The sequence below is a fragment of the Betta splendens genome, chromosome 4 (genome assembly GCF_900634795.4).
Source record: "Betta splendens chromosome 4, fBetSpl5.4, whole genome shotgun sequence".
Taxonomy (NCBI): domain Eukaryota; kingdom Metazoa; phylum Chordata; class Actinopteri; order Anabantiformes; family Osphronemidae; genus Betta; species Betta splendens.
The window spans coordinates 8,125,402-8,399,397 of record NC_040884.2 but is presented as its reverse complement, the minus strand read 5'-3'; the positions used below and the strand labels follow the sequence as shown (position 1 = coordinate 8,399,397).

The following is a 273,996-nucleotide window of genomic DNA, read 5'->3' as shown; positions in this document are numbered from 1 at the left end:
TCTAGGAACAGATAGAATAAGGAGTTAATCCTTCAAACTCACTACCGTAATGTTATTAACAAGGGGAAAAGAATAAATTCTTGCAAACCAGTAGACAAGATGTGAAGAGAGGGGAATAAAAGAGCCTACTCATCAGTGACTCATAATTTCGATTCATTTTTCTATCTGCTCTCTTATTAATACATTACAAATGTATAATTGTGGAGCTCAGTTGGCCAATTTGGCATAAAGCAGAGAGGCGGGGACCTCGCGACTACTAGCACTGCAGTATAATTTGAAAATGAGTGATGCGTGCCTTCAGCAGACCTGAAGCTGGTCCTGCACTTCAGCCATAACAGCACTCCAAAAGGAGGCTGTGCCCTTTTTAAAATAGCGCTTCTGAGCCATCTTTCCATACTCCCATAGACTACTGGCATGGCTGATCAAAAAGCTAATCAAAGAAGGTGGGAGGCATGAAGTACTAGTAGCTGCCACTTTCCCACACATACAGTAGACATAAAAAAGCTCCCCAGACTCCTTCATTTCAAAGAGCAAATAATTAAATGGTATGTCTGTCTGGGAAAACTTTGACTCCTTTGACACAGAGTAAGAAGTTTTCTGCTCAGGCTTTTTTCAGTCCCGAGGTTGTTAGGGTTGTTATATCTGTGCTTTTTAAATACAGGATCTCTGATAATAACATTTGACAAGCACCGGTCCAACACTGCTGGCTCCGCGCCACCGTTCACCCTGGAGTGGCCAAACAAGCTTTAAAGCTATCTCATGACTTATGACGGGGGCACAGGCACGGCTTAGAAAGCCTGGGTGGGAAATGAATGAGTGTGGCTCTTGAACCTCTTGACCACAGTTGAGGCGCAGCACCTCGTCCAGGTGCCTGGCCTTCCCCGTGCACCGATGCAGCTGGTCAGAGGTGAGCAGAGAGAATTACGGTTTAACTGCTGTAGGCAGATCCCCGCTGGGTGTAACTGCATGAATGTGAAGCGCGTCTTCCTCAGCACATCTACTCCTAATGAATCACGAGGGTTAAATGAGGGTCTTGTGCCTCACCAGCTCCTCTCTCCTCCGCTCCAGTGTGTGACGTTGTTTCTCCCAGTCCGTGGACGCGGCAGACAGCTTCTTCATGGAGCCGTGTCCGTAGAGTCGTCTTTGAGCTTCTGCTTTTTGCTGGGCCAGGTTGCGTTTTTTATCGCTAGCCCTAGAAAAACAAGTGGCGTCATTAAAACGCCCACTTAAAACATGGGGAGAGGGTTCAGACTCCATTAAAGCTGCGTTAAACTAAAGACACTAGCATTAATGCAGATTTCTTCGCAGACATCTTTTTGATTGGCTCGTTTGTTCACTCATTTTTCTGCTTGTAACTGTTTGTATATATGTGCAACGTGCAGCAAAGTTTTCATGAAAAGACAGAGGTTCAGCCAAGACACAAACAAGCCAACAACCCCAAGATGAACAGGACCAGACAGCTAATTCTGAACAAGTGGGCTATTGCGGTCTGAAGAAAGGGCAATTCATTTTAGTCAATCGCTGGCCCTTTAAATTGGATATTGAGTGCTGTTGGTGGGCTGAGGTTTATCAATGTCCATGCCCGGCCAGGTCTGAATTGATCCCACGTTGATACAGTTGGTGTTACAAACGGAGTCCGGAGCTGACCCCACCTCTACACTTCACCAAACCCTCCCTTCAGAGCAGCAAAGCCATTACTATATAAGGATAAAGTGAGTGAACTAGAACAAAGCCAAAGCCTCGTTCATTCCACCAACATAAGTAGTTTGTCCAGTGCAAAGAGCTCCCCGCCACCACCTTTAAGGGCATCCTACGATTTATTTGTCATTAAATAATCAAATCTCCCATTTAATCTGTGAGGACACAAACATCGGTCGTGAAACAAATCATTCCGATAAGAGATCCGTTCGTGCCGAGCGGAGCTGCGCAGGAGGGGGAATTGAGTTTTTATGTGGGATGGCTGCACCACACACCGCACTTGGACAAACTAGATCTATGGTGCTGCATGTAATTGATCCATGGTGTGTCTGTGTGCGCAGTGTTTGTGTGTGCGCGACTAGTGGGGCTGATACTATATTTAGAGCAGTAAGAGGAGGACAAGCACAGAGAGAAGGAGAAAAAGGGAGCAGAGATCCAGAGGTCCGCTGTACGATGATCAATCAGTGGACTCACTGTAGCCAGGGGACAGAAAAGCATGCCAGCAACTCACACACACACGGCACATACACAAAAATGCATAGCACAACCAGGATGACAGTATGCATAACCTATACAGGCAAACAAATACGCCCTCAAAGCAAAGTAACAGAGCAACACAGGAAGCTTGTGTAAACACACAGAGGTGGGTAAACACACAAAACTACAGTTAGCATAACTTATATTACAAAAAAACACAGACACATCAAGTCTGACTGAAGGCTGCACAAAGCCCACAATAGTGCTTCTACTTTGTGCTTTGGCCATTATCTCTCTTTTCATCCACTACAACAACACCAACACACTCATTTACAAGGACAGCGTTTTTTTTGTCCAAAGCTTAAGCCTTCAAGTAGTTTCAGATTAATGTCACTACTGTGTTGTCAGCGAGAACCCAAAACAAGATAATGGCTGAACTGGGCCTCACATCAAAGTAATTGTAAAGTGTGCAGGTCTGTCAAAAAAAGGAAAAGTAAAGCGATCAATTGAAATCTTTAAACATTAAGAGCCCTGTAAAATGTTGCTCGACGTAAGCGCTCGCCTCCTGCAAAGCATGAAATGTAATAAGCTCACGCAGCCCACGTGTGTCCATGAGTGTGTGCATGCGTGTGTGGATGCGTGTGTGCATGCGTGTGTGCATGTGTGTGTGCGTGCGTCCATGCGTGTGTGAAGACGAGGCCGTGCTGGAGAACAGTACCTAATGTTGAGGAGCTGGAGCGCGTTGAGAAGCACCCCTTTCTTCACGTCGTAATCAATCTTCTGATCGGTCCCGAAGCTCGGCGCTCGATTGATCTGTCAGAGAGCGGAGGGGGAAAGCATTCAAAGGAACATTCTGAGGGCTTCGTTCTGTGATTCAGTAGACAAAGATGCTGCGCAATTACAGTACAGGAGGGGGATCTGGGGAAAAAGAAAAAAGAAAGAGCTGTTCCCACAAGAGAGATGAGAGGAGGAATCAGAAAATGATGGAGGGAGTGGGTTTGTTCCCTTTGAAGGACACGGGGAACTCGCAGTCTTTGGCTGGACATGAATCCTGACTGACAGTGATGTGCGTATGCTCGTGCATGAATACGAGCCGATTTGTATGTGTGCCTGCACGCAAACAGGCTCTGTAGGTTAAACTGCAACCAGATAAGTGACCCTGCCCTTTTTAGCCCACCATTCAAAGCCGCCCGTGACTCGGCAGCCGGCGTCTGCCCACTGTTCCCAATATCCACCCTTATCGCTGCCAGCGATCACTTCTTTGTGAGCATCGGCGAACAACCAGCGCTGCGCTCGCTTCCATCGCGCACAACAAACGGAGCTGGGAGAGAATCAACTGAGCGAGAACAGAGTAAGCCACCTGCGATTCGGGGTACAAAAGCCGGCATCGCCGAGGGAAAAATTCAAGAGCAGCTTACCTTTCTTAACAGAACAATTTCCAGCACCTGCGCAAGGTATACAGATATCAGTTATTATACCTGACACAACAAATCAATTCTTCCCTTTTACTCTTTGTTGCGTTCCCTCTGTCTCTCTCCTGAGGTGAGAAATAGATTGTGTGAGACAACAAAAGGACCGGCGCATGGAGAGAACTGCAGGGAAGAGGGTGAATGAACTGGCAACCGTGATTAGAATGGTGTCCTCAAATGAGGCGACTTCAAATGCAACAGATGCTCAGGAAAAGTTGGCTCAGGTGAATAAAGCTCGATTGTTGAGATGAGTCAGACCATTGTTCAAATGCTAAAAGTACTTTGTGTGTACAATAGTATGGGTGGCTCCTTTTGATTAGATTTGTACCAGCTTTTATGCAAGTGTATTTGTGATTAAGTACATGTGAAAATTCGGGATTTATCACAGGAAGGGATCTCTGCCTGAAAATGACTGAATCAAGGTTCAAAGAGTGGCCTGAAAAATAAATCTGCATACTGTAGGCAACAGGAACCAGATGAAGAGATTTATTTTGACTGGCTATTGTAAATATTAATTGTCAATGGTTTGAACACGTCCTGTTTTTTAAGAAATTTATTTTTAAAGTAAATACTACAAGGACAAAGAAACTTTCTATATATGACTGCCTTTTTTAACACTGACAAAAGGCACAAACCCAAACCATCCTTTAGTGGATAAAAACCACCTAATAGTTGTGGAGGTACCTGGAGATTCATCCTTCCCAGTAGCCTTAATCTGCAGTCGGAGTGAGTGTCTTCAGAAACATTCTTCTGCCAATCGGGGATGTGGGTGAAGAATGCACGGCGGCGCCAATAAGAACAGATCATTGTCGACATCCGGTGCATCAGACCCGCTAGTGAACCATAAAGACTTTTGGCTGAAAATGAGCGAGAGAAAAACCTCAAAAGCTCCTTTACAAAGATGTGCAAAGCATCTCAAGGGTTGCGGAGTAGCTCTCCCTAACTCCAGCCCCCTTTCTTTAGCCTTTTCTCTGAACTAGCCATTACTAATCCTAACACAAAGGTGCTTACTGCTGTGTGGCAGATTTGGGAAGAGTGCTGCAAGGTAATATTTACATCACAACCAGGCTCCAAGAACAGAGGGAGCTGGAGAATTTACTGCATTGTCACCATTAGACATGTAGTCCAGAAAAGAGCAGTAATTAAAGGCTGTTTATTTAGATCATGAGGCCAAAAACAGAGGGTCAAAGGTGAACACCTGCCAAACACAACTTATCCGGAGCTGCGGCCGACACCTGAAGTATCCACATAACGTTGTCTAAGCTCACTGAGCCGTCACCATCCAGGTCTCTGCAGCTACTTCAGACAATAGGTCCACAAATATCACGGGTAAGCTGCTAAATCCACAGCGGCATCGGGTGGGTTCGCCAGCGTGTGATGCGCCCACATGCGCTTCTCAACGCGGCCATTTATCAGAAGGGGGTGGGGGTGGGGGCGCCATGGATGCTTTCCAGCACAAAGAGGTAAAACGGAACAGAGACCCCTCTGCAGCTCCTTCAGTCTAGAAGACGACCCGTCCACGCGGCGAGGACAGCGCTGCACGTCGACCTACGACGCCGCAACAACAAAAAAAAAACACTCCAAAAGCAACGGGAGGGAGGAGGTCTGCTTTCATTTAGAGCACTTCAGATCTGACAGCCGCAATGAGGGGAGTATGGCTTCACAGCGCCGTAGCCTATAGGTAACAGCCAGACTGGCAGTGATCCTGATGACGCTTGTCTCGTTACTTGTCTTCGCCGGTGGTTTGATTTTGTTGGTGTCAAGCTGTCACCAGACTGGCATCGCGGCGCTCGCCGCCTCTCCGTCTGCTCTGTGCCTGTCGCGCTCCTGCTTTCCCATGCCACTACTGTACAGTATGTCTGCTGCAAACCCCATTTTCTGTCTGGTCACTCATTCACACCCTCTGCCTCCTAGCCCTTGCTCTCTGGTCATTACCTCTCTTATTCATTCCTCTCTCTGTGTCTCTGTGTTCCTCTTTTCCTCTCTGCCAGAGGAAGTTGGACCAGTCTGGTCCTAATGAACCCCTGCAGGCTACCAAAACCCCCACTCTGATTTCCTTAAGTGACTCTGGCAAGGTCTTAAAGGAGCCCTTGGTTGCTTTAAGACACATTTAATAAAAATGTCAGATGAAAAGATTAGAAATTCCTTTGTACTCGAGCTTTGACTCCGTTCGGCATCAGCATTTCATCAATTTTTGGTTGGTCAAACAGCAAAATACGGAAGTACTGTAGGAAGAGAAGATACAGGATGAGTGTAATTTTTCACAGGCCTGGTTTGTCCTCATCTGATCCTCATATTAACATAAACAGACCGAGCTGTGAAATCAATAGCTGAGAAAATAAGAAAATACTTTCAGAATAAGTTTAGAAGATTTAATTCTGAAATAAAACCTGTGGTGTTGAGTATTTTAGTACAAGGCAGCATTAAAGTACCTACAGCGAGGCGGACGTGCAAAGAGCAGATTTTACTCTCCTATTGATTAATTTCTCTTCAACCTACAGACAGTAGGGGAAAAGAATAGGATTGCTTAAGCGTAGTTAAGTAAGTAAGTGCCACTTACTGCGGCAGACTTAAACCCTAAAAACAAGACTATTGTTAATGTGGCCATTCTACGCCAACGGAGAATAAATTCAATCTCAGTTCATACTGCGATATGACAACTGCTGAAAGAGACCAGTTTTATTAGACTTTAATCATTTCAATTACGAATAACAGCAGTAAAAGTAAAAAAAAAAAAAATACAATGATCCTATGACTCACGGATTTTGAACCATACGAGTGTGTGGCCTCTGCTGTGTCACACTGACCCTAATAACATAGCAACAGGAACAGCTCAACAACAATCAGCTGCTTTCCTTCCAAAACAAATTGCCCCCCCCCCCACCAACATCTATTCTGCGTCTAAAATACTCGTTAAACAAGTGCAAGGCCTGCTCGTGATTAATTGGTTCAGAAAAGCGACCCCCTCTTATTATTCTTGGCAGAGTGTAAACAACCACTGCTTTGACAAGCCTCCCATTCTGCCCTAAACACTCATGGGTATCAGCACAGTTCAACTGCTGTCAGAAAGGAGTGTTTGTTGGCGCACAATGGTGGAATGAGAAAGGGAGGCGGGGGGGGTCGAGCGAGGGAGAGCGTGAGTAGCAGAGCGACAGACAGACGGACAGCTAGCCGCCCTGTTAGCTCCTTCTCTTGTTTCAGCCGTCCGATCAATCACTGGTTTGTTCTTTCTGAGGCATTTCCAGCGGTTGGCTCGGTCACAGGAGTCTCGGGCTGAAGCCGCTGTGATGCCGGGGCGGTCCTGGGAGTCGGTGCGCCAGCACTCAGCTTCGCCACCAGTCACTGTGACCTGCCCCGCTGCCCGGCTGGCACGTGCGGCTTTTTCTGTTTGTGCGTTTGAAGAAACGCGATCACACACAGCCACGAAACACATGAAAAAAAAGTCACACACACACCCATTAGCTATGAATTACCCATAATTCATAGCTAAGGACTTATTCAAGAATATACGGTCACCACAACATACATTAGTTTTTTTAGATGCTCAGCTGTGTATAATATAAAGTTCAAGTTTCTAGTTTGACTTGTTACTCACAAACATGCGATATACATCTTCCCTCTTCAATCAGATGCATGCACGCAAACAGAGACACACACAGTTACCGGTACCGCCATACATGCCTGATGATAAATGACTAAATGTTGGGGTGTGTTTTCTACTGCCCCACATACAAGGCCTGTGTGCTCCTAATTTGATACTTATTCCATGAAATAGTCATGTTGGGAGAAAATGGACGTGGATAGAGACAGACAGTCCCATACATCATTCTAATTATTCTTTAATAAACCTCTTGTAAGCCAAACAGTGGCTCGTAGGTAGCTACTGCCACCTAGAGTTCGCAGGAGGAACGACGCCCCTCTGAGCTAAGGACATGGGCATTTAAATAGGAATGAGTCGCACTAAGTGCCAAAGATTAATCAAGGGCAAAAGGAGAGTGAAAGGTGGAAGAGGGCAGGAAAGACTCCAAAAGATAATTGAGTATCTCAAACTGTATGTAATCTCCTCTATCCTTTTCCATCCTAGAAAATTCAATCATGAGGGGAGCAAATTATTTGGAGAGCACAGGTAGCAAGTAAATTCCTCCTTAATCACCCTGAATACACAATAATGTTCGACTCAGCTGTTGCGGTAGTTAGAAAACACTTCTTGTGAAACTATCCCAAAGACAGCATAACCTCTAAATCCCTCTTCCAGAAGTCCTAGGGAAAACAGATCCACTTTAAATGGCTACTTTTTAGACCGGAATGAAAAACTACAGGGACATGAAATTTTCATCTCATTCTGCACAGACGAAATAAAACTGATTCATTTATTTATTCCACATAGGAAGTTTACAGTATTTCCACAGCATGTTTGTGAGTTTTGGGAGATGGGGGAGAGTAAAACATATGTGTATGTGTGTATCGTGGCATCTGTTTACACTTCCCAGAGTAGATTATTCCCCACCATCATTCCCCCCAACACAAACACTCACACACACACACACACACACACACTTGAACTCAACAGAGGAGGAAGTCTGGATTATGTTGGCTCTGAGCGATGGACAGGCAAACCAAACTCATCTTGAAACAATTGGGCACAGAGCACTGAAAGAGAGGAAAGTTGCAGGAAGGGATGCGTGGAGGGAGGGGAAGGGTGAAGAATCACCGCCCTTGGGGGAGCGCTCCAGCTGCAGTCTGTCGGTCTGTTTTCGCGATGCCCAATCACACACACACACAGACACACTCACTCACAAACACACTGAGACACAAACAAACCCGTGCCACAGATGACCCAACCATGTCTGCCTCATTAGCTGCCAATCACTCTGCACAAACCGTCCTAAAGGGGGCCACAAGGGGAGGAATGAAGGAAATAGATGGATGAGAATATAAGGTAGTTAAGTTGCAGCCATCAATAATCAAGCTGTCTGCTCCAGTGTGCGCTGGCATCTCAATACTCGACAATGACAGGGGAAAAAAAAACACCGCAGACGTTTCTTTATTCCGTTGCTTACTCGATCGCTATGTTTGTGTATTTGAGGCAGGATTCAACCCAGCCTCTCCAACTGGATGAATGGACAGGCTGTGGGGCTGGAGTTTGATGCTAGACAGATCAGAGTGGCCAACAACACACACACACACCCCAGAGGGCTGCTCCCAGAGGGGCAAAGAGCACACATCCAGGCTCGCACACAAAACGGCAACACATGCAGTAGCTTTCATAGTGCAGTTTATAGCGCGCTGCCAAGCCCCATGCGCTGACACGGTGCAAATCACACACTCATTTGCACACATGCGCGGCCTCTGTGCGCTGACTGTGGCCCTAACAAGCAGGCCAACCCGCCCGTGAGCCGCCTAGAGCCTGGCACTAGAGAGAGCGCGCGTCGCATGGACCGGGCAGGTTTCTAATTATTCGGGCTCACTACAAACACTTGTTTCTTCTCAGTTGACCAGCTGGAGCTTTTTTTTTTGTTTGTTTCTGCTGCGTGTGGGGGAGCAACTGAAAAGAAACCAAGAAGTAAGTCAGCGACTATAATGAGACTGGGCCTCGGTGGTGTGTTCTGTGCTTGGCTCCAAGGACACCCATCAGTACCCCATCAGAACGATAAATTGTGCTCTCCGTTGGGTTATGGTGTGATTCAAGGGGGACAGAATGTAAAGAAATAGTTTTTTGTGTATGAATATTGGCCCTGTCCTTGTCCATCAAGGATATGAGGAAAAAAAAATAATAAATCTATTTTTTCCATTTTCCTTCCTCCATTTGACATTATTTGTCATGCCAGCTTACAGCACACGGGCCTTGAATAAACATAAGACGAGTGGGGGTTCAGGGCTGCTAATGTCCCATTGAAGTAAATGCACTCCTCGCACTAGATTTCGAGACGTCTGCTGTTTTTTTGGAACCCCCCCCGCATACACACACACACACACACACACACACACACACACACACACACACACAATTGACGTCTCCAGCGTGTGTTTCTGAACAAACCCAAATCTACGTGCATTTCCATTATCAACCGTGTTTTCTTTGCAATACTGTTTTGCTTTTAGTTTCCTTTCAGAAGACAAAGAAAACAGTTGTTGAAGTCTCCGAAACCAAAGACTCGACAGAGACAATACAAATCACAGTCTAAGCAGAATGAGTGTGTCTGTGTGAAGTGAAGATCATGCTTCAATAAAATGCCTTTTCTATACGAGACGCAGATGCTGTCTAAGCTGATTTAATGAAAGCGAACCGGTCCAGTATCCGGTTGCTTCAGCTGAGCGAGTGTGTGTATAGGTGTGTGCGCCTCAGTGGTTCTGATGTTTTGAATGTCAATAGGAGGTAAAACTTGTGTTGAAAACCCTGCCGAATTAAGATAAGGATCGCACAAAAGCCAGCCGCTCTCTTGATTTTCTTCCCCTTTCTATACTTGCTCTGAACACAATGTGCCTGTTTGATGCCTGGCCTTGGTTTGAGAAGCACCACTCTTGCCTTCTCTGTTTTCACCCCTGTGACAAGCTATTTAGCAGATGCGTGCTGGTCTGTGCTGTGCTCCTCCATATTTGTTAGCGGCATATTTACCCTGATTTCTTTGTGCCTGTTCACTCACAAAGAGTCCGTGTATTGTGTCTTCCATAGAGGTTTCTTTGCAAAAGCAAGATAGAGATACACGTGTCCTGTTATCACGGGAGTTGTACTATTTTGAATACTCTAAAGTAAAAAAACAGTATTTACTGGCTGTGTAATTGAAGGATATGAGAGGCAATCACATTCTACCCTCCTCCTACACACTCAGAAAACGACAAATACAAATACAAACACAAAGAGCAGCACTAATGTAATTGGACAGTTTCTTATATCCGATACCATCTAGTGTTGCAGTATCCGACGGGCTTTAAGTTTACACAGGTTGAACTTTCATTTCCTGGCTGCGAGTTTGCTTGTCCAACAACCAAATCTGACATTTTAAAGAGTAAGAAAGGAAGACATTGTCAGAACAGCGGCCTGCGTGGAGCGTGCCACGTAATTCACAGTGACACAAATAAGGAAACCTGAGAGGCAAAGTCCACAAATTCAAAACAAGGCTGTGAGACCTTGATTGTGTTTCAATTCCTGACACAATTTTACTCTTTTGCCATTCAGGGGATACGACGAGAAGAAAGACTGGAAAATGGTGAAATAGGGTGAAATAGACGAAATTTAAAACAAAATGTTGCAAAGTAATCTGCTGAAAAATTCAATTTGGGCCCGAGGGCTTGCCATAGGGAAGCATTTGTTGCCACTAGCCTATGGGCCCAGCCGGTGTGCGTCCCCGCTGAGCAGGAAGGAACGTCGGCAGGCTAAAAAGTGGTAATAAAGTTATTTTCAGGCTTGACAGCATCCGCGGTGAGGATCTGAGAAGGGGTCTCTACGCTTGCTGCTATCCCCTGACTAATCAGCTGAATTTTAGAAATAAATGATTGTTGCTGTAAATGTTGCGTGAAAGAGAAGCAGTGTGTGTGTGTATGTGTGTGTGTGTGTGTGTGTGTGTGTGTGTGTGTGTGTGTGTGTGTGTGTGTGTGTGTGTGTGTGGGAGGGGTGTTAATTGATGAGAGTTATAGAGAGCTGCTACTAGCACAAGGGGGATCATTACTGCTGGAGTGGAACAACTGCATTCACGGCTGTTTGCCATGTCTCATACACATTTATATACACACCCGACGTGCACACGTACTGTCACAGCGCACCGGCAGTCAAAAGGAACACCACTCTCGCTCTCTCTTGTACGTCGTTTTGTCACAAAGTACGACCGCTCCAGCGCACGGGAGGAGTTAGGTGGGGTAATTATAACACCCTAATTCCATGATGGCGCCTCTAAAAGCACCAAGCAACTATCAAATGTCACAGTGTTTTCTACAAACCAAGAGGATTTCGGGGTTTGAAGATTTATTTTTGGTCGGCGTGGTGGGGGGAAAACAAACAATTATCCCAAAGGCATTTCCCATTCTTGAGTCAATTTGTGGAGGGAGTGGGGGAACACACAGCCACTTTGGTTGGGATTTAGGTCACACTTTAACTGACAAGCTGACATCAGAGCGGTGAGACGGAAATCCTGGCGTGGACTCCGGACTCAAATCCCTCTCCCACATGACTGACACTTGAGAGACTGACACTGAGTGAATGGGAGGAAGCGTTCTCGCTAGTCGACCTGCCACCGTGACCTACATTTTTCCTAGCATGCGTGCGTGTGCGTATGTGTCAGTCTGCGTGCGGAACGTGTCATGTCTAAATGTATGTGTGTGTGTGTGTGTGTGTGTGTGTGTGTGTGTGTGTGTGTGTGTGTGTGTGGGTGTGGGTGCGGGTGCATCCGCCACGTGTGTTTACGGTTTGCGAAATGCTCCATTCATTTTACATGCGAGGGCGTCTCTCCCCGTGTTCAGAGGCGCATAAATACATACTCATGACTGCCTGCGTTTCTGGGAGCTTCTGTGCACCCGGGACTGGAGTGTGTAAGCAAAATCAGTGTGTGTTTATGCTTTCTGTCAGTGTGCGGCTACGTCTCCGTCTCCGCCGTCAGTGCCACATTACTTTGGTTTAGGAGCTGCTGTCACTTAGCAGTAGCAGAACAGACAGGAGAAACTCCACACACTGCAGCCCTCTTCTTTCTGACTGACAAACACATACTGTACACACAACCTTAAAAAATCTATTTATATCTTTAACTTAGTCCTTATTTGTATTTATAAAAAAATACTGTTATTATTATAAAAATAATAAATTAAAAAACTAAATAAATAAAAATGCAAATATCAGTATCAAATATCTGCTTCTTTAAATTATGTAGTTTCAGTTTTTCAAGTATAAATTTACACAATAATTGCCAGGAATTACAAAAAAAAAAAAAACTCCATTTTACACACGCCACACAAACACACATGCACAGTTGTACCTCTAGTAGCCAGGGTTTGAGTTTGCGGTCCAGGATGATGTCAAAGCCCAGGACTTCAAAGCAGACACTGTCGCTCCCTGGTGGCTGTCCAGGGCGACACATGCGGTAGGCGTGCAGCACGTGGGGCTCGGCGACTATTAGCGTCTTCACCACCAGCTCCTGTCAGGAGAAAGACAATCAACAAACCTTACGGCACATCATACTAAAAACCATAAGCTCCTGTTAGTAGCTGCTGATTGAGGGTCTTGGACTGAAAATGGTGCAATTAAGAGTCCATGTTTAATTGCAGGTTGCAACCACAGACAATTGGCAGCAAATTTGGGATTAAGCTCTGACAATAGTGTAATCATGGTATACACAAGATCTGTAAATTCCACCGTTTCCTTGCGTCTCAATATATTCAACTCATGTAAAAGCTGAAAAGAAGCAGCTTTCCACTGGCACGCAGCATTTTGAATCTCTCTCTCATGCGATAAACAACAGTGTTGGTGGGGATCCAGTGTGGCCGCTGCTTCTCGACCTGTGTGCATGTGTGTGTTTACATGTATGCTTGCTGGCTCCTACCTGCCTGCATACGCCCAACGTGTGACTGAGGAAAACCGGCTCAATGCCGCTCACACACACACACGCACACACACACACACACACACACACACACACACACACACACACACACACACACACACACACACACACACACACACACACACACACACACACACACGCCCACCTTCCGTAAAGCATCCCCTTACCAGTCAAGCCCCACGCAGTGCTGCTGGCCTGCAATTTGCCCAGTCCAGCCTGACTGCTGGGTGCAGGAGAGGGGTAGGGTGGTCTGGCCCCGGCCTGATAAGGCTGCACCCCCCTTCTTGTTTTATGTGTCTGTTGCTCACACACCTTTGTCCATCTGTCCATCCATCCACCCTCTGACCCACAGGCTGCCCAGCACAAACACCTGCTCCCAACACTGTTGTTTTTGCCTGAAGAACCAAACACTCACAGCCGTGTGTGTGTGTGTGTGTGTGTGTGTGTGTGTGTGTGTGTGTGTGTGTGTGTGTGTGTGTGTGTGTGTCTTTGTCCTTGCCCCAGTCACCTCCCTCCTTATCCTGAGCCCCCAGCTCTGGCCACTGCCTACAACTGTGCTTGTGTGCCCGTGTTTGGCTGTAACTGTTGTAAGAGTGTCCTTGATGATTTTATTGTTTTATTCTGAACTCTGAACTACATTTGTGTTATTTTGTATGTTTTGTATGCATAGGTAATTCATTCATTGCAGCACTTCTCTTAGTGATAGTATACTACGTATAGTGCTGGAGACAGACAGATGTCCTGATAGTTAGTTAAATCTCCCTATGACTGTGGTCACATGGGAAATTATAATTTTCCAAGTCGCATAAAATGTGCATGTGCTGTATTGAGTGAAATTCTTAATATGTACTAAACCTCAACACATCTAAGAAATCGGAAAGGAGTCCTCTGAGAACTAAAATGTATTTTATTGTAGTGACTAAGTTGTGAATTTCTTCCAAAATAACCTATGAAAATATGATTATAAAGAGTCATGTGTATAGACCTTGACAAATGCTTTTTGTATGTGTGTGTTCCAGCAAATATTAGAAACTTAACTAGGCAATTTGTAGTCAGAGACTGCTCTCAAATGTACACCCACATCACAAAGATGTGGCTTTGCTGCGCCTAACTTGAAAACTCTACCCCATACGACACATCAATAATGCCTCAGAATGAAAGGGGTGTCAGTGTTTCACATGAGAAAAAATAGAAACATACACGATACTCTTAATCCCCACAGACAATCTTTTGGCAAACAAACTATCTAACTATGTGACTGTGGGTTTTGGCTCAAAGAGTCAAGGCAGCCTCGATCTGTACGGTAATAAAATGTAAAAGGAGAGATGAAAAGAGAAAGGGGAGTAGCAAGTGAGCAGAGAGCATCAATAGAGAGGTGAAACAAAGCACAGCGTGTGAGTGCGAACGGACTGCAATAACACCAGAGTGGTGTAACTTCTGAAGGAAAAAATGGTGAGAGAGCAGAGGAGGAGAAGGACGCTCCGGCTGAGTCAGGGGGTGACGCTGTGTCCGTCACTGAGGGACAGGAAAGAAACTTGATAAATACAAACTTTAGTGCTTGGAAAAACTGATAGAACAGGAGAATAAAGACACACTGTACCTGGATACAGGTGTAAAGCTAAACTTGAAAAGCACTGGCCCCAGTATTTACTGTAGTCTCAACAGTTACTTTGTTCAATACGAGTACAAAGACAAGTGAAGGCTGAGAGAGAAAAACATAAAGGGTTGCCTTGAGGGGAGCATAATAACCAGTGGGATTTGATTTTTTAAGCTGAACACTGGTAGCATAAGAACACGAAAACTGGCACACTGAGGGACATTACAACCCATGTGGCTGTGGACAGCCAGAGGACAGATCAAGGTCAAGCACAGTGAAACAAAAAGGCAAATAAAACAGACCCAAAGACAAAGAGAGCAGAGTGGAGCTATGAGGCACAGGAGTTGAAGGAATCGTCCAAACAGATGACAATGAAAGGAAATGACCAAGGTGAGTGTGTTTGGATGAGTTAAGACTCGTGCCAGAGAGAGAGAGCTCATCCTCCTGGAATGGTGTTTTTACCAAGTTCCTCCTTAAACAAATGTCTGAAGCTCACTGAACCACTGTCATAACAAATCACATCAAACCTTAGCTGGTCCACTTGTGTTTGTGCTCGGCATGTGTTGGGTGGAGGAAAGAGGGAGTGTGTCCTGGATACGAGCGTAAGCTGTAGGTGTATGCAAGTGTTTGCATGCAGTACAGTATGTTTGTGGTGTGCTTTTATTTCATACCACATACACATCCTCTGTGACGTGTACACGTGTAGCCCACTTACTGAGACGTCCCCCCAGAACTTGGCCACATCGTAGTCATTGGTGCGGAGGAACTCGGTGAACCAGCTGATGGACCTCTTACTGCCTTTGTCCACCGTCTCATCCCGCTCGAAGTTCTCGTTGTGTTTGTTGACGGAATAGTTGGTGAGATGCATGTAGAGCTGGCTCTGTGGAGACGAGAAGGCAGTCAGGAAGGGCCTTCACACGAATGCACGGTGACTTCTGCTAACGACATCTGTCAGAAGGTTTGCATCATATGACATAGTTTCCTTGTTGAATAGAATTGATTCCTTTATTCACTGAGTTGATTAAAATGCTGCACATTTGCTTTCTATTATCACTTAAATTCGGTTGTGACACTTGACCAGTACAACCACAAGCTGATACTAATGACTACAAATAGCTCTAAGACAGTAGCAGTGTGGTGGTGAATTAAATTGTAATGTTATTGTACTTAAGTAACCGTGGTTCCTGTGATGGTGCTCTTTTGTGCAATTATACCTTTGCCGTGATGATAATTATCACAGCAAACATCAACCTCGGGGGTGTTGATGCTTTTCATCCCCATCGAGGCACATATCCACCGTGCAATGTAAAGCATTTTCTCCAAAGTCACAGGGGTAGGCAAGAATAAAGTACGTAAGGAAGTGAAAACATCACAAACAATTAAACGTGGCAAAAAAAACAAACCTGCAGTAAAACGGTAAAGACGCTCCATGTGATGTATGGGATCCATCAAGGCTGTATTTTAAGCCTGTTTTGTAAATCACGAGGCTCTTATGGGAACAACCGATAATGAGACAACAGCAGAACAAGCTTGCAGGCCACTTTTTGTTAGCGTTCAGTGATAAACAGAGAGGCCCACAGGTCCTACAGTGGATGGCTCAAAATGTGTCATCGCCTGGTTGACTATAATTAGCCATTGTATAACCTTGTTATTTCCCTCTCTTTAAACACTATCCCTCATAGCTGCGGCAGGACATCTTTGTCCTTAGCCCACAACATAATAACACCGTGACCACGGGGCACCCCGGCCCCTGATGGCTGTCTGGGAGCCACTCTCTGTGGGATTGAACATCCATCTCCGTGGCATGACTCACTCCATCATGTGTCGCAGAACGGGGAAGACAACACACACTTGTGCCACAGGATGGTGCCAGCCGTGTTCCGTGTGTTCATATTTTAGATAAGCATCATGCTCGAGAGGAAGCTGCGTGTGCGCGCGTGCCTGTGTGCATACATCCCATCATCAGCAACAGACTGTGTTTCAGCAGGTGCAGAACCTCAAGGCAAATATGAGTGGCTCAGTATTACACGAGACATCTGGTGTATGGACACTTCTGCTCGGTTGTGTGTGTACAGTATTCCAGCAAGCTCTGGGTGTTTGTGTGTGACGCCGACTGGTCACTGCAACTTCTCAGCGCTGTTGGTTTTGGAGTCCTACAGCCCCAGGATTTAAAGGGCAGCATTTCAGGGTTGTTATTATTCTGTTGTTTTAGTAGTTAGTTGGTTAGGTTTGGATGCATACATATGGCTGTAAAAAGGCCCAACTGCCTGTGTGAGCATGAACATCTGTCTTACAATCTGACTGTTTAGATACTGTACGTGCACGTTTTTGTGATCATACAGAGACTTTCCTGTTTCCCAAACTTTGCCTTCCTGTGTGTCTGATTTGATTATGTTGAATTCCAGTGGCTCGTAGTTCTGGTTCACGGCAGTTCATGGCCAATGCATTACTCTGTTGATTAGCTGTGCGTTGTGCATTTGTGGCCCACACATACACTACGTATATGGAGAGTTCCCTCACTCAATACCTACATTTGTTGCCCATTATACTCATGCAATGGGGTGAGTGTGTGTGTTTGTGGGGGAAATCTGAAAGACCATTCTTGCCGAGGCAGATGTGAATGTCAACGCTGGACGTGATCAGACTGTGTCAGCGTGAGCCGTCTATTTACATTTTAATAAAAAGTGATATCATAGTAGGGCCGTTGTACACACAGCTCTCATTAACCCCTGAATGAAGGGCTAATGAGGTTTCTATCGTGTTTGGAGTGGTCTCCTCAGCAATGACACTGGCCCCACCCATAAGACAGGAGTGGTTTGATGAGGATATAAGTGATGTGCATTAGACTGAACACCTATAGACTGATTACTGTGCTCTCCACAATCACAGTGTCGACAGCTCTGTGCAATGCTATGCTCAACTACTATGTCAATACTATGTGCTACAACTGCTGTTAGTAGCTTCTGGTTGTTGGGACTCACCAGATTGGCCTCACTGGGTGCGTGGTACTTCTCTGTACCCATGCGAACCAGGCCATCGTTGTAGAGGAAAATGCGCAGCGGGTCACAGGAAGTGACAAGGATGTAAATGCGTAGGTCAAACTTGTAGCCCTCCATCAGAAAAGGCTTGTCCAGGTACTCCTGAACAATAAAGTGCTCCTGGGCAGGCAGCTTCTCACAGTTCCGGATAAGCGAGATCCTGGATAGACAGAAACTTTATTAATCCTTGGGGGGGAAATTGGGCCGTCGTCAGCAGCATTATGAAATACGGCATAGTAAAGACTAAAAGGATAATTAAAAAAGTGATAGATGGGAGTAAAGCAGAGACCATGAACATGAATGATGGCATTAGCGCTGACATATATGTGGTAAAGCAAAAAAAATCGGCAAACAGTTTACAGGTTTTGAGGGTTTTAACACTTTTCAACAGTCATCAGAAAGTTGTGGACATATTTCTGGAGTGCTTTATCTTTGTGGTCAGATTACAATAATACATAATCAGTATTATAGTTCACAGATTTATACATTTATATTTAATAATTAGGGCCTTAGCGGTTCAAGAGTCAGTGCAACAGTGTCCCAATAAAAACTATTTGAACTTTTAATGGTACAGAACCTTCACTGACAACATGCAAATGTGTTCACACGGAATGCCTCGGGCTTGGAGCAGGACAAGCTGTTTGGCTCCATGAGGCATCAGACGTTCCAAACAACGTCCTACTCTGTTTAATATCTAACCTTCTGAGCAAAAAATACAAAAATAAATGTACAAGAAACAGACAGGTACGGGACAAACGCCGGTTTGTCTAAGTCATACTCTGCCGGCATCTGGAGAACATTGGGACTTTCTGAAGTCAACATGTCTGAATGTCACAGTCCGTCACATGCAGTCGCTGGGTTTTTGTGCTGTGGGCAGGTTAATAGGAGCAGACACTGTGCTCTGTTTCCACCTCCACAATAATTCATTTGCTTTGGTCCCATGTCACTGGCACTCAAGCCTTATAATACGCAGACCGTTGCTAGCTGCACTGAAGAATGAGCTATGTTAGTTTGTCTGCATCGATGTTATGCATGCGAGGGTGAGGGGGCACGGGTGGCAAAGCTCTGTATGTGAAAGTGAGCGTGTCTGCTCCTGCGTGTGTGCACGGAAAGTCAGCTTGTTTTTAAACAATCTCCCACTATGTACAACCTCTGTCACCATCACTCATAGTTAAGGCAGACTAGCGCTAAATTGGCTACATGCACAGGCTGGAAACCTCACACACACACACACACACACACACACACACACACACACACACACACACACACACACACACACACACACACACACACACACACACACACACAGTGTTTAGCCAAGATGTAAAGGCTTGATTATGGAAAAACTACAGCTCGAGGTACGCAGATACTGAGGCACCAACCCACCCGAGGGAAAGCGTTGTTTTGTTCTGTGGCTTCTGTAATCACAGCCAGAAAACGTAGCATCCTGGGAACGGCGCAGTCTATACTGTCGGAATTAAACCAAGGAATGTACCTGTTCACTTCACTCTAATGAAGCACAAACACGGTTTTTTGTGAAATCAAAGAGGCACATTAGAATGGGATCACTGCCTTCTAGGTTCTGATAGAAGCGCGTCTTAGTTCAGCGGTTTAATAACTCCAAACCGCGGCGTAAATCACTGCATTGTGCTTCTCATCACTGCACCTCCACAGAAAAGAACAAGGAGAAGTCGGGGGATGCTTGACCGATGATGTGGGGTGGGGGGGCTCCCTGACAGGCAGACAGCACGCTGAATGATGAGGACAGGGTTAACAGTGTTAGTTAGTCAAGGAGGAGTAGCTGAGGAGAAGACGACGTGATTGATGAGCTGGGGTGTCGGATAATCACGGCCCACTCTCCCTTGCCTATTTAATTTGACACCAGAGGGGTTCTCGCTGCTTTAAGCTCCGCGTGCGCTTTTATTTTGTTTCCCTTATAACAAGCTGCTCTTCAGACACAAACAATAACTTCATTTAGTTGGCTGACGGAAAAATAAATTACAGGGGGTAGATATAACTTAATTTCCTGCCGCGTCACACCATGCAAAAAAATAGGGAAAATCTAATCTTCGGAGCCGCCTGCCGTTGAGTGGTCGAGCTAAACTCATCATCTTTCATATTCCTAATGTATTGCAATAATTCAACCTTTGCTGCCTTTTATTCTTTAATAAATAAAGGCTTAGTGCAGCATGGAGTTATAAGTAATGTTCACATTATACCAGAAAGGACAAATTCAAAGGGAATTAGACGGAGAGGTGAAGCACACAGAGTCATTTGTACTTCAATATCCCCACCTATTGGTGCCAGTGATGAATGCACTTCACAAGTATTACTTCATACGTACGCTTCGGGATCACAATTTCAAAGAATAGCGAGTCAAAAAGAATAATTAATAAATGTTTTGCAATCTGCGCAGCGTCAGTGCATCGCGGCGCACTCAGGAGAGCAGTGTGTTCAGCATAAAACGGTCTGTGCAGAGGATGCTGCAGTTTAGACAACTCATAATTTTTGGGTTTTGAGTTTCAGCGACTTTATGTGATACCTTATAAAAGCAGCCTTGCATGAACAGCCTTGACGCACGCTGCTTCTTTGGGTGCCAAGTTGTAGGTTTGAATTGTACAAAGAACATTGGAATATGTTGCAGGAGTCATTTAGACACATTATAGCGTATTTGTGTTGTCGACAGTGTCTTAAGTAAATTTGTGAATGCATCTATTTCCTAAAACTTATCATGGTGATAGAAACCCAGCGTCTCTATGGACCTTCTGTCAGTATCAAATGTTCTGCAAATTTAAAACAATACCAAAGTCCTCTATCACATGGAGTGAGGCCAGAACGCTGTTGTGTCAACACTGTCTGTGGAAGTCTGTTGAATCATCATTACTGCTAAGCTGTGATCCTGTTAGTTTTGTTGCTGTTGTTAAAGTGTTCAGTTGATAAAGTCGGTCTGCTTAATGTTCTATCTACTGTATGTTGACATTCCGAATACTTTAACCGCATCTTCTTTAAAACCTTGAACTGCAACAAGCACATTACTGTATTAACTGTGTTCGCAGCTTTGTAAAGCTTTGTATTTGATGCCAATTCTCTGAACAGTGCAGGCATACCATGAAAACGTGATATCACAACCCGAGATGGACTCTATTCCCATGAGAATGCAAGTATGAACTATGCATTCAGGTATCGTAGTGTGCTCATCTTTTGATAAAGAGTTGCTACTGAGAGACAGAGTCTTGGTCCATTTTCTAGTCACACTGGGCTCTGCTGATGGTGCCTCATAAAGGATTCCAATAATCACATGCAGTGACCTTCAGGGAAGGAACCACACTCACTGCCACGGAGCATGTGTGTGCCTCTGTGTGTGCGTGACCTCCACAGGCAGCCATAATCTCTGATTTATGTAAAGTGTGACCGACAACGAGGGCAGCAATGTGATTTACTCTGATCCCAGCGCACGGTTACCTCCATAGACAACTACTAATTTCCCTCCTCTAACTTCCTTTCTCTCTCGTCTTGTCACTGTGCTGAATGGGTGGGTAGCTAGCCTCAGACCCACCCGTGACCCATGGCTCCATTAGCGGGTTTGACGATAAAGGTCTTCTGCTTGCGTTTCCTGCGCAGCTCCTTCACGTAGTTCTGGAACTGCGTGTACTCGGCGGGGAAGATCCACGTCTTGGGTATGAAGCTGTACTCTTGGGGCTGGCACTTGATCATCCTGGAGTCAATGATAAATGACAATCTGAAGTTTTAAACCACATTACATTTTTTCTGTTGTTTTATGACAAAGGATGAATTCTATGAATTTTATTCATTTACAGCAGGGCCTTGTTTTAAGTCGCAGTGGTGGAGTTCTAGAAGTAAGCAGAGTGTAGCTTCTTTCGACTGCCAGCTGGCTTAACACTGATCTTTGAAATGTACTTGCTTTAGCACTTCTGCAACTAAACCAAAGCGTTCTCATTTCCTGTGTTAAGACAGAAAACTTACTTGGACATGTTCCTGGCTAGGCAGTCTTTCCGGCAGATCTCACCCATGCCAGGGAAATGGTTAATTCTCTGCAGAGGGACAGGCAGACATAATAGTGTTGTTAGGGCCATTACGCCACTCAATTCATAAAAATGAGCACATTAAAGGCAGCAACCTGAAGTGAGCTTACAATGTTCTGACATTTATGCCCAATTACGAACTCAAAACAAAAAGGTGACGCTGAGACCTTTCTCAACCCACATTTAGTTTACTATGTTTTTTTTCATACTTTAAAGGTTGGGGAGGGAAGAGGCGAGGGAAAAAAAACGATCAATCTCAACTCCGAGGGGCCGAGGTAATTGGTTCTGCATCGCAAGCTCCTGCAGTGACAGTTGAATGAATTGCTTTGAATGTGCCGAAGGGGGGTGGGGGGTAAAGGAAAAAATCTGGGTTTTCTGTATTCTTTGACCAAATGAGCCTGAACAGGGGCGTTAATTAGGCTCATATGAACTGAAACTTGACAGCAAACTCTCACAGTACATCACTAAAAGGAAAAAAAAGGAAAAAATTAAAAGAGGGAAAGAAAGAGGGGAGAGGAAAAACACAAAAACTGCGAGTGTAAAAGGAATCCATGATTATTATCCAAACGAGACAGACGTAATTAGGGATTCGGAAGAGATTGCACAATTATGCCAATGCCGCGAGACAAAGTGGCTTGTGAGGGGAAATCAAAACCAATTGTTGAGGGACTTCTACTTTTCTTCCGAGAAATTATCTCATGAAAAACCAGAGCAGTGTAAGGAACAAGTGAAAACAATTGACAGCAAATCATCACTTTTATGTGAAACATTAGCCATCCTGCTAATGTTAAGCTGCTGCAGTATCTCTTGTGCTCAGTCTACTTAGCTGAACTCCTCCTGCCCCTATACTAACAAGCCATACTCTTTCTTCCTAGTGTGTGATTTAATCGATCATTAGTGCCCAATCTAATCAAATAAGCACTCGGGAAGATGGATGGCTGAAGCTCGGAGCTGAGGGGGAGCAGCCAAGTTCACTCACCAGGACAGGGAGGTCAAACAGAGGTGAGATCACTCAGACTAGCGCCCAGAACTCAGAGCAAGCCTTGTTGTTCGGGCCTGTCTTATCGACATCACTAGTGACATATGAAACCTGCCCCCCACCCCCTGCTGCTCATAACCTGTCAGTCTACCTGTCAGTCTTCCTCTCCGTCTCTGTGCGTTCCCTCTCACTCTGTCCACCCCTCTGTTCTACTGTCTAGTCTGTGTCCTACCTCCCAGGGTCCCGAGAAAAGCAGATGGGCAGATTCTTCAGTCGTCCAATTCTGTTTTCAATCTTTTGCTATATTTACTAGATTCCAGCTTAATGTTTGTTTCGCCTGCACCATCTGTGTCCTATCAAAGTGTGTTTCTTGTCAATGTGTACCTTATATTCGTTTTTTACCCAGGGAACACTATAAATATATTGTAAGGGACACCAATGTGCAAATAAGTAATAAGCACTGGTGGCAGTGGTGGAGTTCAAAATATCACATATAAAACATAAAACGTATATAAACTGATGCAGTTGATCTGTGCTGGACACTCATGTCCCTGATGTCCCTGATGGAAACTGCTTGATACTATGTGGTTTCATAAACTGTGTAGATGTATTTATTCTAGATAGAAATTGAATTTCTCCCACTAAACGGTGGTAGTTGGTAACGTGGATTAATGTGGTGTAATTGTTTTTCCCTCAATAAAAATTGAACACAGACGTTTGACAATAAGTAACCTTTTGAAATGGAAAATTTACATTTTAGTAAAGCTTGAAAGCAATCTTGTATCACAGTGGTGTGTTTCCTATACAAGAGTATAAAAATACACTCGGAAAGTCTTTTGCTTGAAGAATCTTCACAAAGATGCGTTTAACCAAAGGAACATTTGAAGTGAGTTATTCAGTAATTAAGACACAATTCTTGCTGTTGTGTTTCCCTTTCTTCTGCGACACCGTACTGTTTAATCTGTTAGAGGGGTTCTTGAGGAAAATGTTGCCCACAGCCACAGTGATACGCACTGTTTGAGGAAAATTAAACACCTTTTTCAAAAGTTTACTGAAAATATTTAATGCTCTTACATAGTCTTCACTGCGATGAAGGTTTAAAAAGTAATTAAAAAGGTGATGTCAGTAATTGAAAATAAATAAAATTTAGTTGAACTGAGAGGATGAATGAAATCACATAAGGAAAATGAAATGCAGTACATGAATGTGAGGAGATATGAATGGTCTCTGTACAGTCTAGAGAGTAACTACTGGGAGTTTAGTACGGAGATCAATACAGCCATAGCCTCTGGCTGTTCGCCAGTGAGCGGCTTCATTGATGCATATTGTAAAGTGATCGTGGTGTTTTTCCTGTTAAGTGCAGTCGTGACTGATGGTACAGACTTTCTTGTGTTGACTTGACGTTACAGAAATGTACCTGATAGTTCCTGAGCTCAGCAATCTTCTCGTGCTGCACGGCCGAGTCGTTCCAAATGAGGTTGGCAGTTTCGTCATCGTCCCGGGTCTTGATAAAGTCCATCTCACTGATGACTATACGAACTGCAGAAAAAGACTCTTTAGACTGTCTTCCATTCACAGAATAAGCATCATTTAAATACCTTCGCAACTTTAGCAACGTTCTTCCTGATAGATGCTATAATTTAAACTGGAACGAAGGGGAATTTTTCTGCTTTTTGGATGGAAGTTTTAGTTAAACCTATATTTTAATTCTATGTCTTAATGCAACTTTTACATATATTATGAGTGAAATGACTCTTGGAGATTATACATCAAAAAGCTCACAGCAATATTTACCATTCACGGAATGGTTGCGGAGCAGCCAATCGTTATGTCTGTCTTCAAAAAGATAAATTAATTGTCTGTAATGCATTCAAATCCCACTGGAAACCTCATAGCATGAGAGATAGGTGGCAAGTCCATTTGGACATTAATCCAACAACTATCCATTATTCAGTAAGTAATGAAAAATTCATATGCCCTACTGAAACGAGGTATTAATTAATTTCTAGAAAGGCTTCACAAACCTGGAAAAGGCTTGCCTAATGTTGCATGATGGCACTAGAATGGGAAAAAGATGTTTCCGATGACGCTTCTTCCATCTGTCTATGTCAGTGGAGGCTAACTGTGTTTTGCTAAGTGGAACAAGGAGGGTTTACATCACAGCGGGCCGTGCCCACAGTTGCCAGTTGGGCTTTAATCAATCCTTTCTAATGCATATACACATAACTAAGCAAACATTGTTACAGCCAGCATCTACATTGCCTTCTCAGTGGGTGCAACGCAAACCTCCAATGCCGCATTCACCGACCTTTAACCTTTATCTATAATATTATCAATTATGAAACAAAAAAAGACAAGTGCAAAAAAAGGCAACAGCAAAAATGAGCCATCCTTCTGGCCCTTAGTGTTAATTTTGGCTCACAATAGCCCTGCACTACTCTCCGAATGACCACTGTGAGAGTCTCGTCACAGCTAGCACACGTACTCACAGCTAGACTCCCATCTACCTACAGGATCCCGCAGCCCCCTACCTCTGCTTGCTGCTGCTGACTCCTTACTTTCTTAGGTTGTAGTTCACCCCTGAGAGCTCTGCTGCCACACAATATGCTGAACATGTGTGGAGTGCTTACTGTGCTCTTTTTGTCCCTCAAAAAAAAACCTCCCTGGCAAGTTATATTACCCCGATAAAGATTTATGTACGTACACAAGGGCGAGCGGTCTCCGTCCAAACCGCTCTGGTGGACGGCAACTCTGTTAGCTTTAATTTGAGACATTAAATAAGAAAGGCCTCGTTCAAACAATCCACCACTGCAAATTAGATCCTGGTATTGGGACATTGTGATTGAACTCGCCACGTTTCAAGGGACTGACTGAGTCATAGTGAGACTGTTTTCAAAATTAATAAACAATTCACAGTACATTAATCTCACCTGCACGGGCAGTGAAAACGCTGGTCCATCTACAGGAAGTCATGAAATATTCATGAGACACTACCAAACTCATTAGGAAGCTTGAAATGTGAGGCTTTTGCATTTAACACCATGTCACTGAGTGTGACATTCAATTTACTTACCGAGAAAGACAAATTAATTAATGTTGATTTTGCTTATAATGTTTCTACAGCTCCAAACCCAAAATATTTAGAAACAGACACACTAGATACCACACCTGAAATTAAAACCTTTTACACCACTGCCAAACTGTTTCAGGCTACTTTGTGTTTTCCAACTAAAGATTCAGTGGCTAATGAGCATCATTGAACAAAATGTTTTATCCTTGTTGGCTGACATTTCTTGACTTTTTCACTTTAGCTTCCTCTAATTGGGTCTGAGGCCCGAATAACATTTCTATGTTTTTTGCCTTTACTGCAATACATGTCATTATCATTGGAATGAATGTATTGTACCAATCTCATATTTGGTGCCAGCGACATTGGCGGTGATGGTGCCTTTCTTCTTCTTGGTGCGCACCTTCCTCTTCCCAGTGCTCTGGTAGGAGCCCACAGATGGCCCGTTCACGGGGGACGCTCCTTGATCCTCTGGAGGAGGAGAAAGCGCAGAACAAGACGCGATGCAGTCACAGTTTGTGCTTCGGGGGGGTTCAGGAGTCTTAATAGGTTTCCCCTATTTCTGCTGGGGATTTTGAGGAGTTTGTTTATGGAACTAGTGTGTAAACAAATTAGGCATCTGGTTCCGTATAGGTGCATGCATCACGATCCTTTCATCGTATTGTGTTTGCGTGTGTGTGTATGTTTAGTTGTACACAGGCAAGAACAGAATATATAAATGAATAACTGTGTGTGGCCAGATGTATCTGTGCATGTACTGTACGTGTCACTATGTATGCACTATCCAAACAGAATAATCTGCAAGTCCTGAGAGAATTGGACGCCGCTTACTCACCTCCATCATTAGGAGGGGAGGGCATCTCGGGGGCCGGAGGAGGGAAGGAACGAGCCAAGCTCTCTGCCAGGCGTGGCACACGGGCCTCACAGGTGCTCACTCACCCCCTCCGAGGACCTTCCCACAGTCACACTAGTTAGTCTTCCCTGTCTTGGGCTGCGTGGACGATGTTGTTTGGGATGACCCGGTGGATCATCAAAGCATCTCCCTTGTGCCTTCCAGCGGCATAAAGAGCAGCGGCAGGTTCTGAGCGGGCAGGGCAGCAGCAGGAGAAGTGTAGAGGGGGGGGGGCTCTCAAGGGTCTACACGGGCTACTCTGGCTTATTTACAGCCCGAAGAGGAAAAAGGCAGGGGGGGGTTGACAGAGGGATGGATAGGAATGCCTGTGGAGGAGAAGAAAAAGATCTTTTACAGCTGCAGCACAGTAGTGGTAGCCTGAGAGGGTGACAACAATGCACAGTGTGTATTCTCCGACTGGACTGGAGTTCATTGGACACGCTTCTGATGTAAAGCAGGCCCAGCAGCAGCACGCAGGTCTAACACAGGCTACGCCACTCAATCTGACACTAACCCCAGCAGCTCAGTGAGAACTCTGAACCACGCAGTATTCCTAATAAAGTAAACTAAGTTGTGTGAGGTCTACTGGACTAATTGGCGTTCCGTGGAAGCATAGTGAAATATTAATGTTGTTGTCAAGTAAAGGGTTTGCAGCATCTCACTGTGTCTCATGTGTGCGCCAGCTGGGTTTCATCGTATGGCTGGAAGGTCACTTCATTCAAACAGATGGCATCTTTACAGTGGTTTGTTAAAAGGACGCTCTAGGCTACAAACAGTGTGGGAAATTAACACCAGTCACCAGCCAAATTCTGTTATTGTTTGGCTGTGGTCTCCATATTTGTGTGTCTTTAAACCACTTCTGGAGGTAATCAACCAGAGTTGCGGTGTCTGGTCACATTATTTTCAGTTGTGTTTTGGCTGGCTCGGCGGCATCCTGACTCAGACTTCAGCGTTGACTCACAGCAAGAAGACGATGTTTTCTGTCTGCTCTTTGTTTCACGGTTTCAAATATAAAATAATGTGTACACTTTTAGCTGTTTATGTCCCTTTGGTGGCAAATTAAAGCTAACACTTTTATATACACTTGAATTGTTCACTACCTGCACTAACAAATGAACACGCATTCAGTGACAAATAAATGTAACAAGAGAGCATTTGGGAGCCATGGTTTAATAAATTGCCTAAACATCATTACCATCAGAATAGTTTGTGTTTTCAGTTTGTGGCAACTGGTAACTGTTGTGTGCTTAAAACTCTTGGGAATAACCATTAAATGATCTCGCATACAAGGCAGTTATCAGCTCTGCTTATTCCACACTGATCACACTGACCCCATATGGAAATAACTTCACAAATTCAAAATCTCAAACTCCTGTAACTACATCAACTGTGGCCTGATGCCACTTTTGCATTTCATAAGGAGATCAACAGTAACCTCTAGTGGCGGTGAGTGTATGGAATGCTTGTGTTCCCTCTACCAGTGTGTACTGATCCCACAGACAGAGATTGGCCTGTAGGTGCACATGTACACAAAGGGAGATAGGCACAAAAGCCTCCTTGACAAACAACCCTATCAATTCGATCGGCATCCTCTGGACAAAATTAAATGGGGAAACAATCCAATAGCATTACTCGATCGCTCAGTAGTTTTCGGCCTCTTGGTCTGGCTGTGGTGAGCACGATCATTGATCCTGGGGTGGGTGGGGGCTGGAATGAGATCAGCAGCGAGGGGGAGAGAGAGCAGCAACGAGGAGTCCGAGTGATAAAGCGAGGCAAGCTGTGCTGTTGACAACCTGCCCCCACCTCCCAGTGGTGCTGTGCCTCTGTATATACCAAGAGGCAGGGATTACTGTCCCAACAGGACACCAAACCTCGGGTTCAGGTAAACCCCTAGGAGCAACGGCACCTACAATACAAACACATAAATAATAAGACCACTCGTGTGTTCTCTGCGGTAGTCTGGGAAAAATACACACATCCCACCAGAAATGGAATGGATGCTAATTCAAGGGAAACATTTTATTATTATTTTTGTACTTTTAGTAGCATTTTGCATTAGCATCTAAATTGTTTGCTTAATTGGTAATTGGTTAACATATTTATAAAAGAAATGGAATATATTAGCATTAGCATTTAGCTCCATGTTTAGAAGTAGTAATAGTAGAAGTTTTGGTTTTTCATTTTATTTGCATTTGTAATAATTCTTGCATTCTTTTGACTAAACAACGATTTCAATGTGATTATTTTTTTATTTTGGCTTTTAAAATGTCCACAAGAAAAAGAGCGCCAAAACGGGGTCGATTTAGATCTGTAGACATGGCTCCATTACTCATCCTGATACCGATAAGTAACATCATCTCGGTCAATCCCTCAGTGAAGCATCTACTTTGTGCAATGACACATTCTGCCCAGCAGAGTGAGCTAGAGGGCCATCACAGCTCAGCTGAAAGGGCAGAGCTCCTCTGGGTGCTGAGCTCATGCGCTTGTACTCCTGTCACATAAGACAGAAAGGCTTCATTGTAGAGAGTCAGCTCTTCAGGCTGCTCCCCTGCTTCACTGGCTGTAAATCCATTACAAATGTGAGTCTGTCTTTGAGGACGCTGTAATGCAGGGCAAGCAATTCCACAATGACAGGACAGACATCTCTACAGTAAGTGTAGCAAAATAGCAAAATCAAAGCAGTATCGAACAATGTCACACCTATTACACAATACAAGTCTCTCACAAACAGTGGTACATCCCTAAGGGGGTTTGTTTTATGTCCTCTGCCTTAGATGAAACCACATTTTAAAAGCAGTTGTCAGATGCAGAATCAATAGAGAGGCTTGGGGAAACACCGCCCAGCCTTGTGTGCTGCTAAAAGAGCAGGCTTTGCAGACACAAGTTCCTTTCTATACAGTGCATGCCTAATGTCCTACTATGGCCATATAGCAGTACTAGGACCTCAGGGTATGTATGACCATTGAAAATGGGCCCTGGCAAAGATGGATGATACATTTACTATTATACATCTGTAACTGAAACATGCAAGCCACAGTTGGTAGAAAATGTATGTTTTACAATAAAAGTGAAAATAAATTTGTTAATTTTTGTACACTTTAAAGGTACAATGTCTATTTTGTACATTGTCAAAGTCATTTTGCAAGGTCTGTTTTGTAAAAACTAGTTCTTCAGTTTGTGACTGCGGACTCCTCTCACAGGAAAGTAGTTGGTTTAGAATTGCCAGTGTATCTAAAATTAGCTCAAACCAGTGACCCAACTCTGGCTTTGTGCCTTCTTCCAGATATGAGGAGGAACAAGTGTGGGAGCTGTCAGCCCACAGGGTACTGAAATACACCAACAAACAGCTGAACGGTAAGCATCAGAGAGTGAGGCAGAAACATGGTCAGTTGTGCAAATGCTATTGTATTAATTACAGATTTCCCCTACCCTATTTTGGTAATAAAAGAGCAAACCCTTTATGATTGGTGCTGTGGAGAACATATGCAAAATAGGCACTGTTGTAATAAATTAAACTTAGCTGTTATCTGTTAAAAGCCAGATAAGTCTGCAGATGGAAAACCCAAGAAAAGCACTGTAGATACAAGACAGATCAGAGACAGGACAAAGTAAAGAGATGACGTGGATAAGAGGTGGACTTTGATCAAACGCTGCTCTAATAAGTCTGGACTATCAATTACAGACTAATTTCCCCGCTCTCCATTACTGTATGTCCATAAACTGCTTTGGTGTGCAGCTTTAATAATTTAAATAGAGTGAACCTATATGAATAAAAGTGTCAAAGAGCAGCCACATTTACTACTATGAGCACAGCATTACATGAACATAATCTAATGAGACAGAAAGGATACTAGCCTACATGATAATAAACGATTATACATATCATGTCCTTCTTAAGAGCCTTATCGCTGGGATATGTCCAGACGGCAGGATGCCATTCACAACTCATATGTTATGCTGTTATTATTATGTAATCCATCTGCTCTTTTGGGGATGCTCAAATCCAGGCTGCATGTGGTCTGCAAGTGGCACGCTGGACTACAAACAAACCAGACTAAAACACGTCACAACACACTTGACATGCCACGTCCCTGCTGCAATTAGTCAGGTCCACGGCAGCCAGGGCCAGACAACAGGTTTGCACGTCAAAACGGATTTCTTACAGGTTCTTGTACAGCTAGCCTGGGCTAGGAGCTAAGCTACATGAGGCGAGCAGGGGACCTAATGCTGTCACAGCAGAGCGGTCAATTTGGTATCTTCCACAGCACTGTAAGCACTGAAGGCCGACCCCACAAACATTTCTTGCATTTCAGGATTCGCATGAACTGGATTTATCTAATCCCGCACGTCACGTCTTAAATATGACTGGCTTTTAAAGTAAAGAGTGAGATCAGGTGTTGCCCTGGTTCAATTCGGCGGCTAGCAGGCGGTGGCTAACGTTAGGTGGCTAGCCACTTGTGCGCTGTAGGTCAGGTGGAAGGATCAACCGGGGAAACAGTCTCACTGTGTTGCTCTACAGTTAACCTGCTGCCATTACACTTAAATCTGACAACGATGATGTAGAAATACCCAGAGAGGGGGGAGTTTAAGAGCCATGTTGCTGCAGAGACAGGGAAATCCTTCAATTAATTCAAAAGAACCCCCTAATGACCCAGGCTGCACTACAGCTAGCTTAGCCGCACTAGCATGAAAAGGATGGAGAGGCGAAAGCGGAGTAGCCCGTTAACGTTACCTTATTTATTCCAGGCACTGGCGGTGCAGCTCGGTTCCTGCTCCCATCAACGGCACCGCGCCACACGCAGGGCAGTCTTCAGAGGAACGCTCCGGTCCCGAGAGGGTTTGTGAGACTGTTACGGGGTTTATTGTGTGTAACGTCGTTACTAGAGAAAGCTGACATTGGTTGACACACACACAAAAATCAGTATCTTGTAGTCCTCTTGTGTGCAGTGAGTGCTGGAGCGAGTCCACGGGCGAAACCATTGTCCTGGAGGGGGGGGGGTGGACCGGAGCGAAGTGCTGAAGTTCGCATCCTCCATCTGGTACCGGCGTGGCATTCAGCGTACGGTGCGGCTCGCGCGTGACGTTAGCACATATTATCCTCTGATGGGAACTAGCGCCGAGAGGAGACAAATGTCCTGCCACGTGCGCGTGTGGCACTCCGCACACCCTCGGGTTGCCGTGTGGCGGAGGTTTCGGTGCGGCTCTTCCTGCGCGACGCGCTCGCACAAACACGGGGCAGCTACCTAGCAACTGTGGCGCTGGCCATGGTGCTAAAAACAAGCCCGCTCCCAGCACAGATCACTCACCTTGCTACTACCTGCAGTTTTCGCTACAGTAACACGCACATGTCCAGAAAGACTTTGATCATTTTAGCAAAATACGTACAGGGCACTAAAGTCGAGAGGGGGGTTGAAAAGTCAGCACGTCATCAATAGTTAATAATTGTTTACTTATTATAGCAGCTCTAGCACGAACTGTGCTAGAGCTTTTTGCACTTTATCAAATTAAAATACACTTACATTTATTTAAAAGATTGTTTAACTTGTTTAACTGTCCCCCTTCATGAGACTCTTGCACATTTTATATAGGTCCTAAATGCATTTGTGAAAGAACAGGGACTGTGTTTTAGCCATTTAAAAAATCAAACTCTTTGTTGCTTGTAGAAGGAATAATTCCACCATTGCCAATTTGTTAGCAGGCTCTTTAAGCGGTCTAAACTTCTCCGGTGTCTTGACATAATCCCAGTCTGAATCCATAATGCTTAGGGCTCTGTGGAACCCAAACCATCTGTTACAGGAGTCCCTTTTTTCCCTGAATGAAATTGTTATTGCTCTAACAAAATGTTTGTAGTGATTTCCATGCTGCAATAATAACTGGAGCTAGATATTGCATCTAAACACTTAACAAGAATTCTAAACACTTTAATTCAGTTTATAATTCATTTGTGGCTATACTAAACTACCTTTTTTGTTTTTTTCATAAAACATAAAAATTAGGCGGTAGGAATTTAATATTATGAATTTATATAGTGTCGAGCTTTTCAAATATGTTCACATTCTGTAAATCTGTGTCATATTCTGTGTAGATGAACATCAATAAATAAATCTAGTAGAATAATTATTTAAAATACGACTACCAAAGACATTGATATAATTCCGACTGGCCGTGAAGGCAGCATTCTCGCATCCAGTACTTTAGCTGTTTATTCCCGTTTGACGTGAACGCAACAGCAAACGACAGCAGGCAGAGGTGAAAAGTCTGGATCATGTTTTCATTCCAGCGGATGAATACCTGAACGACACAGGACGCTGTAAATAAAGATTCACGCGGCGGGTAGCAGAGCACGCTGAGGTTCTGTCCGCTCTGAGCGAACGTTGATGCTGCTGTTAGCCAACCGGCTAGCGCAGGCTGTAATTTGTTAGCTAGCGTTAGCTAACGGAGGACCGTGTTAGCTACCCGCCACCATCATCCCTCTTAGCCAGCTGTGCATCGCCCTGTCTTCCTGCAATGGGAAACGCAGCAACTGCCAAGAAAGGCAACGAGCAAGAAAGCGGTGAGAACCTGAAAACCACCCACCCAGCTAGCTTGTTGGTCACTTAACGTACCCTACAGTGGAGCGTGAGGTTGCTTGAGAGCAGCCTTTATCTGCTGATGTGTTAGCGGACAGTGCAGTGAGATAAGCTGCCGAGAAGAACCATCTTTGGTTGGGCTGTTTACAGAGAGTAGAAGCTCCCTAGTTCTCACTTGTGTTTGTTTATCTCTGCGGGAAACGGTGCCAGAGAGGATACAGCTAGCTGACAGGAGCATACGACATAAGACTGTGGTCTTCACCATCCGGTTGAAGGTTTACAACAGCACCAGTGAATGAAGATCCTTAATTAGACCAAATGCACGATTTAATGTATGTTTCTCACACTGCAGCGTTTAACCCTAGTTAGTTTCATTTCTGAACAGCTAATATCAGTTGACTGGAGCCAGAACTGTTAGCAGACAGTGGTCTCCACTGAAGCTGCAGTACAAGGCCTTGTGACTAACAACAACAACAACAGGTACTTATAATGACTACACACAAGTTTACGGGAAGGTGCTTGATGTGGAACGCATAGGGTTAGTATTTAAACAAGCCGCTTGGTCTGATTCACTTGTCCAAACAGTAGAAAGGTGCCTGTTTAAACTGCTGTGATACATGAAGTTACCTTTTATATTCACATTAAATTAAATGTTAGTTCTTGGTCACATTTAAATTGACCCCAATCTCCTGTAATGATGATTATTTACTTCTGTTTACGTTTTTGGTTCGCAGGGTTATCCACATTTAGCCACACTGTCTTCCATTCAGCTCCACAACAAACCCACATATCAAGCACGGCAGGGTTAAAAAAGTAATATTCATCATGATGGTCTGTTCATAACTGTGACTGTAAACATAAGGGAAATGTTAAATTCTACCACCAGAGTGCGTGATAAGCTGAAGATAATTTCCAACTTCCCTCTCTCTGTAAGTGGGTGTTCCGGCCCCACATTTCCCTTTATCAGTTCTCTGAAAGCACCACATAAGTATATTTTTTGTTTTTTTTAAACCATAATGTTAAGTGGCAAATTTTTTCGTCTGCTTTTTTAACTTTGTATACTTTTGTCGATGTCACCATTTGCTTGAGAGAACAATGAGTAATACAAATTGACACAGCATAGTAACAGTAGACATGTAGTTGGCCACTGAAACTGATCACACGAACAGGAAGCTAATGTTTGTGTGGTTAGACACGCATTGCTGTGCATTCGGCTGCATACAGGAAGCCACCACCAGTCACTCTTCTTGGGTGCGAAAGCGGTTGTCTGTGAACTTTTCCACTCAAAAATGGCTCAGGCAAAGGATCAATCTTTCGCCGTCCGTCTTTTCAACAAATGCCGTAAGACTAGCCAAGATGCCAAAACAGGCGAGAGTGATGTGTTTCATATCTCTGAGTTCACCATCATGTGGGATAAATCGAGTAAGTGCAAAGTTGCTTTTCCGTGTGTCTGCAACTACATGTCGGACTGAGCGGGCGAGTCTATGCTTGCATTCAAGTTGTTGTTGTGCACGCACTAAGGCAGTTTTACTTCAAGCAGTGCATTAGTTTAACGCGTACAGGTTTTTGAGTTTGATTTATGTACTTTACAGAGTACAGTACATGGTCATTAGTTCGTTAATTAGAGGGTTTACAATTGGCCCAACACTTTATTGGGCAGACAATGTGTTTTGCTTTAGACGCTTGAATCATCCTAATAACTTTGTTTGTCATTCTGTCAGAAACATGGCTGAATCACCGTTGTTTTATCTACCTTGTTGCTAGTATTTATAGTTTTAACAAAGACAGGCAACAAAGCAGAAATAGCCAATTTTTTCATTATTGTGAAGGACAAACTGTAAAGCATTGTGACTAGCCTGTAGCGAGACTAATTAAAGTTCACAGATGATGTACAATCCAACCTCCTTCAATGAGTAGTATTGCAGCCAGATTATACTTTTGTGTTAAATGTTCTTCACTGTTGTTGTGTGTTGCATTTACTCTGCTCGAATCTCAAATGCTTTTTCAAGCACTTCTTCATAAATGTTTCTTCCTGTCTTTCTCTTCTCCTCATTTCCATCCATGTGGGTAAATGTTCCTGCAAACCGTTGGTGAACTGTAGAGACCTTTGGTATGCTCATTCTTCCATGAGCCATTCTAAGTCACAGAGCTTCTGGTTTGGGTGCCCCACACACACGACCAGATTAAATCCAAATAGTTCCTATACATATTCAGTACTAGCTGTTTGTTTAGATGACTAACAGCATACTGAAGTGTATTATCAGCTAGACACCCACCATGACTCTGTGACTTTGGACATCTCATGTCTGCCGTGACTCTCTGTGATGATGCACAGTGTTTTTCTAATGCCTGCACAGTTCTGCTCTGCATTTTGGTTTTCTCTCTCCCTGTTATTGCGGCCTCTACTTTTCTCTTGCCGAATCCTGAAAGAGATGCAGAATAGCTTGGTTTTGAATTGGGTAATCTTATAAAATCACAACAGCTCTTTGCATCGCTTTATTAACTAAAGGTTTTCCCGCTTTGATGTGAATTTCATCGAGGATTTTCTTTCTGTTTTGTTAAGTATAGTCCTACCTCCCTCTACTTGACATTTGCCTGACCTTAAAGTGCATTTTTGTTCTCCTGAACATATTACTGCTTTTGTTTGTTTTTCCTGAACACCTTAACTGCCCTTTTATCATTTCCCTCCACATGTAAACTGACCTTGTTAGTACCTCCTGTAAATGCTAATTGTTCAAGGCATTTTTTCTCTTTTTTTCATAGTGAAAGAATTCTTAGCCAAAGCCAAAGAAGACTTTTTAAGAAAATGGGAGTGTCCACCACAGGCAAGCTGTTTCCTATGAATATTTTAATTCATAGAATTAAAACTGATGATTGGTACTATAAATGTACTTTTATGGAAATTGTTATACCAGTTATATCTTTATTAATAACTTAGTCCCAAATTTACCCTAAGTTTGCTGTCTCACTTTCACTCACAATGTGTTTCCTAAGAGCACAACGGGCCTGGATGACTTTGATAGATTCAAGACTCTGGGCACTGGCTCGTTTGGGAGAGTTATGCTTGTGAAACATAAAGGAACAAACCAGTTCTATGCCATGAAAATCTTGGACAAACAAAAAGTAAGTACATGTCTTCAAGTAAAACAGTTTCTCAAACTAGCTTTGTATAAGCCTTGCTAACCTACTGTACAGCGTGTGTCTCATAAAAGGAAATGGAACGTTTTCCTCTCGTCCTCTGCTAGCGTGTTATCAATCGAAAAACCTCAGAGACGCTTTATGAGTTTCGGTCTTTAAACTGATGTGAAAGTTGCAGAAGTTTGGTGTCCCCTCACTGACTTGCAAATATAGCAGTACGCTGAAATGCATTCCACAGTGTGCTCAAGTACTACAGCAACCTGTCTGCTTCAGCTCATATACCGATTTACTACTGACCACTTTGCAACATTTTTATTCTTTCCTCTGCACACTGAGCTCTAACAATAAACTTTCTACGTAAATCTATTATACATTTGTTCAAATACAGATTGACAAATAAACAGGAGGTCTTATTTGAGGTCATCCACTAAGGATATGACATAATTTTATCAGTAAACTATTAAATGTTTTGACGAAAATAATAAATTTGTCTCGCCTTGCTTTCTGGCTTTGACTTCTTTATATCGTACCCCTGACTAATGAATGCCACAGAAATCCAAACTTTCATCATACTGTGTGGTCAGAAATATGCTTTATATAACACTGCAATTATTAAGAACGTAATATGCTTAATATAACTGTTTTGCTTCACTTGTGCTTTTTTCCTTTCAGGTGGTGAAGTTGAAACAGATAGAACACACACTAAATGAAAAGAGAATACTACAGGCAGTCTCCTTCCCCTTCCTCGTCAGATTGGTGTATGCTTTCAAGGTACAAATTGCACATTTTCACCTGTGTCTATAGTTATTATAGCACATCTCCATACATGACTAACAAATTCTAATCTTATGTGACAAATATCCATGTCCAAATAGACATTTCATAACCTGTAGAGCAGATACCGACACGCATGTGACTTTGTTTAACAGGACAACTCAAACCTCTACATGGTGATGGAATATGTGCCCGGTGGAGAGATGTTCTCCCACCTCAGACGTATTGGAAGGTTCAGGTATAGTTGTTTTTTGTTTGTGGTGTGTCAGCCACTAGTTGGACAAAAAGAGTTTTCATTTAGCTCACTCTCAAACACGGTCTAAATTTCCTTGATCATGATTGAGCTTCCCCTGTTGGATAGAACTTGTGTTCATATAATGTATTGTCTTATTGTCTTCATTGCTGTCTTTCAGTGAACACCATGCACGATTTTATGCAGCTCAGATAGTACTCACCTTTGAGTACCTTCACTCCTTAGACCTCATCTACAGAGACCTGAAGCCTGAAAACCTGCTCATAGATCAACATGGCTATATCCAGGTGAGCAATCTATTTGGAGTTCATATCAGCAAACTAATAATGTAATACTGTTATAAGCCACACAGAGGAGCACTTCATAATATATTACTGTCATAATCTGCACATAGTGGCACTTCAAGTTCAAATACAAGAAGAAAACAAAAAATAATGCAAAACTAATTTAGACTTCACTTGTCTTCAGGAATTGTTCCGATCATGGTACATAAACGCATCCTACTTCATTACTAATCTGAGCCAGTTGTTCTCATTTCAGGTCACAGATTTTGGTTTTGCCAAGAGGGTAAAAGGCAGGACCTGGACTTTGTGTGGAACACCAGAGTACCTGGCTCCTGAGATCATCCTTAGCAAGGTGAGCTGTTTGTTAAAAGGAAGTACAGTATAAAGTATCCAGTGAGTGTACAGCACACAGCGTCCTGGTGTCAAAATCTTTTAATTCACAATAAACCCAGTTGTGAGACAGTGTTCTGTTAAACAATACGCATTTATAAAGAGAACACAAGCTTCGGGAGCAGAATAAGGGCAAGTAAGGGCAGATGTTGAGAAATTATGAATTTTGAATTTAGCATTTACAGCAGAGATTTATTGGTTTCAATTGGATTTAGATCATGCACCTAATAAAGTGGCCAGTGACTATAGTATATAGTTTTGCTAGCAGTGATATATTTCTAATTGTCAGGATGCTTAATATGTGGGTTACAGGGAGATTTCCCCTCTCTTCTAGGGCTACAACAAAGCTGTGGACTGGTGGGCTCTTGGAGTTCTTATCTATGAGATGGCTGCTGGTTACCCTCCGTTTTTTGCTGATCAGCCTATCCAAATCTATGAAAAGATTGTGTCTGGCAAGGTACGTAGAAATAACAATGCTCAGTAAGATGTTAGAATGCAGTACTTTCGAAATGACTGGGGATTTCTGCTTCAGCTTCACTTTGGACTAATCATAAATGTGCATGGCTTTAATAGTTTCTTTCCTGAGGTTACTGAACAAAGCACAACAAAGTTTTATTCTTTTCTCTAGGTACGATTTCCCTCTCACTTTAGCTCTGACCTGAAGGATCTGTTGAAAAACCTGCTCCAGGTAGACCTTACCAAGAGGTTTGGAAATCTAAAGAACGGTGTGAATGATATAAAAAATCACAAGTGGTTCTCCACAACAGACTGGATTGCCATTTATGAGAGAAAGGTGGGTTTAGATTTTGTTGTTGAATCAACAGCCGTGTTCTGAGAGACTTGTGAAACATGTTGCGACACATGTTTTGCTCTTTAATCAATTCCTGATCTAAAAAAATAAGATCGCAGAACAGGATAAAAAGGCTGTAGCAACAGCTCCTTTCTGAAATTGTGAAATGTAATAAAACTAGAGTGTTGTCATGCATTTCGATTGGCATAAGTGAACAGACAAAGCATTTTCTATTTTCTCAGGTCGACGCTCCGTTCTTGCCAAAGTGCAGAGGACCAGGAGACACGAGCAACTTTGATGACTACGAAGAGGAGGACATTCGCGTCTCACAAACAGAAAAGTGTGCAAAAGAGTTTGCCGAGTTCTAGCGAGCGGGCAGGAGTCCCATCAGGGCTTACATGTGGGATATTTGCACTCTCCCAAGGGTTAAGGTGGGACTGAGGTTGTCATGTGGTCAAATGAAATGTCTTGTTCCTTCATTCCACATGACTGAATGGAGTCCTTCTTGCCATGATCCTACGTGCAGTTAGCACTAACCTTTACACAGGCACATTATGCAGACACCCATTGTGCTGCAACACAAAAAATACTAGACCACGTTCTCATCTTTTTTTTGTTTGCCACTTTTAACCATCTTCCCTTCTCATTATTTCAATTGAACCTTAAACATGAAAACTAATATTACTCCCATTAGCAAGTGGCACAAACAGTGATTGATTGTATTAGCTGGTATTGCACACGTCATGATTTAAAGCATTGGAAAAGAAGGGATTGTTTTTTGTTTTTGTTGGTTTGTTTTTTGGTCTACCAATTATCTGTTAGGTGCCTGGGTGTTACTGCATAACACAATATACATATTTAAGACATACTTTTATGAATCACAGTTTTGTTAATGCATGGCTTAAATTCAAGTCCAGGTAAGGGCAATAAGCTTTTTAAGGTTCCTGGGTTTTAGCACTCAGGAGTTTGAACAGGGAGAAATTTTAATGAAGCAGAAACGCATAAATGCTGTATTATCTGATCAGCCGTAGCATTGTTTTATCCATATCCAGTCACGTGATGATTCCTGTTACCTCAGACTAGGTATGGCATTAAATCAGTGGATTGAAACCATATATATATATATATATATATATTTGTACTGTAGGTACGTTTCTCTTTTAAGAGAATGGAATCTGATAAAGTTTGAGTAGATCACCTTGCGAGGCAAGTCTTCTGCCTCTGGTACGTCCAACAATATATCAAGTGCACTGATGGTGTTTAGTCTCCACTTGAGGTTGCATTATTGTGGAATCAAATCAGTGTTGGTGACTCCAAAAGATGTTCATGTGAAGTTGTCTTTGGTTTTGTTGTTTAAAGCTGTGTGCTTTAGCGGAGCACATTAAACACATATTTGCTTTATTATTTAAAATTTTGCATGTTTGTTACATTTGTACAGCAGTTTCACGACAAGCTAATGGTGCCCTAGGTGTTCCCATCTTTTTTTGTTGCTTTGTGTGTTGCCATTTTAAATTGTTTCACAGCCTGAAACCTTAATGCATCAGAGGCCATAGGTACTTTTGTCTCAGTGATAGATTCCTCTCCGTAACCATATCAATCTAAACAATACAAATAGCAGAAGACTTAAATATCAACTTAAAGTATTCACCAGTCTTGGCCACTGCTCAGTTGAATCCCCTTCTTACTGCTGCCACCTCTTTGCATCCCTTTTTATTCAATTTGCACACTGTGATGGGTCAATATCTGCTCATTCTTTCAGCAAAATTGTTCAGGCTGAGTCACATCAAAGTATTTAAATGACAAAATTTAATGTCATATTTTCAAAGGGAATATGGTGAAGTTTGACCTTTTTTCTTCGTAGGTTACTGTCTTACCTGGTATGATATATATTTTGTCAATCTGAGAGAAACGCAGGTTGCGTGAGAGCTTTTCTTTTCCACTAATTTGCCATTCATCCTAACACACTGCCTGTCCTTGCTGCTGAGCTGTAGTCCCTGCCTTTGCAAACTCCTCACCAGCGTGACAGGTTGGTGTGTTGTATTTTTATCTCTCTCTATGTCAAAAGCCAAGGTGTCCACTTAAATATCCAGATGTCAAAACTTTTGTGGTTCTTTGATTCCTTTCAGGAGGTGGTTTGTCTCTGCTGTCCACAGAGGGTTCAGAGTTCAAAGTCATTTCTGCAGGTCGGATGCTCAGGGCTGTGGGGAAATCAAAGTGTTGACATTCATGTGTAGTCAATAGATGTAAAGGCTTTTGGATGGTGTGAATATAAGTTGACATGATCAACTTATCAAAAAAAAGCAATTTTATCAAGTTCCTCAATTTTAGACAACCAAATGTGGAAAAGATTTGGGAACTGAATTTTTTATTTTGAGGCACTGGTGTACTGTTCATGGATATTGGCTGTTTGTGACATTTCAGTTAGCCCTTATTTTGTTTCAAAAGGCACAACTGTTTTTAAGCTTTTTTTAATTTATATTTAGAGATGTCTAAGATGCATTTATGTGTTTAAACTTGCATAATATTGGTATGTATAAGGAGACTCCAAATGTTGTATTCACACAAGTGTTTTAAACGGTGAATACAGTATAGTAAATTATTTATTTGTACAAAATTTTTTGTTTGTCCCTAAAAGAATAAACATTTATAGTAATAAAAGATTTAACGAAGATTATAAGTAATGGTTCTCATCCTATTTATAATTGCAGCCTTTTCTTTATTTTTATTTTGAATCTAAATTGAATTAAGTTGCATTATTTTCTCAGTGTATTCTGGCATTACAATAATTTGAGAAACAACACCTGCAAAAGCCAGCATGTTTTAATCTAATTCTCTTGTGTGTAAATCTTCCCAGACCATCTGCAAGATATCCACTGTTAATTTTTCCATTTCATTTATCTCTCGTGTGTAATGTTTGTCATGTTTGATGTAAATGATGGCACTTTTCCATTGAGCCACCTCACAACCCAGACTGAAGGAAATCAGTTCTCTGTAGCTAGTCACACATGCCCGTGTGGGCTCAATAATCTGAAATGTGTCTGTATTTAGTTTGTGGGATATTTTGCACATTATTTAGAAAGCTGACACGTTTTCCACCCATATTTACTTGTGTTTGCAAGGGGAGAATACTTTGCTGTAGCAGATTTTATGTAACAAAAAATATGTCACTATAATAAATTCTTTTTAATAAAACGTGCTCTTGTTTGTATTTAATGTGAACAAAGATCCTGTTTGTCCCAGCGATGGGTTGAGCGTACAAACTACAAAAGTTATCGTTGTGCTACAATAAGAAACCCCACTTCCCATGATTCTTCGCGGTCATGTGGGCGAAGGAAGCTAAACCGATGATGAGAGGCTAGTTGACTTTTCTTGATTTAATCTTGATTTTAACAAATGAGTATGATGCTTTGTGAAATGGTAAAATATCGCATTGATTAGAAAACGTTTTATTATCCAAACTATGTGCACAGCGCAGGCGGACTGTGGTTGTTCAAGCGGGATTCATCTAAAATACGGTAACTGTTCAATTTCGTATTAGCAAACCCAGCTAACTATTCCTGTTAGCTTAATACCAACAGGCACCCATTAAATATTACACTTCTACGTTTAGCGTATTGTTGTATTCTGTTGTTCACGATCGTAGAATTGCTTAATCTTTCACGTAGCAGTTAAGTGAGTGTCAAGCTTTTCTTAGCGTTACTGCTATTTTTATTCTAAGTGCTAACATCGTGAGTTTTGGCTCGTCGTTTTCACACTGCATCTTTCTGCCGTTAATCACAGAGCAGCAGCTTTGTTTTCCTGCTGCCGTGTTGGGAGTGCAAATGTTATTAGAATAATTCACCCAAGCGCTGTTTCGCTGTTTTCCCAGAGGAGGCGTCCAGTTAAGGTAAAACTATGAAGGTGTTCGAGCTGCCAACGCACTGAGTTCACCGAGAGAAGACGTCTGATGAAAAATTACCACAGCGTTTCAGATTGTAAGTCATTCAATAACAGCTCGAACCCGGAGCCGCGTATATGCCACTAAAACACGGTTTTCCGCTCAAATTAGACTTCCAGATTCAAAGAAAGTGCGTTTCTTAACAAGTGCAATTTGCTTCTGCAACTATTTTATTTAGTTTCATCATCAATCTCAATCTTTCCTAAAGATGCAAATCAATTTAATATCGTGTTAAAAATACTAAGATGTTACAGATGTTTTTCTCATCAGTTTAGTGTCATTCAGCTTTTTAAGCAACGTTATTGTAATGGTTTCGTATCATCAAATGTAGATACTGCACCTTGTTGCCTTCCTTCAGCAAAACATTTTGAATCATTGCAAAAGGAAATTCTCTTTATTGGAAGATCTTGGAAACTTGTCAGGGATATTTTCACATCTCAACTCACTCAAAACATTATTGACATGTATTTGATGATAGATTTTTTTTTACCAAACAACAACTTTTTTAGACTGTAGCTAATAAATATATATATATATTTTATCAATATTTAATGCTGTTTAGCTAGTTTGGTCGATATTGTCATGAACCTATGTAAAATCTCTTCAAAATTGTTTTTACTAATCAATTTTGCTTATTTATTAATATGTATTTTTTATTTTTGCAGCCAGCATGGAAGACAAGACAAATGGCTCTGCTGACACAAAAAGGTAGAATCTATAAATAGTTATTAGTCATTGTTATTTAAAAGCTTTTAATGTACTGTCACTCGTGAATGAATTCTCTGTTTCAGCCCAGTGGAGAATGGTCAGCTGCCGGATCCTGCCAACTGGGGGGTCGCTGATGTCGTCAATTACTTTAAAGCAACAGGGTTTGAGGAGCAGGCCACAGCTTTTCAGGATCAGGTTGGGGTGCTCTTCATGCTCACATTTCCTGACTCATAATGAAAGCAAATTGGGATGTCAATCAAACGTTCTTCTCCCCGCCTGACAGGAAATTGATGGCAAGTCCCTGCTCCTGATGACGCGTAACGACGTCCTGACGGGACTGTCAATAAAACTCGGGCCTGCGCTGAAAATCTATGAGTATCACGTGAAGCCGCTGCAGACCCAACACCTTAAGAGCAACGCCTCGTAGCACCGCAGGTCGTCCCAACCCCCCCCCCCACCTCAGTGACAATCAACGTTTCAGGAGAAACCAGGTTAGCTGCCGCCTCACAAAGACTCCTCTGACCACAGTGGCACCTTAACAGGATTTGAATGCTGAATGATTTTATAGGCATGGACCCCCAAAAAACAGGTTGCACATGGAGTCCAACCAGCTGTTTTTTTTTTCAGCCATTTTTTTTTCCACTGCTTTATTTGTGTGTTAATTTTTTTGTGTTTAATTTAAGGAAGGTAATATGAGGGAGGCTATTTGTGTGTGAGTGGCTTTAGTTGGCGGGTGTGTAAGGGTCAGTGTGTGTATGTGTTCAAAATGAGCTACATTAGTTTAAAAAAAGTATGTGTATATAAGATGAAATATACTTAAAACTGTTATTTTCGGTTGTTTCAGTGATTCTGATGTGCCCCACCTAAAGTCTTTATGCTCTAAACCACCGCTAGGTCCACAAATTGTCAGCATGTTACAACGAAGCATTTTGTTTTCCCAGACACAAGAAGCAAAATCCTGATTGTTCCCTCACACACACATGATCCAGGCTTGAGGCTCTTGAACATATTTATGTGTAAATATTCTTAATTATGTTCCTACCTGTGGTGCTTTCAGCAATGTCACAATGACAACTGTATGTACTGTGTATGACCAATTTCTATGTGCAAACACACTGGAGTTTGAATATTTGAATCAGAGATTTGCAATAAATGGTGCTCTTTTCTCACCAAAGAACAATATTAGTATACGCATTTATTGATATTCGTTTCATTTAATAGCATTTTGACATTACATGGTCCACCACATTGCTGATGTTGGGTTTCAGCTGCATTTCATTCAGTAACGTTGATCTAAGCAGCAGTATTGTGTAGATGTTTTCACAGTTTTGCTTGCTGTTTTCTGCGTACTGTTCCTGTGATGTTCCCTGAAGGATTATCCAGTGGAAGAAGTACCTAAGAAGAAAGAAAATAACCTGTCAAATGTGATTTGCAAAGAAGGTGAAAACACTTCTGCACACACAATAGATACCTAAACATAGATGAGACTGTGTACAGAGTTTCTTATTCTCCATGCTCCTGACATGCATTTAGGCTTTCACAAGTCTAGAGGTAATGACTTTTATGAACTTTTAAAGATTAAACAACTTACTTCATCTTTGTTGATGAGGCCCATTTTTGTCATGTCAATGGTGAAGTAATGCTCATTGGGCATGACGATCTCTATTTCATCCATCTAAAAGACATAATAGCTCATTTATTAACCTCATTCTAAACAAAGTGAGTTTTAAGGGCTGTGAGGTACCTCAGGGATTCTATTGAGGGCCAACACCTGGGCCTCATAAAGGGTCTTCTGCACCGAAGGGGAGAACTCTCCACGGTCGTAGGGGCCAGCAAACTTCTCAACGATCGTCTCTTTGACGCAGCTCCTGTGAGGACAATAGCGATGTCATGTTTCAGAAAATCTTTTCCGTTACTCAAATCTAGCGATTACAGCATTTTTTTTATATATCTCTTTACCATGCAGCGTCAAAGTCAACATCCTGAGTCCTGTTGTAGCGCCACCGACTGTAGACAGACGTGCAGAACAGCCTGTCGCTGGTCTCTTGGAGAGTAGTGAAGCTGTCTTTGAGGAAACCCTCAAAACCAGACTGAGTGGTTTTTAGCACCTTCATGTTCTTCAGCCCACTGTGAACCACTGGGAGGCCTGAGACACAGACAGTGAGCAGGGACTATTCGGACCCATTTCACAGCAGCAGAACTTTACACTGGACCGCCTCAGGTACAGAACGGTCAGTCTACTGTCAAATGCTTTATTTCTTCTCACATGTACCACATTTGCTATATAAGTCCTCCCGAGAGTAAAGTGAAGGAGTGAATCATGTTTAATGACCAAACCACTGAGTTTGATGCTGTGTGTGTTTACCATTGAGATTCTGTTCAACGTCGCAGAAGCGACAGGCCTCAGGGCTGAAGATGAACGCGTGCACATGCTCCACCCCATTCTGGCACAGAGACACACGTTTCCAACTTAACCCATGACATCATCACACTCACTCACCTTATAAACATCTTAATGGTCAACGTTTCAATAGTTTAGAGCCTGAAGGCTTCACTAAGTACTCAACCTTCTCCAGTCTTTTCCACGGAGCCTGCTCCATGTAAACTTTAGCCCTGAGCACATGGTTGAACGACGTCAGGAAGTGATGACAGATGTCCAGGGAAAACTGCTCAATGGTCTTTACCTGAACGGGCAGAATGCATGAAAAAAAGTGACAAGTCTCATGACGGGAGACTGAAAGTAAAGTCAAATACTAGATTGACCGACCCCCTTGAGCTTGGCCAGACCATGGACCGTGTTCTTGATGGTGTCAGTGGGGATGATGTCTGAGTTGTCGCCTACGACGTAATCCTTGCGTGTTTTGAGGGTGAGCTGCACGTCGGCCTTCAGCTCGAGGATGTAGTGCCGGCTCCCCAGCCTCTTGACCACCATCACCTTCACTGCATTCTTGCCGTAGCCCGTTCGCACAAACTCCACGTCCTGCACGAGTCAGAGTCAGATTAACAACACGCTGCAGATTCCAGTGACGTGAGCACGTGTAATCCTGTTATTAATGCATCAACATATTATATGAGAAATTATTAATCTTTATCAAAGTAGGAAAAAGTCAAATTGTGCATATATCACATTTAATGTAGTTTAAGAGCTGTGAGTTTTGACCCTTGATTTCATTCGTACCATCGGTAAGTCCTGATGTGGCCCAGCGGTCACTGACCTCCACTGCTGGATCATTTAAACCTCATGTGGTTGGAAAAGTAATGATGTTGTTCTATTGATATGAAGAATAACTGCGTGTAGTTACCTGAGATGTTGCCATGGTCTCCACCTTCTCTTCACCTGCTGTCTGTCTGACCTCAATCTCCGGCAGAAGGTGTCTCCAGCGACGGGGAGGATTTTGTAGAGAGGGTGGTGCCTTTGCTCTCAGGCGATTGGAACTTGCTTCCAACCCGTTTTACCTGTGCTGCGTGTGTCATTATATCTTCAGATGTTTGCTCCATGCAGCTACGAGCTCACGCAGCCCACAATCACAGTCATCAGTTGCTGTTCAGCAAGTGTTGTGATAAACCAGATCATTTCACATTTCACGCTATTGTTGGCTGAAAAACCGAAACAGTTCATACAAATAATGTCTTTATTGTCTTAGAATTTGTCAGGTTAATAAATTTAAAAAATTGTACAATAATATTTTTACTGGTTACTGGTTCTAAGTTTGTGTTTAAGGCTAACACATTTGTATTTTCTTTTGTAAACTTTTGTAAATTTTTTTTCTTATTTTTCCCCCTATTTGACTTATTCCCAACTTAAACACCATCATCACCACTTCCTCCCCCCAAATCTGTAGTTCCTGGGCGGTGTAACTTATTTGTATTTTTCCTGAGGTTTTTCTGTTAATCACCACTGGGCTGCAGCTATAGTCATTGTTACTGGTTTACTGAAGGAGAATACAAATTAAAAAGTAAACTATATATAACTATATATATATATTAAAATGTAATAAAATCATTAGCATAGTGGTTTCTTTTAGTCACATGGTGAGATCATTTGTTTGAGCAGATGGTTTCCAGTTCAGTGATCAGCAGCTCCATCTCTAACTGAAGGACATTTTGGTTAAACTCCCACTGTCAAAAACTGAACATGTGCAGGTGCAGCAGTAAACCAAGGCTTCAGACATTAAGAGCACCCAGCTATTAATAAAAATTAACCTCCCATGGTTCTGCTTTCCCCCAACATGTGACCAAACCTCATGACTTCCTGTTTTGCGTGTGTATCAAGCTGTGTATTCACCGTCTAAGAAGCCCACAGTGAGATTCCCTTTCTTTAATCGTACGATGGCCGCACAGCTGCGTTCAGGCTTGAGCCTCATCACCGGGATTCTGTGTTGCACACTGTGCTCTGCCGACTTTTCCTGTAGGAATGAAGCTGGTGAGCCTGTTGATTGGTGAGTTTTGATTTATTTCTACACATCAGTAACAAATAAATCAGTGATATCTAGTGTTCACTGCTGCTGTCGTGTTGCCTGCAGGTTCATCATCTACAAGTTGCCCAGGTATAAGGTTGGAGAGGTGGGCAGCGGAGTGGACTACATGTACCTGGACTCCTCGGTAGGAAGGTGGCGGATGAGTCCATTCATGGTCAACACCAGTCAAGGAGCCCTCGCCAACACACTGAACCAGCTTTACAAGGGACAAGTCTACAAGGTGAGATTACGTATGTGTTCAAGTGGGTTTTGTAGAAACACAGAGACTTTATCGCAGAGTTGCTTCCTCTGCACTGAGGAACTAAGCTGAAATTGGAGCAATAAGCAGCGCGTGCTTCCCACAGTCAGCAGCCGTCTGGGTCTGGGTTTGGCACGAGGGTGGATGAAGTGATACAAACCACTTCATGTGCACATCGCGTACCACAGCAGCCAAACCTACAGTGTCACGAAGCAAAGCAGGATGTTATACAGATGAACCCACTTTAAGGCTCAGTTCTCATTACATCACAGCACAGAGACAAGCTGCCTGTTCTTTACCCTGGACTTAACAGAAATAATAAATGTCCTCTTATAACACTCTTCTAATAAGCACATTCAGTTGTATGTACAAAAATCAGTAAATGTTGATTCACTGACGTTCATTTACCTCCATCTGTTCCTTCCCTCAGTCCAACAGCTCTGTCTATGCACTTTACAACGATGCACCACCGGTCCTCAAATACCTGGAAGGATATGGACACACTAAAGGTGCAGTAGCTCTTCTTTGTTCTTATGAGACGGGAGACGATAATGAAGTCACATGGGCTCTACAGGTGCACATGTACCAGTGAGTCTATTATTGCAAATAAATATTGAAGCTCTTTAGAGAAAGATGAGGGTTCCTCCTATACTACATTTTGTTCTGTTCGAGGGCAACTGCATGTTTTTGAGATGTGTTTTCCGTATCTTGGGCTTTTTGATGCTACAGGTTGTACAAAGGGAACAGATCAGCACGTGTTTAGCGTCAGTAGGAGGAAATGGTCAAAGAGCACCTGTTGGATAACGGCTGTTGACTTTAGATTAGCGGCTGCCGTCACTCGCCTTCGGCGGAGCCCTTGCGAGTGTGCGTGCTGGCGGCCACGCAGCGTGTGCGTGGCCCCTTCGTGTGTAACGGGCGCCTGTGTGCGTCCTGCAGGTGTCCTGCTCTTTGACCGCTCTCAAGGTTTCTGGCTGTCACACAGCATCCCCCGCTTCCCCTCGTTCCCCGAGAGAGGCTTCCTCTACCCCTCCTCCGGCAAAGTCAACGGCCAGACCGCCCTGTGTGTCACCTACCAGTATGAGCAGTTCCTCCACGTAGGTGAGTGAGCGGTCATGAGGCACCAGCACTCTGCACACACGCCAGCTTTAACATTGACACTCTGGACTCGAACGCCACGGAATTCTGTCAATCAGTCTTTAAAGTTGTCCTCCACTGAAAGATCACAATCCAATGTAAACTTGGATTGTATTGTTAAATGGCCTTTTTGTAACATTGAACACACAATAACAGAACATAATAATGAATAGATTGTTGTTTCATCTTTTTTTTTTACTTTTTACTGTCTACCACCACAAACAATGTTCAATGCAGTGTTTATTTCCACCCGACGTCTATTTTTCTCCCCTTTTTTCGCAGCGAAGCAGCTGCTCTACATTTACCCTCGCTTCTACAACTGCTCGGTGCCGGCCGTGCTCTCGGCCGACCTGCCACAGCTGGCCCAGCTGTGCGCGGGCTCCAGGCCCCAGCCGACCTCGGACCGGAGCGTGGAGCAGCTTTTCTCCGCTGAAGGGGAGAAGTTCGTCAGTTTTGTCAAATCTGAACACTTTGTGGACGGTGAGCTGTCATTGTCCACGTTTTAGAGTCGTTTCTAGAATCATTGTTGCGCTGCACCTCTCACGGTCGAGCGCTATGGTTTTTATTCTACTATAACTGAAGGAACCCCGTCCTTCCAGACATCTACGCGGGCTGGGTGGCCCAGGCCCTAGGCGCCGACCTCCTGGTGGAGTCCTGGCAGCGGCAGGGTCAGGACCTGCCCTCCAACTGCTCCCTGCCCAAACACACTATGAACATCAAGAGGATTCAGCTGCCGGGATCAGCGCTGTTCCAGTCCCACTACGACCACTCTAAGTGGTGCGTGTCCCGGGCTTACGAGGACCAAGTCGCCTGCCTCGGGGACCTGAACCGAGAGAGGCCCCAGCTGTGGCGTGGGGGGGGGCTGGTCTGCTCCTTCAACCCTTCGATTTACAAAGCTTTCAGGCAGGCGGTGGACTGGTACATTGGCTGCTGAACAGGAGACACGACCGCCTTCACACAGAGCGAGTCAAACCAGTCCCACTCCCTCCAAAGGCATGATGTGAGGATGGAGCAACTAATATGGTTTAGGTTCAACAGCACCACCTAGTGGTCAGGTGTGTGTAGTTGAGTGTAGAGTTCTCTGTAGATTAGTTTGCATTTATTACTGTGCACATTGTGTAATATACATCCAAATGTATATTTTCCCCAATAAAACCCCAAACTCTGTCAGTGATGGATTAGATTATTTTGTGTTTCTCTCCTACATTCGTAGTGCAGATTAGTGCAGATTCTGTCAAAGCACATTCCATCCATGCCCATGTGCACAGCAGCTCAGCTAGTTCAGCAGGTCTAAAAGGCAACACATAACATTACTTCCTGCATGTTATTGAAATGGGCCTTGTCTCTAACGAAGCTTGTGAGCACGGAACAAGGAAGCAGATCTAATATGACATGCGATGCTTTCGGTTTCATTTAACTGCTACACGGTGTATAAGAGGGTACAAGACAGATGTCCAGGTTATTGTGAAGAGAAATGGAAATGTCTGGATGTGTAAGTAAAATATTTACATACTTAGAAATCAGCCATTGACTCTGGTCTTGACTGGGTTTGTGTGTGTGTCAATTTCAGTGTCTTCAGTCCACTACATGCAAATAAATGTGTAATGTGTTGATGCTGAATATGCACAGAATGTCTCATACAGTGAAGTGAAGCTTTTAAATAGAGCCACCAGGTTTTGTCACTGTTTCAGGATTTTACTTCCAGGAAGTGTCTTTAGAGAATTGCACAACACACACCTAATCTTTGGTAACATTTTCAGTATGAGGTGGTAACACATCACCGTCACTGGTGTTGGAGCTGGAACTATGGCTCTGTGATTCAAAAAGTTCAAATTAAACGCTCAAAAGCTTCTGCACTGCTCTAAACGTAGTGACTAAAGTCTGGTCAGAGGCTGCGTCAGTGATTTTTTTAACCTGTCATGAATAATTTATTTGTTTTAGAAAAGAGTGATAAGGTTTCTGATTGGCGTCGGGCTCCTCTTCCAACTGTGTGAGCCGTCAGCCGTGAAATGCAGGAACGACGATGGAACAGAGGTTGACTGGTTGGTGGTTATTTTGGGTTGAATCAATTTATATTTTTACCTTTTCACACATACATTCACAGACTAATTAAATATGTGTGTTTTATAATCATTAGGTATATTTTATACAAGCTGCCCAATGTAAATGATGCTGGTTTGTCATATCTGTACATGGATGAGAGCACCAAAGGATGGCGACTCAGCAAAGAAAACATCAACAGCAAAACTGGCACCCTGGCGAACACCCTGAAACCTCTTCTGGACTTCTATAGCACCAAGGTAACCTGTTAGCACACGGCCACGATCACAGCATCGCTTTAGACGCTAGGCAGCATGTTTGCTGTTTTATTGTAGGTTGAAGGTTTTGGATACCTGCTCTACAGCGATCAGCCTCCGCAGGAAAATGCTGCTTCATCCTTTGGCCACAGTAAAGGTGGGAATATTCACGTTTCACATCAAACTGTAACACAATTACTGTAGTTTCATATTTGTTTCATTGCCTACAGGAGTTGTGATGCTGGACAAGAAAACTGGAGTTTGGCTCTCACACAGTACCCCAAAATTTCCAACATATCGTAAAAAAGACTTCTGGCCAACGAGTGGAACGGCTAACGCACAAACATTTTTATGTGTGACGTATTCTCACAGTACGTTCAAAGACATAGGTAGGTAGATTCCTGTTATATGTGAATTGACCGAGTCATGTCATCTGCCTGAGGGCTAATGGAGTTTGGAAACCTTTATGAATTTATGAAATTTTATGAATTCTCAGGATTGCAGCTGATGTACATCCACGCATATTCATATGACTCTGACATCCCAACGACCTTTTACAACGAGTTGCAATGTGTTGCGCAACGAAGCTGCTACCCAAAGAAAACACCGTGGTTTAGCATGAGGTCGCTGACGTCACTGAAAGGACGAGAGTTCACCAGCTTTGCAAAATACAAACGCCTTGGGGACGGTGAGCGTCAGGCATCTAATTCAAGATTATACCTTTGGTCAGCTCTGTGGATAATAATGTGGCATGTTACGTTTTGCAGATCTGTACTCTGGCCTCATTGCAAGCAGTTTGCAGCAGAGTCTTTATGTGAAGAGCTGGGGAAAGATGCGTCAACCGCTTGCTTCAAACTGCAGCATCCCTCATCATGTGTATAATGTGAAAGAGGTGCAGCTCCCCAAAAAGCAGCCCTTCAGTGATACTGTGGATCACTCCAAGTGGTGCGTGACCCCCGATGGGGGATGGACCTGCATCGCTGACATGAACAGGGAAAAGAGTCAGGCAGACAGAGGTGGAGGAGCAATATGCACCAATGATGGCACAGTTGGCAATGCTTTCTATTCACTGATCAAAATGTATGAACCATGTGAGGGTCTGCATGTTGAGCTTTAAATGTCCTTTGTAGTATGTATAAATTATTTTATTCACTAACTAGTTTGTATAATTATGTCTCATGATTGTGTACAATTTAAAATCATGTTACTATTGGAAAAGACAAATCAGACACACAACAAAGTAAAATGAATTATACAAACTTTTCATATCCAACCAAATATTATTAGATTAGGTAATATTATTAGATTAACAGATTAGAGTCTTCTGTTAAAATGGCCTGACTGAAGTTCTTGAACTATTCACTGTGAAAAGATGGCTTAATAAAATAAAACATGATTTCTTTTATAATGTAGGTTTTGCTGTTCTGTAGTTATTCTGTATCAAATTTCAGTTCATTCGGATCATTCATCTCTCGGTAATTTGTTAAAATGTTAGATTGCTATATTTTGTCTTGGCTAACGCTAAAATTGTTACTAACTAGGTTACTCGATTTAAAGCGCCTGTTTGTTGTCGCAATTCCTCCTCCCCGTCGGCAGGTGTCCCCCTGTTTTCTTCCATTAACACAATCTCGTCTCACATCCGGGGACCGGGTGTGATGTCACGAGCAAGTATCCCTGAAGCACACGTGAGAACACCGTTGCCCCAAAACAGACAAGATGGATATTACAGACGTTTCCGTGAGTCGGGGTAAGAAAAGTAAGAAAATGAAAAACAAGAAGCCACAGAAGAAGAACGAGCGCGAGGAGGCGAGCGGAGCAGAGAAGGAGGAGGAGGAGAAGAAGAAGATGAACCAGAGCGAGTCAGCGACAGCCTTGCCCTCCACCTCCCATTTGCATCAAGTTAAGAATAAACAACGAAGACATCTCATGTTCATAAAGCTGAAGCAGGAGAAAAAGAAGGTACAGACGATCTAAGACCCTGGGTAGAGGTGTCGTTAGTTGATAAACTACATGTTGTTGTGAGTAGCACTGAGCTAAAGCTAATCCAGACCAATAACCAGTGATAGGTCCTGATGTTGCCTTCATGAAAGCTGGAAATATCAACTCTTCCTGAAATAAGAAGAATAAGAAGATAGTTCAGAATGCCCTTTCTTTATTTATTAAAGTGTGATGTTCTTATCATCATGATTCTTATTATGACAGTAACGTTATATAATGTATGATATAATTTACCTTACACACAAATCAATGGAATAAAATATAAAAAAAATACCAGACAACCCCTGAAAACAATAATAAATTATGATCAAGATTTAGATAATCTCAGCCTGGTACATGATCTAGTCTCGAAACTATTTTTAAAATAACACTTTAAACTGTGTGGTAAGTAAACTAGTACATATTTAATATTTTGTTACCTTGAATTTCAGCAAAGGATGCAGTTGAGGAAAAAGAAGAAGAAAGAAAGGGAAGCTCTGGGTGACAAGGTGAGTTATTTTTTCTTTTATCACTTCCAGGGATGGCTTATTATTATTAAATAAGACATCACATTCTTCCCTTTTTTGATTAATTCTATCTTTTATCAGGCACCACCAAAAGAGATCCCAAAGACGATAGAAAACCAAAGGGTGTACGACGAAACAGCGGTGGATCCAGAAGATGAAGAGGTGTGAAGGCAAATTGTTCAGCAAAGCTTTTTTAGAACATCTCGGGTTATATTTAATACATTTCATTTAAAATGCTTTCTACAGGTTGCATTTGATGAGGGAACCGATGAATTTTCTTCCTACTTCAATGGGCTGACAAACCCCAAAGTGCTCATCACAACGTCAGACAGGCCTAGAGGAGTAAGCTCATCACGTATCATGCTAATGTCAGCTATCAGCATTGCCTGTGTGCTGCTTTTCAGTATGTTTAAATGACCTTAAGTATTTGACTTTTTAGACAGTTTTTTTCACAATATAATTTTATGTTACTGGCTGTTGTTGGTATTGTGTTAAATTTCTTTGCTCTTACGTTTGTCTTGCAGAGAACAGTGAGGTTCTGCGAGCAACTGGCCACAGTGATCCCTAATGCCTACGTTTACTACAGACGGGGTTTGGCTCTGAAGAGGATTATTCCCCAATGCGTCGCCAGAGACTTCACCTACCTCGTGGTCATTAATGAGGATCGCAAAGTGCCCAGTATCCTCAAAGCTGTGTTCAACTTTATTTATACCTGTAGGGAGAATTTAATTCAGTTAGGAAGGGGCAGAAATACTAGGTGCGGTTTCTTAACGTAATTCCTTTGTTATTGAACCTTTAGTTTTTAAAAAAAAAAAGTTGTCTACATATTTTCTACGGCATGTCCTGGTCAGGTGAGCTGTTGGTTGTTTCCATGGTAAATCCTTCACTATAACTTTTAGATGGAATGGTTCTGTGTCATTTACCTGAAGGACCAACAGCACACTTCAAGGTCAGCAATGTTCGACTACGCAAAGAGTTAAAGGTAAGTAAATCACATACCTTACTACATGAAAAGCGAAATTATATATATATGTTTGCATGTGAATATATATATTTAAATTACAATTTATGCTACAAATAAAAGCTCAATTTATGTGGGATTCATTGGATATTATTTGAATCTGGTTTTGAAGCTGTTGCTGTGTAACACCTGCATCATTGAGGTATTTTCACTCTGCAGAGACGAGGAAAGGATCCTACTCAACATTATCCAGAGGTGATCCTTAATAACTTCACCACCCGTCTGGGCCACAGCATTGGTCGCCTGTTTGCTGCTCTCTTTCCACAAGACCCCCAGTTTGTGGGTCGACAGGTTGCCACCTTCCACAACCAGAGAGATTTTATCTTTTTCAGATTTCACAGGTGAATCTAAGTTTTGGGATCATCTAGAAGTTTTCAAATGAATTAATGTTATAAAAGGCCCTTGGACCTAAATGTAGTGGTTTTGTCAGTGTTGTTTGCACAGATTGAACCATTTCTTTTTTTTCTTTAAGGTATATTTTTAAAAATGAGAAGAAAGTTGGTATTCAGGAGCTGGGACCCCGCTTCACCCTCAAACTGCGTTCTCTACAGAAAGGCACCTTTGACTCAAAGTTCGGAGAGTATGAGTGGGTCTTGAAGGTGAGTCTTTCTGCTTAAACACTGATGCTACACGATGTCACATTTTATGTTTTACAAAAAATTCGGGTTTCACAAAATGGGTGTGATGAATTAGGCTTCTTGTAAACCTACATTTTTTTGTTTTCAGCGTCATGAGATGGATGCCTGCAGACGAAAATTCCAGCTTTAAAAAAACACCACCTTTCTGCTCAAGTGGTCCGACAAGGATGTCATCATCTGTTATTCAAGATAATACAGCTCCTTGAACTTTTTTTCCTTTGTGAATGACAGCGAAAACAGTTGCACCTCTACTTTATCAGACCAAATTCTTTGTTGGATAAGAAAGATGTATCATCTACAAACATTTTTGGAGAACCGATGTATGTAAGGTCTGAAAATTGGAGCAAGGACTCAGCCTGCTGTCAGACTGGAGACGAGGCCATGAACTCATGTAAACTAAAAATTCAGACATAACTATTTGAAGATGTGCAGTTCCAGTAGAATGTATATAAACTGTATGGAACATCAAACTGTGCATTAAAGTAGTGTTAAGTGTTGCAATACTACCCTGACATGAGGAGCAGCGCAAAGATTCTACAGTTTCTGCAAATAATTCAGACGGTGTAATTTCTGTCAAAATAACGAGTCACAGTTTTCCAAATGTGTTTAGACTCATTTTAATAAAAGTTTAAAATGTGGAAGAAACTGTCAAAAGCAGGAATGAAAAATGTACAGTGCAAAAGGCACATGTGTGTTCATATGGATTAGTTGCTTCAAAGCGAGTACATTAAGACATTTAATGTTCCCCATGAGAACCTGGTAATGTTTTCCATATGTGATATTACAAGTTTAAAAAAAAAAAAAGCTTAAGTTAGTTTCTCTCAAATTTCCCAAACACTCCTGAGGCAATTCCAGTCCATGATGCAGGATCCTGCAGCTAAGTTTCATAAGGCACCACAATGTCCAAAGCCTGCAAAAGACACGTGTGTTAAAGGCACATTGTAAATCACTCATCCATTTGCAAAATAACCAACAATTAGATTTTTTTTATACTGCGAGTTGTCAAACGCCCAAGATGTGTATCAGTGTAGCTGAAAAAAGCCCTCATTTAGAGCCAGAAAAACTACCCGCATTATTTGGATGTTAAAACGATTAAATATTTAAGTCAATGATTAAATTACGGCCAGGCATCATTATGTGGTTCTGTAGTGACAATAAACCGTGTGTGTTTTACTATTGGCAGTCGGCAAAAATGCTTTTGGTTTCACACACCCCGAACTACAGAGATCGAAAGGAAGTTACAAATGGTTAAGTGAGGATTGGAATGCTCACAGATGGTTACATCATACCAATACTTTACATTTGTAGTGGTAAATGGAGCTGTAATGTAGAGACACTTCAAATAGAAACTTCAACGGAATATTTGATGACTTATGGTTGTTCTCCAAAGAAGTAAGAGGTCGTGTAGTGTGATTTGAACGGTTTAATCGTCGTCGCCTCATCTATAAACAGCAAAAGGGCGAAGTCGAGTGAGCGGCGGATACTCACAGCTGGGCTCGTCGCTGCTATAGGAAGGAGCAGACCTTCTGCGGTCTGAACGGGTTGTTGCTGGACGACATGCCCGTGAGTAAAGGGTCTTGCTGGGCGTTTTGAAGGCAAAACTGCTGCAGGTCGGCGGCGGCCTGGGACACCTGTGGAAAACAGCAGCAAAGTTAAGCGGAGGCTGTGTGACAGAATAGACGAGCTGGGAGTCCCCAGACTGGCAGCGTCGAAATAAAACAATAAACATGCGAGTGGGAAACAGCTCACGCCCAGTAGTAGCTGGCGTTAGCTGGTGTTAGCTGGTGTTAGCTGCGTTAGCTGCGAAGCTAACCCTTACCTTTACTCTGTTGATGCCAGCTTCAAGGCGCAGCTGTTGGACGATTTTCCTCATTGCTACGATGTTGGAAGACATTCTGCCGTTTTAGATAAATTTACGACAAATATGACAGTTTTTGTGACTTCAATTATCCACTAGCTCTTTGACTGCTTCTTCCTCAACAGTTTCCGTTTTTTAAAGGCGTGCCCGCTAGTGCTGCCTTCATTTAACTTCCGTAAAGTGGAAGGTCCTAATTTTCCCTCTTTAGTTTCTGATACGGAAATAGTACAAAGAAAAACATTTTTGTGTGTTTTGAAACTATCTGTGCCAAAATAGTACAACTGAAATATATGGATTTTATATAATATGTACTCTGACTGAATGATCTACCTTCTTTTGCTTTCTAATAAAAGTTAATCCTCCACTTGCCAAAGAATGCCGACAAGCACCAGAGTCCCCAAATGCACCATTAAGATATCTAAATGGCGCCCTCTAGCGACAACATGCATCTAGATACTTAAGGAGGAAAATGGCAAATATCTTCACATAATTCACGATGATTATTAAAAAGAAATTACACACTAAATTAAGAAATCCCATTCATTTAAAGTTATGCAAGTTAGCTGGATAGTGCTTTTAATTCGACCTAAATAAATATTTAAGAAAGTAGTCAGTTAGCATCAAGAATTATTATATTTTATGTCCACAGTGAAATTAAAAGTGTCAAACGTCTTTAGAAATTCAACATGGAGTGTCAGATTTCATTACTGCAGATGGGCTGACGTCTATCTTTTTTTTAACTGCATTTGTCATCATCAGCACCAGAGCAACCAGTGCTGGCACTCTCATAAAGGAAACTCCAATAAACCACTGACGGTGTTTGATTGTTACTGAGCCGTCCAGGCAAAAAGCTTTCTACGAGCAGCGAGTCTGCATCTCTCTGGCTTCCTATGTAAGAATGGAGCTGTCCTGTGAGTCAGGGAGATTTCCTGAAAACAGGAGACCCATCAGCTGCAAGGTATGTTGAGAGAATTTATACACTTGTGAAAAACCTTTGTTTAGATCCATTGAAAAATTTGAGAAGTTATTCATTGAAGATTTGTTTGTTTCCTTATGACTGTGCATAAAGGCATGTACATACACGCATTAACCAGACTGTCTTAATATGTTTCATTTGTGTAGTTTGTGGAGCTTCATGTGCTGTTTGTGCCAGATGACCAGTGGAACGTGAAGCTCAACAAAGTCCCTGCTGAAGCCATAGAGCACTTTATATCTGCAGGCTTCATCAGGTCAAACATCTGAATGATACGATCTAATTCATCTCGCACCGTACAGTGATAAATTTGAGAAAGAGACTTTGTAAAAATTCAAGTCAGTTATTTTTGACTGATTGTGTAAGGTTTCCAGGTTAAGGCGAGCTCTTAGAGTGCAATACTAAGTAAAGTATTAAAAATTTTAAGTAAAGTTAAAAACAAAAATGCCCAAAAATTTAGTTCTAATATGTTTTCAGTTAAACAATAAAATGTACATCATGATTATTTCCTGCATTTTTGTGCAAAGTCTCTACAGAAAAGTAGCAGCCACAGCAGTTGCCAGGCAGAAATGGCAAATACTATCAAAAGTCACACTGTTCAATAGCAAACAATGCTGTTAAAGCAGTAATTTGATGTGATAACAATTGGTAAATTTTTAATATGTTTTTCTTGGTGTTGTTAGGGTCTATCCAGACGTCACTCTGAAAACCCTGAGGAACGAGATGGCCGCTCTCCTTGGCCCCGAGAGGAGGATCAACACATTCTCCTTTCTCAGATGCGTGGGCCGCAGTCTGGCGCTGGTGAGTGCAGCTGGCCGTTAAGTGCTCCTTTGTGCAGACTGCGTTTTACCAGGCACACAACAATGGCATCACTTTGATTCACACGTTTGCTATTCAGGCTGCCGCACTAGCGGCTGTAGAGCACGGCTGTGTTTGAACTGAGGACTGTTTTACTGCCGTGACCCTTCCGACGACCAAATTCTTTTCAATTACAGGTCAAAAGCAAACAGGAGCGGGATCTCAAAGTGAAAACCTTTGCTCCACCCTATGTACGTAGAACTCCCTATGCATGTTTGTCTGCTAGTTTTCCTGTGTTCCTCTTTCCTTACTACCATATGTGCTGAGTCAGGCGTCCCAGCCGGAGCTTTACCTACTGCCCACCGGGCAGATCGACAGCAGTGTTTGCTCCCAGTCTCTCACCCCGGACACGGGCAGCAGCTCCCCAGACCAGCACATCTATTACCATCAGCCCAAGACGTGCAGACTACCAACGGGGACAAAGGAGGCTGTAAAGTTCCCACTCATCCCCCAGTGTTCCCATCAGCCACCGCCCACCCCCAGCCTGGAAGAGGAAGAGGAGGAGGATGAAGATGAAGACAGTGGAGAAGAGGAGGAGCAGAGTCTTAGTTGCTCCGTGGCAGAAAGAGAACATGAGGAGGAGGGTCTCTCCTCCAGAAGGCCTGAGTGGGCTGAGCAGGAGAGTCGAGGGTCACCACGGTTTGTTTCACCCACTAAAGGTAAAGGTCAAAAATAATGTCCACACTAAATAATCTAAGGAACAAAGTTATTTCTAATAACTTGTAAAACTTGTAAAAAGTCCACATTTCAGCTTTGAGATCACTCACTGACTTTTAATAATTAGTGACTTTTTTCCACCTACATCTGCAGCGTCACAACATCAAGACGGTGATTTGTTCCTGGTGAAGGATTTGCCTGCCAAGAAGGAAAGCTACAGGAAGAAGCATCAGCACCACAGAAGAAGCAGAGCAGCCCGAGATTCAGGAGTAGCGGAGTCCGCGGAAGACGGGGATTCGGGTTTCTCCCTCATAGACGGGTACTTTGGTAGCCAGGATTCAGGACTGAAGCATTAGTGTGTGCATCACTGCTAATACTAGTACTTCAATCTGTTCTTTTCAGGCTCAGGAAGTCCATCAAGTCCACGAAGACCAAAGCGGCTGTTTTGTCTCGACCCGTTCGCTGCACCTCTCCACCTCCAGGCCTGGACTCGGCCTCCGACTCCCAGAATCCTGATGCTTCTCGAGGCTTTCAGACAAGCAGTAAGCGGCCACTCAACCAAGATTGAACAATCGCTGCTGCTCATATAACTCACAGGTTGTTTTCCTTTAGGAAACAAAGTCATAGAGGAAATCAAGCTGGTGAGGGAAGAAAGAAAGCAGCTGGAATGGACGAGACAAGAGTTGCTGCGGAAGGGGAAGGACTTGTTGGCTCTGAACAGACACCGTAGGAACCAAGGTGACGCTCTGTTTGAGTCACCGGCTGACACATGTACAGCTGATCTCAATTCCACTGCTCTTTCCTTCCTGTTTATTCTCAAGCACGCGACACCTGGAAAAAGAGATATTTTGAGACCAAGAAGGCCACAGCTCCTCTGGAGGACAAGCTGAGGAACGTACGACAGGAGTTGGAGACATTTTACAACAAGCTGCTGCACCAGCTCCAGGCTAGAGACAACAGAGGGAAGCCAAAGCGGCAGGGACGGACCTCCATCAAGGTATGATCCCAACCTGACAATACGGAAACTACATCTTGTGTTTGCAGCACGGTTTAAAAAAGTCTGAATATGTGAACTAGTAAATAAAAGCTTTTTCATTTCAGAATGGGCTCATCATTCAGATCATGACAGAGAGCCATGAGATCGACAACCTCAGGCGGAAGGTGGAGGACGCCAAGATGAAGCTGGTGGCAGAGATGAAGGTGATCTTCTGTGTAGGATTCAGGTCATTAATGTGAACTGTCTGTATCGTGTCTGTATCCACAAACCGCCGTGTTCGTGTCCCGAGTAGTTGAGGAAACAGGCTGCTACGGAGCTGAAGGCGCTCAAGGCTGAGCTGGCCCAGAAGAAGAGTCAGTCATCTCGTCCTGGGCTCGCGGCTTCTCTCGGCTCAAGGAACAGGCTGCAGGCTCAAACTACAGCTCATCCAGCGTGTCCAGAGCTGCGCACGTGATTTCTGAATAGATGGATTTAGTCCCAGGAGAGAAAGTAAAAATACGAATTAGTGATTTTGTATTTCTGGCTTTTGTGCTTTTGTTTGTATTGTTTCCAATACTGATACCGACCTCTCTTGGATTTTTCTCAGGTGCTGTGACTTCCTTAATTGATTATTAACTGTTATATTAACTTCAGTGATTAAGTGTTTTAACTGAATATTTTTTTTATTAATGGACAATATTAAAGTGCACAGATGTTAACAAGCTGAACAGGTGAATCACGAGATTGTGTCGGGTCAGTTAGCACGGAGGAATGTCTGAGGCAGTTACATTCAAAGGCAACGGCAGTAAAAGCATCAATAAACTCTAAAGTGCAAAGTACGCGTCCCTGAACTCAGCGTCAGCGTTGTCTCTGCCACAATAGGATATATTGACTTAGCAACAAACAAAGAGGCTGGTGGCGTAAATGTCTGCAGGGGTGTAGAGCTTTTCCCAGCTAGCATCCTAACAAGGCGTTCCACATCAGCGCGGTGTGTTGCCTGGCGACCGGGTCGTCGCTGTAGTCCAGGATGTTACCGTTCCACATGCCGATGCCCCTCAGACCTTTGGACAGCACAGCATTTGCCTTGGGACAAATACTCTGAGGGTCATCGTACCAGACCTGATGAATCTGCCCCTTCTGGTCCTGAGACAAACAAATATAACGATACAGAAACATTAGTGCTGGTTTGTTAAGTTGGAATTTGACAGGACTAAGTGGAAGTGAAGGTGGTGATGCTTGAAGTGTGACATTTATGTTTCACCATAAAGAAAAGATGGAACACCTTGTAATTGAAGTAGGGAGCCTGCTGCTTGTCGTCCCACAGCCTGCCAGTCAGCGAGCTGGTCACCTGCTGCATAATCCACCGGTACGTCTTCTGTTTTCCTGCTGCATCGCTGCAGGGGGCTCCTCGGAATGGAACCTTGGCTATGGAGCAAACGCCTTCCTGTGACCAGGAGAAGACGTTATAGAAATAGAGATTATTTACAATATTAGTAAATACTAATTAATAGTAATATTAGTGACATGTTGTGCTTATACTGAAGAACAATGTGGTACCTGGGACAGATTGAGGCACGGGTAGTCGTAGCCATACCACGGCACCCCCATCACAAGCTTCTTTGGATCGATCTTCAGGTTTACGTACTCGTCATAAGCTGAAAAGGAAAATAACAGGAGTCACATATGGCTGCGATGAGCAGATCGGCATCACTGCCACGCAACGGGACGACAGACCGGCGAGTGTTTGGGCGAGTGGGGCGTTCGCCATCGCGATGCAGTCCCCCGTGATCTGGCTCTGCTCATCGTAGGACATGACAAAGAGCAGGTCGCAGGATTCAGCAATGGCCACGTAATCGTAGAAGCGCTTGTCGATGCCCTTCGAAGACCAGGCAACATCAAAGGAGACCTAAGGAACAGACCAATCAGACCAGGCAGGTGATAACAGACCTACAGAGCCTAATTGAGTTCTACCTGAGAACCTCGGATGGCGCTGTGGAAGGCCTGCGTGGTCTCATTGACCAGGTCTGTCAGGGCTTGGTACTCAGGCGACCCCTTCTCCACCGCTTGTTCAATATCGATGTTGATCCCGTCCATAAACTGACTCTTGGCCAAATTAACTTTCTCTGTTATCCACGCCGTCCTGTTATCTCGGTCCACAATGTGAGACAGGGGGACATCACCTTTTCTCACCCAAAAAAGCAAAAGGAGATGAAACAATGACTTTAATGATGGATTGACACTCATACGTTCTACTTAAAACTTAAAAAGCAGTTGTGGACCACGTGAGACTGGACTTTTTCTACTGTGGCGATCATAGAAGGTCTACCTTTGAGGACTACTCGTGCTCCTTTGGAGTGAGCGTAGCACATGAGCTCTGCGTCATATTTCCCAAACGTGGCCACAGTCGTCACCATGCTCCAGTTGTACGACTTCCACGTCTTTCCGCCCACATCAAACACAAACACCTGGAAACACAGACTGATGACTGTAAAGATGAATCCTTGTTTATTTCAGTACCAAAACCAAAACTTTCTAACATTATATTATAAAAGGTGATAGTCAAGCAATAGGGTCAGGTCCCTGGGCAGAACTGCCTGTCTATTAATGAATGACCACCATTACTGGTACCTTGTGTAATCAGTTTGCTAGCAGCAAACAAATACATGCAGTATTTACAGTGTGTCTAGTCACCTGGATTCACTGTTACTGATACAGACATCTAATAACAACAAAACAAGTGCGTAAACTTCAGTCAGGTGGATGCATAAAAAAAACTAACACTGAACAAAGAGGAAGCGGAACTTGGTACAGAAATTACTGCAAATATAGATATATAAATATTTTTTTTACTTCAATAACAACTTCCTTGAATTTATCACTTCATGTCTGCCTGGTGTTAGGTTTAAAAGTGTGTGTCCAAAGCTTAACATTTTACAAGCCTCCATCACGAGATTCAGATGGATTACGGTCCTTTAAGGCCTTTTAAGGATTTGGTTTTACAACAAATCCTCTTGTGAGTCACGAGACAACTACAATAAGTTCCCCACTATTTGATCTTTCATCTGTCACGTCGGTAATATTAATAAGGTTTTTATTTTAGCCTCATTGATCAGTCCCATGAATACACCAGCTCAGTGGAACTACACGCCTGTTTACTGTTTTAATGGCTTTGGCGTTTGTGTTGATTAGTTAGCACTTTCCGAGCTTATAATTAGACATCCGTAAAAAAAGAAACGCACAATTCGTTTTTTACTGGGCTTTATACTGAGTCAGTGTCCCCAGTGAGTTTCATTTAGGAAGTCAACTACCTCAAAGTCTCTGTGCTTCTGGATCGGTCGACAAAGCTCCGGCCTCTGACACGGACACGGGTTCTCCCCGAAGACGGACGCCAGCGACCACAGAACCGCGACAAACCACAACATTTTCAGAGCAACAAGAGGAAGATTCAACCCAAATGAAGTCGAACCAGTTCGAATGTCGCCTGTTGTCGCGTTCTTCGGCCAGGTACTGGCCGCGACGTGGGACAAACTTCATGCGCAGACGCGCAACCAGACGCGCCTCTCCATAAACTATTCAAAGTAGAATTATACAGTAAAACTAAAGGCACTGCAGATTCAGATGTATGAAAAACACACTTCACTGAGTCACAAGGGCGATTTGTATATTAAAGAATTAACAGGAAAACAGGAAAATTTAAAAAAAATTCAATACATTTTTATTCAAATTTATTGAAAAAAAAAACTCCTATTAAGCATCCGTGGTGCTTATCGGTGCCCTGTACTGATGTGTCCGAAATGTCTTTGAAGCATTAATGTGGTAAGTTGATCAAACAATCAGAGGCAGATCTGTGTGTGTGTGTGTGTGTGTGTGTGTGTGTGTGTGTGTGTGTGTGTGTGTGTGTGTGTGTGTGTGTGTGTGTGTGTGTGTGTGTGTGTGTGTGTGTGTGTGTGTGTGTGAGATGTCACACATTGCACGGCAGGTCAGGACGAAACCTACTGTACGGAGTTCAGTTGTGCAACAGCGTGAAGCATCCAGGGCTCCCAGGAGCACAGCGACCTCAGTGCGACGTGGACCTGGTCTGATCCCGTAATTAGGAGAGCCACACGTGCAGCATCCTGCAACTCGGCCGTGCAGAGCTTGTCAGTTGACTCTGAAGGATTCTTTAGACAATTTGCAAACTGTAAGATGACGTAATCTCAGCGTCATCTTTCAGATCGGTCACCATATACAGCGACAACTAGGTTGTTCACTCCCGTTTTAACACGTTTGTGTATTAAACACTATGTCACCAAAGCTTCAATACTTAAATAAAATAACACATACACTCCAAACACTCTACTTATATTACTGTACTTAGTACATGCAACTTCGCACCTGCAAAGTATGACAAGTAACTAAAGCTAAAAAGTATGACAAGTAACTGACGTAAAAGTACAATCAAGTAACAGTCAATTTACCAGAACATAAAAAAGTAAAGACAGAACATTAAATACACTATAATTTTCTCCGTCTGGTTCTAAGCTTCTTTCAACAGCGTGAAAGTATGGACGTTTGAACAAAATCAAAATGTCAGGTTAGATGTGTGTAACCTGATGTGACAGGTGTCACTGGTGTCATCATTGTGATCAAAAGACACATCGTTCCAGATATGCTACTCTCTTCATTTTCTACTCTACTGTTTTGTATATTACTATGAAATGCATCTATTACATCAATGCACTAATTACTAACAAAATTTAGATTTCTTTTGGTTTAATGTGTCAGTGTCTTTGTTAAATGTGTTTGATATCAATAAATATATGCAAAACAGGTTTAATAAATCCTTATTAATAAATAAATAACAGGACTAACAGAACTAAACATTATGTAATGTTTTAAAAAGCATTATTAATTAAAACCTTTTTTTTAAATTGTGTCATCATTTGTAATTTGTTGCTGGACCCCGTGGTTCATATTCATCAGCTCTTGCTGCTTTACATGACACACAGTCATTTGAACAGCCATGAACACATTTTTGATAAAATATTATTTTACGTTTGATACTTTAAAATATTGTGACAATAAAAGTTACATGTATGATTACTGACCTTGAACAGTCAACAGTTCATAGACCACGTTGACAGATTTCTGATAATGTTGCAGGTCAGAGCAGAATGACATTATATTAAACTGGAAGCTGCACATGTTTGCACAAATTGAAATTATTCTATTGTAGCACGTTTCTAATATTTGCTTAAAATATGTCTTCATATATTAACAGTAATTCAATTAACTTGAAGTTTGTTGACGCGCTATACTTTCAAAATTAGCATTACTCAAATGATATCACCACACATAGTTTAATATATGATGAAATTAAACTAAAATTATCTGATTTATTGTACATGCATATACTTGATTCCTGAATTATATCACAAATGTATAAAATTTGTAATGACATTTGTTAACTTTGCTTGCTGTATCGTATCTCGTAAGGACACAATGCTGCCTGTGAACAGTTGGCTTCAAACAGCTTGTTACGTCGACGACATTTTACATGGACTTGTTTATTTAATCTAAATGGTCAGGGCACAGTAACACCGATGGCAATGAACACTGATACTTAGTTAATGATACATTTTGGACGGATGCATCATGAGCAAAAATGGGGTTTAAAAGGAGGCCTCTGGGTGGTAGTCAGTCACATCCACCAGCCATGAGGGTGCTTGTGCTAGCTCTGACTGTGGCCCTTGTGGGTGAGTGAGCCTTTGCACATTCATTCTTAGAGACAAAGACTCAAATAAAACCTGACTTTATTCCCTAAACTGTTAATAAATTATTTTAAAACTTGTGTAATTAAATTTAACCATGATGTTAAAATAAAAGAAATGTTGTTTTGCCTTTCTACAAAGCTTAAACTAACGTTTTATTTTATTTAATTTTCTCATATCTAGCGGGCAACCAGGTCAACCTAGGTAAGATTGTAACACTCTGAAGTTATCCTGTATAGTTACCATCATTAAAATGTAAATTTCATCTCTGAAATGTCCACTACTCATTGTATTTCAATGCTATTGCAGCCCCTGAGTTTGCTACTGGAAAGACCTATGTGTTCAAATATGAAGCAGAACTCATGGGCGGCCTGCCTGAAGAGGGTCTGGCTCGAGCCGGAGTCAAGGTTCGAAGCAAAGTCTTAGTCAGTGCGGTGGCTGCCAACACCTTCGTTGCCAAGGTAAATCTGGACCATGTAGTAAATGGGACACAAAGAAGAAAGGAGCATCTCAGACATTTTCGTTGTTTTAAGTTCCCATTTCATTAAAACAGTTGTTTTTTTCTTGCAGCTTTTAGACCCTGAGCTCTTTGAGTACAGCGGCATCTGGCCCAAAGACTCTTTCACCCCAGCCTCTAAGCTCACCTCAGCCCTGTCCGCTCAGCTCTTGACACCCATCAAGTTTGAGTATAATAACGGAGATGTGGGTAAAGTGTTTGCACCCGCTGGTGTCTCTGAGACTGTGCTCAATATCTACAAGGCAGTCTTCAACATCTTTCAACTGACCATCAAGAAAACCCAAAATGTCTACGAGCTGCAGGAGGTATGAGGCCTTTCCATTTTCTGCCAACAATGTGCTGCGATATGTGAACTGAATCTAGGCATTTGTGAACTAGCACGGAGCCCAGGGTGTGTGCAAAACCCACTACGTCATCAGCCAGGACGTCAAAGCCGACCGTATCTATCTGGCCAAGACCAAGGACATGGGTCACTGCCAGGACCGAGTATTCAAAGACATCGGACTGGCTTACACTGAGGAGTGTCCTGAGTGCCACGCTGTAAGTGCAACTGTCATGACACCACTGGTCCTTTTTTGCAGTTTACTCATAGATGTGGTGAAGTAACACAAAGTGGGTGTGGTTATTTCTGCAGACAGAAAAGGTCATGCAGGGAGCCGCTGCCTTCAAATACGTCATGAAGCCAGAGGGCACAGGTGCTATGATCTTGGAAGCATCTGCTACAGAGATTATTCAGTTCTCACCTTTCAACACCGTGAAAGGCGCTGCCCAGATGGAGGCCAAGTATGTGATTACATGTGCGATCAACAGCATGAAGTGTCCCTCTGTAGATTAACTGATATTAATATTAATAAACAGGCAGTTCTTGACATTCGTGGAGATCCAGAATGCCCCTCTGCAGCCTGCTGCTACTGAATATGTCCACCGTGGGTCCCTCGAGTACAAGTTTAGCACTGAGCTCCTCCAGACACCTGTCCAGCTTTTGAAGATTAGAAATGTTGAGGCTCAGGTAAGTTCCTTCGCTGAGGGATATTTGATGAATCCTACAAGTAAGAACTGAGGATGACACATAACACCTTCTGCTTCCTGCCAGGCCATTGAGATCCTGAACCATTTGGTAGCCAACAATGTGGCCAAGGCCCATGAAGATGCCCCTCTGAAGTTCATCGAGCTCATCCAGCTGCTGCGTGCAGCCAAAACCGAAAACATTGAAGCTCTCTGGTCTCAGTTCAGAGCTAGACCCGACCACAGGTTGGAGCTCGCACACTGGAGAGAAAAACCAAGATCTAAAAAATCATGAATAAGGTTACGATAAAGCATGTGTCTATTCCCATAGACACTGGATCCTGAACGCCGTCCCAGCCATTGGTACCAGTGCTGCTTTGAAATTCATCAAGGCCAAGTTCATAGCTGGTGAGATGACCGCTGCTGAAGCTGCTCAGGCTCTGGTGGCAGGTGTGCACATGGTGACTGCCGACATGGAAGCCATTAAGATTGCTGAGGTTAGTCCACATTAACTTTTGTTGTTTGATTTGGACTGTGTTTGAACACAGGCTCACATTCACCTCTTGATTTTCACCATTCCTCAGACGCTGGCTATGAACAGCAAGTTCCAAGCAAACCCATTCCTACGCGAGATTGCCCTGCTGGGTTACGGCACCCTGGTGGCTAAAAACTGTGCAGAGGACCCAGCTTGCCCAGACGATCTTGTCAAGGTTTGGAAAATGTATTTTAAAACACTGATTTTACTTATGAAACTCCAGGCATTAACACTTATATTCTCCAACAGCCCATCCATGACCTCGCCATCCAGGCTGTTTCTAAGTCTGAGTTTAAGGAGGTTACTCTTGCACTGAAAGTTCTGGGTAACGCTGGACACCCTGCTAGCATCAAGACCATCATCAAGCTCCTGCCTAGCTTCGGCAGCGCTGCCGCCGCCAACTTGCCAGTCAAGATTCAGCTTGAAGCTGTTCTGGCACTGAGGAACATTGCAAAGAGAGAGCCCAAGATGGTGAGACTACTGTTTTTTTAATTTCGTCCACTAGTAGAAGTCGGTAGAATTGATGCTGATCCTTATATGGCACTTTGTGTGAATCAGATCCAGGAAATAGCTGTTCAGGCCTTCATGGACAGGACTCTCCACCCAGAGGTCCGAGTTGCTGCTGCTGCCGTGATGTTTGAGACTAAGCTGCCCATGGGTCTACTGGCCACTGTTGCTGAAGCTGTCAAGAAAGAAACTAATATGCAGGTTGCAAGCTTCGTCTACTCCACCATAAAGGCCATGACCAGGAACACTGCCCCTGACTTTGCTTCTGTGTAAGAACTTGCAGAATTCAAATTAAATTAAACATTGTCCTCTGTATTAGCTAGAAAAGAAAACAATATATGATGATATGATTTTTATGTTTCATTCTCAGTGCTGCAGCCTGCAACGTCGCTTTGAGGATCTTAGGAGCCAAATTTGCGAGACAGACCGCTGGCTTCAGTGGCGCTTTCCATATTAGCACCTACAACCGTATGAGATTACTGTAAAATCTTACTATCAGCAATTGCAGATAAATCATATGTTCTGATCACTGTCGTCATCTCCCTGCAGACTACTGGCTGACGGGTGCAGCTGCCTCTGCCTTCTTTGTCAACAACGGTGCATCCTTGATGCCACGAACCATAGTCGCCAAAGCTAGCGCCTATTTCGCTGCAGCTCGCGCTGACGTTGCTGAGGTGTGATTATTTCCTAGATTTACCAAACTTAAAAGATCAGAGTCCTTTGATGACTTCATTCCTTTATAATATGGCTCCCAAATGGAGTCCAGAGAAATCTAACGGTACTGACCCATCATGTGGAACTGTCCTTGTTTCAGTTTGGACTGAGAACTGATGGGATCCAGGAAGCCCTCCTGAAAATCCCAGCCGCTGCTGAAGATGCTGACAGGATCACCAAGATGAAACAAGTCATGAAGGCTGTAAGTTTTCTGGCTCATTCTCATACTGCCCCTTTATACTGCGTATAGATGTAGAGTAACAGTGTGAAATTGACCGTCCTCTGCAGATTTACGAGTGGAGGGCTCATCCAACAAGCCAACCCATGGCCTCCGCATATGTGAAGCTCTTTGGGCAGGAAGTTGCCTTTGCTAACATCGACAAAGCCATTCTGGATCAGATTATTGAGGTACAGCCTGTTCTCCACAGTAAAAATGTTCCAAGCCAAAGAATGTGTCCTGTAAACTCTCTTATGTTCTCAGCTGTTCACCGGACCTGCAGTTCATGCTTATGGCAAAAAGGCTCTGGATGCTCTGCTGGCTGGTTTCAAATTCAATTTTGCTAAACCCATGCTGGTAGCTGAGACCCGTCGCGTCTTCCCCACTGTTGTCGGTCTGCCCATGGAGCTGAGCTTTTACACTGCAGCAGTGGCTGCAGCAACCTTTGAAGGTAATTGACACATGTTTAGCTTAAGTGACTGAAAAGAAACATTCTCAGTGATACTAAGAATCTGTTTTTTTTAAACAGCCAAGGCCACAGTGACACCACCTTTGGCTGGTAACTTCCATCCTGCCCAGCTTCTGAAGGCTGACATTAACCTGAGGGCTGCAATTTCTCCAAGGTAAACTCTTTTACAAACTTTACTATAATGATCCAAACCTTTAATTCAGATATCTCACCCGTGTTTGTCTTCTCTCCTTTGCAGCGTGTCTATGCACACATATGCTGTTATGGGTGTGAATACCGCTTTCATCCAAGCTGCTGTTGTCGCAAGAGCCAGAGTTAAAACCATCATCCCTGCAAAAATAGAAGCCAGGCTCGATGTGATGAAGGGCAGCTTCAAGTTCCAGTTCTTCCCCGTCCAGGGCGTCGATAAGATTGCATCTGTAGCGTACGTACCCATCGCTATCGTGTGCTACAGTATCTATCATCCGGTCTAGAGCTTCTTTTCTTAATCCATTTCATTCCTTTGACCAACAGTTTTGAGACCTTTGCTGTTGCGAGAAATGTGGAAGAGCTTGATGCTGCCAAAGTCACACCAATGATTCCAGCTGGTGCTGCAGTTCAGGTGTCCAGGGCATCTTTTGCTTCTAGAATGGCAGCAGCTGAGGCTGCGGCTGGTGCCTTGGTGGGTCTGAGCTACTGACGTCCTTTTCTGAGCCTGACTTAAAGATTATGTTATGTAGTTCATAATCATGTAGTGATCTGTGCTGTATTTATACAGTCATCTGAAGTCGTCCCTGATGACCTTCCAAGGAACATCATCAACAGAGTGAGATCCAAGGCGTATGCGAAGAAAAAGTGTGCCGCATTCGATACCTTTGGAATCAAGGCTTGTGCCGAGATTGAGTCTTACAACGCCGCCTTCATCAGAGACTGCCCACTCTACTACATAATCGGAAAGCACACCGTTGCAGTTGAGATTGCTCCAGGCAAGCCAAATGTGTCCAATAAAATCAGCGATGAGATCAAATGTATAGAAGGTTTCTAAAAAATTAAATTGTCTAATTTCAGTTTCTGGACCAGTCATTGAGAAGATTGAAGTTGAGATTCAAGTCGGAGACAAAGCAGCAGAAAAGATCGTCAGAATCATCAACATCAGTGCCGAAGATGAGCTCCTTGAGGACAAGACCGTCCTGATGAAACTCAAGAAGATCCTGGTTCCCGGCCTGAAGAACAGCACCAATCTACAAAGCTCCAGCAGCTCCAGCAGGTCCAGCAGGTCCAGCAGCTCCAGCAGCTCCAGCAGGTCCAGCAGCTCCAGCTCTAGCAGCTCCAGCTCTAGCAGCTCCAGTTCTTCATCTTCCTCATCATCTGGATCTTCCTCCTCCTCTGCTCGCCGCAAGAGCAGGATAGTCGCTGCTGCTGCTGCTCCCAACAGCAAGGCAAGGAAGTCACAGCGCTCCTCCAGCTCTTCTTCCAGCAGCTCCTCCAGCTCTTCTTCTAGCAGCTCCTCCAGCAACTCCTCCAGCAGCTCCTCCAGCAGGTCGAGCAGGAGCTCCTCTGCCCGTGCCAGCCGACGCACCTCCAGGTCCAGTTCGTCCAGCTCTGCCAGTGCCGCAATCAGGGTGAGACTCAGATTCATTAAAGTAGGTGTCACTTAAATTCATGTACAGGCTTTAAACTAGAAACTTTTTGTTGCAGAATGAAGGGTATGACATGACCTTTACCAAGGGCCACATCCACCAGGTAAACCTCAACTGTTGTGTTTTATGTATGTATGTATGTATGTATGATGTAGCTGTGACTGTTGTAAGTACAGTCACAGCTACATCAACCAAAACAGACCATGTATTTGAATACAGACTAAAAGCATGTGTTTCTGTCTGCAGCATGGATCCGCAGCCGGTGCCAGCAAGAGCAGCGCCTTCAGCTTCGAAAACATGATCAACAAAGTGAGTACGACCTGGAGCTTTACCACAGTGTCTGACCCGTCATTCGTTATTCATTACATGTGTGCTTTCAGGCCAAGTACCTTGCCAACACTGTCGCTCCTGCTGCGGCCATCATCATCCGTGTTGTGAGAGCTGACCACAAGGTCCAGGGATACCAGATTGCAGCTTACTACGACCAAGCCACTGCCAGAATGCAGCTCATTGTTGCAAGGCTGGCTGAGGCCGACAAGTGGAGAATCTGTGCCGACGCAGCCATGCTGAGCTACCACAAGCTGATGGTGAAGAATTAGCACAAAAGTTCACATCAGTATTAGATGGCAGGGGTTTAACTCTGATGTCCCTTTTCTTAGGCCAGGATTGCCTGGGGTGCTGAATGCAAGCAGTACTCAACAGAGATCACAGCTGAAACTGGATCAGTGGGTGCAGAACCTGCATTCCGTCTGAAAATGACATGGGACAAACTTCCAAAGAAGATGAAGCACTACGCTAAGATGTAACTTCTTATATATACAGTTATTCAAATGTTGACCTTCTTTGCATTATGAATATAAGATAACCTTAACCTCTGCTTGGTTTTAGGATTTACAAGTACATTGCCCTTTTGGCCGACAACACCGGTGCATCCCTGGCAAAGATCAAGAATGCTCGTAATCAGATCAGACTGACTGCTGCTGTTGTTGATGCTGCAAAACTGGACCTTGTGCTGAAAACACCAAGGGTATAATTTCATTGCTCGTTATTATTCACACAAATGAAATCTCTACCACTCGGGCTGTCTTTAATTGATGTAATGTTGCAGCGCACTGTGTACAAGCTTGGATTGAATCTCCCCGTCGCTCTCCCTTTGGGAAACACTGCTCAGGAGTTGGCTCCATACGAGGAAAACTGGGCTGAGAAGCTCGTCCATTTGTTTACTAAGGCTAATGCAGGTGAAAATATAAAAACAATGCAAATCGTCATAGCTGATTACAGTGAACTGTGAGGATATTGACTTTCACATTGATTTCAATCCAGCTGAGTGCTCCGTGCTCAACGACAAGGTGAGGACTTTTAACAACAGGAAATTCAAGAACGACATGCCTCACTCTTGCTACCAGATTTTGGCTCAGGATTGCACCCCAGAGCTCAAATTCCTGGTTCTGCTGAAGAGGGATCATGCACAGGAACTTAACCAGATCAATGTGAAGATTGCAAACATGTAAGCTCAACAGCATTCATGTCGAAGTTGTGGGAATTGTACAAAAGACAAAGTATTACACCTAACAACCTTGACAGCAACTCTAATAGTTGTACATTTTTGCAACAGCGACGCTGACCTGTATCCAAGAGGCAATAAGATCATGGTGAGAGTCAATGGAGTAGAAATCTCTGCTTCCAACCTCCCATATCAACATCCCTCAGGTTTGTATATTTTCAGCAGATGTTTACCCACCATGATAGAATTTCTTCACTTGTTTTAAATAAAAACACACAAAATATTTTTGTTCATATTAGGCAAAATCCAGATCAGAAGGAGCGGTGAGGGTATTGCTCTGCATGCTCCAAGACATGGTCTTCAGGAGGTCTACTTGGATTTGAATTCTCTGAAGGTAATCATGAGTGACTTTAACCTTCTAACATTCAACTACATGCTGGCGCCCGCAGTCTTCGTTAACAACAGATTCTCTGACTTTACACAGGTTAAAGTTGCCGACTGGATGAAAGAAAAGACGTGTGGCCTTTGTGGAAAGGCCGACGGTGAAACCATGGAGGAGTACCGCACACCCAGCAAACGCCTGAGCACGAACGGAGTCAGCTACTCTCATTCCTGGGTTCTCCCCGGAAAGAGCTGCCGTGACAACTCTGGTAACCCTCACAGCCCTATTTAGATCATCTTCTATCAGAATCTTATTGTGCTGAGAATAAAGCCTCATTTTTAAACTTTCCCAGAATGTTTTATGAAGCTTGAATCCGTAAAGCTGGAGAAACAGGTGACCCTCCATGGCCAGGAGTCCAAATGCTACTCTGTTGAGCCCGTCCTGCGCTGTCTGCCTGGATGCATGTCAGTGAGGACCTCCAGAGTCAACGTCGGCTTCCACTGCGTGCCTGCTGGTACGTCTGAGCCACAGCCACTCTACAAAACTGAATTACGCTGCTTATGTACTAGGGCTAATGGCTAATTTTACTCTGTCCACTATTGCAGATTCTAACTTGAGCCGCTCTGAGCGTCTGAGCAACATCTATGAGAAGAGCGTTGACTTGATAGAATCAGCAGAAGCTCACGTGGCCTGTCGCTGCACCGCTCAATGTGCTTGATCCCCTGCCTTCAGTGTTGTTATGTTCCATTATCTGTTTCATGCAAGTATTCTTAATTACTCTGTGTGAACTGTAAACTTTAATAAAATACACAAGCATTTGAAGCAACTGTTGTCCGAAATTCATTACAAATAAAAATAGTGCACTTAACAAAGCTACGTTAAAACAAACTGTTTGGTTCTGAATGTTGAATGATTTATCGCTTAAACTGATTATCAGTATAAAAAAAAAAACTAAGGCCAATGTATTTACAAACATACACCAAAATTCTAAAAACCAACCAAAAAGTCATCTAACGACCAAAACTGTCCAAAAGCTCTTCAGTTCCAGAAACAAACTAAATGGATTTAATGTAATTTACAGTCCCAAACTCTTAGATACAAAGTTTTAAAGATTGTAGGTGGAACTAAAAATAGAAAAAAGTACTTTCTCCTCGAACGTTCAAGGGACAGCTGCTCCTACTGAGAGAAGTTGATAAGCTGCTGACTTCAAATCATTGACTACGAGAAAACGATGACAAAGATAAAAAAGTTTACCAAGGGAAATTGTTGATGATCACAAAAGAAGACAAGTTTAAATGAGTGAAGACATTACACTCAGAGTGAAAATTGTGACATTGGTGAAGTCCTGGCTTAAAAACATGAAAAAAATTTCTATCCTAGAATTTTTCTAATAAAGATACTTACATATTTAACCCAATTACCATAATTTGTGAATCTAAATAATAAGAATAATTCCATAGTTCCACTATGTGACGACGTGGTCGTACTAATTATAGGAGTGCATAGCTGTGTGTGTGCTGTTTGTTGAAACTAGTTGCTGACTAGTTGTTGTGTGTTTAGAAGCTATGTTTTACTTAGCTTTAAGCTTCTACAAACATAGCTTTAGCATAAGCTAAATCATCACTAAATAATTACTAACACTGTTTGACTAGCTATTAATCTATCTGTAAGCTTAGCAGTAGCTAAAGGTAAGGTGCTATGTGTTGCTGTAGCATAGGCTGCTTTACCACTAGTGTTAGCCTGCTATTAGCTTAGTTGTTAACTTCACCGTTAGTTAAAGGTTAGCTAGCTAGCTAGTTGACAAGCTGTGTGCTTTGTCAGCTTAATGTCAGCTTAGTCTCAAACTGCTACATGTCACTGTAGTGTGTAGGTTGGTGTGATGCTGTTGGTGTAATTGTTGAGTGTATTAGCTTAGAAGCAACTGCTTAGCAATACCACTTGTGTTAGAACTAAGATTAACTGCCCCAGAGATTAAAAGTAAATTGTGCCATGCCTTCCCTGAAACCAAGGTGTGTAGGCTTAATGTTTCGCCAATTAACAACCCCTGCTAATTTAGCATGTGTGGTAATAGGAGCTAAACTCGCTAACCCGAATAACAAACCCAGATCAAAGCATTCCAGCATAACAAACATAACAATGAATGAACAATGAATCAATGTTTTTACCTTAACCAAATAATCATTGAATCAACGTTGCATATCATCGTTGAATTTTCATCACGTTTGCACCCTGAAATAATGTGGTTTTAATGTCAGAAAATAGAAACACATTGATTTATCGTTAAATAAATGTTGAAAAAAATACCCGACTAGTCCTGTACAGCAGGGCCCTATGCAACTTTTACTAGAAAAGCCATTGCAGTTTTGTATAAAACACGCTTTAGCAAAACATTGATAAAACACATGAATATTTTATTTAGCATATTAGCATAATACAGATTGTGAAATGTCTGCACCTGGAATTCTTTCTTCAAAATAAAAAAGTTTTACCACATCCTGGAAGCTTCTTTAGTTTGAGGAAAGTCACATTTATCTCAATTTACTTGGGCAGTATTGGTAATTAAGTAGGGACAAAAATGGTTGTATTTTGTAAAGCACACAAACCATAGGCAGAAATCACATGGGTCCTTCAGGTTTCTGTGACAAATGACAAATTTACCAAAAGTACATAGTTCTTGTGTCTTTGAAAGCAGTTCTTCAGCGGAATAAAGAGAAGTATTGGAGAAGCAACTGTCTGCTGGTGATTCTCCTAGAGTAAAGGCAAAAAACAATAAACACCTTTAATGTGCTGATCTTCTATATGTATTCAACACAGTATTTGCAATTACTCATATGCATGCATTTACCTTAGTATTCTTCATGTGGGTAACATCTGTTTAGCATACTGATAAGCAAAATAAGATAAGTGCTCTAATTATCAAAAAGCAAAAGCTAATGCTAGAAAGACAGCAACAAAGTCAAGCTTGTAAAATAATAATTCATTATCTTTCATTAAACTAAGTGTGTAAGTCAAACTGCCCTGCGAGAAAAATGTAGCAAACTTACTGTATGTCTCAAAAGTCGCAGACCGTTTTCAAACTCTGCCTGCTGATCACTTTCATCAGGTGTGTCAGTTAGCTTTTTCAACTGCTAATTGACTGAACACATCCGATTGAGGTAATTGGCGGTAACTTGGGCAGGGAGAGTTGTAAAACAAGCAGGACAGCGTCCCTCGAGGACCAAGTTTGCCCACCCCTGACCTAGTTAATATCAACACATTTCTTCTAGTACATCAGTGCCAAAAGGCCATCAGTCATAATCTTACATAGAGGACATTCAGAACCTTACCTTGAAGTGGTTTGTACTAAAGTACAAGGTTTAACCCAAGTTCTGTTAACTAAATGCCCATTGTTGAAAATGTTGGAGTATCAATCTTGATTAAATGTTGATCATTATCAACACTGAATCTATATTATGTACTGTTGAAATTTCAACTTTAACCAAAATGATGAATCTGATGCAATTTTATTTCCCACCCCATTTCCCACCTCGAGCAGAAGAGTCTCTGTGAAAAAGTAGCTGGACGTCCCTGGACAGACAAGGAGAGGTTTCAATAGAACCATGACACTCTAATCTGCTAGTGGCCCATCAAGAGGTTGGGAAAAGGCCACTGATCAGGTAAACATGTTGGCCAGTCCAAGGAGATTAAAGCTGACCAAGTCAGGTCAGAGTAGGCTATTTCCGAAAAAGACTGAGCAGCACCTGTCCAAAGTCTAGAGATCTTGAAGCCACCTCCTTTTGAGGGCCGTCTCTCTCCAGCTAATTCTGAAAGAGGAAGACTGAGCAGTTTATGGCTGTGGAACCAGGGAGCAGGTCAATGGCAACAGGTTTCAGACCACTACAGTGGCTGAGTACAGGGACACTGGTGCTCCAGTGCACAAGAAAGCATCCAGAGCAAACTTGAATAACTCCCCTTCATGCACTGAGGATGGGAAAGGCCCCACTCTGGGGAGAGAATCCCACCCTCAGATTCCGAGTGACAGAGGCAAATTTAGCCTCTTGTCAGAACAGAACATTGTGGTGGAAATTTACCATAAAGAAGCAGATGAGAGAGTTGTCCTTTTGTGGTGGACATTTCACAGGTTTTACTGTAAAGACGAGGGCAGACTGAATGTTGTGTCGTTGCAAAGGATTTCTGTGGTGGAAATTTTCCATAAAGAAGCAGATGAGAGAGTTGTCCTTTTGTGCGATTTATTGAAATAATAAAGAAAATAAAAATAATGGGGAAAGCAAATAAAAAGCATGGATGTTGATCGTGCACATCAACAAACCAAAATCCAGCTGGGAGATCAGTGCACACACCACGAAGGTGTGATGCAAAGAGCCCACGATCCTCAAGTTGCTTCTGCCTTTTAGCTTCTCTGTCCGACTAGGGTGGAATGTCTTTGTAACCCAATCAAATTACATGCACCATCTACTCCCTGTTGTAGTGTGTGTGAAGATATTTACATTCTCACACCTGAATCGCTGACGTCCAACTATCTGTGAGAAAGGAGCACCAAGTCTCAACAGACAGAGACACAACTCCCCGACCTTGGGTTTGGGAGCTATAGTTGAGAGTCTATAAGGCAGAGAGAACCATTGAACAATCTAGGTGAAATGTCAAATGCATACAGTAAGACAAAACATAAGATATTAATTGCATAACATAAGTCATAAATCATATTATAACTGCATAGAAATAAGGAAGAGACAATTTTTCCCATAACACCTCTTGTCAGAACAGAACATACATCGTTGTAATTTCCCACAATTACCATTAGTGCACCATAGTCGACTACATGCGGGAAGGTGTGAGTTTCTTGCTTTACATCCCTCATGCAACGACTTGTGAAAAAGTAAAGCTGATCTGGAAGATCAAACAATCAAGCCTGCCATTTGGGATTGTTAGTCTTTATTGTGTCAAGATTTAAGACAAGAAGTCCCATATTCTGACCTGGCAGCACCTACCTTTGAAGCATTCACTGTTCTTCATTCTTACACAAAAAGAATTAACCTCTAAAGGATTGCATAATCTCCATGACAGCATCTGATTTGATGTCACCATGCTCTATAGGAGAGGCAGGCGCACGAGGCAGGGAGTTGTGAGATTTTCTCAGGAGATGTCAGAGTACTTGGCATCAAGTCCATGAAATGTTTGATTTATCACTAGAAGGCCACAAAGTCGACTGCTGCTTTGTTTACATGCAGCACAAAACGAATAGTCCATAACACACACGTTCCCCTGTCAGCAGGAGAATCAGCAACTTCATGCCTATGCAAGGAAAAACAATGGTGGACTGAGCAGTTGCGCTCCAGCAGGCTGGCTCCGCCACAGTCAGCCTGACCGTTGCTGGCACATGTACAGAGAAAACAAGGAAGCGCTAGTTGTAGTCTGTGAGCCCATGGAAAGTCGCCAGGGAAATTTAGAATGACGTGTTACAAACCATCTTCAACTGCCCTGGCCACTTTATGCAGGGAAATAAATCATAACTTCTCTGCGTAGAAATAATTATGTTTTTGGTTAACCCCCATTGAAAATTGGTGAAGTATTCCTTTAAGGAACACATCACTTACCAAACTATAAACAATTGTCATAGGTAGTTATACATATTTAAACCAATAAGTATAATTTGCAAACCTAAATTTTAAAGATAATCTCCAATCAGGAGTTTGTTTGTTGATGTTGCTATACTTTAAGCTAAGCTAAGCTTTATTTAAATTATGTCACCAAAAATGTTTTAATATATGATGCAATCAAACTATTTATTAATTAATTTATTTAAATTAATTAATTAATTTAAATAATTTATTTAATTAATTATTTTATTGTTTTATACTTGTAAATGACACATGAATAATAACAATAACTTTGAGCATTTGTAATGACATTTCCTAACATTGCTTGCTGCATTATATGAAGGACACGCAGTGCTGCCTGTGTCAACAGTTGGCTTCAAAGAGCTCGTTACGTTGGTGACATTTTACACGGGCTTGTTTATTTAATCTAAATGGTCAGGGCACAGTAACACCAATGGCAATGAACACTGATACTTAGTTAATGATAAAGTTTGGACGGATGCATCATCAGCGAAAAGGGCTTTAAAAGAAGGCCTCTGGGTGGTAGTCAGTCACATCCACCAGCCATGAGGGTGCTTGTGCTAGCTCTGACTGTGGCCCTTGTGGGTAAGTAAGGCTTTGCACATTCATACTTAGAGTTAACTAAAACTTGACTTATTTCTTTAAAACTTCAATAAATTCTTTTAAAACGTAAAATTAAAACTAATTCAATTTCCCATGATGTTAAAATAGGAAAAATGTTGTTTTGCTGCTTTACAAAACTTGAATTAACATTTTATTCTCTTATATCTAGTGGGCAACCAGGTCAACTTAGGTAAGATTGTAACACTCTGAAGTTATCCTGTATAGTTACCATCATTAAAATGTTAAATTTCATCTCTGAAATGTCCACTACTCATTGTATTTCAATGCTATTGCAGCCCCTGAGTTTGCTACTGGAAAGACCTATGTGTTCAAATATGAAGCAGAACTCATGGGCGGCCTGCCTGAAGAGGGTCTGGCTCGAGCCGGAGTCAAGGTTCGAAGCAAAGTCTTAGTCAGTGCGGTGGCTGCCAACACCTTCGTTGCCAAGGTAAATCTGGACCATGTAGTAAATGGGACACAAAGAAGAAAGGAGCATCTCAGACATTTTCGTTGCTTTAAGTTCCCATTTCATTAAAACAGTTGTTTTTTTCTTGCAGCTTTTAGACCCTGAGCTCTTTGAGTACAGCGGCATCTGGCCCAAAGACTCTTTCACCCCAGCCTCTAAGCTCACCTCAGCCCTGTCCGCTCAGCTCTTGACACCCATCAAGTTTGAGTATAATAACGGAGATGTGGGTAAAGTGTTTGCACCCGCTGGTGTCTCTGAGACTGTGCTCAATATCTACAAGGCAGTCTTCAACATCTTTCAACTGACCATCAAGAAAACCCAAAATGTCTACGAGCTGCAGGAGGTATGAGCCCTTTGCATTTTCTGCCAACAATGTGCTGCGATATGTGAACTGAATCTAGGCGTTTGTGAACTAGCACGGAGCCCAGGGTGTGTGCAAAACCCACTACGTCATCAGCCAGGATGCCAAAGCCGACCGTATCTATCTGGCCAAGACCAAGGACATGAGCCACTGCCAGGACCGAGTATTCAAAGACATCGGACTGGCTTACACTGAGGAGTGTCCTGAGTGCCACGCTGTAAGTGCAACTGTCATGACACCACTGGTCCTTTTTTGCAGTTTACTCATAGATGTGGTGAAGTAACACAAAGTGGGTGTGGTTATTTCTGCAGACAGAAAAGGTCATGCAGGGAGCCGCTGCCTTCAAATACGTCATGAAGCCAGAGGGCACAGGTGCTATGATCTTGGAAGCATCTGCTACAGAGATTATTCAGTTCTCACCTTTCAACACCGTGAAAGGCGCTGCCCAGATGGAGGCCAAGTAAGTGATTACATGTGCGATCAACAGCATGAAGTGTGTTCCTTCAGATTAACTAATCTTATTATTAATAAACAGGCAGTTCTTGACATTCATGGAAATACAGAAGGCACCTCTGCAGCCTGCTGCTACTGAATATATCCACCGTGGGTCCCTCGAATACGAGTTTGGCACCGAGCTCCTCCAGACACCTGTCCAGCTTTTGAGGATTAGAAATGTTGAGGCTCAGGTAAGTTCCTTCGCTGGGGGATATTTGATGAATCCTACAAGTAAGAACTGAGGATGACACATAACACCTTCTGCTTCCTGCCAGGCCATTGAGATCCTGAACCATTTGGTAGCCAACAATGTGGCCAAGGCCCATGAAGACGCCCCTCTGAAATTCATCGAGCTCATCCAGCTGCTGCGTGCAACCAGATATGAGAGCATTGAAGCTCTCTGGTCTCAGTTCAGAGCTAGACCCGACCACAGGTATGAGCACGCACACTGGAGAGAAGAACCAAGATCTAAAAAATCACAAATAACAATACGAAGTATCTCTCTGTTCCCATAGACACTGGATCCTGAACGCCGTCCCAGCCATTGGTACCAGTGCTGCTTTGAAATTCATCAAGGCCAAGTTCATAGCTGGTGAGATGACCGCTGCTGAAGCTGCTCAGGCTCTGGTGGCAGGTGTGCACATGGTGACTGCCGACATGGAAGCCATTAAGATTGCTGAGGTTAGTCCACATTAACTTTTGTTGTTTGATTTGGACTGTGTTTGAACACAGGCTCACATTCACCTCTTGATTTTCACCATTCCTCAGACGCTGGCTATGAATAGCAAGTTCCAAGCAAACCCATTCCTACGCGAGATTGCCCTGCTGGGTTACGGCACCCTGGTGGCTAAAAACTGTGCAGAGGACCCAGCTTGTCCAGCCGATCTTGTCAAGGTACAGTATGGACAAATAATACTAAACCTCTGATTTTACAAGTGAAATTCGAGGTATTAACACTTGTATTATTCTCCAACAGCCCATCCATGACCTCGCCATCCAGGCCATTTCCAGGTCTGAGTTTAAGGAGGTTGCTCTTGCACTAAAAGCTCTGGGTAACGCTGGACACCCTGCTAGCATCAAGACCATCATCAAGCTCCTGCCCAGCTTCGGCAGCGCTGCTGCCGCCAACTTACCAGTCAAGATTCAGCTTGAAGCTGTTCTGGCACTGAGGAACATTGCAAAGAGAGAGCCCAAGATGGTGAGACTACTGTTTTTTTAATTTCGTCCACTAGTAGAAGTCGGTAGAATTGATGCTGATCCTTATATGGCACTTTGTGTGAATCAGATCCAGGAAATAGCTGTTCAGGCCTTCATGGACAGGACTCTCCACCCAGAGGTCCGAGTTGCTGCTGCTGCCGTGATGTTTGAGACTAAGCTGCCCATGGGTCTACTGGCCACTGTTGCTGAAGCTGTCAAGAAAGAAACTAATATGCAGGTTGCAAGCTTTGTCTACTCCACCATAAAGGCCATGACCAGGAACACTGCCCCTGACTTTGCTTCTGTGTAAGAACTTGCAGAATTCAAATTAAATTAAACATTGTCCTCTGTATTAGCTAGAAAAGAAAACAATATATAACATGATTTTTATGTTTCATTCTCAGTGCTGCAGCCTGCAACGTCGCTTTGAGGATCTTAGGAGCCAAATTTGCGAGACAGACCGCTGGCTTCAGTGGCGCTTTCCATATTAGCACCTACAACCGTATGAGATTAAGACATTCTCTATGTAAAATCAGCAATTGCAGATAAATCATATGTTCTGATCACTGTCGTCATCTCCCTGCAGACCACTGGCTGACGGGTGCAGCTGCTTCTGCCTTCTTTGTCAATAATGGTGCATCCTTGATGCCACGAGCCATAGTCGCCAAAGCTAGCGCCTATTTCGCTGCAGCTCGCGCTGACGTTGCTGAGGTGTGATTATTTCCTAAATTTACCAAACTAAAAAGATCAAAGTCTTATGATGACTTCATTCCCTTATATTATGGCTATGAACTCCCAAATGGAGTCCAGAGAAATCTAATGGTACTGACCCATCACTTTGAATTGTCCTTGTTTCAGTTTGGACTGAGAACTGATGGGATCCAGGAAGCCCTCCTGAAAATCCCAGCCGCTGCTGAAGACGCTGACAGAATCACCAAGATGAAGCAAGTCATCCATGCTGTAAGTTCTCTGGCTCATTCTGATACTGCCCCTTTATACTGCATATATGTAGAGTAACAGTGTGGAATTGACTGTCTTCTACAGATTCATGAGTGGAGGGCTAATCCAACAAGCCAACCCATGGCCTCCGCATATGTGAAGCTCTTTGGGCAGGAAGTTGCCTTTGCTAACATCGACAAAGCCATTCTGGATCAGATTATTGAGGTACAGCCTGTTCTCCACAGTAAAAATGTTCCAAGCCAAAGAATGTGTCCTGTAAACTCTCTTATGTTCTCAGCTGTTCACCGGACCTGCAGTTCATGCTTATGGCAAACAGGCTCTGGATGCTCTGCTGGCTGGTTTCAAATTCAATTTTGCTAAACCCATGCTGGTAGCTGAGACTCGTCGCATCTTCCCCACTGTTGTCGGTCTGCCCATGGAGCTGAGCTTTTACACTGCAGCAGTGGCTGCAGCAACCTTTGAAGGTAATTGACACATGTTTAGCTTAAGTGACTGAAAAGAAACATTCTCAGTGATACTAAGAATCTGTTTTTTTAAACAGCCAAGGCCACAGTGACGCCACCTTTGGCTGGTAACTTCCATCCTGCCCAGCTTCTGAAGGCTGACATTAACCTGAGGGCTGCAATTTCTCCAAGGTAAACTCATTTACTAACTTTACTATAATGATCCAAACCTTTAATTCAGATATCTCACCCATGTTTGTCTTCTCTCCTTTGCAGCGTGTCTATGCACACATATGCTGTTATGGGTGTGAATACCGCTTTCATCCAAGCTGCTGTTGTCGCAAGAGCCAGAGTTAAAACTATCATCCCTGCAAAATTAGAAGCCAGGCTCGATGTGATGAAGGGCAGCTTCAAGTTCCAGTTCTTCCCCATCCAGGGTGTCGATAAGATTGCATCTGTAGCGTACGTACCCATCGATATCGTGTGCTACAGTATCTATCATCTGGTCTAGAGCTTCTTTTCTTAATCCATTGCATTCTTTTGACCAACAGTTTTGAGACCTTTGCTGTTGCAAGAAATGTGGAAGATCTTGCTGCTGCCAAATTCACACCAATGATTCCAGCTGATGTTCAGGTGTCCAGGGCATCTTTTGCTTCTAGAATGGCAGCAGCTGAGGCTGCGGCTGGTGCCTTGGTGGGTCTGAGCTACTGACGACCTTTTCTGAGCCTGACTTAAAGATTATGTTATGTAGTTCATAAACAACTTGTGATCTGTGCTGTGTTTTTACAGTCATCTGAAGTCGTCCCTGATGACCTTCCAAGGAACATCATCAACAGAGTGAGATCCAAGGCGTATGCGAAGAAAAAGTGTGCCGCATTCGATACCTTTGGAATCAAGGCTTGTGCCGAGATTGAGTCTTACAACGCCGCCTTCATCAGAGACTGCCCACTCTACTACATAATCGGAAAGCACACCGTTGCAGTTGAGATTGCTCCAGGCAAGCCAAATGTGTCCAATAAAGTCAGCGATGAGATCAAATGAATAGAAGGTTTCTAAAAAATTAAATTGTCTAATTTCAGTTTCTGGACCAGTCATTGAGAAGATTGAAGTTGAGATTCAAGTCGGAGACAAAGCAGCAGAAAAGATCGTCAGAATCATCAACATCAGTGCCGAAGATGAGCTCCTTGAGGACAAGACCGTCCTGATGAAACTCAAGAAGATCCTGGTTCCCGGCTTGAAGAACAGCACCAATCTACAAAGCTCCAGCAGCTCCAGCAGGTCCAGCAGGTCCAGCAGGTCCAGCAGCTCCAGCAGCTCCAGCTCCAGCAGCTCCAGCTCTAGCTCCAGCAGCTCTAGCTCCAGCAGCTCCAGTTCTTCATCTTCCTCATCATCTGGATCTTCCTCCTCCTCTGCTCGCCGCAAGAGCAGGATAGTTGCTGCTGCTGCTCCCAACAGCAAGGCAAGGAAGTCACAGCGCTCCTCCAGCTCTTCCTCCAGCAGCTCCTCCAGCTCTTCTTCTAGCAGCTCCTCCGCCAACTCCTCCAGCAGCTCCTCCAGCAGGTCGAGCAGGAGCTCCTCTGCCCGTGCCAGCCGACGCACCTCCAGGTCCAGCTCGTCCAGCTCTGCCAGCGCCGCAATCAGGGTGAGACTCAGATTCATTAAAGTAGGTGTCACTTAAATTCATGTACAGGCTTTAAACTAGACACTTTTTGTTGCAGAATGAAGGGTATGACATGACCTTTACCAAGGGCCACATCCACCAGGTAAACCTCAACTGTTGTGTTTTAACAAGCACAGTCACAGCTACATCAACCAAAACAGACCATGTATTTGAATACAGACTAAAAGCATGTGTTTCTGTCTGCAGCATGGATCCGCAGCCGGTGCCAGCAAGAGCAGTGCCTTCAGCTTCGAAAACATGATCAACCAAGTGAGTACGACCTGGAGCTTTACCACAGTGTCTGACCCGTCATTCGTTATTCATTACATGTGTGCTTTCAGGCCAAGTACCTTGCCAACACTGTCGCTCCTGCTGCGGCCATCATCATCCGTGTTGTGAGAGCTGACCACAAGGTCCAGGGATACCAGATTGCAGCTTACTACGACCAAGCCACTGCCAGAATGCAGCTCATTGTTGCAAGGCTGGCTGAGGCCGACAAGTGGAGAATCTGTGCCGACGCAGCCATGCTGAGCTACCACAAGCTGATGGTGAAGAATTAGACCTTGGTGGCACAAAACTTCACATCAGTATTAGATGGCAGGGGTTTAACTCTGATGTCCCTTTTCTTAGGCCAGGATTGCCTGGGGTGCTGAATGCAAGCAGTACTCAACAGAGATCACAGCTGAAACTGGATCAGTGGGTGCAGAACCTGCATTCCGTCTGAAAATGACATGGGACAAACTTCCAAAGAAGATGAAGCACTACGCTAAGATGTAACTTCTTATATATACAGTTATTCAAATGTTGACCTTCTTTGCATTATGAATATAAGATAACCTTAACCTCTGCTTGGTTTTAGGATTTACAAGTACATTGCCCTTTTGGCCGACAACACCGGTGCATCCCTGGCAAAGATCAAGAATGCTCGTAATCAGATCAGACTGACTGCTGCTGTTGTTGATGCTGCAAAACTGGACCTTGTGCTGAAAACACCAAGGGTATAATTTCATTGCTCGTTATTATTCACACAAATGAAATCTCTACAACTCGGGCTGTCTTTAATTGATGTAATGTTGCAGCGCACCGTGTACAAGCTTGGATTGAATCTCCCCGTCGCTCTCCCTTTGGGAAACACTGCTCAGGAGTTGGCTCCATACGAGGAAAACTGGGCTGAGAAGCTCGTCCATTTGTTTACTAAGGCTAATGCAGGTGAAAATATAAAAACAATGCAAATCGTCATAGCTGATTACGGTGAACTGTGAGGATATTGACTTTCACATTGATTTCAATCCAGCTGAGTGCTCCGTGCTCAACGACAAGGTGAGGACTTTCAACAACAGGAAATTCAAGAACGACATGCCTCACTCTTGCTACCAGATTTTGGCTCAGGATTGCACCCCAGAGCTCAAATTCCTGGTTCTGCTGAAGAGGGATCATGCACAGGAACTTAACCAGATCAATGTGAAGATTGCAAACCTGTAAGCTCAACAGCATTCATGTCTAAGTTGTGGAAATTGTACAAAAGACGAAGTATTACACCTAACAACCTTGACATTACACCTAACAACCTTGACAGCAACTCTAATAGTTGTACATTTTTGCAACAGCGACGTTGACCTGTATCCAAGAGACAACAAGATCATGGTGAGAGTCAATGGAGTACAAATCCCTGTTTCCAACCTCCCATATCAACATCCCTCAGGTTTGTATATTTTCAGCAGATATTTAACCACCATGATAGAATTTCTTCACTAAAAAAAACACACAAAATATTTTTGTTCATATTAGGCAAAATCCAGATCAGAAGGAGCGGTGAGGGTATTGCTCTGCATGCTCCAAGACATGGTCTTCAGGAGGTCTACTTGGATTTGAATTCTCTGAAGGTGACTTTACCCTCTAACATTCAACTACATGCTGGCGCCCGCAGTCTTCGTTAACAACAGATTCTCTGACTTTACACAGGTTAAAGTTGCCGACTGGATGAAAGAAAAGACCTGTGGCCTTTGTGGAAAGGCCGACGGTGAAACCATGGAGGAGTACCGCACACCCAGCAAACGCCTGAGCACGAACGGAGTCAGCTACTCTCATTCCTGGGTTCTCCCCGGAAAGAGCTGCCGTGACAACTCTGGTAACCCTCACAGCCCTATTTAGATCATCTTCTATCAGAATCTTATTGTGCTAAGATTAAAAGCCTAATTTTTAAACTTTCCCAGAATGTTTTATGAAGCTTGAATCCGTGAAGCTGGAGAAACAGGTGACCCTCCATGGCCAGGAGTCCAAATGCTACTCTGTTGAGCCCGTCCTGCGCTGTCTGCCTGGATGCATGTCAGTGAGGACCTCCAGAGTCAACGTCGGCTTCCACTGCGTGCCTGCTGGTACGTCTGAGCCACAGCCACTCTACAAAACTGAATTACGCTGCTTGTGTACTGAGGCTAATTTTACTCTATCCATTGTTGCAGATTCCCGCTTGAACCGCTCTGAGCGTCTGAGCAACATCTATGAGAAGAGCGTTGACTTGATAGAATCAGCAGAAGCTCACGTGGCCTGTCGCTGCACCGCTCAATGTGCTTGATCCCCTGCCTTCAGTGTTGTTGTGTTCCATTATCTGTTTCATGCAAGTATTCTTAATTACTCTGTGTGAACTGTAAACTTTAATAAAATACACAAGCATTTGAAGCAACTGTTCATTAATTGAAATTCATTACAAATAACACGGTGCATTTAACCAAAACTGTTTGGTTCTGAATGCTGAACGATTTATCCTTCAAACTGATTATTAACATGAAAAAAAAGTAAGGCATATGTATTTACATACATGCAGTACACAGAAATTCTCTAAATCAACAAGGAACCCAAAACTGTCCAAAAACTCTTCAGTTCCAGAAACAAACTAATTTAATTTAAAGTCCCTAACTCTGAGATACATAGTTTTAAAGATTTTAATTGGAACTAAAAAGTTAACTACAAAAAGGTATTTTCTCCAAGAACGCGCGTAGTTGTTCTTATGCCAGAAGTTCAAAACGTTAACTATGAGAAAACGATAACAAAGATAAAAAAAGTTTACCAAGGGAAATTACTGATGATCACAAAAGAGGACAAGTATGAATGCAATGCATGCCCAAAGAACCTTTTGCTTGTGAATAGTATATAATAATACAAGAGTGCATAGCTATGTGTGTTGCCCTTTGTTGACACTAGTTGTTGCTGTATCATATGCCACTGTACCACTACTGTTAGCCCGCTATTAGCTTAGTTGTTAGCTTCACCGTTAGCTAAGGTTTAGCTGCCATGTGTTGAAAAGCTATGTGCTTCGTCAGCTCAGTGTCAGCTTAGCCTCAATTTGCTACCTGTCACTATAGTGGGTAGGTTGGCGTAATGCTGTTGGTGTAATTGTTGTGAGTGTATTAGCTTAGAAGCAACTGCTAAGCTCTAGGGCCCAGGTCTCTCGTATCTTTCTGCGAGTCAACCCTTAGCAAACCGTCGTCCAATTCAATGTTTTGTTTATGTTTAATGACACTGTTTAATGTATGAATTTTAAATTCAATGTTTCAACCAATTAGAAAACGTTTCAGTCTCTCCCTTTCTTCTGTTTCACTAGTCACAATCTATACATACAGTACAGTAGAGTATTATTGACACACATCAAAAAGTTTAATGGTAAAGAATTATTACAGATTGTTAATATTCATACACAACTCCTGTTCTATCTAATTATTAAATCACTGCCTATGAATCTTGGCTATATCTTGATTGACACATGCATTTATATTTATGTTTAAGCACATTCATTCTATTACTATTTTTTATGTCCCCACTTAATTTATTCTTATCTTATTCATGTTGAATTAGCATATTATTCCTTAGTATTTCCTTCACCTTACGCTTCGCTTTCGTCCAGCTTTCTCCAGCTGTCTCCTTAACTCATTCCAAATACTCTGTTTAATCTGTTATGGTTAACAGACTCTCACAAGTATTGTAAACATCAGCCCTCATTTCCTTACTATGTTCTTTCTGTTCTCCCATGACTGCTTTGATTTCATCCACATCTCGCTGGGTAAACTGCAGCCTTGTTTTTAATTCCAACACTTCTTTGGTCAAGTCTTTTATTTGACACCATGATAAGTTGCACAAGGCCTTTGACATTTTCCTGTTGTTTCAACAGCGCGGTGTACTGTACATCTGTTCCTGTTGTTCAAACATCAACTTTACTCGTTCCTCAGAAATATACTCCTATTCTACCTCTGCCTCTTCAGCTATCTCCTCTGTTTTCTCTGGTGGAAGCAGAGCTTGCGCTCTTTTCCTTCTTGGTGTCGATTTAGTTGGCATTTTAGTTGGTGAAAAAGGCACAATGCAGTCCATGTTTGTAATCCATGGACTGCCAATGAACATTGACATCAGGAGACAACAGGTACATTGAGGACCTTAAGGAACACATTAAGGAGCATATGGACCATTTTAGTGTCTTGTTCCAAAGTAAAGGCTAATACCCCATCATTCATAACAAAAATGGGGGATGCACATGCATGTTACGAACTCGCCCCGTCGGTTCCGAACTGCCGGGGCTTGATGGAACCCTGAGGCAGGAGAGGAGATGCGGTGGAGAGGAACAATGACAGCACCCGCTCCCAGCGGGGAAAGCTACGGCTCTCACGGAGCCGGGAGGAGAACTCGCTCACACTGAGCGGAGGAGTTGGCACTGCAGCCAACGTGCATCCAGCACACAGCTGCGACCTCGTCGCGCTGATAAAACCCTCGGTAACCCTTCACACAGACACCTGGCCGCAACCGGCAGACCTGGTCGCAGGGAAAACAGGAGAGAAAAGACCCCAAATGCATGGCCCAACACAGAGTTTACATTTAACAGTAAAGGTTTATTTAAATACAACAAAAACTCACTGCACAGCAGGATTTAGTTCAAACACAAAGGAAGGAAACTAAAGATCACTGCAGTGCAGGTAACAGTCTACTAAGGACACTAGAATGCTCCATACACTATGGGCAAAACCTAAACATGAACACAAAACATTAACTCAAGACAACTAAGAACAAATCCACAGCACTATCCAACAGGCTAACTAAACACGCTTCGTACCACGGGCAAGATCCTAAACATGATACATAAACGCAAGACACTTACAGACCTTCAGGAGACAGAACATCAAATGAAACCAAAGGAACTCCACTTCTTAAACTCTCCTCTCTTTAACCGGTAGAATTGGTGTAGCTTTCAAACTATGCGCGCGTACACACCAACAATGTCTCAACACAAGGACATGCCTTAAATACAAACAAAACAGGTGGGTCAACTAATTAGACAGGAAGTGAACTCAGGACAAGACCCACACTAAAACCCAGGTGCGCCTCTAGCAGCGCGGAGGCTGATTGTCATAAGTAGTCCCTAACTAACCAGCATAAGGTGTATAGATGAGCTGTCTAAACAAAATGCCCACTGTGGCCTGCATGTAAGCCTCGCTTTCTTGGACTTGGCTCTGCCCCTGTTCTCTCTTCCATCCGCAAGGACCTGGAGGTTTGTCACCCCTTAAGACAGCCTGGAACAAGGCAGGAAAGCCTGATCACCCATCTACTCAAAAGGAAATGTTCTTTTCCTGTTGTGATCACGCTAAGTGTATGATGATCACGATAATGTGACTATACTACTGATATAACCCTTCATGCATTCAAAAGTTGGACAGTTGCTGCAAGCTGCGGTTTTGCCCTCTGAACCTCACATTGTTTTTGGCACACACACTGCAGATTATGAAAAAAAGCTATAAAAAGTGGCTACAACACTCGCTGTGTGGAAAAAGTAGCTGGAGCAGCCCTGGATAGGCAAGGAGAGGTTGCAGCAGGGCCATGACACCCTGAAATCTAATCTCATAGTGGCCGGTCAAGCATGAGACCTGCGAGTGCTTCCAAACACGTGCGTTCCATTCAAAGATCTCAGGCAAACAAAGTCTCTATGCTGCTGATGCCATCTCTCACACAGTAATCTCAGGTAACAAGCACACACATAGACAGACAAACACATTATATTATAATAAGTTATGATTTGCTGATTTACAAATGGTATGGTGACATTGGAGGTAATATTATTTGTTTAATAAAGTGATCATAACTTAATTGGTCATGATTACTTCTATATGGTTTTGCAGAGCTGGTAATTTGAGTTAGGCTATGGTACAAGTTCACCCTTCAGTTTATCAATGTAATATAAATACAACTGAGACTGTATTCTAAATTGGTTATTGGTCTCAATGGTAACAAGGTGGTGCTCCTTAAATGTATTAATTATTCATTAATTAAATTATGAATTAATAATAATCATAATTAAGTGTTTCACTTACCAACCTATAAACAATTGTCATAGATAGTTATAAATATTTAAGCCAATTACCATAATGTAATGTGACCCAAGAGTATATATAACTAGAAACTCCAATTAAAAAAATCCTAATCCAAATTATTATAATTTTTGCTAACTGCAAACTCCTTACACTAATCCCTACTCTTGTTTAAATTATGACTTCAAATATTAATATTTCAATTAACTTTACTTTTGTTGACGTCGCTACAATTTCAAAGATTAGCAATGAACTGTATTATGTCACCAAATATGTTTTAATATATGATGAAACTGAACAACAACTATCTTTATTGTTTTATACATGTAAATGAAGCAACAATTATATCAGTAACTTTGAGCAACTTTGAGCATTTGTAAGAACATTTGTTAACTTTGCTTGTTGCATCATATGAAGGACACAGTGCTGCCTGTGTCGACAGTTGGCTTCAAACAGCTTGTTACGTCGGTGACATTTTATGGGCTTGTTTATTTAATCTAAATGGTCAGGGCACAGTAACACAAATGACAATGAACACTGACACTTAGTTAATGATACATTTTAGACTAAAGCATCATCAGCAAAAATGGGCTTTAAAAGGAGGCCTCTGGGTGGTAGTCAGTCACATCCACCAGCCATGAGGGTGCTTGTGCTAGCTCTGACTGTGGCCCTTGTGGGTGAGTGAGCCTTTGCAAATTCATTCTTAGAGTAAAAAAAAACTTGACTTAATTCTTTCTTATAACTTATAGTATATAACTATAAGTTATATACTATAAGCTATATACTATAAGTATTTATACAACTATAACTTATAATGAGTCCTAATCATATTTTATTTAACCATGATGTTAAAAAAGAGAACTGTTATTTTGCTGTTCTACAAAGCTTAAACTAACTTTTTTTTTTCTCATATCTAGCGGGAAACCAGGTCAACCTAGGTAAGATTTGAACACTCTGAAATTATCCTCCATAGTTACCATAATTAAAATGTTGAATTACTGTACATCTCTGAAATGTCCACTACTCATTGTATTTCAATGCTATTGCAGCCCCTGAGTTTGCTACTGGAAAGACCTATGTGTTCAAATATGAAGCAGAACTCATGGGCGGCCTGCCTGAAGAGGGTCTGGCTCGAGCCGGAGTCAAGGTTCGAAGCAAAGTCTTAGTCAGTGCGGTGGCTGCCAACACCTTCGTTGCCAAGGTAAATCTGGACCATGTAGTAAATGGGACACAAAAAAGGAAGGAGCATCTGAGACAGTTTCGTTCATTTAACTTCCCATTTCATTAAAACAGTTGTTTTTTTTCTTGCAGCTTTTAGACCCTGAGCTCTTTGAGTACAGCGGCATCTGGCCCAAAGACTCTTTCACCCCAGCCTCTAAGCTCACCTCAGCCCTGTCCGCTCAGCTCTTGACACCCATCAAGTTTGAGTATAATAACGGAGATGTGGGTAAAGTGTTTGCACCCGCTGGTGTCTCTGAGACTGTGCTCAATATCTACAAGGCAGTCTTCAACATCTTTCAACTCACCATCAAGAAAACCCAAAATGTCTACGAGCTGCAGGAGGTATGAGCCCTTTCCATTTTCTGCCAACAATGTGCTGCGATATGTGAACTGAATCTGGGCGTTTGTGAACTAGCACGGAGCCCAGGGTGTGTGCAAAACCCACTACGTCATCAGCCAGGACGTCAAAGCCGACCGTATCTATCTGGCCAAGACCAAGGACATGGGTCACTGCCAGGACCGAGTATTCAAAGACATCGGACTGGGTTACACTGAGGAGTGTCCTGAGTGCCACGCTGTAAGCGCAACTGTCATGACACCACTGGTCCTTTTTTGCAGTTTACTCATAGATGTGGTGAAGTAACACAGAGTGGGTGTGGTTATTTCTGCAGACAGAAAAGGTCATGCAGGGAGCCGCTGCCTTCAAATACGTCATGAAGCCAGAGGGCACAGGTGCTATGATCTTGGAAGCATCTGCTACAGAGATTATTCAGTTCTCACCTTTCAACACCGTGAAAGGCGCTGCCCAGATGGAGGCCAAGTATGTGATTACATGTGCGATCAACAGCATGAAGTGTCCCTCTGTAGATTAACTGATATTAATATTAATAAACAGGCAGTTCTTGAAATTTGTGGAGATCCAGAATGCCCCTCTGCAGCCTGCTGCTACTGAATATGTCCACCGTGGGTCCCTCGAGTACAAGTTTAGCACTGAGCTCCTCCAGACACCTGTCCAGCTTTTGAAGATTAGAAATGTTGAGGCTCAGGTAAGTTCCTTCGCTGAGGGATATTTGATGAATCCTACAAGTAAGAACTGAGGATGACACATAACACCTTCTGCTTCCTGCCAGGCCATTGAGATCCTGAACCATTTGGTAGCCAACAATGTGGCCAAGGCCCATGAAGATGCCCCTCTGAAGTTCATCGAGCTCATCCAGCTGCTGCGTGCAGCCAAATACGAAAACATTGAAGCTCTCTGGTCTCAGTTCAGAGCTAGACCCGACCACAGGTATGAGCACGCACACTGGAGAGAAAAACCAAGGTCTAAAAAATCATGAATAAGGTTACGATAAAGCATGTCTCTGTACCCATAGACACTGGATCCTGAACGCCGTCCCAGCCATTGGTACCAGTGCTGCTTTGAAATTCATCAAGGCCAAGTTCATAGCTGGTGAGATGACCGCTGCTGAAGCTGCTCAGGCTCTGGTGGCAGGTGTGCACATGGTGACTGCCGACATGGAAGCCATTAAGATTGCTGAGGTTAGTCCACATTAACTTTTGTTGTTTGATTTGGACTGTGTTTGAACACAGGCTCACATTCACCGCTTGATTTTCACCATTCCTCAGACGCTGGCTATGAACAGCAAGTTCCAAGCAAACCCATTCCTACGCGAGATTGCCCTGCTGGGTTACGGCACCCTGGTGGCTAAAAACTGTGCAGAGGACCCAGCTTGCCCAGACGATCTTGTCAAGGTTTGGAAAATGTATTTTAAAACACTGATTTTACTTATGAAACTCCAGGCATTAACACTTATATTCTCCAACAGCCCATCCATGACCTCGCCATCCAGGCTGTTTCTAAGTCTGAGTTTAAGGAGGTTACTCTTGCACTGAAAGCTCTGGGTAACGCTGGACACCCTGCTAGCATCAAGACCATCATCAAGCTCCTGCCTAGCTTCGGCAGCGCTGCCGCAGCCAACTTGCCAGTCAAGATTCAGCTTGAAGCTGTTCTGGCACTGAGGAACATTGCAAAGAGAGAGCCCAAGATGGTGAGACTACTGTTTTTTAATTTCGTCCACTAGTAGAAGTCGGTAGAATTGATGCTGATCCTTATATGGCACTTTGTGTGAATCAGATCCAGGAAATAGCTGTTCAGGCCTTCATGGACAGGACTCTCCACCCAGAGGTCCGAGTTGCCGCTGCTGCCGTGATGTTTGAGACTAAGCTGCCCATGGGTCTACTGGCCACTGTTGCTGAAGCTGTCAAGAAAGAACCTAATATGCAGGTTGCAAGCTTCGTCTACTCCACCATAAAGGCCATGACCAGGAACACTGCCCCTGACTTTGCTTCTGTGTAAGAACTTGCAGAATTCAAATTAAATTAAACATTGTCCTCTGTATTAGCTAGAAAAGAAAACAATATATAACATGGTTTCATTCTCAGTGCTGCAGCCTGCAACGTCGCTTTGAGGATCTTAGGAGCCAAATTTGCAAGACAGACCGCTGGCTTCAGTGGCGCTTTCCATATTAGCACCTACAACCGTATGAGATTACTGTAAAATCTTACTATCAGCAATTGCAAATAAATCATATGTTCTGATCACTGTCGTCATCTCCCTGCAGACTACTGGCTGACGGGTGCAGCTGCCTCTGCCTTCTTTGTCAACAACGGTGCATCCTTGATGCCACGAACCATAGTCGCCAAAGCTAGCGCCTATTTCGCTGCAGCTCGCGCTGACGTTGCTGAGGTGTGATTATTTCCTAGATTTACCAAACTTAAAAGATCAGAGTCCTTTGATGACTTCATTCCTTTATAATATGGCTCCCAAATGGAGTCCAGAGAAATCTAACGGTACTGACCCATCATGTGGAACTGTCCTTGTTTCAGTTTGGACTGAGAACTGATGGGATCCAGGAAGCCCTCCTGAAAATCCCAGCCGCTGCTGAAGATGCTGACAGGATCACCAAGATGAAACAAGTCATGAAGGCTGTAAGTTCTCTGGCTCATTCTCATACTGCCCCTTTATACTGCGTATAGATGTAGAGTAATAGTGTGAAATTGACCGTCCTCTGCAGATTTACGAGTGGAGGGCTCATCCAACAAGCCAACCCATGGCCTCCGCATATGTGAAGCTCTTTGGGCAGGAAGTTGCCTTTGCTAACATCGACAAAGCCATTCTGGATCAGATTATTGAGGTACAGCCTGTTCTCCACAGTAAAAATGTTCCAAGCCAAAGAATGTGTCCTGTAAACTCTCTTATGTTCTCAGCTGTTCACCGGACCTGCAGTTCATGCTTATGGCAAACAGGCTCTGGATGCTCTGCTGGCTGGTTTCAAATTGAATTTTGCTAAACCCATGCTGGTAGCTGAGACCCGTCGTGTCTTCCCCACTGTTGTCGGTCTGCCCATGGAGCTGAGCTTTTACACTGCAGCAGTGGCTGCAGCAACCTTTGAAGGTAATTGACACATGTTTAGCTTAAGTGACTGAAAAGAAACATTCTCAGTGATACTAAGAATCTGTTTTTTTAAACAGCCAAGGCCACAGTGACGCCACCTTTGGCTGGTAACTTCCATCCTGCCCAGCTTCTGAAGGCTGACATTAACCTGAGGGCTGCAATTTCTCCAAGGTAAACTCATTTACTAACTTTACTATAATGATCCAAACCTTTAATTCAGATATCTCACCCATGTTTGTCTTCTCTCCTTTGCAGCGTGTCTATGCACACATATGCTGTTATGGGTGTGAATACCGCTTTCATCCAAGCTGCTGTTGTCGCAAGAGCCAGAGTTAAAACTATCATCCCTGCAAAAATAGAAGCCAGGCTCGATGTGATGAAGGGCAGCTTCAAGTTCCAGTTCTTCCCCGTCCAGGGCGTCGATAAGATTGCATCTGTAGCGTACGTACCCATCGCTATCGTGTGCTACAGTATCTATCATCCGGTCTAGAGCTTCTTTTCTTAATCCATTGCATTCCTTTGACCAACAGTTTTGAGACCTTTGCTGTTGCGAGAAATGTGGAAGAGCTTGATGCTGCCAAAGTCACACCAATGATTCCAGCTGAATTTCAGGTGTCCAGGGCATCTTTTGCTTCTAGAATGGCAGCAGCTGAGGCTGCGGCTGGTGCCTTGGTGGGTCTGAGCTACTGACGTCCTTTTCTGAGCCTGACTTAAAGATTATGTTATGTAGTTCATAATCATGTAGTGATCTGTGCTATATTAATACAGTCATCTGAAGTCGTCCCTGATGACCTTCCAAGGAACATCATCAACAGAGTGAGATCCAAGGCGTATGCGAAGAAAAAGTGTGCCGCATTCGATACCTTTGGAATCAAGGCTTGTGCCGAGATTGAGTCTTACAACGCCGCCTTCATCAGAGACTGCCCACTCTACTACATAATCGGAAAGCACACCGTTGCAGTTGAGATTGCTCCAGGCAAGCCAAATGTGTCCAATAAAGTCAGCGATGAGATCAAATGTATAGAAGGTTTCTAAAAAATTAAATTGTCTAATTTCAGTTTCTGGACCAGTCATTGAGAAGATTGAAGTTGAGATTCAAGTCGGAGACAAAGCAGCAGAAAAGATCGTCAGAATCATCAACATCAGTGCCGAAGATGAGCTCCTTGAGGACAAGACCGTCCTGATGAAACTCAAGAAGATCCTGGTTCCCGGCCTGAAGAACAGCACCAATCTACAAAGCTCCAGCAGCTCCAGCAGGTCCAGCAGGTCCAGCAGGTCTAGCAGCTCCAGCTCCAGCAGCTCCAGCTCTAGCAGCTCTAGCTCCAGCAGCTCTAGCTCCAGCAGCTCCAGTTCTTCATCTTCCTCATCATCTGGATCTTCCTCCTCCTCTGCTCGCCGCAAGAGCAGGATAGTCGCTGCTGCTGCTCCCAACAGCAAGGCAAGGAAGTCACAGCGCTCCTCCAGCTCTTCTTCCAGCAGCTCCTCTAGCTCTTCTTCTAGCAGCTCCTCCAGCAACTCCTCCAGCAGCTCCTCCAGCAGGTCGAGCAGGAGCTCCTCTGCCCGTGCCAGCCGACGCACCTCCAGGTCCAGCTCGTCCAGCTCTGCCAGTGCCGCAATCAGGGTGAGACTCAGATTCATTAAAGTAGGTGTCACTTAAATTCATGTACAGGCTTTAAACTAGAAACTTTTTGTTGCAGAATGAAGGGTATGACATGACCTTTACCAAGGGCCACATCCACCAGGTAAACCTCAGCTGTTGTGTTTTAACAAGTACAGTCACAGCTACATCAACCAAAACAGACCATGTATTTGAATACAGACTAAAAGCATGTGTTTCTGTCTGCAGCATGGATCCGCAGCCGGTGCCAGCAAGAGCAGCGCCTTCAGCTTCGAAAACATGATCAACAAAGTGAGTACGACCTGGAGCTTTACCACAGTGTCTGACCCGTCATTCGTTATTCATTACATGTGTGCTTTCAGGCCAAGTACCTTGCCAACACTGTCGCTCCTGCTGCGGCCATCATCATCCGTGTTGTGAGAGCTGACCACAAGGTCCAGGGATACCAGATTGCAGCTTACTACGACCAAGCCACCGCAAGAATGCAGCTCATTGTTGCAAGGCTGGCTGAGGCCGACAAGTGGAGAATCTGTGCCGATGCAGCCATGCTGAGCTACCACAAGCTGATGGTGAAGAATTAGACCTTGGTGGCACAAAACTTCACATCAGTATTAGATGGCAGGGGTTTAACTCTGATGTCCCTTTTCTTAGGCCAGGATTGCCTGGGGTGCTGAATGCAAGCAGTACTCAACAGAGATCACAGCTGAAACTGGATCAGTGGGTGCAGAACCTGCATTCCGTCTGAAAATGACATGGGACAAACTTCCAAAGAAGATGAAGCACTACGCTAAGATGTAACTTCTTATATATACAGTTATTCAAATGTTGACCTTCTTTGCATTATGAATATAAGATAACCTTAACCTCCGTTTGGTTTTAGGATTTACAAGTACATTGCCCTTTTGGCCGACAACACCGGTGCATCCCTGGCAAAGATCAAGAATGCTCGTAATCAGATCAGACTGACTGCTGCTGTTGTTGATGCTGCAAAACTGGACCTTGTGCTGAAAACACCAAGGGTATAATTTCATTGCTCGTTATTATTCACACAAATGAAATCTCTACCACTCGGGCTGTCTTTAATTGATGTAATGTTGCAGCGCACCGTGTACAAGCTTGGATTGAATCTCCCCGTCGCTCTCCCTTTGGGAAACACTGCTCAGGAGTTGGCTCCATACGAGGAAAACTGGGCTGAGAAGCTCGTCCATTTGTTTACTAAGGCTAATGCAGGTGAAAATATAAAAACAATGCAAATCGTCATAGCTGATTACAGTGAACTGTGAGGATATTGACTTTCACATTGATTTCAATCCAGCTGAGTGCTCCGTGCTCAACGACAAGGTGAGGACTTTTAACAACAGGAAATTCAAGAACGACATGCCTCACTCTTGCTACCAGATTTTGGCTCAGGATTGCACCCCAGAGCTCAAATTCCTGGTTCTGCTGAAGAGGGATCATGCACAGGAACTTAACCAGATCAATGTGAAGATTGCAAACCTGTAAGCTCAACAGCATTCATGTCTAAGTTGTGGGAATTGTACAAAAGACGAAGTATTACACCTAACAACCTTGACAGCAACTCTAATAGTTCTACATTTTTGCAACAGCGACGTTGACCTGTATCCAAGAGACAACAAGATCATGGTGAGAGTCAATGGAGTACAAATCCCTGTTTCCAACCTCCCATATCAACATCCCTCAGGTTTGTATATTTTCAGCAGATGTTTACCCACCATGATAGAATTTCTTCACTAAAAAAAACACACAAAATATTTTTGTTCATATTAGGCAAAATCCAGATCAGAAGGAGCGGTGAGGGTATTGCTCTGCATGCTCCAAGACATGGTCTTCAGGAGGTCTACTTGGATTTGAATTCTCTGAAGGTAATCATGAGTGACTTTAACCTTCTAACATTTAACTACATGCTGGCGCCCGCAGTCTTCGTTACCAACAGATTCTCTGACTTTACACAGGTTAAAGTTGCCGACTGGATGAAAGAAAAGACCTGTGGCCTTTGTGGAAAGGCCGACGGTGAAACCATGGAGGAGTACCGCACACCCAGCAAACGCCTGAGCACGAACGGAGTCAGCTACTCTCATTCCTGGGTTCTCCCCGGAAAGAGCTGCCGTGACAACTCTGGTAACCCTCACAGCCCTATTTAGATCATCTTCTATCAGAATCTTATTGTGCTAAGATTAAAAGCCTAATTTTTAAACTTTCCCAGAATGTTTTATGAAGCTTGAATCTGTGAAGCTGGAGAAACAGGTGACCCTCCATGGCCAGGAGTCCAAATGCTACTCTGTTGAGCCCGTCCTGCGCTGTCTGCCTGGATGCATGTCAGTGAGGACCTCCAGAGTCAACGTCGGCTTCCACTGCGTGCCTGCTGGTACGTCTGAGCCACAGCCACTCTACAAAACTGAATTACGCTGCTTGTGTACTGAGGCTAATGGCTAATTTTACTCTGTCTACTGTTGCAGATTCCCACTTGAGCCGCTCTGAGCGTCTGAGCAACATCTATGAGAAGAGCATTGACTTGATAGAATCAGCAGAAGCTCACGTGGCCTGTCGCTGCACCGCTCAATGTGCTTGATCCCCTGCCTTCAGTGTTGTTATGTTCCATTATCTGTTTCATGCAAGTATTCTTAATTACTCTGTGTGAACTGTAAACTTTAATAAAATACACAAGCATTTGAAGCAACTGTTGTCTGAAATTCATTACAAAAAACACGATGCATTTAACAAAGCTGCGTTAAAACAAACTTGTTCTGAATGCTGAAGGAATCGATTATCCCTTAAACCGACACAACATACATACATACACAGAATTCCTTAAACCAACAACCATCCAAAGACGAAAACAGTCCAAAAACCCCTCACTTTCAGAAACAAACTAGGTTAAATTTAATGTAATTTACAGTCATAAACTCTAAATAATGGGCGCCGCTACGGGGGGATTCTAAGGCCCATGAACTTTGGGGGCCCACAGTGACCAAGTTTATTAATAATATTACTAGCTGTAATCTGTGAATATATCAAATATCAAATTTAAATCACAGTAACCTCCATTTTTTTCTGCCTCTCCGGTCAAATTACATTACCCTCCACCCATGTACATCATGGCTCTGTCGAGCTGCATCCCAGACTCCCTGCTGAGTTATCCTTGCTGTCAATGAAGTATTAATAGGGCCATCAGAAACTAAGACAAAGGTTTAACACAGAGCGAGAGAGAAGTGCTAACAAATAAATAGGAATTTGTTTATAGAAAGGTTTATTTACTCACGGAGCTGCCTTTACAGTGTAATATTAGCGCTGCTTTCATAGCCGACATTTTGTGTACTGTCCTCGCATTAGTGCACTATGGTATGTGCTGCTCACAGCCAGCGAACAGAATAAAAAAATGAAGAGTACATAAAAGGTGTTTTTTTTCATGCGTTATATTACAAGATTTTTAACATGAGCTGCTACAGTTTTTCCGTCTTACTGCTGAAGCTAGCTTACAAACGGGGAAATCACGTCAAAGATGTGCTATTTAACGAAAGCGGTAGGAGCGCTCACTCGAACTACTTTCCAAGATCCAAGTGCGGAGTGCTCACCCTGACAGGTTTACTGAATCAATCTTTGAATACTTTTCCTCCTCACCTGAAAGGCATCAAATTCGAATTCAATAGCGAAAGTTTTTCACTATTTTTGTGAAAATTAATGTATTTTTCACTGAATACTAATTGTGGTCAAAACAAATAGTTTTGCAGCTAGATTCAGACTTACAATCTTGGTATCAGCAGCATCCCACTCTAACCAACTACACCAACCAGCCATGGTAAGAAGGAGTGGTGAGTGGTTAACTAAAGTTGAGGGCCAAAACTCAAACATTTTCATAGAGTCCACCATTACTAGTAGCGCTCCTCCCACACGTCCCTGCACGTGCAAAATTCACTTTTGAACATTCTGACTCCCTGGTTCATGTTAAGACACTCCTGGTGTGTTAGAAGTACTCTCCCTACTTATTTCACATTTTACGAGTTTATCCAATCCGGTTCAAGAACCATCGGTTTCAAATTTACCAGACTGTGTACGTATGCATTCTTTTAACCACTCACAGAACCAGCTTCGGTCCTGGACCCCTCAATGTACCTGCAACATTGCGTTTTAGTCACTCGCTGTGCACTCTAGCATAGTAGGTGGTGGTAATGCACCCTTCAGTTGGTTGCCACCTGCTATTTAAAAGAAAAAAGAAGAAGAAGAAGAAGAAGTCACTCACGGGGACACTAACTGACATGGGGCCATTAGGGTTCAGAAAGTGCTCCGTTGTTGGTTGTTCCTACCAGCATCGCAGCCTTCTCATTTTACTAGCGGAGCAAGAAAGGAGAACTTTTATTGTAAATGGAGCGGTGCTGGCACCGCTGCCTAAATGCTTGTTCATGTGTGGGCACCATTTCACCTCCAGCTGCTTTGAAAACAAGGGTATATTAATTATTGGCCTTGAGGTTGAAGAAGGGCTCTGTTCCTACAAGACGTGATCTATTTGCTGCTTTCCCAAACATAAGTCCATGCTTGATATTTATTTAATGTATGTACTCCAGAGGCTTCTTTGTTTATAATCTAGCTCCCCTCCTGTGTAAGGAATGCTAATGGCTAGAACAGTTGATGCTAACAGCTATAGATAGATACAGTGTTGCAAGGTGCTGCCATGCAATTTGGATGAGTCCAAGCCTCTCCAGCATTCGTCCGGTTCGAATCATGTGATATATGGTACTGAGGTCATTCACTCAGCTCACATTTTAGGTGCTAGCGCCATGTTAGCCGCTAGCGAGATGCTAGCGCAGTGTTAGCAGCAAGCGCTAGCCCTCCGCATGACGTTCAGTACCACTTGGGTTTGGCTGCAACAGTAAGTTGTGAGAGTCAGCTGTGTTTCTAATTACTATCGAGCCTGTCGTGTGTATGTCGTAGCCCAAGTAGACCTGTGAATTTGGGTTATGGAAAGTTCTATCAAAGTCTAACATGTATGTTGTTGCTATGTTCTTGTACGTGTTTCTTATCTAGTCAGCTAGCTGTAAATGTAACAATGTTTTTTTTTATATAGACTGGCGCCTTCCAGCTACCGAAGAGTTGTTGCTCACCTCAGGAGCAAATGTATGTACATTTAACAGCAGTATTATAATTTGTTGGCCAATAGGCAGTTTTATTGCACAGAGATTTTGGATTTTACATTTGAGTAGTTGTAGTATTCATAATCGGATCTATATTATTGTCCATATATTTACTCTGTGTGCAGTTGGTCAACCTTTTTTGATATTTTAGTCTGTTGATGGGTAATTTATAATTTGTAATTCTTGTGTTATGGTGCAGATTATGTGGAAAACCTGATGGAGACCATCTTCAATAAAGTCCTGCTGGACCCAGGTTGCTATATGGAGGACCTTGTGAACATCCCTGTCCCACTGGCAGAATGAGCAGAATTTGAGCAGCAGAAAGGAGGTCAGCTGCACTGCTTCCGATCAAAAGTCTTCCAAAACGTGATGAGCACAACAAAGATCCTCACATCTCCCCAGGCAACTGCCCATTACTGTACCTGTTCCACTCCAGAAACTATGCTAGTTCTATATTAGCACTTGATATGTCACACACCTTAATAAAGGCAATTAAAAATATATTAGGTCAATATGTATATAGAACCAAAGCTAGGTTTCTAAACCAGAGTTCCCAGGTACAGTAGGTTATGCAGTGATTAACCTGTAAATAGTAAAATGTTCTAAAATTGTTTTTGAAATTCTATGATACAAATTTATTTTATGCATGTGTAATTGTCCATAGTTTGTCTGATATACTATATATTAAATGTGTTCTGTAATAAATACATATTCAAACATACAGGCTCCAGTCCTGGTATCATCAACCATACATGACAGTAGTTGATCGAACTTTTAATATTAAATACCACTTTTATTAATACTTTAATAAAGGTATTAAACACATGCAATATCTTGACAGCAATAGTTGCTGTCACACCATGCCTCTGTAGGCTTTCACCGTTCCCACATTAGCACTTAATTACAGACAAATAAGGCAAAAAATAAGCTGCAGCTAAAGACTCCATTAGGGAGAAATTATTTTGACACAGCAGCAGCACGAGAAAGAAAAAAACGTGTAAAAATGAGTAGAAAAAGTAGAAAAATTAAAAAAACCTATACTTACACTTCCTAAATTGTGGAACTATAGTATTTCTTAAAGGACACCACAAAACTAAAGAAAGTAGACAATAAAAGACATTTTATGTCATTCTTTAAATGGCAAAAACACACAGTAGATACAGTAGACACATTTATATAAATGTGGGGATTGGACTATAAACATAACTGAATATGCTGTTTCATAATGTTAGTCCTTGCTACTGTACCTTACAGTGAACAGCTACCAATTATCCTAAAGGCCACATTCAGTTAGTTTGAGAGGTTGGACTAATTGCACACTGGGTGGTTGGGAAGGCCAGGGTTGGCTATTGTAAAGTCTACGCTACACATTTAAAACAACTATTATTTAAACTGTGGTGTTAAGAATAATAGTTAAGTTGTTTTATCAGATTCCATAAGAGAACATTAGAGAAAAAAAATGCTCAGCATTACGCACTGTATGAATAGATAAGTGTACACTGAAATATTTAAATTTCATGTTAGTTGGTAATTCTTTGTTGTTCTTTGTTGGTAATTTACTTGGAAATGTATTTTTTTGTTGTTTCTGCTTTTGCATATAATATATAAAAATAGATTAGGTTCTAATGAATCAATTATTTGCTAGGACGGGATAGAAGTGATTGAGTGTGACTAAGCTATGCACAGGAACACCCGACAGACAACAAGCTCTTCTGGACTCACTCACAGGACTTGACTTATTTATACTTATTTAACAGTAAGACCACTTCGTAGATGTGCACATGTAGGGTTCCCCACCTACATTCCACACAGAAAACCACATGGGCAACCCAGGAATCAAACCCAGGACCCTCCTGCTGTGAGGCTGCTAACCAATTTTTATATTTATTGTTTTTTATTATTACTTAAAGAGGACTTAAAGTAAGTTTTAGAGCATGCATGACTTTTTCAGCAAACCTGAATTGACTTATACGTGTATATCTACAGTAACTGTAACCTAAGTGAGTATTTCCAATAAACATACAAAGCTGCCAACATCCATAGCTTCTGGAACTGTGTTTCGCTGATGATGAGTAACAAAGGTGAAATGAGGAAAAATACCATTTAGCAATGAAATGTCATGACATGGTCACCTTCACCACCAAATAAAGAGAGCAAACAGCATTAGTTGCAGCGCTGCATGAACTTTGAAACTATATGTCAGAAGGCTGATGGACAAAACATGAAGGGTAAAAATTAAATTAAATATAATCAATGTTTAATTAAACATATGTGCCTTATTCCGCTTTACTTTTATTCAAACCTTTTAATTTTGTCCAAATTTCTTTTAAAAAGCTAAAAAAACTTTACTTAGGATATTTCTTTAGTGAATTTTGATCAAACTTAATTGATGTGTCTCATAACAACACAGTAATGTACATAACATTCAATGAGTTCAATGAGTTCTTTTTCATGTACTGTTTCAGATAAAGTCACAGTTAATTATAAAACATTACACCTAACTTTGACTTGCCAATTTGCAGAGAACAAGGTCAGGTGGCCCTAACTTGTCCTTGTCTGACACATGTTGTCATCTGGACCAAACTAAGGTTGTCTGGAATCTTCAGTTGCTTCATTAATGCTGACTGGCCTTTGTCAGCACCAAATCTTCCTATAAAAAGGCAGCTTGTCCCTACAGACACTCACAACCTCATCAGCAATGAGGGCGGTTGTGCTTGTCCTGGCCCTTGTGGGTAAGTGCAGTTTTTGTGTTCATGTTCTGAATATTTTTATCTTGTCTAGATGCAGCTTTAAAGACTATTAAAATAAACGGCTGTAACTTGCATTGATGTGTGAGGTTTTAAACCTTACTTTGTAAAGTGCCTTGAGATAACTTTGTTGTGATTTGGCGCTATATAAATAAAATTGAAATTGAATTGAATTACCCCTTTAGTCATTAAACTATAAAGTCAATGCATCATTTTACACAAAAACGTTTTAGTTTTATGATTTAGCAGATTAGAATTAGAATTAGATTAGATAAGAATTACCCTTCAGAGAGTAAAGCGAAGGAAAGATTAGGATTTAATGGAAATTGCTTCTGTTCATTTTTCCAGGCATCTGTAGCAAACAGCCCACTGTGCACAGGTATGTACAATAAACTCACTTAACTTTTCAATTTCAAAAAACTATAAAACTATAGTAAAACTATATTCACTTTAACACTAACTATATCTGTACATGGACCTCATTTAACCTCATTTAATATATATATAATATAATTTTAATTATAAATAATAAAATAATAAAATAAATAATATAAAAATTATAAATAAAATAATTTAACATTAGAATTTTAAGAATTTACTTCAATTATTTGTTATTTGTTTGTTATTTGTAATTATTTGTTTCTTTTCAGTTCAATTGTCAGTGGTCATTCTAATAATTTAGGTAAGTTCAGGACTTACATTTACTGTACATGATTAAATTATTATGTTCTCCAACTGACCACAACTAAATTAAATAATTTAACAAAACAGTTATGACAAACAGTTTATCACCTCTGACTAACTAACTGTCTTTCCAGTTCCCATATTCGCTGCTGGTAAGACCTACGTGTACAAGTATGAGGCATTGCTTCTTGGAGGCCTGCCAGAGGAAGCTCTGGCAAAAGCTGGACTCAAAGTCAGCAGCAAAGTTCACATCAGTGCCGCAGAACACAATGTGTACATGCTGAAGGTAAAGGCTAAATCGTATGCAGAGAGACATGTCTACATTTTCACAACACAAAGCGCCTTGTAATAAATCATATTCTGACACTGCAGCTTGTGGAACCTGAGCTCTATGAGTTTAGCGGTGTCTGGCCAAAAGATCCTTTAGCTCCAGCAACCAAGCTGACTTCAGCCCTGGCAGCTCAGCTCAAGACTCCCATCAAGTTTGAGTACGCCAACGGCATTGTGGGAAAAGTGTTCGCCCCTGAGGGCATCTCAACCACAGTGCTAAACATGCACAGAGGCATCCTGAACATCCTGCAGCTTAACATTAAAAAGACACAGAACATCTATGAGTTGCAAGAGGTCTGTGCAAAGTCTAACAGTACTATTTAGAAATCCAGGAAGTTAGGTTCTAAGGAACTGTGGTCTGTGGCCTTTTTCACAGACTGGAGCTCAGGGCGTGTGCAAGACCATCTATGCCATCACTGAAGATGAAAAGGCAAAACACATTCTTCTGACAAAGACAAGGGACCTGAACCACTGCCAGGAAAAAATCATGAAGGACATGGGCCTTGCATATGCTGAGAAATGTGTAAAGTGCCAGCAGGTAGATCCAAACCCATTCCTTAGCCACTTTGTGTCAATACACCTGGATAATTCTGCTTGATTAATCAACTATGTGGTTTCACACAGGACTCCAAGAACCTGAGAGGAGCCACAGCATACAGCTACATCTTGAAGTCCGTCGCTAACAATGTTCAGATCCTGGAGGCAACCGTCAATGAGCTGATCCAGTTCTCACCCTTCAGCGAGCTGAACGGAGCAACTCAGATGGAGACAAAGTATGCTGAAACAAACTATGTTGTTTTGGATGTGAGCATTTACCAGGCCACAAATTGATTATTTTTGTCACTGATTTCAAGGCAATCCCTAGTGTTCCTTGAAACCCGAGCGGCCAGAATTGTACCTGCTGAGGCTGAGTATCGTCACCGTGGATCTCTCAAGTACGAGTTTTCCACTGAGCTTCTCCAGACACCCATTCACCTTATGAAGATCAACAATGCCCAGGCTCAGGTACTGTATCTTAATGGGTTGCTTTGAAAGCTCAGTAGTATCAAGAACATTAACGCGTGGCATCTAACGTCTTTATTGAGGGTACATTGATGTGTCCTTAGATTGTGGAGACTCTGAATCACCTGGTTAGGTACAATGAGGAGAAGGTACACGACGACGCCCCTCTGAAGTTTGTGGAGCTCGTTCAGCTGTTGCGCGTCACCCGGTTTGAAGACCTAGAAATGCTTTGGGGTCGCTACAAAAGCAAACCTGCTCATAGGTGAGGTTTTGCCTGAACATTTGAAACATTTGACCACCACAAAGACGCTCACTCCCTTTTTAATATTTAGACAGTGGCTGTTAGATGCGGTTCCTGCCATTGGAACCCATGTCGCTCTGAGATTCATCAAGGAAAAGGTCCTGGCCAACGAGTTGACTGCTGCTGAAGCAACTCAGGCTTTGATTGCATCTGTTCATATGGTGACTGCAGACGCTGAAGCCATCAAGCTGGTCAAAGTGAGTAGACAGTTACGCAAGTTACGTCGTTATGAGTATGCATGAAGGTGAGACATGTCACACTGTTGATCTCTTGCAGGCTCTGGCAGTCGACAGTAAAATATTGGAGAACCCAGTGCTGCGTAAGATCGTCCTGCTTGGATACGGTACAATGATCTTCAAACACTGTGCTGAGGAGGACGCCTGTCCTGCCAACCTTATAAAGGTGATTTAACATTACTCAAAGTCCTCTGCACATTTATTACTGTTTATTACTGTAGCTCTTTCACATGACAAGGTGATCTTACTGTATCCCTTTCCTTCTTTCCTCAGCCCATCCAGGAACTTCTTGCGGAAGCAGTCGCTAAGGGTGAGACTGAGGACATCAGTCTGCTCCTCAAGGTTCTGGGTAACGCTGGTCATCCCAGCAGCCTTAAGTCAATCACCAAGGTTCTGCCCATACATGGCACAGCAGCCACATCTCTGCCCACAAGAGTCCACGTTGATGCCATCTTGGCTTTGAGGAACCTTGCCAAGAGGGAGCCCAGAATGGTGAACTCCCAACACCAAACAGTAGACGAAACCATTTAAATCTTTTTGAAACTTTTACTGAGTTTACTTTCTCTTAAATTAGACCCAGGAACTGGCTCTTCAGCTCTACATGGATAAGTCTCTTCCCTCAGAGCTTCGTATGCTCGCATGTATAGTGGTGTTTGAGACAAGGCCCCCGATGGGCCTGGTGACAACTCTCGCCAACATTGTGAAGACAGAGCGGAATTTGCAGGTCGCTGGCTTCACATACTCTCACATGAAGTCCCTGACCAGGAGCACTGCTGTCATCCACGCCTCAGTGTAGGAGCACTCTCTGATCCCTCTTTGTAAATCGGTTCATTTACATGAACTTATGTCTACTGTGCTGTTTTTCCCAGTGCTGCAGCCTGCAACGTTGCTGTCAAAATCCTGAGCCCAAGGCTGGAAAGACTGAGCTTGCGATACAGCAAAGCCATCTACACGGACGTCTACAACAGTAAGGCCAGAGTCAAACCTGGGTGGTGTACTCAGTAGCACTACACTGAACAAACCTCTAACCACAGCTCATGAACATTTTCAGGTCCCTTGATGCTCGGTGCCGCTGCTAGTGCTTTCTACATTAACGATGCTGCCACCCTCCTGCCCAAATCTATCGTGACTAAGATAAGTGCCAGCCTTGCAGGAGCTGAAGCTGATGTCTTGGAGGTAAAGGAAACACCTTTATGTTGCAGCGACATTTAATTTCTAATCTGAAAGAGTCTCTTTTAACATGTTTGATTTTTTTTTTAGCTTGGAGTGAGAGCTGAGGGACTCCAGGAGGCTCTTCTGAAAAACCCTGCGCTCACTGAAAGTGCTGACCGGGTCACCAAGATGAAGCGTGTCATCAAAGCTGTAAGGAATGAACCACTGAGTAATAGAAAAGTAATGAAGACGTGACGTCACCTGGGGGAAGAGTCATATCTCGTGTTTCCACTATCCACAGTTCACAGAGTGGAGGTCTCTGGCCTCCAGAAAGCCTCTGGCCTCTGTCTACGTCAAGTTCTTGGGACAAGAAATTGCCTTTGCCAACATTGACAAAGCCTGGTTTGAGCAAGCAGTTGGGGTACGATGCAAACAAAGGGACTGTAACAGGGATTTGCTTTTATTGATACTGACAATAAGCACTTCTGCTACAGCTCGCCACCCATCCTGCTGTCCGAGCGTTTGGCAGGGACGCTGTCAAAGCGCTGCTGGCTGGTTCCTCCTTTCACTTTGCCAAGCCTGTGCTGGCTGCTGAGGTGCGGCGCATTATGCCTACTGCTGCCGGGTTTCCTATGGAGCTCAGTCTGTCCACCGCTGCTGTGGCAGCCGCAGCTGTTCAAGGTGGGTTCAACAAAGTAGCTTCGGTTTACGCCAGTTGTTAAACTGCTAAGAGCTGACACAAGGATTTGTCGTCTTAGTTAAGGCCACCACATCCCCAGCTCTGCCAGAGAACTTCCACATCGCTCAGCTTCTGAAGACAGACGTACAGCTTGAGACTGAGATCAGACCAAGGTAGGCACAACATCTGGCACTAAAATTAAAATTGAGCTTATGGTAGGTAATTGAAAGATGTCCCCTCCTTTTAGTGTTGCTGTGAACACATATGCAGTGATGGGGGTAAACACAGCACTACTCCAGGCTGCAGTGGTTTCTAGAGTTAAGCTCACCTCCATTCTGCCCGCCAAAATTGCTGCAAGGCTTAACATCAATGACGGCAACTTTAAGATTGAAGCTCTTCCTGTTTCAGTGTCTAAGGAAATTGCTGCGGCACAGTAAGCTTTTTAAATCACTGTTATGCTAAAACAGTTTTTAGTTTATGAACCCAAATAACTAAGGTCCTTTATTTTCAACAGCATTGAGACTCTTGCTGTAGCAAGGAATGTCGAGGATCTTGCTGCTGCAAGAATTACGCCCATCGTTCCTGCCAAAGCTTTGCAGTCCGTCTCTAGGGAGCATCTCACATCCAGGATTGATACTCGTGCTTCTGACAGTTTGGTAGGGTTTAAACACAATGTCTTACTAGAAAAGTAAACTACGTAAACACTCTAATTTATACTGTATGTGTTTTTCCAGTCAACATCCTCTGAGATTCTCTCTCAGGATGAGGCAGCTGCTGTTAAGAAACTCAAAGCAGCACACTTTGAGAAGAAGTACACAGTTAAAGCTGCTGCCATTGGACTAAAAGGCTGCTTCAAGGTCGCCACCAGAAATGCCGCTTTCATTAGAAACACTGCCCTGTACAAACTGGTTGGAGGCCATTCTATTGCTCTTTCTTTAACAGCCAGTAAGTATACATAACAGAGCGAATTTCTTAGGCTACAAAGGAAGCATTGTAATGGTGATATCTAACTATACTCTCAGTTGAAGAGGAAGCAATCGAGAAACTGCAGCTGGAGATTCAACTTGGACCAAAAGCTGCAGAAAAGCTCGTGAAGCAAATCCAGCTGGGTGAAGAAGAAGAAACCACAGAGCAAAAACCAATCTTAAGGAAGCTCAGGAAACTGCTCGCACCCGGTCTGAGAAACAACACACTGTCCTCCTCATCTAGCTCCAGAAGCTCAAGCTCATCTTACGCCAGTAGAAAGGCCACTGATGCAACTGCTTCAAAGTCCAGCAGCAGCAGCAGCAGCAGCAGCAGCAGCAGCAGCAGCAGCAGCAGCAGCAGCAGTAGACACAGTAGAAGCAGCAGCAGCAGCAGTAGAAGCAGCAGCAGCAGCAGCAGAGGCAGCAGCAGCAGCAGCAGCAGCAACAGCAGTAGAAACAGTAGAAGCAGCAGCAGCAGCAACAGCAGTAGAAACAGTAGAAGCAGCAGCAGCAGCAGTAGAAGCAGTAGAAGCAGCAGCAGCAGCAGCAGCAGCAGAAGCCAAAAGCTCAAGTCCTCCAGACCCGTTAACAGGTCTTTTAGGTCTAGTTCTGCATCAAGCTTTGCATCACTCTTCAGTGCCAGCTCAAGCTCCTCTCAGTCCAGTGCTCATCACTCAAAGGTAATTACTTCCACACTGCTTTATGAACATGTCTATGTATATTTGTGTGATGTTGTATCTGATAACAATTTCTTTTTGAAACAGCAGGTTCATTATCGCAACAAGTTCCAGAGGCACGACAAAAAGCAGGTATGTTAGGATGAAGTTTAAAAACATGACTACATCTTTTACTGAGTGCACCCATGTTGCAGCGGATGATCCTCACCTTTCACCTAATCCTTTGTAGGCCCATACTTCTCAAGCTGCCGCAGCATCACCTTCCACAAGCAGAAGCAGCGCTTCAAGCTTTGAGGCCATCTACAGACAGGTAAATCCTGAAACAAATCCCTTAAATGAAGATAAAAGCACATAACATATATAACATACTGTATTTTCACCACTGGACTTGTTATTGTTTGTACACAATTTACCACAACTGATCCCACAGAACAAATTCCTTGGCGACAGAGCAGCGCCTTCTTTTGCCGTCATCTTCCGTGCTGTCAGGGCTGACAGGAAGCTGCAAGGATACCAGCTGGCTGCATACCTGGACAAACCCACTGCACGAGTTCAGGTCATTCTGGCTGCCCTCGCCGCTGATAACAACTGGAGGCTCTGTGCTGATGGACTTGTGCTGAGCAAGCACAAAGTCACAGTAAGTCGTCAGCCTGCTTACGGCGTTACTCTCATGATGCCAGATGCATTACTGCCACATCTGCTTCTATTAACAGGCCAAAGTCGCCTGGGGAGCAGAATGTAAGAAGTACAACACACTGATCACAGCTGAGACTGGCCTCGTTGGTCCAAACCCTGCAGCTCGTGTCAAGGTGGCATGGACTTCACTGCCCTCGGCCCTTAAAAACTGGGCGAAGAGGTACAACTTCATACATGTTGCTTTCAGGCTCTGCACATGTAGCGTTGACTATGTCAGATGTAATTTGTCCATTTTCTCCACAGAGTGTCTGAGTACGTTCCGTCCATGCTGGCTGGCGTCATCCAGCAAAAAGCTAAAAACAGCCCCAAGCACTTCTCCGTTACTGCAGTGGCAACAGCTGACAGAAGCCTTGATTTAATTTGTAAAACACCTAGGGTACGTGCAATCTCACTAAACATTTAGTGATATTCACTTTTTCTATTTATTTCAGCATTAAACCACAGTTTCTTAACGATGTCCATTGTTCCACAGCGCTCCATGTATAAACTGGGTTTGAGTCTTCCAATTGCTTTGCCGCTCAATGAAATCAAAGGTCTCCACCCTTCCCAGGACCTCACTAATAAAGTGTTGCAGTTGTTTTCCAAGGCTGGGGCAGGTGATGGCTAACATCTTTTAAGATACAAAGAAAAGGAAATAGCTTTGGACTGTGCGCTAACAAGCGGATTCTTTGTTGTGCAGCTGAATGCAGCTTTGACAGTCATGTGCTGACCACATTCAACAGCAGGAGGTTCAGGAATGAGATGCCCCAGTCCTGCTACCAGGTTCTGGCGAAGGATTGCACCGATGAGATGAAATTCATGGTTCTGATGAAGAAGGATCGCGCTGAACAGAACCACATCAACGTGAAGATTGCTGACATGTGCGTGTTCACTCCAAATTAGAAAAAAAGTTGGCTTGAATTTGACAAACCGGAATTAAACATGAATTTCTGTGATTTCAGTGATATTGACCTGTATCCGAAGAACAATGAAATCATTTTGAATGTTAATGGCATGAAAATACCCATTACCAGCCTGCCCTACCAGCATCCCACAGGTTTCTATATACATTCAAAATATCCATGTAAACTAACAAACTACACCACATGGTGCTAATACAGTGAATAATCTTCTTTTACAGCTGGTGTCCAGATCAGTGAAAAGGATGAGGGTATCTCCGTGAATGCTTTGAGCCATGGTCTTCATGAGGTCTACTTTGACAAGAACTCACTGAGGGTAAATCCACCATCAGCTACGGAAGATAAAGCTTTGTTGCCTTTAAGTGCAAGCACAGTCTACAGTGTTGTATTTCATCTTACAATGCAGGTGAGCGTTGTGGACTGGATGAAGGCCCAGACCTGTGGATTGTGTGGAAGGGCTGATGGGGAAGTCCGACAGGAGTACCTCATGCCTAATGGCCACTTAACCAAGAACACAGTCACCTACGCCCATTCCTGGGTTCTGCCGGCCAAGAGTTGCCGGGAAACCTCTAGTGTGACCTCTGGTGAGTCTCCAGGTTCTCTGTGGAACAGAAACACCCTCTCACCCACTTTGATATATACAATGGAATATACATTCATTCACATAGTGAATATATATATATATATTACAATAGTCACACAGCATGTCTGCAATTACTGAGTTCTGTATTTCCACTCTTACTTTACAGAGTGCCGCATGAAATTTGCGCCAGTGCTGCTGGAGAAACACAGTCACGATCAGGAATTGAGATGCCTCTCTGTTGAGCCCGTGCTGCGCTGCCTGCCTGGCTGCTCCCCTGTGAAGACCACCACCCTTACTGCTGACTTCCACTGCCAACCTAAAGGTAGGTGTGACATGCTAACCTTAAATCTGGACAAAACTGCTTCATGTCCAACTGCTGTGCTCCTTCTCGCTTACAGAGTCGGCCGTGAACCAAGCAGACCTGAGCAGCGTCTACGACCTGAGGGAAAAAACCGAGGCTCACCTCGCCTGCAGCTGCACTGCTCAGTGCGCTTGACATCACCTTTCCTGTCATGTTTTAATTTAATGTCAAATAAACTGCATCGCAAAATAACTTTTCTGAGTCGAGTTCGAGTTCACCCCACAGTTAAAACAGATCAAATGGTCAACAAGTTTTAGCAGTAGCACAACAATGATATATAAATGATATTGTTACTAAACCATCAGTATCTAAAACACAGGTGAAAATCTAGCAAAGGCACAGTCTTTTTTTTGGGGCATTGATATTGATTTAGTTGACACTGGCCATTGTAGCTTAATGGAGCTGAGGTGTTTTCAACAGGGGACAATAATGGTCAGATGATGAACAATATATAGTGCATCAACAATGTATTAGGAATTATTTAAAAGTATAGCTCTTACTGTATGTCACATTTACTGATGCAAGAATTATCTTTCATCTGTCAAAACAAATTCCATAAATAAAGAACATTCTACATTGGCATTGACATTTGAGGCGTCTCGTTTCAGTATCTACTACACATTAGACAGCGAGCTGTATCTTCCATTTCACAGTCTTACGTTGTACATGAGTCATAACTAAATCTAGCTTTGTTATTGCGTTTTGTGAAACAGCAGCATGAACTCTACATACTTAACATTATTGACAACACTGACATGATAACAAAACTGGAAGGCTAGAGATATAAAAACTAACAGAGGCAACTCCAGCTGAACATTCAGCCAACCAACATCTATTGATATTGATATCTGATTGGTTGTTACACGAGTTGCAGAAAACACATCATCCTTAGACGTTAGAGACTAGACAAATAAATACATTTTAAACTTAATTTTACAGGATTAAGATCACTCAAAATAGCAACAAAGCCAGAACTCTCGTTTTGGCCTCAACAGCTATTGAATAGCTTTATAATCTACCTTCAAGTTTACTGGGGTTCACCACTAAGGTGCACTGAAACATTTACATAAAGATGTAAGATGAATGCGTCTGGCTTTACAAAGAGCTGTTTATTTCCTGTGTGTGGCTGCTGTGGTCTTCAGACTTGTTCCACTGTAGGGGTGCGTGTCCGTTGCATGAGTTTCCATTACACAACATTAATCCTTCTTCATGCTCAGTGTTCCTCTTTGGTTTGGTTGAACTGACATCACAAATCACAGAGTCAAAGACAATATAATAATTGCACTCATGGGGACAAAATGCTCAAATAAATCCACTGTACCTGGTTGAAGGGGTACAATGCAGGTCTGTTGTGGCTAGCGGAACGCAGTGTGTTGGGGATGTTGTGTCAGATGGACGTCTGATGAGCATGTCAGTAGTTGATCCTGAACCCACCTGTGATTCAGCTTTAGACAAAATAAAAAACAGAAATTAGAATTAACCGGTCCTTATCCAACAAAAAGATATTATTGAGAAAAAGACACAGAAAAGCAGTGTAGCCTACTGTTTTAGATCGATATGCAAATGTTAAAACATGGTCCCACAATAGCAGTTTTGGATGCACATATCTTGCATGACAGCCTCAACACAAAAGGGGCGGCAGTGGTAGAGCTGCTGGCCACCAACCATAGTGTCGGTGGTTTGATTCCTGGTTTCCCCGAGTCATGTGCTGAAGTGTCCTTGGGCAAGACACTAAAGCCCAAGTTGCCCCTTATGGTGAACCATAGGTCACTGCTGTCACTTGGTGCGTGAATGGGTGAATGTGAATGTGCTTTGAGTACCACTAGCTAGAAAAGCGCTATACAAGTGCATTTACCAATAGTGTAATGTGATTTCATTATATGTTGACTAGTATTGAACAACACTCACATATTAAAAAGGCACTTTTGGACTTTGACATCTGGAATTTCTTTGACTCTTCAAATGGACTAAATTTTAAAAACTGGTGTTTGAGCCACATTGCACGATCCTCCTCGAACGTTTTCCTCTGCAATTTCGATCAGATGAGGTTCATGTTAAAAATGATAGAAAAGATAAATGTAAAAAGTCATCTTAGTACAAAGCTTATAAAAAGATGCCAGGTTTCACACCTCACAGCTTAGTCGTATGGCTGCTTCTGTAAAGTTCCTTCTCTCTCTCTCAAAGATCTTTCTCTGCTCCTCTAGTGTCTTCCACTCGTCTCTAAGACGGTCTTTCTCCTGGAGCATGTAGCAGTTGCTCAGCAGGGATGCTGTCTCCTCATCACATGGAGAGCTCAGCTGCTGCTACAAGCATGAAAACAACACCAGACATCAAATGGATGGTTCAATGACACAATAAGATCATACAAACACAGATCAGGTATGGGCAAACATAAGAACAGTCTATTTCTATGTCAGTCCATCTGAGTCATATAACATTTGCAACTGAGGAGTTTTATTACCTGCAAGAGCTGCTGTTGGGTCTGAATAAAGTTTTTGCACTGCTGGATCTCCAGCTTTAGCCTGTCCATTTCCTCCTTGTCTGTCTCTCGTGTGACAGCGTCAGAGTTTTCATTCTCGCCCATCTGTGCCACAGATGCTGAAAAAATAAAACAGACTTTTATTGATTATTAAATTATTGATCTGAGCAAGAAACAAGTCTTCTGCTGCACCAGGGTTATGAAAATGCCTATTAGACAACAATCTAAGCCCCATAAATCCCAAGAACCTTGGCTGTCCAGTCTTTCCACATGGCTCTTGAGTCTTCTCCACTGAAGACGAATACTGTTGGTGAGCTTCTCCCTCACATGAACACAACTCAATTCTACACTTTCCATACTTGAATTAAACACTTCATCTTCCTCTTCTGAGTCAGCCTAAAATGGCAATGAAAATACATTTCAGTTCCACACATCTGCTAAACAAGTCTGCAAGACAAGATAAAGATGACGTTTATTTTAATTAATTTTAAGTGAAAACTAACCTGTAGACAACCATCATCAGGTTTTTCTCCTTTTGTAGTCAGCTTTTTGGAACCTAAAATGGACACTATGTCTTTTTTCATGTGCTGCAACACTTTCCTCAGCTCTGCATTTTCCAGCATTAGCTCCCTCTGCCGGGTGTCGTAGTCACTCAGTATAGTCTTATACATCTCACCCTCGTGCCTTGTGGACACAGACAGTTTTTATTCACTAATCACAGTTAAACTAATGGCAAGTTTCTACACAGCACAGTTATCAACAAACTTATGACACTCATGACAACTTATGATAAAATATATATTGGTGCAACTGAGAAAAACTGTGATAAACTGAATGAATAAATGCACAAAACAGGTGTTTATTATGTACAATCTATACTGTTGTTATATTAATTTTTAAATACAACGTCCTACTTTGCCTCTGTTTTCTCAGTTTTCCAAAGGCTTCTCTTGCCATCCGCTCTTCCAATGCTGTTTAGTACATCAATGGCTGCAAAGAAGCACAAACTAAATTTTAATCAAACATAAATTAAAATATCTAATTAAACATGACATGGCTATATACAAGTTTAATTTGATAAAGAAAAGCACTAGACCAAGTTTAACCTTGTTTCTTTTCCTTTTTGTCAATGAGAAGTTGGTTCAGACGTTCTTTCAGTTTGTTGAATTCTCTTTCCTTTCTTTTCATCTCATGATTGTACTGACTGGCCCGACTTGCAATCACATTCTGAAGCTTTTGCACCTAACAAAAGAGAAATAAAACAAGTTAGGTCTGAATGTCTATGGATTTTCTTAACATTTTTGCAATTAGTAGAAGCAAACTTTACAAAGAGAGTACCTCTTCTTTTTCATTTTTCAGGCAGTTTTGCAAACTTTTCACTTTCATTTGTAGCTGCCGTTCTCTCTCAAGCAGTCCTGTGTTTTCTCTTTTGGAAATTTCAAGCTGCTCCTACAATAGCAGAGTAATATGGATAGTGACTAAAATGCATAAAAGCAAATAAATAATTTTTATGTTAATATAAAATGAAAACACTGGGTATGGATGTTACTGTGCCTTTAAGCGAGTGCTGGTGAACTGCAGGTAGTCCACATTGCTGCTTAATTTAAGCTGCTCTACTTCCATGTTTTCCAAGGTTCGAAGGCCCTTGCGGTGCAGCTGAATCAGGTCATACATGCAATTTAGCACAGCCACAACATTTAGCTGTGAACTACCAGCTGAATCTTTCCAAGCAGGTGGGAGTCCAAGAGATGATACCTCCTGCAAAAGAACCAAGAAAAAATAGATTAATAATACAGAAATTGGTTTATACTGTAAGAAGCCTTTTTATCAGGATCATTTCAAAGATAACCGGTTCAAAGTCAAACCAATAACATGTATGATTACACATTACTATTCACAAACCAATAAGTGCACTAACACTACACCAAAGACGCATACAAGGACACCAACCTGACTGATGTGTGACAGACATTCTTGAACGTTTTGCTCTGTGCAGAAGGTACCGAGCAAGTAGGAGCTTCTGTGCAGTGGCAAAGATTGGCTATATTGTCTTGAGGGGGCTGCTCCACATTCATTACTGTGAATGTCCTTGACTTCAGAAGAATAAAGGGCTTGTCAAATATGTGCAATGCTTATGTCTACGCTAATTTGTTGACGCTAGACAAGAGCAAATTTCTATAAAACTTGAGGATACACTGAAAAAATACAATTAACAATATAAACATACATTAGGAAAAAGCACAAGAACTAGGTCAAACTTATACACTACTTTTGTAGTTCTTGTAGGTATTTTTAGTTGTACAGTGCTCCTTTTTATTATCTTCAGAAGGTACTGTATGTCTCTGTTTACAATTGTCTTAGCATGTAACTGTTCAGCTGACTGTTGAGAGAGACTGAAATGTCTCATCTGTAGTACTGTACACATGCTGAGATATTTGAAATCTCACCCAGAGACGATTCAGGCATTGTTGCAGTGTAGCCTAAAGGCTATGCTCCTGGATTATTTAATACTGTACATGTGCTGGTCTCAAGATCCACCCACGCAGTGTATTCCTGAAATAGAAGTTCAGATTAGCAGCTCCCATTCAACACAGTCAGGATTAAAAGGCAACAAATGTAAACAAGGCAACACATATACTTACTATAAATTAGTGTACTCATAATCACACTTGGTTGGTTCATTTAAATTCTTTATTAATAACAGATTATGAGGTTTTACATTTAACATATTGTTACATTGTAGGACACGCACGTCTGATAGTTTAACAGTTTAACAAGCTGGGAGCACGCCAGCATCTTATTTCAAAGCTCTTATCATCAGCTGATCAGACTAATCCCAGACACACAGTGTGGAGATTTGCATTAAAAGCCACGTTATGAACAACAAACAAAGCAAAGGTATTTTTTTCTTGGGTAGAAACAAATACACATACTAAGGAGCATTTAATCATAACTTTAAGTTTAACTTATACAAGACAACATTTAACAGTTTTCTCGTGGACCATACTGTGTTTCTCCACACATTATAGATACTGTATTATGATACTAGGTCTTGTTAACAGGAGGCCGACATGTTGCTTTCAGTGATACTTAATCAGTCTGGCAAAACAGATGGCAAGCCTTCAACCTCAAAGCTTAACAAGCCTAGACCCTTCTTAAAGCGACTACTCAACAAGCCTTAACCTCACCAGCCTTAACCTTTAACTCCTTTAAAGACAATGCATGAATATTATGTTCTAATGAGATTTACATGCAACTGTTGCGCAGCTGAAGCACAATCAGTGTTGGTTCTTCTTCAATAAATAGTGTGGTTTTATGCAAGTTCTGAGTCCTGGAACTGACACATGGGCAACAACGGTGGACGTGGAGTACAGTAAGAGACCAGATGACTCAAACTCCCGGCGTCGTCTAACAGTCATGTGTATTTGCCAAAGTACAGCAACCGTCACACTACTTCAGCTCCCTGTGTTACTGTTTGAACGGTGCTAGCTACAGCTTAAGTAATAATTTGTAACTATCAATACAACAGCATTACGTTACTTTACTACGTCACTCAGGGCTAATTAAGTTTAGACACTTAGATAAAAGATGCGCTGAACGTTTACCGCCGTTACATTACGCCCCACCTCGAAACAACCACACGTTTATATGAATGAGAGTACGTAATGACAGCAAGCAAGTAAAACATTTAGCAAAACATGCATAATACAATGTTCACTGTTCTTACTGCGATTATCGTGGCCGTTTATATCTTCGATTCCACTCCCTCTTGCTTCCAGACAGAGAAGCTGCTCCTTTACTCCTGTCTGTCCAAATGACAGTAAACGCCACTGCACACACACCAAACAGGCCGCTAATTGGCCAGCTCGTTGTCTAGCAACCGAGCACGGCTCAATGCGATTGGCTGTTAGCTGTAAAATGCCTTCAAGTGTTTTGTATTTCTCTTTAAATCTTTTTCATACAAAATACGCAGAATGGCAAACTTAGGAAAGTCACTAGTTTTTCTTCTTATCTAAATACGTTTGAAAATAATTAAAAATATTTGGAGGCAAATGTTTGTACTAACGTTACACTATATTTCTGTTTACGGCGATATGTGGTTAGACCTCCGAGAGACACTGGTGTAGAGGATAATAAGAACAGTCGTGTTCTCTACTATATAAAGAAATAGAACATAATAAATCTACAAACATAAAAACAGCATGATTATAACCTGAGTGCTACTGTGTCATCTCCTATATTAATAGTTCAGCAAAACGTATAACACTTCAGTTTTTTTAAATTATTAATTCACTCTTTCCCCTAGATTTAATGAAAGTAAAGTGACTTACTGGACACAGTTTAATACAATAATCAGCTCTTTTTTAATTTCATACTGAGCCCAAATTCAGTCCCTAACTGGTACTGAAACTCCTGTAGATTCAGATATCCTGTGCAGGTCTGCACAGTCATTTCCCTTTGCTGCAAGCCACCATGTTGTCATCTCACCCTTGCACTGCTGGGTCAAGTAGAAATGAGACTTAATGAAAGACAGGAGAGTCAAATTGCAAAGCTTGTGTCCTTTTGAATTTTAAATAAAGCCATCAGGGTTTGATGGGGAGGGGCACAGAGCAGCAGCTGAGGCCACCTAAGCAACACATTAAAAATATCGGCACTGCAGCCCTGTCCACTGGGAATAACTAGCAGCCCCATCCCCCATTATAAGACCAGCACCACTAAACACAGATCTTAGGTTACAATCTGAATAGAAGTAGATTTGGATAATACAATAGTTCCTTAGAAAGAAAACAGCAGACACGCCCAAACTATTTTTGCTTGAAGGGAACTTTTTATTTACATGGGGTCTTTTCAAATCTCAGCCTCATAAATCCTTTTTCTCTTTCAAAGAACAAACAATGGCAAACCAGCTGATATGCATTCACATTTATAAAAGCAGTAACCTAAAGAGATGTTGTGAATGTAGGCTGTATTAGGGGATATGTCGAACTACAGCTCCTTAGCTACAGGGATAATATTCTGTGGTCTAATGACTACTTTTATATTGAACCATATGCTGGGGTGACTTCAACTAGGATGAGCACCACCTACTGTAAAAGAAAAAGAACTATCAGAGCTGGACGTACAATGTGATGTCATGCATGAACCTTGTAATATAAAATAGTTTTGTGTCAGTTCAACCAGACGCAATAACAAAAACCAAACTATTTAAGTCTTTTTACTGTAGTTTTAAATATACACCCATTTGATAAGCCACAACCCAAAGTACAGCTTTCTTGTAATTTTGTACTAAAACACAAGTAATTACAAGCTGCTGGCATGTTGTGTCGTGAGATACCAAAAGACTTCACACAGGACCTTTGCCTGTCTTCTATGGTTCCTTGGTGGAAGAGGAATATTTTCCAGACAGCAAGTTAATGTTGAAGATGAACAAACTCCGATCACAGAATATTGGACCAATCTGTGAAGTCAGGGAGCAGGTGCCTAGTTTTAATAGAAGAGAAGCACTTTTATCCTCGAATGTTTCATATACATATATTTTTTATGCCTTTTCATGGTTCTACAAATTAATTAGGGTTCCTCTAATCTTGAGCACATAGAAAAAAATCACTTGTTTTGAGGAGTTTTGTCACTTTTGAAGTCCAGTATTCTGGGTAAAGTCGTCTGTTATATTATTATCACAAGGAAATCATGACACTTTAAACAAGCAAGGTTATAGGCAGTTTTTTTCTTCAGGGTAGATATGAAATGTTTGTGATGATATCTTTACTTACATAACTTTTAGGAGCACACATTCAAAGAACATAGTAAGACACGTCAACCTAAACAAAAGGAAGATTTAATTTAGCTTCACAAGCACTGAAAAAACATTAGGTTACATCCCTACACACTGTTTTGTTGCTTTGGGAGACAAAAAAATTACAATTATAAAAATGTTGTATCTGAATCTGACTGAAAAATTATGAGTAATGTCCTACTAAATAAATTACTCCACGTTCTTTATTGACAGATAACACAACAGGAAGTGGAAACTCATCAAACAACATTATAAGTGCTTAAGATACTACTGTAGGTATGAGTGTGGTGTAGTGGAGTATGGCAGCTATGATTCCAGTTTGACAAGCCGCTCTCTGCTTTTGATGCACATCTGCAAACAAAGTCGTGCGGTTAGATAAATTAACCTATTAACACAACAACTCATCGTTTTATTTACAATGTGGAGTCAACCCAAAACCCACACTCTGTGTCTAACAGCAGGTTAATCCTACATTCAGCTTTTTGGGATTTCTGGGATTTTGAAGTTCGGGCAAGCAGATAATGATAAAATCAGCGAACGTCACAGCGGTTACTCTGGTGATGGACGACCTGAACAATTCTTGGTATTTATGTCGAACCCTCACCTAGACTGGAAAGTCTTGTTCCTCGCGACATACAGTACTGAGACTGTCACCGTGTGTGAGACACTGAACCTCTGTCCCAGGCCATTCTAGACCTGTCAGCACACACATTCAAGAACATATGCAAACACACCATCTGTGTGGTGTGTTTGCATATGCATTGTTTGATATCACGAGCAGCTAATTTGTTCTACTCCACCTCTGAAGTTTAATTATCCGGGGTAATTATCCCGGACACGGGTGAAATGTTGTCTCCTTACTTAAGGTGAAGTCAATTCTCTCACTAAGTGCTAAAAACAACATTGGCTGCAACAGTAGAATAACACGAACAGACAAATTAAAAAGCTTGTACCACTACAGATACAATCAGCTGGATTGTTTGAAGATCTTTGTTGACTAAATCATGCAGCAATTAATCCCAGGCAGGTGAAACAGGAAAGTTTTTAATGTGGGCACATAAAATTGTGCCCTTTCACTTTCACACCCCGCATCAACATATGCAATAAAACTCTTCACGCCCACTTGACAGGTAAATGACTACGAGCATCATTGTGAGCAGGTGTAATTGTGTGCAGTCGGTCATGTGCTGTAGATCAGACACTTATTTTAATGCCGACGGGATGCTTTAATAACCTTACATCCTGATTAATCTTTTTCTTCCCTTCCCACGTCTGTTTGCCATGAGATTAAGAACTAACCAAAGACAGCGTTCATCAACATCTGTGACATTTAATTGGCTTTAAAAAATGCATAATTACAGCACAGCTGTAAAAAAAAAGGAGCTGCCTCACCACATAGTTTAAAGTTCATGTTTTTGAGAATGCAACAGCCGGAGCAGCAGGCAGCAGTCACGACAGGTCCGCACCGCCACATAGTGTGTTTCTGATGGAAACCACATGACCTGACCAATCAAGCCTGAACCTGAGAACCACATTTTATGTCATTTTGATCCCGATCCTGTTTTCAACATGCGACATGTACTGAAGCTCGGATACTGGCTGCTTTAGGGGTTTAAGCTGTAAGCTTTCACTGCATCGTAGCAGTTTAACATATAATTAGGAAGGCTGTAAAAGCAGGTTATCTGGGAGCGGGGAGAAAATAAACACGACTGGAATTGTGCTTAAAAAGAGGAAAATGTCACGAACAACTTCTACTTAAATGAAGACTCCTAAGGAAAAGGGGAAACAATAACCCTACCATGCACAAACAGTTTACATATTATTATTATTATTATTATTATTATTATTATTATTATTATTATTATTATTACGATGATGATTTTATCTGTTTCTGTCCAGATACCGAAGACATGCAGTTTAATCACTACAGAAAAAAAGGTCTGAGTCGCTACTTTGCTACTGTTACATTAGCACAAATAATCTGACTGAACGTGAGAACGTCAGTATTTGTCCTGTTAAACAAAATAGCTCTCTGTGCTCTGTATTGACGTTTTCTGCATCTTGTCATATTATACTCTTTGTTTCATTTCTCTCTGATTAACTTTAGTGGCTGCATGTGATTGTTGGGCAGGAGTGATAAACGCTGCACAGCAGGTTAAGGAATTCTGCGAGTTATTTGACCCTGTTAATGATTCAGTGTTTCAGCACAGGCGTCATCAGAGTCGCTTGCAAAGACTAGAAATGTGTGGTTGGTAATTACAGTGCGCACTCATATCGTCCGGGCTCCTTGCAGGTACGCAGCGCAGGCTAAACCTCCAGCAGGAATCCGCTGTGTTGCAACGTCTTGTCACGGCCCCGTCCGTTCTCAAGTGAGCGGCTGTTTCGTCAGACCTGCGGCAGCCAGCCACTGTGACGAGGCAGACGTGTAGAAACGCCGCACAAAGAACAAGTTTTACTCCGTGCGGCGGCCTGTGTTTGTTTAGGTGGGACAAGGGCAAGAACTTTGATCCGTCTTCGCCGCTGGCAATAACAGCTTCACAAAGGACAGCGTTCTAGAGAATGATGACAGGCTGCTGAAAATGCTTTTACAGGATGCAAAACAATGAAAATGTAAAAGATGCATACAGATATCCTCTATCCTACTCAAACAAAGTTTTAAATGTCTATTAAGTTACATTTCTTGGGTACTTCTTCAAAAATAAAACCACTCATACCTCAGTGAGTCCTAGAGGTTACTGTAAAAATGTACTACTGTGTACATCATGCTCAACTCACTCTTCCGGCCTCTGGACAACCCTCCGATGTTTAAACCAGCAACAGCGATGCAGAACATCAGGCAAATCATCGGTTGTCCTATAAAATCCAAGACGCACACCGGGCAAAGTGGGGTCTCAACTCAACTCCAGTCAACTCCAGCCGTCCCTCGCTTTCATTCCTTGAGTATGGTCTGATCGTCGCTTTTCTCCTCCGAGGGCGGCTGGCTGGTTCCGGTGTCCTGAGCCGAGCTCAGCTGCCTGGTGTTGGCCTTCAACGACCTCTGCCGCCGGGTGCCGTTGCCGATGCAGTGCAAGAGGTTCTTAATGGTGGCCCACATCTCCTCGTCCTTGTAGGAGTAGATGCAGGGGTTCATGACGGAGTTGAGAACGGCCAGGAGGAGCAGCCAGCGCTTTGACTTCAGCACCTGACAGCTCTGACAGTGAAGGCCGTCCAGCAGCAGAACCACCAGGCCGGGGGTCCAGCAGAACACAAAGGCTCCTACGAAACAGACATAGAACACGTCACAGTATAAAACGAGCAATCTGTCACAAAGAAGTGAGTCCACTGACTTTGACTTCGCTCATTCTTGCGTCTTTCAGGCTTCACTTACACTTGCGCTGCAGTCACTGTGTTAGATAGTTACACCGTGTGTTTGGTAAATACGAAGGCAGGTCACAGACGCGCTGAGCTAAGGCGGCCAATTAGTCACCTTCAACATGTCTGGCCACAAACCAGCGCGACGGAGACGCTTCTGGAGCCGACACGAAGCAGCAAGTAGCAACTCGCCCGCAGCAGCAGCAGCAGCAGCAGCAGCAGCAGACCTGTGGCTGCGAACCAAAAACAAGTACAGCTGGCTCTTCCTCTTCGCCGTCCCTGAGCTCAGACATGCAGACGCAGAGAGGCGCACGTTTTAGTGGCATTTAACTCATAATAAGAGCAACAAAGTCTGAATATGTCTGGTGGTAACTGCAGTTTCATATTTAGGTTCCAACCATTTCAGACGCAATACAAATAAAGAGCTGCAGGCGCCATGAGTGGCGGGTCTATTCTGCTAATGGGTTTGAATGGTAACGTCTGACCAATCCCTGTGTGGCCGTGCTGAACTCATCTACTTCACTCTGCTTAAGGTTTCAGGTGCCTCTGAACTGGTTTGTCCTGTTGTCGTTTCCGCTAAGTAGATCGTTTCTCGTCAGGAACAAAACCTAGGAGCTTCATGCTCACCGCTAAACGCTGGACCCGACAGCTTGTCCTTACTCGACAACTACCTGTTCCAAGCACAAACTACGCCAGTCTTTTTTTTAGTTCTACCCCAAAGTCCAGACATTTGAAAAAAGCTACGCAGTGGGAGACTCTAGACCGAAGGAGAACCTCCATCTGAAAGCAATCGACATGGTCCTCAAGTATAGGTTCCTTAATGTTGGGTGGGGAGGAGGAGACTCCCAACGAGCACTGGCGTTGTGTGGTGTGGTGCCGATGGTTCGCCACACAGGCTGGGAGGCAGTGTTCTGACAGGGACAGATAATTACACAGAGCTGCACTACACACTGCCGACGGCCGAGCCGTTCAGCCACGCAGCGACACAAAGACCCAAACAACCAGCTACAGCGATGTGATGCGTGTTTTCCCGTCCGCCGACTGCAGCAAACGTGAGCTCATGGACCGGTGGCGCCGTGTGAAACGCCAGGGCAGAGACAGGGTTTGTCTTACGAAACCAGCTTGTTTGGAACAGCGGGACAAACGCTCTCCTCTTGAGGAAAGGTCCTGGGTCGGTGATATCTGACGGTCTCATTAACCACAGAGTGATTCATCACATCTTTGCTTTCTAAGTGTGCAATATCAAACCAATGCATTATTGATGAATGCATAATGCATTCGATTCAATTCATCAATGATGCATTGGATTAACACAACAGAGAGTAATATGGAGGAAGTATTTCAAGATGTTTAACCCTCTCTCTTTGGTCTCAGTGACACTTCCCTTTCTACAATGTTTCATATCCTGTAAATCAAACCAATTTGACTTTTATTTCTTAGTAGAAACTTAAGGTACAGTACAATTTGTAGAAGTTTAAAAGGGATCATAACGTGTCACTGCAACTGAAAGGAACAAAATACTAAAGAACCATCAAACAGCACAGAGACATGAGTGAAGCAACCCTGTGTCTGGTCCATTCGACACTCCCTCAAACCACAACCGGTCACTCAACCAAAACCATGAGTGGTCATCTCATTACGCTCAAGGTTTGCTCCCGTATCAGCGAAACAAGCCACATTCCAGCGTCTGCGGGCAGTGACTCAATATATTGCCTGGACTTTGTGACAGCTGTGAACCCTGACGACACACGCGGCAATAAAACCACAGCAATGCTGGAAATGCTACGGGTCGGTGTGCGGCACCTACCGAGCACGACCATGACCGTCTTGATGAGCTTGATGGGCGTCCTCTTGCGGTTGAGGGAGCCGCTGGTGTGGATCTTGAGCATGTTGGTCTTCCTTTTCACGTAGGTGTAGATCCTCACGTAGATGCCCACCATGACCAGGAACAGGACCAGGTTGGAGCCCGACCAGAAGGCGAGGTAGCTCCGGGTGAAGATGGGCGCCAGCTGGGAGCACATGGCCAGGTTGCAGATGCAGTTCCAGCCCAGGCTGGGCACGGCGCCCATGAAGATGGAGATGGCCCACACCAGCACGATCAGCAGGGTCACCCTCCTCCGCGTCAGGTTGCTGTGCACCTTCCAGTTCATGACGGAGATGTAGCGCTCCAGGGCGATCACCAGCAGGTTGGCCAGCGACGCCGACAGGCTGACGTCCAGCATGCCTTGGCGGAAGAAGTACCCGTTCACCGTCAGCTTCTTGGACACGTCGCCCGTGTTGAACATGAGGTACACGTAGGCTATGCCTGCCAGGAAGTCGGAGGCGGCGAGGTTGGCCAGAAGGTAGTAGAAGGGGTAGTGGAAGCGTTTGTTGGTGGCCACGGCGGCGATGACCATGGAGTTGGAGAGCAGAATGAAGCAGCAGAACAGGGAGCCCACCACCTGCACCAGGATGAGCTGAGCGTCGTCCCACTTGTCCTGGATGCCGGTGTTGTTGTAGAAGAAGCCCATGAGCTCATGGTAGTGACAGGTGCTGTTGCCGTCGTCACGGGCCATCGTGGACGAGGTTCTGAGGAGCGAGACGGACGTTCTTCACTGTAAATGCCCACGAGCACGTTCTAAAACTTAAGATATTCATGTGAGCCTAACAGAGAAATATGAAAAGAATAGAGATAGGCAGAAAAGTCACTTCGGTGCGTTTACTTGAAAGCTTAGTCTAATCATTTTGACTTCATTTATTATTAACGTAGAAGAGATGTAATGATTGAAAGCTGAATTCAACTCAGAGACGCTTCACTGACGCCAAACATGACAGAAAATTAAAGTGGGCCCAGATGAAGCTCCGTCCGCTAAAACAGTCGGTTTGGAGACGGTAATGTGCCATTTTCATCCTAAACAAACAAATCCTCGCAAAACAAGGCTTCATTACGGCGCAGAGGAGCAGGGCGCGTTTTATTGTCCGTCTTTCCCTTACTGTGTAAATGAGTCAGACGCAACCTGCCCGACTTGGCTTCTCAACATCAGCAAAGGAGGAAGGACTTTCCCCACGGTTACGTGTCGCGGCTGACGGAGCTTTTCGTTCCCAGAAGCGCTCGAGTGAGGCGCGAGACGCCGGGCAGGTGTGCTTACCTGCGCAGAGGTGACTCAGGAAAGGCTCCGCGTCGCGCTAATGGACGCGCCGCTGCGCGCTGCCGCCGCCGAGAGCCCCCTGCAGCATTGTTGCTCCGCGGCTGCGCACGGACCCGGCCACGGCTGCGGGACGGGGACGCACGACGAAGTGAGGGAGGCGAGCCGAGCGTCGGAACGTCGAGGCTCGAGCTCGGTGACGTAGGAGGGCGTGGTCCGAGGAAAGGGGCAGCCCACGCGCGTCAACCACTGCAACCACTGGCTCACCTGCGGAACAAAAGGCTGGAGAACATCTGGACCAGGAACATTTAGAAACTTAATGCGTTGTTTTTATTTACTGTACGGTTTTACTTTATCATATGTAATACAACTTTTCAGTCTTGGGTAATTTCTACAGCAGCTGTTGGCCCAAGATCTACGGTCCTGTTACAGTCCGGACTTTGACGACGTCAGTCTAAGTCCTTAATTCTTTTTTTTAACCATTCAGATGTAGATTTGCTGGTGTGTTTCAGATCATCGTCATAAATGTTTGACCCGTCCGACCAATGACCTGACACTGGCTCCTGAAGCTGAAACCACTGCTGTGCTGAGGTTTTTGCAGCGCTTCCACAAATCTGACGCTTTGTTTGAACACCAGCTTTGGCTGCTGTTTGTTATTAGCTCCGGCTGTTGAAAAGTAAAACTGATGTTTGTTGACACAAACTAAACACATTTGTTGAAAGTAAATTTTCAGAGTAAAAATCCTGCTCGTTTGTGGAAAGCACTTGATTTACTCATCTGTTTTGACTTGAACTTGGTTTGAAGTCAAATGTTTGCCATATAAAATGAGCACTTATGTTTACACTACACAGCAATAGGTTGTGTTATTATTAGGTGTCCCTGGTGTTTTTGACCCTGGGAATAGTAATGGATGAGCCCAAAAATCTTATATTGAAGCTCTCCAGTCTGCAGCGCTGCAGTCGCAGTAAGGGTGAGCCGGCTTGTCCTAACAGGTTAAGTTTCTGAGAAACGTAATGATGAATGACTCGTACTTGACTTTGGGTGTAGTCATTCAAAACTCCCGTCTTTCTCAATCTCAGTGTTGCTGTGTTGGGATGGATGTTTGCAGCAAACCTCAAAACAAGTGCTGTGTGATATCAGTATTTTTAATATAGTTACACAAAGCTGGTACAAAACTGACACTGAAAATGTAAATAATTCAATCAGCTTTAAATATCAGCTTTACTGCAATCTTTACTACACAACAGTAGAAACCAGTGACATTTAGCAGTATTTATTTAACACATTCTTCATATTTGCAACAACATTAAAGTGCAATAGAACATCAAATACAACTCTTTGGCAACAAACCTAGATCCAGCAGTAGCCCAGTAAACTTGAATGGGGGGGGGGGGGGGGGGGGGGGGGCTGCTATTGTTTTAGTCTCTGTTTCCATCCTGAGCTCTAGCTCCAGGTTCGTGTTAGTTATGAACTAATCTGGGGATCGATACTGCATTTGCACATATCTTACTCACGCTGAGGAATCTCTACAAGTGCCAGGAGTATTTTCGCCCCAGTAAAAAATCAGACTCAAACGTGTGAAGCGCGGCTTTCCCAGCATCCTCATCCAACTTGACAGGTCTCATCTAGAGGTGGAGCAGTTGTCAGCTGATCAGTATGATGTCATCACTTGCTGGAATCCTGCAGAGACATGATCCGAAAAAGATTGACAATACGTCTCGTGTCTAATAACATTTAAAGAAATGCACACTTTCTAGTGTGGATCTAAACAGGAGGGTTACACATGCTACACCGATATGCTGCTAAAATAAAACCCCACTTTTGATCAATCAAGTCAACATTGCTGATTAAGACATGAGACACTTTCACCAATGAACCCTAACACTGACTCAGTGTTTTCTTGTTTAGCTTGTTTTATCCAGCTGGGTTAAAAAGACCCACCGTTGCTTGTTCAGGCTGGTTGGATTTCTTTAAATTCTTGCTGCAATAATAAATTACTGTTATTCCATTGACAGTTCCTAGAAGTCGAGCCTGCACCAGCACGCCTCAGACTCCCTCTCATCTTACTTACATGGCAAGTTTTTGCCCTCATTTTAGCAGTGTAGGACTCAATACCAACCTTTACCATATATTTAAAAATGTGACCAATACACAGACAATTTACACTACTGCCAAACACACTAACATGAGTTGGAAGCTCCTCAACTTGCTCCATAAATAAGCTAATGAGGAAAGTAACATTAGGAAGTGGGTAAATGTATGCAGATGAAATTACATCCAGTGAGGCATTAGGATGTTTTCTGGAAAGACTGATCTAATTTTTTGGGGCCAAAGTGAGGCAAAGATACTGATAAAAATGAAAGTTAATCAGGTCAGAGACCTCACATGTCTCCACAAACACACAAAGCGGCATTAATGACAAACGGTCAGCTAACTCTGCCGGTGTTATCTATGTAATTGCTAGTTTTGTATTGAGTTGCACTATTACATGTTGTATCATAATGTCTCTGTAACTGAGCCTATGCTTCCTTGCACACTTAGAACAGGAAAAACTTGAGACGTACAGCGTTCATATCCGGTGAAATCCTAAAGTAAAAACTTAACTTTTCCACCGTTTGATCAGTTCTGTTCTTTGAACATAATGGCTGGATGGCAAACCCTGGTCAGCGCCACACACATGACTACAGAAAACGTTTTTTTTTGGGATAAACAACATATTTCTGCACTTAGTCACAAAAAGATCTTAAGAAATCGAACAAAGGCGACAACTGCAGAAAAGCAATGCGTTTACACTTGGTCTGAACATACTTATTAGGTCAAAACGTAGGAACTGTACAACATGTTGAAAGCGTATTAGGATTTTATGAATGAAAAACCAAAAGCTTAAGTAAAAAAAAAAAAAAAACATACTGCATTTCAATAAAGTGCCACTTTGGCTTGAGGTTTAAGGCCGATGCAAGCAATGGCTTCCACAAGCTCCACTGTGACAAAATACCATTTGAAAAGAAAGTAATAAAGATCATCAGATCCTATGAAACTACTGCACGCCTCAATAAAAGGCAAATGGGGCAACACTTCCCTCAACCTCAAATCAAACAGCTGCTCCCAACTGACCGCTGTGTTCAGAGTTGATGGTTTATTGTGGAGGCAACACAGCAGGAGCCCTGGCCGAGGGGAGTCCGAGTGGGGGGGTGTACGGGGGAGGGGGCTCTACCCAGTGCACCGCCGCAGCTCCTCTGTAATCAGCCCATCTCTGGGTGTGTCTGCAGAGCTCTCGCCACTAATTTCATTGCTCTCAGACCGAGCCACACCACAGCGCGCAGGAAACTCCACTGCTGCGTGAAGGAGCAGGAGCCCGGGACGTATAGAAAAGCACGAGATCCCGCAAACGTCCTAAAGGAACTACAGCCACTGAAGGAACTGGTGACTGTAACACAGCAAGTGAAACAGAAAGCCTTTGCGCGATAACATCTCTCCGGTGCGAGTGTCAAGTCCTGTTTGCTCCCAGATATGAACGCTGTGTGCGCACCAGCGGAGCGTGGGGACAAACACGGACCAAACGCACGGAAGCGCGTCCATGAACCTGTCGTACCGTTGGAAGCAGCACATCATGGTGTCGCTGATGTGAACGTCCGTCTGGCCGGTCTCTTCGGCGGCAGGGAGGTCTTTGTGTTCTTTGAGGAACTTCTGCAGGTCGGTCAGAGGGAAGCCGTTCTTCTGGTAGTTCTGTTGGAGAAACAGTGTCATCGAAATGAAGTCAAAGAGGCGTTTTAATGGGATGATCAGGGGCCGAATCTAAAAAGGAGCCGGAGTGTTTGGCCTCGGCCAACGCCGACACACCTTGATGGTCTCGTAGGCGTCCGTGATGAGGGCGATGAAGAGCGACAGCACCATGTAGATGAAGAGGGAGATGAAGGAGTAGAGGTACGCGCGGCTGAAGAGCCACACCAGCGTGTTGGTGTCCTTCAGCTGAGCGAAGGTGGTGAACATGTCGTCGCCGTTCAGCAGCGAGAACAGACACTCGGCCACGCGACTCAAGCCTTCGAACTGGACGCAAGCAACACAGTACAGTCAAGAGTGAGCACCCGAGGCGGTTCACTGTGATGAATGCTAGGAAGGAAAGAGGAGGCTGATAGAAACAGAAGAGCAAACAACAAAGACATGGACGACTGAAAGCGGAGCGGCTGAATGGCAGCGGCAAACACCGTAAAAGTTCCCCCGGAGCGCGATAGCATCTGAATACAACATCCCACAGCGACATATGGACATGTGAGGATGTGTGGGATTGCATATCCAAAAACATCCTCTGTTTATCGCCTCGGTAAACACCGACCATCCTGGAAAGGGCGACAGGGACGCTACGGGGGATTCCTGCAGACGCCACAGTGAAGGAAATACGAGGCCAGAGCGCCGACAGAGTCACTCCATCCGCAGATGATGACGAGTAATAACTACTGTTATGAACCTGGACACTTTTTTTTTTTTTTTATACACATACAGCAGCTCTTCCTTTTGATCACCATCATCAACAGCTGTAGGGCGGCTGCTCCCAGACCATCCCGCATCTGCGTGCTGTTTGGACGCATACTCCTGCTCGGGCTTCCGTAAATTATTTATCCCAATGGGCAAAGACAGTAAAACACACGGGTGGGTCTCTGAGCAGGGAGTTCCAGTGACCAGCTGTGGTCCTTCCCTGTCCAAACATCCAGCTGCAGGCCGTATGTCTGCAGGCTTTATTTACCATCCCGCAACCTGTTGGTGACGTCTGTCTGAAGGGTGACACCGTGTTCCATGTGGGCTTTACGTGCACAGGACACGTCCCAGCTCCACCAGTAACAATGTTACATTACATCTCCTGCAAATCTGGAAGTATCGTAAACATCTGGTTGCTTCAGACAGAAAGAAGAATGAATCAAACAGCTCAGAGCACAAACGCTGTGGTCCCTGACGGTTACTAGACGCAGCACACACTGACGCCTAGTGGCTGTTGTGTGTGTTTACAGGGCCTTAGACCTGAAGGCCAATGAACCCGTGTTCCTTGTGGACAGGAACCCCTCCAAAAGGCGCAGACGTGTCCATTACCTTCTCGTGGTACGGGCCCAGTACGATCCACCCACAGAAGGTGTAGCCCAGGTAGATCATGCCGGCACAGCAGCAGAAGCGCAGGACCTTGGGGAAGGCTGCTTTCATGGTCAAAATCAGAACCTGCAGCAGACAAGAACGCAAGGTCGAAACCTTTGCTACACAAACAAGCTCTAACTGTTCAACTAGTTAAAGTCCATCTATACAATGCAGTTGTAGCTGCAGCCCTGTCACTAAAAGGCCTTGTTCACCGACGGAGAAAGGTTCAGACTCACGTTGTATTTCTGGAAGTATCCCAGGTAGCGGATGACGCCGACCCACACCATTAACGTGGACGTGCCCAGGAAGATGCTGCAGACATCGTAGCTAGTGAGACTCTACAGAGCAGAGAGAGAGCAGCGTTTAGCAAAGTCTGGTCTGTCGTGTCACTAGAACGATCAAACTTATGAGACACCATTCGTTTGCACATGAGCCGGGCTTGCGGCGAAGCTGCTTGGTGCCTTCCCGCTCCTCTGTCTGTCACCGACACATTAAAAATGAAAGCACGTGAAGACAGTTACTGTTGATTTGTCAAACACAAAAGGTCTTCAAATCAAGTGAGAGATTTAAGTCCAAAGTCCAGACATGGCGGTACCATTCAACAACGTCACAATTTGATTTCTCTCTGGATTAATAAATAACCAGATAAACAATAGGTCAGGTAGTCATGTCCACATTACAGTGATGCTGTCCATGCACTTTTCTGTCTTTAATCCTTTTGTCACTGATCATTTAACATTAACACAACATTTTGCTGCTTACATTTTGTATTTACTTCATCCAAAAACCTCATCTCCACTCTGAAGATGAACAAATATGATTCGGTGTACCTTGGCCTGTATTTCCATCTTCAGTATGGATCCAATTATCGCCAAGAGGTCACTGACTATTACCAGCAGATACCAGCCGTTCAGGAACTCCCTCTGGTCGTCCTCGCACACCTTACGGTTGTAGTTCTCGTGCAAGAACCGGGAGAATCGCTGAAAACACCACAATGCAAATTCAGTCCACAGAAAAAAATGTGAAAATCAGCATTTATGTACGCCATCGAGGACGTGTGCTGATGTATCTTCCCCATTGCTGGAATCCACGTGATTTGTGCTTATTGTGACATTTGAGAGGAAGGTTAAACAAGACTGAAAGTGTTGAAAAGCAGAAATTAGACCAAGAACGACAGAATCAGTAAAAAAAAACTAATGAGCACAGGAAGGAGCACATAAAGGGGGGAATCAGTGGGTTTGTGGAGCGTGTGGAGGCTGGAGACCCGACCTGAAGCAGCCTCACAGCCAGGACGATGGAGCGGCTGCACAGCACGGCTGACGTGAGGCAGACGAGGATGACGAAGCCGTCAAACACCAGGAGATAGTGCGTGTTCTTCTCAGCTGCAACACACACGCAATAAGCAATGTCAGACATTAATTATGCAAGCGCGTGTCTATGGCTTTATTGCCCTCCAGGTATCGAACCCGTGCCTCGTCCACCAACTCCACCTTACCGGTCCCAGAAATCCTCCAGTCTTTGCAGGCGCTGCTCTCGGCGTCAATGTGCAGGAATATTTTCACCTTCCCACTGTGACACTGGTTGTCGAACGTTATCTAGGGACAGGGTCGAGGGGAAGTGCGTCAGTGGAGCAGCGACAGACGTACAGTAGAAGATGTGAGCAATGCCTGCACGTTCTCTCTGCACACTGGCTGCTTGTGAGGGGGGGGGGGCGTACGGTGACAAAGAAGGCGTAGCAGTCGGGCAACTCCCGCGACCGCACCGTCTGCAGGTTGATCCCCTTCAGCTGGAAGCTCATTTTGATGCCGACGAGCCTGCGGAGGAACGGCGCGTTTAACAGGGGCTCCTCAGAGGCGCAGACGGAGACGGAGGCGCCCGCGCGTACCTGTAGAAGTCCAACTCGAAGAAGGAGGAGTTGTGGGTCCTCCACAACGTCGCGGTCCTGGGGTCCTGCGACATGCAAACTTCGGAGACACAGACGGAGTCAGAAAAGGCTGCACGGTACTGGAGCCCAGTAAGCGCCGTCCGTCCCACCTGTCTCTATCTGGGCGTCTATGTCATAGGCCCGGTCGGACGGGTCGGCGCTGCCCTTCTTGTAGTACTCCTTGCAGACCACCAGGGGCAGCAGCCGGCCGTCCTCGTCCTCCGTGTAGGCGATGGGACCCACGGAGAGCCGCCCCAGCTGGCTGTACTGTAAGGATCAGACGCGTCGGGTGAAACCGGGGGTCCGGGCGGCACCAGAGGGGCCGCGGGCGGCACCAGAGAGGCCGCGGGCGGCCGGACTGGCCTGGACTTGCCTGGTCCAGCGCGTAGAACAGGCCGTCGTACACGGCGCGCTGCGTGTAGACGGCCACGCAGTAGTCGTCCTCGTCCACGCCGCTGTAGCCCTTCAGGAAGAGGTGCTTGAGGGCCATGGTGGTCTCCTCCTTGTAGGACACCACCAGCTGGTTGTTGAGGCCGAACAAGATGAGCTGGGGAGGAAAAACTCAAATGAAAGGCTTCTCAGACTTCTGGAAATTGAGAAGATTCTACTTTATTTCAGACCCTGTCATGATCACAGTAAAAGCAAGGGGAAAGAGGTGTTGCCCTCAGGTGTTATGGTGCCGTGTCCTCCATACCTGTGTGGTGATCATGACAATCTTGAGGATCTGCACTCCCATCTTCCAGGGCTTGTGTCGCCGGGCCCTGTACTTCTCACACGGGCTCATGAAGTAGTACCTCAGGTCATCCCTCAGGTTCTCCTCCTTGATGACGTCTTGGGTGGAGTCGGAGCTGGACGGAGGGGGACAACGCAACGGTTCAGGGTGGACACACAGTGGACGAGGTTGAAGCCCCTTCTTGGGCAACGCTTTGGCGCGTGCGTCGCTCGGGAAGCGGAGGACACTGCGTGCATTCATGCCGCTGCCGGGTTCAAGTCCAAGGTTTGCTCAGCGGTCGCTGCTGCCAGCAGCCACTCACACACTGGAAACCTCCGACGGGACTTTATGTTACGGCTGCTAAAATTAAACTGGAACATTTTTGATTAATTTACGCATTTTTAGCTTTAAATGCGAAAACATTAATATGTATTAAATGACTGTTGTTGTCGTTTTACCAGTAGCTGAGTTTATTTTCACGACTTGATTCGTTCCTACATGAGCTTCAAGTTTAGGAAACTGTTTTTTTCCAGGTGACACAAACGTGGATGAACACGCAGCCGAGCTCCGTCCGAACTTCCAGGCCCTGAGAGGAAACGCTCACCTCACCGAGTTACTCCTGTCCAGGTACCGAACCAGTAACTCCATGACCGCCTGCGATTGTTATCCATATAATTGATCGACGGCGGTTCACATCAGGTTGACGCGCACACGCTTCACGAGCAGCCGTTTCCTCAGCTGGGTTTTCAGTGTGACGCGCAGCTTGCACTCAGCCAATCAGGAAATCAGTTTCAGGCGGCGTCCAACATGCGGTCCGAGGTCCACTAGGGGTCTCTACGGTCCGCCTGAGAAGTATTGGATCGCATGACCTACGAGGCCGCACCACTAAACGCTGAAATCAAAACGCCTTCCCAGCCAGTTTGATTTAAAAGAAGTACACAAGTCCATCACTATTCAGGTGAATGCTTGATAAGTTAACATCTTTTTTCAAATTTGTTTTGAATTTAAGGAACTATTTACACATTTTCTCATAATTTGTGTGTGCTTTTATTTTCCTTCAAATTTCAACATACACATTTAAGCTTGTCAGATGTTTTTTTTTCTTTCTTCTGCAATTTTGCCCAACTGACAAAATATATGGTCACAATTGTGGACATGCTGGAGCTTATCCCAGCTGTTAGAGGGCGAGATGTGGGAGGCAACCTGGGCAGATCCATGGTCGGGTCCATCACAGGGACACATACAGAGAACAACCACTTTCTCTCTCTATCACTCTCTCACACTCACACAGACACAATTTGGAGCATCCAAATAACCTGTTTAAAAAATATTATAATTTCAAAATTGTTCTTTTAAACTTCTAGTTTTAGTGTTGCAAATTGTGTTCCTGATTTCACCAATATGTCTGCACTTAAAGTAAAAAACAAACATGTCTTTACAGCCCCTGCAGCCTCCTGCTGTTTGATACTGGTCAGGTGAACTGCATAAAGTTTAAAATAATGATGGCAAAAGGTTGCAGGTTAAAGTAATCAAACAATAGGCTCAAAGGATGATTTGTGCAAGATTTGATTTGTGACTATGGTAGTTTCATGGACAAAACATAGTTTGCTGAACAGTTTTTTCCCTGTGACAGGTGTGAAAAATAAAAACACTCAGCCTTTCCTCAGAAATTAGATCAATATTTCAAGCCCTCAATTAATAATCAGCAACACATTATTTATTTAAAAACACAAAAATAAATATTTGATCCCATAAAAATTACAAAACCCATTTATTTACACTTTAGCAATTTTCCCACAGACACACTTAAGTAACAGTAAAGTAAACAAAGGCTGATTAATGCTGGTAAACTTGTCTGTCTCTGTTCTGCTTTGATGATGTAGAATCCATCTACTCTACTGGACACGTCTCTTGAACTGGAACTGATTCAAATGGTGTCTTATCTTCAGACGAGGTTCCCACGTCCTGCAGAGAAATACAATATATTAAATGTTATAAAACCTCTTGCTGTCCAACAGCTTGACACATTAATAAATACAGAGACTGGCATCTGCTGTTACAAAATCAGTTGCCTTTGACCAGTCACACCATTACATCTCTAATGATAGATCTTAATGAGATAAGTCATAGACAACAGTGATTTTGTTTTACTGTATTTTGCAAACACTCACCTCAACATCATTCTGCGAAGGCCGTCTTGCTGCTGGCTGAGGTCTGGATGCTGCATCCTCTTTGCTGGCTTCATCTTGTGAACTGTTCTTCACGTTCAAAGGTTTTTTCTTTGACTGAGCTGATTTTGATTCAGTGGGTTTAGTTCTCGTTTGGACAGCACCATTGCCACCACTTGCTTCAGCTGGGCCCTGCTGGGTCTCTGGGTCTGACATTGCAGAGTCAGTCTGCTGAGCCTCGCGCTGTGCAGCATCCATCTCATCCTCACTATAAGCACCAGTGCCATTTCCTATATTTTCAACAAATACAGGCCTGTGGACTCGTCTTTGATGAACCTGGTTCCTCTGTAATCTGGGATCATTGGCTTCATTCAATTGAGCTTGTTGTGGTGCATCTCCTACTGCTAAGGGAGCCTGGCCCTCAATTCTCTGGAGCGGAGGCTGCGGTTCTTCCAGTTGTGGAGCAGGTGGATCCCTCCGGTGGCGCCGTAGAGGAGCAGTGATGCCGTGCTGGAAGGCTGCCTGAACGCTTCCATACATGAACACCTGTAAAATAATCAATTAAATACTGGACATAAACATATTATTTTATGTGTCCGCGATAATTGATGAAGGGCCCTCACCAAAATAGAGAGTACGATAGTTAATAGAACGGGGATCTGTAAGGTCACAGGTAGATCTTTGAGGAGGGCTCGAAGAAACTCACTAATCCCTTGGCCAAGGTGCTTCAGCGGCTCTGTGATGAAGGTGGTGATGGTAACTGAGATGGCCTAAACACAGAGGGAGGTTTGTACAGGATGCATCAGATTTGAATATTCAACATTTGTGGGGTTAAACTACATCACATTAATAAAGTTCATTTTATCTATATATCTAAATGTAGATGTAAACAGAGCATGGAGACCTACCTTGGTTGGAGGAACTAGAAGAATGGGATTGACTAGTATGGCTTCATGGTACTTCTTACAAGGGTCATCCTGAAGAGTCCAAGTGCTTCTGTACCACTCTATGAGAAAACAACAGGTTATGGCTTAAATACAAACCAACAGATTCCTAGAAATACTGTACTGTACACCCATACTAATTATTTTCATTACCAACCAATTACACAGCATTAACCACATAAAATGACACCTACAAAAAGGCCTTTTGTGTGTGCGAAACGATGTAAGTGAGGGAATTCATAAACACACTGTGGTCTCTATACTTACTAACTAGACTGGGCCAGATTTACTTCTTATGTGCACACACTGACACACGTTACAAAATTTTTGTCTTTACAAAACAGATTGTGCCAACATTTCACTCTACTCCTCTTTTAAATTAAAATACAGTGTTGCACTGCATCATGACCACTGATCACATGATCACACTGATCATGCAGCATTGTCACATGGTGTCAAAGTAAACATATGCACACGTTACCACTTAGATTATCAATCCAGTCAATTTTCTTCACTCCAGTGCATTTTTCATTGATACCATCCATCTTCACCATGTTATTTTGGTGTTCAGCAAAGGCGATCTAACAAAACAAAAAGGGAATAAAGCTCCTACAAAAGCGCCTACAAAAACAACATGAACGACTGCTAAAACATGTGCAAAAGAACTGAGCTCTACTTCACCTTGTACAAATAAAACCAGTTCCAGATAATACTGACGAAGAAGCAGAATGCAAACAGTCTTTTGAACTGCACAAACCAGGACACGACTGACCACAGCTGAGTGCAGATGACGGCTACAACAAGCAGTATAAACAGTGTGATCTGAAACGACAGAACAAACAGCATGAAACATGAAACATATACTATAAAAACATCAAATAAAATGGCCCAAGTTAGTCTGTGGAACACAAAAAAAAATAAACAGATGTCAGATGAATTAGAAATAAAGCGACTCACTTTTATCAGTGTGTCAATCTCCACACCAAAGGTGTCTTCAAAACGCCACCTCCAGGCCTCATAATCATGTGGTTTAAGATCGATCAGAATCTGGCTGATGGCGTTGTCCAGAGCTCCCGTCCTCCAGTTGTCTTCACCTTCCAAAAGTGTCCGAATCTCTCTCATGGATTGTTGGGACACTTTGATTTTGGCATCATAGAAGACATCTGACGAGTCACTGGGCTGTGGCGCAAGGAGGACAAATTACAATGTTTGGGATTATACCACCTGAGAAGGGGTGCAGATTGTGTTGGTTATTAGCTGTTAGTGTTAACAACTTATAAAGACAATTGTCAGTTTGATCATTCAAAAGCAAATAAGGCAAAGTTGTAGATGACCAAGAAGTGGACACGCAATATCCTCCAGGTTGGCTGAACAAATAAGTGGTCCTGTGAGGTGTGTGCAAGCATCTGTCCCTCAGATAAGCAGCACATTTAGCAGTCAAAACACAGCAGAGAGCAAGTTTTAGGCTTGGCTTTCTCGCCACACACTGGCAACATAAGTACACATCAGCGAGGCTGGGCAGCCTGGGAATACCGAGGTTGGTTGGCTGTGTCTCTGAGCAGATATGGTCAAGCCCATTCCTTTTAAGCATCCAGTTGGATGATGGCTGGACTCTGAGATGGGGAGTAGAGGGAGGAGAAAGAGAAGAGAATTGGCAGGTATGGTGGCTTCATATTAGGTGGAGGCTGGGTGACCCGCCGTCCTGAAGGACTGACAGGGAAGATCATTCTTCCAGGAGAAGCAGTGTTCACAGAGAGGAAAACTGTTAAAAGGAGAATGACGGACATCCGGTCTTGTAGCTTTATACTGAGTTGGCTCTCAGCCCACCCCCATCATCACCTCTAACCCCATTAGCTGTGACCCAGGTTCAAGTAGACGCTGGCATATTCATGACGACTTCTCACTGCTGGAATTGGCAGGAAGTCTGTGGAATGTTTGTTTACAACGACCAGAGAAACAAAGTCCTCCTCTCAGGGCCCTGTTTTACACATCTGGTTTCTACTAAATTACTGAGGCAGAGCTTTGCTTCGAAAAACTAACAAATATGAGAGAAAAATCAACAGGTTGGCTGTGTATAACTCTGTCCCTTCTCCCTCACCCCTCCCTTCCCAGGTCCAATCTAGCTCACCAGCTGTGCCTCTATCTATCCTCTTCCCCTGTTGTGACTCCCTTCAAGGACAACTGTTGGACTGACCTGTAAACAGCCTCGGTCATACTTCTATAAACAACACTTCACCACACTGATGCAGATACACCCCCTCCCACCCCACCTTACAGTCTCACTGTCTGCTCTCCGGCCTTATCCATCTGTCCTGATGAACCCAAGAACAAATTCCTGCAAGGTTTCCACTTGTACTGTGTGCCACTGTATGTGCGTGTGTTTTTATTGTTTGTACTGCAATTGCTTCCACTGTCGGACTAGCGCCGGTCAAGCTGGCTGCTGATGAGAATTTCCCCGCTGTGGGACTAATAAAGGCATTCTATTCTATTCTAGGTTTCTGACTGTAATGTTTATTTAAGATCATCAAACATGTCCTCAAAGTCACGGGACACATCATAAAATAATAAGGACAATTTACCGAACCAACTCGCTGTATTTCCCTCAGGAGTCTGCTAAGGAATCGCTTAAAGACTGGATTACACGATGGCTGCTGGGAGATTTCTGTGATCTTCTTATTTTGTTGTTCAATCTGTGTGAAAGCAAAGCACACATTTCCTGAATCTTTGCCAAATGACAAACATCATGGCAGATGACATTGGTCATTAATAAAAAAGACAGTACTACAGACACACAGTAGAAATTCCTTTGTAAATGTCCTGAATAATTAGTCTGAATAATAATTATATAATGTGTTTTGTTTGTCTGTATTTAAACAGAAATGAGGAACCTGTGTGCACATACACGAAATGTGGGATAATCAGGTGACTAAAATGAATCAATGTTTATCCTTATGTTTTGTGAACCATTTAAAATCACCTGATTTAAATAAACATAATTTAGGTGCGGCATTTATTTCAAACGCTCTAAATAACAGTTCTACAACACAGTTTACCTAAAAATAAAAAGCATATTACAAGGTACTAACATCCACAGCACAGACCTGCCTCTGCATGTCCGCTAACTGTCTGCCACACGACTCCAGCTCCGCTTGGCCGGAGTCCTGAGTGTGCGCCCTCCTCTTGGTTCCCACAATATTGTTGTTCGCCGTCTGAAAAACAACGTGGCGTTACACGCATCCGTGTCGTAGTAATTATGGAACAATTAGACGTTCCGCGTCGCCCAACCTCAGCTGGCTTCCTCATAGACTTGGTGGTAGCATCGTAGTTGAGCATATCGTAAGGATCCACCCAGTCGTCGTCCACCTGCTGCCCCGTTACAACCAGGGTCAGACAGCACAGTAGAACGACGAGCATCGTGGCCCGATAAAGGCGGTAATTTACAAGTTCTGGGTAGATGATAAAATGGAAAGGAAAAGCGAAGCGCTACGCTTCCTCTGGCTAAAGCTAAAGCTAACAGGAGTTACGCTACATCAGTAACATTTAGGCGTTAAATTACAGTTTAAACTTAGTGAAAACAACAGCACTATCAACTTGCATATGTGTATGTTTACGTACGTTGATAACGCTGCTTCTTTTACTTCCTATTCCTTCTTTTCCAGTTCAATTGACAAACAGCTGAAGAACATTACTGCCACTTACCGGCTGGCGTGCGAAAGACTGACACGTGGAGGAACGCGGGCAAGCCGCAAAGGCTGACGGGAGTGTAGTTTTTACTGGCAGATTCCAATTATTTTTAGTTTATCACAATGTAAGATAAGACAAACTTTATTCATCCCACGATGGGAAAATTCTTTGTAACCAGTATTGTCATTAATTATTGTACCTACAAATAAACCTAATGTGCAAATAAACAATTTTCAAATATATACAGACAATAAAAATATTCCATTAAAGTGTAAATAATTTGTACCACTAGTGCAAGCTGCACAACTTATGATGCACAACTGCAGGTAGAGTTGCCAGAAGAAGAACTGACAGCAGTGAGATTTGGGTGTTTCAGATGAAATCAGTCAGTAATTCAGATGAGAACTAAAGACTAAAATTTGTTTTATAATTGTTATATCCAGAAGAGCAACTTAGTGTTTTCTGGTGCAATAGTTTGAGGCTAAAAGATAAATAAAATATCAACACTGAAGCACTGCATGAAATATTAAACACATCAAAACATTTATTGAATCATTGTTTATATGTCATTCTCGTCAATATTTTGAAGAACGGCTTGTTGTTTCTGTTTTGATTACAGTTCGAGAACCACTGCAATCAAGCAGTTCAAGGAAAATCAGGTACATCTTTAGAAAGATGTACACAGACAATCAATATACATCAATATCATAGCATCTCCAGAGATGGAAGAACGTTGTATGTTTCTAAAAAACGGTAGGAACCACGACGATCACCATAGTTCGGTTTTGTACCCGTCCTTGTTACAGGAGCTCAAACTGTGACAACGCACAAAGCCCCATGATGCTCACATTAATGTGAGCAGTCAGCAGGAAGCACAGAGATGCCGGCTTGTGTTTATTTTCCTTTTCTCCCTTTACCGCCCCTCGACTGTCTGCCTTTTCCTTTGCCGCCTCTATTGTGCTGCTCCTTCTTCCCTGCTGCCCGCATGTCTTTCTTCATGCGGCTATCCACTACTTTGAAGACCCCCTTGACGCCCGGGGGTCGTCTCACTTTCTTGCCGGCCCCCTTTTTGGTCACAACATACGTCACCTCTCTCTTCTCCTTGCCCAGGCCGGCTTTCTTGTAGATACTGGCAGAGTGAAGACGAGACGAAACAGAAGGATTCAAAATTCACTTTTAGAGAAGTTCAAAGAGTGTAGTTCTGCTTCACCATGCAGCTCAAACACCATACCTCTTTAGCTGAGCCATTTTCTCCCTCTCAGAGATGTCCACTGTGTTAACAACTGCCTCTGCTTTCTTCTTGGCCTGCTCCATCTTCTTCAGCATCTGGAGGAGTCACATTCAAATCAATTAAACTATTCAGACTTTCAAATTTTCTAAGCATAAATAATTCTCCACTCATCTTTCTTGACCAAGTTCAAGAGTTTGCCTTACCCTCTTCTTCTTCCTGGCCTTGGCCTCAGCAACACGTTTGATGGGCCGAGCATCGATCTCCCTCCATTTTTGTTTGTACTCCTCCACCATCTCTTTGGTGACTGGCACTGGTTTTTTCCGATGTCTTCGTTCATCATTCAGGAACCACTCTGGCACCTCCCAGGCGTCCTCTGAGCTAGCAAACCTGCAGGAGCATGCGATCGGCTTATTATCGACATGTACCGTAGTTCATTAGCAGTTGTGGTTTCTAACTTTGAAACACAAACAGATAAACACTAGGAGCAAGTAAGTGAGCACTGTGCATCAAAGATTCACTTGGAAGTCTATTATCCCCTCACATTATACTTACATTCTTTCTGGTTTAGAGCCCAGAGTTAGACGCATTTACAAAACACCTAATGACTAATGTTCTACAAGTCGTCAGGTAACACTGTCTGGACAACACACCCACCTGTGGAAGGAGTCGTCCATCAGGTCTCTGGCTCTTTTCTTGGAGGTTGCGATCTGACAGCCGATGGCCAAACCTTCTGCATCCAGGATCCTGGCTTTCTTACCTGAGGAGCACAGACAAACATTGTTTGTTTCCAAACTTTATTGATTCCCATATAATTTCTCCCTCTACTTGTTGGTCACTACTCCAGACTAGTTCAGGGCATTTTAAATGGTCTGCTAGTCTGACTGTAGCTTCATTCTAAATGCATGCAGGAATAAAAGCGCTGTTCATGACTCACTGGTGCTTTCTACGGGGACGACCTTGAAGTCCTCATTGTCACCATCTCCAGACGTTTCACCAGTGTCTTTGGCTTGTTTCATCCTGGCAATTTCACTGTAAAAAAGTAATGTCATTTATTTAAACCATTATCAATAAAAATAAACTACAGACATCCAGTATAAATGAGGCCGTACTCCTCGTCGTCGCTGCTGTCATCGCTGTCGCTGTCACTCTCCTCTTTAGCTTCCTGTGATGGTCCTGCCTCTTCCTCTTCTGGTAGAATAGCTACATCGTCCACCACTTTGTTCTCCTCTTCTTCAGCTTTCCTCTTTGTGCCTTTTCCTGTCAAAACCCCAAACCATTAATATGTTTATTGGCTCTTGACTTAGGACAGGACAACTACAGTGTTACACAATGTGTACAAATGATGCAGTTTGTTGTAAATGGTCACCTGTTTTTTTGCTCTGGAGCCACTTAGTCTGTTGCAGTTCACTCTGTGCATCTCCCTCTAGGTCAATCTCAGAGAAGATGCCCTGTTGGGAAAAATACAGAACAATCACAGATCACACAAAAATCAACTGGCGAATCAGGTGAATGGAGAGAAGGTGGCATCATTATACAACACTAGATAGAGGAACTGTCTAAGTGAGCAGACAAACCTTGCTGAACCACAGGCTGGTCTCTCGCTCTTCCTTCTCATCCTTTCCCTCCAGGTCCACCAGCAGCCCCCCACCTTTCTCCTCTTCATCATCATCATCATCATCATCATTCTCTTCCTCAGCAAACTGTACCCTGGAGAAAAGATGGGACTATCAATTAGTGGGCACATACTTAATCTCACCCTTGTCTGAATTACTTACACCCATTCTTAGGTGGTCCGTGTGGTTTTAGACATTCTGATCTGAACAATTACTTACTTCTTCTTTGGTGCCTTCTTCTCCAGCTCTTTCTGCTTCTGCACCACCTCCTCAAAGTCTTCGTCATCTAACTCTGAGTCTAATGACATTTTATCGTCATCATCCTCCCCCTCAGATAGGCTTATGTCATCTTCTCCATCTATCAGAGCATCTGCTGCCTGCATGTCTCCCTTACATATATCAGCCAGCACCTGGTGAACATAATTGAGAAACAGAAGACATTGAACTGTTTGAGAAAAAGTCAAGAAATCTCCACTTAATCTTCATAAGAAACAGTCTTTTGTTCCATTTCAACCCACATGGAAGATATATTACCTTTTTCTTCTTCATGGTGTGGAGGGAGAACAGGAATGAGTCCTCTGTGTCGGCAATAGAGACGCCTGGCAGATCCATCTTCAGCTCCACTCTCTCCCTCTGCTTCCTTCGCTCTTTTAGCAGCTTCTTTTTCTTCCTAATGGAGGTTGAACGTTATGAGATCTTTGCTATAAAGCAACTGAACAATCATTATTTATCAATCCACTTTAGGTTGTAAAGTAAAGTTTTAATAATCAAGCTGCAAAAATTGTTGTATGCAATGAGCCAGGTGAGATTAATGTACCTTCTGAGCTCAGCTACTTCCTCAGCTTTCAGCTCTGCCAGCTTCCTCTCAGTTTCCCCATCCTCCTCCTCCTCCTCCTCTTGCTGCTTCTTCTCTGGTTCTTCATCTGAGTTGCTCTCTTCACCTTCATCACAATCTAAGCTAAAAGACAAAGCAGAAGTAACTTTTATTTTCCAATGACAGATAATGCATTAGATTTAGATTATTTCGTTTTTGGTAAATGTCATGAGTTACCTCATCTCCTGGTCAAGCTTTGCCTCCTTCAGTTTTTTTACCAGAAATCTTCTCAGCTTAGTCCTCCAGCTCAGCAACAAGCTAGAGAAATGTAGGAAAGAAAAGCCATTCCATGCATGAGACACATAACTGTGGGTAATGTAGCATTGGTAAAAACTTTAAAAAGGTATTTCTCACTACCTTCCCATAGCAGCACATCTGCTTTGTGAATTAAAAGGAAAAACAGTACAAATAGTTGTTTTCTTAAGCAAAACTCAGATTTACCGGAGCTCTTTGCGGCCCAACACTTTGATGTCATGACAACATTCCTTTATCTCATCAGTAGTTGCACCATGAGACTCCAGGTCTGGGTTGTCAAAGGTAATCTGAATGAAGTAAACAGAGTCAGACCAGCAACACAGACAGGCACATGTTTCTACTGTGATCTACATTTAGACTTACTTTGTGTTAGCAACGCATTAAATTAAATCTGGTTTCTTTCACCAAAAGTTAACTGAACCTCAATTGTGATTAGTTGAAATATTTAAAGGGCCAAGAACAATAGTACAGATATCTCACCACACTGGCTTTGCTCAAAAAATCCACAGGGTTGTCAGCTTTTAAAAAAGCAGTCACTGTGAAGCTGTGGTAGAGCGTCAGATCACCATCCATGTAACCCTCAGCCTTAAACAGAGGAAGAGAATCTTGATCAGAAATGAATGTAATACTGGAGGCAAAATGGCCTGTGTGGTTTGTTTTTCTCATATTTGGAACAGTGTACATACTTTTGGTTTCTTGACAGGAACCAAGTCCTTCACTGTCTTGACCTGCACCTCCACTTCTTTGAACGCGTGTTTAGGGTCAAAGAACTTATTGTCGATTTTGTCTGGGGCAACAAAACCTGATGCCAAAAATGAAAACTTGATTTAGATGTAAACTGTATTTATAAAATTCCAACCTTGGGACAAATAATTTGCTGTTGGCACTGACCCTGACAGATGACAAAGATCTCTGCAGACTCATTCCTGGATGCCTGTGGCTTTGTGGCCTGCACCTTTTTAAAGAACTGCTGGAAGATCCAAACCAGAGGCTGGTAGTCTTTAGAGCGGAAGACCTTGGTCACAAAAGTACCACCTTTGGTAAGAAATTCACAAGCTAACTTCAGAGCCATCAGGGTCAGATGAGCTGTGGGTGTGAGGGTCAACAAAAGGAGGTAAGAACATTTGAGTCATCTTATAATCAAATGCTGTATCACAATCTGATAAATTAATGAGGGACTATTATGTTTAAAGTTTCGTTTTTAGCTGAATTTACCTTGTGAAAAGGCATCATGTTGCCAGTTTGCCCCCACATTTGGGGCGCCATCATTTAACACAACATCAACCTTCCAGGTCTGAAGCTCCTTTTTTAAAGCCTGCACAGACAATAGAAAATTTCTTACTCAAAACATGCTTGTAAACCACCAACTGATCAATAGATTGTGTTTTTAGAGAATTACGCCTATTAAGAAATTTTAACAGTGATCATTTTACTTTATTACTGCATAAAATAGGTAAAGAGTGCAGCAGCTGCCTTACCTGTCTACATTTGTCTGTGGTGATGTCTTCTTGCAGTGTCACCACGTTGGGGATGGGTTTGATTGGCACCAGGTCAACACCTGACAGAGAAAACGAATTTTGCGTTACAGTCTCTGAGTGCAGAACAGTCTTAAATCTTCTTCGGTCTGGATTTAGAAAACACTCACCAATAATAAGACTTGAAACAGGCATAAATTTGGAAGCAACTTGTAACCTGCAAACAGATTTAAATAGGATATGAACACAAACGCACGACATTAGACATAAACAGTGTCTATATTTACAGTTTAGTTTCATATTTATCGTTCGTCATTTTGCTATAATGCTGTAATCACACAAAGTGACTTCCCCCCCCAAAAAACTGTGACAGTAACAGTAAATTACAAATGATCTGAGAAAGTATTGACAGACAGCTCACCATCCACCCGGTGCAGCACACAGGTCGACCAGGGCTCTAGCCTTCTGTAGGAACTGAAATTTGCGGTTGAGCTGGATAAGTTTAAAGGAAGAACGAGACCGATAACCTAAAAGCGAAGAGATAACACGTTATAAGACAGCTGACATGTCATGATCCACTGCACTGTTTAGCCTTACTGAGTCAGTCAGCTAATCAGTCACTAGACTCTTGCCGTTTTAAACATATCGTTCTACGTTACCCGTTTCTTTTGCCAAGTGGTAGAATTTGTCTTTTCTGGTCTTTCCAACTTTGAGTTTCTTCCCCATGTTTGTAGTTCTGTTCTAATGGACTTTAACAGAAAATGCTAACACACTTTGGGAGAACTTAAAACGCTCAAACGTCCATAAAAACAACACGTGCGGCTGCCTCGGCGCAGACGTTTGACGTCACACTTTCGGCGTTTCTTCTTCTTCTTCTTCTTCTTCTACTACTACTTCTTCTTCTTCTTCTTCTTTTATTTTTTACGGAACGTTGTCGCCACCTTTTGTCGTAAAATTGGAACTAGGATTATAGCACATCAGATAATGTTTACATTTAAAGTATGCTAAGTATATTCTATATCTTTATTGCATGTTGTGCTACGCAGCAGCTTTTCCGAGGTTCGTGAGCTTGCATGTGAAACCTAGTGTCAAAATGAAGAAGTAACAATTAGCTTTCGATTTTAGAAAAGCTTTATTAGATTAAACCACATTGTTCTGAAGAAACAAGCCCATTTTATTGATAAACGCCAGACTTTAGAAGGGCCTGTTTCTGGATCGTGTGTTGATCAGTCCTAGCACAGAGAAGGCGCTGGCTGCTGCCGTCACTAAACTGATGGCGCCGATGGCCCGTGTAGCCTGTGGATGCAAAGGAGAAGAGCTTATGATTTTAGATCACAGCATAGCGTGCTTCATTAATAACGTGTACACATTTGTACACACAGCAAAACAGCATATAGTAATATATGCAGCAGTTTTTAGGAATTAACAGCAACAATGTGTCTGTTTATTTTAATTTTTTACTTCAATAATGTCAAGAAACTGACTGTCACACTAGAAAGGAGTTGTCATTTTAAAAATACAAAACAGAGATCTAGAATTTTGAAATGTCCTATTCACAGCCAAATGCATTTGATGATGAATGAAAGAATAAAGAACAAGGACCTGCTCGGACACCCCCTCTCCGTAGCGCAGCAGGGTAACAAAGTGCTCGCAGTTGCTCCCCAGCAGGTCGTAAGACACCTCCTGGTCAATGAGCACTTGTGCACGTTGGATGATCTCACTGACAGGCAAAGGGGTGTGGTTGTGGTCGTACTTGTTGTTGACGCGATACGTGTCGCTTCCCACCACCTCCTTCAGCAGCTGCATGCGCACCACTGCTTTCCTGCTGAAGACAGACTTCACACTGGACATGGCCGCTGCCTGGCTCTCATCTGGAGATGAAGACACAAGGACAGCTTCAACTTGAAACTATCAGACAAAAACTTTGAGTCAAAGGGGATGATTTTATATGATTTTCTTCTTGTTCTAGAATTTTATGAACAGTGTTTAAGGCACATTCTGGCTATATAGAAATATATGGAAAATATGAAGAACATTTTTATAATTTCTTGTAATTTAAGTACAAAGACATTTTTAAATATATGTAATTTTAAAAATAAATTAGTGATGATGAGGTTTTCGTAATGAAACCAAAGGGAACATTTGAGATCAAAGGAGAAGAAACACTGTCATCATTTACAGCAAATGTAACACCAGCTGTCTCAGGTGACTGGCACACAGCGGTCGCCATAGCTGGATTAGGAGTCTGAACTGGAGCGTCCCACTGACCGACAGGAGTTAAGTTGATAATGTAGCCGTCTCCCAGGTAGAGAGCCCAGTGTTGATAGGCCGGCCTGAAGATCTCAATGAGGTCACCAGGCTGGGGGTCACCAGAGGGGTCAGGAAGGTCGGGGTCATTAGAGGCCATCTGAACAATGAGTGACAGTATAATCAATCCACACACTTGGCTTTATGAAAGTCACATGAATGTTATGTGTGTATTATAAAAAGACATTTGGTTTATAAGTCAAAGTCTGAACATTAAAACTATTCAACTCTGATGACAAATGATAAATCAAAAATGAAGAAATTCTTCATTCAAATTCTCCCTAAAGACACAGCTTACTCTGTCTGAAGTCAATACGCTCAATGTAATTCCACCATGACATCACCACAAAGAGTACGTAGTACTACACTGATATCCTTTAGCTTACAGTGGAGTTCTGCTGTTGTTTATCCATCCCACATCATGCTTCCACAAATTCTGAAGACAGAGAAAGACACAAAATATTTCGCTTTTAGTTCATTAAATTAATAAATGCTTTGGGTCAAATATACAAAAATACACAGACCTAAATAATCACATTGCAACTGAAAGAGATTGCTAGTTGGTGCACAATGTGCAGGTCACACACACACACACACACACACACACACACACACACACACACACACACACACACACACACACACACACACACACACACACACACACACACACACACACACACACACAATACACTTGTATGTGACCTATGCTGTCACAAAAGCAACATGACAATAGGGAAACTGACAGAAGAATAGTTTGAACCCACATTATTTCAAATGGTCAAAACATGCAAAAAAAGAATTTATTCTTTGATTCCTTGAAATAACAAGTGACTAAAGCATCAGAATGACTGTCAGCGCTACAGTTTAGTTTGGATCAGAATCTGTTCAGGAGCAACGAGCAAAAACAACAAGCTGTTATTGACTGAACCATATCTCTGTCTGCATTACATGGGCATCACTACATCAGTACGTACTACATAGAACATTCTATATAGAAGCAATTTGTAAAATATAAAAGCAAACTCATAAGTCTTTGACAACAGCATCACTTCTGTTGCCTGTAGCATTAAATGTATTGAAGTTATAGAAATAATAAATTCACATCAACGTCATAACTATTGTATAAAATACCATACTTACTCAAAGACAAGCAGCTTTTTCTTCCTCACCATTTTAATTCTCCATCATAAACCTACAAATAGTCACAAAAAAAGAAATGTCCAGCAAGAAAAGAGAAAAATTAGATCGATTCCAAGTTTCTGAGCTGACAAGTGGTTTCTAGTAAGAATCCTGAAGCCAAACCAGAGGCTGTGGGTTCTGTTGGAGGGATGTCAGTGTCTGTTGCTCTGACAGATGTTACTTTGCCACAGCTGCTGAAGTGACGCGTGCATATACTCACAGAGGCGTTTCCTCTCTCATTCACAACCCACTCCTCTGAATAGGACTTAGTGTGAGCTCCCAAAGCCGTCACACGTGAGTTGTTGTATTTGTAGGGCTATCTGGCCCCCGGGCTTCAGAGCCCTGTTCACAAGTTCCCTGAATTTGAAGCAACTTTAAATGGGACTTCTTTATTATTAAACATCTATGAGGGGAGAAAAGAATTGACTGTAATGTATTATAGGCTCCAGTCCCATGAGACCCTGACCAGAAGGGGGCAGTTTAAATAATGAATGGACAGGTGAACAATACAGTAAAGACCTGCGTATCGGTTTCATGATACTGCATGTTGAGCTAATACTGATTTGATTAACCAGATATCGTATGGCAAATTCTAATGGCATAAAGCAGGCAAATAGCCAGATATGCAAGAGACCTGGATGAACTTCAATGAATCAAGCCGACAACGCAACACACCTGGGCAACTAAACGCATATAGTCAAGTGGAAATCCACTGACCACAGGAACTGATGACTCAAAATAGGAAACGTTTCACATGAAGGTCTTCATCCTCCTAATACCCTTAAGTAAGGCTATCACAGCGCCCCTACACCCCCCATGAGAAGATAGGATAACAAAAAAAAATCACACTCACAGCTGAGGGGAACTGGAAGTGGGTGAAGAACTTATTAACCAACATATTATTCACTAGACTTGACCAGCGGTCCATCCCTGCCCTCACCCAGTCTCCCCTGCTCACATATGCGGGCGAGGTGTCGCCATCTAGTGGCCAAGTACAGCCAATGCACCACCTCATCCTCACGCTGCTCTGAAACTCCTGCCTCTGCGACGTGTCCTCCTTCACTGCCCTCATCATCAGCCCTCCTGAGTTTCTCTACCATTCAGTTAATGTGTCAGAAAAAACCCTGGCCTGCACCTCCCCACCCACGGAATTGCCCACATCTCCAAAAACAACCATTCCCCAAACTGGCTGCAAAACGTCTCGTTTCATTCAGTGAACACTGTCCTCGTCCCTCGTGCTGTTTCATACAGACGCAACATGTGGCGTAAACACACGTAGGACAAACATAAAGCTGCAATAATGAGTCGTAGATCCGCAGAGTCCTGGCTTCGTGTCATAGAGTTAAACCGTTAAACGGATTTTTTGCAGGGAGTCACGTTATTGCACGACACTTGAATGAGAACAGAGAACAGAATGCGTCGGTGTAGAAAGTCAATCATCGCATTAATTGACCAAGTTATAACAATTTTCTTTTGGTTTATTGTATATTTTATGACGAGTCATGGACACTTGCTGCCAGGTTTCTGTTTTTCGGTGACGAATAAAAGCAAACAAATTAATGTTTGCTCTTTTATATCTTTATTGGATATGTATTGTGTATTATTACTTTATTAGTACAACGTGTATCTCGTTAATAACAGCGACCTTTTCTTCAAGCTCGCGGTAGTTACCACGGTGTATCGTTATATTTTGAGTCGAAATAGTTTTGTATTTGTAATATTTTTGTAACACTTGTTTATACTAAAAATGCACCAGAGAGTTAAGTTGATTCAAAATAACAAAAGAAAAAAACAACCGGGCACCCTGATAAATCAAAACTATGAATCAGAATAAATCAGTTGCGTTTTGAAGATAACAACCACAGAGGTTTAAAGTACGTGCAAGTCAGTAGAAACCTAATCAAATGTTATCGTAACGCATTCAAATCCTTATCTTCATGGCACGATGGCGAACGGGCTGTTATTGTGAAAGTCTTCCCGGAACTGCTCGTCTATTTTGTAATGAGCTTATCCTTTAGCTTGACAGTGCTGCTGTCACAGGATACACACAGACGGTGAGGCAGGTCACCAGCTACAAAATTACCGGAGAGCAACGGAGTTCTGTGTCTTTGTTGCCCTGGCTGCTTTTTTATGTGTTATGACAAACTGCCGCTGGCTTTTTTAGGACTGCGGTAAGGAAATATTAGCGCTTGTCACATGCGGCGCTAATGCTAGCTTAATGTTAGCCAAGGCTAGCTTAACGATGGGTTAACGTGTGTCCAATCGTTTGACACAAAGTTTTATTTCTTCCTTAGATACAACTAGTTGAGAAAACATAAATGTGCATATTAGTTTAATTACATATAAAAATAAGTTCTAGTTATTTTACGTTATACTTTTGTGTTACTGTCTTCTGTTATTAACTAAAACTTAATGCACGTCACTTGCTAACGTGTTTACCTGTCAGTCGCTCTCCTGCGACGTTAGAGCGACCTTGTTGTTGTTGAGCAGCAGCGAGTCATACACATTGGCCAGTCTATAAGCTATAACGTCCACTTCCATATGTATATATATATATTTAGACATATATATATGTGTGTTTGACCTTTTTGACCCGGCTCTGTGTCCAGATCAACAGCATGGCTGCTGCTCCTCCTCTCAGACGGACAGATTCAGCTCGGGGGGAGTTTTCTCCTCTGAAGCACTTTGTTGTGGCAAAGAAGAAGATCAGTGAAGTGTTTGAACAAATTCTGGATTACGTGAAGGAGACTTCAGCATTTGTAGAAGGTGTGTGTGTGTGTGTGTGTGTGTCAGATCAAGTAGTACTTACTTTGTTCAACATGACTTATGCAACTGTGTTGACAGACACATGTGGGAGTAAGGCTCTGGAGAACATTGCCACTGAGGATCAGAAGTTGGAGATTCAGGCGTATGCTGACAAACTTGCTATCATCAGGGATGTTCTGGCACGCAGACACATGAAAGTGGCCTTTTTTGGCAGGTATTGCCATTTAAACGTCTGAAACCTATTTGTCTACAGTTTGTTTTGAAAGAACGCTTCTCCAATGTGATAATTAACTTTTTTAAGATGTAATGGTTGAAATTCAAACTTTCACTTTTAGTCTTCAATTCAACTTGTAGAAGTGACAATGGTCAGTGACCTCATTCATTGTCTAATTATTGAGTTTAACTTGATATTAGTTTATTCATAGTTGTGTTTTTGAAACTCAAAGAAAAAAAACACGAATGTTGTAACATCGTAATGGATTATTTCTTTCACTCTGTCTTTGTTCTTGGTATATGCAGTTTCCCCCTTGTTAATTCAGTTTACACATAATTCATACAACCAGTTTATTTGTTTAAAGCTGAAAGAGGAAAAATTTGGCTCCATATTTACGCAGTGACTGTTGTGTTTGTTTTTAGGACCAGTAATGGTAAAAGCACAGTGATCAATGCTATGCTGCGGGACCGTGTGCTGCCCAGTGGTATCGGCCACACCACTAACTGCTTCTTGAGTGTAGAGGGCACAGATGATGACAGAGCCTACCTCAAAACTGAGGGTTCAGAGGATGAGAAGAGCATAAAGGTACATTTGTTTTGCACTGTGGCTCTTCGTTCACACTTGTTGATAACTGAGAGTTGGTGTGGCATGCTTGCTCTCAGCTTCTGAAAGCTATTTAGAGCCTCTGCTTGAGTGGTTAAGGATAAGATTTAACCCAAACACACACGCACATACACAGTGTGCTGCTGTTGATGTTAATTTGACCATCTGTGGCCTTTAATCAATTGTCAGCCCAGATAAAGTTCTGCTGTTTGTTGGTGTTTATGTTGTACTTCTTCACAAACGTTTATCGATTAATTATTGAGAGAAAGAAATGCCTATTTAACCTTTACATATCTGCAACATTATAGATATAAAGAACAATAAAAGCATGTTAATTACAATTTAAAAAGAGAGGTTTACAGACAAATAGCACCTACTGTATTTAGTGGGGGCTTTTTCATAAAGAAAGTTTTTTTTAATTTTACGAGCTATAATGTTGTCATAGAAAAGATTATTGTTGCTTGATGTTTGTGTTTAGCTGAGTGGTGGTTTTTGAAACAGCACTGAGAACATTCTACATCCTGAAGGAAAGCGTGAACTGTAAGAGGAATGCTGGACGTTTACTGTAGTGTCAGATGTCTGAAATTAAAGCTTCATGTGGGTGTCTTGACCAGTAACTTTAACCCAGGCAAGGCAAAGAATCAACCACAACAACAAAGAATCTGCCTTTTTTCTTTTAATTTTTTTCTTATTGTCTTTTTGTTCAGAGGAGCCTTTGACTTGGATTGTCAGAGTGAAAAAGTTATAATTTGGCCTGGAAGAAAAATGATAATGTTCATCAGAAATTATACAACTTCCGGTAGATTAACATCTATAATATGTCTCTAGACTGTTAATCAGCTGGCTCATGCACTTCACATGGATGAGAGTCTGGATGCCGGCTGTCTTGTGCGTGTGTTTTGGCCGAAGACCAAGTGTGCTTTGCTTCGAGATGACCTGGTACTTGTAGACAGGTAACGAGTTATGTTAATCAGATCTTTATCATTTTCATTTTCAGTGACCATTGTAAGCATCCTTTTTATAGCTCTAGTCATATAACATATGTTCAGTCTTATAATGTCCTGAAAAAAGTAGTAACTGATGTATAATTAAACATGTTATTAGTCATTCATTTGACCTTTTGACCCTTCTTACACCCTGTAGCCCAGGGACAGACGTAACATCAGAACTGGACAGCTGGATCGACAAGTTTTGCTTGGACGCTGACGTTTTTGTGCTTGTGGCGAACTCTGAATCCACACTCATGAACACGGTAAATGAGTCTAAGCATCATATTGCCAGTATCTTGTTTACAGTGTCTTGATATTTAGGTTTCTCTGATTGATCCTCTGTCTAGTGAGTTAGAATAATTTTAAAAGCATTCACTATTTTATGTGTACAAATTTGGAGATTAAATAACTACTCCTGGCTTTTTTGCTTTATTTAAGTTATAAAATTGCATCGTATTCAAAATCAAGGCTAGAGGTCTTTAGCTGCTGCAGTTCTTATCACATGCATGTAATAAAATAGCTAGTGTGGATGTTTTCCCTCGCTGAGCTCCTAACAAAGCAGAGAATGGGGATGCCTGTGTTTGTATTCAGCAACACACAGGCCCCACTCTCGTTTTTATCTGCTCAGGCATTCATGCAACGTGAAGCGGGACACACACTTAATCAGACAGCTCCTTAATCTGGGGGCAGCTCAAAGCAAACACATTCTCTAGGCTGTACAATGTAAACAAACCTAGGCATTAGGTAAACCATTTAAAGTACACATGCAAAAAGAGATCCGGCCTGGTTCAAAAAACCTTTTTTGTCCCTTCTTCAATATTAACTTTGCTTCCTCCTTTTATGTTTTAGGAAAAACACTTTTTCCACAAAGTGAATGAACGCCTGTCAAAGCCAAACATCTTCATCCTCAACAATCGCTGGGACGCCTCAGCGAATGAACCAGAGTATATGCAGGATGTGAGTCGCCCCTCTGTATCTCTGATGTCAGAAACAACAAACATTTATATACGGGTATTTGTTGGAACCCCGGCCAGTATTAACACGAACAGTAGTGACTCCTACGTCTGTTTTCAGGTGAGAAAGCAGCACACAGACCGTTGTGTCAACTTCCTGGTTGAGGAGCTGAAAGTTGTGAACCGTGAGCAGGCACCAAATCACATATTCTTCATCTCTGCCAAAGAGGTGCTCAACTCACGCATGCAGCGTGCACAGGGCATGCCTGAAACAGGTGAAGGACCTGTACTTGTGCTCAGTATTTTTCAGTAACGATATTTTGTATTGAGTTATTAACATTCTGCAGTATAGATTTTCTTTTTATACAAAGATACAAAACCAACGAAATGATGACTGTTATGAAAAAAGCTGTTACAAGTGGTTTATGTAATGTCCTCATTTTATCCATCAGGTGGAGCTCTGGCTGAGGGTTTCCAGGAGAGGCTGAAAGAGTTCCAGAGCTTCGAGAGGAGGTTTGAGGTGTGTGTTTATCAGTGTGGTTTTCTTGTCGTTGAATCACTATAATCACAGAATCCAGCATGCTTTTCCAGCATGAATGAGGCAGACTTTAGAGTAAATTTAGGCATTTTTCAATTATCGTGGAATGCATTTAAATAACACAGATTTTGTATTTGCTCCCAGAAAGACATTGAAACAGCTGTTTACACAGAGGATCGGGGCCCTGCTGATAAACACTGCCGTTATTGTAATGGAAAGAGCCAAGAATAGTTTTGACATTAAGCTGCCACTCATGAGAATTTTGTTACTACATGGGAGTGTGTGTGTGTAGGGGGGTTGCCAAAGGACCCTGACAAACAATGGCTGCTTCATTAGACAATGAAATAGAGCTGACTTTCCTGTTTAGTTCCTTAAACCTATTTGGTATTTGAGAAACTATTTGCACTTTTGCTATCTTGCCTGAATAAAGATAAAGAGGCAGATAAATGGCGGTCTTCTAACAGTGCTGCTTAGCTCGAAGAGACCTCCAGACCAACTCCTGTGCCTTTCCCATCAACTTGCGTCTTCATTGCTGAAGTCTAGATTCACTTAGGCGAGGACATTCCTTTGTTTCTATTTTTATTAGATTTTATTGAGGTTTCTTTGGTTTGTGTTTTGTTGATTCTCTGCTGAGAATGTTTTTCATTAGGTCAAACTATATATATCATTCGGTACATAACAGCATACATAACATAATTCTTATACATGACTCATGGAAAGAATCTGTCTTGCAGCAGATTAGAACCGTTAATTTCCACATTCAACAGACCTTTTAAAAATGACACAATACACTTCATTCATTCAAAAATTACTTGGCACTCTACTGGTACATGTTTCATTACTTTTGTGTTTCTTTATGTGCATTCTTGGTTGTATTTGTGTTTAAGATTTTTTTCTGTGGCTTTACCAACGCATTACTGTGACTTCTAAATGTGGGCTGTGGGACACAAGACGCACACTCTGCTGCTGCCATTTGTTTCCATGTTTTTTTGAACCTTATGTTAAGTTAAAAGTAGCAGGTGTCTGTCTTGTCTGGTGCTTGTCCCTGGTAGCGGTGTGGGGGCACCCTACCCAGAAGCAGCCTCTAGAACTGTCACAGTAACTTGTGTGTTACGGCCTCGCAGGAGTGTATCTCGCAGTCAGCAGTGAAAACAAAGTTTGAGCAGCACACTATCAGGGCCAAGCAGATCACAGAAAAAGTCAAGAGCATCATGGATACCATCAACATTGAGGCAGCGGAGAAGAGGTGGGTACTCAAGACAGTTTAATTATTAAATGGTAGTGATCTTACACAGTAATAATATTGTCTCCATTAAAATGTAGAAGAAAATTATTAAACTCTTTACAACCTTGTATCTTGTAAGTAAATTGGTTGCTAAACTGAGCAATTAACATAATTCTCAGTGGATAATTAATCTCAAGTGTTAATCACAAAAGCTTTTTTCTTGTGTTGCACCTGCATTTGTGACATTGTTTCCCTTTTGGTGGGTCGGGGCCTCAGAGTAGCGGCACTGGAGGACAGAGAGAATCAGATGGACCGACTGGAGTTTGTCAAGAATCAACTCAACCTGCTGATTGATGACATCAAGATGAAGATTAAAGCAATCAGTGAGGACGTGGAGTCCAAGGTGTTGTAGATGATATTTACTGAAATGTCCCTAACTACGTCCCTGTAGCTGCACTACTGGGACTCATCTTGACTTGGTGATGTACAGATAATGAACCTTTGGTGAAAGTACAGTGTAATCGATGGAGCACTGTCACTTGTTAATCCAGCTGACTGATGGCCTTGGTTGTGTGTCTATTAGGTATCCAGCGCAATGGAGGAGGAGATCTGTCGTCTCCATGTTATTGTCGATGAGTTCCATGCTGACTTCCACCCCTCACCTAATGTCCTCAAGCTCTACAAGTCTGTAAGTAGAAGCATAGCATCTCATGGAAATATTCCCAGGTTTAACTTTTTTGCCTCATATCAGTGCAACACCTGAAGAGTGGTTAATTTACAGTTTCACTGGTGATTTATGTCAATGCATACATACATTAAAGTTTAGTGTGACATGGACTTTGGTCTGTTTCATTGACTGCTTTCTGTAGAACCTCTGACCCGTGTTGCTTTTGGCAGGCGTTACTGTCTCATGTGGAGGAGGGGATGGGAAAGAACCTGGCCTTCCGCTGCTCCAATGCTATTAACGCATCTGTTCAATCCTCACAGAGATACATGATAGGTAACTTAAATTCAGCAACAGATGGACAAGTAATTACATTACCTTGGTAATAGGTTACTAGGTTGATTGTCAGAGGTTAACAACAACACATCTGTTCAAATTCCGGACACATCACTGACCTAAATGACAAGGAATTAGCCTAAAAATATATAATAAATAGCAGCACAACTGCAGTGTGAGGTTGTAGAAGTCATTTTGAACTATGAAAACCTAGATTAAGAATAACTGTAAGGAATTATAGTGTTTTTCAGATATTTTAAATTAAATAGGGAGAAAAAATAAATAAAATGAACCATTGTATATCTCTCTTTAATCTTAACAATTAAGTCATATTTACAAAGGAATTGCCTCAGTCCTTATTTTTCAGTTATCAGTCCTTCAGAGTCCTGCTAAACTTAGACCCAACCCTTTAGGCATGCAGACTATGATCTGAAACCCACCCACTGCTATATTTGAGCTCACTGAATGCAATCATCCCTGTAATGCCAAAAATACATTGCTCAGTCAGATGAACATATAAAGTTAGGCTCATTTTACAGTAATGTTCTCTAAATAATATTGTGCTTTAGGTTCAAATTCAAATCTTTTAACTTGAATGCAATAGTAATATTTTTCCATTTTTGTTTTTTGTTCTTGTGTTTTTTTTAATTTCTCTTACTCTAGACAGCATGCATCCCCTGCTTCCCTCTGCGGCCCATAATCAGGTTCATATGCTGGCGCCTAGCAGGAAGTTCGACCTTAGTTATGACCTGAATTGTGCCACAATCTGCAGTGACTTTCAGGAGAACATAGAGTTTCAGTTTTCATTAGGCTGGACAGCATTAGTCCACCGCTTCCTGGGATCTGCCAACGCTCAACGGGCACTCAAACTGGTGGACCAGAAGTTCCAGGTACACACTGGAGTGGGATATATTGTTAAATCTATTGTAAATTACAGTGTGACTTTGTGTAAGTCAAGAGTGATTTGATGAGGCCTGTTTGACATAAATGCCCTTCAAACAGTTAAGTATTTGATCAATTGCGTGTTCCTCAGGCATCTCGCCCAGCGCTCCCCCTGGCTTGTACACCCTCCTCAGGACCTCCTTCTATTGCATCACAGCCCAACCAGGAAACAGCCCTCATGACGCAGGAGGACCTTATGGTAGCCATGGCAACCAATGTGGCTTCCCTCACCTCCCGCACTTCAATGAGCGTTGTCATTGTTGGAGGAGTGGTACGTTGTTAGCTTCACAAACTGACAGAAATGTTTAACTTCATATTGGAAGGATACCTAGAACGTGCAACGACCGGCCAACTAATGTAACCCAGTTACTTTGTCTCTATGGAAGGTGTGGAAAACTGTTGGCTGGAGGCTGATCGCCCTGTCAGCCTCGCTTTATGGCTTGTTGTACCTGTACGAGAGGCTCACCTGGACCACAAAGGCGAAGGAGCGCACTTTGAAGCGCCAGTTCGTGGACTATGCAACGGAGAAACTGCAGCTCATCGTCAGTTTTACAAGTAGTAACTGCAGCCACCAAGTTCAACAGTAAGTCCTAATATAACACATCATTGATGTCTTTTGACTAGAACCACACTGAGCAGTGTGTTTTTTTCATGACTGTAAAAAGGTGTTGAAAGTAATTACTCTTGGTATTTAACCTACTGACAAAGCCTGACTCCTCATTATGTTCCTAATTTACACATACAAAGCCCTGCCACACCCTCTGCTGTGCTCCACCCCGTCTTTCCCTCTGTAGCGGGGCTAAATAAATAAGCAGCGTGACGCTGTGCCCTCTGTGTTGCCAGGGAGATGGCTACGACCTTTGCGCAGCTCTGTCAGCAGGTGGACCAGACGCAGAAAGAGCTGGAGGAAGAAATTCACCAACTGACAGTCAAGATAGATCAGCTGGAGACTGTCCAGAGCCGCTCCAAGTGCCTGCGGTCAGTGCAGTTATTATATTGGGGGCATCAAGGAGGGTGGAGCGGTCAGGGCGTAGGAGATGTCTGTGAATATGAATGTTCAAGAGGATGTGAATGATTATTAAGGATCAGTGCAAACAAATGACACTTACTTTACTCCACTTTATAAGGAACACCGGTGCACCTTAATTAAATCCAGTACATCAACTCTGACATTTATTTCTACAATGTTATAACAAAAGGTGGTTCCAGTGTTTGAGCCCTCTCACTCCTTTTTAAATGTGGTAGCCAGTATGATTCCAGTGCCCATTGGGGCCTGAATAGACCTTCAACTTAAAACAGAGAGGTTGGAACCTTGTAGAAGTAGAAAGAAAGGCAAAGTTGCTGTGTATGATTTGAATCAAACTTTACAGGTGTACTTAATAAAGTGGCCAATGAGTGTATAGGTCAATATTTAGTCAGATTTACTAGATTTGTCTTTTGTTTTTCTCTTAGCTCAGGATTGCTACACATCTGTGTAATACATCTCCATATAATGAATTTTTATAGTATGATGATGTTCCAATCACAAGGTAGTTTGAAAATATCTAGTTTTCTAAAAAGTGCCTTAAAAGTTTGACCAGGTATAAATAAGGCAGGTGGTTGTAGGTCATTTTTCTGATGCAAAATTAACAGATTTGTTTAGTAAGTGGTTGCATCCAATCTGATAAACTGAATGTGTTTCCTCTGCAGACACAAAGCCACAGAGCTGGAGAGACACTTGGAAGCATTTACAAACCAGTACCTGCAGATTCAGCAATGATGAACCTTCTCTTCATTGCTCCAGTTTGGTTCATGTTGGGCCAAACATTCCTCAGCCCAGCACCACCTCACCACACCCGTTCCTCCCTATTGCCCAAACTACACCACAATTTTAATGTGGAGGGTAAAGGCAAACAGATTATGATTTTAGTATATCAACAGAATATAAATTTTGATAATCAGCAAATTATTGAGTTACTTATCAGGCATTAATTGTCTACAGCTTGGCAAATAAAAGTCCCGTTGCTTGATTGGAAAAAGTCAATTTGCAGGTGACTACAAAACAAACTGTTTGCCTCTAAGGGAAAAGGAGAGTAAAGGCCTAGACAGCAGTTTTCTCCTCCTCAGCCAGGTTGTTCAGGTGCTTGAGAGACAGCAGTGAAGCCACTGTTAGAACCTGCCTGTAACAGTGAAGTGTGCAGTGACGCAGACCATAAACTCTGTTGGCATGAAGCTACCTGTGCTTGGGTGCTATATTTTGACACTAACAGTGCTTGTAACTGTGAATATGCCTTTTTGGACTTTTCTGAAGAAAATGAAGTTTGTCTGTAAGATTGTCTGTCTGTTCAGGCACATGATCTATTGTATGTTAGCAGCAAAAATAAATTCATTTAATGAGTTTTTTCCTGAAGTATAAAGATCTAGTAGTTAGGCAGGGTCATGTCTTTAAAATACTGTGGACTCATGCTCCATTTTAAAAAGCTTTGTAAGTCATTTTATATTTTATTTCTATATTGGACTCAAAGGAGAATTACACCAGTCTGCACTTTATAATGTTGTCTCTTAAATGTGCAAAAGTACCTCTAGATTTGCCAGACTGTATTAAATCTGCCACAAGGTAAATCAATTGTATGATGTTGTTTTTTGTGTGCATTTAAATCTTTTAAAGCTACATTAAAATGTATCTAGTGAAGCTTTTCCATCCATCTTTGCATAGGTCTAGTTATTTTATTATTTTCTTTGCGCCAAAGTACATAAACAGTAACGAGTAATTATATAAAAGCAACTTCACCAGAATTTGGACTCTTGGTTAAAAGCTCTTTTATTGGTTACAATAACTCATGGCAACATATCAGTATCACCAAGCCACTGTACAAATACAAAAAAAAAAGATCTGGTGTGAAAAAGACTATAAAAATTATTCCATAACAAGTGATTATAATTTCACACAATAGCACTGTAAGAGAATTATCATGGCACCAAGTCCCTGGTCTTTACTGGCTTAAAAACAATAAATAAAACGAAACTAAAGTAGGTTGTAGAGTCAAAGGGCAGTGCTTTGTTGGTGATGGTGCTGTGGTCATGTGATGCAACCAGATTAATCTCCTCATACGATAACTGCTTATCAAAAACACAAAACTATTTGTCATAGTGAGGAATAAACGTGACTTGTTCAAATAATCTTCATATCACTGCCTGAACACCAAAATATGAACCGTTTATTTGTTGCGGCGTCGGACACGCACATCCAACGAGGAGATTTAACGTGTGAAGGTAAATGAAGTCAAGCACCTTTGGACTGAGCCTGCGCCACTAAGACGAGTGAACTGCGCAGGCGCACACAAGTGTTCAGGTACTGTCCAGGTTCCAGCTGCTAATACCGCTGAGTTACACACAAGCAAAATGGCTGCCTGCTAATTACCACCGTCAGTAACACGGACGACCCCCTTTTCAGCTGTTAGAGGCTATGGTGGCTTGTTTTTTTTAATCTTTATTTTAACACAGCTCATAATGGAATATGAACGTGAACATGGGTTGACTATAATACATTTGGAAAGGAAATCTGCCGACAACTCTTGGAACTGCTAGCTGCCAGTTAGCTTAGCCTAACAGAAAGCTCATCATGTATCAACAGCAAAGTGTCCTTTTTACAAGTACTCCAACGACCACTCATTACCAGGCAACATCTTGTTAAATATTGACCAACGTTTGCTAAAACAATCTAATGTAGTACATTTTTAGCTTTTGAGATGAAGAGTTAATTACTGTGCCTCAGATGTTTGCGGCCATATTGTTCATTCTCCCTGTGCTAAGCTAACTAGCAGCCACGTTGTTTATTTGATTGGGCAGGTTGTTACTTGTGGTTTGTGTCGTCAAGGCAGTTCAAGCTCAACGCACAGACATTTTCCCGATATTGATTATATTTAGTTTGAGCTAAGACTTGAACATAACATGTCCTGACTGACTCTTGGAAGGTTTTGCAAATGTTACGACAAGAGCACAAAGGTACAAGTGAACGTGTTTACCCTTTGTTCCAAGCGTTTAAAATATCGACACTTTAATGACAGTAGTCAACACTTCTAGTAGGCTAATAAGTCACTTATGGACTTCATCTAATTGGTATAAACATGTGGTGTTCACTGAATGGACCAGACAAAGTCCGAAAAAACCTGTCAAGCTAAAAAATAAAAACATTCAGATATGAGCAGTCCACTTTGATCAGACAGACAGCTTTAAAAAAAAAAATCAATCAGACAAAGATGTGACCGATGGAGGTGGAGAAGGCTGGCACTTGTGTAAAGTGAGATTACACGTTTTTTGTCACATTGATTAGTTTTCATTTCACAGCTCAGGGTCTGTGGATAACATTGGCACAAATAAGGAAGTAACACTTAGATTGATACGTTATCCACGTACATCTGCCCCACGCACGCACACACACACACACACACACACAGATATTCTCAGGCTGAAAACTATAACCGTTAAGTTTAACAATCGCTCAAAATGGATCCATTAATGCAAAGCCAGAAAGAAGCAGCGAGAAAAAAAGAAACAAGTCACTAGAATCACTGTATGTCAACGAGGGGTTTCATAGACAGCTGACTGAACCGTAATAACACTACAGACGGTACGGCAGTAGTAGAAAGCACAACTGTATAAAAGGCGATGTAAAACACCTGCTTTGAGAAGCAGTAGGGAGCTGCATGTGGTTGTGTTGGTTTCTTATAAGCATGCTTTTTAGTGTTCACTAGTATCAGAATGTGCTTCTATTTGGAAAAGAAAGAGAGCAACCCATTCGACTGATCACGGTGGAAAAGAAATAGGAGGAGGAAACATTACTGTAGTCGACGCTAGTATTACCTTATGGTTTGAATGGTATTGTAAGGCAGAATGGAGACACAGTAGTGCCACATCTCGCAGGAGGACTAACCCTCCCTTGAACCAGCCCATGTGGGTTACGTGTGTATACTGTATTTAGAGATAGGCACCTGAGACAGCAGATGGATAGGTCCAACTCACACACATACGTATTGATTTTAAAATATTAAACATTTAGAGGAACCAAAAGTAACAGTAGGGGTATGATGACAAAAAAGTAAATTAGAATTGCCACCTCTACAGGTAAATAGGTGTGTGCCTAATGGTTTACATTTGTACTACAGTTTGTGAATGCATCTCTAGCGCTCTACTACGTGTACATTTCTGTCAACCAAGTGAACTTTCTTCAGTAGCAATATTAACAGTTCATAACCTGTTTTTGGTGAGAAAGAACAATGAGTAGCTAAAAGGCATTAAAACATATAAAATCCTTTTGTGTTTTCTTTTACAGGCTTGTGGTGCACTGCTTTGATTTAGCGAGTTGCTCACATGATTCCAGTTCCATGTGGTCACTCAGTTCACACCAACAAAAAAGGACTCACTGATTCATTTTGTAAAAAGCAAAAGGACTCGGCAAGCTCTGACACACATCTTTCTCTCTTCAGCGTTTCTCCCGTCCTCAGAGGCTGCTCAAAAAAGTCCACCCCATCCTTTAGGCTCCATTACTACATCCTCACATTTGCCCATACATGCATCAGTGCCATTACAGGTAAAGAACAGCTTCTGCATGGGGAGAACATGTCTCTCTCTTCACAGTACACTTTTGCTCCATCAGTGTCATTCATATGGGCAACATGAGACACTTCCCAAGTATAGGGAAAGATGTAGATCTCACAGGTCCCAGGAGACAGGGATGTGACTCCAGGAAGAGTCATCGATCATTTTCCACAGCTGCTGATTTGCATGGAATGGCTGTGGTCTTCAGATATTAAGCATCCGATGATATGAACTCACAATCCACTTGAGTAGAGGCCAAAGTAGAGCCTCCAATAAAATAAAGTTTTCTATCATATCCTAGATTTACTGGTTTCCGCTTTGGAGCTAATAACTTAAACACAGCTTGTTGGTTGTGAAGCTCTACTGATACTGATCTATAATCATAGAAACTTCTAAGCACAGCAGTGTAACTCTCCTTCGGAACAAACAGAATGTGATAAGGAATACTGGGGCTTGTGTTAAAGAAAACCAAAACGACAACATATTCACACAAAAAAACACTCAAGAAGTTACACTATGCCCAGTATGAGTTATGCCTACTGCATGTAAGCACAATACACACACAAAAGTGCGTAAAGCGTGCTCAGTGGAGGCAAACGGTGTTTAAATTGTTTTACTAACTTGCAAAAGTCTGTTTTTGTTGCCTGATGAGTTTGACTAAGTTGAAAAATAAAAGAAAAAAAACAAATAATAAAAAGTCAATTTAGGTAAAAATAATATGGGGCTGTGTCCAATTTATCTATCAAATTTAACCCTCATAAAGTAAGTTTCTGCAATTATGTGATGTAGTAATGTGAATATGTGCACCTGAAATTAAACAAACCCCCCAAAATTATATATAAAAACTGTAGGGTGGGAAATAAACAACAAAAATATATACATACACATTATATATGCATATATGATGCATATATACACACATAATGCTATACATATATACTGTCTTTACATTTACATTTACATAATAAACACCGTCATTTTGCTTGTTAGTCATAGTAGCAATTGCTCTTTACTGCCCCCTAGCGGTGAACCGGTATATGGACTAAATCTTCTTTATTCCTGTAACTCCTAAATTAAATTCTGATTGAACAAATCTACTCAGAGCGTATTATTTTTGTTGCTGTCTAATGGCTGGGTGGAAAAAAAGTCATCTTGAAAGTTATAAAGAGTTGTTACTTTATCACAGGTGGGCTGACCGCCAGTGAAGAGCGAAGAACTGGGGGTGAGGATTTTGGCTGACACAGTGTGCACCCTCAGGTCCAGCCCAGCAGTTGAGGTGGGATATGGAGGGAGGGGCTGCAGGGGAAAGGTTGGCGGGCAGTGATTGAGTACAACGAGGAAGAGGTTTGCTTAGTTCCAGATCCGGAGGAAACTGTCCCAGGAGCCGGTGGCCACAGCCATGCCATCTTCTGTCACTCCCAAGCAGCTCACTCTGTTGTCGTGGCCTGCTAGTACACCTGCAGGAAGACAGTCATGAGTTGGCTTTAAACAGAGAGGTATGATTTTTTTAATCATCTATACAAATGTTCTAATTTAAAAGTAATCTTTCAATTTGCAAGTTGAACCAATGCATCAAATCACAACTGATGATTCAGTTGATCCCGATATGTCACTTACCTGCACGATCGCCTTTCAGAGTGTCCCAGACGTTGCAGTTGAAGTCATCATACCCAGCCAGGAGCAGGCGGCCACTCTTGGAGAAAGCCACGGAGGTGATGCCGCAGATGATGTTGTCGTGGCTGTACATCATCAGCTCCTGGTCAGCACGCAGGTCAAAAAGTCTGCATGTGGCATCATCCGAGCCAGTGCCAAAGGCATTCCCATTGGGGAAAAACTGTGGGAGAAGCACACTTCATCAAGCAAAGGTATGGTTTTATTAAACCTGGGCATCCAGTTTATGTGAGTTTCTGGCATGAGGACAATGTTGAAAGAGAATGATGAATTAATTAAAAATTACTATTTGTAATAGAACCTTAAAGCCATATTAGCTTGGGTTGCTAAGCAAAAAAAAAATAAGAATCCCAAAGACTAGATTTCTTCTGTCAAATGACTGGCTACAAGTTACAATAACTATGTCCAAGTAAAATGAAAACAGTTCAAACTAAAAGCTGGAAGAACATTTACATCTTCAATGCCATTTTTAACCATTCCTCCTCCCTAGTGTATTTGCAAGTACAGGTCCAGCACTCACGCTGACGGCGTTGATGTCAGACACATGTCCAGTGAAGGATTGTCTGCACATGCCATCGCGGATGTCCCACAGCTTGGAGGTGGCATCACAGGCTCCTGACACAAAGGTCTTGTAGTCTGGACTTAGAGACAAGCTCATGACATCACCCGTGTGGCCAGTGAAGACTGTAGCCTGCTGGCCCGTCTCTATGTCCCACAATGCACTGCAAAGAAGAAATAATGATCAGGGATGTGTGGTGAAACTATGTGTCAGAATATCGCCTAAATGTCTCACTGTACATGACCTGTTAGCTGCTGTATTAACAAAAACTGGATTCATGATAAGTAGTCCAGCGACTACTACACGTGGTAGAAGCAGGCTCCTTGCTCACCAGGTGGTGTCCCCAGAGCTCGTCAGGATTTGGTTGTCATCCAAAAAACGACAGCAAGACAAATATCCTGAAAATGAACAGACATTTAGTAACCGATAGTGACTAATTGGTCACACTGAAGACAGCAGCATTTCTACTGTGGTGTCCTCTTTTGACTAGCCTTGCACTTTACCTGTGTGTCCAGGCAACTCTCTGGTGACACGCACGTTCCCCTCACGGGTCTTTAAGCTGTATATGGAGCAAATGTTGTCCAGGCCTCCACAGGCCACGTAGTTCCCAGAAGGGGCATAGGCGCATGTCATCACCCAGGATGAGCGCAGAGGAATAGCATGCATCTGAGGAAGGGTTAGATTAATGGTTGTTAGAGCAGTCTAGAAGAGGGACAATAAGGTCCAATATTCAAAATGAGCTCTACGTTTAAATTGCTAAGAGAAGAATCCACTAATGTTTCCAATCCAAAATGTGGTCTTCTACTTTTATGTTATTGGTTGATAAAATCTGCATTTTTTTAGGCCATCATGGTACAGACTGTGAGTTTTATTTCTACCCTTATGATGTCACAATATTGGTACAGTGTATATCAGTACCTGAGACACTTCACATTTATTTTTAAACCAGCAGGTACATTTTGCTGACCAGAAATTGTTCAGGCAAACCAAGATAGTGAACAATTTTTAAGTTGTCACTGGAGCAGCAATAAAGTACAGTGAAGGTAGAGAACTGTGAAGCATCCGTGCCTGCTAGAACATATTATACATTCTACAGAGTTATTTTATTCATGAATAATCTCACCTTATTTGTTGTGTAGCTGTCCCAGATGATCAGCTTCCCATCTTGCGAGGCACTGACAAGTAACCTGGAAACATGATGAGGAGGTCGGCATGAGAGCAGGCTTACACGTTAAAAACAAAACTAAAATGTACAGTACACACACACTTGGTTCATTAAAAGCGATGGAAGTCAGCCGCCTTACAGACTACTGTGCCACACTGTCTGAATGTCTACAGGGTGCACTGTCACAAAGCATTTGCGAGAGCACCGTATGCCTCTCTGTCAGTACACATTTCACTCCACTTCCCCCCCATTCCTTTCCTTGTGGAAGTCTCCTCATCCAAGGAAGCCACATTTAATGTGCTACTGCATGTAATATTCATTACCCCAGTTATGTAAAAGCCCTGACTTGCAGGCTGAAGCCTGCGCAGCTGGGAAAGAACTAGAAAGAAGCTGAGGCGGGGCAGCGAGAGACTTGCAAGGAAATAAGATGATGAGTAGAAACAGAGAGGATGCATGAAACAGCTGGAACCCCACCCTCCCATTCTGCCTGGGTGTTTCCTCTGGGGACAGGAAATGGTTTGGTGTTAGAGTACAATCAAGAGGAGAGTCACCAAGCTCAAAGGTCAGTGGCTTTTACACAAAATAAACACTTGTCTCCAGCAAGATCCCTCAGTCAACACACATTCACTCACACACAGTCAATCACAAACGAGATTCACCAATTTATGCATCATAAGGTAGAGATTACACAAGTATTTTGTTTTGTAATAAAAGAGAAGTGTGACTCAAACACAGGTTTCTGTGGTGAAAAGGGGAAAACTAAATTATTTTAGACTTGACATAGGTGTATTCTAAAATGTCTATCCTGCAAGAATTTCTTTCCATCTGTCATCTTCCTATACAGTTACTATGGATAGAGTTTAGTCTATCGCATGCATACTAAAGATCCAGTCCAGCTCATAACTGCTCGTGCTCCTATTTGCAGCAAACAGTTAAAAAAGCAGTTTGTAAGTTTAGAATGGTAAAACACAGCTGCAGTCCAATCCAAACACGGAGGATACGTTTTATTTTAAATCACATAGAAATGGATTAGATCTTACAAACTGCATCTTTAAGACTATTAAATAAGTAGTGGTGGCTGCTTGTTTGTGCCTGGCAAATATCATTGCTGTGCTCACAGTGAGGATGTGAAACGGTGCTAGTGCAGATGTACGGTAGTAGTGACATGGCAGTAGTGGCAGTCATTCATGGTGGTATTAGTCATATTAGTAGAGTAGTAGTAGTTGTTGTAGGCACTAATAATAACAACAGTAGCAGTGGAACTGGCTGTAGTATAACCCCACACCTGGGACTCCCGTCACTGCCCCAGTGCATCGCATTGGGAGACAGATAGAGAGAAAAATAGAGTGACACAGACAGATTAAACACAGAACACATCAACACAAGTGGTGTACACTGAAGGAAATGAGCTTGGCTTGTAAAACCTGGCCACACCCACTGACGCTGACGGGACCGACTGAATTACACGCTTACATGGCATCGACCTTCTGCAGGGTTCATTTGGAAGGTTTTATTCACTCAATGTTACACAACACCACTTCCAAACCCCTGAATTATTTCTTCTTGCAGTTACTTTATTTTAGCCCATATGTAGCAGGGACTGTGACTGTGACTAAAGTGATGTGCAGCCAAGATACAGTCATAGTGGTAATATTTAGACTGGTGTAAATTATATACATTATATTCCTGAACTGTTGCTCAAGATGTTTCCATATTTGGTTGGAATGGAAACATGTGGACCGTCAGCCCCCCATGGCACTATAAGGCCTAACCCTGGCATACGTAGTTTGCTGTTAGCATTACTGTTAGCATGGTGACTTCAGACACTAGTAACTTGACATTACTGACTGTATCCAACCTAAAGCTGCAGAAAACAAAACCACGCTGCCAAAATGACCAACTATTACTTTAAAATACACCCACTAAATCTGTCTTTTTAATGCCATTTCCTTCTTAAGTTGATAACTGTGTTGCTTGTAGAATAACTACAATACCTGGAGTCACTTCCCCAGTGCATTGCATAGATCTTGGCCAGGTGGCCCCTGAGAGTGCGTCGCGTCCGCATCTGTATCCGGCCCACTGAGTCCAGACCAGCTGTGATCTGCCAAAACACAGGAAGAAGCATCAGCAGTGGCGGTGAAAAACAGGCCATAATCTCAGTGTTTTTATTCATGTCAACATTTACAAACCTGCACATGCGTTTACAGATCAGAGCATGTAAAGGACCAACTTCATCTTTGAAATATATTCATACAATAATAAGTAATCAAAAGTAACTATTAAAGCATGTACAATTATTTTTAGGACAAAAACATGGAGAGGAAGTGTCTCACCTGTGACAGAGTTGAGTCATGGCAGGCTTTCCTGGCATCCTGCAGAAACAAAGTAACAATTTACATCAACCAGGGAAAAATTTTATTCATTAACTACACAAGGCAAGCTAACAAAAAAGCAGTGTTAAAACCATGCATAATGGTTTTTAGAAACAGATGCTGGATGTAGGTGCTCAAAGAATAGTCACATAGCAGCAGCTGACATTTATAGATTGATTCCAGGAATTCAATTTTTGTATGAGAATGGAGGCTGATGACTGACAAGTTGTATACTGAGTGCGTCACCGTCTCAACTGTGAGTCACAGCTTGCAGTGAGCGGACAGCGGCACACACATGTGCCGTGTCCACATATGCACAACACACGTTAATGTAAACAGGCGGGCACGTGCACGGGCTCTTACCCGAATCTGACTGCGCAGTTGATCAGCTTCTTGCCGCAACTGTTCCAGCTCGCTCATTGTCCCTCTGTGATTTGTTCAGGCCGCACTCTGCTTCAAATAGTGACCGGGAAAGCACACTCACTCTCGCACACACTTTACCAGCGGACACCTGCAAGACAGAGCGAGAGCAAAGAAAGTGCTATAAGTTCGACAGGGAAACACATCGTGGAGGATGGGAACAGTTCCACCACACAGACGCAGGTGTACGGTTTTCACTCAGACCAGTGACGAGGGTGATCCAAAGGGGTGGAGCAGGGTGGGGGCCTGGAGGGTGGCCTGGCTATTCAAACACCCCCAGTCTGGATCAAAAGGCCATGTGAGCAAGGCGCTGACCTTTCCTGACTCAATCAGCTTTTGTGCTATGGTATTACGTCGTTACTTGGTCCACCCCAAAGAGCCCCCCACAGACGTGCATGTCTGTGGCTCTGGATGGTTCATTAGAAAATATTTTTGAGTGAGAACATGCGAGTGTGTCATCTGGGTGTGCATGCAATGCACTGTAATCAATTACATGTATGGGTCTGGGTTAAGGGTTTCAGATTCAGCATCTGTCTGTATGTGCATGTTAGGGAACAGTGTGTGTGAATATGCATGTGTGTACATCCGAGCTGGGGATTTTAAGTTGAAGAGTCCCAATATGGGTCACAAAGCACTCAGACACTCTCAGACTGCACCCCCGCTCATTTTACAGGCCGTTTCACACACTGCTGTCCAGAAGTCTATCCTTCCAAAATTAAATTTTCAGTTCCCGTCTCTATAATTCAACAACTTGACCAAGTCATGCCCTTTCTCAAAATAAGAAATAATGTTAATGTGAATAGGAAGATGTAGGTCCACTTATAAAAAGAGCTAATAACTAAGCCAATATGATGCTCATGTTCAAGAAACTTCACATTTATCTGCGTCTAAAGGTTCTCTTGTGTATTCACAACAGAGGCAGATGTCTTAGACTCATCACGGGCTCTTGTCTCAGCCAAGGAGGTCTTTGACAGTAACAAGGCATCAGGGACAACGGGCGTTGCAAAGCCTTCAGCTGCCTAGGAGTGACGTCACTCCCTCCTCCGGCTGATGCAACCCCCCTAAAGAGAGGCTCTCAGCGTCAGCACGCCTCTGATGTGGTGGTGCTGCTCGATGACTGCCATAGAGCCAGCCTACTGTGTGCTTATGAAACCCACCACGTCAAACAGGACAGCAGTAGCCCACCAAAAACGCTGGATTTGACTTTCTACACTCTGCTTAATATTTTAAATCAATGTTTGGAGCCTCAGGCTTGTATCATACAGTACAGTACAGCGACGAGAGATGGCGATAACGTAGGTGTGACGCTGAACAATGGGATGCTGGAAGGAAGCCAGTAGAGGCACCGATGAGTAGGAAGGATATATGAAGCGTTACATGTGAACACTACTCATTTACAGTTATAAAACCCAATGAGTGCATCTCTTCTCCAGGGTGACTTGAGTCACGCAGCCACTCTGGCCAACGCACACCCAAGCCTGGTATGGAACCAGCGGCAACAAAGCCAAAGCTGTGTGCTGGAGCGGCCCATTGTTTGGTATGTGGCTGACAGCTACAGTAGATAGTGCCGCTTGACACCAACACACCCAGGTCTGTGACACAGGCCAAGGGAAGCCGCTCTCGTCACCAAGCGGCCCAACTAGCACACACCTGCTAACCAGCCACTCGTCCGACCTGTTCCGTCCAGCAGAGAGAAAGAGGACCATCAGGTCTGGACGGGAAGCATAAGGCTCAGCATAGGCCGAAAGGACAAGATGCAGAGGCCTGTACCGCTGCCTATGGGAGGTGGAGTTTTTCCATTAACTGGTTGCCTTTTGGTTTTCAAAACTAACTTAACTTTGGGGATATAAAATCATCTGTTTCATATTTTACACCAAACAATAAACAACTTCGTCACAAAGAGGAAAAAACAACAACAACAACCATGTGAATGATTTTATTGAAAACAATCGTTTGTTGCAGTCCTCATCTGCACACAGGCCAAAATCATTTAAGGTGATATTTCAGCTGTTACATCATCAAGCTTGTATTCAGGTAACTAATAAACGAAGAAACAATCTGTTTTTTCTGAGTCACTCGTTTGGGCATACAGCACTTTCACTTTCATTTATATTCTAACCACAAGCTGAGAGAACTCAGTACTCTTTAAAGTCAGTCAAACCTTTACAGGTACAGGTTTTTAGGCCTGTACCTGATTGCATTGGAGTGAGGAAACACTGTGCCTTGGGTGACCCCTCCCCCCGACAGTTCATGTTTAGCAGGAACTACAGTCACATACAGTAAATGCTCAGAGGAAGTTGACAATTCAGTTTGTCAAAAACAGGAGTCGATTCACGCCAGACAACGCATGAATGAAACTGTAACCCTCCACATATTCCGCACTCAAGCTAAATTTATCTGTGACACTCTCTGGGTCACAGAAGAAAACCATACACATCTGCTTGTCACAAACAAACAGTGGCGTCCAGAGCAGCGGGATGTGCAGGCAATGCAGCTGCACCCGGAGCCACAGGGGCCCAACAACATGACATGTGCAGGAAGTTCAGGAATCAACATTAAGCAACACTGGGGTCTGGACAGATTCTGTAAGCACCAGTGTTCCCAGTAAAAATGGAATGTTCTTTCATGATCAAACTTTAATTATACTTTTATTTCTTATGGACCATGTTGATGTAATTTAGGCCTCACTGAGCAGAACTGTGGTAAACACCACAAGCAAAAAGTGTTTGGGATCATTTTTAAATTGGAGAACTCCTCCTGCCAAGTTTCCTGACATTGGAAGTTATTGTTTTGTTTCAGTGATTCAATATTTTGGTTTGCACATACTTAAACCATCAATAAATGTCACCTCTCCTGCACGTTCATGAATCACATGCCCACTTTCACGTTGCAGCCGTCGCTATGTGGTAAAGTTAGTGGCCCAGGCCACATCAACAACAACTGTGCTGGGAGTAATTACATGCAAACTAATTTATAGCCAAAGAACAAACCGCCAAGATTCATTAGGTTTCTTCTGAAATTATTTGGGAAAGATTAATAGTTTGTACGGTTTTCTGAGCTCTGGTTTTCTTCTTGGACGCCATCTGTGGAGACTGACTTCATGCAATGTTCTTCACGTGGTCTGATAGTTTCCACAGAAAATCCATACGCCAAGTCAGAAGAACTAACCCATCTGTTTCCTAAGCCATGTTGCATAAATAGTGAATTCTGTACTTATGTTCAGACTACCGAAGCTCGCGTACACCGTCTCATTTACGAAATCCCACAACGTTGTTTATAACTTGTTCAGACAATGCTGTACCCGGTGGAGTCATGCTGCATTAGACACAAGCCAGACCAACAATGACAAAGCTGTGATGTTCACAGCTGTTCATAAAACCATTCATGGAATCAACATTAACTGGAAATGATGGGAGGTCCTCACGTGCCTCAACCTAAGGCCTGTCTTTAAATGTATCTAGTCTGGCATGTTTATTGAAGAATATGTGTAACATAAAACACTGCAAATCCCATATTGAAAGGGTATTTTGTTTTACAGTCCTTTTTCCTGATTATCTCTTGAAAAGATGCTCAGATTTAAAGAAATGACGCGCCGGTGCTGCAGGGGCCCTGCTGAAGTCAATGTGAAACCTGGCTGCAGTGGACGGCTCCACCAGGTGTAAACATGCCGTGATAAAATGCCGCCTATTCCAAACATCCGGAGAATGGTGCGATTCCAGAAAGGTAAGAGAGCACTTCCTCGAAGACAGCTGAACCACATTCCCATCATGCCATACGCCTAATGAGTCATCAATTAATGCAACAGCAATAGCTGAATTATTGCAGATAATTAATAATTATGATGACATTTCCACTTAAAAGGGGTGTGTAACTATAGATTGGAAACTTACAGCAGGGAGGCGCAACATATGTTGTGTTTGTGTAGTTTAAAGCATCATCACAAGGTTAAAAGGAAGATATTGAGATCACAAGATACAATCAGCAATAGTCTTTTGAAACATGAAAAAACAGCAACTATTGGGAAATTTTGGGTCATCAAAATGTCCTGTGACTTATGTTAATCAGTGATCCGTACAATAAATTCATCTTCACATCATATCCACTGTATTCGAGCCTTGTGCCAGAGCACCGCTGTGTAAGCACCCTGACATTTCATAACGACCATCAGCCACACTAAAATAAATTAAACCTGCAGCCACAGACACACGATTACCTTTTATTAAGTGGAACTTCACTCTACACATCAACACACCGCTTGCATTCACACGGATGCCCCCCCCCCCCTCCTCCCTCCAGCCACAGATGAAATTACCAGCTCGCCGGAATGATCTCAGTCTAGAGAAATATCTGATACACGCACACTGGCTGAACCCTCGCTACCAGTTGCTGCTCAGATGAAGGCGGCCTGTCATGTATATTTAATGCCGAGGAAAAACCATCGTCGCGGGGTTTCGTGCAGCCACAAATGACAAAGATGATGTTCGAGACGGGGACGAGATGAACGTGCGCCCGCCGTGTAAAGGTGCAGCCCCCGTAGTTCCGCCTGGAGTCGATTGACAGCGAAAGGCCGCGTTCGGACACATTTTCACCAGTTTGGCTTTAGAGAGAGGGAGGAAAAACAGCGCCGAGGCGACAGAAGCCTGGAAAGAAATGTGTCAACAACTGCACTGTTTAAAGGTCGTGGACGGTTTTTGCATGTCCACAACACAATACACCCGCCTCGAAGCGAGAGCAGGAAATAGCCCAAAAGCCCCCAAAATATCAAGACGAGGCTACACGTCCTCACCTGAAACGGGCTTTCTGGCTGCGTCCGTGCTTCCAGTCGGAGTCACACCGGTCCGCTTTCACACAAGAACCATGGTCCCGGCTGGGAGAGGAATCACAAAGGCAGCCGTGTTAGTTTTAAGTCAATTTGAGCCGCTTGAAGCACCAGGAGCGAGCGACACTCAGGCTGGATTTGACTAAAATTTTCAGCAGGCAAGCTAATCACCACACCCATGAAAGTGGGAACATGGCAACAGCCTACGCTGAGGGGAGCGCGGCCCGGGAGACGTCGGCGTCATCTATTTTATAGCAAATATGTGTCATGAAAAATATTATTATTTCCCAAATCGCTGTGTATTTAAATGGTCTCTATAAAAAATCCGCCAATTGTTTTTTTTTCGTGTCGAGGGAAAATCTACAATTAGCCGTGTCACCTACGAAGAAATGGTATCGCCCGTCAGCCCCCTCAACAAAAAGGAACCGAATGGGATACAGGAAACAAATATTAGAGCTACAAAGCATGTAGTAGTAGGAGTAGTAGTAATAATAGTAATAATAGTAATAACAGTAATAATAGTAATAGTGATTCAAATGAAGTTCATCTCCAATTTGAATAGAACATCTTAGTTCAACTCCACTTTTTGCTTCCAAACACCAGTACAGCGAATAACCCTGAACAGTTAGAGAGGCGCACAAAGTACCGTGTGTTTTCTCTACTATGGGAATGTAATCTGTTGCCGTTGTGACGTCACTGGGCATGTTGAGCATAGCTGTGGCAGCAGTGGGATGCATGGATGAGAGGATTGTCAGACATTACCAGCGCAGCATAGCAATGGGACAAAACCACAAATAAATAAATATAGTGCGTTTCTCTAACATAATGTTCATTTTATGTTGCCATGACAACTTGTCTGAGAAAGCAAATTATTAAACTATGCTTATATTGATTAATTCATAAATAATGGTGTACTACAGCATGTACTACAACAAATATAAGCATTGCGGGCAGTATATTTTATACAGATTACTGTTAAATAGTGCTCTTTTTAAACTTGTGACAGGCACACTAGGCAGGTTTGGCTTCTTGCTGAATTGATACAAGAATCACTGATATTAGTCACAGCTGCAGGAAAGCTGTAATAAATAAATGTTAAATGTTAACTAAATATTTGTAAGGGCAACAAGACTGTGAAACTCAGTACAGAAATGCATTTACTCTTGTTATGCTTATGATAAAAGTATTAATGACAATAAAGAACGGTTAAGATAAGGGGTTAGTATCTATAAAGTACGTCAAATCCAAAGCGTTTAGATTGAGCCAGGAGACCGTTGTGCCAAGTCTCACCACAGTTGGCTCATTGAAAAGGATCTTTCTCCATTAGGACAGGATGAATTTTTAATGGGGCCAATGAAAGGGAGCAGTGGGATAGGCTTTTCCATATCTCTGCACGAGCCATAATCAATGGAGGGAAGATGAAAGTTGCCCAGCCCTTGGTTTCCTTTCGGAGTGGCATGTGGTCAGATTAAGTCTAATTGAATTCACACACACAGCAGTAGTTTAGGTGTGTCCGACCAATTCCCCCTTAAACACATTATGAGGATTAGGATTAAAATGACAGCAAAAACATGTTGTGGGTTGTTATATATTTCAATGCTCATTAACCTGGAACATATAGTCACAGATAAGAATCTGCATAACACAAAGTTATACCCACAGATAATCTTTGAATGTAAAGTTGTGCACCATCTCTGCAATCTATTTGACTTTATTTTGACTTTTTTGACTTGACAACTATAAGTTTGTAGGGTTTTTGGTTAATTTAAACATGAACATGTTTTTGCCTAGCTTTTTAAAATTATGCAACTCTGGCCAAACTCTAGTTTATTCTTGTAATATTTGTAACTTTTACAAAGAAATATATATTTGAAACAATATGGGAGGCGTGTTCTCTGTGCCTCCAGAGAGCAAAAATATAGAATTCATTAGCCAGCTGAGAATCAGTCAGGATGTCTAAAAGCACATCTTTGGCCAATAGGGTCCCTCAGCCCATTGCTTGGCAACCAAAGGGGAGGGAGGGAGCAAATTGACACTGTAAAAATAGCACATCAATAGCCTGGTGTCTGAGAAAAAAAAACGAAAGACACACATGTTGATAGATCTATAAATAGCTTCCCAGATCCTGGTAAAAGCTATCGTATACAGTAACTGTATTGTTGCTTTTGAACAAGATATTTTGCATCCATGCAAATTCAGACTGTGTAGCGCAGAAGTAACAGAGCACAAGTGCAGTAACTGTCAGGCAGCTAAAGGAAATAATTTGAATGAGACTGGCTTTAGAGCTAAGGACAAATAACTATATTATACAGTATTTATATGTCACCCTATACTTACCTAAAATTAACTTTGACACCTGATATTTTTCCAGATATTCTAATGCATTTCTTGACCTGCATGCTGTATGTCATTTTTACATTATTGCTTCGGTGCAGTGTCTCATTGGTAATTGGTAGTACACAGATCTCGCTCATTCAGTTCACTAGTCAAAAATTTGCCCAGTATGTGCGATTAAATCTGGTGGAGATAATGTAATGTCAATTTAAAGCAGCTTCTCATGGCCTATTTTTAGCCGAACTTTCCCCTTTCTCCTGGCCACATGTGGCGACGAGGCCCAACAACCTCCATGTAATACTTCCACTGCATCAAAGGCAATTAAAAGGTGGAGCAACAGTAGAACCTTAAAAGGCTTTATCAGGGCCGTCTTATCCACCAGATATCTCCCAGGGAGGCTGGCCGTTGCCAGGGTAACCCTCACAAATGGCAACTGACGTCAAGAAGGTAGGAGAAATACCAGGGAGAGCCAGGGCTGCTATGCATAATGGATTATTGAAAAAAGGGCCTTCTTGAAGAGTGCAAAGTGACTTAAAATATGCGTGCCTTACTGGGCTCACCACCACTTCTCTCTCCATCTCTCTCTCTCTATAATGAGGGAAATAACTGTTGACAGTTTCAGGGTTTTACTTGCTGACTGGCACAGCTAGGGCGTGACTGGCCCAGTTAAAATGATCCATCTTGTGTCCAATGCTGCTGATTTCCACATCGGGAAATTCGCTAACATTTTTGTTCTCTGTAAAATTAATTTAGTTTCTATGACTAGATGTGAACACATTCTAAATATATTAAGTCATTATGTGTCCCACAAGAATATAGCTTTTATTTAGTATTAATCTTTTAAATTGTGCGGCAGCTTCATCATGACATAATAAAAAAGAAAACTATGCCACAGCAGCTATAATCTGCAGATTCGTTGTCACATTGTAACATTCACATTGGTGATCACATGGTGGTGATTTCAGTCACTGAGGTGTTTACTCTGTCCCTGTGTCAGGTTCTTGTCTAATCGCAGGGCTATTGTTGGCCCATAAGAGACTGTCACAGCAGCAGGTTGGTGAAGAGCCCTCGTCGTTTCTGTGATAATGCCTCTCATGTTGTGTTGGAATCACACCATCGACAAACAAGACACTGTAGAGCCATGATTTGCTATCCAAATTAACGCAGGAGGACAGGGCACACACGCAGAAAGGAGCGCACGTGTGTGCTTTTAGGAGTAAAAATGCAACATACAGATGTCACAACGCAACCATCACAGTTTACTAGGCATAGCTCTCAAAATATTACCTGCCAAAACACCTGTATTAGATAATTCCTGAATAAAACTGACAGTGCAAAATGTAAACAAAGTCAATTAACTGCCTGGAACAAGCCTGATTCTTAACTTGTTTCAGGGAGAAGCTGTAGAGGAAATGTACAAAGAGAAGAAGTGAGAGTGTTTGAGTCCCGGGGAATCCCAGACACTTCCGTAAAACAGGGGTGCAACTAGTAACCCAAAGCGTGAAGTAACATGCTCACAAGTTTCCCGAGAACTGAATCACACCAGTGTGGAAAAAAATTTAAAGGAAGTGAGGAGCAACCCTGATGTGCTAATGCCAACCTTTCTGAACGTCTCCCTTTACAGCTGCACTGCTGACAGCAGACACCAGTGGCAATGTTAAAACAGGACAATTAATTTCTATGTTTTTAACAAAAACTCAATTTCAGTCCATTTTCAGCCCGGTAGCAGTGATCCTTCTTGTGGTGGTGCAACTGACAAATGAATCTAAGTGAAACACCGAACAACTTAGAAAAAACACTTAATGTAAGCTTTTCTACCTTTTTCCAGTGGCGATGGGTGGCAGAGGAAGTGGGCGTTTCCTGCATACGTCCTAAAAGACATGGATTGTGAGCTGTGCAGAGAGCTGTGGTTTCAGTTCTTCCTTTTAGCAGAGTGTAGATGCTGCGAGGAGGAGCAGTAAATGGAGAGAGCGAGAGGCTGGGCTGGAGTATGAGAGCTGCTGAGTGGGAGGGGAAGCATACGGTGGCACAGAGACAGGAGATGGAGTAGTATTTCTATTAAAGGGACAGGGTATCTTTCTTCAATAGGAAGCAAATGACAGAGCCATTTACACAAATGATGTATCACAAACATTCCTTTACTGTATCTTGTCTTAACCTGTACAGCACTTCGTTCAACCTAGTTTTTAAAAGGGCTCAACAAATAAAGTGTAGTTACTTTTAAAGGATGCATGGTTGAGTAATCATGTACATTTGTTTTCTACAAAACCAGCTCTCACCTAACACTTAAGGTAAAAAGTCCTTTTAACGCAGGGGTGTCCAATCCTGGTCCTCAAGAGCTACTGTCCTGTTGGTTTTCCACCTAACCCCAACCTTAACCCCTGTGGAAAATATTTGCTAATGTAACAAACTATTGCCTGGAGACAAAAGCCAAGTGTTGACGATTCATAATTTAATTTTAAAAGAAGTAGAAGGATTGTTTCATTTGTCATCAAAGTTTTGGTTAGTTGAAAAAATGTGAAAATATTCTATTAGACTTCACTTTCTTGTAATTACAATTGAAAACCTATAATCACTGATTAAGTTCTTCATCCTTTATTACTGCCACAAATTTTGATTATGTTAGTTCTACGTATTAAATGAGCCCAGGCAAGTTATTCAACAAAAATACATTTTATTTTTATTGTTAATGCAGGAACATCCATTTTTAAGTGCTTGTACAAAAGTGCACAACAACCCTAAGGAAACCGTTGACCTTTAACACATAACAGTTTTTAAGTAGTTTTTCAAATTTAGGGCTAAAGTCTAAAGTACACAGATGTCATATGTATACTGTACATCCAAACACACACATCCAAAGTTTATTTAAACCAAACTGACCTTTCTGAATGTAAGAAACCTGTTGCAAAATCATTTAGTGTTAGTCACTGAAAGCTTTACTTTCTATGTGATTCTATGTGAAGGCTTCACTCAAACTTGATTCCCTGGGCTAGAGGAAGATCTTTGCTGTAGTTGATTGTGCAGGTCGAACGCCTCATGTACTGCTTCCATGAATCACTGCCAGACTCTCTTCCACCTCCTGTGTGTTTCTCCCCACCAAAGGCTCCTCCGATCTCAGCACCACTCGTAGGGATGTTGACATTCACGATGCCGCAGTCGGAACCTTTGGGTCCGAGCCAGCGGAAAACACGGCCCATATCTTTTGTGAAGATGCTGCTGGATAAGCCTTGTTTGACCTCGTTGTTCCAGGCAAAGGCCTCCTCTTCTGTCTTGAATTTGAGAACATACAGAATGGGGACGAAGGTTTCTGTTTGGACAATAGGAGCATCGTGACCCAGCCCTGTGATTATGGTGGGCTCTACGTAGTTTCCAGGACGGTCCATCACCTTTCCTCCACAGACCACAGTACCACCCTGCTGCTTGGCCTGTTCAATGGCTGCCAGATACTGATCCACAGCTTGTTTGGTGTGGAGAGGCCCATACAGGGTGCTGGGGTCCCAGGGGTCACCGATGCGAACTTGTTTGTAGGCTTTGACAAGCCTCTCAACCACTGTGTCATGAACAGTCTCGTGCAGCATGAGCCTCCTGGTTGTTGTGCAGCGCTGGCCAGCAGTGCCCACAGAAGCAAAGACTGCAGAGGGCACCACAAGATTGAGGTCAGCATCCTCAAACACAATAATAGCATTGTTTCCGCCAAGCTCCAGCAGCTTGCGACCAAACCTTTCCTGGACCATCATGGCCACCAACTTGCCAACATGGGTACTCCCGGTGAAGGACAAAAGGTCCACACGCTCATCCTTCGCCATGGCTGTGCCAATATCGGCACCTCCGCAGGTCATAGAACAGATAGCACCAGGCAAGTTGTTCTGCTCCAGTACCTCAGCCACGATCTTTGTAACTGCAACACTTGTGAGGGGTGTGGTTGGAGCTCCTTTCCAGAGGCAAACATTACCGCAGGTCAGAGCAATGGCATTGTTCCAGCCATACACAGCTACAGGAAAATTGAAGGCAGTAATAATGCCTACGAGACCAACTGGGTTCCACTGTTCAATCAGAGCATGGCCTGGTCTTTCTGAAGGCAGGACAGGTCCGCCAATCATTCTAGACAGACCAACAGCATAATCACAGACATCAACATACTCCTGAACTTCCCCCACCCCCTCAACATAGATTTTGCCCATTTCTAGAGACACCAGGCTACCAAGAACTTTGATCTTCTTTCTAAGTGCATCTCCAATCTGCCTGACTATCTCCCCTCTTTTCGGCGCTGGAATATCTGCCCATGTCTTCCAGGCCTCCCTGGTCTTCTGGACAGTCTCTTCGTACTCTGCCAAAGTAGCCTGGGTAACTCTGGCAATCGGCTCATTGTTGGCAGGACAATAAGATGTAATGACTTCTCCGCTGCCTCCCCAGCTTCCGTTGTAAACACCGGGGTTGTCCTCAGACAGACCCAGCTCTTTCAGCCAGGAGTACTTGGGCTGGTTGATTAGAAGACTTGACATAGCTGCTGTTGGCTGGCACCGGACAGATGCCAATTTACTCCTCAAGATGAGTTTGCTGTGCTGGGCAAAAGTCAAGGTCAGGCAGCGGTGCATGGGTGCTGCAAGCAAACCAAGTCAAAATTTATTTTAAAAGTTAAGTCATTTAGAACATTAGTTTCCCACATGCAGTAATATAACTACTGTTAAACGAGTTTAAATAAACTTTCAATTTTAGGATTAATCAATAACTTTAGGGTTGCATCAGCTGTTACAGTCCACTGCTGATAAGTTGGAACTGTGCACATAGAGACTGGCAGCATAAAAACACAGGCTTTTAGCCACAACTTCTTCCTGCTTTAAGAATCTTATCTTCCATAAAATAAGTGGTACCAATGCATTTTATTTAAATAGTAAACTATTTCCATTATTGTCTTCTATCAAGTTGTAATTTAAATTGTATGTAAGCGTTACATCATCTCAGCTCTTGGCAAATCAATCACCCAACTATAGCCACCCTGTGCGCGTGCGCAAGTTATAGAGTACCTGAACCACGCGGTAGTGAAACTTGAACTTGGTTTAAAGTAAGGCAATAAACACTACCATATCAACGCATGTTAACCACTGTATTTGCATTAACGTGCGTGTCGCTACTGTTTCAGCACCAAGTGACATGGTCGTCGAGATTAGCCTCATACCTCCTTAAGCTAAACAATCCGAACGTCTGCAGTTAACAGTCAATAACAAAATCGCGCTGGTACGAAACCTGCACTTGCAAAATCTATACTTCGGGTTTAAAATATTTCAAAATGAGTATCGTAGTCTACGACAAACTTTCACTCACATTAGTATTAGGTCCACAGGGCCACGTCCACTCAGCATGCAAGAGTTTAATGTTTGCGTCATAGGCGCAGCTCAAACCGGAAGTACTACTGTGCTGTGCTGCATTGTGATTGGACAGCGATCTGGACGCGGTGTGGCGCCTGCTTTGTTAGATCGATCCATGCTAACATATTCTCTTTGTTGTGATTGCCGTTTAGCGGTTTTGTTTCTTCTTTAATACTTTGTATTGATAGAGTTGTTATTGTGATAATTTAAAGGATGAGTGGCGGAGTGTACGGAGGTGGTAAGTGAGACTGTATGATTAAAATAAAACTGTACTGTTCTCCACGTTGTCTCGTTTTGCAGTTCTAGCTAGCTTTATGTGTAGCTGGTTATGCTAGCTTTGCTAACGTTTATTTATGTGGTGTACTAAAGCTTTATTTATATTAGCTAAATTTTACCCGACTGCGAATCTGTACATTTATTATAATTGCTTATTCTTTGCATTGCGTGTCACGCGTAGTTTGATTTCTACACTAGACAACTGGTTCCAGTTCCGCTAGCTTGCTGACTAGCAAGGAAATGAATGAAAGTGGGCTCACCGAGTTCACGAGTCCTGTTTGTTTAACGTTGTTAGAAATAGTTTTCCTAGAAATAGAGAGTTGTTTTTAAGGATTGTACTATGTTAAAGGAAAATCAAACGTTAGGATTTACCTAGGGGCTTTGTGTACAGGTTTGCTGTAATTTGTCAATGAATATATCTATAATCTTTAGATACTAATAGGTACTTTAGTGGTGTATCAAAATTGCACAAGCCTGGCTATATGTAGGTTTATTAAAATATTGCAATATTTTGAGAATTGTTCAAAGCATAGCAAAGAAGAGTATTATGTTGGCAAATATTTTGGCAAATAGGAAAACACGTGAACCTCTGCATTGCATTCGTGTTTTTGGCAAATGTTCGAATCAGATGAGACTGATATACATTTTATATTTATAAAAAAATACAGTAAACAAACAGCTCAAGCTGAATATATGCTATGTTTACTGTAATTCCTATGCAAAAACAACCCTTTAAAACGGTTTTAGGTCGTTCTTTTTTCATTCATGTGTAATTAGATGTATGTAATAAACTGGGAACATCCAGTGACCTTCTGCTCTTAACTTTAATCTTTGACGAGCAAACTTTTACGAAAGCCCACAAAAAATATCTCTATGTGCTTTAAACTTTTCAAAACATAATAGTATTAATTGATTAATACCAGTAGGTATCACTCCTAATTAATGTTTTTTTATATACTTTTTTAAACCACGAGTGTAAATAAAGACTATACTATTGTATCTGGATGATAAAATGTTGATGTATTTTATTAAAATTACTGTACATGATTGTATGTTTAGGTGCAACCACTGTGTACATATAAAGTACAGCATTTAGAGTTAAATGGAATGGATTTCTGTCATTTTTGCAGATGAGGTGGGAGCTTTGGTGTTCGACATTGGCTCTTATTCTGTAAGAGCTGGTTATGCGGGAGAAGATTGTCCTAAGGTAAGTAGATCACTCTGATGACCTAATTAACAATGTGTCTTTTCTTCATTGGTTCGTCTTTATCTCCCCTCCAGGGGTGTGCTAATGTCAGTAAATGAGGTCTCTCACCCTGGAGACAGATGGAATTAATTGAGTTCATTCTATAGTAGATTTATCTGTCCACATTGAATATACCTGTGCTTTAGGCAGAGATCTTTTATAAGTTTCATGAATGCAATGTCAGAGATTGACACTGGCTCTACAAAAGCTGTACTCAAATTAGTGTATGTGATTCTGGTTTTACAAATGCATATATATATTGTAGGTATATGTATGTAGTTATTCCACTTTTACACACCTCCTGTCTCAACCTGAACTTGTTTGGTTTTGGCCAGGCGGACTTTCCCACCGTGATAGGTGTAAGTCTTGACCGTGAAGATGGCAGTACACCTATGGAGACAGATGCTGACAAGAGCAAGCAGAGTGGTACTACTTACTACATTGATACCAACCAGCTAAGGGTACCGAGAGAGAGCATGGAGGTCATGTCTCCACTTAAGAATGGCATGAGTAAGTGTCCACTTAATTAATATCCAAAGACCTTTATCTGTTTCTGTGCTTCTGTGCAAGTGAGTTGATGGTAAACTCATATCTATGCAAGTACAACTATATTAACTTGTTTTTATGATCGCTGCTGTTAAATCTAGCATTTAATATTCATAATCTTGTCTGTTTAATTTATGTTTAAGATTAGAGTGTTTTGCTCTCTACTGACTTCAGTCACTGAGATGAATGTTTGGCCATTTTTTTAATTGTGCAGCCATATGAGGTTCAGTACTTGTTCAGTACTTCAACTCATGTATTCATTCATCCATTATTTTCAGGATTTTTCTTCTGTCTGCAAATACAACTTAAGGTTTCATGAATAACTGTCTACATATCAGTTATATTTGTAAACCGTACAAATCGAACAATGTAATGATTTTGCTGTGTAGCATGTTTGCCAGCATTCCAGTTTATTGTAATGATAAAACTTGTGCTTGAGTAGTCCATGAACTCTTTCAGCATTCAAATAACAAAAACTAAACAACCTGATGTTCCTTCATGTTTATAGCCTCAGATGTCAGGTGTCTTTGATTTCTGTCAGAATCACTGCCCTAACCTTGCTGATGATGCTTATAATGTGGTCCAATATAGTTTGGCTGTGAGGCTATTTAGAAATGATTGTGACACCAATCTTAATTGCAGCAGAACATCACAGTGGGACCACAGGCTCCCTTAGAGGTCTGACCTGGAACATTGATGCATGGTGCTCAAATTATCTAAAAATGGTCATCAGGGAGCTTGTCGCTCCATCTTCTCCACTATCTGACCTAACAACTGTGTTGGAGGAGACACGTTTCACTTGATGATAATTTAGCTTCAAATACATGAAATGTACATTTAGACAAAAAACGCTGCAATGTGCTTAAGGTGTGTTTATGTATTTACCACAAACGTAGCTGTAGTAATAAATATTAGTAAGTTAAAGTATTCTGTGTCAAGCACCTGGTTTTCACCAGAGTAGAGCACAGGTTATAGTTTATATTTGTAATCAGCAGTAATTTAATGGTTTTGTTTTCTGTTGTTTACAGTTGAAGACTGGGACAGTTTTCAGGCCATTTTGGATCACACCTACAAGATGCACTTCAAGTCTGAACCCAGTCTGCATCCAGTGCTCATGTCAGAAGCATCAGTGAGTTAGCTGCTGTTTAAGTTAAACAACATATGTTACATATTCTGTGATCATATTACACTAAACTGAGCGCTTGACAGACTTTTATCCTGTGCTGGTTGTTGTCACTGGTTAAGAAACTTGTTTTGTTTTTGTTTTGTAGTGGAACACACGAGCGAAACGGGAGAAACTAACCGAGCTTATGTTTGAGCATTACAACATTCCTGCCTTCTTCCTCTGCAAGTCAGCTGTGCTGTCTGCGTATCCTTTTGATATTTTGCTTCATGGGTGAAAGATGGGTCGTGATAGCATGTATGGATTGTTGCTTTTGTTGTTTGATGATGGTTTTGGATCACTATAGTTGTGATTACTGACCTGTGTGTTAGTCATTGAACTATTTGATATTTCCTTTACACCGAGTCTATCAGCTTTGCAAATGGCCGGTCGACAGGCCTGGTCTTGGACAGTGGAGCCACACACACCACAGCCATTCCAGTACACGATGGCTATGTCCTGCAGCAAGGTAAATGATAATTACTTTATTATTATTACTCTGGCAGCATAATTGGAGATTTAACCTGATTTATACATGAAGAAGAAGAAGAATGTTAATAACGCCATCACTTATTTGTGTTTCTATTTCTGTGATTCCTGTTGCCATCTGGTGGATGGAGCAAGCATCTCCTACTAACTGTGTGTGTGTGTTATCTTTTTTTCTTCCCTCTGACAGGCATTGTCAAATCGCCCCTGGCTGGAGACTTCATGAGCATGCAGTGTAGGGAGCTGTTCCAAGAGTTAAATGTTGAAATAATTCCTCCTTATATGATTGCTTCAAAGGTGAGATTTGCTGAACCCAAACTAACAAGTTAGAAATCATCGAGGATCATTGTTGACAGTTGTCAGTTGACATAGTCGTATTATTTTTCCCCATAGTAATACTGCAGGTAAAAAACTGTGGGACAGAACATGTAACCAAACTTAATACCATGATTTTAGGATCCAGTGCGGGAGGGATCACCTGCTTGCTGGAAGAAGAAGGAGAAATTACCTCAAGTCACTCGATCGTGGCACAACTACATGTGTAATGTAAGAATCAGAGTGTGGGATTCTTCTTAATAACATTCAATATAATCATACTGATTAGAAAAAGCATGTTGTTGGAACAGTGTGTCTCATCTAGCTTGTTGTACCATTTGTAGTGTGTGATCCAGGACTTCCAGGCGTCTGTGCTTCAAGTGTCAGACTCGCCATATGATGAACAGTAAGATCATTTGCATTTTAATATAAGCAGGACTTATTTAGGTTTCTGCCCTTGTTTCATAGTTGCCCACGAATCTTAGTAAATAACAGATGACCCATTTCACTTGGAACAGGGTGGCTGCACAGATGCCCACAGTTCACTATGAACTGCCAAATGGCTACAACTGTGACTTTGGGGCAGAGAGGCTGAAGATCCCAGAGGGGCTGTTTGACCCCTCAAATGCTAAGGTATGTGCACTTAAAATGTTTTCTTTTAGTCCAATTTAAAGTGAACATAGAACAAGCAGCTCTGTCCTTAAAGGCTGATCGATGTGGTTGCTTTTTGTGTTTATGAATCACTTTGGTATGATCTTCAGGGCCTGTCTGGAAACACAATGTTGGGGGTTGGACATGTGGTGACGACCAGTGTGGGAATGTGTGACATCGACATCCGACCCGTGAGTATCTGAAAATCTTTGATACTTATTATTTATTAGGTACATTTGCCTTAAATGCATACTTACATTGTCAGCATGTGCCCTATTACTTTACACATTCTACTCTCTCACCGAAGATGAAAACATTTGTTTTGTAACATACTACACTGATGAATGTTGAGAGGTTCCTGTAATGAGTCATTTGTTGCACCTTTGCGCTTAAATCTTCTGCACTGATTTAAAAAAAAGAAATCATTTGTTTTAGGGTTTGTATGGCAGTGTTGTGGTGACAGGAGGAAACACTCTCATTCAGGGCTTCACTGACCGACTGAACAGAGAACTCTCCCAAAAAACCCCTCCTGTAAGTTCATGCTGATATGTCTTAGTACATACCTAATATATTACGATTAGGTTAAATCATTTTGTGATCTGTCTTTGAAACTGAACACTATTTTCCTGTCAGAGCCAATATGTACGTTTGTCTGTGACTTGCAGAGCATGAGGCTAAAGCTGATAGCCAACAACACTACAGTCGAGCGCCGGTTCAGTGCCTGGATAGGAGGCTCCATTCTGGCATCACTTGTAAGGATCAGACAAAAGCACATCTACCAACCTCATTTCTTCTTCTCTTTTTGTATCAGCAGTTAATTTCTCTCAATACTTTGCATCTAAAAATAAATGTACAGCATTAACTGTCTCTGTCACTCCTGTCTGCTACTACTACTACTTAGATTAGGCCATAGCCACCTGTAAACTGCCATTTTAATAAAAAAAAATATTTCTCCTCTGTCTTTTAGGGAACGTTCCAGCAGATGTGGATCTCCAAGCAGGAGTACGAAGAGGGTGGAAAGCAGTGCGTGGACAGGAAGTGCCCTTGATTTGATATGAAACCTTCTACCTTCATTGCCACTCACCCCAGACTCAGGCACCCCTGGATCATGGCTTGTTTTGTACAAATAGTTTTTAATCCTGGGTTTGTCCCTATGCTGTGTCTGGAATTTATGTCATAAAATAGACGCAAATCTAAAGTATGAGCTATGTCACTGAAGAAATTGGGTTTACCTTGTTACCTTGAGCTTACATCTTAACAGTTTGATGCCTTATCTTTAGGTGGTGTTTTTTGGAAGTCTTGCATCTACAAAAGGTTTTAGTAGCCATCGGTTTTTAGTCACATACTGTAGATGCCATGCCACAAGAAACAAGATTTGTTTGCAAGGTTTCTACTGAATAACGTAAAGTTATTGATGAGTTTGATTTTTGTTCATAACCTTTTTTTCTCTTGTGTAGTAACTCATCACCTCATCTATCGTTATTAAATCTGTATTTAATTTTCACTTTACCTGTCATTGTCTCTTTTTTTTGAATAACAAAAAGTTTAAGTGAGATTTTGATACAATTACCTACTACAAATAGCAGTATAAATACAGGAGTTCATCTAAAACTCTTTTTCCAACGTTTCATCTAATCGCATGAAAGAAACTTTCTTTATGGTGCTTTTTCTCTCTTTTTGTTTGTCCAATCTTTGTAATAATTTTGTTCCGTGAAGTCTTGTGAAAATACATTGTTAAATAAGATATGCTATGGTGGGAAAAAATGATCAATATCAGATGCGTAGTTTAATATGTAAGAAAACAGTTGGACAAAAACACTCAATCTTTAATTTCAGGTCATTATCAGTATCCATAATCAGGGGTGTAGGACAAATGGAGAGGTCAGGCTCACAGCGGTCAACATTTGAATTTTCATGTGGATGAAGACTTCATTTGAGGAAACCTCTCCTTTAGTTTGGCTTGTGTTTGCCTCCTCAAGTTTTCTTTCCTGGCCTTTTCCCGGAGGTACTTCTCTATACGCAACCTGTACGATAGAGAAGAAAAATGTGCTGAACTGGATTGCAACATAACTTAGACACTTAGGTTTTTGTCGTTTGGAGTGTATGACATTGTACCTTATATGAGGTTGAACAAACTTGGGAGTATAGAATCTCTTCCGCTTGTATCTTTTATTCATATACCAGGGAATGGCATATTCTTTGAACCGATACCTGATGGAAAGAAAAGGTTTCAGCTTATAAAAGCACCACTGTTTCAAGTTACAAGTGTTCGATTAGAGACAACATGTACTTGTCCAAACTCAACTGTGCCAACAAGAGATTTGCTTTAAGCCTGGTCCAGGTCTGATGTGTGACTCTGTGTATATGGACACTGTCCTTACCAGTAGACATATCCGAATACGTTCCTTCTCCAGGCTCCTGGTCGGCCTTTCTCTTCTCCTGTCTGCAGCAGACGCAGCGCTGTCTCTCTCTCTTTCACAACTGTCTCCAGTCTGGTCATGGAACGTTCAACCTGACAAAAAGAACATTGAGCAATTAACCCTAGCCACGTTTCCTACTAGACCACCACCAACACTTTGCATCCTTGATGGACGAGACAAAGTAAATGTGTTAAATGCGGTTGACTCCGTCAGTCGATACCAACCTTCCTTACTCTTTCTGGACTCGGCATCTGAACCCTTTGCCTTTTTGCTTCTTGTTGCAGTGTAAGCAGCATGTTCTTCTCTTTCAGGAGCACATACCTGAAGCAGAATGATCTTGGTTAAGCATAGTCAATAAACTTTCACACCAGCTTCGTCTCCACAGCTCTTACCATAGTTTGTGCAAATCCTCATTGCTCTTTGTTCTCAGTTGTTTGGCAGTCCACGGTGCACCTACAGCATCATAAAAAGTGTCAGTTGCGTTCTTTGCATTCCTTTTTTCACTTTCTCAAAACAGATGTAATGACCCACACATTTAGTAAATCATTGAATGCATCTATGAATCAGTGTTTTACCTGACTTCACAGTTGTTTCTCCCCAGTTATCAGACAAGTCAAAGAACTCGTCCAATCCTCTTCTACTGATGGTAGTGTGCAGAGCTCGACACTGTCCCACAGAGGTGAGGGGACTGCACCGAGATGGGGCAACAAATGGAGACGGTTCTCTGCTGGGTGCAAACTCATATAGTTAGACTTTTAGGCAGTTTCATTGTGTGAAACTGCAGATTACGGCCCATCGCTGCAACTAAGGTGTTAAAGTGTTATCTGTTTTACCTCGGATAATAACTTTACTGTACATAATCACTGGTGGATCCACACAACAGAACCATTCCTCCCTCTGAACACGTAGATTTTACATCACAATATGTTCTGTTTTCCCGGATGTCACAGATTCTTACCTGTAAAGCTGAAACTGGCATTTGGACAAACCAAGAGCAGCACTTTGAACATTTATGGTTGAAGATATCCGGAACGCATTTTGAAATTGCTTGCAAAGTGTCAAAACGCGTCCTGTCGTAGAGGACGCCGCCATCTTTACTAATCCACATTTCCCATCATGCACTTTCGTCATATTATTATTATTATTATTTGAGTAAAGTAAATATTTTTGGTAATTGTCGCTTATTTTGATTAACATATAGTGAAATAAGATGATGTAATTTGTTTTATTTAGGCATTATAACGATTTTTAACATGGTCCAACATGTAGATGAGCCAAAGTCGAATACATTACAATTGAGTGTTATGTACAAACAAAAAGAGGAACTTACAAGTTCAGGAAAAATATTCCATTATAATTTTATTCTTAAAACTTAATTTGACCCATAAACCAGAGATTTGAAGCTACCTTCGCTCACTCTGCCCTGACTAAACATGGTGGCTCCGGCTTCACTTATTATCACCCAATCATAGTCCGTGTTGTTGGGTCGTCTGCCCTCAGAAGCCATGGTGGGCATGAGTCTCCTCAGGTCGGCCGCTGCTTTAGCAGCCAGACTGAGCCCCCTGAAATCTGGAAACAACGCTGCAAATCTACTCACTCGCACAATCCCACGGACAGATAAAGGTAAGAGACTGTGAGGGCCGTAAAAGAATTCGGGGTTTGGCTCTAAATGTGTCCGTTTCTGCTCATGACCTTGCGACGGGGCTTGTTAGCCTGCTAACGTTAGTTAGCGGGTAACGCTAGTTCGTCCTGCTGTCAACAAAAGGTAGAACGCAGGAACCCAGTTGGTACTTCGCGTGTGACATTTACAGCATCTACAATTCAATTTAATCATACATTTAAACACATAAATAAACATAAACAAAATAACAATTCCCTTCCTGCTTTTATGTTCTTGGTCCTATTTATATAGATTTTTAAGCAGTCTTTTTCATATAAAATGAGAAACTGAATCGTTGTCCTGTATGTGTTACTTTGTTTTGCAGTGGCCGTTCGCTGGGGCCATGGAAAGAAAATGTTCGTCATTAACCCCTCTCAATACTACGACAAGAGGTTTCTGCGCTTGTTGGTCAGTACCGGAGCACATCTGCTGACATTAGAACAGCGAGCATGGGGTGTTTGTTGATGTTTCACTAGAACAGGCATTTATTTGGAAGTAATTCCCTAGCTCATTGTTTTTGGGACTGTTATTGCTGACACATGTTTGCTTTATTAGACCTCAAGATTTGATCACTACCTGTGCAGAGAAACATTTTCACATGTTTTATTTTTTTACAGCATTTTTACATCCTGCTGACTGGTATTCCCATGGCCATCTTAGTGACTTGCGTGAATGTCTTCATTGGTAAGTTTGTCTCTAACATTTTTATCTGTCACTGTCGTATTTTATTTGGATCATTCTGTGGATCTTTTGTGACTGTGAATGTTGTTGTTTAAGGTGAAGCAGAGCTGGTAGAAATACCCGAAGGTTATGAACCCGAGTACTGGGAGTACTATAAGGTATTTAAGTTGCCCTGTTCTGAGTCACTGCTCTGAACCCTTTTCTGATTCAGAGATGCAGACACACAATAATTATTTTCAATCATCATTTCAATTTGAATAATTTCAATTCATTTCATTTTTTTCAATTCATTTCACTTTTTGTTTAGAAAAAAATGTAAATATTTAATAAAATATAAAATAAAAAATATTACATTTTCAGCCTGTTCATGCCTTATGACATTTTTGATAAAGGGAAATCAGGGTGGCATTGGAATCACTGTGAGATCACTCATTTAAACTAATAAAGTTGTCCTTTACTTTGTATGATATACTTTGGCATTTAATGGTAGGTCTTTCTTTCCTGTAATGCAGCACCCAATCACCAGGTGGATTGCACGGAATCTCCTTGATTCCCCAGTGAAGGACTATGAAAAAATGATGGCTGCTATCCAGATAGAGAAAGAGAAGGCAGACATGAGGTGAGTGGTAGAGCCAACGTCTTGCCCTGTCATATTAATGCGTTAATGACTTCTTTCACTGTCCACTGTTTTTTTTTTTTTTTGTTTGCAACTTCATTTCTGAACCATGGTGCTTTTAAACTCACTAAATGTTTTGTCTTCTGTAGGCTAACTCAGCTGGAGGTGCGTCGACAGATGAGGCAGAAGGGAGATGGCCCCTGGTTCCAGGTGGAAACGCTGGACAAGGCACTAATTGATAACTCCCCCAAGGCATCACCTGACCACTAATCCAGATGTCAGATTAGTCTAAATGTTTGGACATTTGTTTTCCTTCTTGCGTGAATAAAGTATCTATATATACTCTGTTAATTTGGGTTTTATTAATTTTTTTTATTGGGTTCATGCACTCACATTCACATTGACTGGGATCAAATACTAGAAGTGTATTAATACTATACTTGCTGTTGTATTGCAAACTAAAACTGTCGGGGTCAGTAGTCGCTTAGCTGCTTGGTGAATGTTTCATGTGTTGTCACAGCAAGGAATATCATGGCTTCAACTCTGCTGCCTGGTTGGATCTTGATAAAAATAACTTGACTAATACTGCTAGAATTTCCTAATGCGTTTTTTATGAGCAGATCACTTCATGTTCATTCATCCAAACACTGAAGCTGTTGCTGGTTGCAATACAGAAAATCTGTAATTAAGTTTAGTTACAATGGCTGCAGTTTGGAAACATCAATTGCTGTAACCAGTGTGTGGTCTTTCAGTTTTGTCCACCGGGTGGCAGAGCTGCGCATGCATGATATTTATTATCTAAGGAGTCAATACGGACCGGAAGTTATTAAACCTTAACTGATTATTGACTTGAAAGCAAGACCCTAACCCTTTGTGTTGTTTCTTGTACTGAACTGTTATTTTGGATATACGCATTAGTCTATGAACATATGGTTGATTGCCCTTATAATAAAAAAACACTACAGATTAACTTAATGCAGAATGAGGAAAGGCTCTAATCAGCATCTATTGGAATTGAAATATGCATCACAGTTTTCTGAAAGCTGCAGGGGAAAACATGCTTGTTGTAGTAGGTGTGGGCGGCTTTATGAATCATCCTCAGAGGTGGGAGGGGCCCTGCTGGTAAAATATTCCTGTGAGAGCGGCGTCACCACAGTCAACAGTGGAATGTAATTTCTGCGCAGGTCAAAGCGTTTAGCAAAAAAAAAAAAAAAAAAGCCAAAACAAAAGGAGAACCTCCGCCTTGACGCCGTGAGCGGCAGCCAGCCTCCTCTGCGCTGTCCTTTTATTCGAGCGTCACATCCCGCTGGCCGGAGGAATGTAGAGACGGAGCGCTTTAAAAATAGCATCCTCTCCTCTGACAGCGCGGCTCCGGTGGCTCCGCGGCACTGTGCTGCGAGAAGCAGGAATGCGAAGATGGCTGCAGACCTAGGAGAGCTGCTGGTCCCGTACATGCCCACCATCCGCGTCCCCCGGACGGGAGACAGGGTCTTCAAGAGCGAGTGCGCCTTCTCCTTCGACTCCCCCGTAAGTGTCGGCTCGTTTCATGCCGCGCGCGGACGCGTTTGTTTTTGGGGAGGGAAGAGGCGCGAGGGCTGCTACGGTTTGTCCAACGGGGCACGTGAATCTGCTGGTGTGTGTGTGTGTGTGTGTGTGTGTGTGTGTGTGTGTGTGTGTGTGTGTGTGTGTGTGTGTGTGTGTGTGTGTGTGTCCATGGGCTGCTTCCCCCCGAACCCGATAGGAAATAAATAATTAAATGTTGTTTACATCTCGGGAGGGACCGGCGGGTGAAGGGGGTTTCCTCTCGTGCAGGCGCTCCGTTCGGGCCGCATCCCCCCGTTAACGGAGCCGGTAAACACACCTGTCCGAGGTTTGGGTTCATTTAAACGCATTTCCAGCAGCTTTTTCTGTGAGCAGAGCAACGCCTCATATACTCAAGTCACAGTGGCACTTGTGTGGAAGTTTGTCATATTGCTATAAAATTTCTGTTGTGTGCTTAAAAGAGGGAGTTTACATCTTTTTGTTTGTCATGTCTAGTAATTAGTTAGATGAAAGATTTAGTTAATGTTGTAATGTGGAGGTGTAGTTGTTGTGTAGTTGTTGCGTCTGGACACTTAAGTTTGGACCCTATTGTCAATTCTTTTTCCCTTATGTGTTTTGGACAAATGTGGTTCGGCACTGGACATTTGATTTACTTAAAATGTCTAAATCTCAAAATTTTTAGATTTAATTTAGAGTTAAGTCTCATTTTCTGAATTAAAACATTACATATATGAATATTTGTTTTTTTCCCCTTAATGTCATAGTATAAAACCTACTTTATGGACTAGAACCGTTTATAAAGGTGACTCAGCTGTCTGGAGTTCATCATGTTGGCCAGAGGACTGGTTTATTTTTATCCCTGCACTCCTGGAGCTCATATGTCACTTTGGGCCACTTAAAGGTTTATCACATGGGTCTATAAGACCGACACTGATTGTAGATTTAGGTTAATTTTAAAGGTGCAATCTTGATGTCAAAGGAATTAAAATGCCTGTAATGAGATGTTTCAGATACAGTGGGTCAGTGTAACATGTGGGATTTGGGACACAGTCACTCACCATAAGCTTTACAAGGAGCCGGATGCCGCTGAATCCATTAGTGTTACAGGATAAGGATGCAAAATGTCATGTGTAGACAGAACTGCTCTTCATTGTTGCTGTGTGTTTTGGGTGTGCAGGAGTCTGAGGGAGGCCTGTATGTGTGTATGAACACATTCCTGGGCTTTGGACGAGAACATGTGGAGAGACATTATCGCAAAACAGGCCAGAGTGTTTACATGCACCTCAAACGACACGTCAAAGAGGTGAGCTTCACACATGCCTTAAACTTTATATATATATGTACATACATATATATGTATACAGTGTGTGTGTGTGTGTGTGTGTGTGTGTGTGTATGTGTGTATATGTATATATGTATATATATGTGTGTATATATGTAAATATACATATGTGTGTGTGTGATTGTGTGTATGTATATGTGTGTGGTTTGTGTCTTCTAACTAGCAAGTTGGAGCCATTCCATAATTAAAGAACTGCTTGTTAGAAAGCTCGCTCGAACACTGAATGGCTGAAATAATCATCATCATCATCATCATCATCATCATCATCATGACATTATTATGAAGAAATTCATAATTCATAATAGTGAAATAAACCATTTGTAGCATGTCTGTTTTTTCATGGAAACATTTGTTTATCATTCTCATTGGACTGTTCTGATGTTTAGACTAAGGCTTTGATATGTTTTCTGCTTTTATCTCCCACACTTTCTTTTAGCCACAGACCGCTAAAACCTGATTTAGTAGATTTTTCACTTTCTACCTATTTTTCTTTTATGTAGTAAAAAAAGCCAGTTTGCATACGGAAGGCTGGTTATTTAATGAATGCTGATTACAGCCAGCCACTTTAATGTGAGCTGAACAAAGTGAGAGGAACACGCTGCGCTTCTGCTCACAAACAGATGTTTCCAAACATCCTGAGCCGTGGTTCATCTCTGCTGTGGCCTCTGAAGTTAGGTGGCCTTGCATATTTCCACTTTCTTTCTTCTTGGATTGAGTCGTTAATTTGTCAAAAAGCAACTCAACAAAGGTTTCTTTCTTTTTTGTCAAGCTCAGGGACACACAGAAACAGGCCTCTCGTCTTCATCAACAACAAAGGCCGAAGCTGCTGCTGTGTTTTCTCACTGTATCTCACTCACTTTAATTGCCCCCAAATAAGCTCTGCTTTGTAAAGAGCAGCTATTTCCATGCCTGGATATGGAAACAGCTGCTCACATTCTTCTGTTCCTGATTGTGTCAGCATTCTGTCTGTCCGTCCGTCCGTCCGTCCGTCCGTCCGTCCGTTGGTTGGTTGGCCGGTCCATCCGTCCGTCCGTCCGTCCGTCCGTCCGTCCGTCCGTCAGTCCGTCCGTCTGTCCGTCCGTCTGTCTGTCTGTCTGTCTGTCTGTCTGTCTGTCTGTCTGTCTGTCTGTCTGTCTGTCTGTCTGTCCATCCGTATGTCCGTCTGTCTGTCTGTCGGTCGGTCAGTCTGTTGCATCTTCATCTCAGCCAAGCAGACGTCGAGAAGCAGTCACCTGAACCCGAGCAGACTAGAAGGAAACAGTCGGTGACACTGGGTTGTTGTGGCTTATGTTGGCTGCTGCCTGAGGATTTATTGCCGAGATGAGGGAAATATAGTAAGGACAAAAAAGGCTGATGATGCATGGTACAAGAAAAGATAAGCCCCGTCTTCAAACCCAACACCGCAACATAGGCAGTTCAATTTGCCTTTGTAATTTTGCACTGGTCCTTTTTGAAGGGTTTTCCCCAAGTGTGGTAACCCGACCTGGCAACTCTCATCCATTTCAGCGAAATGACATCCCTCTGGGTCCTCTGACGAGGCAAAGCACAGACGCGGGTCTCGTCTTTTTGAAAATCGTCCAAGGTGCTGAAAGGTGTTTTTAATTCGATGAGCGCTCTTTAGTCACATTTAATCCCTCCTGTTTCCTACAGAAAGCCACAGGAGCTGCAGGAGGAGCCGTCCCCAGGCGAAGAAACGGAAAAGTGTTTCTAGGTAATCAAATTCTGTTGGCGTTGGTAATCAGATCATTCAGGCATCAGAATCTCAGACATGATTAGAAGAAAAAGAAGAATACATGAAAACGCACAAAAAGAACCCTAATCCTTAAACATCTCTGTGTATTTATTAATTTACGTCTAAATGCTGTATGTAAATGCTATATTCTGCGACTGATCGGAGGTTTTTAATATTCAACCCATTCTGTTGTTGTTTGTTACCCCCCCCCAGCTGCCCCAGCAGTCGGCATTTACTCGAAGTGTCACATATTTCCCATGATGCCACCTCTCTTCCTCCTCCTCCTCCTCCTGAGCTCTAAACATAGCTCATTTATTTGTATGTGTGCTTGGTAACTGACTCAGAGCCGGGTCTGCTCCTGCGCCGGGTCGGGTCAGGGAGGGGAGCGGGGGCGGGCGGGGCTCGGTTTACTGCGGGGCGGCCTCCTGTCAGTTGTCGTCCACTCAGCTGCCGCCTAACGTCAACCTCGTGTTTAGACCGACGCTCTTATGCTGCAGCTATGACGCTGCTGGGACGGGAGCAGGTGTCTCTCATCTGTTCTTATCCCCCGTCCCTTCCATTCAGCTTCTCCTTGTTGTCCAGAGTTTATGGAGCTTTGCCTCTTCTAGAAATAATAATGATTTCTATATCTAATATTAATTTGTTAAATCCCTTATTAGATGTTCTTTTGTCGTCCTATTTGACATCTCTGCTGTGTTGAGGTGCGTGTATAAATCCTCCGTCATCTTCATACCAGGCCAGTGATCTAATGAAGCAGAATCAACGTCAGACGTTGCCATGAAACCAGCCGGCAACAACAATGTTGGGGATAACCTGTAATCCTGTGTCTGAGTCATAATGTGACTTTAGGCTGACAACAGAGCAGTTGATATGGAGAGTGAGTTGGGAGCAGAGGCTTTCTCTACAGAGGCGTATTCCACATTAATGACCTTTAAATGTGTCTCATAAATTCGTCAGCTGCTGTTTAAAGATGCTCCTGCTCATTTCTATCCTGCTACTGACTCCTCCAGCTGTCGCTGACCGAGTGTTTGCTTCCTCCCTCGAAGATTTAGAGCTAAACCGCGACTTTAACGGAGAGGACTATGAATATGAAGACGAGGCCAAGCTTGTCATTTTTCCAGATCACTTCGAGATTGCCTTACCAAATATTGAGGAGTTACCTGCTCTGGTCAGTGAGTTGGTGCTGCATGAGCTCTGTGCGTTTTTAATGCATGTGGAAAGGGGAAAGGTGCACACAGTGGTTCCCTCGCTGCCACCTGCATATTTTGATGATGACATGCTTTTGTAGAGTAGCATCATTTCCTTCCTGACGAAAATCAGACAAAAAGAAAAAAATCTAAACACATGAAGGGAACGACTTGGTGCACGTGCAGGTGCCTTTACAACTAAAACCATGTGTTTGCATGAGTTGCGGTGGGTTTTGTTTCTATTTAAATTGAATGCATGCATAATGGAATATTGGGTCAATATGAATGTTTGCATGCTGACGTTCACCTCTTTTAATAAACGACTAATAATCTGTTTGTCCTCTCTCATGCCCAGGTGACCATCGCCTGTGACGCAGTGCTCAATGCACCATCAGCCTACAAGAAGCAGGAGCCTGAATCGTGGGAGGAGGAGATCCAGGTGTCCAAACATGCCAGGAGCCTCAGACAGCTGGATAACGGCGTCCGAATCCCCCCTAGGTAGAAAGGCGGCTCCCAACAGGAATACACTGCAAATCTGATTACCACCATGTCTGCTGTTGGTCATAGGGCGCTTCCTTTCATGTCTACATGATGATGATGATGATGATGACCAGAACAAACAGCTGCTTCTCTGTTGTCAGTGGCTGGAAGTGTCAGAAGTGCGAGATGAGAGAGAACCTGTGGCTGAACCTGACTGATGGAGCGGTGCTCTGTGGGAAGTGGTTCTTTGATGGCAGCGGAGGCAACGGCCACGCTCTGGAGCACTACAGAGAGACCAGCTACCCGCTGGCCGTCAAGCTGGACAACATCACCCCGGATGGAGCAGGTCTGACGCACGGATGATTACTGTCCCATAAAGCCATCACTTATACACTGTGTTAATGGTCAGTACAGCAGAAAGTAGAACTTTGACACAATATTCATTTACTCCTTGGATTATGTACAGTATGTATGTAAATCTTGTATCTGGATAAAATTACTGCATTAGTCTCACTGTAAAATTCAACACCACATTTTATTGGTGGGCCGAAAGGTGTAAAGGTGTAAATGAAATAGTTCCGGGTCACAGCACTGACTGGAGTTTGGTTTCAGACGTCTACTCTTTCGAAGAGGAGGAGGCTGTGCTGGACCCCCACATATCCGATCACCTGTCACACTTCGGAATAGACATGCTACAGATGCAGAAAAGAGTAAGTTGCCTGCAGCGAAGCGCATCCGCGTGCAGCAACTGGAAGCTGGCGCTCGAGCCTTCACACCCGGCTCCCCTCTCTCCCGCTTCAGACGGAGAACGGGCACCACACGGACAACAGCGCCCGGCCGCGGGTCAGCGAGTGGGAGGTGATCCAGGAGTCGGGCATGAAGCTGAAGGTGGTGTACGGCTCGGGGTACACGGGCATCAAGAACCTGGGCAACAGCTGCTATCTCAGCACAGTGATGCAGGTCCTCTTCAGCATCCCAGACTTCCAGAGGATGTGAGTGCTGCATGCTGGGACTTTACTACAGTCCATCCAGTGTTTGTTAATCTGTCAGTATCTTGTATTGACTGCTGGCAGTGAACTCCTAGCAGACGGTGTCTGTGCCTGTGAGCGTGTGACATGTACTCTGATCCTCAGGTATGTGGGTAATCTGCAGAGGATATTTGACTATTCGCCCCTGGACCCCACGCAGGACTTCGCCACACAAATGTAAGTGACCCGGGTCTCGTTGTGGAGCTCCGCGCGCCACCTGGCTGCACGAGCAGTAGCTGCTTGACGCAGACACCGTCTGCATTGCAGGTTTGAGCTGTGAGACGGAGGCTGGCCCATGAAACCGGCCTCAGGTCTGATGTTTGTGCTGTCTCTGCGACAGGGCTAAACTGGGACACGGACTGCTCTCAGGCCAGTACTCCAAACCACCCATGAAATCTGAGCTCATTGAACAGGTGATGAAAGAAGAACACAAGGTATTAAACTGGGTATGTCCAGCTCCCAAACTGGCTCCATAACCGACCGTATGAGACGTTTACACCTTTAGAATTCACCTTTCATTGTTTGAACACACTTCTTGGGGCTTTTCAGAGCTGTGCTCATTTGTCGCGTTTTATTTCCCGTAACCTCCGCAGTTTGTATTTGCTTCCTACTGTGTGTGTTTCGCTTTATTGATTTAAATGTCCTTGATATGAAATCACTGCCTTCTAAAGCACGCACGGCTCTGTAGTGCACGGCTGCCGGGAAATGAGAAAGGGAAAAATCGTTAGAGCCTAATGAGAGCCAGCCTGACTTCTTTAAGCCCCTCTAAAGCCTCACCAGCCGTAGTAATTGATGGGCTGGAGCCGTGATCCCGCACTTCCTCCACATGTGTTGGTGGAGTCAGGTTGGACACATATTAACTGACGGCGAGAAAGATATGAGAGGCGGCGCTTGAGGAATGTGACCCAATACAATTACCTCCTTATCGCACTGGACGTGCTGTGTAACAGCCTGTGCACGGTCCTGTTCAGAGCAGGGGAAGTAATTGCGTGCTGTGCTGTAAAGGGGGAATCTGATCAGACAGACACTGTCATTGGACACATCCTCCTGTTCAGACCCTCACACGCCCCGGAGCAGCTGTTGTTGATTTTCCCGGTCGTTTCACGCACACTCGACGCGTGCATGTGTGTGTGTGTGTGTGTGTGACACCCAAACTGTTTTCATTGCAGCACCAGCAGAAAGGCATCTCTCCCAGGATGCTGAAGGCCCTGGTGAGCAGAGGACATCCAGAGTTCTCCTCCAGCAGGCAACAGGACGCCCACGAGTTCCTGCTGCACATGGTCAACCTGGTGGAGGTGAGTGCGTGACACACCTCACATCTACGCTGCGTGCTGCGTCATGTTTGACCTTTGACCCTTTGCTTTTGAGCGCTCTGTACTTGGTTGCTACAAACACCGGTTGCCCTGACGTGTGTTTCACTCAGGGTATATTTAGCTGGATGCTATCTGTGACACAGGGAGGCCAGATAATGCTGCCTATTGTGTCTGAGCTGCAGGAGATGACACGACTTGGTTGATCTTGGCACCGTGGGGCGATAAAGTCGTTGAGAACAACCCCGTTTTCCCTTGACCCCTCATCCATATAGAGGATATTGCGGATGTGTTCTCCTCCACACACCTACAGCCGTCGGTATCCAGCAGCACTGCTGGCTCGCATGCCTGACTGAAATTATAACTCGTGTATTTCTGTGTCTCCTCGGAATAGAAGGTCTGACTTGCACAGGGGCTGACATACAACTGTTGTGTTCAGTCGCCATCCTTCATCGCGGGCTTCAAATAAACCCAGTGCAAACTTAAATGACCCCAGCTGTTCATCTAATCAGTGTGAGGACACGGAGCGGCTCACCGGCCATGATTAATGTGTCTACAGCTCCGAGAAGCTGCACCTCCGTCAGCTCAGATTCACTTTAAAGAGCTCCATCTATATTATGACCAGCTGTGATTTAGGCCAAACACGAGCTGCAGTTCTGACGCCGATATTCAAACGTGTTCTACTCTTTTGCAGAGGAACAGTGCCGGCTCAGAGAATCCCAGTGACATCTTCCGTTTCCTGGTGGAGGAGCGAACTCAGTGCTGCCAGACGCGCCGGGTCCGCTACACTCAGCGGGTGGACTACTGCATCCAGCTGCCCGCCCCCATTGAGGCAGCCACCAATCGAGGTGAAGCCACAGCTCATGGCTGGAGCGGCACCAGCTGGAGGAAGAATCAGCAGGTTTCGGTCCAGGAGTGAAAGCCTTTGTTTTCGTGCCACCAGAGGAGCTGCTGGCGTACGAGGCCAAGAGGAAGGAGGCCGAGGAGAACACGCGGGCGCCTCCGGAACCGGTGAGGGCGCGGATCCCCTTCACCGCCTGCCTGCAGGCCTTCACGGAGCCGGAGAACGTCCCAGACTTCTGGAGCTCAGCGCTGCAGGCCAAGTCGGCTGGAGTCAAGTAAGGAGCCGTCGTCAACCTGAGCTGTTCATTTGCTACGTGTGCATTTCATCTGCACATGCTTGACTTGTCTCCTGTTTTCCTCTGCAGAACTTCCCGTTTCGCCTCCTTCCCAGAATATCTTATATTGCAGATAAAAAAATTCACGTTCGGGGTTGACTGGGTGCCAAAGAAACTAGGTAGGTTTCTGTGAGCTCCACAGATCAACTCTCCACCAGGGGTTTGCCTTTCACTATCCTGCAGTGGTACAAATGCCCAGCAGAGGGCAGCAGTGGACTGTGGCTTACAGGCCCATTTTAAATGACACTGCTGAACATTGATTTTTGTTGAATCAGTAATGTCTTCACCTGCACTGTTTGAAACATGCAACATTTAACTTCCTCATTACTCAACCTGAGCTTTGAAATGATGCAATAGTTTCCAATGAATAGATACTAATGCAGCTGCAGATTAACTTATTTGTGCACATACTGTAATGAGTGAACTTATATTTATTGTCTTCAATTGTGTGAAAGTGACAGATTTATCCATCTGCTAGTAGAGTAACTACTAGACACTTTGGATCTGTGAAAAGGCTGGAATGCGATTATTATTCATTCATTTTTGCTCTGTAACGTGAAAAGGACCATGAGACAATCCAAATGTCAACCTTCTCCTATGAAGTGTTTTTCTGTCTGCATCTGTGCAGACTTGACTATAGAGGTTCCAGACTTCCTGGATCTGAGCCGGCTGCGGGCCACAGGGAAGCAGGCAGGTGAAGAGGAGCTGCCCGACCTCATGCCTCCCATCGTGCTACCTGAGGACACCAGAGGTGTGTGTGTGTGTGTGTGTGTGTGTGTGTGTGTGTGTGTGTGTGTGTGTGTGTGTGTGTGTGTGTGTGTGTGTGTTTATTTTATTCATTTGCATTGAGTATTAGCTAGCAACCTGTGGTGCCAACATTTGGCTCTGTTTCATGGCTATTGTCTTGGATCCACTGGTTCATTTTTACCACTGAGAAGGATTCTACTGGTCACAGTCTCATTTGAATCACCCAGCGTGGCCCACAGGCACATTAACATTCATGTGTGAAAACTGGGAGGAAAACACTGGAGGCTTTTTCTGTCCCTTCATTTTTAACATTATTAATTTTAAAGGCCACTGTTTTCTCTGAGCACCCGGTGCTTTTTATCTTTTAGCTACGAGGCAAAGCACATTTCTTAATGTTTGTACACATGAAGCACGTCAGCCGTATCTGATCTTACCTAGCAGTCAGGTAAGTGAGCGTAACAATGAGGAATGACCAGGTGTGTCGGTCCAAAGCTGCTTTTTAGGAGCTATAGGTTATTTTTAACAGAGTCAGATGATCCATGAAATTGTCTCTGATATTCTGGTCATATATGCTTATGTTGTTTCTTGGGTGGAGTCTCATGGGAAAGCTGTGATCACAGTGCGACTAAGCCTCATAGGTTCTAATGCTTTTAAGACCCTTTTTAATGCACTTTACTGGACTGAGGAACTGGAAACTATGGACCTTGTTGTAGCATAAACGGTATTGTTGCTACTTTTCTGGAAACTTTGTAGCATTTGCCCATTTGCATAAAGGTTTTCCCGGAGTCTTATCATGTACTTCGACCTGACAGCCTCCCTCCTTTTGGTTCTTCATTCATCTGTCTCCTTTGTGATTGGATTGAATCCTCGTTCTCCGCCGCCTGCAACGTTCCCTTACGTCGCGTTATCTGCGTTCTCCTTAATATTTCAGCAGACGTGAAGCACAAAGCGTTCTGTACCGTCTCAAGCTGGAAACACAGAACGGAGCTTAGGAGCCGGGCTCCACATGTCGACGGGCCCGAGAGCTTCACAGAATCATTTAGCTGACTGCGTCTTCACGAACCCGGCGGACAGAAAGCACAAGTCTGAGGATGTTTGAGTGCGTCTAAGTAGTTCACTGCTGAGAAGCATGCGCTGCAGCTGCTACCTCCCAGCGAACGGCTCCTCTGACGAGCGCCTTACAGCAGCTCTTCTCTGAAGATGAAGCCGTCTTGCTTAGGCAGCGTTTCATGCCTTGTCTCTGACAGGAAGCGAGGCCGCTCTAAAATCAATGCGTCAGACTACTAAATGTTTGTGTACACACCGTCCTCAGCGCTTCTGTTTCTATGGGCTGAGCTGTTGGTTCAAATGCAAGCTGGAGCAGGTCAGGTGAAATAACGGCCTCGTTTCAATGCATTTGCTGATTTATTAACTTCACATTTGTGTGATGGATTTTGTCAGTTGTAAATTAACCGCGACTCCATTATCTCCCGCTTGCATCCTCTGTGAATAATCGTTAGTCACCTTTCCATCTCCAAAAGGCCTCGGTGCTGCTCGTACATTACACAGGACAGCGTTGTTTTCAGGCCTGTGCATCATTCTTCTTCCACACCATTTATAAAATTACATTCATGTTATTATCTTAAAGGAAAACTTCACCTATTTTCAATGGGGGTTGACCAAAACAATGTCAGATAATAAGAGACACTCAGATTGCTCCATAATTTCTATGCAGAGAAATTATCATTTTTTCCTACTGTACCGGGCCCAGCAAAGGCTGTGAGGGGGCGGAGCCATGATGAGAGGGGGCGGAGCCAGCCTGCTGGAGCACAACTGCTCAGTCTGCCATTGTTTTCCCTCACATAGCCTACAGCACTAATATTTAACGTCCGGAGGACCTGTTGTAGATTATTTAGTAGACAGCGAGTTCATCAGCACAGTCTGATATTCATGGTTCGTTGTATGAGCCAGAGTTCAGCGCCGACGGCCGTTGCTGGGGCAGGTCTGTGAGCCTGAGGCAAATAATTGGCCAGAGGATTGAATGATAATTTCTCTGCATAGATATTATGGAGGGTACGGAGTGTGGACGACGAATTATAACTTTCACAAGGTGTAGAACCTGATTTCTAGTTTTGGTTATATAATATGGGAGAAATGAAGGAAAGGGCCCCCCCTCAGACTCAAGAAAGTGGATCACAACATACTGCAGCTGACTTTAGTTGTTCAAAACTAAATTTCCAGCACATTAAAAAAACACCACATTTCTTTTTTCAGATAACTCCATGAGCTCCATAGACTGTGAGTACTTTGTTTCTCTTCTATTTACTCTTTACTGTTGTAGAATGTGTGATACTCGTTTATGAACATGTATTTTGGGCGCCAGGCTGTGGTGATGAATGCTATAGACGGTGTACGTACCCGAGCAGGTGCTGCAGCTGCTCCCCCCTTCCAGACTTTACTTTTCTGTGCTGCTCTGCCTCTTTTAGCCAAACTCATTTCTCTCCTTGATAAATCATCTCTCAATAATGAAACCTCTCCCAGGGCTGATTCTCCTCTGGTCTCTTTGTTTAATGAGGTCCAAAGAAAGAGAGAGGGAGAGAGAGAGAGAGACAGAGAGAGAGGGAGGGAGAGAGGGAGAGAGAGAGAGAGAGAGAGAGAGAGCTTTTCTTTAACCTGGAAAGTTGCTGCTGGTTGTTGAATCAGCAACTGTATATTTGTGCTCCTGATGCCCATTTGTCGTGTCCCCAGCTCCAGAAATAGATGAGGCGGCAGTGATGCAGCTGGCAGAGATGGGCTTTCCACTGGAGGCCTGCAGGAAGGCTGTGTACTACACGGGCAACATGGGCCCCGAAATGGCCTTCAACTGGATCATAGCCCACATGGAGGAGCCTGGTGAGGCCACGTCACTGCATTTGTAGCTGTAGTGGAAGCGGAAAGATCCACACAAAGCTGATCTCTGACTCATAAAGACAAGGCAGCGGCATTTGTATGGGAGCACATCACATCTCCGGTTCTCCGGATTACACGTGTGTGTGTTTCTGTGTGCGATGACATCAACAGAAACTTTGCCAGAGCTGACTTTGTCTCCTGCCAGGCTCTGTGAGCGCTGGAGGCGTCCCCCTGAGGCGTTAACCTGGGCCACTTCTATTTCCCTGCAAGCGCGTTAAGAGCCACTACAGTGGAGGGAAATTAGAGCGGCCGCCTGCCTGTTAGTTTTTAAACGGCCCTAATGCATTCAGGCTCATTGACATCAGTAAAACGCTCCTCAGGGGTTGCTTCCTCCTCCGCCTTCTCCACATTTCCTTAGTTTTCTTAGGTTCCCATCATCTTAAAATGAAATGCTTGTTGGTTCATAAGTGGATCTGAACACTGGTGGAAGCTGTCAGAGGTGATGTGAGATAATAACCAGTTTAACGTCCGTTTAACCGAGTGGACAAACATTATGTTCGGTTATGTCTTTTATGTCTCTGCCTGAAAGACCACTCACGCATCAGGCATTTAAAAGCAAGGAGGCTGAGATACAGACGATGGAGGGAGAGAGATAAGTGGAGCGTATTTTCCTTAATGTAAGGACCATAATGAAGGTTCTGTTTATGGCCCAACATGGACTTATTACAGTTGGAAAGTCCTTGTTCCAGGTTGAGGGTCGCTTCACTTCCATTAGAATCTGTGTGGAAATACCAGCAGTTCATTGTTGCAGTAATTATAGCTATAACCGTTTCGAAATAAAGGCCTTCATCAGTAGAAGCCTTGAATTGTTGGTTGTATTGATTTAAAACATATATTTTTATTTTTTTATTTACTTCCAGTCATCAAAATTTTATGAAAAAGTTTTATGACCAACAGATTTACAGTGTTTTAGACAGAAAAGGAAATCACTTATCTGTGTATTTCACAGAAGCAAGGGAGCAAATAGATGTTTAGGCTCCGGTCGACAAACGTCTTTCCTGACTGGGTTCAAAGATAGAGCGCAGCGTCTCATCCTGCAGCGTGCGCCCTCTCTCTTCCCAGACTTTGCCGAACCTCTGGCTCTGCCCTCCATGATGGATCCTGGGCCTTCCACCAGTGACGGTCCCGTGGGTGCCACGCCGCTCGACAACTCGCCCCCTGAGGAGAGCATCGCCATCCTCACCTCAATGGGCTTCCCCCGCGCTCACAGCATCCGGGCGCTCAAAGCCACGGTCAGTCTCCTCTACGCGCCACACACATACTGATGAATACACTATTTACCACTGGCTTTCCACTAAAACCTCTTTTACAGGCATTGTTTTCTATGAGTAATTATTACACCTGCAAACAGCTGGGGCCTAATACTTCTAAAGACCTCCGCCGTGCACAGAGTGATGTGTTGGTGAATGAGCGTTGGGAGCTGCCGGCGTGGGCGGACGGTCTTCTGTCTGATTAAAATGAACCGCCCACACATGGGATGGGTGAAGACCACTTGGTTGGTAGCACAGTATGTCGTGAGAAAATAATCCATAAGCTCCAAAACACACGCTTTGGGAGCCACGTAGCAGCGTCAGCAGTGTCCGCTGTGTTCACGGCGAAGCAGGTGGTGTTTGTAACGAGGCCGAGGAGAAGGTGGCGAAACCGAGCTGTGTTGATGATAAAAGGCCTTGGCCGATCCGTGTTGGCACTCGTTCTACATGTCGGAGTGATTAAAAGTCAGTCCATGTTCACAAACGGGCCCAGCAGCACATGGACGCCGCCTCAGATGCAGGTGGAACACGACCCACAGTGACGCGTCATCAGCACAAGGCAAATTGACGAGCCGATGGGGGGAAATTCGTCGAAGTAGCTGCTGTCTTTTCAAATGGCGCCCGATTCTCCCGTTTCATGCAAAAATAGCCCAGCAGACTGTTGGTAATAGACACCGGGCTTCCGTGTTTATCGTCCCTGCTGCCGTGCACCATGGAAAAGGGAAGGCGACGGGAGCGGAAGCGTGAAGCAGCGAGTGGGGTTCAAATCCAGTTAAATCAGGAGGAGGAAGCTTGTCTTTAAATGATTCTGGGCCTGACGGGAACCAAAACGCAGGCCGTGTGCTGCTCCTCAGAATCACATTCTCCAGGAATCACACCTCTATTTTGGATCAAGGCTTCATGGAGGGGAATTTAGCACAGATGGATGCTCGCTCACCATCTCCCTAATAAATGACTGCACATTTCATGCTGTTCAGCACGAGACCACTTTGGCTCCAAGTTTGTCTAAATTTAATTCAGTGTTTGCTTAAAGTTTATCCATCACATGCAAGCAAAGTAGTCCTCAGCCCTGATTACGTCACCGTTACGGATCCGATCTCACGCTGTTGTTCCGGCTGTTTGGTTCCAGAACAACAACCTCGAGCGAGCGCTCGACTGGATTTTCACGCACCCGGAGGAGGAGGAGCTGGACACGCTGTCGGACATGGCCGACACCGAACCCAACGACAACGCCTTCTCCAACGCCACCTCGCACAGCGACTCCACGCTGTCTCCGGACAGAGAAGCGTCAGGGCCGCGCGTCAAAGACGGACCGGGACGTGAGTGCCCCGGAGCCCACGCGTTATTCCTGCATTCATACATGCTTGTTATAATTTAAGATTCCCCTCCATACACGAATGGGATTCACATAAGGAAAAAAATATTAATTACACATTTTATTTGTGACCTTTTGTCCTTCAGGCTACGAGCTGTTCGCCTTCATCAGCCACATGGGCGCGTCCACCATGTCCGGCCATTATGTTTGTCACATCAAAAAGGAGGGACGGTGAGTCGGACGATGCTTTGAGTCCACGTGTTCTGTCTTTGTTGTGGTACAAAGGTGACAGATTATTGTTCGTCGAAACGAGGTGCGGAACGAAAGCGCGCTTTTAGTGCTCGCGCGTGTTTTCACATCGGTGATCTCTCATTTGCTTCCTACAAAAGAAATAGATTAGTTTTTATTATTAGAATATTATAGAATATATTGGAATTGACCCATTTTTGTGTGATTTTAAGAGTTCGGTGACGCACGCGCCACAGTAACGTGCACGCTCCTCCTCCTGCAGGTGGGTGATCTACAACGACCACAAAGTGTGTTTGTCAGAGAAGCCTCCCAAAGACTCGGGCTACATCTACTTCTACCACCGACTGTCGAGCAGTTAAAGTCCAGCTCCGCACCCCCGCCCCCTCCGACCCCGCCACAGCCCCCGCCCCCCCCCTCAGACTGGCAGACCTCTGTAACAACGGCCGGTGGAAACGATGGAAACAGCCTCTCAGACCAGCCGCGCGCCTTAACGTGAGGCCGGGAGCTCCAGGAGGACGGCTCACGAGGGGAAAGCGCAGCAGGTTTAGTGCATTTGTGTCATGCTACGCTTTTAAACGCGGACTCAGTGTTAATGCTACGGACCGTGTGGGTGCAGAGGGATGTGTGCAGTTAGTACGTCTGGACTGTTCTGCACGCACAACAATGCCACATATCAAACCCATCGTTGCTTCTCAACGCCTTCGGCTCCTGCGCCGGTGTTTTCAAAACCAGTACATTTTATAAATGTATTTTAAAAATGGCGACGCGTCACTGCCAGCGCTGCTCTGGAAATGACTGTGCAAGCAATGTTTTTTGTTTTTTTTTAATCTCGAGGGTAATATTTTGGGTTATTAAGAGAAATCACAGACACGGTGTGCAGGTTTCAGAATGAAGGAGAGCAGGTGGCTAAACTACCAGGACCGGATCCCATTAGCTCAGATCGAACGACTGAAGTTCGTAGACGTGGACTTTTTAATTCACCAGCAACAAGCAATTGAATGTGGAATTCAACATATTTTCCGCTACAATTTCGCTGAACGGAACACTTAAGTGAGAAAATCTTAAATTCATCAGTATATCAAATCCTGAGTTGTACCACAAATTTCTTTTTTATTAATAATTTTTTGCCTCAATTGCAAAATATTTGCATAGTAGGCACCAGAACGGCGTCTCTGCTGCAGCTGGTCCACTCGGGTCCCTTCATCACTCTGACAGATTCAGACTGCGACCCAGAAGGTAAAATGAATGTTCCCCTCGACCTGTTACCAATTTTTACAGGTCACTTAATTCACTTATGCATCTGAACTTTGTTTTCTAAAGCAATATGCACTTCAACCAAACCTACTGTGCGACGGAAGCTGAACGACGCCTCGTCTCCTCCGCGCCGTTCAGTCTTATGCGGTGATGAATGTACGACCTCCCTGGTGCTCGCTGCAAACACAACCTCGACCCGAACACACAGCTGGTTTAAGACTTGTGCTGTGTAGTAACTGTTAGCTGATGCTGGAATGGACCTTTTTTCTCTTTCTCAACATCTCACTGTTTCTATATTGTATAGTGGTATTATTTTAATGCTCGGTGGGACTGGATTTACATCAAAACTGGAAGTTAGTGGCAGGAGTATGACTGCCCTTAAGAATGTTAAATTAAAAGTGTGTCTCTCCTCGAGGCCACTGCCCTCAAAGACAAGAGAAGCGTCACCATCCGAGAGCACAGATAATAATCTTTATTTCGCCGGTGCTCCCCTTCACCAACGCTGCGTCTAGACTCCCCTGAGCAGAGCTTCCCTTTATTAAATCCCGACCTCTCGTCCTCACCAGACACTACTTGACAAACTGCAGTGGTCCTCGTCTACGCAGCTCTCTATGCAAGTCTCGCTTCTCCGCCGTTCTTCCTGTAAATGAGTCTCAGAAACCAAACTGCACCTTGTGTCGTCGGTGGACAGGTGATAACGCCCCGGCTCGGCAGTCGTAAATGTCCTCAGAAACTTTGTGCAATTAATTTCCCGGCACCTTCTTTGTTCCCTCGTCGTCCTCCTCTTTGTTGCGGCTCCGTCTCTGCCGTTCCTTCTAGGCTGTTAAAACGTGATGTTCAGTTTGCCACCAAAAGGGTTTTTCACTGTCTGCATGTGCTCTAGACGTCGACATTTAGTCATTTGGATTGTACAATTGTACTTTTGCGAGCTTTGTTCATTTAACTAAATGTCAAAGGTTCTTGACCTGGTTTTACTCTGTTGCCTTGTTGCAGACATGTTGGCGCTGGTTCTGAACTAATTACTTTAAGTTGACTTTTGTAACTTAAGTATTTATCCAAATCTGACTTAAGTGTATGTGAATAGTCACAACCGTACCGTGTATCTAATGGCACTGTTAACTTACAATGTTTGGATAATTTAATAAACTACACCTTTGTTGAGACTGAGCTTCTTTAAGAGTGTTACAAAGAAGAATACAACACAAGCTCCTAGCATAAATAAGAACAGTTTATTTTAAAAGATCACTTTCATGTCGTTTTAAAGGTGCTAATGCTTTTCTTGTGGTTATACAGGAGGAGTAATATGCATTACAGTAGGTGTCAATAAATGAGTTACTGTTTATAAAGTATATCATTTCTACGTTCATTCATCAAAATATGACTTTGATGCGTTGATGAATAAAGCAGCACAAACTGTGTTTGTATAGGTGAATTAAAGGAGTTCAGAAAGAAAAGGACACGCTGAGAACTTTACTGAACCCCAACCGACCAAGCCACCGTTAAGATTCTATAAATGCCTTAATCACCTCAGGAAAAATGGAAACCCAAAGTGTTGCTCATGGGGCATATCATCCGATAAGGCATAAAGCATAGAAAACATGTACAGTATATGATATTTAATTCCAGCTGTTTTTTTAAAAATATGCCTTTACATTTCTTTATCACATTGTTTCATAATGCAAACTGACTGAAATGACCTATAACAGCTGTTTTGATTACTGGGTATGTTGTTGAACGCTTTGGGTCCCCATGTTTAAAGCTTGGTGTGAAGTCCTGTGACTTGCAAAATCTGCTGTACAGCAGGTTAACAGGCAGCTTTATAGGTTGGGGCTAATGCAGCGGCTATTATTATGTTTATAAGTTCTAGACGTTACAATAAATGTTCTACAGAATTGAACTATGATGAGCCAGTTGAAGCAACGTACCAGTGTTAAGCTCAAATATGTTTGGAAGAGATTAATTGCGTCAAGATGTTTGCTTATTTCTATTCGTACGCTCGCTTGATCTATGCGAGAAAAAGCCTTTTGTGTTGGATATATACAGTTTCTGTAAGGTATGAGACTTTGAAAGTGCATTGTATAAATATTGCAAGGAAATCATTTTTATATTTAATTTTTTAGACTTTAGTGGGAGAGGGGAAAAAAGCACTTTCATGTATTTCATGCATACAAATTAAAATAAGATTAAAAAAAAAGTAGAAGCATGCGATCGAGCTCGGCGGGGTTCCTCAGGAACATGCGTTATGCAGGGTGAGGTCACCTGAGCAGGTACAGTAGTAGTTTCTACAGAGGAAAATGCTCACCAGGCATCCTATTGGTTACACAGCAGTTTTAAGCCAGGACGTTGAGGTGTCTTTAAAAAAATAATTTCATTTTTAACACTACGGTATTCTGAAATGCAAAACTACGAAGGCCTACAGCCTCGTAAGAAAACTAGAGCTTATCAGAAACCCCTGTTTCGAGTTTCTTCAGTTCAATGTTAACACAAAAAAAATGTGGGAAAAATGTTTTCATAAAAACAGAGGAATACTGGCCTTAAGAGTAACTCTCAACAATCCCTCAGAACACCAATGTGTTGGTTGGTTTTACGGTTGATGGAAGTGAAGGACAGCGGGTGTTGTAGCCAGCAGCATTGGTTTATTCACCAGAAGTGATGTCAGTGGGAAGGTTCTGCTAACACAGACGTGCAGCCATTCTGGCTCTTCGCGGTTCTGTCTTGGCACAGTGGTGCTAATGGACTTAGCATGCTAACAAAGCGTGTGGCTACGAATGTGCGCGGGGTCGCCTGACGCATCCGTGTTAAAGATGGAGATTGAAATGTTAAGCGTTATTTCAGTTGAGCCGAGAAGAGCATATTTTAACGAACGAGAATCGCGCGTGTGACTTTTGTCGTTCGTCCCCCATAGACCACAGGATCAGGGGGGTCACGGTCCAGGAGGGCAGCTGTCACGCCCGGTCCAGGTCATTTCATGTACGTGAGTTTGCTAAAAATAAAAAAACACCTGCCTCCGTTACAGATGCTGAACGATGCAAACAGCTTGAATAAACGTGCACCCCCCCCCCAAAAAAGCTCAACTATTCATTTCACCACAAAGCTAAACTCCGCTTTCATCGAATCCACTTTGGCCTCGCTGCGTTCGCCGTTGCGCCGTCCACACAGAGCCCAGCTCTGATGCTAATTGTTAGTGGCATGCACACATGTGCCGCGTCTCGCCGGGCTCCTCGGCCTCCTTGATCTATTAAACATCACGGCCAGAAAGACAGACTGACTGCGGCAGCTACATGTCGGCTTCGACCTGAAATGTCCTCTCAGTGGTTCTGTTGACGTTCTAGTAGAACAGGATAAGACGTTACTGTCATTGGTTTGACAGCTAAATAGGAAGGTTTTCTCCTCAAAGTGCGTTCAAGGTGAATTTGCGCGACAACATAACCATGTTTAAGTTTGGCAGTGAAATCAGATCAGACGTATTTCTTTTAAAACGTAAAGGCTTCACTTGAGGTGAATGCTCTTCCTGTATCTGGCAGCGCTGACTCTTCCATCACCCCTACGTTTCCCCCACACAGGCATCAGAGCGGCTCTGCTCCAGAGATGAATGGCTCTGGTACCGGCCTCTGGTTCTCCCTGATAGCATTTAGTTGCCGCTCTTGGGACGAGCCCAACCGCTCAGAACGGCAACATAGAAACGTGACCTTTTGCATAGGATTGGAGGATAAAAACACCGGGTTGCTGCGCCGCACGGCCGATGATCCATCATTTTCTCCGCCGGGCGCCGAGGAACGCGCACCCACCTCACAGAGTCACTTTCAAACTCGCAACGTCGACGCAAGTGAGCGTGTCAGCAAAAAGTAAAAACAAAGAAACCTAAAAAACCACAAATCACCTCTTTTTTAAGGGAAAGCTCTGCTGAGTTACTGCAGCAGAGGATTTATGTGGAATCGGAGGCTGGCCGCTTTTCTGCTGATGCAGGATGAGCTGATGTTGAGGGTTATCATGACGTGAGCAGACATTTGTGAGCAGCGCTGCGCCCACGCTAACATCAGTGCTTAATGCGAACTGACTTCATTAAACGCACGCGCTCCTCCGTCTCTGCGGGGCTGCGGCGAAATTCAAGACGACTGGATTAGGAAACACCCCGAACGTTATTATGACGTACAGCATTGATATTAATGTGATCAGGGGAAATCATCACCATCAATAACCCTCAGAGCTCCTAAAGGTCTATTTTTAGAAGAATGTTTTCACCGCTAATGATCAGTGTGTTTGTACGTGTCTGACCAGTCAGCATAAAGGGAACAAAGAGAAGCTACAGGAGCCGAGACCAAAGAATAGACAACAAAACACAAATGAACGCCTCGGTCAGCTTTCAAGTTCAGAAGACGGCGGGTTTGAAAAGAAAACCAAATGGCTTTGTGTTTCTGTGCCGTAAAAAACAGTATAAATAAATATTGTTGCTCGCATGCATCTCAGTAAGGCTTTACAACCCGCCTTGCACATTCCACTTAGGTTGAGGAAGTCATCTGTTGGTCGGAAGTGCAAAGGGAAAACTTCTAAAAGTATGTCAGTTTCCAAGAAGAATCCATTTATGAAAATGCTTATTCATGCAGTATCGTTACTCTCCGCTGACAGACGATCAAATCGCGCCAGGAGCGGAACGTCGGGAGTTCCGGGTCACGTGGTGCCGTCTGTGCCGTGTGTTTGCTAAATCCACCCTTTGGGAGCGCGGGCCGCGATAACGAAGCCGTCGCTGCCAGCTCCAAACCTGATCTGTTCCCAGCGAGCAGCATGCGGGGGATCCTCCGCCGGCGCGAGGCGGTCCGTGGGCCCGTCTCTCCTGGCGCTGCTCCACCAGTCGAGTCCGCTTTGAATTGGTGCGTTCGCTAAGGCATTGCTCGTACAATCGCTGCCTGTCCTTGTGCTCTTCGGGGTAATCGCAAATTGCAGTGCAAATCCGTCAGAAAGCAGTCGACTCAAGCACTTCGTAGAACCTGTCCACGCGCCCGATTCGAGGTGCCGGGGCAAAAAATATAACATCTTTGACGACTGGAGATCATTCTTACATGCATTAAAAATCACATCACCGTCTCTAACGTCAGATCGCGTCCGTTCTGACGTGTGCACTTTGGGCTTTTGGCTGTTGGGTATAAAAAAGGACGGAGGCGGGAGACGCCGTCATCGCCGCCTCCCCCTCCTCAAATGTCCAAGTTGAAGGCCCGCATGAGAAGATCCAGGTCGCCAATGTTGGCGGCCTGGAAGAGTTCTGGCTGGTCCATCATAGATAAAGCTATCCTCAGAGCGGCCCAGATGTTCCCAGACATCACCTGGTGCGACTGCTGGCGGCTCCGGCTCTTCCTCTGAAGGCTTAAGGCAGTCAGGAAGTTACTGGCCGCCTCTCTGGGGAAACAACAACGAAGGAAAAAGACGTGAATGATAGATCAGAGTCAGGCTCGTTGTGATACAAAGCACCTGTAATCTACTGTGAGCTAACTAATGTCAGCTGAGCCTCAGTCCTCACTTCCACCCTGCAGATGTTGCCTCTTGTTGCTCCAGCTGTTTCCTGGTCCGACTGATTAACCTCCTCATCCTGAAACGCTGCCGCTCGTCCTCATCGGCCTGTAAGTAGCGTCCCTCTGTTGTGCTAAACATGCTGAATGATACTTCCAGTTCGATGTGCAGCTCCTAGCTGGGTCTTGATAACTCTAAGTAGCTGCTTAACGAACGCCCGCTACCAGAGTGTAGCATTAGCCCTAATGTGAACGGTGCCTTGAGTGGTTACACATTTTCGCTTGGATTCTGTGAAGCGGGAACACTTTTGGCTGGTTGCATGGTTCCTATTGGTAACTCACAGCTGTGGACTTTGGACTGTGACACCCGTTAAGTGTCGGTCTGAGCTGTTCTCAGACCAGGTGTGATCATATCTAAGTTAGCTGACCGGCAGCGCTGCCTCGCTCACCTGTGTGCCCCCAGGTTGATGCAGCTGATGCCCAGGTTGTACCGGGACCGGATGAAGCCCGGCTGCAGCTCCAGCGCCCTGGTGTAGGCCTCCACCGCCTCCTCGCTCCGGTCTCCGTTTGCCAGCGTGGCCCCCAGGCGGTTCCACAGCAGGTAGTCCTGGGCGGAGGGCGAGCGGTGGGTTAGATGAGACGTGAGAGGAGTCACAGGGTGAAGGTGACTCCTCCTTTCTAACTAGTTCACGCTGTGGCTGCTCAGTGTATTCTAGCACGTGTTTGATTTACGAAAACACTGCAGGAACAAAGTTGTCAAACTTTTCTTACCTTGTTTACTGTGTTTTAAAGACCTGATCAAGTGTCCGACAGAAGCGTGCGTGAAGTAGAGCTGAATAATTGGGGCGACTACCCAGCACTCAGCCTTTTATCTGCAGTGACAGCACTGGGGAGCAGTGGCGGCGCGCGAAGCTATAATTCGCTTCATTTTGTCGTAGCACAACAACAGGAAATTGCTGTGGAGCGGTCTGCAGCTCCTTCCAAGCGGAGCTTAAGGTGAGCTGAGTCACGCCGCGCGCGCGCCCTCGCCGTCGCTCACCCGCAGGTAGACGGGAACGCACAGAGGTCGCGCTCCGCTACAGTACAGGCCTCCTTCATCTCTGGCTAAGCCTAGCAGCGGGATATAATTATCTCCCCTTTGTGTTCAGAGCCATTTCTCCAGCAGGGGAGCAGCTATTACCAAGTCAAATGTGGGAGGTTGGATTTAACAGTGAGTAATGTTCGTGCCAGCCGGGGACAGAGCTGAGAGGACAGACACTGATTTGCGTGAAGGAGATGGGGGATAAGTTTGTGTGTGTGTGTTTGTGTGTGTGTGCGCGTGCGTGCGTGCTCATCTCGCTCTACTTCTGCGAGGAATCGCTGGGGAGAGCGTATGTGTGACAGTCAAGAGTTCACGTGAATAGATTTGGCGGCTCCTCGCTGCACATGTCGGTGCGACAATTAGACGTGCGTCAGCGCTTTGGTTCGCATGAGCTCCCCCTTCGCTTTGGTGCCTCTGTTTATCTGTACCTCATGCTTGTGAAGTACACAAGCATGGGGTGCGTGATCTGTCTTGGCTTTTAAAGTGCGTATGTCAGTGTCGGATTTGTTCATCTGCATTTTACTGTATGAGAAAACGTTTGGTTCTCCCATCAGTCACATTAGCAATTAGCATGTTTTTAATTAAAAAGTTACTAGGCTCTCTTAAGTCATTTGTTTCACTAATTATTGAGATTATGTTATTCAGCTTATTAAGAGACACCTTCGTTGACGGAAACATCTGCTCCCAGTAAGACCCATCAGTCGGCGTCGTCAGCTTCACTGGCCCATGAGGCACAAACAGACTAAGTGTTGTGAGATTGCTGCATATTTTATCTGCGTCTGTCTGAGCAAACCTCCCATCGGCCAGAACCTCTACTTCACACTGGGCGCGGGGGTTGCGTCCCTGGCTCCGCGCGCTGCCAGCTGGAGCCACCCAGCTGTCAGACACGCTGCCTCTGCAGCGAAAGCCCTGATTAGCACCTGTTCACCAACTGCAGCCCACAGTGGTGTGGCTGCCACCACAGAACATGACGTAATGTAATGGTCACGCGTGCGAGGACGTGTGTCTCCGTGCGGGTGCTCCTACCTCGGGTCGCACAGACAGGGCCGTGTTGAACGCCTCCACCGCCTTGTTAAATTCCCCGCTGAGGTTGTAGAGCACCCCGAGGCCCGTCTGCAGATCTGGGTCGACGCTGTCAGAGTTGTGCTGAACCGCTTCCAGGAAGAGCTCCTTGACCTCGGGAAGCAGCGAGCTGTGGACACACGCACGCCCAGATGAGGATTAGCGCAATTTAAGGCCGCCAACTGGGCATGCGAGAGGGATGGAGGAGGGAAGGAAGGAAGGAAGGAAGGAAGGAAGGAAGGAAGGAAGGAAGGAAGGAAGGAAGGAAGGAAGGAAGGAAGGAAGGAAGGAAGGAAGGAAGGAAGGAAGGAAGGAGGAGAGGGCTGGGAACAGCCAGCAGCAGCAGAGACAGCGTGCTCTGCTTTTCATCTGAAGGTCCCATCTCCACAGGCCTCAGTGGGTGCAGGCACAGAATGAAACAAGTGACAGCTCAGCTTTGGGCAACGGCTTTAAGTTATGGTTCAGTTTCTGCTAGACTGAGCATAACAGTGAAGATAGAGGAGGACGAGGAGGCAGAAGCAGATATGAAGAGGGGGCGACGCAGTCATTTGGATGGAGCTGTATTCCTTCAGAGACCAGACGATTAATGGTTTGATAAAGCGCCGCTCTACCTTGGAAACACAATGGGCCCTTTTCCATCTGATACACCTGGTGTAACCAGCTCATTCTTCGGGCTGGTGATAGAGCTGAAGGAGCTGTTTCACAAGACGGCTACCGAGACCCTGGTGGTTTTTGAAGGTCTAACCCACAGAAACGGTTACATTCTCCCCGAACGAGCCCGAGCGCTGTACCTTTCGTGCCTGCTGATGCTGAGCGCGTGCGACATCCTGCGCTGGGAGCCGGGCGATCCCATCAGGTGGCTCTTGCCCTTCAGCAGCTGCTTGTACCGCGGGTTGTGGCGCAGCCAGTGCAGCAGGGCCTCGCCGGCGTCGTGGCGCATGCCCGTGTTGGTGAGGCTCACGGCCAGCGCCATGAGGGCGGGGAGGTTGTTTGGGTGCAGCTCCAAGCACCTGGACCGGGCCGAGCGGGAGGGAGAGAGAGAGAGAGAGAGACGGCGTGAGGCGTGCACTTCAAAGGGACACCGCGCTTTAATTGGGACACGCTGGAAGTGGAGGAACATCAGGCAGACACTAATGATTTGTGGGTCAGGGTGGACGAGCTGCACCGCTCCTGCTCCGTCAGCGTGCATGCAGGCTGCAGGGTTTGCATCAGTTTTGCATTTAAGGGAAATGCAGAAATGGTTACGTCACCGGTTTTGCAATTGAAAATGGAGACGGGGCGGCTCGGCGCCGGGCGACCGTCGCTCAGAGAGGACAGAGGCCAAACCAAGATTTGGCTTTTATCAAGACAATCTGTGCGCCAGAGCTGCTACAGCTGATGCGCTAGCTGCTTTTAAAGCCGCCTGCGATCTGAGACCAGCACAGGCATTTTAGTGGTTATATAAACTTTGGTTCACTCTGGAACATGCGAGCTTTGTGTCGACCACGGTGGCAATAAACGAACAGAACGCTGCGGCATGAAAAGGTGCCAGTGTACTGTAGCAACAGGACTTCTGCCAGATAAACATCTAATCTCACTTCATACCCAGACGCTGCTCTCGCAGATGGAGCTATTATATAATAAACAAAGGAGAAGCGGAGCATTTGTGGGAATGTGCAGTCAGTCAAAGTGAGACGCTCGAGACCACGGGGTCCGGTCCCTGCTCGAACGCAGCCTCGTGTTTTCAGTCCTCGGCGCTCACACAAACAGGGAGGTGCACTTTCCGGCTTCGGCGGTGTTATGAATGAAAGTGGGCCGCCTCCCATTGAGGACCGCAATCACCGTCCCCGTGAAGTGGCTCTATTTTGGGAGGAATCACAGCATCCTTCCTTCCAGTGGCAGCTCTAAGAACTTTGCCAGCAGTGAAGTGACGCTGTTCTTCCCCCCGGGTTTAAATGTAGCACAAACCTAACGACAGAACTTAGCGTCGCACCGGGTTTTTTTTTTTGTTCTCGCCAGATGCAGTGCTGTCGAGAAGATCACTGCAGCCTCTCGGGCGGCTCTCGTACGCGGGGCTTCATCTTTTTAGGCTCGTCTGACAGCGGTTGGAGGCCGCGGCCCGCTTTGATGCGCTTGTTTCTCCTTACCTCTGGAGGGAGACAATCGCTGCCTGCTCGTTCTCGTTTTCAGCCTGGGTGGTCCCCAGCACCTGCCACGCCTGCGGGGAAGCAAGACACAGGTAGCGGTGAGCGGCGGGGCGGAACCCTGGAGCCCGTGGCCGCTGCTCTGGGATCGGGCGCACGGGCAGCGATGGCGGGGTTTTTCAGGCGGACGCCGTGAATCCGAGCTCCACACAGTGTGAAACGTTCACGAGGTCAAACAAGGCCATGTGCAATTATGATGGCAGTGTTTGGCCGGGATCCCCTTGAGCCTCTGCAATAAATCAGCCCAGCTTTGGAGGCCATTTAATAAACTAGCAGACAGGACAGATGATATGCTATATTTCCTTAACGTGCCTTCATTTTTCACAACACAAATCACATTTATGATTTTCTAAGTGAATATTGACGTTTTGCTGGTAAACCTGGAATGTGACAGTGTGAGGTCATGGTACTTGAGGGCTGTGCCAGTGTTGGCCCACACCAGGGACACACAACGCACTCTTCAGCACAAGAGGCTAGAAAATGATGTAACTAATCCTGAATCCAAAATGTGAGATTATGAGATTACTTCTTTTTATTTTGTGGCTGTGAGGGCACACTAAATAACCTGCCCCGAAGTGAAATTTCCCAGATGCTTTTTTTTTTTTGTTCCACTCTGTGAAACGAGGGACGAAATTATTCCTGATTGATACCGAGGTCCTCGCAGTGGGGCAATAAGCCACTAAGCGCCCTAGGAAGAATTTTGGAATCGTATTAGTTCCATACACCGTGGGATAATCCTCTCCTCGGAATAACTGGCACATTTCTGTATTCCAGGGGATTCCAAAAGTACTTTGTACGGAGGCTTTGCTCTTTCAGCCTGCAAAGAGGTCACTTCCTTTTGAAGCGGGGGTGAGTACAAACAGGGAGGAAAACCTGCAGAATGAGCTATTATTCAGCTCGCTGGGCAAATTCTCTTCAGGAGCGTGAGCAACTTTTTTTTTTTTTTGCCACAGTAAACAACTCTTTCAACAGACAAAAAGAAAAAAGACGCTTCCTCTGCCCTCAGCAGGCAATCAGCATCCGGCTTGCGGCTTCGTCCTATTAAATCTGCTTCTCTGTGTTTTCGTCTGGAGCTTCTCTCAGCGTGAGGTAGAGTGAGGCTGGATTTAGCGCCCGGACCCAACGGCTCCAGTCGGGTTGACCGGCGCGGGGCTGCAGCTTTATTAGCCATCTGTGCTGGTGTGTGTGTGTGTGTGTGTGTGTGTGTGTGTGTGTGTCTGTGTGTGTGTGTGAGAAACAACCTCACCTCTGAGTCATGAGGGTCCTGCAAGACGGCTGCTTCTAGCAAAAGTACAGCGTTTGGCAAGTCTCCCTCTCGAGACTTCTTCAGTCCCTCTTCAAATGCGTTGGGCACGTCCTTGTAAGGGTTATCTGTGTGGAAGTAGTAACCCTGTCACCAAAGAAGCAACAGAGGCAAAGTCAGTTTTCCTCTCCGCCGCTCAGACGGAGGCTGCGGCCTTGGCTGCGGTTGTGTGTCTAAGCAGAGCTCCAGCTGCAGGAATCGATCTCTCTCTGCTACATCAAACCTGGACTCTGCTCCCCAGGGTTTGTCTCTTCTCTTTAAATGTTAAGCTTTGCATTTTCCAAGTGTAATTACCCTTGTGTGTTGTTGCCCACTCCTGACTGTGATGACGACTTTGAAGGAGCTTCTATAAGAGCCAGCGCTACGCTGGGATGCGTCAGCCCAGGTCTCAACCTGTCAGTCTATAGGAGGATGAGAAGCATCCAAAGACCAACATTGCTCTGAAAGTTGTCTAATTCATGTAATTAAATGAAAAAGGAGAGGAAACCCTGAACCTCATTCAACTCCTGTAATAAAAGCTTTGGGTTGACGTTTGAGAAGTATCAAGCAGAAAATTGAACTGGAAAATTAAAAAAAAAAACTCATTTGAAACTTACTATTGAGACCCATGATTGGCAGAGCTGCATGCGTCTATATAATTACACTACCAACCTGTTCTTCATATGAGGAAAGGTTGAACCTCTACAGTATTTTGATCAAGGCAAATGCTGACGGTGACATTTTAATTGCGTGGACCTTCTCGTGAGGGGAGACCGTGGAGGGGATCTGCGCCTGCTCGTTCTCCGTCAGCCAGTTCCGCCTCGCGAGCTCTTCCCACTCAGCCTGCATCTTATCCCAGAACTCCGTGTCCGACTGCAGACATCACAGAGAGACAGAGAGAGAGAGTGAGAGACAGCGGCAGGGCCGACAGGAAAGATGGAGACTGGGGGGAATGAGAAATTAGTTCACAGTAGAACAACAGCTTTTGTAATTTCCCATCAATCTGCGGAGGGAAATGTCACATCTGTCAGACTGCGTCTGGCTGTGGTGGATGGACTGTGCACTTCTGATGACTCATCACATTTGCAAGTTGAGGCAGAGCTTTAAGGAACAATCCACACTTGAAATGCAAACAAACAAGTAGAAGGTGAGCCCCGGACTCCACTTTTGTCTGAGTACTGCTTCTGCGTAGTAACGCTTCAGAGGCATCGGCTTTCAGTTCCATTAATAGAGAATCCATGAAGGTTTGTTGACGGATGTCTATGGAAACCCGGTGACTGTGAAAGCTGCTCATTAAAAGGGAACTACAGTCTGCAGTGCTGCTGTGTTAGACAGAAGCCCCTATCGGTTGTGTTAAGAGCCTTTTATTTACCTTCATTGTAATGTACAAAACACAATGTACTGTAAGAAACTGCTAGAAAATAAGAATTTCGGGCCTCATTAGCAAAACTGAATAAAAATGTGGTCGTAACGACAGACAGATGGAAAACCGGAGGAACGGTCACAGCCAGTAAGCTCGCAGCTCAACGCAGAGACGCCAACGTACTGTACGAGATTAATGCGTCCCCAAAGTGCGCCTGTTCCAACGGCTGCCAGAAAGAACACTTTGCTGCTCGGCCTCAAATCCAGCGCTCAATTAATTTTAAGCGAGCGTTGCCGTCGACGGTTCCTGAAACTAGTTGGGCTGGAAGGATGTGAGAGCCCAGAAACAACCACGGCGAAATGACAGCAGGGACACGCGAACGCGGACATACAGTAAACATGGTCCTCAAGCTGTTTCTGTGAAGTCTGCTGGTGTTTTCTATGCGCTGGATCACTGCTAAACTTACATCCACCTTGGGTTTTAGTGGTGCTGAGGCAGCTACTTGTGCCTTGTTACCTCTGCTCCCGTTGTTTAGCTGCTAGACTTGAACTCAGGCCTCCAGGCCTGTCACTGTGAAACCTGCAAACACCTTTTCTAGCTACGTTACATTCAGAGCAGGGTCTCAAAGGTCTTTTGTGAATCGAGTGCCGTCGCAGCGGCTGCACTACAGATGCGCTTCACGTCACGTCTGTTGTTCGTGTAGAGCTCGCGCTGATGCAGTTGCCACGGTGAAGTGTTTGTTCCCAGCCGGCTGCCTCCATGATTCCTGGCTGTCTTCTTGTCAGAGCCGGAGCAAAGTGGGAGGAATAATGCCGAACCGTCAACGGCCTCCTGTGACTCGCTGAGTTCTTTATAGCCGGGAGCTCATCAGCGCGTGACCGCGTCGCGCCCAGCAAGTGTGTGTCTGGTGACAGCGCGGGGGGGAGTGGGGTCAGGTCTACTGTAAATGTGCGTTTGTTGGTGTCAAAGGTCGTGTAGTCGGCGCCTGACGGACGCTGGGCCGCGTGCGGCTCCTGACGGTGAGAGATTTGCGGGTAATTGCAGGCTGCTGACTCGCAGCGAACTGCCTGAAGGTGTGTCTTCAGCTCAGGCTCTGTAGGGAAGTGAAAGCCAGCGCTATAAGTCATAGATATTATAAGAAGGGAGTCTGACAAGGTTCAGCTGATGTAGGTTGTGCTGCTCATGCATTATACAGATACCTGCAGGTATTTCTGTTCTTCTGTTCTTTAGCCGAGATTCTTTTAAATAAACGTGGGCAAAATGGGAGCAGCCTTTAAAATGCCATGCAGTTTAAACGGCGTATATACAGAAATGACTAAAGGACAGTTAGTTGCATTTATTTGAATGGTGCTAAAACTAGCAATTATACAGAACAAGGCGAAGGTGTAGGGATGTGATTTATATCCTGTGTATTACTGATGCACGTGTAGCTGGGACTCTGATAATGTGCTTCGTGAATTGGATTGAATCCGCGGCGCCTCCTGCCGCCAAACATGTCACTCTTGCTTGGAAGGAAACCAGGGCCGAGATGAAAATTCATTAGTTTCCTCATGAATACATTATTGACAGACTTGATAAGGATTTCAGCACCTAGCAAGGCGCCGGTCATCTATAAAGGAGGCTTATTTAAACATTGCCTCAAGAATCTAATTAGCTCATCTGTCGAATGAGCTGTGATTATTAATATACTGTACTGGAAATAAATGTAGACAGCCGTGGAGGTCAGCTGTAGAACTTCATGAACTGGAAGTGATTCTAAAAATACACAGGATACAGTATGTTTAAGGTTTAAGAGTAGCTCCTGGGAACCGTGGGGTAAAAGGCAATAAAAGTTATTGTGAGAAGCATCCATCCGTTATCTTTATCACCTTTGTAGGCTGTGAAGGGTCGCTCCAGTCTGACTCCAGCTCCCACTGTGACCTCAGTAATAACAAATGGTTCTATGATTCAATCATTTCCTTCCTGGCAGCTTCGCTTAAAATTTATAAGCGTGTGAAAACAGACCTCAGTGCAGTGTTACATAATAAAGTGGCGGGAGAGTCTACAGTATGTTTGGGCTGAAGTTCCGATTACATCAATGTCTAAATGTGAACTAATAAAATGCCATGATGCTGTGTAGCTTCAGCAGGTTGTTCCTGATCTGCTTACTCAGCATTTGAAGCGCTGGTGTGAACATTAATTAACTCCTTTGCAATTTAAGGCAGCTCACTTTGCTTGAATTGCTGAATCAACAAAAGGATGTTTGAGTTTGCAGCAATTTGTTGCATTAGAAAGGTTTAATGAGCGTTTGAACTCTATAAATATCAACTTGACTGAGTATCACAGTTACAGCAGGTTCCCCTTTCGAAAGGTTTTAGAAGCCGCTCTCTTAAAATCTAACATTTGGTGAATTGCGTTATCTTGAAACACGGCCTCTAGAAGATGCTACAAGTAGCTATGAATGAGCTTTACTTATGCAGAGTCTCATTATTTAGCCATGACACAGAGCAGGAGCTGTGCTCAGAGCTGGCCTTTTAATGTTAATGAGCCACCAACTGCTCAGCGAGACTCCCGATAATGTCACTCACAGAAGAATACAACATAACTTCCAGTGGCCAGAGTGCTATGAATAGTTACTCACTACATGGGTGAATGTGATAACACATGAAGAGCAGGCGGTCCTGTATCCTGGCTTCAATGAACCTGGACATGAAGGCTCTGTATTCATGCAGGTCCGATCATGTCTGCTCGCTCTCGTCCAGTAAGTGGTGCTGGAGTCAGTCCCAGCTGGGACTGGGGCGGAGGTCACCAGTCCATCACTGGGCTGATGTAGAAGCAGCAGGGACAGACAAGCAGTCCCACCTGCAGCCAATTCAAAGTCTGCGTGAGAGGACGTGAAGGCTCCAGGTTTCTGTCGGTGTCTGAGGGCAGTTGCTACTTTGTATCCATTATGTACAGTACAGTATGTTAATACCTGTTAATTTTGATTGTAATGTAAAAAAATGATTAAAAAAGAAAAAGTTTGCTAGTCACGGCCTTGTATAGAAGCGGGTTGTTGTGCAGGAATTAATTTGCCTGGAAACGCTTGGTGTTAAACCGTCTGCTCGAGGACACGCTGATGGAAGTTGCTGAGGGAGTAACTCGTTTACTTTTTCCCAGCAGACCTCTGGAATAAGAGCGCTGGCCTTTGGATCAGAAGCCTGCGTCTCCGCTCGACTCGCTCAACCGGGCCGCTCTCCTGCAGGACGGAACAAACCCGTCTTCCTGCAATTTAAATCCAAACGAGAGTCACCTTCATCTCGGCTTCATCGCCGCCGTGGGGGAGCTTTCTGATCATAATTTCCCCTGCAGCTGTTCCAGTGGTTAATAATAATAAAAAATTATCACACTGTCATCAGCTCGGAGAAATTGACAGTGTCCTCACGCGACTTGAACAGTGACTCTACTCAGAAATGATCTCTCCGTCGGCCTGATGAATTCACGGCTGCGCCTCCTCTCCTGAACCGCAGCGGTTTCCCTTCTTGCAGGAACACCTACAGTTTCTCACCGCTGACAGCTTTGTGAGATGGATCATATTCGGGAGCCTAATTTCTTGTCTGCTCTCTCCTAATTTTCCAACGTTTGGCTGCTTGGTCTAATTGAATGAATTGGCAGGAGGGCGGCGTGCTGATTTAATGTTCTCTCTGCCATCTGAGCTGTGTCCACCTCCGTGCCTTTAAGTGTGAAAGAGGATGCATACGCACAGCTTGGGGAAATGGAGGTTATCTGATTGTGGGCCTCGGTATTGGCTCTCCAAGCTAAAATGGCTGACCACTTGCATGGGAGCTCCTCCAAGGCGGAGGCCAGCACTCAGGCTGCTCGATCACAGCTGCGAGATACTGTTACCGATCGATGCTCCGTGTTAGGATGTTTGTACAGAATCTCATCCCTCACCTGCCGCCTCCAGCACGGACTGCGCTCTTTTTAAGAGAAGCCGAAGCTCATGGCTTAAGCTGAATGTGACATCATGACTGAGTTTGGGCCGGGACTCCCAGGCGAGTCTGCTCGCTCCCACGCAGCTGTTGCTCTCACTTTCTCGCCGTATTCCTGTCTATGGTAAATTATTTATTGACCATTACCCTTAGCCCAGTGTGTAACAGTCTGCTGTAGACCTCAGCAAAGCCGAGAGAAGTCAATAGTGCAGGCTTCCATTTACTGCGAAAGAAGATGTAGATTAAGTAGTAGAATGGTTTTACTGCAAGTAAACCAAACTTTCTCATCTGTGTCTGTTGCCTAAACCCATGTCCTGTATAAAACGGGAACTCAGTAGGTGGACAGAGTTGTGTAATTTTACTAACACTAAACTAAAAGAGGGTCTAGACCCATTGCAAAAAAGGATGATGCACTAAAGTTTTGAATGGAAACGCTCTTTTCATCTCGTCTTATCAGTGGATCAGATGAATCCAGTGTGAAAAGTAAAGGTGGGTACGTCCTCTGAGCTCCTTCTCCTGCTGCCGTGTCCTGTAGGAGGTTTACTGCACGTACAGCGCGTCCGTACACACTCCCATGACGAATCAAGCTATATCTAATTACTGTAGCGTCTCCATCCACCATGATATCTGATACGTCTGACCATACAATGACTGACCTATTTACCTCCCTGTTGTTGAGCCATTGGAGATTAGTTCTTTTTTTTCTGGGTCAAACGTCACATGAACTTGTGTGTGTCATCTGTGTGTGTGTGTGTGTGTGTGTGTGTGTGTGTGTGTGTGTGTGTGTGTGTGTGTGTGTGTTTGTGTGTGTGTGTGTGTGTGTGCGTCTGTGTGTGTGCGTGTGTGTGTGTGCGTGTGTGTGTGTGTGTGTGTGCAAATTCAACACAGACTTTTAAACTGTCAGCAAGCGCCATGGGGCACGGGGAACACACACACAAGGAGCACAACAGATGAAAGGGCAGGAGGAGTCGCATGGAAATCGGCTCCGCGGGGCTTCAGGTACAAATTTAAATTGCAGGAGCGATGATGAGGCTACTGGGGCAGTGACAGTGGAAGTGTGATATGAGGGAGTCCTGTTGGGGGTCTTTTACTACTTTACTTTACTCTTTTATCTGGCGTTAATTACAGGTACAGTGAGGTTGGAGTTAATGTATATAGTTAATAAATCCTGGAGAAGATTCTGAAACTTAACGATCCACTGAAGCTTCTGCTCCACAGTAGAGACAGAAACTCCAGATCTGCGCGGGACGATGAGGAGACGAGCAGTTTTCTGCCTCGAGCGTTTTAATGGGCAGTTTAATTATGTGATGTGGTGACACCGTTTTCTTTTGAAGTTGTTTAACGGCACCCGACTGATCCTCCCACACGTTTCACTCAAGGACGTGGACTCGCAACAGCTGACGCTGACATCAGGTTTGCTAAGCCGCTCTCCGCTCACCTCAACAGCGGCCTTGGCCCGTTCGAACTCCTCCTCCAGGGACTGGTGTCTGGACAGGAGGGTGCTGCCCCACCGCTGATCCTTCGTCAGGCGAGCCTGTCGCACACACAAGGGCGTTTCACAATACACACAGCAAGGCACGAGCAGAACGCATTCACGCGCCACATCACAACACAATCACCCACAGAGGGGGTTCGGCCGTCTCTGCTTTGTCCCTGCCTCCTCAAGGCCTCTGACATGCTGAGGGAGGCCGGCAGAATCCCCGCTGTCAGCATCCCACCTCCCCCGTTCCAGCCTCGGTTCTACCTTCCAACTCGCCCCGGCCTAATCTGGTGCAGCTGCACATGCACTATGAATCTCAGCCTTCATGCAACCCCTCCGTTTGTGATATCGCTTTGAAAATGACAACTCAACCGCTACACGTGTGCTGCTTTGCATTACACAGGACACCTAGCCTGCACCTACAGTAGCTTCAAGGGAGAGGATGATTCTCACATTCCCTTTCATGCCCTGATCTGACTTGGACCTGTATTTACTGCACACGGCAAAGGAAGCACAGTACGTATCCGAGGGGGGGAGCGAGTGCACGACAGAGGCCGAGGTTTGAGCTGCTTCGTGGCTTCGCCCAGTGATGGCTGGCAGCGCTAACAGCTCCCATCTCCTCAGGCTGCCATTATCGAAGATTAATTAAGGTTACTCAATCTCAGCATTAATAGGCTGAGAAAAAAACACCCTTATCTGTTTGTCATAGATCACCACACTTCTTTGAACCAATTGCATGCAGAAACTATATTCTGCAACTGGGTGGCTGAAGGAGAAATCCACCCAAAAAAGTGTTATTTCCACAAATATTAAAATTTCTTTAAATCTATCACTGACAGGGAACGTACCATGGATTGGAGGGTTGATGGAACAGACATTGGATGCAGCTTGAGGTTTTGTTTTTGTATAACACACTGTTCACAAAGCCAGAAAGGATGATTCATGATCAAGTTTGAAATTGCACAGTAATGAGCGGGCGGATTTTTCCCTAGAATCGATTGACTTTGTGTGAAAACGTCTCATGCAAGACATCCGCCTCCTTTCCATGCAGTTTCCTGTTTGTGTGTTAACAGAAAACTAAAGCCACTCCTCGCTGTAATTCTCTCTAACACCTGAGCAAAACAAATATGGAGCGCGTGTTTGCCAATAACAACCCCCCCCCCATCCCCCTGCATCTCGGACAGCTATCTTTAATCCCAAATCTATTATTCATCAAAGGGCTGAAAAGGTGATGTGTGCTTAGCTTAGCTTGGTGAGATCAACACTAATGGGCTCAGAGGAAGAGCACTGAATAATTGACAGGCTATTAACCTCATAATGGCGTCTGGAAACAAGAGCCTTTACGCAGACCTGCACAGAGACACCAACGCGGTAGGAAAGCGCTTGACATTTGGACCTGGTACAGTAGCACCACACAGAAACAATGGTCGGCTTCAATACAGTTGCCTCCTTTTGGCTCTTAGGTCAAATTGAAGGAGATGGAGTGATGCTGCTTTCCCGGTGCAAATGTAAAAGTCTTTCAGTAAGATATGAAAAGATGCATAGGGAGTCTTACATGTCTTCCACTAATATACTGCCTGTTGAGCTGAAATGGAAGAATTGTAGGAGTTAGGACAAACCAATGGGTAAAACAAAATCACACAACAGGGTGAATTAGTAGAAATACTGTATCTCTGTACTGTTATTAGTGCTCATACATCAACATGCAGCTTAAAAACACATGTGATGTGTCTGATTAACAGACTATAGTGAAGACGTAATTAGTTTCAACAATATTTTAAGGACACGTGGGACTTTTAGGAGTGTCCCTACTTACTTGGCTCGCCAGGGCCGACTCTGGCTCCACTTTGGTATTGGCTTCGAAGGAGTTCCTGTTGAGTGGCTCCAGTTGGGTTTTACAGTCTGCGGACCTACGGGAGAAAATGGGTCTCCTCTGAAGCTGTTTGGCGGATTGTGCAAATATCTGGGCCCAAATCCTGACACGACTAATTAAATCCCGAGGCCTGAGGGGAAGCGCATACCACAGGAACTCGTTGGACGCGTTCTTCGATGACCGTCTTCTCTCCAACTTCCATTTCCTGTTGCCGTTTCTGTCGGAGCTCGGGTTCAGTTCCTCCCACTTATCCAGCGGTGAACCAATGGTCACTGGTGAGAGGAAAAGACCAAACACATCATCTTTGCTGCGGTCGCTGTCCTATAGCCTGCATGTGACAAGCTGGCATTTCTAACAGGACAAGACGTTTGTCTTGTAAACGACACCGAGGTTATAATCACCCTCATCGCTAAGAGTTTCTCACTCTACTGTAGGTTGAGTCACTTGGTATAATTAGTTCTCACTAAAGCCTTTAACCTTTTCCAGTAGCAGCGACAACCACATCGCATCACACATCGGCTCCATGCTTTTTAATATAATCTGAGAGGGCTGATAATATATTTAAATGACATAATAGCGTTGTTACAGTGCAGTCATGGCTGTGGCTGCTCCAGATGCCTGTAGGAAGCTACCTGAGTCCAGCGACGCCCTCTCCGGCGTTCTCATGCTCTGTCCTGTGTGTTCGACGTCCACCTGGATCAGCTCCGTCTCATCCGTCTTCTTCCTCTGGTTCTTGCTCCTCTGGCTGTTGCCCCGGGACGACAGGGGACTCTTCCGCTCCTTGCTGTTCCTCCTCTCGCCAGGTTCACTGAGGTCCAGCAGGTCCAGTGTTGAAGACAGGACTTGGAGGGGGAGAAATACCGTGTTAGTGTATGTTTAGTAGGGTGCCCATTCAGGGCTCAACAGGAGAACGTCTTACACATGCTAGATTTTTAGTTCTATGTTTATAATTGAAGTCACAATGGAATAATTCAGGCTTTCCTCATAAACATGGATCAGAGTAAAACACTCTGAAACGAACACAAGTTACTTAAAATGCTAATTCCTGCACAACCGGGTCATAACCCCACAAACTGCCTATTTACGCATCGGTTATTTGGGGAGTTTTGTGTTTATTGCCGAGGACCCTGACTGTGATTTTTGTTTTTTCCCAGCGTGCACTCAGAACGGCAGACACATGACTGGGTAATTGGCGTGCTGCTGTTTTGTGACAGCCAACTGAGCGAATATGTTGACTGAAACCTCTGCATAATTACAGAGTATGCTTGTCTTTCATGCCTCGCGCTCTTTTAGATGACAAGCACAATTACAAATCAAGGGAGACACGCTGGTGGGGAAGGTTGCCTGAAGAGTCTTCAGCATCGAAAACAGGCGCAAGCTGTTCATGGAAAAAGGCGGTGATGTCAGAGCTGTTATGGCATCGTTGAATCAACTTCAGATGATGAGATCGGGAGAATAATTGTGATGATATAGCTGTGTCCTATACTGTTTATGTATTTATTCCAAACTGCACCGGATTGATATTCACTAAACTGTAAATGTGACCACACATTATGAGCTGAGCTCTACACTATAGTGATGAGTGACAGAAAACCCTCGGTAGTGGCAGGAGAAACAGAGTGTATACAGTACATACTGATTAATCTGAGAGTCAAGGGTTAGAACTATTATGGAGTCACCACTGATGCGAAGGAATTAAAACTGGGTCTGAATTTTAATTGATTGTTCACTAAGCCGTTTGCTCCAGTCCTGCACGACACAAAGGTCGCTGACTTTCAGGCTTTTTCAGGCGTCAGTGAGCCGCTAGCGACAGACGTCAGAATCGCGACGGAGCAAGTTTAGCTAAGTTCAGGCTTGTTCTCATTTCCTCTTTAAAAAATTCAACAGACATTTATTTGACTGGTGTGGTTCTAAACCACAGATTCCCATGAAACCTCTCCATAATTTACAATGGAGATTTTAAAACTCCATCAACGGGCAAAAATAGTCCTCAACCTCAAAATCTGACTAATGTAAAACTGCGTGCAGGAGAGAGCCCAACATGCTGGAAGCCTCATGTGGCTCAACATGATGGAGCTACTTATAAGAAGTCATCATTAGGCTTTTTAGTTCCAGTGGTGAAAACAGACTGACAGCTAAATAAATCCACAGCATGAACACAGTATGTGTTCAGACAAAAAAACAGAGCGTGTGAAACTGCATTTAAAGAGCACACGTGTCCTATGACACAAATTCAATTCGACCAGATTGGGAGCTTAGACATTCATTATATCTTATATTAGGCGCAGCGGGGAAGCTTTGGGGAGACAGAAGGTTGAGAATTTTCCACAAACATTATTTCGTTCTCCGCTCGGCTAAATGAGCGCAGTCGGTGGTCGCTTTGGAGACGACACATGTCAGCTGTGCAGATCATGGCTCCAAACGTGGTTCAGCTCAGTGAGCGAGGTCCCATCCATGTGGAAATCAAGATGGCATTTGGCATCTGTTGGAACCAGAACCTTCAATTTCTCCACATCTAGTTTGGCCTCGTTGATTATGTACCGAATGTAGAGGATAATATAAAGGGATTGTACAGCAAACGTCTATTATACATCACATGTGTTGGTACAGTGTGTGTGAAGCGTAAATACCTAATGCTGAGGAATGAGATATTCTATGACTTGAATAATGCACAGCCAATTACACCACAGTGTGTCACCACATGCAGCTGCATGATTATAACTCAGCTACCTTTTTTTCATTCTTAATTCTTGCATGAAAAAGTTGAAAAATGAAGCAATAGAAAAATGTAGTCGGCTGAAGAAACGTCTTTAAATGAGATGAAATTATCCAAAGAGTGATGTAAATGAGGAAATAAATGATGACGTGCACGAAGCGCTGGATTTATTTCTATTACTTTGTTTATGGTTGCTCTAGCTTCACTCAACAGATGAAAATTAGTTGGAGATGAAAACATCATGTCATCACATCATCTGACGGCCAGATTGTTTTCAACCTTCCCCAGAATGTTTTTTTCAACTGTGTGAAATCTGACTGGTGCTCATTTAATTTTATCAGCTGCGTGTTTCCTACTACTTTAAAAATATGGATAGAAACACAAATGTCAAACTTAAACAGCTTCATTTTTCTTGCTCAAGCAGTTGAAGCAGGTCATTTTTATCCGATTGACGTTTTAGGTCTATTAATGTAGTTTTAAACTAAAGTTTCAAACTCAGTCTAATAAACAGATCTTTCATCCGCGCTTCACCTGCACTTCTTGTCATTTTTAGGAGCACGTGTTGTTTGATGGTGTCATTTGGGACGTGAATGATTAGCTTCTTCCTGTGCTGTAGCAGTGATAATAGGTAGGATGTTGATTTAATTGAGACACGAGGCGGCCAAATAAAACGCACCGCGCTCTCTGCTTCTGCTGCCGTGGCTGGTTAAAAACACGTCGTTAACGCGAGGCCGCGTCTAATGTGTCACCTAATGGCACCCTCGCACGTTTACGGCAACGCACTCGAGCTTTAACCACGTCCGGTGCGCTCTGGTGATGCATTATGTACGTCGCCGGTTAGAGTTGCAGGCTGAAAGGTCGCTGTGCAGTACCAGCCGTGTTGGAGGTCACTGGCCGGGAAACCCCATCGCACTTGGTCTCGCACAGGAAGTCGTCGATGGAGGGGCTGAGAAGGGGACGGCTCTCTTGTTGCTCGCTCACCAGCTGTGAAGGCAAACAGAACACAGTTCGTCATCCTCAGCTGACAGGTAATAGTGATGCTTGCGGTTCTGTGTTTAAACATCACCATGTTTCCTGATAACACCGCCAGTAGGATTTCAGATATGGGAAACATTGGCCTTTGTCCCACTGAATGAGAACGAGTCACCATTGAGGAAAACCACAGACGTGACAGAAGCCCAGCGGCCACGTCCCAAAGAATAATAGCTCAACCATCGCTGCTTATCTCAGCGTCCGCCCCACGGAAATGTTAATCACCTCGCCCGCGACTCGCCGGCAGCTGCACAACGGCCACGTTCAATTCATTATGGGTCGCCTGGAGCGGCCGTACTCCAGGTTGCAGCTGGCCGCGATTTGTCAAGCGGCGCCTCATCATTAGGAGGTGAAATACGGCCTTGTCCCGTAGAACGGGCGAGCCCGCGTACGATGCGCCCGCGAGGCCGGCGAACGTGACATTTGCTGTTGTTGCTTTTTGGGGACGTGCTCCCGAGCAGCGTTTTGAATGAAGGTGCTCGAAGTTTAATTACACAGCACAGAATGGGCTGCACACAACGCGACGCACGCTTGATGTAAAAGGTGCTGAATGGAGGTTTTCATAGCGTGTCTACAATAGCCCTACAATTACGGATATTATAGCTCCCCTCAATTACTCTGTGGCTTTTTATAGCAAATTCATCTTTGGGCTGTCGTCACAATGGTTTTAGGCTGACATCATTTATGAATCCCACTGATTTGTGTTTAAAACAAAGGACCTTTTTATTGCCTGAAATATCCTATGTTTGAGTTTCTGAAACTGATAAAAAAAGCTACATGAAAAACTGGAATTTCACTCTGGATTTTGTTTGTAAGCTACAATAGGAGATTCTGTATGTAATTACTGTTATTTATATTTCAGTGGACAGAAACGATAAACAACATAAACAATATCCAGAGACAGAGATTGATTTTCAGTGGGTGCTCGTCCAGGAAAAGCGTAAGTGACAAAGTGTGAAGGTACTTTACTATACAGTATGTCACATTGTACACACACATCTGGACAATTTGAATAACAATATAAAAACTGATTGGTTACATTAGCAGAAAACTGACCTGACATTTTGATAAATGAATCACTACGCTCCATCCCTGAACTAACTACACACAACTGTTCCCCACAGTCTACTCCAGTCTTAAGTAAGTACAATACTAAATCACTGAAGTCTGATAATGGTTTTAGAACCATCAATAATGTATGCTTCTGTGGCTTATATCTCAATATCATCCAGTAGGACACACTTAAAATAACCCCTGTGCAGTTTTTTGCTACATACATGATGATATGAAGCTGTTTGAGGTAGAAAATGTTCTTTTTAGCTTAGACAAACTTAAGTAGAGTATAAAAAGAAAATGTAAGTGGCCTGTTGGAAGTAGGGATGAAAACATCAGTAGTTGTGGGGTGGGGCTGTACCATTATGTCAGCACCTACAGTAGTGAAGATGGTTGGGGAAAGGGCAACATGTAAGGTAGTGATCCTCCATCACATGGACAGGTAGGTGCAGGAGGAGACGGAACTGTGGGAGGCTGCTGGCATCTCACACAACGTCGAAGCTAGGCTGCTGAAAAGTGGGATAAAGGTTTTAATATTGTGGCTGATACTCGTTCATGTACTCTTCAATTCTTCCTTTGGCCTTAGATTGGGTTTATTGGTCGTTTCTATTTTCCTCCACGCCATGAAACACTGAGCTGAGTCCATCCAACAGGCTTTTTAGATGACTGATCCACTCAGCGTGAATGCCAGCTCGGCTGTATAAATGTGGGCTCTAACAACTCAGTGGAGACACAGGGCCCGAGGACTGACGACGGAGAATCTCTTCACAATGTAAATGATATTCATAAATGCACATGCCTGCAGTGGCTGAGTGCATGATAACCGGACTAACATCTGTTTGTGAATGCCAATGTTTGTGATGCTTCCACATCATCTATTGGGGATATCAGAGACTCGCCGTGCACATAAAACACAGGTGGATTGTAAAAATCCCCGCAGGCTGTGTGAAAATCCCACCGGCGTCAGATAACCTCGCATTTACCTACCGCCTATTTTTGGAAGCAGCACAAGTAAGATGTGGATTCAGACTGAGGCGTCAGCGACAGAGTCCTGCTTTGTGGAGTTGTGGCTTATTGATTGAAGGTCGGCCCTGTCTAAAAAGCTGAAGAGCGACATTTTGCAAGCTTCAAGTAATAGATTTAATGCATTCAATCGCCGTGGGCTTTGAGGGGGAATAATGAGAGATGTTGACAGAACTGTGAACTAAAGCTCTGCTGAGTCATGTCTGCTGTGATGCCAGTGATGGCATATTCACAGAAAAACGGTCTGAACGAGCTCAACCACTGCTTAGCTGAGTTTAAGGCAAAGTTTTAGTCCTTTATTTGCCACAGACGAACATTAAAAAAAAAAAACAAGACCGCCCCTGTGTCCGATTTTCAGTCGAGCAGGAAATGGGGACAGGAGCCCGACCGCAATTACCTGGAGAGCTGCGTCAGGGTCTTTGAAGCAGGTACGTCGCATACAAACACCAATTATAGGTTCCCTCTTAACCTGAGTGAGCAGCTTCCACAGCTGTTTGGCCATTAGTCTCAGAGCAGAAGACGGAGGCTGACCCCCCCTCCCCTCCCCTCCTGATGTACAGTCAGTCCTCCTCTTCTACACAAAACGTTTTGTTTACAAGTGCACTAAAGAGTAATCTAGAAAATGATGTAATGGAAAGTTTGGGCTAATTGTGCCGCTTGGGCCCGGCTCCAGCGCGTCTCTCAGATGTTGCTGTCAGGGGAGCTGTGTACCAGTTAAACTTGTCAGGGCCTTGAAGGCGCCGAGGTTGAGGTGAGGACGGGGGGAGGCGGCGCAGATGGAAAACAGCGCATGAAGGGAAAGCGTGGATGCGGAAATATCAAAGCCGAAGAATTTCCATCAGTTGTTAGATGAAACCTGGAGGCTGTGCGCAGCGATGGGTGTCTGGGAAAACAATTACAGCCGAAGAGCAGCGCCGTCCACGGGACGAGGCGCCTCGAACGCGCCACGTTCAGCCTCGTTGGCGTTTTATGATCAAAAGCTTCTTTATTATGCGTCAGGTTGTTTACTCATTACAGTTGTTATTGTAGGTGGCAGTGAGCTGTTGCTCCCGTGGACCCGCCCACTGGAGTTTGGTTACAGCATGAGTCACCAGAACAAACGATAAAATCGCCTTGGCATCTGAAAGTAAAAGCCCTTCAACACCCTTATTTTGAAGGCGCTTGCCCTTGTTGATGTTTTCTGCTCCACTAATCCCCCCCCCCACTCCCCCACCACCCGATTGTGCGAAGCCCACAGAGACACTGTGTGTAATAATGGGCTTTGGAAATCTATCAGACTCGACTTGACGCGTGGCGCGAGGCGCCGCGACCTGTCACTTGGCCTCTGCCACTCGCTAAGTGACATGGGAGCGGGACACGGCGCCCCCTCAAAGCGCAGCCTCCGCCGCAGGGGAGCGACTCCAGCCACGAGGTGCGTCCGGCCGACTGGAAGCGACGCGCCGGCCGTGACATCGAAGTCATTTCGTTTTTTGTGTTTATTTTTTCCAACCTCGAAACGGGTTGTTGTGTAAACCAACACGCGAACTCGCGGACTAGAAAATCGAGACGGTAATATGAAATATTTATACGAGAGGATTCAAAAGAAGCCTAATTTCATGCTTGTTGTAGTCGGGTCAGGCATCAAATATTAAGCAAGGGCTCTAAGCAAAACAATGCTGACTTGCACCAGCTGTGTCTGTGCCTGCGCAGGAGAGGAGAGCTGGTGTAATGTGGCGCTTACAACAAGTAGGTCTGAACAGTCTAGTCATTTTAAAGGCTGCCTTTCTGGCAACACGCTCGGCTTTTGCAGCTTTGAGCTCTTACGTGACGGAGATGTGCTTGAATTGTGTCTGGACTGGTTACAGCGGTTCTCTGCAGCTCCTCTCTCCTTCCTGGCTCAAAGCTGCTTCAAATGAGGAGCTCTGAAGTGATGTCCACTCCATAACCTCGATCCTTACAGCAAGTACAGTACGACTGAAGGCCGGGCTGACCCACATCAGCTGGTGCTGCGTGTGAAATGCACACTGACGAGGTTTCAGCGTTTGAGTAAATGTAAACTTTGTTTTTCTTGTGATTTTTGTATTCGGATTGAATGTTTGGGTCGAATTTGGTGAATCCTGGTGCTTTTCTGACTTTTTCAATTTGCAAACCCCTTTTTTTGTTTTTCTCTTCATATGCATAAAACCAGAAAACAGCAAATCTTATAATAATATAATAATAAAATATGATAACAATATAATATCAGATATAATATATAACATATATTGCTACGTACATAGTTTCCTGTAAAAGGTATTATTATCAAGAAGGCGTCAGGTGTAAGTGCAAACAGCAGCTCTAGTGCAGCCAAATGCCAACGCGAGTTAAGCATAATTGTTTGTTTCACCATTTGACTTTTCCTCAAGAAGTAATTTAAATCCTGACAAACTGTGATTTACTGTACAAATTAGAACATAATGAAGTACTTTTGTGCGCTTTTCTTTATCTCGCCGGCGTGAACAGCCGTCAGTCAGCGGAAACGCCGCTGAGCCATTATTAAATCCCTTCCACTTGACTGGAAGCCGTATCTTGGTTGTCTGACAGCTTATCAAACCAGACGTTGTATTAGGAAATCAAAACCTGTATAAAGCATGCTACAGGTTATTAAAAAGCAGGCGGATACACAGGCAGACACGCACAGCCGCGCACACTGTACACAAGCAATTAAGCACAGAGCGGCAGAACTGGCGCTGGCTCCAACACGCAGACAAAGCTCAGCGGCGGCGCCAGTCATTTGCTGCAGCAGGTGCATGTTTGTGCTGCGGCTTAGCTGCTTATGAGGTGTAGAAAGTTCCTAATGAAGTCTGTCTGACCTGATTAGGTCTGGGAGTGGAAGTCTGTGTTAATCCCCCCAATACAGTGTTAACCATACAATCTATGTCTTACAGTAGCTGGGAGCACTATGAGTCTTTCTGCTTCTCCAGATCACAGGATCTTCATGGACTATTCAAGTGCACGGCGTAATGAAGTGGGCCTGTTTTTTATTCCATGGAGCGGCTGGACATGAAGTAGTGGCTGCTGTTTTGCTACAGTCATAAGGGTTAAGTTATGAGTTATTAGAGTTATTAGACACTCAGAGCGAAGCTGCTGTCTACGGTTTAACCAGCACTAATACCAGACGTTCCACTCGGAGCCAGAGAGGGAAGACGGGGGGGTTCTGAAATGGTTCTGCCCACCTTGGTAGTCACTGTGAGGAGGGGCTTCCCTTCTGATGACGCCTTACTTGGTATCTCCTTCAGGACCATGGCAACAGTCTTATCTGCAGCCCTAGAGTCTTTCCCCTACAACAGTGAAATCAACAACGACTTGTGTCAGGACAGTTGGAGAACTCAGTGCTTTTTGCCCACGACTCGGGCATCTTACAAAAAAGACTTTAGCTTATATGTGTGTGTGTGTGTGTGTGTGTGTGTGTGTGTGTGTGTGTGTGTGTGTGTGTGTGTGTGTGTGTGTGTGTGTGTGTGTGTGTGTGAGGCTGTCTAACAACAAAACAGACATTTCCACAAGACTATGGCAATGAACAGAGAGATACTGCACAATGTGGAGGTTTGACTATAGACAGGGATGAGCTGTTTACTATGATAAGTGATGCCAAACGGGCCTGTAGCTTAATTGTAGCCTAATTGAATGGCTGAATGTAATTCATATGTTATAACAGCAAAGTACAAATTAGTTGACATCTTAAGCAAAAAACACAAAGGCTCCTTAAACGTTTATCACTCTTCCTCTAATATTATAATTCAGGCCACATTATTTGTGGTCGGTTGTGAGAGGCTGACAGATCGACTCCAGAAGAATGACACAAACGAAACTCAAATTGTTTTGTAAATCCACTATTATCAACGGATGTGCTATAATCTTGTTTTAAACCTTAATGTGACCTTCGCTGCATCGACACTTCCCCTCCGAGCGGGAACCGTCCTGACCTCCGTCCACCGCCCACAGACCCTTCAAGGAGGGCGACTGTGTGGAGCTTGTCCAACGCTGTCCAGGGCCAAATTACACAACAGTGAGGATTGATTGCGTAAGAGGTCGAATCGATTCTGCCGGCCTATTGTCAACCTCACCCCCACTTTGTGGCAGTAACCGGGAGGCACAAACCGTCGGCTTTCCCTGAGACGTCCATTCAATTCACGATTTACCCACAGCCTGAGGAAAGATTACCCAGTGGACCACAGGGTCGCATGAGCACCGGCCTCGCAGGAGCGCCCGCGTCTCCACCATCAACCAGAGAGAGAAGCGCCACCGCCGCCTGCTACGACGCAGGAGGCGCTCCCCCTGGGTTTTATTAGGGCTCCGCTTCATAAAGAAAAAGAATTACACATTTCCTCCACCGATTTTCTCAACTCATCATGTCACAAAATGCATGTGAGGGAGCGCTCCCTTGAAAGCCTAATGTCCCTAATAAAGTCCCTGCAGCCACCTGCGCCCACGGCTCATCCAGTACAAATGAACAGCATCCGTCCCTGAGCAGCGCCGAGCACAGACATGAGTCAGGGAAGCTCCCGGCCGCTCACGCGTTCGCTTCCTCCTGTTATTTTCTGAATGGCACGTGATGCAGTCTGAAAAGTGCTGAATGTTCCCGCGGCGCCGTTGTGCAGGTAGTGGATGGCGTGAGCCAACCGTGGCGAGCGCCTCTTCCAGCAGGCACGCAGTCAGTTTGTGTTGGCCGCCGTTCCTGGACGGCCTTCAGCCTGGGTTTGTGTCAACTTTTGCAAAACTGGCACTGGGTGTTTTTCTCTTTTTTGGTGGTTATTATTATACAGTGATTCTGGCAGCGCGCACGGCGGAGAAACGTTGTCTTTCTGACCAGCACAGCTGTTTGAAAGCTTCACAATACGAGTTTAGTGCTGAAGCGTGAGAAACGTGGGGCGGCCAATGAGGACAATAATCAACAATATTCAATGCAGAAAGTGGAATATTTACGCTTAAGAAGTGTTTACTGCGGCTCCAGATTAGAAAATGTTGTCACAGCGGGACTCTTATGAAAGATAAAATCAGAAAAAGTAATTATCTCCAGCAGATGAGATCGACTGGCGGCCTTAAGCTAACTGTTCATTTGAATCACTGGCTGCTGGAGGACTCAGATGCTTCTGTTTATCTGCAAGCTCAGAAAATCAATTTACAGTGTGGTCACTGTGGCGAACTTCTACATTCACTGCACAGTCAGTGTTATAAAGTTGAGGTCTGACATCATTCCAGATGTTTTCTGATGAAGGTAGCTCTATAATTCTCCACAGGCTACAGAGTAACAGAGTACCAGTGACGTCGGTGCCTTCATTCATCTGATCTGCTTCATGATCATGACAGGCCGTACCAAACCACGACCTTCACATGGTTAATCATCCTTCATCTCAATCATTCATCTCAAAATGAAATCATCTCTATACATTGCCAGGTAATACATTTCACACGACAAAGTCACTGTGGCTTTGACTAATGATGAGTAAAATTGCATTTTTAATGGAGCCCTGCTCTCACAGGACAGTAATGGAAATATCCATACTGAATTTCACATGTCATTGCTTCTACACAAGGCGGCCGGCGTTCCTAGAGATGGAACTCAGCAGATGATTGCTCAAGTTGAGACATAGAGTGTTTGACCTTTTTACACGTGCGAACCTGACGCGGTGGAGGGAGGCTGAGGGGCACATTTCCACTGTAGTTTGATTATGAGGTTTTAAGAACGCGATAAATGTGTAAGGAATAAAGGGGTGACAGGGATCCGCTGTCAACGCGGCCGCTGCCTGTGATGATCCCCAGGTCGAATCTGGAGCGCGGCGAAGGTGCTTGAGACGTGCTGGTGCGCTTCAGATTGGAAATCAGGCTGAACAAAGGCCATCATGCCTCCGAGGCTGTTCAGAGACATCTAATAAGTCCCGTGGTGCCGAGTCAGGCATTTTAAACAACAATAGTTCCAGTTCCGAGGCTTCGCGGGCTCCAGGATCCTGAACGCTCCGCACATAAAAGCTGTTTATCGGCCTCCACGTGTTTTATGGGCCGTTGGCCGTTGCTTGTGACGAACGGCCAACGGCAGCAGCCACACGTAATGTCACAGAGAACCCAAAAACAATTTGGACGTTTTATGTCCTCGCTGCTGCTGTAAATCACCGTCCGGGACCGCTGGCCGGTGCCGTGGAAGTCGTGGTGGAGAGATGTTGTTTTGTAGATGATGACTAAAGCAAATCACGTTGAGAATTACGGCGTGCGGCTGGGAGAATTTACAGTCCGGCGCCGACCGCCCTCCACGCAAGGACTCGTCTCCTGAGGATACAGTTAGAGCTCAGTCGCTCCCGGGGCGCTTTCAAGTGTGTGACATTAAGCCGGTGCTGGGCTAATAAACACGTCTCAGCACCGGACACGATCTAAGTCTCTAACTGTTTGAAGGCTCATTCAGTTTAAATGTTTGTGGAGCTTTGTGCTTGAATTTAAATGATTCTGATTATAATCCTGAAACATGCTGGATTTATTTCTCATCTGAATCACTTTCTGACTCCTTGCTGGCAGTGAAGGGAAGGACATATATGAAAGTATGTTGTTGGAAAAGGTGCGCGTAGATTTCCCTTTGTGAGACTACATGTGAAATGGCTGATCTTCTCCAACGTGGGATTATGTGACACGGTAGATTATTTGGAAATAATCTAAACGCGAGGAATCAATTTGACATAAAGCTCACTAATCACTTCAGCCTTTTCTTTGTGTCACTCGTCTAATTCCATTTGCACAGCTTCGCAGCCGCAGATCGCTCAGATGGCAGCGCTTAGGTGAACTGCGTGGAAAAGTGTCTGCCCGTCAGAAGCGGCTGCCGCGGTCCCGTGACAGACGCTGGTGTGTAGATTTAAGCTTGGGTGACACTTTAAATCCCTCAGTCAACAAAAGAGGTTTCAGATGATTTGCTGAAAGCCATTTGGTGGCTGCGTCTCTGCAGCTCCTGCGATCACACGCCAGGCAAACGCTTTTCCAAATTTCCCTCAAAGTTTCCCAGGTGTGACATTAATGGGATTTTACCTCGTGGAGCAGAAATAAAAAATGAAAAATTAAAATTAAATTAATCATGTTGTCACCGGTTGAATGAATGGTGACATTTCTGCAGCAGCTTGAACATGAAAACTATGCTACAATAACATATTCTACTGTAAATGTCAGGAGAATGTTCACAAGAAGAAAGGCAAACTAAAATATGATCTAGATTCAAATGATCTTTTATCATTTATGGCATCATTGAGGCACCTTGTGCACACTCTGAATTTCATTAACCAATATTTAATTGAATACAGTTTCATCCAACTCTCAAACTATAACTGCCCCTTATTAGATTTATCTACAGGAAAATCACTGATTACCAGTAAACCTAATTCCAGTGCAGCGCAACTTCATGTAATTCATTACAGGGAGGATGTGCCACAAAATGAAGTAACACCAAGCGAAGGCAGGCGACCGTAATGCCTTATAATGGGGATAGATGGCGGAGAAACGTCTCTGAGGATTTACAGGCCGCTGCTCACAGGACAGCTGAGCAAATACGGCTTAAACAGAAATGATTGCAACGGCGTGGAGCCACCCACTATGTGCCACACTGTTATGGTCCAAACATCCATGAAGCTGCTGCAGAGATCACGCCATTATTAATCACCTCGTCCACGCGGGCGCCGTGGCAACGCCCCGGATGGAAAACGCTGTTTATCTCCACGACGCGTTCCACCGGCTGTCACTGCCCTGATGCTGAGCAGCTGACTGATTAAAAGCATTGCACAGAAGAAGCCGCTAAAGTGAAAGTAAAACACAATGATGCATGGCATCAATGATTAAACATTATTACTCTCTGAAATTATTAATGAGCCAATTAAGTAAATTAAAAACAGGCTATGATGATGGATGTAAAAGGATTCCTCGTACTGAACCTTCCAACATGGAGGCAGGTGAAGTACTGTTTGTGGACTAATAAGTCGAGCACACGCCTCTGGGGGGTCTCTATGGAGTTTCCTGCATCAGAGGACGCCCACCGGACTCGCTGACGCCGCGTCCACGCGGCTCAATGCGCAAAAAGATCGCAAAACGCCTGAAATGCGTCCTGTGATATTCAGGACCGGCCGCTTTGGGCTGCTCCCAGCTCGAGCCCTCGCAGAAGTGGCTTCTGGCCGATGAACATTTCATTAATTGGAACTTGGATTTGGAACACACAACAAAAGACGAGAATTTGCTGAGTTTTGGGCTTCGCACAGCTGAGCACCGTGATTAACAGATAATGCATTCCCATTTCTCATTAGACCTGCATATATTAGCATTCTCACACTGTGGGACTCGTGTTGGAAATATGTATGTATAGCAAGTAATGGTCCGGCTGGAGCTATGTGTTATGGAGAAGCTAATCACACCGCTGTGAGTCAAAGTGCGTTCGTCCTGTGTGATGACAACACATGAGAAGCACTGTCGCATCAGCTGAATCCAGTCAGCGGCGTCAGCAGCTTCTGCGGCGTCGTCCTTATGCTTTCATTGCTGCGAGTTGAGCTTCTGCATCTCGCTAATGCAAAAGTTGCCCAACTGTGTTAACTGCAGCCTGTGTTTACATGGCGCCCTGCTCTCCTCGCCGTCCCTGAAGCTGTTTGCGTCCTCCGGGGACCACGCCACTATCAGATACCACGGCGCCAAATAATAAGGCTTTGTTCTGACTTCCATTCTTCTTAGCAGGAAGAGATTGATTTTTTTTTTACCCTCGGCTTCCTTAAATCACTTCTCGCGTCCGCTGATTCGGGAGCGAGATTGAATGGTAAAGCTTTGCCGTGAAGAGTTCATTCGCAGCCGCAAGGACAGGGAGCAGCCCTTCACTCACACATGACGCGCTGACAAATCAGCCTCATAAACGCTGCATCACACTATAGGAGCTTTAAAGATCCTGAACTTGCAATTATGCTTCGTACTCTAGGTGTTTATTGTGTCACTCACACCCTCCCGCTGTTCTGTTATCACAAATATTCGACTCTTTTCCCTGCTGTCGTCAGTGAGTTTTCAGCAGCTGCATCTTTCAAGGCAGCGTCTGCTTCCAAACATGTCCTGCCGTTCCTTTTGACTCGCAGCATCCATAGGTTTGGACTGAGGAGAACAGGTGGTGACCATGTGATGACACGAGTCGCAGTAGCAGAAAGGTCACACCCTTGAATCAACTCAGATCCTTGAGGAATCCTCCGCTTTGCCCTGATTCAAGGAGCTGTGAGACGAGCAAAGCTTGACTACATCCTGTCGCCTGGACCCTTCTCTCTAATGCTCCTCCATGTGACCTCGCCGGCACCCTCATATCCTGTAACGTGGTGCGCATCAGTCTTCTACATGTTCATGGTTGAGTTCAAGGCCAAACATTTTCCCGTGGTGTTATTTGTAAGACGAGCATATGTTTTGAATCCTAATGAGAAGGATTTGAATGAAGCTTTTTCAGTGAAGGCAGGAGACACAGTATCATTAATAAGGCCTCTGCTAGTTTGAAATACAGACTAACCACTTTACCCCAACTTTTGTGGGGTACAAATGTGTTTTAGTACAGACATACACAAATATACATATATGTTTGTTACCCTGAAAGTAACAAAGATACAAGATCAAAGAAGCAACAATGTCTTTATGCTCTTACTGTGTATTAAAAGCCAGTTTCTTCCGCTGCATAGTGATAGTGATAAATTAAACCCTGTATTGAGCACACAGCCTTATACTGTACAATGTTATTATATTATTGAGTTTATTGTTCATATCTCAGGAGTCCAAATGACCGGGCAGCAAGGCCTGACACGCCCGTAAATGAAACAGTGTTTGAGCGGTGAAACAAATAACAGAGGGTCAGTTCTTTCCTTAATCATTCCTTCTTATACAGATCCCATCATAAGCTACTACAGGAAGTGCTGAAATTCCAGCAATTCAGCAACTCTTCATGAAAATCTGCTCCTCAACACACTGTGTTGGTCAGTGTTTCAGTTTCAGTGTTTAATCAGACACTCTAAAGGCCTCACGGTGCATAGGTGCATTTCTTTAATGAAGTATTGGCAGTAATTGAATTAGTATTGATGCTTTTGAGCTTTTATCAAGTAAAGATCTGGTGAAAGTGCTTTTTTTTCAGTAAGTTTCCAAATTAATGTCTGTGCTGTCTCACAGTAAAAGCAATAAGCCTTTTTGATTTTGTCCCTGCGATAAGATCTCGAACAGAACACAGACCTGCATCATTTTGATAGTCATTTAGAATTGTGTCTCTATTTCCCTGAGGACTTATGAACTAATACATAAAGGTCATGTTCACATTACCATAGAAACCAGAAACTAGCGCGCATCTCCCTTACAATGCCCCAAACTGAACAGCAACACATTAACCTCATTGAGAGCAGACAGACGAGCAACACGACGGTTTGGCAAAGTATCAGCATCCCGATCAACCAAAGAGACAGAAAGTAGCTTTTGTTTTAATGCCGTTTTGTGAAGAGTCTTTCTCTGTCTCCAGCAGAGAACCTGCCTTTGCACAATCAGCGCTCAAAAATGAAAAAAACTCATCAGAAGACAGATAGACAGAAGTAAAGGAAATGAATTCAGGTGCAGATGAAACTACCTTTCACCCGACTCATTGTCGTTTCCTCTAATGTCTTTCTCCTGCTTTGAATGAAGGATCTAATCTGCCATGAGTCAGAAATCACAAAAGAATCTCATCTTTCTGATCGCGAAGGGCCAGAAATGACCTGAAATGAAATCACACACGAATGAAAACATTCAAAGCCTCTGACATTAGACTCTGCCCATTCGCAACTAATAAAAGCGAGACATTTCCCCACTAAATGACCATGTTCAATTTAAGCAGAGCCACTTGACCCCCGCTTCCATTACATGACCCAAACCCCTCTGCTTCCCTCACCGGGCTCAATAGGACCTGCAGGTTTCGTGCCTGTGCTGACTTCGGGTTTGTAATTTCTCCAGCAGCAGCAGGGAGATGCAAGAAGCTGACGCTACAGTCTGGTAGAAGTGCCTCATCTTATACACTGCTCCACATCCCCCGCTATAATTAACCGAGGGAAAAGGGGAGAAGAGAGAGAGAGAGAGAGCATCACTGAAGGATGAAAAAAACACGGGACAGTTTCATCTATAAGTCACGGGAGGCGTCGTCGCATCCATAGCATTTTTAGCTAAATGTCTCATAGTCCAGTAGATGCAGAGGAGGAGGCTAGCGTGATTGTGTCATCTGTATCTGTTCCCCGGCGCATGCAGGCAGGCCTTCCCTTGATAACCTGCACAAAAGCCTCCTTCTTCCTCCATTACCTGCCCATTAGGACAAGCTGCGGCGGGCGAGGACGCTGAGCTCCTCTCGCAGGCCCCGTCTGAGTCATTACTTACACTACAGCGGTGTCGCAAACTTGCAGCTTGGCCTGCAGCTGCTAATGATGAGGGATGACAGTAGGAGGAGGAGGATGCCTTCTGCGCTTTGAGCAGCAGGGTACAGTAACCTGATTACCAGCGACTGCCTGAAACACGGCATTGCATTCCCGCGAGCCTCCGTCCCAGACCCGATGGGCCCCGTTCACGTTTTGCTTCGTACGGAGCCTGTTGTCGGCTCTCGAGGGCTTTGATCGCGAAATGTGTCTATCTGTCGTCCCCGTGCATTATTATCCCAGTCCATCAAGGTGTGTTTTGATTTAATTACCCGCCTACATCAAAGGATGCGGGTCCGGCTGCCTTTCAATTACATTACCAAGCCGTGGAGTAGAGTAGAGCACGACACTACGAGTTACAGCTGAGACGAAATAATGGCCAAGACATGTTGCATGTTAAAAGCTGCTCAGAGAGACAATTTAATGAGTCGACTTAAATCAGAAAATAGTTTTTTATTATTAAATCCAGGCCCGGTCATTTGTCTGTTCCATCTCAACGAGCAGCCGCACAGGAACAGACAGAGGGCTATTTATGGTGCGATGGGGAGCGATAGAGGGAGCGAAGCGAGAGCCGTGGACGTCCACTAAAACCAGGAGCGTGACCCCTCAGCAGAGCTCGGATGCTACGAGCGCTGCTCATGACGCCTCTGCTTCTCTTGGAATTCTTATATTAATATTGGAATGTTTCGTGACCAATGTGTTGGCTGCCATGCAACTTTTTAGGCCTTGTGTGTTTCTAATTCTCAGCAACAAAGCCCTGGTTTATTTAAGCCACTTCATGACCAACCAATTACACCCTTGTCATCCTTGTTGGCCTCCGCGTCCCTGTGGTGGCTTAAACCCGCAGCCACACACGCGTGCGGACTCACACAGTAATCAGGTTGCTCAGGCACAGACCCATGAGGCCTTTGTTACCTTGAGTGACTTTGGCCAATTAAAGGCTTTGAAAACAGCCGCTGCAGGAAGAGAAAATTGTAGAGGAGGAAGGGACGGAACAATAACCTTCGGAGCACAACCAATCATTAATCCCAGTCTTCCTTTTAGAGGTCCACAGTTCTGACCGATCTGCTTTTGTCTTAGTATCGGAAACGTTCCCCCTGAAGCTCTACGTGGAGCAGCTGCAGGCCCGCGGTCGCACCTACGCCTGGGTTCCATCCGTACGACGAGCAGACGAGAAACCAAGGTGACGAGTTAAAGTAAGTTTGCTCATCTCCGCCCCGGCGCGTTTGGCGCGAGACGGCCTCTAACTGCCTCACCTCCCCGCTGTCACCCCGGCTGCCTCTCATCCACCGGTCCTTCAGCGGAGAAGATGGAGGGTCCTGCTGCGTAAACAAGATAGGCTGCCAGTAATGGCTTATTGTTTCAGGATGCTCAGCCGTGCTGAGAGAGGAAATGAATGCAGCCATTTACATATAATAAACCCATCTGAATATGTAACGATGTGACGGCGACTGTAGTGCTCTCTGGTCCTTCACAGAGTTCTTCCTCCCTAATGTGACTGGTTATTAGCAGAGGATTAATACGTGCTGCATGAGATGTGACAAAAAGTAATTCTTAAAACTGAACAACTGGATAATCATAAATCCACTCAGCACCACCAAGACTTTTTCTCCTATGCTTTTACTTTTTGTTTTTCTGGTGACAATCACATGGTTCACTGTTTTAGACAGGCTTGATATAAAAGAACTATTAATAAATACACCGGCTCACAATAAGTGACTAATTACAGCTTGCTGAACCTTGTCTTGTAGTGCACATTTAGTGCATTAACTTTTATTAGGATCCGAGCAGAAGCTGAATCTACTGAAGCTAAAAGACAGTGTAAATGCAGGTTTATCCAAAGGAATCGGACAACGTGCGCTCACAGTTTGTGGTTGCCTACGTCTAAAAAGCGCTCTCTGGACCAGAAGTCTGGTCATTGTGAGCTGTGACGCGTGTGACCGCTTCAAAATCTCACCTTTTCACTGCCAGGAGGAGGGAAGTGAATGAATTTGTGGGCTGTCGTGCAGTGGCAGTGACCTGCTAGGCATGCAAAGCCATTTCATTTTGATAAAGGACGCAGTGGACCATCTAATGGCTGCATTGTGACGGCCACAGTGGTACAGTACATATCTATTAACCGAAGAACGACCTATAGAGAGACGGCTGCCTTAAATAGGAAGCGCCAGCTGTTACAGATGAGGTTCCCCACAGTTAGAACGCCTGACAGTGGAAAGGAACAGTGTGTGTGTGTGTGTGTGTGTGTGTGTGTGTGTGTGTGTGTGTGTGTGTGTGTGTGTGTGTGTGTATGTGTGTGTTTCCCCTCAGGTGAGCGACGTGCTGGTGGTGCAGATTAGTGCTCGTCCAGCTGTCTGTGAATCCGCGCGTGTGTGTGAGTCGGCAGGAAAATCGCGACAAAGACCAAAAGCCCCGGAGACGCCCACAGGCAGTTCATTACCCGTCCGACGCCATCGCGCGGAATTCGTTAGAAGATAAATACTCTCTCACGCTGCCATTGATCTCAGCGAAGGCAGGATGCCATCTCCCCAACATGGTAAAACCTCGGTGACTAACACACTGAGCAACAGGAGCCATGAATCTGTCTGTATTTTACTGTTTTATGGCTATTTACGTCTTTACACTCGTGTCAGGACATAAAACTCTGATCAGTGTGGCTTAATCACATTGATTCCAGGGAGGCCGGTGCTGCGCCTTCAGTCTTTCTGGCCAAATTCATGCAGCTGGATTTTCCTCCTGAGCCCCTTATCAGACGGAGGCCGATATGTCCCGATAAGCCTCGATCCGGGCGTCGGGCATTGAGAAAACGCGAAGGTGAGCCGCTGGCTCAGACTTTATTCGCCACTCTGCATTCTGGCTCGCTGGCTTTTCTCTTTGCCGTTGTCCTGATGGCTTTTTAAGCCGGTTTAGACGCCACCATTTTATCTTCCTCCCTCAGGGACCTCTCTCTTTGACGCTTTCTCCTGTTAAAAATAAACAGAAGTCGCACGCTAGCAAAACCAAGACGTGCGAACAGCGGCTCCGCACCCTACATCACCGAGACCGTGGCAGGAGATTCATTACTTCAATTCAAAGATGTCCTTTCCCCACATAGACGGTGATCTGTAAGGATTACGATAGGTTTCTGCATGGAAGCAGATATTCACTGAGGAGGAAAAACCCAGGGACTCCTCTGCGTCTGCAGGCTCGGGACACTTTGGCTCTGTGCCTGACCATCGATCGGGAGAGCTGCGATTTCACAACAGCTTCCAGGTGCGGGCTAGTTGAGGTTTCTATTATTAAAGCTGCAGACAGCTGTTAGGAACGTAAGAGTCCACGGTCATGGGAGTCGAGCTCAGTCTGACTTAGATCCTTAATCATCCGCCAAACACTTTAATAAGACAGGAAACATATGACCGACCAATCAGTGCTGAGACCTGCCCTCATCAGCGCAGAGAGGAATTCTACTATGATTTCCCCATGTTGGGCCACTTAAGTAGACTCAAGCTGTTTTTCCTGATGAGTGATGAATGCCGCTGGTCCTCGTGTAAATGTCAGACTTCCACCTTGGCGAGGAGTTCATCATCAGAGGACGGTTTCATCGCCAGTCATTCAGACTGGGCTGAATGTAGCTCGTCGCGGAGGGAGGGGTGGTGGGGGGGGGGGCTCTTCACATAAGATTAGATGTGGGCAGCGATGCTGATTACACAAGGGGCTGTGAGGCGCACGTAATCACGTCGCGAAGCTTAGGCTGGAGAGTCTCCATCTCCGCTCTGGTGACTGTTTTTTAACCCCTTTGTGCAGCGATTGACTGCGGGGAGGACAGTGAACACGCCGCCGGGGTGCGTCCGCCTTGTCTCCGGCGATCGCCCGCCTCTCGGCGGCGGGAGGACGCCAGCGGTACGTTGTTGCGCTCCGAGCGCGTCTCCTGCTGAGCACGGAGCCTGACGTGGAGAAGATGAGGCTGTACGTGCGGTAACGCTCTAACAGGATTGATGGAGCTGCAGCCTGCTGGCATCTGTGTTACGCAGGATTACGCATGTTGTTCTGTGATGTGAATATTCAGTATACATTGTATCAAACATTGAGACGCCCCTATAATCCTGCACAGGATCACACATGCCAGCAAATATATGCATTTACATGCGAATTGTTATAAAGACTGGAGGATTTGTCTTCTCAACAACCAAGATACTATTTCGGTCAAATGCTGTAATAGTGTTAAATATCACAGTGTATGTTCAGTATGAGCGTGTCCGTTCCCAATGCTACAATTACCTGGATCATCAAGGCATCACCAAGACATTGAGTTTCAAGCCATTGACTGACTTTGTCTTTCCCATCTCCACCCTCACCTGACGTGATACAGTTCAGCCCCTGGTTGGCTGAGCTGCCCCAATTAAGGTAATTATCTTTGGACAGAAGAACTTGAGAACAAGCGGGGTGTGAAGTCCCAACCTCACAGCTGAGAGAAATACCTGCTAGTGTGTATTTAAAGGTGCCATCACATGTAAAATCCACTTTTTGGGTTATACTGCATTTCTATGACTCTCTGCTTCATGTTAGACGTGCACTCTTTACCTATTTTACATACTGTAATTCACTACTCTAGTCAATCCGTCTAAGCAAGATTTGTGCTGTTGTCCACTTACTGCCTACGTCGGCGGTAAACAGGCCACTCACAGAACCACCTGCGGTCCGGCCCAGACGAACTCAGAATACCAAAACAGTAGATCCGACACACAGTTGGACAGAGTGGAGCTGCAGCACCGCCGTCTATCACAGACGGGAATCTGCTCCAGCGACACAGAGCTAAGCAGCTACTGCCTGTTACAAGGTGCCGTGTGGGCTCAGGTCGTCTACAGCGTCACACTCTCCAGCCAGAACCATGAGGTCCATCCACACCGCCGCCCGCTGATGTTTTGGCTTTGAGACGAGCAGTGTGGATGATCTACAGGGCTTCATGGCATGAAAACCTAAGGACAGCAAGTCAATCAAGGTCCAGTTCTTTAGCATTATTTGCCATGAAACAGTGCATGTGCAGGAGGTTTTAGAAATGATAATTAACTGAATTAACTAAACTGAAATATTTTATATACAGTACTGTTACTTCAACTAATCTGCTCTAAGTCCATTCCACAACAGGGAACTTGTTTCTCTCTGCACCATTGTTTAGGCTGTGACCGACCTCTGCCGTGGTCGTCTTATTACCTTGTGTTACAGTATGATGGCTGCAGGGCTGGTTTTAATTGACGTGATGCCATTCTTGAGGCGGAGCAGAGCGATGTTTACAGGAGAAAAGGTTACACTCTGGACCGGTTTCTGTTCAAGGTGGAAAACGCCTCTTCAGATGCTGCCGATCGTGATGCGGTGGGAGACTGACGCATGGCTGTGATTGTGTGTTGTGGCCATTGTTATCACTTTAAAATAAGCTCGCAGATGACATTTAGTGAAAGCAGCTCCTAGTAAGATGTTCTGTCTGAGGCTAAGGACTAGGGCCAAGTGGAATTTCTGTAGCAGAGGTATGTTTCACTGCCTGACTGCATCCAATTCAGCCTAAATGGTTTTCATGACCTTTTCGTCGGCCTGTGCACATTTCTCTCTGCTTGAGCAGAAAACAGAGCGACGGTGCCACGCGAGCCGCTGGAACACTTAAAGTCCTGTACCGCGGACGTGCAGCAGCAACTTAAGAGCCTGAAAAAACTAAAAACGCTTCTAATAAAAGTGCATAACGTGGCTCGTGATTCATTATCTAGTGAATATTTGCCTCCATCCATTCTCCCGTCCGTCCGCCCTTCAGATTCTTCCCCCGATGTGCGTTTGTGTGTTGACGTGTACAAATGCACCACATCACTCTCCTGTGCTGCAGGGCATTAATGTGAGCTGAAGCAGCGAGCGGCTACGTTCGGTCTACTACCATACTGTGTGTGGTATTGCACAGCTGTAATCATTGGAACTCGAAATAAACAAAAATATTTAACTTTTCCAGACCAGTTCATTTTTATTAATCATCATTAATCATTAAATCATTTTTATTGTAGTCTTATTAATGTACTGTGTTTAATTTTTTATCATTTGCTGCAAAAATACTGCATCAGAAACATGCATAACATATGCAGTACATCCTGCTGAAATAATTTTAGAAAGCCTTTGCAAGCCACATTCTGTAAATAACTCAAATCAAATTATAAATTGCAAACATTCTAATTAATTCACAGCATAAATGTTGTAATTAATGACCATGTTTTATTTTAAGACTTTATATTCAGTCCCCCACACAGTCCATTCATTTATTAGTTACCATATACAGCTTTATTGATTAATTCTGTTTTATGTATGTATGTATCTTTAGCTATAAATATAATTGTGCGCTCTGCAGCTCAGTTTGGCTTTTCAGGGACTCCTTTTAATGCAACAATCTCCGTCACAGCGAGAGAGCGTTTGCAGTGGATTCATCAAAAAAGGTTGCACGGTGCACTATGATTAAAGGAAGCAGGGCATTAAGTCGAAGCATCATGGCTCCGCAAACGAGCAGGGCTCAGTGAGATTTAGTTCAGCGGTCTGTAACTCCTTGTGTTCCTACAAAGTGACACAGAATGGCATTCAGGCCGGTGGAAGTGCATTGCCAAAATAAAACTCTGCAAATGTTATAAAACATAAACACTGCATGTCTATTGTATATTTCTCAGGTTCATGTCCTTGTTTACAGGAAATACAGTAGAAGTTATTACTTTCTGTAATACTGTGTGCTGATCTGATGCAAACATCCTGTAGTCGCTGCTCAAACCGCTAAAAATAGAGGCTCTCGTATCTATATTAGTCAAAGTTGACATCCCCATAACCAACAAGGCCCAACTGACACACAGGCCTTTTACCTAATATATAGACATTGTGGCAGAGTGGTAGAAAAGCCTGCACCTTCCTCGCCCGTCTCAGTGATGGATTGCACTGAGAGAGGAATGAATTGGAAATGAAAAAGAACAATGTCTTGCCAAAAGGGATGAGCGTCGCAGGAACGAACGGGCACCTTGTGAGCGGGGACGAACAGCGAGCTGCTCCTTTGTCTGGCTCTCAGGTCTCAGGCCCCACGCAACCGAAACACAAACATCACCTTCTAACGTAATATTTTTATTCCTCCAGAAATTCAATCCTGGTGTTTTTCTCATTCTCTCTCCCCCCCTTAATGTTCTGCAGGTGTAAAAACTATTATCTGCGAAGCCCAGAAGCTAATTCCAAGTTTTAGGTCACTAATGAGTCTTCATTTTTTAAATTTAATGGCTGTATTATAACTTCTATATCAGAGAAATTAAATACCCATCTTGGAATTTTAAAGAGCTACGTACATGACCAGGTTCGGTGCGTTTCTCAGCCACCCGTCACATCTGCAGTAATAGCCACTGTGACCTCAGGAGATCACCTCTGCCAGATGTGACCTTGCATCATCACAGGGACTCGTATTCATGTTGGCAGCGCTTGGCTGCAGAGCGCTATTGTTTGCCCCCTGCATGTGTGGGGAGCAGCCAGGGGAGCAGGGCCTTCGACCTTTTCCCTGGCACGTGAAGGGAGACGAATCAAGCATCCATGCCTTGCCTTTATTTACACATGCGTTCACATGCCTGCATGCTCCGGGGGGGGAACATATGCCACGTTATGTCACACCGGTCCTCAGCATCAGATGATCCAAGCGCGTGCCCTCCCACCTTCCATGCCCACGCGATGGGATGCACACGCAGCTGGATCCAGACCCCCACCACCCCCACCCCCACCCCCGGGTGAGGAGTCAGCCCTGCTCTGCTCACGCGCCCCTCCTGGCTCCGGACCTCTCGCTTGTGTACCCTTGAACTGTGCATACATCCCATCTGTACACTCGGCTCCTGCCTGAGCGCCGCTCCGCAGCCGGGCCCTCGACTCCTGCCAGGGAATTCATTAACTGCGTGTCTGGTGGGTATTTATAGAAACGCAAGGCGATTCCTGCTCACCTGCTTCCAACAGACAAACCCATGCTGAAAGTTACAGAGTGCGGACACCGAAGTACTCGGAGGAACTTTCATCCTGCCTCCACCTCCTTCACTCGGACGCACACAGTGAATCTATCCCCCCACAAAAGGCTAAACAAGTTCACATTCGCAGCTTTTCACTCGGCCTCTGTTAAATTTCAAACCCATCATTAATTATCACAAATTAATCATCACAAATTATCGGTTTGTGCCGCATCAAGCCTTGAAATTAATTTAAAGGAAATGAGAGCAGCTTCGGTTACGTTTCATTATTTCGACTCCTCTGCGCGCGGCTCGCCCGTCCCTGCAGCAAACTGCTGCGTTGGAGGCGCGGGGCCGTCGGAGAGGCTGTCATCAGCGCTGATCATGAGGCGGATGTAATTAGTATTTGTGGGTACACACTAATTGCTGTGGTAATACGCAGAACTTGATTTTTGACACACATTCTTCTGCAACTATCTGACAAGATCCGTCGAAGCCGCTGTGAGGCTGGAGACAGAGCTGCCGCTGTAGGTTTCGAATCCAGAGGCAGGATGTCAGGAGTCGGCAAATCAAACGATGTGTATCTCCTGCTTAAGGCGCGAAAAACGGATTCTCTCAGCAAAGGCGGACAGAAGCAGCGTTTCATGAGTCAACGGCCTTTGGTCATATCTCAGTAATGTGTGAGTCTGTTATTACTATCTGTTACTGTCTCATTTCAGAGCGCGGAGCCGAGCGGAACGTGGCCCAGAACGTCCCCAGCGCTTCGGTGGCGTCAGCAGGATTCATCCTCTGGAAATCATGACATTAGGGAAAATCCAGTCGATGGCGCTGATGAACAGACCCTGTGTGAACTCATCACCGGCCGGTCCTGTACACGTCTAGCCGCGCATCCCGCTCACATCTGCTGCGCTAAAATGCATATTTGTTTATCAACAGCTCTCGTCCATGATGGCTCACATCTCCCCGGAGGACCGAACACATGCTCCCTCCACTCTGGCGCTGAGACGCCTGGTTTCTGGAGCAAATTAATTCCCAGTTGGAGCGCGACTGTTATGAATGGGCCGGGCCACAGTAGATGGATGGGCTGCCCGCGCCTCTGCACAGCCCTCTGCTCCCAGTAACAAAGATGCCGGGGCTTGTCCTACTTTCATAGCAGGAGAAATGTGGCTTTGTACAGTAGCTCAGGGGACTTTCCATGTGGGGCTGGGGGGGCGGGGGGGCGTCGTGCTAACAGACTTGGAGCTCAAAGACACCCAGAGGAAATCTACCAAAAGGGGAGAATGATGTCGAGCTGCGAAGCTGCGAATTCGGGTGCTTCACATTGATTACGTTGCTTCTCAGATACAGGCGCCTCGTTGGAGGAAGCCTGCAATGCTGTGTTGACATTTGGTGTGTGTGTGTGTGTGTGTGTGTGTGTGTGTGTGTGTGTGTGTGTGTGTGTGTGTGTGTGTGTGTGTGTGTGTGTGTGTGTGTGTGTGTGTGTGTGTGTGTGACATGCAGTCAGATGCTCCTAATGGTGGAAATGCTGCTTCCGTGACGTCTCCATGACCGTGCACTTTTTCTTAACATTAACCCTTCACCTGATGATACAGCTGCCACTTTAATCACTGCGTTTGAGGAAGAAAATTTTCCAGTTTTAAATTGCTTTTCCTGTGCAAATATAACTGTATGGTTCTTTCTAATTCTATGCATCAGCACCTTTGGCACAGTGTCTGTACTGTAATTAGCCAATAACTGGACAGCTGAACTATGACTTTAACCTCTGCACAACGAGAGCCCTGTCTTTCATTAAGTCGCACTATGACTGAGAGACTGCTTAAAACACATCCTCTCTCTCTCCTCTTTCCACTCGTTGCTCTCTCATATCTGCTCGCATCGCTCACACCCACATCTGTTCATAATGCTCACATTGTTTCATTTTTAATTGCTTTGTGGGATGAATGGGTGGGCGTTGATAGTGATGGTTCCCGTTCTCACGCTACGTTCGCGCGAACAACAACCTCTGTCTCCTCAATCAGCTTACGGGGCGAGTGCTGCTGATCTGCGCTGGAATCCCTCTCGGTCGCCCTCTCGCCTGCTTTGTGAGCTCCACAAGCGGCTAAGGACCTCTACACAGTCTTAGCTACCGAGAAAGCCAGATTCCCATTATGTCCTCCATTGTCGCTGCTGACGGAGGACGGGATGTCGACCTCTCCAACACAATGACACAATACAAATCCAGCCGGCACATTTAAAATGTGTTTTAAACCTTAGTGTCTTAATGAGCTGAGAGAATTAAACATTCAAAAAGAGATTCTACAGTTCTTGCGATTGTCTGGCTGGATAATGAAAAAAGCCATGTAAAATGGAGAAGAACGAGACAAAGCAACACTAAAGATTAGGCTTTAATGGAAAAGGAGACAAAAAGCTGGAGCCCCGCTGGAGGCCACGGCACAAAGTGGAAGTGGCTGCACACACACACACACAAAACTGTTTTACATATGCAAACATGACAAGAGGGAGAGGCTCAAATCCTGGCTCATCAGGCGCAGCCGTCGATGGGTGGGAAAGAGGTGAGGAGGTCCCTGCAGCCGTCGGGCTGCACAGCAGACAGCTCTGACAGAGTCTGAGACAAACGTCTGTCCTCCATCTTCATTAAAGTAAGACTTATTTACCTCCACTACACCACCGCCACAGTGAAAGCAGCTTCACATTAGTCTCTAGGAGCACACGCCCTCCTCATTTTCAGGTTCCAGCTTCCACATCTGGACTCAGAGCTGTGCTTCTGTGCCCTCCTGCACGTCTCCGACAAAGGGAGAGCAGCGCTGTCTGTGGAGCTTTCGTTCCAGCCGGATACCACCTGATTTCACTCATTATCCCGGCTCCTGAAATAGTCAAGCCTATTAAATCACTCTTAATCAAGACCATGGTTCATTAAATCAAGGGCACTTTAAAGGGTCTCTGTGGGAATGGGGCTTTCAGGACCCCTTTGTCATGCCTGAAGCTGACCATCACAGCTGTGGGAGAAGTTGCGACCAAAGACCAATATAACACAAAATAAAACTATATTTCCATTAACTGTGCAGCTCGTATTGTTCCGTGAGCTGTGTGAGCTTGTGGAGTCCTGCTCTGCATTTGTGTGGAGGTTGATTATTCCCTAACAAGAAGTTGTTCTTCATTACACGCTACTTACTTTGTATTTAACATTGATTGGAATATTTTAAACTACTGGGAATAGTGACGTTCTGTTTTGCATTTAATAAAACTGATTATGTGATTCTGCTTAATAGGTTGCATTTTAATGTGTCACGATCTACAGTAGCATGTCTCACAGCAGGTTCCCCCCAAAATACAGTCACCAAAAAACCAAACCACCAAAACCTCAAACTAGTTATTCTACTTTTCTATCAGTGAGGCCTAAAAACATCATGTTTCACCCAACATACAAAAATGTACAAACTATTTACGAGATTAATGCAAGAGGCTGTAAATGAATGAGATCTTGAGAGACTTGAGCTGCTTCTGATCAATGATGAGATCCATCCAAGATCTCCCTGGAGGGACATGATCATCAGATTACGCAATAATGTTGTGCTTAACGGAGCAAATATCCAGAGGCCTCCGAGCATCCGTTTCATTAAAGCTGGGGTGTCTTTTTATATGCACAGTGAAAGCACTCGCATAATTAGATTCACTGTAAACATGAATGCGAAAGTGGGGGAACCACCGCACTAATTATGTCGCTGTTTCTGCCAAAAATGTCACCTGGAGGAGCAAATCGAAAGAAAAAGTCTCATAAGCTCTGCACCGAATCAAAAATGTACTGAGTGAAACTGGAGCTCTTGCAGGGCTTTCCTTTGATGAGAGACGAAGCCGTGCTGAATCAGCTCACCTCGCATCATCTCCAGTTGCACCTTTGCAGAAAATGAAGCTGACGTCTGCATCTCTCAATTGCTTTTCTCCACCTGCATCACTCATTTTCCCAACGCGCCAAACAGTAAGTGGATGCTCTCCTTGTAGAGGTTTGAGCAAAACAGTACGATTAAGGTGATTATGATTCACTAAAGACAAAACCTGGAAATACAGCAGATATGTGTTTATGTGTTTGTATTTGAGCCATGCAGTAAGAAGCCCAGTCAGCACCAGCCAACCAGAACCAGAGCTGGCGTCCTAAACGAGGCCCGGTTGGTGCCAGGATATCTGATCCACCCAGTACATTATCATTGTGGCTCCGCAGCAATGATGCAAACAAGTTACTGTCGTACAGCAAATGCCTTGAATTACACAGAGTTCTACTGAATTATATAAACATGCCCATCACAGAGAAGCATCAGCGTCAGCAGACAAAATACTACAGAGGTCCCGTTAGTACAGAGTCAGCAGGACTTCTTTTGGGAACTTTTGGATTGCTCACCTATCAACGAACGTGTGCCGCATGTGCCGCAGACAAAAGTGAAGTTAGATTGGATTTCACAGATCTAAACGGAGGATAACGCTAAAACCAGGATGTCCTGTCACCCTCGACCCCGCCCGTTCCACTCACGAACCCTGCTGCACATTATCTCCGACTTCTAGACAAGGATCTGGCTGCGTCACTCGCAAGTCCAGTTACAGTGGCTCCCATTTCACACGCATACACACACACACACACACACACACACACACACACACACACACACACACACACACACACACACACACACACACACACACACACACACACACACACGCGGACCTGACTTCAAGGGGAATCTGTTGTTTTTAACATCGAGATAAATGCATCAGTTACGCAAGTGAACATCGCAGCGAAAGAGCCATTACCAGCGTGCGGAGCGCCTGCTCTGCATTCGAAGGACATTTGCTGCTAAATTAGCTTCTTCCCATGTCTGCGAGCGAGCAGCGTCCAGTTACAGTTACTGTTTGATCTATTCAAGACGAAGCGTAATGACTTGCATGCTAGTGATGAGAAACAGATAAAGTGTCAAGATAAATGGAACACTATGGGATGAAACATTGAAATCTGTGCCTGGACTGAAAGTTAATATACTGTACATACTGTACATACTGTACATGCAGTATAAGTATCTAAACACTGACTTATAAATAAAATCAGCTCCAGACAGGAACCTTTGACTCTCTTGCATTTCCAGTGACTATTACTGTACAGTATGGCTATGAAATATTAAATTTGGCTATTTAATGTCCTGGAACATGCTGATTTAATTACATAATCAGTTGTCTGGGAGCCGAAGTATACGCTTATCTAGCAGTGGTATAAATTTCAGTCCATGCATCCATGTCCGTGGACAGAGAACGTGTGATTGCGCTGCACATCAAACATGCACGGCCGAAGCTCTGGGGAGATGTCATGTCCTGCAGGGCTCCGGTTTCTGGAGACGGGGAAATAGCTGAGGCATCAACCTCGTCCTCATGCAGCGGCCGCGTCTGTTAAGACTAATTCTGTAGCTGCACTTCCTCATGTTTGGCTTGGTGTATGAAAAGTGACGTCAGGTAGCATGACGTCACGTGCCCATAAGCGTGCACTGTTGGGGAAACTAGTGGTTTGTTGCAGCGTCAGGGCTCCTCACTCACCCCCTGCTGGTGCGTGACACGCACGTGGAGCGGGCGCGCTACGGCGTCGCTCGGTGCCGTCGCTGTGACTTCAGGCTGGAGCTGAGTCAGAGCGTGCGCATCTCTAGTTATCATTTAGTTGAAGCTGTGTCTCTGTCGGCACACGGGTCAAATCCCCACGGACTGACCGTGGTTACCTCACGTCCCCGTTGGGTAAATGTTGTCGGCATGCTCGGGCTGCACGCAGATGGTTTTCCATCACAATGGACAGTTTGTGTTTTTTTATGGCCCGTGAACGAGGACGGTCGGCTGGCGTCTTACCTGTAAATGCCCCTGGTACATATTGAGCGCACAGTCAACCGCGGATCTCTCTGCCAGCGGGTCGTCACACTTTTCCTAGCGGTGCCGTGCCAGAGTTCGGGGACGGGAGGTCCGGAGCGGCCGCGGCGGAGCGGAGCGGAGCGGAGCGGAGCGGAGCTGTCCTCTCCGTGGGTGCTGAAGCAGACACTCGCTCATCCAGGATGTCTGTGCGCGGTGACAGCGAGGCGCGCCGCGCGCAGGGACGGAGCGGCGTTGGACTTTTCCTCACCCCTGCGCCGAAGCCGTTCTGGCTTCAAACCTCTCAACAAAGTCGCGTTTTTAAAAAAAAAAAATAAAAAGGCAGCCGTGCGGCGCTTGTTACAGTAGGAATCTATCCTCGCGTTTCAGGTCTCCATCCTGAACGCACCGCGGGGGTTTCCGCGTCTTTCTGCGCCTCACCTTGTTTCGGTGTGTCGCTCTGCCTCGCTCCTCCTCTCTCGGCTGTGCTTTAAATGTTTTGACGTTCCTCCGGGTTCATTCTCTACTTATAGTGCGCACTTCGTCCCTGTTTGCCAACTACTCGCTCTAACCCAGCCCACTGGTGCCTCCCCCCAGTGCTGACGTCCTCAGCAGGCACAGAAGAACGTAAGGGAACATATATAAGACATATATAGAAAACCATGAAAGAAATCAACCTATGACCTAAATGTGCCATGGACGTGTACTGTATTGCTCAGCAACATACTAGGTAATAGTACTAGTCCTATGTTGTTCATTTGATTAATTTAACATCTTCATTTTCACAAGCATCCTTCTGGTGCTGAAAAGTGCATTTACTACAGTAAATAAATATAATTTCTATATTCTTTTAACTTAACTACTCAAGTTCTAACTAAGTGATGTTTGTCTCGACCTTCTGGTCCTGCAACGTTAGTTCCATTTGCACACTGCATTAATTATTCAAACCTATGATTAGACAATATGACAACGTAATACTGGCAGGTGACTGGACAGCTTTTAACACAAACGCAAATGGAGACGAGCGGCAATATGAGACCTCAAGAATGAACTTCCTTCACGCAGGCCTGAGTAATGGGCTGTGTGGTGTTTTATGCAGGTACACATGGCCACACAGCATTGTGTATGTACAATATGTTCTAAATAAAGAAAACGCACTATGGCACAAGTTGACCATATGTTTTGCATGCAGCTGCTCATTAGACAGAGCCACGTAACAAAGGGTCACGACAAGCGGGAAATCATGGCAACTGATGCAACGTGTCCCAGCATCTGGAGAGCTACCAGTATCCTGCACACTGCACTCAGGTCAGATGTTGTAGCAGTAAACAGCGTGACTTAAAGCTGCACCAGTGTGTTTCACTGGCAGGTCCAGATGGCAGCGTGACATCAGCAGACTGCACATTTTAGTACCTGTTGCTCATCGAGAGGCAAAAGTTACTGAAAGGTTGAATTCAGAGAATAACACAAATTGTACTAATTGTCGAACTGTTGCATTCTGGGAAATAGAAAACCTCAAGTCGTCCATAGTTATAACGCGACTGCTGAATTATTGGAATCTGTTCCTACGCAGCAGCTACAGCCTGATGCTGAACACAGCAGTCGTTTCCATCTGCAGCGGATTCATCGTCTTCATTTCCCATCATATGAAAACAAGTCCAGGCCTCAGGCTCAGGAATCAGCAGGCGCTTATATTATTGCGCCCCATGTGTCCCCATGAATTGTTCATCACAAGTACACAGGCGTACTGTACATTTGCCGGCCGGCGCATCCATAGATTCCCAGCCTCTCTTATCTCCTCCACATTTTATCAGTGAATAATGATTAGACATTTATGCAAGATTTGAGACAACAGAGGTGCGCGCGTTGGTCTCAGAATCTATTTTTAGGATGGCGGTCGTGCGTTCCTGCCCCCGAGCCATCAATCTTCTAGTATTGACACACACAGGTAGAGCATACACGTAATTAACATTAGGATAAGAGGAATTACTCCTCCCTGCATGAGACCAGACAGTCTCCGCTCCCTGAAATGTTCTGTCAGGTTTAATGAAGGCTGCAGGAAATTGAGCGAAAATATAAATAAATAAGTGGCTCTATGTGCTCTAGGACTCTATGCTGAGTAATGAAATGACATCAGAGGTTATAGAGCACTAACAGGAAAATAAAACCTTCACATGAGATGACTTATTGTTGTTTGTGCTATTCATGCACAAACTAGAATGACTAGAATGTTCCTGTAAATGCAAAACCTGAAATCATCAGTAACAAATGCAAACGGTCCCTAAGGATTAGAGGAGCAGGTGTGCAGTAAGAGGAAGAACTGAAGCGTCTGTACAGAATGAAAGCATCCCTCAGCGTGGAAGGGGTTAAAGCACAGAAGCGGCGTATGGTTCTTTTCCTGCTCCATTTTTGAGCTCTTTCACAGCTCATTACAAAAGGGCATGCTGTCTGTCAACGTGTCTGGAAACATTAGCATCACCGAACCCGAGGCTGCGAGGTTTCCTCCAACAGTAATGACACATGCAGTGCAAAGACATGGTTGGTCCATAAGACAAAGAAGTCCCATTTTATCAAAGTAGTCATTTGATTAAATGTTTGTAATGATGAAATTCAACATTTACAGCTACCTGTTGTTTGGAGGACAACGAATGGCAACAACATAATAGTGAGTGAACTACTTCAGATGGTCTGAGGTTGTAAAGTGCAAAGGTCACTTCACCTCTGAGGAAAACAGATGCTGTTGTTGATAAATGCATAGCTGGATAATGTTGTTATTACACAGGATAATATATCGAGTCTTAGGTGCGGTTCAATTCAGTACAAGGTCTCACAGTTTCTCCTTTAATGCTGCTCGTGTTTTATTACTGCTATAACGTTCACAAAGTCACACAGAACAACAACAAGTTTAATGTATTGTTCATACAGAGTCCACAGAAAACAAAAGACGCTCACCAAATACCTGCAGCAAAGGTCAAAGGTAAGACCCGTCATCCTGTGGGTGAGTCTGACAGAACCCGCCTACAGCCTGTTCACATGCTCACATGCCTTTTTAGTGTTTGGAGGACAGTCAGGACCTTTCAGACACTGTTTATTTACTGTAGATTAAATTTGGTCAGCGCTGATGTAGGGGAGGATTAAGCCCCCTGTGTCGGCCTTGATCTCTCCTGTGGTAAGTTTGGGCCTGATTCATGTCTGAAGCCTGTTATCGCACATACAGTGAGATAAAGATCAAAGTGAGGGCAACGCTGCAGAGAAACCAGTTGCTGTCAATGCCTCGTTGCATCATAGATGCTGCTGTTCAAGTTCAGAGCAATTAACAATCCCACCATGAAACAACCCTCGCTGCAACTCTGCAAAATTCAAAGACAAAAAAGGCAAACTCTCAATGTTTGGAAGCAAACTGCTCTAACCTTTGGGTTTGGTTTGTTTCAAACACCTGACAGTTTGTGCATTTTGCCACATCGGCTCTCGTTTGCGATGGGGGTTGAATAATTTCACGTGGAACTGTTGCTGCTCCTGTGAATATCAGTTGACTCCGCCCTTTGCAGTGTATTATGGGTGCAATAAAGCTCTGAGCGTCGTCCTGGCGTCTCAGCCGTACCGCGGCCACGCTGGTTTCTGGGACGCATCACACCCTTATTGCTGACCACATACATACAGTAAGGCTCCCGTCTCCTCCACACAGCCCTGTCACAACATCTGAATCTTTAATGCCTAAATGACAAGCCCACAAAGGAAGTAGCCTTATGAAATCTGTGATCTTCCAGTTGTTCAGCTGGCTTCATTACCACGGTTATCCATGCACGGCCTGGGATTCATAATTCATGGTTTTCAAATATTCCCTCAGATAAGCTGAGGCGTACACAGAAATCCCATTCATCTCAAATGCAAACACATACTTCATCAGCTGAGCTGCTCCACATTAATCCAAGCAGGAATATTCATACGCAGTGGGATTTATCCATAAATGTAGGATTTTCTCGTTGAATACAAAAGTAGATCAAGGGGTCTGCAGTGCTTTGAAATCCCTGCCCGTCGATTGTCTTTAGAATGGAATCGCAGCTGCCTAATTTTGCTGCATTTAGTTGTTCGGGGGCCGATAAAAGCCGGTCGCATTCACAGGCCTGCGGAGCTGCAGGCGCCTTCAAACAGCGCTGACCCTCACTGGCTCTCCTTTCATCTGCACTTTAGCGTTCGTGGCGGGGTCAGTTACTGCAGCACCGCATCCAGTTCCTGCTTCACTGAAGACGCAGCGTCGCGACACTGTCGAGCCGTTCCTGCAGTTCGGCGTCCGGCACATTCGTCTGATTGTGCGCTCGCTTTGATGAGGTGGGACGCGACGCCTTCACAACAAAGGGACGTACAGTGTCGTAATCAGATGAGATCTGAAACAGATGGAGGAACCCAGAATGTGTAGCTCACGGGTGGCTAATTGTCACAGGAGCCTGATAACTACCTGCTGTATGCTTCACACAGATGCTGATTAGAGTTTGTGTTAGCTGAGAGTCCCACACGGTGCTGCGTTTACGTGGGCATGAATATCTGAAGAAAGTAAATCGCGTCATTTCCCAGCAACACCAACCATTAGTTCAAGCAAAAGGATTTTTAGAATGATGCCATGTTTAATAACTCCAGGTTTTAATTCTCCAAATACCCTCATTGCATGCAGTTTTTATTGTTAAATCTAATTTGCCAGTTTGAATCTACTGTAGGTGGAATTCAGCTTTTCAGGGTGACTGTGGGTCTAACTCTTGCTTATTGACCCTCATCAGTCTTTTTTCTTAATGAAACCCCGCTGCGCTGAGGTGACAGCAGGAGGAGCAGGGACTCCTTGCCCTGTGAGGTGCAGCTCGGAGCTGGGAAGACGTTACTAAATTGGTTTGACTGGGATCTGGTCAGAGCACCAGAGCAGAGGGGAGGAGGATACGTCCCTGGATGAGCAAACGTTGCTCCTAAGGCTCAAAAAGCAGACGAGGAGGAGCAGAGTGATGTGGAATGAACTGGTTAACCTGCTTAGAAATGTGGAGAATGACACCGATTTGTGTGGCGGAGTAAAATTAGTCCACATCAAACCATTTCAGAGTGAATTAACATGCCGTTATATTAGGCAGGGCTTTATGTTCTTCACTAGATTTAAACCTGAACATAAAGCACTTGTGTGACAGATATATTTTTACATTCGGCCTCCATAACAAAAAGCATTAGGCGCCATGTTTTCTCCCCGTTGTGTAAATCCCATGGGGGCTGGCTGCATGCCCGCGTGTGTTTTGACAGTGTACAGCAGCTTTCACGCTGCCACTGAGATGGTGTGATCATCACTCAGCGGCGACAGCTAACGACACATCTGACCTAACAACACACAATTACCCGTGCAGCGCAGCTCACAACTGCAGTGGTTTCAGGATGGATTCCTTTGGAGAGGGGACGCCTGAGCTTCGCTCTTCCTTTACAGCAGGTCAGCGAATAATCAACTTCCAGTGGCCTGAAGGGATCCAACGCAAACAAACTCCGGTACGTGTCACAGTTTCTCTCTCCGTCTCTGCTGTTGTGTGGTCAAAGTGGGTTTCTTCACGAACTGCTGCTACTGTACATTTGTTTGAAATGAGTTCTGCTAGGTGGCAGACAGCAGCCCAGTCTCCCTGGATTAACAACACAAGGCCTGTACAGTATGTAACCTACAAACAGCAAATACAGTAATGTTCAGTGGTGATTCACTCTCACTGGAACTTACTTTGGTGATGAGCCTTATAATTCTGGCTCCATTAATCATCATTTGTCCCATGAAATGGATGTTCAGAGGTCAGGACCTACTGTAATGGTCTGATCTTCACTTTCACTAAGCGCCTTTCACTCTATGAAGTTTCAATTCACAAACAGCGCTGTCAGCCTTTAACTGCTACTTACAGGTTTGCAAATAGTTTTTACATCTTAATGTGGGAAATTTATATAGAAGAGAAAATTACATTTATTAATTTGAACACAGGATCTCAGTGCAAAGTATGAGTCACTAATTAAAATAAAAAAACAAACATTTGTTTAAATAAATCAGCAGCCAGTCATTAAAATAAATCAAGCAGAAAGCAACATACTGGGTCGTACTGACTCATGAGGGTGTATTATAATGAATTTGCATAGTAAAAAGCACAAACATACACCAAGCCAGCAAATAGGAAATTAAAAACTAAAATAAATACATAAAACACAGAAGCTGTACAGGTCACATCAATGCTTCTGTTCAGTGGCCCTTTTCCACAACCACACTTATAAATATCCTCTCATCTGGGGACTGCACAACACTCTGCATCCGTCCCAGCAGGTCAGCTGGGAAATTCATTTAGTCTCAAGGGCGTGGTGACATTACAGTCACTGACGGACCCCGCATCCCGACTGGGTGAGTTTGTCGCCCATCGGAGACTCTTTGGCAGCTGCGTGGCGTCATATGGAGCCATGACAGTCCTGAGCCGACTCCTTGTGCCACAGCAGCTGGATGCAGTTCTGACACATTCACACTGGGGACTCGAACGTGCATCACTCAATGTTACTGTATCTTTAAAGGCAGACGTCAGGAAGTACAGTTCTCTGTTCCTGGCCGTGCATTCTTTGCAGCCGACATGCGTCTGTTGCCTGTATTTTTAAAATGCAGCTGCATTGATGCTTCTCAGAATGACTTAATGCCACCAGCACCGACATTAGCACCTGTACCTGTGTATCCACAGCATAAGCAGTCACTGCTAATGGATAGATGGACGAATGCCATGAAGCTGACAACGTGGGTCATATCTGAAACATTGCATTACCTCGCGCCTCCTTAAGCTGCAAGTGAACTCTGGCTTTGGCAAAAGCGGATGCTGTTTGTCAGGTTATTTGTTTAATGAGCTAGCGGAGCTTTTTGGAACGGCTGCACCTCCCATGCGGTTCCACAGACACATCCCACCAGAATGAGTGACAAGGTGAGCATAATCGCTACCAAGGTTGGACGCTTCTGCCAGGCTGTATCTGATAAATTAAATGAGATGGAGAAATGATGGAGTGCAAAAACCCAGTAATGCAATGAATAACCTCTCGTTCCCCCTCCGTTCGCCTCGCTCTCTGGCTGTCTGCACTTTCTCCCCCAGCTCGGTCTTGTCAGTGTCGTGACAGCTGAGCGGTGGAGAAGGCAGGAGGCGTACAGGTCTAGAAATGTGTGCTTCTCTCAGGACAGCTGCGCATCACCCCGTTCAGAGGGACACAACAGACTTTCCAGTTCTTCTGTGCCTACGATTACTTCATGTAAAAGTTGTTGTTTGACTCAACTCCAATTCCAACAGAGCTAATACTGTACAACTGCGCCGTACCAGATGCAAATGTTTATAGTTGGCCTTTACTAAAATCCCTCAATAGCGTGACAGTATGTGACTGCGTTTTGAGCAGAGCATTATTTCCACACCAGGTGACTCAGAATTGCAGGTGCTAATTTATATTCCACCACGTCGGATGCAGCGTCTGATCCCACTACTGCAAAGTCAGTGTGAAGACGACGAGCCTGCGTTACTTGTGCACGAGCACGTGTTTTAAATGTTGATTAGCTGTGTCTGCGCCCATCAGGAAACACCTCATTCATCAGTGGCCAATTATCGGTGACCTTTGACCTCTGAACTCAGCACAAGACGGCCCTTTGGTGGGTGGAGTGTTCGTGTACTGAAGAAGATCACACGGAGGTCACACACAGAAAATGGTTCATTTCTGGGGCTTCATTAAGTGAACTGAGTCATTACGTATTAAACTGCACCTCATCATTGTGTTGAGTCATGGTATGGGGTTGAAGCGTGTGATAAATCTTGCCATGTTTGTTTCTCTTTCCATATTCATAATTTCTATTATCAGAACAAACTGCAATGAACTTTTTTGTCTTCTTTTTATAAAATGTTGCAATTGTCAGTAATAGTTGGCGACTACATATGTTTCTTTTTAGCATTTTACTTATTAAATTTCACATTTTACAAGCATGCTAATGTAATAGTGTCATTTGAAAGTGCTGTTAGCTTTATAACAATGACCCTTTTTTTCCCTCCTCCCACCATTTAGACTCATGCAGCCAGTTTCTTTGGTGCCTCGGATCGGCCAGGGGTGCGAATACAAGTGCGGATTCTTGTCGGCCTCTGTGTGACAGAGTGGGACCCTGTCCTGGGTGAACCCTGCCTCTCGCCCAGTGGTGGTTTGGACTTGCTCCAGCTCCCCCGTGACCCCTGCAAGGACAAGCGGTGGGTGATGATGGATGGATATTACAGATCCGGAGCTGAACTAATGAACAGAACAAGTGTCCGGTTCAAGATGGGACGAAGTTACATCTCGTTAGGATGAAAGTTGACTTACAGTTTGCTCTTCCAAACTATTTTTAAATAAAGGCTTTCAGGATGTTGCGGTAGTAAATCC

The 273,996-nt window shown here is 43.9% G+C and overlaps 28 protein-coding genes and 2 long non-coding RNA genes across 61 annotated transcripts in view; 16 read left to right on the top strand and 14 right to left on the bottom strand.

Annotated features, from left to right (window-relative positions):
- ttll7 (tubulin tyrosine ligase-like family, member 7) overlaps positions 1-32,052 on the bottom strand; it is a 62,631-nt gene extending 30,579 nt beyond the window's left edge. For 4 of the 6 annotated variants that reach the window (XM_055507940.1, XM_055507941.1, XM_029148816.3 and 1 more), the window contains exons 1-12: positions 31,544-32,051; positions 26,755-27,137; positions 26,259-26,390; positions 24,270-24,391; positions 21,815-21,882; positions 21,387-21,545; positions 17,771-17,987; positions 15,505-15,669; positions 12,608-12,766; positions 2,894-2,988; positions 1,045-1,192; position 1 (exon numbers count right to left, since the gene is read on the bottom strand). The exon at position 1 is cut by the window's left edge and continues 73 nt beyond it. In XM_055507940.1, the coding sequence (XP_055363915.1) occupies position 1; positions 1,045-1,192; positions 2,894-2,988; positions 12,608-12,766; positions 15,505-15,669; positions 17,771-17,987; positions 21,387-21,545; positions 21,815-21,882; positions 24,270-24,391; positions 26,259-26,390; positions 26,755-26,779 (1,291 nt within the window). In that variant the 5' untranslated portion in view covers positions 26,780-27,137; positions 31,544-32,051. Of the gene's footprint in view, positions 2-1,044; positions 1,193-2,893; positions 2,989-12,607; positions 12,767-15,504; positions 15,670-17,770; positions 17,988-21,386; positions 21,546-21,814; positions 21,883-24,269; positions 24,392-26,258; positions 26,391-26,754; positions 27,138-31,543 lie in introns of all 6 variants that reach the window. The other 2 variants (XM_029148813.3, XM_029148815.3) reach the window with 2 other exon arrangements.
- A 953-nt stretch (positions 32,053-33,005) lies between these two features.
- prkacba (protein kinase, cAMP-dependent, catalytic, beta a) lies at positions 33,006-42,205 on the top strand. Of its 2 annotated transcripts, none has more exons than XM_029148871.3 (10): positions 33,006-33,364; positions 36,144-36,205; positions 36,375-36,503; positions 37,191-37,289; positions 37,448-37,530; positions 37,706-37,832; positions 38,086-38,181; positions 38,554-38,676; positions 38,848-39,012; positions 39,252-42,205. In XM_029148871.3, the coding sequence occupies exons 1-10, from the start codon at positions 33,319-33,321 to the stop codon at positions 39,375-39,377; spliced, it is 1,056 nt and encodes a 351-aa protein (XP_029004704.1). In that variant the 5' UTR covers positions 33,006-33,318; the 3' UTR covers positions 39,378-42,205. The 2 variants fall into 2 exon arrangements, with proteins under 2 accessions (XP_029004704.1, XP_055363919.1); XM_055507944.1 differs by lacking the exon at positions 33,006-33,364 and adding an exon at positions 34,242-34,802.
- A 73-nt stretch (positions 42,206-42,278) lies between these two features.
- On the top strand, positions 42,279-44,834 carry samd13 (sterile alpha motif domain containing 13). 3 transcript variants are annotated; one of them, XM_041070260.2, is made up of 6 exons: positions 42,279-42,363; positions 42,480-42,524; positions 42,878-42,983; positions 43,612-43,654; positions 43,738-43,849; positions 43,938-44,834. In XM_041070260.2, exons 3-6 carry the CDS (start codon positions 42,956-42,958, stop codon positions 44,079-44,081), a joined length of 327 nt encoding a protein of 108 aa, XP_040926194.1. In that variant the 5' UTR covers positions 42,279-42,363; positions 42,480-42,524; positions 42,878-42,955; the 3' UTR covers positions 44,082-44,834. The 3 variants fall into 3 exon arrangements, with proteins under 3 accessions (XP_040926194.1, XP_029004740.1, XP_029004741.1); XM_029148907.3 differs by having other exon boundaries at positions 42,311-42,363; positions 42,485-42,524; XM_029148908.3 differs by lacking the exon at positions 42,480-42,524 and having other exon boundaries at positions 42,342-42,363.
- On the bottom strand, positions 44,830-47,115 carry uox (urate oxidase). The gene is made up of 8 exons (XM_029148890.3): positions 46,957-47,115; positions 46,422-46,634; positions 46,222-46,338; positions 46,020-46,098; positions 45,614-45,800; positions 45,399-45,522; positions 45,246-45,329; positions 44,830-45,049 (listed from the first exon to the last, which is right to left on the bottom strand). The coding sequence occupies exons 1-8, from the start codon at positions 46,969-46,971 to the stop codon at positions 44,975-44,977; spliced, it is 894 nt and encodes a 297-aa protein (XP_029004723.1). The 5' UTR covers positions 46,972-47,115; the 3' UTR covers positions 44,830-44,974.
- Positions 47,116-47,257: 142 nt separating this feature from the next.
- On the top strand, positions 47,258-50,674 carry LOC114854460 (deoxyribonuclease-2-beta-like). Its single transcript, XM_029148881.3, has 6 exons — positions 47,258-48,093; positions 48,178-48,352; positions 48,801-48,879; positions 49,307-49,468; positions 49,787-49,984; positions 50,104-50,674. Exons 1-6 carry the CDS (start codon positions 47,984-47,986, stop codon positions 50,436-50,438), a joined length of 1,059 nt encoding a protein of 352 aa, XP_029004714.1. The 5' UTR covers positions 47,258-47,983; the 3' UTR covers positions 50,439-50,674.
- A 155-nt stretch (positions 50,675-50,829) lies between these two features.
- Positions 50,830-53,213, top strand: LOC114854459 (deoxyribonuclease-2-alpha-like). The gene is made up of 7 exons (XM_029148880.3): positions 50,830-50,996; positions 51,446-51,546; positions 51,642-51,804; positions 51,880-51,958; positions 52,032-52,190; positions 52,298-52,489; positions 52,569-53,213. Exons 1-7 carry the CDS (start codon positions 50,979-50,981, stop codon positions 52,916-52,918), a joined length of 1,062 nt encoding a protein of 353 aa, XP_029004713.1. The 5' UTR covers positions 50,830-50,978; the 3' UTR covers positions 52,919-53,213.
- A 224-nt stretch (positions 53,214-53,437) lies between these two features.
- rpf1 (ribosome production factor 1 homolog) lies at positions 53,438-56,476 on the top strand. The gene is made up of 9 exons (XM_029148878.3): positions 53,438-53,760; positions 54,231-54,287; positions 54,387-54,467; positions 54,552-54,647; positions 54,830-54,983; positions 55,205-55,287; positions 55,486-55,667; positions 55,799-55,925; positions 56,053-56,476. The coding sequence occupies exons 1-9, from the start codon at positions 53,518-53,520 to the stop codon at positions 56,092-56,094; spliced, it is 1,065 nt and encodes a 354-aa protein (XP_029004711.1). The 5' UTR covers positions 53,438-53,517; the 3' UTR covers positions 56,095-56,476.
- An 89-nt stretch (positions 56,477-56,565) lies between these two features.
- LOC114854474 (guanine nucleotide-binding protein G(I)/G(S)/G(O) subunit gamma-5) lies at positions 56,566-57,983 on the bottom strand. Its single transcript, XM_029148910.3, has 3 exons — positions 57,784-57,983; positions 57,453-57,595; positions 56,566-56,874 (listed from the first exon to the last, which is right to left on the bottom strand). The coding sequence occupies exons 1-2, from the start codon at positions 57,856-57,858 to the stop codon at positions 57,470-57,472; spliced, it is 201 nt and encodes a 66-aa protein (XP_029004743.1). The 5' UTR covers positions 57,859-57,983; the 3' UTR covers positions 56,566-56,874; positions 57,453-57,469.
- Positions 56,874-62,019, top strand: spata1 (spermatogenesis associated 1). 2 transcript variants are annotated; one of them, XM_055507943.1, is made up of 12 exons: positions 56,874-57,356; positions 58,582-58,780; positions 58,945-59,051; positions 59,479-59,596; positions 59,791-59,844; positions 59,925-60,312; positions 60,464-60,629; positions 60,713-60,852; positions 60,923-61,048; positions 61,132-61,307; positions 61,412-61,510; positions 61,600-61,804. In XM_055507943.1, exons 2-12 carry the CDS (start codon positions 58,721-58,723, stop codon positions 61,759-61,761), a joined length of 1,596 nt encoding a protein of 531 aa, XP_055363918.1. In that variant the 5' UTR covers positions 56,874-57,356; positions 58,582-58,720; the 3' UTR covers positions 61,762-61,804. The 2 variants fall into 2 exon arrangements, with proteins under 2 accessions (XP_055363918.1, XP_029004693.1); XM_029148860.3 differs by lacking the exon at positions 56,874-57,356 and adding an exon at positions 61,894-62,019 and having other exon boundaries at positions 58,119-58,780; positions 61,600-61,796.
- Positions 61,944-64,921, bottom strand: ctbs (chitobiase, di-N-acetyl-). Its single transcript, XM_029148877.3, has 7 exons — positions 64,595-64,921; positions 63,613-63,751; positions 63,258-63,466; positions 63,021-63,192; positions 62,844-62,941; positions 62,569-62,730; positions 61,944-62,429 (listed from the first exon to the last, which is right to left on the bottom strand). Exons 1-7 carry the CDS (start codon positions 64,706-64,708, stop codon positions 62,241-62,243), a joined length of 1,083 nt encoding a protein of 360 aa, XP_029004710.1. The 5' UTR covers positions 64,709-64,921; the 3' UTR covers positions 61,944-62,240.
- Positions 64,922-66,899: 1,978 nt separating this feature from the next.
- Positions 66,900-75,327, top strand: LOC114854422 (vitellogenin-2-like). The gene is made up of 34 exons (XM_029148780.2): positions 66,900-67,021; positions 67,220-67,240; positions 67,346-67,497; positions 67,607-67,858; positions 67,932-68,093; positions 68,188-68,336; positions 68,412-68,562; positions 68,647-68,804; positions 68,890-69,055; positions 69,143-69,268; positions 69,343-69,564; positions 69,652-69,869; positions 69,971-70,068; positions 70,150-70,274; positions 70,415-70,516; positions 70,603-70,722; positions 70,796-70,982; positions 71,061-71,154; positions 71,239-71,424; positions 71,514-71,661; positions 71,758-71,965; positions 72,048-72,601; positions 72,678-72,722; positions 72,866-72,928; positions 73,000-73,206; positions 73,279-73,421; positions 73,508-73,646; positions 73,728-73,857; positions 73,943-74,126; positions 74,235-74,329; positions 74,423-74,517; positions 74,608-74,773; positions 74,858-75,019; positions 75,111-75,327. The coding sequence occupies exons 1-34, from the start codon at positions 66,931-66,933 to the stop codon at positions 75,221-75,223; spliced, it is 5,232 nt and encodes a 1,743-aa protein (XP_029004613.1). The 5' UTR covers positions 66,900-66,930; the 3' UTR covers positions 75,224-75,327.
- Positions 75,328-80,596: 5,269 nt separating this feature from the next.
- LOC114854423 (vitellogenin-like) lies at positions 80,597-88,984 on the top strand. Its single transcript, XM_029148782.3, has 34 exons — positions 80,597-80,708; positions 80,896-80,916; positions 81,023-81,174; positions 81,284-81,535; positions 81,609-81,770; positions 81,865-82,013; positions 82,089-82,239; positions 82,324-82,481; positions 82,564-82,729; positions 82,817-82,942; positions 83,025-83,246; positions 83,334-83,551; positions 83,650-83,747; positions 83,832-83,956; positions 84,104-84,205; positions 84,290-84,409; positions 84,483-84,669; positions 84,747-84,840; positions 84,925-85,110; positions 85,200-85,341; positions 85,438-85,645; positions 85,728-86,290; positions 86,367-86,411; positions 86,516-86,578; positions 86,650-86,856; positions 86,939-87,081; positions 87,168-87,306; positions 87,388-87,517; positions 87,603-87,786; positions 87,916-88,010; positions 88,097-88,191; positions 88,271-88,436; positions 88,522-88,683; positions 88,768-88,984. Exons 1-34 carry the CDS (start codon positions 80,669-80,671, stop codon positions 88,878-88,880), a joined length of 5,184 nt encoding a protein of 1,727 aa, XP_029004615.1. The 5' UTR covers positions 80,597-80,668; the 3' UTR covers positions 88,881-88,984.
- Positions 88,985-93,220: 4,236 nt separating this feature from the next.
- Positions 93,221-101,641, top strand: LOC114854421 (vitellogenin-2-like). Its single transcript, XM_029148779.3, has 34 exons — positions 93,221-93,326; positions 93,567-93,587; positions 93,699-93,850; positions 93,961-94,212; positions 94,286-94,447; positions 94,542-94,690; positions 94,766-94,916; positions 95,001-95,158; positions 95,244-95,409; positions 95,497-95,622; positions 95,697-95,918; positions 96,005-96,222; positions 96,313-96,410; positions 96,492-96,616; positions 96,757-96,858; positions 96,945-97,064; positions 97,138-97,324; positions 97,402-97,495; positions 97,580-97,765; positions 97,855-97,996; positions 98,093-98,300; positions 98,383-98,945; positions 99,022-99,066; positions 99,171-99,233; positions 99,305-99,511; positions 99,594-99,736; positions 99,823-99,961; positions 100,043-100,172; positions 100,258-100,441; positions 100,550-100,644; positions 100,731-100,825; positions 100,916-101,081; positions 101,167-101,328; positions 101,420-101,641. The coding sequence occupies exons 1-34, from the start codon at positions 93,236-93,238 to the stop codon at positions 101,530-101,532; spliced, it is 5,235 nt and encodes a 1,744-aa protein (XP_029004612.1). The 5' UTR covers positions 93,221-93,235; the 3' UTR covers positions 101,533-101,641.
- A 1,350-nt stretch (positions 101,642-102,991) lies between these two features.
- On the top strand, positions 102,992-105,337 carry LOC129603960 (uncharacterized). The gene is made up of 3 exons (XR_008694410.1): positions 102,992-103,827; positions 104,023-104,072; positions 104,289-105,337. It is a non-coding gene; the product is annotated as an uncharacterized LOC129603960 (long non-coding RNA).
- A 1,414-nt stretch (positions 105,338-106,751) lies between these two features.
- Positions 106,752-115,593, top strand: LOC114854420 (vitellogenin-like). 2 transcript variants are annotated; one of them, XM_029148778.1, is made up of 35 exons: positions 106,752-106,821; positions 107,185-107,215; positions 107,487-107,518; positions 107,655-107,806; positions 107,893-108,144; positions 108,227-108,388; positions 108,475-108,623; positions 108,705-108,855; positions 108,957-109,114; positions 109,185-109,350; positions 109,430-109,555; positions 109,663-109,881; positions 109,964-110,181; positions 110,259-110,356; positions 110,441-110,565; positions 110,650-110,751; positions 110,843-110,962; positions 111,036-111,222; positions 111,300-111,393; positions 111,468-111,653; positions 111,735-111,876; positions 111,955-112,165; positions 112,243-112,865; positions 112,953-112,994; positions 113,092-113,172; positions 113,293-113,499; positions 113,576-113,718; positions 113,802-113,934; positions 114,031-114,154; positions 114,238-114,418; positions 114,500-114,594; positions 114,679-114,773; positions 114,864-115,041; positions 115,207-115,362; positions 115,439-115,593. In XM_029148778.1, the coding sequence occupies exons 1-35, from the start codon at positions 106,788-106,790 to the stop codon at positions 115,534-115,536; spliced, it is 5,271 nt and encodes a 1,756-aa protein (XP_029004611.1). In that variant the 5' UTR covers positions 106,752-106,787; the 3' UTR covers positions 115,537-115,593. The 2 variants fall into 2 exon arrangements, with proteins under 2 accessions (XP_029004611.1, XP_029004610.1); XM_029148777.1 differs by having other exon boundaries at positions 112,950-112,994.
- An 898-nt stretch (positions 115,594-116,491) lies between these two features.
- On the bottom strand, positions 116,492-121,745 carry LOC114854442 (afadin- and alpha-actinin-binding protein-like). Of its 2 annotated transcripts, none has more exons than XM_029148847.3 (14): positions 121,608-121,745; positions 120,328-120,433; positions 119,831-119,973; positions 119,435-119,638; positions 119,219-119,329; positions 118,987-119,122; positions 118,795-118,870; positions 118,384-118,564; positions 118,129-118,276; positions 117,863-117,999; positions 117,531-117,704; positions 117,310-117,427; positions 116,723-116,846; positions 116,492-116,641 (listed from the first exon to the last, which is right to left on the bottom strand). In XM_029148847.3, exons 2-14 carry the CDS (start codon positions 120,344-120,346, stop codon positions 116,497-116,499), a joined length of 1,716 nt encoding a protein of 571 aa, XP_029004680.1. In that variant the 5' UTR covers positions 120,347-120,433; positions 121,608-121,745; the 3' UTR covers positions 116,492-116,496. The 2 variants fall into 2 exon arrangements, with proteins under 2 accessions (XP_029004680.1, XP_029004681.1); XM_029148848.3 differs by having other exon boundaries at positions 117,531-117,701.
- A 1,955-nt stretch (positions 121,746-123,700) lies between these two features.
- lpar3 (lysophosphatidic acid receptor 3) lies at positions 123,701-130,315 on the bottom strand. 4 transcript variants are annotated; one of them, XR_003785779.3, is made up of 4 exons: positions 129,999-130,144; positions 128,833-129,593; positions 126,450-126,929; positions 123,701-126,226 (listed from the first exon to the last, which is right to left on the bottom strand). XR_003785779.3 is itself a non-coding variant. In XM_029148875.3 (3 exons), exons 2-3 carry the CDS (start codon positions 129,578-129,580, stop codon positions 126,604-126,606), a joined length of 1,074 nt encoding a protein of 357 aa, XP_029004708.1. In that variant the 5' UTR covers positions 129,581-129,668; positions 130,154-130,315; the 3' UTR covers positions 123,701-126,603. The 4 variants fall into 4 exon arrangements, 3 of the variants coding, with proteins under 3 accessions (XP_029004708.1, XP_029004707.1, XP_029004706.1); XM_029148875.3 differs by lacking the exon at positions 129,999-130,144 and adding an exon at positions 130,154-130,315 and having other exon boundaries at positions 123,701-126,929; positions 128,833-129,668; XM_029148874.3 differs by lacking the exon at positions 129,999-130,144 and adding an exon at positions 130,154-130,314 and having other exon boundaries at positions 123,701-126,929.
- Positions 130,316-131,279: 964 nt separating this feature from the next.
- On the bottom strand, positions 131,280-138,681 carry mcoln2 (mucolipin TRP cation channel 2). The gene is made up of 14 exons (XM_029148858.3): positions 138,512-138,681; positions 137,890-138,043; positions 137,569-137,742; positions 137,306-137,462; positions 137,157-137,235; positions 136,989-137,085; positions 136,767-136,866; positions 136,541-136,653; positions 136,102-136,251; positions 135,508-135,609; positions 135,233-135,355; positions 133,991-134,197; positions 133,743-133,876; positions 131,280-131,830 (listed from the first exon to the last, which is right to left on the bottom strand). Exons 1-14 carry the CDS (start codon positions 138,553-138,555, stop codon positions 131,794-131,796), a joined length of 1,671 nt encoding a protein of 556 aa, XP_029004691.1. The 5' UTR covers positions 138,556-138,681; the 3' UTR covers positions 131,280-131,793.
- Positions 138,055-140,622, top strand: LOC129604006 (uncharacterized). The gene is made up of 2 exons (XR_008694528.1): positions 138,055-138,192; positions 138,441-140,622. It is a non-coding gene; the product is annotated as an uncharacterized LOC129604006 (long non-coding RNA).
- Positions 139,603-145,073, bottom strand: clcc1 (chloride channel CLIC-like 1). Of its 6 annotated transcripts, none has more exons than XM_055508276.1 (10): positions 144,635-145,073; positions 144,106-144,228; positions 143,599-143,709; positions 141,977-142,198; positions 141,701-141,841; positions 141,501-141,600; positions 140,984-141,081; positions 140,699-140,845; positions 140,079-140,621; positions 139,603-139,872 (listed from the first exon to the last, which is right to left on the bottom strand). In XM_055508276.1, the coding sequence occupies exons 2-10, from the start codon at positions 144,130-144,132 to the stop codon at positions 139,798-139,800; spliced, it is 1,464 nt and encodes a 487-aa protein (XP_055364251.1). In that variant the 5' UTR covers positions 144,133-144,228; positions 144,635-145,073; the 3' UTR covers positions 139,603-139,797. The 6 variants fall into 6 exon arrangements, with proteins under 6 accessions (XP_055364251.1, XP_029004689.1, XP_055364250.1 ...); XM_029148856.3 differs by having other exon boundaries at positions 144,121-144,228; positions 144,635-144,953; XM_055508275.1 differs by lacking the exon at positions 144,635-145,073 and adding an exon at positions 144,305-144,628.
- A 149-nt stretch (positions 145,074-145,222) lies between these two features.
- On the bottom strand, positions 145,223-151,018 carry ftsj3 (FtsJ RNA 2'-O-methyltransferase 3). The gene is made up of 21 exons (XM_029148821.3): positions 150,811-151,018; positions 150,573-150,678; positions 150,322-150,368; positions 150,155-150,234; positions 149,892-149,991; positions 149,568-149,762; positions 149,363-149,478; positions 149,157-149,261; positions 148,863-148,963; positions 148,599-148,679; positions 148,365-148,505; positions 148,082-148,217; positions 147,767-147,957; positions 147,509-147,641; positions 147,301-147,382; positions 147,044-147,191; positions 146,869-146,963; positions 146,589-146,691; positions 146,138-146,321; positions 145,935-146,029; positions 145,223-145,832 (listed from the first exon to the last, which is right to left on the bottom strand). The coding sequence occupies exons 1-21, from the start codon at positions 150,875-150,877 to the stop codon at positions 145,598-145,600; spliced, it is 2,541 nt and encodes an 846-aa protein (XP_029004654.1). The 5' UTR covers positions 150,878-151,018; the 3' UTR covers positions 145,223-145,597.
- Positions 151,019-151,242: 224 nt separating this feature from the next.
- plaat1 (phospholipase A and acyltransferase 1) lies at positions 151,243-156,158 on the bottom strand. Of its 3 annotated transcripts, none has more exons than XM_029148901.3 (6): positions 156,080-156,158; positions 153,602-153,653; positions 152,845-152,894; positions 152,420-152,558; positions 151,754-152,022; positions 151,243-151,447 (listed from the first exon to the last, which is right to left on the bottom strand). In XM_029148901.3, exons 3-6 carry the CDS (start codon positions 152,869-152,871, stop codon positions 151,346-151,348), a joined length of 537 nt encoding a protein of 178 aa, XP_029004734.1. In that variant the 5' UTR covers positions 152,872-152,894; positions 153,602-153,653; positions 156,080-156,158; the 3' UTR covers positions 151,243-151,345. The 3 variants fall into 3 exon arrangements, with proteins under 3 accessions (XP_029004734.1, XP_040926182.1, XP_029004738.1); XM_041070248.2 differs by lacking the exon at positions 156,080-156,158 and adding an exon at positions 153,764-153,815; XM_029148905.3 differs by lacking the exons at positions 153,602-153,653; positions 156,080-156,158 and having other exon boundaries at positions 152,757-152,892.
- On the top strand, positions 155,555-165,541 carry mfn1b (mitofusin 1b). 2 transcript variants are annotated; one of them, XM_029148828.2, is made up of 18 exons: positions 155,555-155,694; positions 156,250-156,406; positions 156,485-156,620; positions 157,043-157,205; positions 158,052-158,176; positions 158,367-158,475; positions 159,062-159,169; positions 159,287-159,440; positions 159,618-159,685; positions 160,828-160,949; positions 161,205-161,331; positions 161,512-161,616; positions 161,826-161,928; positions 162,592-162,818; positions 162,962-163,141; positions 163,257-163,453; positions 163,714-163,848; positions 164,560-165,541. In XM_029148828.2, exons 2-18 carry the CDS (start codon positions 156,259-156,261, stop codon positions 164,627-164,629), a joined length of 2,277 nt encoding a protein of 758 aa, XP_029004661.1. In that variant the 5' UTR covers positions 155,555-155,694; positions 156,250-156,258; the 3' UTR covers positions 164,630-165,541. The 2 variants fall into 2 exon arrangements, with proteins under 2 accessions (XP_029004661.1, XP_029004660.1); XM_029148827.2 differs by having other exon boundaries at positions 155,646-155,811.
- Positions 165,542-165,652: 111 nt separating this feature from the next.
- On the bottom strand, positions 165,653-183,756 carry LOC114854461 (guanine nucleotide-binding protein subunit beta-4). 3 transcript variants are annotated; one of them, XM_055508278.1, is made up of 10 exons: positions 183,606-183,756; positions 174,578-174,725; positions 174,176-174,214; positions 173,837-173,943; positions 171,801-171,864; positions 171,181-171,343; positions 171,009-171,075; positions 170,639-170,840; positions 170,065-170,281; positions 165,653-169,904 (listed from the first exon to the last, which is right to left on the bottom strand). In XM_055508278.1, the coding sequence occupies exons 2-10, from the start codon at positions 174,632-174,634 to the stop codon at positions 169,798-169,800; spliced, it is 1,023 nt and encodes a 340-aa protein (XP_055364253.1). In that variant the 5' UTR covers positions 174,635-174,725; positions 183,606-183,756; the 3' UTR covers positions 165,653-169,797. The 3 variants fall into 3 exon arrangements, with proteins under 3 accessions (XP_055364253.1, XP_029004718.1, XP_055364254.1); XM_029148885.3 differs by lacking the exon at positions 183,606-183,756 and adding an exon at positions 179,421-179,643; XM_055508279.1 differs by lacking the exons at positions 173,837-173,943; positions 174,176-174,214; positions 174,578-174,725; positions 183,606-183,756 and adding an exon at positions 173,128-173,804.
- A 685-nt stretch (positions 183,757-184,441) lies between these two features.
- Positions 184,442-187,228, bottom strand: aldh7a1 (aldehyde dehydrogenase 7 family, member A1). Its single transcript, XM_029148859.2, has 2 exons — positions 187,110-187,228; positions 184,442-186,387 (listed from the first exon to the last, which is right to left on the bottom strand). Exon 2 carries the CDS (start codon positions 186,380-186,382, stop codon positions 184,754-184,756), a length of 1,629 nt encoding a protein of 542 aa, XP_029004692.1. The 5' UTR covers positions 186,383-186,387; positions 187,110-187,228; the 3' UTR covers positions 184,442-184,753.
- actl6a (actin-like 6A) lies at positions 187,217-193,339 on the top strand. Its single transcript, XM_029148868.1, has 14 exons — positions 187,217-187,391; positions 188,560-188,636; positions 189,011-189,185; positions 190,250-190,350; positions 190,493-190,590; positions 190,758-190,852; positions 191,060-191,166; positions 191,326-191,415; positions 191,529-191,590; positions 191,703-191,817; positions 191,946-192,026; positions 192,271-192,366; positions 192,501-192,587; positions 192,803-193,339. The coding sequence occupies exons 1-14, from the start codon at positions 187,367-187,369 to the stop codon at positions 192,881-192,883; spliced, it is 1,290 nt and encodes a 429-aa protein (XP_029004701.1). The 5' UTR covers positions 187,217-187,366; the 3' UTR covers positions 192,884-193,339.
- A 269-nt stretch (positions 193,340-193,608) lies between these two features.
- Positions 193,609-195,373, bottom strand: mrpl47 (mitochondrial ribosomal protein L47). 2 transcript variants are annotated; one of them, XM_029148891.3, is made up of 7 exons: positions 195,214-195,373; positions 194,831-194,982; positions 194,648-194,708; positions 194,480-194,576; positions 194,217-194,347; positions 193,951-194,046; positions 193,609-193,859 (listed from the first exon to the last, which is right to left on the bottom strand). In XM_029148891.3, exons 1-7 carry the CDS (start codon positions 195,345-195,347, stop codon positions 193,748-193,750), a joined length of 783 nt encoding a protein of 260 aa, XP_029004724.1. In that variant the 5' UTR covers positions 195,348-195,373; the 3' UTR covers positions 193,609-193,747. The 2 variants fall into 2 exon arrangements, with proteins under 2 accessions (XP_029004724.1, XP_029004725.1); XM_029148892.2 differs by having other exon boundaries at positions 194,831-194,979; positions 195,214-195,372.
- Positions 195,374-195,717: 344 nt separating this feature from the next.
- Positions 195,718-197,563, top strand: ndufb5 (NADH:ubiquinone oxidoreductase subunit B5). The gene is made up of 6 exons (XM_029148897.2): positions 195,718-195,878; positions 196,241-196,323; positions 196,533-196,599; positions 196,693-196,754; positions 197,109-197,215; positions 197,362-197,563. Exons 1-6 carry the CDS (start codon positions 195,761-195,763, stop codon positions 197,480-197,482), a joined length of 558 nt encoding a protein of 185 aa, XP_029004730.1. The 5' UTR covers positions 195,718-195,760; the 3' UTR covers positions 197,483-197,563.
- A 147-nt stretch (positions 197,564-197,710) lies between these two features.
- On the top strand, positions 197,711-215,917 carry usp13 (ubiquitin specific peptidase 13). 5 transcript variants are annotated; one of them, XM_055508271.1, is made up of 21 exons: positions 197,711-198,739; positions 199,932-200,057; positions 201,747-201,807; positions 202,875-202,996; positions 203,371-203,513; positions 203,657-203,841; positions 204,108-204,205; positions 204,297-204,487; positions 204,629-204,700; positions 204,864-204,936; positions 205,693-205,818; positions 206,528-206,681; positions 206,777-206,951; positions 207,042-207,130; positions 207,640-207,762; positions 210,012-210,035; positions 210,486-210,629; positions 211,749-211,918; positions 213,066-213,255; positions 213,398-213,482; positions 213,763-215,917. In XM_055508271.1, exons 1-21 carry the CDS (start codon positions 198,629-198,631, stop codon positions 213,857-213,859), a joined length of 2,559 nt encoding a protein of 852 aa, XP_055364246.1. In that variant the 5' UTR covers positions 197,711-198,628; the 3' UTR covers positions 213,860-215,917. The 5 variants fall into 5 exon arrangements, with proteins under 5 accessions (XP_055364246.1, XP_029004652.1, XP_029004651.1 ...); XM_029148819.3 differs by having other exon boundaries at positions 204,864-204,957; XM_029148818.3 differs by having other exon boundaries at positions 204,864-204,969.
- Positions 215,918-215,964: 47 nt separating this feature from the next.
- pex5la (peroxisomal biogenesis factor 5-like a) lies at positions 215,965-266,194 on the bottom strand. 3 transcript variants are annotated; one of them, XM_029148843.3, is made up of 15 exons: positions 265,588-266,187; positions 243,548-243,652; positions 238,118-238,229; positions 235,162-235,371; positions 234,678-234,801; positions 234,473-234,566; positions 234,212-234,241; positions 232,615-232,710; positions 226,620-226,736; positions 225,828-225,971; positions 224,525-224,595; positions 223,190-223,408; positions 222,363-222,528; positions 220,705-220,862; positions 215,965-220,145 (listed from the first exon to the last, which is right to left on the bottom strand). In XM_029148843.3, the coding sequence occupies exons 1-15, from the start codon at positions 265,606-265,608 to the stop codon at positions 219,944-219,946; spliced, it is 1,869 nt and encodes a 622-aa protein (XP_029004676.1). In that variant the 5' UTR covers positions 265,609-266,187; the 3' UTR covers positions 215,965-219,943. The 3 variants fall into 3 exon arrangements, with proteins under 3 accessions (XP_029004676.1, XP_029004677.1, XP_055364248.1); XM_029148844.3 differs by lacking the exon at positions 243,548-243,652 and having other exon boundaries at positions 265,588-266,186; XM_055508273.1 differs by lacking the exons at positions 215,965-220,145; positions 220,705-220,862 and adding an exon at positions 220,869-222,231 and having other exon boundaries at positions 265,588-266,194.
- Positions 266,195-273,996: the final 7,802 nt, after the last annotated feature.

Excerpts from the sequence above, each read along its gene's own strand:
- prkacba (XM_055507944.1), top strand. The coding sequence starts at position 34,670 with ATGGCTCAGGCAAAGGATCAATCTTTCGCCGTCCGTCTTTTCAACAAA. Across the intron at positions 36,206-36,374 it reads AATGGGAGTGTCCACCACAG|AGCACAACGGGCCTGGATGA; the intron begins GCAAGCTGTTTC and ends GTGTTTCCTAAG. Across the intron at positions 37,290-37,447 it reads GATTGGTGTATGCTTTCAAG|GACAACTCAAACCTCTACAT; the intron begins GTACAAATTGCA and ends TTTGTTTAACAG.
- samd13 (XM_041070260.2), top strand. The coding sequence starts at position 42,956 with ATGAAAAATTACCACAGCGTTTCAGATT. Across the intron at positions 43,655-43,737 it reads GGCTCTGCTGACACAAAAAG|CCCAGTGGAGAATGGTCAGC; the intron begins GTAGAATCTATA and ends TCTCTGTTTCAG. Across the intron at positions 43,850-43,937 it reads CCACAGCTTTTCAGGATCAG|GAAATTGATGGCAAGTCCCT; the intron begins GTTGGGGTGCTC and ends CCCGCCTGACAG.
- uox (XM_029148890.3), bottom strand. Across the intron at positions 46,339-46,421 it reads GTCTGGCCAAGCTCAAGGGG|GTAAAGACCATTGAGCAGTT; the intron begins GTCGGTCAATCT and ends CTGCCCGTTCAG. Across the intron at positions 45,050-45,245 it reads GCCTCATCAACAAAGATGAA|GTACTTCTTCCACTGGATAA; the intron begins GTAAGTTGTTTA and ends CTTTCTTCTTAG.
- LOC114854460 (XM_029148881.3), top strand. The coding sequence starts at position 47,984 with ATGGCCGCACAGCTGCGTTCAGGCTTGAGCCTCATCACCGGGATTCTG. Across the intron at positions 48,094-48,177 it reads GCTGGTGAGCCTGTTGATTG|GTTCATCATCTACAAGTTGC; the intron begins GTGAGTTTTGAT and ends TGTTGCCTGCAG. Across the intron at positions 49,469-49,786 it reads TGAGCAGTTCCTCCACGTAG|CGAAGCAGCTGCTCTACATT; the intron begins GTGAGTGAGCGG and ends CTTTTTTCGCAG.
- LOC114854459 (XM_029148880.3), top strand. Across the intron at positions 51,547-51,641 it reads GATGGAACAGAGGTTGACTG|GTATATTTTATACAAGCTGC; the intron begins GTTGGTGGTTAT and ends TATAATCATTAG. Across the intron at positions 51,959-52,031 it reads ATCCTTTGGCCACAGTAAAG|GAGTTGTGATGCTGGACAAG; the intron begins GTGGGAATATTC and ends CATTGCCTACAG.
- rpf1 (XM_029148878.3), top strand. The coding sequence starts at position 53,518 with ATGGATATTACAGACGTTTCCGTGAGTCGGGGTAAGAAAAGTAAGAAA. Across the intron at positions 54,288-54,386 it reads GGGAAGCTCTGGGTGACAAG|GCACCACCAAAAGAGATCCC; the intron begins GTGAGTTATTTT and ends ATCTTTTATCAG. Across the intron at positions 55,668-55,798 it reads ATCTTTTTCAGATTTCACAG|GTATATTTTTAAAAATGAGA; the intron begins GTGAATCTAAGT and ends TTTTTCTTTAAG.
- LOC114854474 (XM_029148910.3), bottom strand. The coding sequence starts at position 57,858 with ATGTCTTCCAACATCGTAGCAATGAGGAAAATCGTCCAACAGCTGCGC. Across the intron at positions 57,596-57,783 it reads CTGGCATCAACAGAGTAAAG|GTGTCCCAGGCCGCCGCCGA; the intron begins GTAAGGGTTAGC and ends TGTTTTCCACAG.
- spata1 (XM_029148860.3), top strand. The coding sequence starts at position 58,721 with ATGGAGCTGTCCTGTGAGTCAGGGAGATTTCCTGAAAACAGGAGACCC. Across the intron at positions 61,049-61,131 it reads CAGACACCGTAGGAACCAAG|CACGCGACACCTGGAAAAAG; the intron begins GTGACGCTCTGT and ends TTTATTCTCAAG. Across the intron at positions 61,308-61,411 it reads AGGGACGGACCTCCATCAAG|AATGGGCTCATCATTCAGAT; the intron begins GTATGATCCCAA and ends TTTTCATTTCAG.
- ctbs (XM_029148877.3), bottom strand. The coding sequence starts at position 64,708 with ATGTTGTGGTTTGTCGCGGTTCTGTGGTCGCTGGCGTCCGTCTTCGGG. Across the intron at positions 62,942-63,020 it reads ACTCGCCCAAACACTCGCCG|CTTATGACGAGTACGTAAAC; the intron begins GTCTGTCGTCCC and ends TTTCCTTTTCAG. Across the intron at positions 62,731-62,843 it reads CGTGCCTCAATCTGTCCCAG|GAAGGCGTTTGCTCCATAGC; the intron begins GTACCACATTGT and ends TCCTGGTCACAG.
- LOC114854422 (XM_029148780.2), top strand. The coding sequence starts at position 66,931 with ATGGGGTTTAAAAGGAGGCCTCTGGGTGGTAGTCAGTCACATCCACCA. Across the intron at positions 68,563-68,646 it reads TTAGAAATGTTGAGGCTCAG|GCCATTGAGATCCTGAACCA; the intron begins GTAAGTTCCTTC and ends GCTTCCTGCCAG. Across the intron at positions 71,425-71,513 it reads GATAAGATTGCATCTGTAGC|TTTTGAGACCTTTGCTGTTG; the intron begins GTACGTACCCAT and ends TTTGACCAACAG.
- LOC114854423 (XM_029148782.3), top strand. The coding sequence starts at position 80,669 with ATGAGGGTGCTTGTGCTAGCTCTGACTGTGGCCCTTGTGG. Across the intron at positions 82,240-82,323 it reads TTAGAAATGTTGAGGCTCAG|GCCATTGAGATCCTGAACCA; the intron begins GTAAGTTCCTTC and ends GCTTCCTGCCAG. Across the intron at positions 87,518-87,602 it reads GTTTACTAAGGCTAATGCAG|CTGAGTGCTCCGTGCTCAAC; the intron begins GTGAAAATATAA and ends ATTTCAATCCAG.
- LOC114854421 (XM_029148779.3), top strand. The coding sequence starts at position 93,236 with ATGGGCTTTAAAAGGAGGCCTCTGGGTGGTAGTCAGTCACATCCACCA. Across the intron at positions 93,588-93,698 it reads GGGAAACCAGGTCAACCTAG|CCCCTGAGTTTGCTACTGGA; the intron begins GTAAGATTTGAA and ends ATGCTATTGCAG. Across the intron at positions 100,645-100,730 it reads CCCATATCAACATCCCTCAG|GCAAAATCCAGATCAGAAGG; the intron begins GTTTGTATATTT and ends TGTTCATATTAG.
- LOC114854420 (XM_029148777.1), top strand. The coding sequence starts at position 106,788 with ATGAGGGCGGTTGTGCTTGTCCTGGCCCTTGTGG. Across the intron at positions 107,807-107,892 it reads ACAATGTGTACATGCTGAAG|CTTGTGGAACCTGAGCTCTA; the intron begins GTAAAGGCTAAA and ends CTGACACTGCAG. Across the intron at positions 111,394-111,467 it reads GAGACTGAGATCAGACCAAG|TGTTGCTGTGAACACATATG; the intron begins GTAGGCACAACA and ends CCCTCCTTTTAG.
- LOC114854442 (XM_029148847.3), bottom strand. Across the intron at positions 117,705-117,862 it reads CCCAACAGCAGCTCTTGCAG|CAGCAGCTGAGCTCTCCATG; the intron begins GTAATAAAACTC and ends TCATGCTTGTAG. Across the intron at positions 116,847-117,309 it reads CAAAAGTGCCTTTTTAATAT|CTGAATCACAGGTGGGTTCA; the intron begins GTGAGTGTTGTT and ends TTTTGTCTAAAG.
- lpar3 (XM_029148873.3), bottom strand. The coding sequence starts at position 130,045 with ATGTTGAGAAGCCAAGTCGGGCAGGTTGCGTCTGACTCATTTACACA. Across the intron at positions 129,594-129,998 it reads GCGTCTGACTCATTTACACA|AACCTCGTCCACGATGGCCC; the intron begins GTAAGGGAAAGA and ends CTCGCTCCTCAG. Across the intron at positions 126,930-128,832 it reads GACGGTCATGGTCGTGCTCG|GAGCCTTTGTGTTCTGCTGG; the intron begins GTAGGTGCCGCA and ends TCTGTTTCGTAG.
- mcoln2 (XM_029148858.3), bottom strand. The coding sequence starts at position 138,555 with ATGGAGTTACTGGTTCGGTACCTGGACAGGAGTAACTCGGTGAG. Across the intron at positions 137,236-137,305 it reads AGACGCCCAGATAGAGACAG|TTTGCATGTCGCAGGACCCC; the intron begins GTGGGACGGACG and ends GTGTCTCCGAAG. Across the intron at positions 136,867-136,988 it reads GCTACGCCTTCTTTGTCACC|ATAACGTTCGACAACCAGTG; the intron begins GTACGCCCCCCC and ends CCCTGTCCCTAG.
- clcc1 (XM_055508275.1), bottom strand. The coding sequence starts at position 144,433 with ATGCTCGTCGTTCTACTGTGCTGTCTGACCCTGGTTGTAACGGGGCAG. Across the intron at positions 144,229-144,304 it reads CTATGAGGAAGCCAGCTGAG|ACGGCGAACAACAATATTGT; the intron begins GTTGGGCGACGC and ends GTTGTTTTTCAG. Across the intron at positions 141,842-141,976 it reads AGATTGACACACTGATAAAA|ATCACACTGTTTATACTGCT; the intron begins GTGAGTCGCTTT and ends CTGTCGTTTCAG.
- ftsj3 (XM_029148821.3), bottom strand. The coding sequence starts at position 150,877 with ATGGGGAAGAAACTCAAAGTTGGAAAGACCAGAAAAGACAAATTCTAC. Across the intron at positions 146,322-146,588 it reads ATGGACGACTCCTTCCACAG|GTTTGCTAGCTCAGAGGACG; the intron begins GTGGGTGTGTTG and ends ATGCTCCTGCAG. Across the intron at positions 146,030-146,137 it reads AGGCCAGGAAGAAGAAGAGG|ATGCTGAAGAAGATGGAGCA; the intron begins GTAAGGCAAACT and ends TGACTCCTCCAG.
- plaat1 (XM_029148901.3), bottom strand. The coding sequence starts at position 152,871 with ATGGATAAACAACAGCAGAACTCCACT. Across the intron at positions 152,559-152,844 it reads AACAACAGCAGAACTCCACT|ATGGCCTCTAATGACCCCGA; the intron begins GTAAGCTAAAGG and ends CTCATTGTTCAG. Across the intron at positions 151,448-151,753 it reads GAGAGGGGGTGTCCGAGCAG|GCTACACGGGCCATCGGCGC; the intron begins GTCCTTGTTCTT and ends TTGCATCCACAG.
- mfn1b (XM_029148828.2), top strand. The coding sequence starts at position 156,259 with ATGGCTGCTGCTCCTCCTCTCAGACGGACAGATTCAGCTCGGGGGGAG. Across the intron at positions 159,170-159,286 it reads AACCAGAGTATATGCAGGAT|GTGAGAAAGCAGCACACAGA; the intron begins GTGAGTCGCCCC and ends GTCTGTTTTCAG. Across the intron at positions 159,686-160,827 it reads GCTTCGAGAGGAGGTTTGAG|GAGTGTATCTCGCAGTCAGC; the intron begins GTGTGTGTTTAT and ends ACGGCCTCGCAG.
- LOC114854461 (XM_055508278.1), bottom strand. The coding sequence starts at position 174,634 with ATGAGCGAGCTGGAACAGTTGCGGCAAGAAGCTGATCAACTGCGCAGT. Across the intron at positions 174,215-174,577 it reads AACTGCGCAGTCAGATTCGG|GATGCCAGGAAAGCCTGCCA; the intron begins GTAAGAGCCCGT and ends TTGTTTCTGCAG. Across the intron at positions 169,905-170,064 it reads TCTGAAAGGCGATCGTGCAG|GTGTACTAGCAGGCCACGAC; the intron begins GTAAGTGACATA and ends GTCTTCCTGCAG.
- aldh7a1 (XM_029148859.2), bottom strand. The coding sequence starts at position 186,382 with ATGCACCGCTGCCTGACCTTGACTTTTGCCCAGCACAGCAAACTCATC.
- actl6a (XM_029148868.1), top strand. The coding sequence starts at position 187,367 with ATGAGTGGCGGAGTGTACGGAGGTG. Across the intron at positions 190,853-191,059 it reads TGGCTATGTCCTGCAGCAAG|GCATTGTCAAATCGCCCCTG; the intron begins GTAAATGATAAT and ends TCCCTCTGACAG. Across the intron at positions 191,416-191,528 it reads GGCACAACTACATGTGTAAT|TGTGTGATCCAGGACTTCCA; the intron begins GTAAGAATCAGA and ends TACCATTTGTAG.
- mrpl47 (XM_029148891.3), bottom strand. The coding sequence starts at position 195,347 with ATGGCGGCGTCCTCTACGACAGGACGCGTTTTGACACTTTGCAAGCAA. Across the intron at positions 194,577-194,647 it reads GAGGATTTGCACAAACTATG|GTATGTGCTCCTGAAAGAGA; the intron begins GTAAGAGCTGTG and ends ATTCTGCTTCAG. Across the intron at positions 193,860-193,950 it reads TTTGTTCAACCTCATATAAG|GTTGCGTATAGAGAAGTACC; the intron begins GTACAATGTCAT and ends TCTATCGTACAG.
- ndufb5 (XM_029148897.2), top strand. The coding sequence starts at position 195,761 with ATGGTGGGCATGAGTCTCCTCAGGTCGGCCGCTGCTTTAGCAGCCAGA. Across the intron at positions 196,600-196,692 it reads TTGCGTGAATGTCTTCATTG|GTGAAGCAGAGCTGGTAGAA; the intron begins GTAAGTTTGTCT and ends TTGTTGTTTAAG. Across the intron at positions 196,755-197,108 it reads AGTACTGGGAGTACTATAAG|CACCCAATCACCAGGTGGAT; the intron begins GTATTTAAGTTG and ends CCTGTAATGCAG.
- usp13 (XM_029148818.3), top strand. The coding sequence starts at position 198,629 with ATGGCTGCAGACCTAGGAGAGCTGCTGGTCCCGTACATGCCCACCATC. Across the intron at positions 204,206-204,296 it reads TGCTACAGATGCAGAAAAGA|ACGGAGAACGGGCACCACAC; the intron begins GTAAGTTGCCTG and ends CTCCCGCTTCAG. Across the intron at positions 213,256-213,397 it reads CGTCAAAGACGGACCGGGAC|GCTACGAGCTGTTCGCCTTC; the intron begins GTGAGTGCCCCG and ends TTTGTCCTTCAG.
- pex5la (XM_029148843.3), bottom strand. The coding sequence starts at position 265,608 with ATGTACCAGGGGCATTTACAG. Across the intron at positions 243,653-265,587 it reads TGTACCAGGGGCATTTACAG|GGGAAAGACTCTAGGGCTGC; the intron begins GTAAGACGCCAG and ends TCACTGTTGTAG. Across the intron at positions 234,802-235,161 it reads GAGGGCGTCGCTGGACTCAG|TGACCATTGGTTCACCGCTG; the intron begins GTAGCTTCCTAC and ends TCCTCTCACCAG.